The following is a 275000-nucleotide window of genomic DNA, read 5'->3' on the forward strand; positions in this document are numbered from 1 at the left end:
AATTCAAGGCAGGCGCATACTATGTACCCTGCGGATATGTGTGTATTCACATATACAGTGGGGCAAAAAAGTATTTAGTCAGCCACCGATTGTGCAAGTTCTCCCACTTAAAATGACAGGTCTGTAATTTTCATCATAGGTACACTTTAACTGTGAGAGACAGAATGTGAAAAAAAAAATCCAGGAATTCACATTGTAGGAATTTTAAAGAATTTATTTGTAAATTATGGTGGAAAATAAGTATTTGGTCAACCATTCAAAGCTCTCACTGATGGAAGGAGGTTTTGGCTCCAAATCTCACGATACATGGCCCCATTCATTCTTTCCTTAACACGGATCAATCGTCCTGTCCCCTTAGCAGAAAATTAGCCCTAAAGCATGATGTTTCCACCCTCATGCTTCACAGTAGGTGTGGTGTTCTTGGGATGCAGCTCAGTATTCTTCTTCTTCCAAACACGACGAGTTGAGTGTATACCAAAATGGATACATGGATGATACAGCAGAGGATTGGGAGAATGTCATGTGGTCAGATGAAACCAAAATAAAACTTTTTCAAATTCTGTTTCTCACAGTTGAACTGTACCTATTATGAAAATTACAGACCTCTGTCATTATTTTAAGTGGGAGAACTTGCACAATCGGTGGCTGACTAAATACTTTCTTGCCCCACTGTACATATATATCAGTAGAAGCATTTAAGTTCCATCTTTAAAACTCATTTGTATACTCAAGCCTATATAAATAGACCCCCCTTTTAGACCAGTTGATTTGCTGTTTCTTTTATGCTCTGCCCCCTCTCCTTCGTGGAGGAAGGAGCGTGGGCTCAGGTCCGGTGGCCAAGGATGAAGCCCTGGCTGTCCAAAGTCAGGACCCGGGGTGGACCGCTCTTCTGTGCATCGGTTGGGGACACCTCTGCACTGCTGACCTGTCTCCACTCGGGATGGTCTCCTCCTGGCCCCTCTATGGACTGGACTCTCGCTATTATGTAAGATCCACTGTGGACTGGACTCTCACAAGATTATGTTAGATCCACTCAACGTCCGTTGCACCGGTCGCCCAGGGGCGTCCCCACATCTGCGGTCCCCTCCAAGGTTTCTCATTGTCCTATCGGGTTGAGTTTTTATCATATCACGTCTATACTGCCATAATATGATATTCGCCTATATTCCTGTGCACTTATGATGTGACTAAGGTTTTACTACTTACGTATAAAATACTAAATGGTCTATCTCCATACTATCTTGCTGATTGTATTGTACCATATGTCCCCGTCAGAAATCTATGTTCTAAGAACTCCCGTTTATTAGTGATGGCCAGAGACCAAAAAAAGTTTTTGGGCTATACGTTTTCTATTCGGGCTCCAGTACTCTGGAATACCCTCCCGGTAACAGTTAGAGATGCTACCTCAGTAAAAGCATTTAAATCCCATCTTTAATCTCATTTATACACCTTAGCCTTAGATTAGATCCTTTTTCAGACCAGTTGATCTGCTGTCTCTCGTTTCTGCTCTGTCCCCCTCTCCTGCGTGGAGAGGTTATAGGGTTTTCACGGAGAAGGCGCTAGCTGTTCTAAGTCGGAATTTGGGATGGACCACTCATCAATTGATGATATATACAAGAGGATCCCCTGCTGGCCTCCCTATGGACTGGACCATTTCCCCTCGACCCCAATCTGCAGTCCCTTCCAAGGTTTGTCGTTGTCTCATTGGGTTGAGTTTTTTCTTGCCCTGATGTTAGATCAGAGCCAAGGATGTCGTTGGGGTTTGTGCAGCCCTTTGAGGGATTTGTGATTAAGAGTTCTACAAATAAACTTTGATTAGTGAGAAGGTAAAAGAGATTGTACAGTCAAAATAAATTGGATGATTAATTTAAGTGTGTACATGATTAATTTGATTTTTTCTTTGTGATTCATCACATGAGTTAATATGTGAATTTTGACATCCCCAATATATGTATATACGTATATATATATATATATATATATATATATATATATATATATATATATATATATATATATATATATATGTACACACACACACAAACAAACATATACGTTTGCATGATCTTCCCGTGACTGCGTGGGTTCCCTCCAAAAACATGCACCTGGGGATTGGTTGATTGCCAGCCATTTCAACCGCGTGTCCCTTTTGGGGTTGCTGGAGCCTATCTCAGCTGCATTCGGGCGGAAGACAGGGTACACCCTGGACAAGTCACCATCTCATCACAGGGCCAACACAGATAGACAGACAACATTCACACTCACATTCACACACTAGGGCCAATTTAGTGTTGCCAATCAACCTATCCCCAGGTGCATGTTTTTTTTATGGAGGTGGGAGGAAGCCGGAGTACCCGGAGGGAACCCACGCAGTCACGGGGAGAACATGCAAACTCCACACGGAAAGATCCCGAGCCCGGGATTGAAACCAGGACTACTCAGGACTTTCGTATTGTGAGGCAGATGCACTAACCCCTCTTCCACCGTGCTGCCCGATTGGTTGATTGCCGACACTATAATTGGCCCTTGTTTGTGAATGTGAGTGTGAATGTTGTCTGTCTATCTGTGTTGGCCCTGCAATGAGATGGCAACTGGAGGGTGTACTCTGCCTTCCGCCCGAATGCAGCTGAGAAAGGCTCCAGCACCTCCCGCGACCCCGAAAGGGATAAACGGTAGAAAATGGATGGATGGATGGAATATTTGAGTTACGTCGCAAAAAGAGTCACAGAAAGCCGCTAGATCATGTTCTTACTTTATCCATATGTTCAACAGAGGAGGAGTTATGGTAATTTTAAAGGCCTACTGAAATGAGATTTTCTTATTTAGACGGGGATAGCAGGTCCATTTTATGTGTCATACTTGATCATTTCGCGATATTGCCATATTTTTGCTGAAAGTGTTTAGTAGAGAACATCCACGATAAAGTTCGCAACTTTTGGTCGCTAATAAAAAAAGCCTTGCCTGTACCGGAAGTACCAGACGATGTGCGCGGGACGTCACTGGTTGTAGAGCTCCTCACATTGTTTATAATCATAGCCACCAGCAGTTAGAGCGACAATTTCCCCATTAATTTGAGCGAGGACGAAAGATTTGTGGATGAGGATAGTGAGAGTGAAGGACTAGAAAGAAAAAAAAAGGCGAGGGCAGTGGGAGCGATTCAGATGTTATTAGACACATTTACTAGGATAATTCTGTAAAATCTCTTATCTGCTTATTGTGTTACTAGTGTTTTAGTGAGATTATATGACACCTGAAAGTCGCAGGGTTTGGTGACCGCCAGTGTTTCCGGTGGGAGGAGGTAAGAGAGTCCGCAGCTGCAGAAGGACGCAAGCTCCGCTCATGTCTACGGTAAGTGCCGACTTATTACCAAAAATTTCTCACCGAAACCTGCTGGTTGACATGTGGTCGGGAATCATGTTCCCTTGACCGCTCTGTTCCATAGTTAAGCCTCACCTTCTGTAATTTTAAACAAGGAAACACCGGCTGTGTTTGTGTTGTTAAAGGCAGCTGCAATACACCGCTTCCCAACTCCATCTTTGTTCTTTGACTTCTCTATTATAATTGAACAAATTGCAAAAGATTCAGCAACACAGATGTCCAGAATACTGTGTAATTATGCGATTAAAGCAGACTACTTATAGCTTGGATCGGGCTGGAAAAAAATGACCGCTACAACCGGTGACGTCAAACGCACGCATCATCATACCGCGACGTTTTCAACAGGATACATTGCGCGAAATTTAAAATTGCAATGTAGTAAACTAAAAAGGCTATATTAGCATGTGTTGCAGTGTTAAGATTTCATCATTAATATATAAACTATTAGACTGCGTGGTCGGTAGTAGTGGGTTTCAGTAGGCCTTTAATGGTGATCAGTGAATGAGACTGTCAATAAACTGCCAAGCAGCTATGAAATGTGATGAATACAATATGATTGGACTGGTAATAAAACATGTTTGATATAAAAAAATATACAATTTTTGTTTAAAAAAATATTTTCAAAAAAACCTGTAGGCCAGTATGAAAATATAATATATATCTGGGTTAAAAACCTAGATCAATGTACTGTATACTGAGATTATGCATTGCTGTTTTTCCCCAGAAGAAGTCTGAACTGTGTCCCTCTTTCCCCCTCCTCTTTTTCCATCTGTGTCTCTTCTATAGGGTTTGGCGATACAGAAGTTTTCGGTATCGAGCCGTTACCAAGTAAATACAGGGCTTATTACCGATACCAATATTTTCCCTGGCTAATTTTGCAGATCCATAAATGATTTGCCTTTATTTGCTGGCATGTATGATTTTGCGACAACAATATATATCGTTTAAAAAAAAAGTTCATACTCCCAACAGGCTCCTTCAGCTTCGTTCCCAGTGTTCGATTCAAGAACTCCTTCAGTCTGCACTCCATCCAGCTGTATAATCACTCGCTATCCAGCAATAGATGATGTTTATTACCTGACACCTTCTATGTTAGCTACTTCTCTTTGTTTATGTCTGTTTTCTGCTGGATTTACTCTCAATTTTAGGCTGCAGCTGTTACATATACTGTAATATTGTACATGGTAATTGTTATATATTGTATATATGATATAAACATATAATATATCAGTATATATCATGTACTGTACATATATCACGTATATATGTTATATTTTATATTGCTTTTTAGGGCTGCGAATCTTTGGGTGTCCCACGATTCGATTCAATATCGATTCTTGGGGTCTCCATTCGATTATATATTAATTTTGTCAATTCAACGCGATTCTCGGTTCAAAAACGATATTTTTCCGATTCAAAACAATTCTGTATTCATTCAATACATATGATTTCAGCAGGATCTACCCCAGTATGCTGACAGCAGAGTAGTATATTTTAAAAAAAAAATGCTTTGTAATTGTAAAGGACAATGTTTTATCAACTGATTGCAATGATGTAAATGTGTTTTAACTATTAAACGAACCAAAAATATGACTTATTTTATCTTTGTGAAAACATTGGACACAGTGTGTTGTCAAGCTTATGACATGCGATGCAAGTGTAAGCCACTGTGACACTACTGTTCTTTTTTTTTTTTAATAAATGTCTAATGATAATGTCAATGAGGGATTTTTAATCACTGTTATGCTGAAATTATAACTAACATTGATACTGTTGTTGACAATATTCATTTTTGTTTTACTACTTTTGGTTTGTTCTGTGTTTCAATTGCTCTGTTTATTGCACCTCTGAGTGTTGCTGGGTCAGATTAGGTTTTGGAACTGAAATGCATTGTCATTGTATTGCTGTGTATTGGTTTGTTGGAGTGATTTAAAAAAAAAAAAGAGAATCGCGATTCGTATTCGAATCGATTTTTTCCCGCACCCCTATTGCTTTTAGTCTATGTTATACCTGCATTGTCCTTTCCATCTTTTCCATCATTTATAACTGAGCTACTGTGTGGAATATTTTCCCTTGTGGATCATTTAGGTTTGTCTAAGTCAGACCTGGGCAAATTAAGGCCCGTTAAGCTTTTCTATCTGGCCTGCCGGACATTCCCAAATATTTTTTTTTTAGATTTTTAAGATGGAAACTGTAGCTACCATTATGATGTGCAGTGATGTTTTCTAATGACCGTAAGTCTTCAACTGTACAAAGTATTAAAATGGTTGGAATCTGCGCTTTTGGATGATATACTAGTTACTATGGAAATCTAATTAGTTACTATGGTAATCTAATTAGTTACAACGGTCATTTTATCACTTACAATGGTAATCTACGTCACAGCAGCTCAGACGAGCCACCAAGCAGTGTGGATGGGGAGCGTTTCCACAGATGCGGTAGGAGATTTTCACAACAAAGCTCTAAAGTTTAGTGATATATCAGATTGTAGGTGGGATAATTTTGTTCATATTTCACTGTGGGTTGCATTTTTGTTGTGTTTCACTTGATTGTAAAATATGTCGATCGAAAGGGAGTGTGAAATTCATATTTTGTCAATATTCAGTGTTTTATCCTTCATAGAAAAATGTAAAAATTCCATTACGTTTTTAAGGCGGTCTGTCATAACGTTTTTAGCAATCAATCAGGGATTATTGTGAGGTTTTGTAATAGTGTTCATGAAAATAGATGTACCGGACCCGAGACACATTTTTTCCTCTAAATGTGGCCCTCGAGTCAAAATAATTGCCCAGGCCTGGTCGTAGTCTAAGTCGGGAACCTTTTTGGCTGAGAGAGCCATGAAAGCCAAATATTTTAAAATGTATTTCCGTGAAAGCCATATAATATTTTTTAACACTGAATACAACTAAATGCATGCATTTTTAAGTAAGACCAACATTTTTAGAGTATAATAAATATATTATTATTTTTTATAACATTGTTATTCTGGGGCTTCACGGTGGAAGAGGGGTTAGTGCGTCTGCCTCACAATACGAAGGTCCTGAGTAGTCAGGGTTCAATCCCGGGCTCGGGATCTTTCTGTGTGGAGTTTGCATGTCCTTGTTCATGTCCTTGAATGCGTGGGTTCTCTCCGGGTACTCCGGCTTCCTCCCACTTCCAAAGACATGCACCTGGGGATAGGTTGATTGGAAACACTAAATGGTCCCTAGTGTGTGAATGTTGTCTCTATCTGTGTTGGCCCTGCGATGAGTTGGCGACTTGTCCAGGGTGTACACCGCCTTCCGCCCGATTGTGGCTGAGATAGGCACCAGCGCTCCCCGCGACCCCAAAGGGAATAAGCAGTAGCAAATGGATGGATTGTTATTCCGAAGCTTACCAATAATAAATAAAATACTTACCATTAATGTGACTTGTTGAACAGATGCGGTAGAAAACAGATGGATGGATTAAAATGTTTTATATTTTGAACGTTATTTTTTACACTGTGATTACCAGCGGAATTACTCATTACTTATCGTGTTAATCAACGTCAGCTAATAGGCCTATAGCCTACTATCACTAACGGCACTCATAGAAATCTGCATACCTTTATCTTGTGACTGTTTCTCATCTTCATCTTCTCTCCTTTTTCTAAATTGGGCACCTGAAGGCATTTTCGGTCTTTTACTTTGCTCCCTGATGACGATGACTACTCAACATTACATTTTGCCAACAACGCCCATTCGCCCGTCAATCAACCGGACTCATGTGAGTCACGTCGATGACTGCACAGACTTTTTATTTTCTTCATTTTTCACATAACCCATTTATTTACATGTAGGTATTTGTGTCTATTTTAATTTTAAGAGTGAAATAGGATTTATTTGGAAGTAGTTTGTGTTGTGTGACCTCACTGGCCTGGGATCAGTCTATCCCTTGTGCCCCTTGCCTTAAAGGAGTTAAGACACTTTAACAGGTCCTCGATTGGATAAACACTATTAGCAATGCAACCTAAGAAAACAGATATTTGTGGAAATAAACAGAATACTGTATTTCCTTGAATTGCCGCAGGGCATATAGTATGCGCCTGCCTTGAATTACTGCCGGGTCAAACTCGCTTTGCAAAATAATTCAAGTTTCAAGTTTATTGTTCTTCGGTCAACAAACAGTTATACATACATGAAATGAAAAATGAAAACATGTCTCAGACCGAAAGGGTTTAGGCTGAAGTTGAAAACTTATTGCGCCTAACCCTATAAGCAATGTCAAGTACAAAATAAATATAAACTTCTGAAAAATGTTGAAATGTCCTTTGCACAACACATTGTGAATACCCATTATACACAACATGAGTGTAGTTTAATTATATATACAGTAAAGGCATAAGAAATATCCTTGCACACGTATTAAACCTTTGCACCAATTATATACTACAAACAATTATACTTTCATTATTATTGATATCCCAGGTTTAGTTTTCAATCAACATTAATCACAATGTTGATTCAAGAGTGATATATTTCTTCAAGACAATGGTCTTGAAGTGTTTTTTAAATGTGTGAATTGAACTGGAACATTTTAAGGAATCATCCAAGCTGTTCCACAGTTGAACTCCTTTAACAGAAACACATCTACTTTTTAACCTCGTTCTTATTTTTGCTTTCTGAAAGAAAGCTGAACCTCTGAGGTCAAAGGGATTCTCTCGGGTTTGAATCTCACTAGTAGACACCCAGGCAGCACGTGGTTATGAGCTTTGTAAGCCACAATAGTAGTATTGAGGTCAACAAGATCGTGCCGTTTTAATTAGCGCATGCTTGGTATTACCGCTTGGTCAAACTCGTGACGTCACGAGTGACACTTCCCCTGTCATCATTTTCAAAATAAAGTAGGGTGATTTCAATACCGGTAATTTGAAATCGCATAAAGGGAAGACGATTAAGAGCTATTCAGTAGGATTTAAAGGCCTACTGAAACCCACTACTACTGACCACGCAGTCTGATAGTTTATATATCAATGATGAAACATTAACATTGCAACACATGCCAATACGGCCTTTTTAGTTTACTAAATTGCAATTTTAAATTTCCCGCAATTTTCTTGTTGAAAATGTCGCGGAATGATGACGCGTGCGAGTGATGTCACGGACTGTCAGGAAATATTAGTGCTGCACCACTGGCGGCTGAGAGTCGTCTGCTTTAATCGCATAATCACACAGTATTCTGGACATTTGTGTTGCTGAATCTTTTGCAATTTGTTAATTTAATAATGGAGACTATAAAGAACAATGCTGTTGGTGGAAAGCGGTGGATTGCAGCTGTCTTTAGCACCGAGACACAGTCGGTGTTTCTTTGTTTGTTGTGAAGCAGAGCGGTCAAGCGAACATGTTTTCTCTACGTCAACCAGCATGAGTTTGAATGGGAAAATTGTGATATATATATCTTATCGGAGACATCATTAGATTATTCATCGTCCTGCAGCAGCTGTCAAAAAAGGCAGCCCGTGAGCTTTGCTCCTTGGCTTCTCTCTGAGACACTGCCTGTTCACCGCAGCCATCCGACCTCGAGGTATGTCTTTACAATCTCACTAAAACACTATTAAAACAATAAGCAGATAAGGGATCTTCCAGAATTATCCTAGTAAATGTGTCTAATTCCATCTGAAACGCTCACACTGCTGCCGCCCGGAGCCGTCGCTTTTTTTTTTCTTCTTTTTTTTCTAGTCCTTCATTATCAATATCCTAATTCACAGATCTTTCATTTTCGCTCAAATTAATGGGGAAATTGTCGCTTTCTCGGTCCGAATTGCTCTTACTGCTGGTGGCTCCCATTATAAACAATGTGAATAAGTGTGGAGCCCTGCAACTCATGACGTCACGCGCACATACTTCCGATAAAGGCAGGGCTTTTTTGTTAGCGACCAAAAAATGTTTTCTACTAAATCCTTTTAGCAAAAATATGGCAATATCGCGAAATGATCAAGTATGACACATAGAATGGACCTGCTATTCCCGTTTAAACAAGAACATCTCATTTCAGTAGGGCTTTAAGGTCCAAGCTTACATCACACTCAAATTTTTACTGCATGCCTTCGGTAAGTGCCGGAGTGAGAAGAGGTTTTAAAATAATTAGCGCATGCTTACTTTTACCGCATGCCTTTGGAAAGCGCAGGAGTGAGAAGAGGTTTTAAAATAATTAGTGCCCGGGCGGCAATTCAAGGAAATACGGTACTATCAAAAATATCGGTATCGCCACAATGGTATCGGCTCGATACTGACACGGCCATTTGTATCGGCGTGACTGATATTTGGATCGATCCTTCCACCGCCTCTTCTCGTCTGCCGCAAGGTTGCCCACCTACCACCGGGGGAAACAGAGAAAAACGCGTTAAAAGAATGTTAAAATGCTTTCTCGGACGTTGCAACGGCCATCGAGTGATTGAAGAAGATGATCCTTTCCCGTTGTCTTGAGGAGGCTGTGTCGCTGCTGCGTGGGGGAGTGAGTGGGTCGCTATATCCTGTGGCGTTTCCTGTGTTTGTAAACTAGACGCTCTCGGAAAAAAAAAAGGTCGGGCGGTCGAAGCTACAAAGGTAAAGCGCCATCCTTTTTTTATTCCTTTTTTCTGCATGTTTTTTTTGGAGGTGTAGTTTGCCGGGGCGATGTTCGGTTCAAACGCGAATGGCAGGAGACACACGACATTTTAGCTTCGATGTTAGCCCTAGTTAGCCATGATGGGGGTGGGCTCTCCACGACGGCCATTATGGACGTCTTTATCGCCCCCATCTAGTCTTGAGTCGCGCTTTGTCTATCCAGACTCATGCACAAGAACCACAACATCTAATCCGACCGTTTCAAAGGAAATATTAGAGTTCGCTGTGAGTATTTAGATGTGATAAGTGAGTAAAATGAGGCGCAGTGTTTAACACAGGAGTGGTCGAGGGCGCTATCAAACAGCCAGCTAATGGCTACTTCAAGTTAGCTTAGCAGAAGGCTACAACCGCGAAGGCCCGGCTAACCAAAATAAAAATATCATATTTTCCCTAGACAAAAAGCTGCTATAATGTAAGACATGTATTTCCATGGAACACTCGACAATAACATTTTTTTTGCGCTAAAGCTTGTTGTGTAATTATTTAGCAAGCCGTAACAACGGTAGCTAACCAAAGCTAATATATCTGAGTTTTTAAATTAGTTTGCTCGTTGATGATTTTTTATGTTTGGTTTTGTATTGTGTAGTTATATTTATATCGTGATTATTATTCTGCGACTGTAAATTGTTTGCCTGTTTTCTTATTGAGGCTTTTATTTAATTTAAATTTTTTTGGTCTGTATTGTGTAGTTATAATTATATGCTTTTACTTGTAATTGTATTGAGTTGTGGACCCCAGGAAAACTAGTGGGTTGTTGTGGCAACCAGCTAGTAGGGATCCTTAATAAAAATCAAATAATATAGCCAAGTAGCTTACTTGTTCAAAAAAAAAAAAATATATATATATATATATATATATATATATTCCCTCCGGGTACTCCGGCTTCCTCCCACTTCCAAAGACATGCACCTGGGGATAGGTTGATTGGCGACTCTAAATTGGCCCTAGTGTGTGAATGTTGTCTGTCTATCTATGTTGGCCCTGCGATGAGGTGGCGACTTGTCCAGGGTGTACCCCGCTTTCCGCCCGATTGTAGCTGAGATAGGCGCCAGCGCCCCCCGCGACCCCAAAAGGGAATAAGCGGTAGAAAATGGATGGATATATATATATATATATTATCGTATTTCCTTGAATTGCGGCTGGGGCGCTAATTAATTTAAAACCTCTTCTCACTCCTGCGCTTACCAAAGGCATGCAGTAAAAGTAAGCATGCGCTAATTATTTAAATGATAAATGGGTTGTACTTCTATAGCGCTTTTCTACCTTCAAAGTACTCAAAGGGCTTTGACACTACTTCCACATTTACCCATTCACACACTGATGGAGGGAGCTGCCATGCAAGGCGCTAACCAGCACCCATCAGGAGCAAGGGTGAAGTGTCTTGCTCAGGACACAACGTACGTGACGAGGTTGGTACTAGGTGGGGATTGAACCAGCGACCCTCGGGTTGCGCACGGCCTCTCTCCCACTGCGCCACGACGTCCCTATTTTAAAACCTCTTCTCACTCCGGCACTTACCAAAGATATGCAGTAAAAAATTGAGTGTGATGTAAGCATGGACCTTAAATCCTACTGAATAGCTCTTAATCTTCTTCCCTTTTATGCGATTTCAAATTACCGGTATTGAAATCAGCCTCCTCCATTTTGAAAATGACGACAGGGGAAGTGTCACTCGTGACGTCACGAGTTTGACCAGGCGGTAATACTAAGCATGCGCTAATTATTTTGGGAAGCAAGTTTGACCCGGCAGTAATTCAAGGCAGGCGCATACTATATGCCCTGCGGCAATTCAAGGAAATACGGTATATATATATATATATATATATATATATATATATATATATATATATATTTTTGTTTTACTTTAATGGCGATGATTGTTACCGATTACAATAGAACACGGATTAGAACGTATTTATAATATACTACGTCATTACCTTATAAAAGACACTTTACAATGATCTATTGAAATAGTTCAATTGTTGCTTCACATTGAAGTGCTGTAATTCAAATATCATTTGCATGTAGTGCTATTAAGTAAACACGTGTTCAAACAGAATTATCTTGTTGCATTAAGGTGTTTATCATCACATTGTTTAGATAAACTCACGGTTTCTTTGGTACAATTCAAAAATTGTTGTAGATGTGCTATGTAAAAAAAGTTTCCTTACCTATATGCTCTTTAGTATGGATGCTTTATCATAACCTCTTGTCAACTTGTCCCATGCTTTATATGTTGTCAGTTATTACCATGTCTGTCTGTTTTTGTCTATAGATGGTAAATTTCCAAAACAGATTTAGGTGTGATTATAGATGAAGACATGTAGATCAGTGGTTCTCAAATGCGGGTACGCGTACCCCTGGGGGTACTTAAAGGTATGCCAAGGGGTTTGTGAGATTTTTTAAAAATATTCTAAAAATAGCAACAGTTCAAAAATCCATTATAAATATATTAATTGAATAAAACTTCAACAAAATATAAATGAAAGTTCATAAACTGTGATAAAAACATATAACAATGCAATATTCAGTGCTGACAGATGGATTTTTTTGTGGACATGTACCATAAATATTGTTGTTAAAGATTTATTTTTTGGAGAAAAAATGTTTAGAATTAAGTTCATGAATCCAGATGGATCTCCATTACAATCCCTTATGAGGGCACTTTAAGTTGATGATTACTTCTATGTGTGGAAATCTTTATTTATATTTGAATCACTGGTTTATTTTTCAACACGTTTTTAGTTATTTTGATTTTTTTTTTCTAAATAGTTAAAGATCATTACAAATGAGCAATATTTTGCACTGTTATACAATTTAATAAATCAGAAACTGCTGACATAGTGCTGTATTTTACCGCTTTATGTCTTTTTTTTTTTCAACCAAAAATGCTTTGCTCTGATTAGAAGGTACTTTAATTTAAAAAAAATTCACAGGGGTTACATCACTAAAAAAAGGTTGAGAACCACTGATGTAGATGACTTCTTAGTTGGACTAATTTTGACAGATGAACTCTCCCGTTGGTCTATGGATGGGTTGCCAAACATTATATTCATACATGGGTTCTTGTAGACATTGTAATCAATTTAGAAAGCAGAGCAAGTGCAAAGTACTTTTAATGTAGAGCCGGGGTGTTCAAAGAGAGGCAGGGGGTACTTACAATGTATGTTTTTACCGGTAATTACCTTCAGTTGTTTCCGATTTTAATATCTTAACCAAAATACATCAATATAATCAGCTATCAGGTGATTGCATGCAATATGCTGGTGACAGGAATTTATACAATGGTTTGTACAGCTAAATAAATACATAAGTTCTAGATAGTATTTTTTATTTTTGAGGGGGCGGGCTGGAAACCGATGAGGGTCAATACAAAGAAAAAAAACACATGTGAGCCAAAAATGACCCAGAGTCCGCACTTTGGACACCCCTGCCTTTAGTAGAGTACATGTTGCCGGAAGGCAAGAACTGTTGCTGTTGTTATGCCGTGTTTGTCTATTTCATCCACATCCTCCTTTTCTTCAGTTTTAATGCTAGATGAGTGAAGTGGGTGTGGCTTCTCACCAGCCTGACCATCCTGACTGACTGACGGATCTCTGGATGACCTTGCCCCCACCCCTGTCCCTGCGCTCACACACACCGTTACCACAGCAATGTCACATCTGCCCAGCAGCTCAGTCCGTGACCATATGAAATGGGTTTGTTTCTGTTCTAGAACACCAATGTGGTTGCACATAACTTTGAATGAGCTGTCTTGTGTCACTCAGGATGTTGTCGTTTACAATTAGCTTCATAATATTAGAAGCAGCTTGTTCAAAGACGTAAGAGACGAGTCATTTAAGAGATTATTTAATCTACACATTTTTAATTTCCCCCAGGCGGGTCTGCTTGGCTGTGAAGCTGTGCTGTCCAGCATGGCTCTGATGCAGGCTAGCACCATGGCAGCTCCCCCCAAGAAAATGATGGCTCCACTTGGCCATGCACCGCCACAGAGAGACGGACCTGACCGTGCTCCCCAGAGTCACATGATCCTCCCATCTGGCATGAGCTGTCCACCACTGGTTAGGACTGACCGGGATTGGCACTCTATGAATGCTACCTTTGTAATATTTTTCAAAACCTGCATGCACATTTATGAACAGTTTTGAGGCATTTCTTATGTGTTTGTAATGTTTAGTTTCAAGAAGCTGCAATGTTTTTAACTAATATTCTCTGTGATTTTAGCTGATCCGGAAGGAAGGCGATTTCCAAGCGCCGCGCCTGCTGGACGAGAAAGACATGAGGACCAACGAGGACATGCAGCAGAAAAAAAAGAACAGGAAATCAGTGGCGCCCTGTAAAGTGAGAGAACAAGAGGGAAGGGGAGGGAAGGTCAGTGGCTGTGATCGCAAAACAGGGAAGGGTCTACGCGTGTTCCTTTTACCAACAGAGAGCTGGTAGCACATGCTTTGTTCCACAAAAACTTGTGGAACTTCGTTGAAAGAGTGCCCCTCTTGGGACTGTCCATAGTCTGCACATTTGTTTGTGTGCGTGGGGGTGGGGGGAGGAGCGCAGGGAAGATGTGGAGGGGGTGGAGGATCTCGAGAGGAAAGAGGGGGGGAGGGGAGCAGGGCGAAGCGGTGCACAATAACGACACTTGTGTGGATAACAGGGGGAGCAACAACAGGCCTTTTTGGAAGGGATTGTTAGTTAATTTGCATTTAACTCTATAAGAAACAAAATATTGAAACAGTACTTTACACTAAGGCCATACTTACTATGATAATCTTACCGTGCTTGGTCCTACTTAACATCTAAAGCACAGCATGATTGGCGAAAACAATCCAGAATAGAATAGAATAGAAGATATCTTTATTGTCATTGTACAACGAAATTGTATGCAAACTAATTTAGTGCAAAAATCATACATAAGAACATAGATAAATGGATAAAAATACAGCTCACATGCACAGTCATTATTGTTATCTTGTGTTCAGCGACACTATTGCTCTCGGGTAAAAAGTGTTTTTAAAACGGTTGGTCCGGCATTTTATTGTCCTGTATCTCTTGCCTGAGGGCATCAGTTCAAAAAGTTTATGTCCAGGCTGCTTGTTTATGTCTAAAGAAAATAATCAAAAACTCAAAGTCATGACTACAGTCTCGTGCGTAACAAGAGTGCGTCATTTCGTTAATGCAATCAATCCTCTCGCAGGTATTGAATTAATGACAGCTGACACCTTTCACATAATCAGAAATATGCAAAACAAGAATGCAAATAATCCAGAGCCAAAGATATTTAGGGATGGGTACCGTTCAAATTTGAACCGATATTGTATAAATTTCCGGTCTCTGGGAATCGATTCTAGTACTCAACGGTACCGATTTGTGTTACTTTTGTGCATAGGCTATGGTATATTGTTTAACGAGGAAGTAGCTTTTTCTATAAAGGCAAATGTTATTTTGTGCCTTGTGAAGTGTTTATATTGTAAGTATAGTGCTTATTAAAAACCAGCTGTTTGGTTGTAACATTCATCTTGATTGTAGTTTTCATTACCAAATTTGGAGATGTTTAAATCGCCACATAAAATTGCTAATGCTAATAGTAGCCTGTCTATGGCACATCCAATGTAAAACTAGCGCATCTTGGAAGAGTGGAGCCTTACTTTACGTTTGAGCATTTATACATGCTTCCCTGGTGTTGAAAACTGCAACATTACTTAAATTGGGTTCGGCTGAGTGCTGCTTGAGTGATTGTTTACGTTAGGTAGTGTTTAGTCTGCAACCGGACGTGACAAGCCTGCAACCGGATGGTCAAAATATGGCACCGTTTGATTTCCTGAATTCGCTAACCAATATTGCATCCATCCATCCATCCATTTTCTACCGCTTATTCCCTTTCGGGGTCGCGGGGGGCGCTGGCGCCTATCTCAGCTACAACGGGCGGAAGGCGGGGTACACCCTGGACAAGTCGCCAGTGGTGTGGGTCCCAATGAAATCCGTTGTAGTTTTTAAAAAATGTTGTTTAAATGTTTTAGAAGAGTTTTTTTACCACCGTATAATTTATGCTTTTTTGTGTAATCCATAACATTTTATAAAATGTCAGTAAATCAAATGCAACAATCCTTATATTTATTGGTAAAAATACATTTTTGGACATTTTTTTTCCTACGACTGCTGATCCGTCCATACATTGAACTTGCATCGGTCGTGTCGTCCGTGAGATGTGTGGCAGGAGTCTGGGGGACCTTCATGGTTTGTTCAAAGACTTAGCGGGTAATTCACATTTGCAAATGTAAACTTCTGTGATGTTTCACGTTGAACAGTAGATTCCGTTTTTATTGGCCAATTTCGTGTTTTCGTCCGCAATACTGTTGGTTAGTGATGGGACAAGCAAATGCTTTTATAGGGGCTGCCAGAAGAGGGATTCATGCCGAAGTCTGGCCTAGCGTGAGTACGCCCTAACAAAATAATTAGAACACACGAAAACAGCCATAACCGTAGTGTATATGCGTGGTGCAGTGGTGGGCGTTGGTGCAAGAACAATTAAACAGTTATTCATTACTGTCCTCCTCAGGGCACAGGTGGAGATGAGAACGGTCCGTCTTCCAAAGTGCAGAAAAACTTTATTTGTGACCACTGTTACGGAGCATTTAGGAGCGGCTACCACCTGAAGAGACATATCCTCATTCATACAGGTATGCTTCATGTATTGAACAAACATTCTTGAATACTTAGCTGAAATTGTCTGGAGATTGTAAGCACTGTCCTGTAAGGTTTACTGTAGCCTGCTTAAAAACCCTTGTTTGGTCATAGGATTTTGCCTCACAGTTTTAGTGGTTTCTGTGGGAGCTTGAACTAAAACTGGTGCTCTTCGGTTTAGGGGAGAAGCCGTATGCTTGTGCCGTATGTGACATGAGGTTTATTCAGCGTTACCACCTGGAGAGACACAGCCTCATTCACACGGGTATGCGTCTTTTAACCGTACCCATATTACATACAGTTTATCCTCCATGCTACATCTGTAGTCTTGACACTTGAAATAATGGACGGATGCTCAGGGTTCATTTTGTCTGTGGACAGTAATTTCCAACAAAGCCACCCCCAAAAATATGTTCAGCCCAAAGCATTTGAAGCGGAATATATTACTTTAGTTCTGGTCCCACAACCTCAATTAAACCTGCTCCATACCATGTAATAGTACAGTGCGCTCCATCAGTGACAAGTCAACTGTTAAAAACTCTTGCTGTTAATCTAATCCCACAATATTATATTCCCAAAATGAGTTGATTTTTTTTTTCCAAATTATATCCAAATTTCTGCTTGTATGGCAGAAAATATGTTTCTCCATATTCCGTCATTTATTGTTATTGCATTGATTTTCTGTGTATTCCTAAAGTTGGACAGCCTAAAAGAGTATTTAAGTAAGATCCACTGCATCTGTACAAATTGCCTCATATGGACAGAACATGTGATATTATAAAACAATTAGTATAAGAGGTCATTAAAGTACTGAACTGTTACTAAACAATAATTGGGTTCTAATTAGGTAAAGTTTAATAAGCAAGATTTCTTGATGATCGACTTGAAACTGACTCTCGGACACCACTGTTTATATGGAATTATGCCAAATGTGCAATTTTATTTTATTTTTTTCATTATGGAATCATTGCATGGACATCAGAGGACTATGTTTAAACATTAGTATTGGTCTTGAGTTTGGATTGTTATATGATTGCGTTTTGACTCATCACCTTTTTTTTCATTCACGGAATTGTTTTAACTAAAAGGATCAAGTCGTTTTCAAATGTGAATAGTCTTACAAAATGGTAGTAAGCATTCCACAGGACTTGTATTGACTTTTCAGAGAGAGGCCCGAGCATTAAAAAAGATTGCGATGATATTGTCAGTGGAACCGTTAGTATTGGCCGATACCAATATTGATCCAATAGGTATTAGCACAAATCATACATTTATTTTATAGTGTGGAACGTGAGAAAAGGCTTTATCGTGTGAAGTCACTCTGAGAACAATGGTAGGTATGAAAAATGCTAACCTATTATTATTATTATTATTATTATTATTATTACTATTAACTGTCTGGATGCTGTCTTTAAGTTGAAGCGGAGTGGTGGTTTTTTTTTTGGCGACACCTAGTGACCAGTAAAATTTGTTAAGTTAAGATCATGACGCAGTAAGTTGAATGATGCGGATGCTTTTAAATATGCTTCTGCCATGGAGACTTTTTAGTATGTAATATGCAAATACTTATGTAATATGCAAATACTTTTTTATTTAGACCAATTTCCTGTTTTAGACTGAACTATTGTTCAAGTAAGGACACTTGTTATGTATGTTGAGCTTGTGTGCTTAGTTTTAGTGAAGCTGCTAGCTCATAGCCTATAGTCTACCTTGTTTACCTTTTTGTAAATTACATTGCTGAAACAGACAACTATCACAATTAGATCCTTATTCTGCATTATTCATCACTGTCCATTCCATAGGAGCATATCTGGCTGTAACATGTTCAAATACACCATTATTATCGTTATTTCAATCAAGCAGCATTTGATTCATTTTTAGGGCGACTTGTATGGCGACATTGCTTGTTTTATTCAATTTGGTGATTTATTTTTAATGTATTGTTGGTAATTGTGATATAAATAATGTCTATCAAATATTTATAGTGTTATTCACTAGGGTAGGTCGTGGTTTTTGTATGTGGTTATAATTGTTGGCTGTCGCTGGTACAATGTAGTGGTTGTATAGACCTTATGATTTATTGTAGATGAACCTCTTCAAGTTGGTTGCCTGGTGTAGTCTCTAGGTAGAGTTTGCTGTTGGTTGCATTTAGTCCTTTGATGTCCACATATTTTCTACATACATTAATGGCTATAGTTAATGTGGCTGAACTCTGATTATCTTCCTTTTTGGTTCGGGTTTCCTAAAAAACGCTGTTGTGCGTTAGGGTGGCAATTGAATGGCAGGCTTTAACATTCTTTGGCAGGTCATCACTTTGGATTCATTCCATGAAACAATCAAAATATATTTAAACAACACCCTTTTTAATGTAAAAAGCCCATTCATCATAGCTACTATTGGTGCAAATGTGTCTGCTGCAGCTGACCAGTGTGATCGCTATCTTCCGCGTGTGTTTGCTGTCTTGTTGTTGCTGCTGCTGCCTTGTGTGTAATTCACGCATGCTTGGCTCACATCCTATGGCTGCTTGTGTGTTGTAACTCCACACAGAACATTAACTGAAACCACAAAATTGGACCTAAAATCCAGCAAACATTTTAATGATTGTCCTTTCTACTACCAGAGCAACGTACGTGGTAGCTAATGTGTTACTCTGTGTATGTAGGGGTGAAGCCGTACGCTTGCTCCATGTGTGACATGAGGTTCTTCCAACGCTACCATCTGGCAAGACACAGCCTCACTCATACTGGTATGCGTCTACTTACATGAGCTCATCTCATAAATCCACTTCTCAACAAGTAACATTAGCATAGTGACTTAGTTTACAGTTTGATCGATGTGTTGGATTTGATATGTGAGGAGAAAAAAAGATGTATCCAGACATGTTAGGACAGCTAAATTTAAGATCTAAATGTACAGTACTTACTTAACGTCAGCTTTTCCCTGGCTAAATGCTCCCATTTGTTCTGCGAATTTACTCCTTGGTCACTAAAGCAATCTTTAAACACAATTTAACTGTGGCTAAAAAGTATTTGTGCATATAATAACTACACACAGCAAATGATAGTTCTCTGAGTTACATGAAGGACCTGTTGATGTCTTAGAAGAGCGTCTGTTAGGGAAAAGTTGATGTGACTTTTGTCTGTTTGTAGCTAATATTGACATACTTTCTGTGTGTAGGGGTGAAGCCATACGCTTGCTCCATGTGTGACATGAGATTTTTCCAACGCTACCACTTGGCAAGACACACCCTCACTCACACGGGTATGAGGTTGCTCTTACTTGCTATATTTCAACGCCGCATACCCAACCTACTAGTAATGAACTCTTAAATTTCCTGGCCACTTGAAGTATTATTAAAATGAACTGGGCCTCTGTAGTAGTGCTAAGTTGTTACTGTTTTTCATCATTACCCTTGAAGTTGTTGCTGCAGAGAGTTGTGGCCAATTATTTGCCTTCACTTTGATTAAGTACTCTTCATATTGTGCCATCTTATAAAAAACATAGCTTTAATGCGTAAAGTGTCATGTACTTGTTCCACTGCTTTTGGCATGTCTGGATACATAATAACTGGGTGTGCCCTGTTGACTTCAGTGAGGTATTTTTTTTGTTTTTTTTACAAAACTTTTTTGCTCTGTGTGTGCAGGGGTGAAGCCATATGCTTGCTCCATGTGTGACATGAGATTTTTCCAGAGATACCACCTGGCGAGACACACACTCACACATACGGGTACATGTTTTCAACCTATCTAACTTGATAACACCATGGAGTGCCCTAAGTGTATAGGCCTCACCCACCAGCCCCTTTTCCACTGCACGGTAGCCACACTGCTCACAACAGCTCTACTCACTATTTGTGCATTTCCTCCGTTAACATTAAACCAGGATTTATAACTAGCATTTACAACATTAAGCATACTTGAATACTCTGCAAGTGTAACTTTTGCAGCAGTCCATTTTCCTGCTAAACAGTCACATTTTTGTATGAAAATCTCATATTCTCTTAATATTGTCTATTTTATTTTATTTTATTGTTTATTGTCGCGTCAGGATTGAAGTGAGGAACCGACCACGAACAAGTCAAGTAGAGCCAAGCCGAGCGGTGTAGGAACCGGGAATAAAGCATTAGACAAACAGACTTGAATCACTTTTGATCATGTACATTTTTGAGTAGTAGCTTTGTTTATGGATTAGTTCAGTCGTGTGAGTCAGGCCTTCTTAGTTATTGTAGCGTACTGGTATACTGATCATGTCATCATTTTTTGTTCATAGTTGACAGGAGCACTTTAATAAAGTTTGGTACTGTATGCATTCAGGGGTGAAGCCGTACGCTTGCTCCATGTGTGACATGAGGTTCTTCCAACGTTACCATTTGGCAAGACACAGCCTCACTCATACTGGTATGCTGCATTTTTTTCCCCTCTCACTGCAACGCCATAAAATATAACCAACCTAAAAGATGTCCTAACTTTTTCTTTGATGTCATTTTTCCTGCAGTAACATTAGTTTATAATTGGCGGTAAACTCCCACTAAAACTAGGCTTTGTTGGAAAACTGTCCACTGAAAAAGTGACCCCGTTTGTGGATTAACACTAATGATAGCATGCGTAACATTGAGCACAATTTGAAACGATCAGGAACAGGCACATTACACAACAAAGATTCAATGGCAGGCATCTTTAGTTACGTTTCTTCAGAGTTAATGGAGGAATTTTTTACCCTTTGACCAGTGAACTGGTGTATTTATATAGGCTTCATGTTAAAACCTTTGACATCCAACTGTTGGCATTGAGACCAAACATTATTAAAGTAGCTCCCAAGTATTTGTATTGAGCTCCGGTTTTTGATAATATCCACACTTGCACCTATGTTTATGATGTCTGCACAATCTTTGCGGTGTAATGTCTCCTATAAATTATGTTGAAAAGCATGCTGTTTTTTTTTTGTTTGTTTGTTTTTACGTGACACTTTGAGTTTTGAAATGAATCTCACCTTCTTGTGTTTAATCCAGGGGTCAAGCCATACGCTTGCACAATGTGTGACATGCGGTTTATACAACGTTACCAACTGGAAAGACACAGTCTCACTCACACAGGTACGTCCCTATTATGTCAACGTCCCCTGTTTTCCCTGCGACTCTGCTCACAATGTCGGGTTAACATGACTTCCTCAAAAATGGATTGCCATCCGTTTCAATAAAGATGTAAAATAATGTCCTTATGGTATCCACAATGTATTTGAGCATTTACATGTACATAAAATGATAAGGCACCTGAGGTAAAAATACTGTTGTCTCAACCTAAAGTGATCTTTAGATGCATGGCTTTTACTATAGATAGCTTTTTATGTAAACTTTGTTGTGTGGTCAGGTAGGGGTGTCCCGATATAGACAAAATCAGTTATATTGCCTTCCATCTAAAATCTCAGATAAAAGCGCCATTTACAAAAGATAAACATGGTAAGCTACAGGCTACTATGAGCTTGTAGCTACACAAAAGCTAAGTACACAATAGCACACAAGCTAGACATACCTAATATGTGTAATTTATCAATATTAACAAGTATCAAATAATTATTTTTGACTATAACTTAAAGATACAAAGTCTCCAAGGCAGACGCGTATTTGAAAATATTCAGTAACAAACGTGTCTGCATCCTTCAATTAACGTTGTTGAATAATTAACTGAACTATATTGACCAATAGGTGTCACCAAAAAACATATTACCACTCCCCTTTTACTTCAAGAAATCATAAATCCTTTTCAAACGGGTATTAAAGTACCAGTAGAGTTGAAAGACAAGTTGACTTTATATGCTTAATTAATTGTGTTTCATTGTATCCATTAAACCATATCCAATCATATTTACAATCCACAAAATATGTAAAAACACAGTTTAAATATCACAAAATGCCACGCATTCAGTCAGCCATTTTGAATATTCCGCTCCAAATACCTTCGGCTGTTTCCAGATATTGATGGCACAACGGTAATGCTTCTGCACTCTCACCATAATATCGGATCAGTCGTACTGGAAATATGCAAAAATTAGAGAGACATGAGCTGTATCATTCACAATCCCTATATAGGACATGAACACGTTTTTTTATTTAATACATTCTAAGTCATAAATCAATCAATCAATCAATGTTTACTTATATAGCCCTAAATCACTAGTGTCTCAAAGGGCTGCACAAACCACCACGACATCCTCGGTAGGCCCACATAAGGGCAAGGAAAACTCACACCCAGTGGGACATTGGTGACAATAATGACCCAGTGGGACGTCAGTGACAATGATGACTATGAGAACCTTAGAGAGGAGGAAAGCAATGGATGTCGAGCGGGTCTAACATGATACTGTGAAAGTTCAATCCACAATGGATACAACACAGTCGCGAGAGTCCAGTCCAAAGAGGATCCAAGACACAGCAGCGAGAGTCCCGTTCACAGCGGAGCCAGCAGGAAACCATCCCAAGCGTAGGCGGACCAGCAGCGCAGAGATGTCCCCAGCCGATACACAGGCGAGCAGTACATGGCCACCGAATCGGACCGGACCCCCTCCACATAAATAAATAATACATAAAAAGTCTGCTAACGGTGTAGTCAATGGGGGGCTCTCTATTTTGCCCACAAAACCCTGTAAATAACCATCCAAAACCTGCCAACAATACTCTTGTATACATATTGTGACCTGAATGATAACCAAATATTAGTGATGTTGTTATTATGAGCCCTAAAGCAAACAAACTATTTATTTGCGGTGCACGATACAGACAGCTAAGTAGCACTCTGCTGCCTTTACTGTGAGCCGGCAGCGATGTCTTGCTGCTCGTGTCCCGGCTCGTCAAAATTATTCTAGAATATTAATCATGACTCATCTGGATATTATAAGGATTTAGCATTGAATCTAGATGCTGTTCATTTGTGACATTCAGTGTATACCCTAAGATTAAGACAAACACACACAACCGAAGATGGTGTCTGCAGAGAGATCTTTTTGTTAACCCTTTGTGTGCATCATGATTAGTTGTTCATCCGGACAGGAAGATATGAACATCCTATCAGTTTTCATCGAAATAATAATAGATATTGTACAGTAAGTTAACGTTTTATTATGTTTGTAGTTGAAGTGTCCACCCTGAGATCGGTAGGTCGTGAGTTCAAACCCCGGCTGATTTATACCAAAGACTATAACAATGGGAACCATTTCCTCCATGCTTGGCACTCAGCATCAAGGTTTGGAATTTGGGGTTAAATCACCAAAATGATCCCGTAGCGCGGCCACCGTTGCTGCTCACTGCTCCCCTCAAATCGAATCAAATCATCTTTATTTATACAGCACGTTTAAAATTTACCACAGGGGTAGCCAAAGTGCTGTACAATAAGCAGGTTAAAAATGAGAACCGAGCCAACACAACACAAACAGAACATGATAAAAAATAAATAAATAAAACATAAAAACAGGTTCACAGCAGGTGTATAATGGGGCGCCATTGCATGATGGATATCACTTAGTGTTAAAAGCCATGGAATAAAAGTATGTTTTTAAGAGAGATTTAAAAACAGGAGGAGAGGAGGCTTGTCTAACACTCAGAGGTAGGTCGTTCCAGAGCTTGGGAACAGCAGCGGCGAAAGCTCTGTCACCTCTAAGCTTCAGCCTTGTGTCAGGGACCGTCAGTAGCAGCTGATCTTAGGGATCGGGTGGGGCAGTAAGGCTGAAGGAGGTCGGAGAGATATTTTAGCGCGAGGTTGTTTAGACATTTAAAAACAAATAGGAGGAGTTTAAAATTGATTTGGTAACGCATAGGGAGCCAGTGAAGGGACGCTAATATAGGGGTAATGTGCTCACGTCTGCGGGTCTGTGTTAGCAGACGAGCAGCAGAGTTCTGCACGAGCTGCAGGCGGGCGAGAGAGGCCTGGCTATTGCCTACATACAGGGCATTGCAGTAGTCTAAACGATTCGAGTTAAAGGCGTGGATTAATTTTTCGAGATCATGTCCTGATACAAGCGGTTTCACTTTCGCTATTTGACGTAATTGATAAAAGCTTTTTTGAACGGCGCTGTTGATTTGTTTTTCGAATTTAAAATCTGAGTCAAACTTTACCCCCAGGGGGTGGAACAAGGAGATGAGTCAAATGCAGAGAGTAATTTCACCACACCACAAGTGTGTGTGTGACTATCAGTATTACGGTACTTTAACTTTAAGCCCTAGCAATACTGCTAAATTATGCCATAGTATTTCACTAAAGCAGCATTTGTTTAGAAGAGCTTCTGAAATTGGTGGCTCATCCTCTTTATATTCAGGATCAACAATATTCTCCTACAAAGTCTGCATGATTTTCACTGTTGTTGATGGGGAAGGGATCTGTGGTTCCTACTATTTTGATGCTATTTTGATCACATCTATTTATTTGCAAACTTTCGAAGTCTTTAAGTGTCATAAATCAGATATATATGATAGTAGCTTCATTATATAGGCAACTTGTCTTTCCACTTTACGGGTACTTTAAAAAAAAGTTAGTGTTTTTCACCATTTTTGTCTTTTTGAATAATTTAACATATATTTCACACCACAAAATAATAAACATATGCATGATTCCTTTTGTAATTGTATAAGATTAAAGTCAAAATGGAAAAAGTTTACGGAGACACCCCTTGTATCAAGTATTTAAGGGTAGAAACATTTTCTTTAAATCGCATTGACATGTTTACACACTATTTATTATGAAGAAATATATTGTTTTTTTGAGTCACTAAAAGCATTCAAATGTATTTATTATTTAACTTTTGTCCTGTGTTAAATAACTAAGTATTTTAAAGACTATTGAAGAATGTTTTCTTGTAAGGATAAGTTATTGTCGTCCATATGATTACATTGTATTTTGTCGTAACGTCATTACAGCTACACACAGATGGATCTGATCTTGTTCGGTTTTAATATATTGTGCTTAGTTGTTTGCCAACTGCCTAAAATTGTCTAACCTCTGCGATCAGCGTAAAAAAAAAAAAAAACTTTAGAAAAAAACGCATACACAATTTCTTATTGGCTTTGCCATAGTGCTCGGTGGAATGTGTCCATTAAGGACCTCAATTATTCCCTTGGCTATTTTGGTAAGTTTTAAGGTTTGCAGATTAGGTTATTTGTACCCTCTGGATAATTTTTATTATCCGTCAATTTTACCCCTAATTTGAACACGGACTGTAGAAACCCAGTATAGAGAAAAGTCATGTTTAATTGGAATGCAGATGTGTTTCCTGGCCTGGTGGAATCTCTGCTGCAAACAAAGCGCTGATGAGTGCAACCAAACTTTACTAAGCAATTAGTAAAGTTAAGTGTCGATCATTTTTGGCAGTTGATCTATCCTTTCCACACTAAAGCTGGTACTTTGTGTGCAATAGGGGTGAAGCCGTACGCTTGCACCATGTGTGACAAGAGGTTTTTTCAGCGCTACCACCTGGCGAGACACAGCCTCACTCATATGGGTATGCGCCTGCTAATCTTAACCCAGTCACACGATTAGGATGCTGCAACATCTGTATGCCTGATCCACTGTTAAATGTCTGTGTTCCAATGGAGCAGATTTATTCTAAATATAGAAATTATACTTGTGTGTAGTTTAAGTGGATCTGAAAATATTTTACGTTATTAATTCATACTTTGCCCATCCAAATTATGTAAGGGTATGACATTGGTTATTAACCACAGATATCAATTTAGCCCTGATAGGTTGATGTGGAAGACATCAAGATTTTTTGTTTGTTTGTGGCAGATACACAAATTAATGCTCTTGATGCTCTGCATTCAGGTGTGAAACCTTATGCTTGCACCATGTGTGACATGAAGTTTTTTCAGCGTTACCACCTGGCGAGACACAGCCTCACTCATACCGGTATGGGTCCGTACACCGTGCCCAGTACATTCAGTGCTCCAAATCAGTGTGCCCTTTTTTTTTATTTGTCAATTCACATCAGGAAATAGCCCATTTCTTGTATCTGATCAGTATGGTTTGATAAATAATATTTATAATAATATATTGTTTTCATGTCTGTTAGACTTTGAGGGGTTGGGGATGTTTATTGGGCTAACTGTAAAAAAACAGTTAGCCCGATGCTAGTAGTATTTAAATTGTGAATAAATACACATATATATATATATATATGTGTGTGTGTGTGTGTGTAATATATATGTGTATATATATATATAAAAACGTGTACATACACACAGTATATATAAACAGAATGTTTATTATATACTGTATTTATTTTAAAAAGTAAGGCTACTAATAGATAGGTATGGCATACACTTGTCAATTCAGCCTAGCTTTAACATGTTTTGTAGATATTGTCGTTGTTTGTAAAAGAAATTATTGATCAAAATTGTTGCCATTTTTGTTAAGTTAATATTAATTGTCATTCTGCATCTGCTATATTCGTCACAATACCGTTGAGTAGACTTAGACAAACTATTGATCTCTGAGGTACATTTGTTTGATGACACTAGCTCAGTAATAAGAAGAAAAGATAAAAACAACACTCTCAAAAGCACTAGAAAAAAGGAAAAAAATCAAATGTTAAAAATTATAATAAACAATAAAAACTATACAAAAGAGAGAATATAACAAAAAAGCAACAAAGTATAGACTACAGAATAAAATAAATTTAAATGGTTTACTTAAAAAAAACTTCCCTGAGCTCACTTTAACTGTCAACAATAATGGCGATCATGTGTGACTTTTTGTATGTTTTAGAGAAAGACATTTAGCGTACTATTTTCACCAAATATTCTGCAAACATTCTGAGAGGAGGGAAAAAAAAATGTTTAGCTTTAGCACGTTAAACCTCATCAGCCACGTGAAATGCCAGCATCGCTATGATGATGTTTTGGAAGCATATGAAGAGTCAGTGGCTAAGACAAGTTAAATCTAAATTGAAAAAAAATATATATTGTTATTGGCTTGGGAAAAATATTTTGCATCTTTATTAAATACGATACAAGAAAAAAAAACAGGCGTTCCTTCATAAATGACCTAAAGGGTTTAGTTTTGAGATACTGAATGCTTGCTAATATTTTTGTTTACGGGTTTGTAATTACTTAAGTAACACCTTCCATGTGTTTTTAGAGTGTCTACCTTTTTGCAACCAGTTTCTATCTGCCTGTTTTTAGTGTTTTAGATTAGCTAAGTTGGCATCAAAAACACAGCCATATCCACTAAATGACAAGAAAAACAGGCTATGTACACGGAAATATACAAGATTGGGATATTATGTCATTTTGCATGAATTTGGAAATGTGTGGTTAATAACCAATAGGTTAAGCATGATTTTAAAGACAAAATGGCAAAGTGAAGGAAAGTATTATAACATTGCCACTTTGCATTCAGGTGTGAAACCTTATGCTTGCACCATATGCGACAAGAGGTTTTTTCAGCGCTACCACCTGGCGAGACACAGCCTCACTCATATGGGTATGCGCCCACCTTGCCCGTGACACTGAAAGTCTTACATGAACATGACATCACACACGGACTGGCGATGGATGCTTACTATTAATCTTTGATAAGTTCATATAGAGATTGGTCATTACAAAACAAAGCATTCATGCGTCACAATTAATGTTGGTTAACAACCCATCAATTATGATGAGCAGTTGTAAGTACATTGCATCACTATCGGATTGTGAAAACTCCCAAAAAAACAAACCAAAGTGTGAAAGTAATACTTGTAATACTCTGCGTTTAGGTGTGAAACCTTTCGCTTGCACCATGTGTGACATGAGGTTTTTTCAGCGCTACCACCTGGCCAGACACAGCCTCACTCATACTGGTATGCGTCTATGCACCTGCCCTTCATTAGCATGTTATCTGTTCATAAAGTTAAGCCGTGTAAGCTAAAGTTTTTACAAAGATGAACCACATAAGACCTGCATTTAGGTAAATACTGTAAAGATTCATGCTACTATTGAAGTCATTTGCTTTCTGATAAGATTGCTTAGAAAAATGCACCACATTTTCCTTATCTCACATGGCTTATGATAGGATGTCTTAGTGTGTATTCATAATGCAACAGTTGAATTAGGATTGTTACTGGTTTAGCAAGGCAGAGTAATGCACCAGAAAGAGATTCAGTTATTTGCATAAATTGGCAACTGTGTGGTTAATAACCAATAGCTTAGGGAATGTATTGGCAACTAATGAAAATCAGGCTGTAAGTGCTGTAACATTGCCACTTTGCATTTAGGTGTGAAACCTTATGCTTGCACCATGTGCGACAAGAGGTTTTTTCAGCGTTATCACCTGGCAAGACACAGCCTCACTCATATGGGTATGCACCCGCCCATCTTAACGACACTGACGACACATATTATTCAAAATGCTACTTAGTAGGGGTGTATCGGTACATGTATTGGTAATCTCATTTTATTATCATCATATTATGTGAGTAGTCATGGAGTCATGGGCTAGCGATCGTGCCAAAGAAATACCAGAGTACGCTAACAGACTTATACAAGTGGATAAGACGAAAGCAGCATATCACTATTGTTAAGCGTGGCTAAGACAGGTGTACACTACATGCGTGATTTATTATTGCTGCACAGATAAAGTAACACACGTTTTACACATTTTCTTTGAAACCTATAACCAAAACTAAGATGTGTATGTTTTGGCCTATTTTTGGATTAATTGTGCATTCTTGATGCACATAATGTATTCAAGTGGCTGTGTGTGTGTGCATGCGTGCGTGATTTTTATTTATTTATTTTTTTTAATCGAGCAAATTTAAAAAATACCTGCAATCAGTTTGCAGGTTGTTTGGTGTCATTTTAAAAATAATCAAAGCTGTTGGCACACAAGTTAAGCAGTTTTATGTTTTGCATTTTGTTCTGTAACTGTACCCACAATGAATTGAACCATTACACCCCTACTACTTAGACAGTTGACTAGCTAACTGAACAAGTTTTACTGCTGTAGACATTAAATGAATGCAAACAAAATGGTGTGACATCATCAGCTCATATTGTGTTCAGCTGTGGATCTAAAAAAATAATTGGTCACACCCAACTTGAAATGTTATCCATTGGCTATTGAGACAAAATTGCTTGAGTAATTTGAAGTGAAAAGCGGTTAACAACCCATCAATTCAAATTTTACTGATCGGTTGATGATGTAGCAAAATGACAAGTACTGGAAATAATGTATTGATGCTCTGCGTTTAGGTGTGAAACCTTTTGCTTGCACCATGTGTGACATGAGGTTTGTTCAGCGCTACCACCTGGCCAGACACAGCCTCACTCATACGGGTATGGGTCCTAGCTCCTACCCCTCTCATGTCTACAGCCAATAAATGTCTTTGAAGCTAGATTTCTAAATGCTTTGTAGTGCTCATATGAGCTTCTATTTTTGCTAAACTGACTCCATAGACCAAATAAAGAAACCTTACATGACCTTGTACTACATTCTGTCTTGATCGTCATGCGCCTCAGTCTGATACATTACAAAAATATTGTTTCAACCATACATTTTTATTTTCTACCCTGACCGTTTTAGTAGCAGACCCAGTGGGAAGGAGTCACTTCTGTTGTTTGGATGCTGGAAACAGTACAAATTATATTCTCAGGGAATTCAAACAATCATGACTGTACTGGTCATTTTGTCTTAGAAGATGTTTCGGCTCTCCTAGTAGGGTTTTGCTAGATTATTTTCAGAAACTATAGATTTAAGTTTCGTCAGATCTTGTTGTAGACTTAGATTGATCCGATCAAGTGAGAGATCCATCTGACCAATCTAAAATGAGACCTGACCAATCTGAGTCTATGAACATGAACTGACAAATCGTGAAACGTCTTCCATGACAAACTGAACAGTCCAATTGCGATCGATTAAATGCCTTGAGAATACAATGATTTGAATGAATGAGAACATCCATAGGCATGTACTAATTATAATGGTGAATATCTGTAGTTGTTTCATATTGTTCTGGCAATGGCAATTGAGTCTGTTTCATTCAAGGACATTGCTCACAAAAATGTATGGATATTTTGCTTTGTCATGTCCATGGCAAGTCTAGCTGTTTAATGATTCAGTACTTTCTGAACAGCTTAATTTTCTCTAAAAAAGAAGGAACTGAATAGCAAAATTCACAACAGGTGTCTATGATCCATGAATCAACAAATAAATGTCCTGATTTAATTAGACTTGGTATAGGTATATAAAAAGTTCTCCATTCTGTTCACATTTTGACATCATTCTCATCACAACTAGACTGTTGTCTCTCATCCAAGGAAGCTTCAGCAGTTCATGCTCAAAGACTAGACTGACTAGACCTGTCCCATTAAGTAATTCCTTGAGCTGAACTGATGAAGCCTATGTGGATGAAAGGCAAAATGTCTTCTAAGACAAATTGAACACTCCAGTTGTGATCGATTGAAGGCCCTGAGAATTGACAGGAGGCTTTAAGTGTATTGGTATGGCTCTCAAACCAACTGAAAATGTTGGCACATAGCAAGTTGTGCAAAACGTTTTAAAATATTAAACAGTTGTGACATGGTCATTCAAAAGTTTTGAGTAGGTAAATTAAGGTTCGCCTATAAACGATACATTGTAGGTTTGTGCTGAAATTTCAAAAGAAAAACGTAATGTCTTAACTTTTTGTGTGCAGTGTTTTAGGCTTACAATTCGTGAAAATAGCCTGATTTTGTCTCTCAAAATAACTGAAACTACATGGAAACTCAGTCATTTAAATAAACCAATTAGAGTAGAAATAAACAGGCCTCTAAAAAACAAAAACTGAAAGCAGTTTCTCTATGAATGATCCATTAACAACATCCAAGCTTTTTTTTTTTTTAAATCTGCATTACTTCCGTTTAAAACTAAATCTCCACTTTTACATTTTTTTCCGAAGTTTTTATAAGCGGTAATCTTTAAATATTTCATAAATGACTAAAAAGACACCCTTTTATTGCAGTCATGGACATAATATAAAATTTTAAGCCCAGAAAATTACTGTAGTAAGTGATAAGGTTGTTTGCTTTAAAATTTTCCTAATGTTTTTTTTTTTTTGTTAGTTTTTTGTTTTTTTTTAAATAATGATGAAGTTTTTATCTTAATTAAACCTTTTTTGATATCTTTCTTTACTGATTGGCTGGGATAATTCACATGATTTCAGCACCTTTCCATAAGGCATCAATTGCAACTTAAGACAAAAAATATGATAGCCACATTTTATAAATACCACATTTTATGCATCTTTTGAAACATATATGTAATATCCGTGTGAGTTACCTGCATGTAAGGGTAGGAGGACACATATTAGGGTACGTGTTAATCTGAAGCACTACATTTTGACCCATCTTTGTTTTACAGCTGTATTCACATAGTTGCATGCTTAAACATTTCCACATTGTGTGCGTGTGTGTGTCTGTGTATGTGTGTGGCAGAGGTGATATTGCACATACTTGAACTTGTGTGGCGGGAAGGCCTAATACGCTGCTCTGTGTGTGTAGGGGTGAAGCCGTATGCTTGTTCCATGTGTGACATGAGGTTTATTCAGCGTAACCACCTGGAGAGACACAGCCTCACTCATACTGGTATGCGTTCCGTTGCCGCGCCCTCCTTCCCCACAACTGCCGCTCGCACCCTCACCCCACCTCCCGGCGCGTCACACAACAACCTCCACTTTGATGGGATGTTGAACCAGCATCACACGCAGCCGCCTTGTTGCGTAGATCTGGGCCATGCAAACTGACAAACACATAATGAGTTGATGTCAAGGCATTTTTTTGTTTCTTAAAATCATCATGACTCTAAGTTAAACATAAGTCTTTTTTATTTACTATTGCTGGAGTTGTAGCGTTTCAAAGAAGATTTCACACATGAGTGGTGCAATAAGCAAGAATTGACGCATTTGACTGTGTTGTGTGTGCTTTTTGGTAGGAGAGAAGCCATTTGCGTGCGACATGTGTGATATGAGGTTTATCCAGCGCTACCACCTGGAGAGACACAAGCGTGTGCACAGCGGGGAAAAGCCTTACCAGTGTGAGCGGTGCCAGCAGGTAAGGGACACAACCTACAACTAGGCCTGGGCCAATAAAACATTTTGCTAGACAATATATTGTCCCCTGCGATGAGGTGGCGACTTGTCCTGGGTGTACCTTCCGCCCGAATGCAGCTGATATAAGCTCCAGCGACTCCAAAAGGGACAAGCTGTAGAAAATGGATGGATGGAATATATTGTCCCACAAATTATTACCGATTAACAAAATTGTTGTTAGCATTATTTTGAGATGAGCACTAATGCAGTGGTTCTCAACCTTTGTTCAGTGATGTACCCCCTGTTAACCTTTTTTTAATTCAAGTACCCCTAATCAGAGCAAAGCATTTTTATTTGAAAAAAAGAGATAAAGAAACAAAATACAGCACTATGTCATCAGTTTCTGATTAATTAAATTGTATAACTCATTTGTAGTGGTGTTTCTTGAACTATTTGCAAACAAATATATAAAAATAACTAAAAACTTGTTGAAAAATAAACAAGTGATTCAATTATAAATAAAAATGTATACACATCGAAGTAATCATCAACTTAAAGTGCCCTCTTTGGGGATTGTAATAAAGATCCATCTGGATTCATGAAGTTAATTCTAAACATTTCTTCACAAGAAAATAAATATTTAACATCAATATTTATGGAGTATGTCCACAAAAAAACTGTCAACACTGAATATTGCATTGTTGCATTTCTTTTCACAGTTTATGAACTTACATTCATATTTTGGTGAAGTATTATATTCAATAAATATATTTATAAAGGATTTTTGAATTGTTACTATTTTTAGAATATTTTTTAAAAATCTCACGTGCCCCTTGGCATACCTTCAAGTACCCCCAGGGGTATGCGTACCCCCATTTGAGAACAACTGCACTAATGCAATCATACTACATAATAGTTTTAATGCAAGTAACCGTTTCAAATGCAATTAACTTAGTTTTCATTACTATTTTTGACTTCTGTAATTGGAAAGGCAAGTAGTTTTGATTGTCTTAAATAAGTAAACAAACAAAATAGACTCTCAATTTGTTGTATCAAAAATCACACTTGAATAAATATTTAACATATTGAAGTAAAGCTCTTTCCTTAGTTTTTTTTCTTTCCATTTATTTCCCAAAAATTGAGCATACTTACTCGTTTGTCCGTGTTAATAGGCTAACTTTTCTCATTCGATTTGAAGCCGAAATACGGTAAATTTGGCTTGGAAATTATCTTTTTTCTTTCTAATTCTTGCAGGGTTTTCGTCAAGCAATAAAAAGTCATTACATGGATTTAGTAAAAAATTAAGGCCTTATATGACATTAAAAAGCATTAAATGCGATGTCCAGCGACATTTAAAAAAACAAAAAAAAAACAATTGTAGGACTGTACCGATTGTCAACACGTCAGTCCATCAAACGATAAATTTAAATGAATAAGAACCTGGCGGTCATTGATAATTGATAAGTCTGTGTTGTTGTTTTTTTCTTGTCTCTGGCTATTAAACTGGATACAAGAGGTCTAGTTAGGTCCGAAAGCGAGAAAAGCACTGCCTCCATAGCGGCCACTCTGCGGGACAGCAAAATCTAACATTTTGGGGGCCCAAACTTTGCCATTCTATGTAGGCGTGTAGTTATTAACTGTGATACCTTATATAAATGAGGAAGTTGAACTTGTTTCAGACACAACTTTTATATTTCAGTCTCAGTTCAACAGCTAATTTGTGTTGTGACGCAGGTGACCTGGGATGGACACGAGCCAATTCTCACAACAGACCTTGACTATTATTCACTGACATTCCCACAATAAATGAGTTTGTAAGGCAGCTGAGTTCCTTCAGCTGCCTTACAAGGAAAGATGGTGTCCGATCTTTACTCTCTGAGGGCGGTCTGTTAGAAAGTCCTTGATCCAGTAACCGATCTGTTTAGACAGGCCTAACTCCAGCAGGTTGAGAATCAGTCTGCTCGACAGAATCGTGTTAAAGGCACTACTAAAGTCAATGAAGAACAGCCTGACATAGCTCTTTGGCTTTTCCAGACGTGTAAGTGTGTAATGAAGAACTGTTGCTATGGCATCCTCTGTAGATCACTTTGCTCTATATGCAAACTGGTGAGGGTCGGCTGTAGGTGGTATGGTAGCGGTGATATGGCTTCGGACCAGTTTCTCAAAACACTTCATGATGGTTAGTTTATGCGCTACTGGTCGGTAGTCATTTGGGCTCCTGGCGTTTAGCTTCTTTGGCAGGGGGATTATTGTGGAGGACTTTAGGCAAGGTGGAATCATGCCCTGTGATAGGGACTGGTTGAATATCTTAGTAAAGACATTCACCGGTTGGTCCGCAGAGTCCTTCAGAACCCTTCCTGTCACGCCATCTGGTCCCGCCGCTTTCCTTGGGTTTACAGTTCGCAGTGCGCGCCTGACCTCCTGCACCTGCATCGTGAGGATTGCCTGCTAATCAAAGATGATTGCCATGATTTTGTCAGTGTGGTCATGTTTGTTGCTAATTTGTATGCACTTTTTGTGCAGGACCCATTCGAAAGCAAAAGTCAAGTAGGCAACGAAACATGACACAAACAGAATGCTTTAAATGAAAAATGGGTAGTTTATGTTGACACGTGTTGCGGTCTTAACGCCATCATAATCACTAGGCAGCGTGGGACGCAAAAAACACATAACTGTATAGTTAAGCAATAAAAGATGCGCACAGTGACTTCCGGTTCACTGCAAAGGAAGCTTTAAAAAAATAAAAGCATGGCACTATTGCCTGAATTGTACCCTACAACTAACACAATGCACCCATTTAACTTTCTTTTTTTTTATTGTTAGCGACAGGAAGAAAAATTAGTGCATGTACAAAAGCTTTAATGTCTTTGCTGAAATGACCACATCTGTTATCTATCCATCCATTTTCTACTACTGCTTGTCTCGTTCGGGATTACGGGGAGTGCTAGAGCCTATCTCAGCTGCATTCGGGCGGAAGGCGGCGTACACCCTGGAGAAGTTGCCACCACATTGCAGGGCCAACACAGATTAATAGACAACATTCACACTCACATTCATACACTAGGGCCAATTTTTAGTGTTATATTGGAGTAAAAAAAAAAAATCCTTTATTATTGCTCATTCTTTGTCTTTGGCAAAGGTCACAAGTAATTGTGCCTTGATTCAGTTTCTGAAGGGCACTGACTTAAACAAGTTCCACTGCATTTCTAGTAGTAGTAAACGGTGCTTAAAAAAACTGTGTTAACTTTGTTGTTTTTTTTTTTTTCTAAAGAACTTTTCAAGGACAGACCGACTGTTGCGACACAGACGCCTGTGCCAGGGCCGCGGCGTAGCGAAAGTGGAGAACCAGCCATGTTGCGAGCCGCGCCCATATGCTCAAGAAGCTCCACCCGTTCCCCCGACCTGGAGCCCAATGCACCCCCCACCGGGTCGTCTGGCCGTCTGACATTCCCCCGTGAGCCATGTTCACATGGCCACACGAGACAGGATCGGCTGCCGGGTGTCGCGCAAGCTCTGTGCTGAGTTGGCGCCGCTCTCTAGCGCAGACTGACAATGCTGCTCCAGTCTTGGATTACTAATAACAGCGGAACATTTGTTTTTTTATGTTTTCTGACGTTAACTGTTTCTTTTTTTCCCCTCCATATTTTTTTAATGACAAGACTTTTCTGTGATGAAGAGTGTTCCTGTTTTGTACTTAACTCTGTTTTGCGTGTGGGGGGGGGAAACATGTTTTCATCGTTCTCGTAAATCTACACTTGTTGGTACTCTATCTACAAACAGTGAAAAGGGAAAATCAATTCCCTTGCTTGCCATGGCAGCTGTTTTGTCAATAGGAGTCACCATGGCAACATTAGCTTGACCATGACTCCTATTGATGAAGTCATCTGCTTTGCTTCTGAACGTCATTAGAGGTGCACTGTCTGTAAATAATTGATCACGCTATTACGTCACAGTTGGATTTAAGTGGTATTTGTAATCCGCCAAATTAAGCCATGAGTCTTGCAAACAATGGGTGTTAAAGAATAGCTATAGAGCGATGTTAACTGGGACTTTCATTGAGTGTGACTGGCCTCACAGCTGTGCACGTACTGATCAGTCAGGAAGAGGCGCAGCGCGACTTCTCCCATCTGTTGCTTGTACAGATTTCTCATATTGGCATTTTTTTCTCTCTGTGAGAATACTTCTTTTTTTTTTTTTTTGCCTTTTTCCTCAATGGTTTATTATTGTGTATCAGATGTATCAACAAAAGACAGCTTTTGATGTCACGGTAGGCGTTTTCCCTCCAAACAGAGACACAGGATGGTCTTTGACAAAATGATTCCAGTGACACTGAAGCTTGAGGGTTTTGACGGTTCGCTACGAGCAACATTCTGCTACGCACTAACCGCTGCCTTTAGTATGCAGATATTATGTGCTTGGTGTGGGTTTTAGTGGAGGGGCGTCATGTCATCATCGGGTGTAGCCTTCACAAAGCGCATACACAAATAATCATTGTAATAATCAAGTTTGTTATAAAGGACAGCACTCCCTGCTGATTTATTCCTCAAACGTGACCCTTCTCGTGTACCCGTTTTGAGTCACACTCTTAAGCTGTGTATGAATATGACTGATCACTGTAGTTTCCTCAATGCTTCCCAGGATGAACATAAAGAGGTTATGTTCAGTACAATATAGTTGAAGAGCATTTTGAATACTAGCTTCAGTGTGCGGGGTCACATTTGAGGAATGCATTGACACAATTCCACCTCATGTGCACAAAGGATGCCGCTGGTGTGATATTTTGTTGTAAAGGACAATACAGTACATGGCGAACACATTTTTTTGTTATGATATTCATATTGTTTCCATGCAGAAGAACCCTTAAATATCCACAAATTTTCTCTCAGATCACATGTGAGTCTGACATCCTCCAAGCCCCCCCATTCTGTACTTTTATTATTTTTAAATTGTAAACACTGGAGAGACGGGGGAAAGACTGAATGGAATGGGTATTTTCCCCCTCTTAAGACTGTACTCTGTTTTAGACAAAGCCTCTTTCTCCTTTCAAAAAATGAACAGAAACTTTTGGGTCAGTACAGTTCACAGTCTGGTATATTTGGCCTTTTTTAAACAACCCCCCACCCACAGCAAAATCGTTGCTATTTGTAGTCCATTCTATTGATGAAGGTATTAGGAGAGAGATGGCATAAAGGTAGCTACCACAGATTAGTTGTTTTCTTTATTAGTCTTGCATGCAGAGTTATGGTCCTCAGTTGAAATAGAATCTTGATATTGATTATTTTGTGTAGAAAAAAATGAGTGCATACAAGTAACTTCCTAAAACTGTTACAATAATTATTGTAAAATGGGCTAACAAATATGTACCCTTGTGATCCAATTAGTTTCAACCGTATAAAAATCGGGAGGAGAGGCTTCTTACTATTATGCTAAAATAAAAACATTTGTTAAGGACTGTTGTCTTGATTTTTTGGGATTGCTGCCATTTGTATTTCCTTGTCTTGAGCGCTTATGTTTGGTCATGCAAAGGAGAGAAAAAGCTACCAATTTAAATGATGTTGCACTTTTCACGCACAGGCAAGTTGCAACACATTGCTTTACACCAGTAAAAAACAAAACATGCACAAGCACACCACGGTCTTCCACCCATGCATTTTCTACCGCTTGTCCCTTTCGGAGTCGTGGGGGGTACACCCTGGACAAGTCACCACCTCATCGTTCTTGACAATAATAAAACATGGCTCAGCACTAAGGATTTTAAGGAAAATGGCACCTTTGAGGTGTTCTCAATAGATAATAAACTTAACTCTACCCAAATATATAAAACATCTTTAAAATCTATGTAAAAATACAATATAAATAAATGGCTATAAAACATAATGAGAATAATAGCAAAAAATAAAATAGAAATTAATACTAAAAATTTTGAACTTAAGAGTTTAAAATAATCAGGAAAAGAGCTCAGTGGCCTTGTGGTTAGAGTGTCTCCCCCGAGACTGGAAGGTTTAGTTTAGTTTATTAAGGATCCCCATTAGTCTACACCATGGGTGTCAAACTCTGGCCCGTTAATTTTTCATTTTGCCCTTGAGGCAATATCAAATTAACATTAGAGCTGGCCCGCCGGTAACACCAAAATCACCGCTAATACTCATACTTGCCAACCCTCCCGATTTTCCCGGGAGACTCCCGAAGTTTAGTGCCCTTCCCGAAAATCTCCCTGGGCAACCATTCTGATTTCCACCCAGACAACAATATTGGGAGCGTGCCTTAAAGGCACTGCCTTTAGCGTCCTCTACAACATGTCGTCACATCCTCTTTTCCTCCATATAAACAGCGTACTGGGCAAGTCACATGATGTATGCAGCTTCTACACACACATATGCGAATGCCACGCATACTTGGTCAACAGCCATACAGGTCACACTGAGGGTGGCCGTATAAACAACTTTAACATTGTTACAAATATGCGACACACTGTGAACCCACACCAAACAAGAATGACAAAACACATTTCGGGAGAACACCCGCACTGTAACACATAAACACAACAGAACAAATACCCAGAACCCCTTGCAGCAATAACTCTTCCGGAACGCTACAATATACACCCCTCGCTACCACCAAACCCCGCCCACCTCATTTTTATTTTATTTTCGAATTTATTAGCCTGTGGAAGAAGTTAATGTTGATATTTACCTCAGAAGGCTGTAAATAGAAAAGAGGCATTCATTTTTTTAATTACTTTTTATTTAATATACCACTGATGTTTTTTTGTTTGTTTTTTGAAAGTTGATTTTGCACTATTATGTTATATAAGCTCTGCCTGTTCCATGGGAGGAAGCCGGAGTTCCCCGAGGGAACCCACGCAGTCACGGGGAGAACATGCAAACTCCACACAGAAAGATCCTGAGCCCGGGATTGAACTCAGGATTACTCAGGATCTTCGTATTGTGAGGCAGACGCATTAACCCCTGTTCCACAGTGCCTCCCTATTTAAGCCTTGCTCAATATTCATTGCAAAACTTGTTTGGGTCACTATTAAAAGGTTAATTTGTTCAACCTTGGCCCGCAGCTTTGTTCAGTTTTACATTTTGGCCCACTCTGTATTTGAGTTTGACACCCCTGGTCTACACCTTAGTGGAGACTATTCATCCTGGGGTCCAGGCAAAAAACATTTCACAATCACAAAACAAAAGATTACAATGCAGTACAACATGATTAAATTATAAAATGTTGTTATACTAAAATAGCAACAAAAAAGAATAAAAAATAACTTTGAGTATACGTAATATAAAAAGGTCATGAGTTCAAACCCCAGCCGAGTTCACACCAAAGACTATAAAAATGGGACCCATTGCCTCTCTGCTTGGCACTCAGCATCAAAGGTTGGAATTGGGGTTAAATCACCATAAAGATTACCAAGCATGGCCACCGCTGCTGGTCACTGCTCCCCTCTCCTCCAAGGGGGTGAACAAGGGGATAGATCAAATCGGAGGATAATTTCACCACACCTAGTGTGTGTGTGCGTGCGTGCGAGCGAGCGTGCGTGCATGCGTGCGAGCGAGCGTGCGTGCGTGCATGCGTGCGCGCGCGTGTGTGTGACTATTGTTGGGATTTAAAAAACTTCAAAACTTTAAAAAGGTGTGGCGCAGTTGGGAGAGTTGCCGTGCCAGCAACCTGAGAATACCTGGTTCAATCCCCACCTTCTACCAACCTTGTCACGTCCGTTGTGTCTTTGAGCAAGACACTTCACCCTTGCTCCTGATGGGTCCTAGTCATTGGCGTTGCTAGACCTATTTTAGGGGGGGCTTGAGCCCCCCTAAAATATTCTTAAACCGCCCTAAATAATTTAGTGTTGGGTCTTGCATGGCAGCCCCCGCCATCAGTGTGTGAATGTGTGTGTGAATGGGTCAAAGTGGAAATAGTGTCAAAGTGCTTTGAGTACCTTGAAGGTAGAAAAGCACTATACAAGTATAACCCATTTATCATTTAACCTTTTTTAAAAGAATCATATCACAGCTTGCTTAAAGGCCTACTGAAACCCACCACTTCCGACCACGCAGTCTGATAGTTTATATATCAATGATGAATATTAACATTACAACACATGCCAATACGGAAGGTTTAGTTTACTAAATTGCAATTTTAAATTTCCCGCGAAGCATCCTGTTGAAAACATCGCGGAATGATGACGCGTATGATGACGCATGCGCGTGACGTCTCGGGTTGTAGCGGACATTTTTTTCCAGCCCAATCCAAACTATAAGTAGTCCGCTTTAATCGCATAATTACACAGTATTCTAGAGATCTGTGTTGCTGAATCTTTTGCAATTTGTTCAATTAATAATGGAGAAGTCAAAGTAGAAAGATGGAGGTGGGAAGCAGTGCACTGCAGCTGCCTTTAGCCACACAAACACAGCCAGTGTTTCCTTGTTTAAAATTCCCAAAGGTGAAACTTTACTATGGAACAGAACGGTCAAGCGAACATGGATCCCGACCACATGTCAACCGGCAGGTTTCGGTGAGAAAATTGTGGTAATAAGTCGGCTCTTACCGTAGACATCAGCGGAGCTTGCGTCCTGCTGCAGCTGTGTGGCTTCCCTCAGTGACACTGGCGGTCACCTCACCTGTGGCCACACCCCTCCGACTTTCAGGTACTATATAATCTCACTAAAACACTAGTAACACAATAGGCAGAGAAGGGATTTTCCAGAATGATCCGAGTAAATGTGTCTAATAACATTTGAATCGCTCTCACTGCCCTCGCCTTTTTTTTTCTTTCTAGTCCTTCATTCTCATTATCAACATCCACAAATCTTTCATCCTCGTTCAAATTAATGGGGAAATTGTTGCTTTCTCGGTCCGAATCGTCTTAGCTGCTGGTGGCTATGATTGTAAACAATGTGAGGATGTGAGGAGCCCTCACACCGGTGACGTCACGCGCACATCGTCTGATACTTCCGGTACAGGCAAGGCTTTTTTTATTAGCGACCAAAAGTTGCGAACTTTATCGTTGATGTTCTCTACTAAATACTTTCAGCAAAAATATGGCAATATCGCGAAATGATCAAGTATGACACATAGAATGGACCTGCTATCCCCGTTTAAGTAAGAAAATCTCATTTCAGTAGGCCTTTAAATACTACAAATTAAATGTATCTGAATCTGAATTTGTACTTTTTCATCAAGTCAGCCACTTGTCACACCTTTGAAGTAAAGGTATCAAAGAAAACCCTTTGAAAAAAGGAAAGGTAAACAAAAAATACACTTACCGTATTTCCTTGAATTATCGCAGGGCATAATAGCATGCGCCTGCCTTGAATTACTGCCGGGTCAAACTCGCTTCGCAAAAATGATTAGCGCATGCTTAGTATTACCTCCTGGTCAAACTCGTGACGTCACGAGTGACACTTCTCCTGTCATCATTTTCCAAATGGAGGAGGCTGATTTCAATACCGGTAATTTGAAATCGCATAAAGGGAAGAAGATTAAGAGCTATTCAGTAGGGTTTAAAGTCCAAGCTTACGTCACACTCAAATTTTTACTGCATGCCTTTGGTAAGTGCCGGATTGAGAAGAGGTTTTAAAATAATTAGTGCATGCTTACTTTTACTGCATGCCTTTGGTAAGCGCAGGAGTGAGAAGAGGTTTTAAATTAATTAGCGCCCCGGCGGCAATTCAAGGAAATTCGGTACACTTAAAGGTCTACTGAAATGAGATTTTCTTATTTAAACGGGGATAGCAGGTCCATTCTATGTGTCATAATTGATAATTTCGCAATATCACCATATTTTTGCTGAATGGATTTAGTAGAGAACATCGACGATAAAGTTCGCAACTTTTGGTCGCTAATAAAAAAGCCTTCCCTGTACCGGAAGTAGCAGACGATGTGCGTGTGACGTCACGGGATGTGGAGCTTCTCACATCCACACATTGATTACAATCATGGCCACCAGCAGCAAGAGCGATTCGGACCGAGAAAGCGACAATTTCCCCATTAATTTGAGCAAAGACGAAAGATTTGTGGATGAGGATAGTGAGAGTGAAGGACTAGAAAAAAAAGAGAGGGCAGTGGGAGCGATTCAGATGTTATTAGACACATTTACTAGGATAATTCTGGAAAATCCCTTATCTGCTTATTGTGTTACTAGTGTTTTAGTGAGATTATATGGTACCTGAAAGTCGGAGGGGTGTGGCCACCAGTGTCTCTGAGGGAAGCCACGGAGGAGGCAAGAGTGTCGCAGCTGCCTCTTTGACAGCTGCAGGAGGAACGACACAAGCTACGCTCATGTCTATGGTAGGAGCCGACTTATTACCACAATTTTCTCACCGAAACCTGACGGTTGACGTGTGGTAGAGAACCATGTTCGCTTGACCGCTCTGTTCCATATTAAAGCTTCACAGGGAATGTAAACAAAGAAACACCGGCTGTGTTTGTGTAGCTACAGCCGGCCGCAATACAACCCTTTCCACCAACATCTTTCTTCTTTGTAGTCTCCATTATTAATTGAACAAATTGCAAAACATTCAGCAACACAGATGTCCAGAATACTGTGTAATTCCAGACGACTTTTAGCCGTGATCGGTGCTGGAAGAACATGTCCGCTACAACCCGTGACGTCACGCGCACGCGTCATCATTCCGCGACGTTTTCAACAGGATACTTCGCAGGAAATTTAAAATTGTAATTTAGTAAACTAAACCGGCCGTATTGGCATGTGTTGCAATGTTAATATTTCATCATTGATATATAAACTATCAGACTGCGTGGTCGGTAGTAGTGGGTTTCAGTAGGCCTTTAAATTACAGCTGGGCGCAGCACAAACTGCAGTACATACTCCACACCAGAAGCGGCGGTAACGCGTCAAATTGCAGTTGAGAGTCAAACAAGAAAACCCAAGCAGAACCCAAACAATGCACGCCAGATTCCCTCAGAGTCGGCTCCTAATATAATTTATAAGTCATTTGTGCGTCTAGTTAAGTATGATAAATGAAAACACAGCACCAGGAGGTGACGGAGACGATAACAAATCAACGGAGAACGAACTGAAACGTGAACCGCAAACGAAAGCGACGCCCTCTTTAAGGTTCCTGCAGGCGGAACTGGAGCTCAATGCTCATCTGCGTGGTCTCAAATTCAGCGAGCCGGTCCGCTACGTGTACAACCCGCTGGAGTACGCCTGGGATACCCACCGCTGTTACGTGGACAAGTACTGCCAGGCGGGCCAGAAGTTCTTGTTTTTAGGGATGAATCCTGGGCCATTCGGCATGGCGCAGACGGGGGTAAGTTGTGTGTTTTGCTACCAAGTGTAGTTCATACCTCCAAGCAGAGGGTGGCACTGTTGGCACGTGTACGTCATATACCCGTGTATTAATGAAGACTGCTATTAGATTAAAGTAACAAGTAGTGATGGGTACACCTTGGACAAGTCGCCACCTCATCGCCCGATTGTAGCCGAGATAGGCGCCAGCGCCCCTCGCGACCCTAAAAGGTTAATAAGCAGTAGAAAATGGATGGATGGATGGGTAGTGATGGGTTGATGAGGCTTCGTGTACCGTTTCGACACATTGCAAAACTGTATTGATAATGTGTCAATACTATGTCACTAAATACTGAAATCTGCTGGACATTAAAAATCCCTACAGGTAGTGATGGGTTGATGAGGCTTCATGTAGCGTTTTGACACATTGCAAAACTGTATTGATACTGTGTCAATACTGTGTCACTAAATACTGACATCTGCTGGACATTAAAAATCCCTACAGGCAACCTATGGACCGACTTAACTGACACTGATTTTATGACCTAGTTCAGTGGTCCAGGGGCGCCGAAAAGGGGGGTTAAGGAGAATGATTGCTGGGGTCACCAACCTTTTTGAAACCAAGAGCTACTTTTTGGGTACTGATTAATGCGAAGGGCTACCAGTTTGATACACACTTAAATAAATTGCCAGAAATAGCCAATTTGCTCAATTTACCTTTAATAAATAAGATAGATAGATGGATAGATAGTACTTTATTGATTCCTTCAGGAAAGTTCCTTCAGGAAAATTAAAATTCCAGCAGCAGTGTACAGAGTTGGGATCAATTTAAAAAAAGTAAATAATGGGGGTTTAAATGGAAACAAAATAGAGAAATATTACAATAAGAATAAATAAATAAAAAGCAACAATGGGAATACAAATATAACAGTAAAATAAGAATATAACAAGAGAAAATAGGCAGTAGTGACCATGTTATGAAAACGTATTGCACTGTTATTGTTTTACATCCCCTGTCATCCTAGTACCCCCCGCCCCAGAGAGGAGTTGTACAGTATAATGGCGTGTGGGACAAAGGAGTTTTTGAGTCTATTAGTCCTGCACTTGGGATGAAGCAGTCTAGCACTGAACAGGCTCCTCTGGCTACTGATAACGCTATGCAGAGGATGACTGGTATCATCCAGGATGCTCACTAGTTTGTCAACAGTCCTCTTCTCTGCCACCGTCACCAGTGAGTCCAGTTTCAATCCGATTGTAGAACCGGCCCGCCTGATCAGTTTCTCAAGTCTGGAGCTGTTCTTCTTAGATGTACTGCCCCCCCAGCACACTACCATGTAGAACAGAACACTGACAACCACAGACTGATAGTACATCAACAGGAGTTTTCTACAAATGTTGAAGGAGTGCAGTCTCCTGAGGAAGTACAGCCTGCTCTGTCCTTTCATGTACTGGTGGTCCGTGTTAACAGTCCAGTCCAGCTTATTGTCCACCCAAACCCAAAGGTACTTGAATGAGTCCACGGTCTGTACCTCAACTCCCTCGATCACAATAGGTTGTGACTGTGGACTCGACCTCCCAAAGTCAATGACCAGCTACTTGGTCTTTGACGGATTGAGCTGCAGGAGGTTCGTGTGGCACCAGACAACAAAGTCCCTCACCAGGTTCCGAAACTCCTCCTCTCTGCCGTCCCTGATGCACCCGACGATAAATCTATATATATAAAAAAAATGGGTATTTCTTTCTGTCATTCCGTCATACATTTTTTTTCTTTTACGGAAGGTTTTTTGTAGAGAATAACTGATGAAAAAAACACTTAATTGAACGGTTTAAAAGAGGAGAAAACAGGGGGAAAAAAAATGAAAATTAAATTTTGAAACATAGTTTATCTTCAATTTCGACTCTTTAAAATTAAAAATTCAACCGAAAAAAAGAAGAGAAAAACTTAACAAATTTAAATGTTTTTGAAAAAATAAAAAAAATAATTTATGGAACATCGTTAGTAATTTTTCCTGATTAAGATTAATTTTACAATTTTGATGACATGTTTTAAATAGGTAAAAATCCAATCTGCACTTTGTTACAATATATAACAAATTGGACCAAGCTTTATTTCGAACAAAGACAAATCATTATTTCTTCTAGATTTTCCAGAACAAAAATTTTAAAAGGAATTCAAAAGACTTTGAAATAAGATTTAAGATTTTCTAGATTTGCCAGAATATATTTTTTTAATTTTAATCATAATAAGTTTGAAGAAATATTTCACAAATATTCTTCGTCGAAAAAACAGAAGTAAAAATGAAGAATTAAATTAAAATGTATTTATTATTTTATGCAATAATAAAAAAAAAATACTTGAACAATGATTTAAATTGTCAGGAAAGAAGAGGAAGGAATTTAAAACGTATAAAGGTATATGTGTTTAAAAATCCTAAAATCATTTTTAAGGTTCTATTTTTCTCTAAAATTGTCTCTCAAAGTTATAAGAAGCAAAGTAAAAAAATAAATTAATTTATTTAAAAAATTGAAGACCAAGTCTTTGAAATATTATTCTTGTATTTTCAAATTCAATTTGAGTTTTGTCTCTCTTAGAATTAAAAATGTCGAGCAAAGCGAGACCAGTTTGCTAGTAAATAAATACAATTTTAAAAATACAGGCAGCTCACTGGTAAGTGCTGCTATTTGAGCTATTTTTAGAACAGGCCAGCGGGCTACTCATTTGGTCCTTACGGGTACCACGTTGGTGACCCCTGACCTAGTATATACAATAATATAAAGCAAATCGTTGTATTTCATTTAGAATTATTTCATATCTTCATTTAAATAAAAATATATTTTTTATCTTTTTTAGATACAGTCAATAAATAATGTGGACATGATTGATTGATTGATTGAAACTTTTATTAGTAGATTGCACAGTTCAGTACGTATTCAGTACAATTGACCACTAAATGGTATGCTCATGTATCATAACATGGAAATCTAAGAACGTGTTGTGAATTAGGATACTTCTGGACTGGGAATTTTTTTTTTTTTTTTTTTTTACATGCGCTCTGATTGATTGATTGAAACTTTTACTATTAGATTGTACAGTACAGTACATATTCTGTACAAATGACCACTAAATGGTAACACCCCAATAAGTTTTTCAACTTGTTTAAGTCGGGGTCCACGTTAATCAATTCATGGTAAATTGATTGATTGATTGATACTTTTATTAGTAGATTGCACAGTACAGTACATATTCCGTACAATTGACCACTAAATGGTAACACCCGAATAAGTTTTTCAACTTGTTTAAGTCGGGGTCCACGTTAATCAATTCATGGTAAAAAGATAATGGGTTCGAGCTGGATTTGAACAAGTGCTCTAAGGAACTCAGCATGAAAAACTACAGTCCTCCACTCTACCAACTGAGCTATCGAAGAGATTGTTTGCTGCTGCTTTTTAATGTAACCAATAGGATGTTTGTGTGGGTGGGACAATGCTAGAAACTTTGAGAGAAAAGGATGAAACAACAAGGAAATGAACACACATACCTTTTTTTTCCGATGTATGATCAAAATATTCCCACACGGCGGAAATGATCTCCGACGACGATAAATGACAAATGACCAATGACAGAAGTGCGGCGATTTCGTTGGCAGCAGCATCTCGGTGACAGATGCGCTTCCTCATAAACACAGTTTGGCGCGCAGGTGCCAGTGCGACACAGTTTGCGTATCAGTCACGTGACCGAAACAGCTCATGATTGGTCACGTGACTTTCAATCAATCAATCAATGTTTACTTATATAGCCCTAAATCACTAGTGTCTCAAAGGCCTGCACAAACCACTACGACATCCTCGGTAGGCCCACATAAGGGCAAGGAAAACTCACACCCAGTGGGACATCGGTGACAATAATGACCCAGTGGGACGTCGGTGACAATGATGACTATGAGAACCTTGGAGAGGAGGAAAGCAATGCATGTCGAGCGGGTCTAACATGATACTGTGAAAGTTCAATCCATAATGGATCCAACACAGTACGCGCACCGACACAGGGTTTCGCTCTATGAGCTCGACGCATGCGCCGATGCATCGGTGTTGCCGGACCCATCACTAGTACCAATGATTGTCACACACACACACTAGGTGTGGTGAAATGTGTCCTCTGCATTCGATCCATCTCCTTGATCACCCCCTGGGAGGTGAGGGGAGCAGTGGGCAGTGGCGGTACCCCTCCCGGGAATCATTTATGGCGATTTAACCCCCAATTCCAACCCTTGATGCTGAGTGCCAAGCAGGGAGGGAATGGGTCCCATTTTTTTGTTGTCTTTGGTATGACTCGGCCAGGGTTTGAACTCACAACCTGATGATCTCAGGGCGGACACTTTAACCACTAGGCCACTGAGTAGGTAGATTAGATTAGATTAGATTATTTTATTTCAAATGGGACAATGCATTTTCATAAAACACATGACTACACATGGTTAAAAAGCCAGAATGAGTCAGAAGGCTGGTTTTCATCTGTAAATGATGTAAAAAAAAAAAAAGGCAGTAAAATTACAATTTAGAAGAAAAAGAAAAAAAGCACACAATACATATCCATCCATCCATCCTTTTTAAACCGCTTGTCCCTTTTGGGGTCGCGCTGGAGCCTATCTCAGCTGCATTTGGGCGGAAGGCAGAGTACACCTTGTTTTTGTTTTTTTGTTTTTTTTGTCCTGTCCAGCCCATCCATCCATCCATTTCCTACCGCTTATTCCCTTTGGGGTGGCGGGGGGCGCTGGTGCCTACCTCAGCTACAATTGGGCAGAAGGCAGCGTACACCCTGGACACCTCATCGCAGGTCCTGTCCAGCTTCTCAGGCAAATCATTTAGTTGATGTAGATGCCAATATCGGCTGTTCAGATTTACTTTACAAAAGAGAAGTTTAGGATGCTTCTCTTGTTGCCTTATTTGAATTTGACTTAATTAACTGTATGGTATTTATATTATCAATTTTTATTTTTTTGTCCTGTCCAGCTTCTCAGGCAAATCATATAGTTGATGTAGATGCCCATATCGGCTGTTCAGATTTACTTTACAAAAGAGAAGTGTAGGATACTTCTCTTGTTGCCTTATTTGAATTTGACTTTATTAAATGTATTTATATTATCATTTGGTGCAGCCGGGCCGGAGCAGGAGGGGATAGAAAGAGAAAAAAAGGAAGACAGAGGGGTAAATTGTGGGGATAAGAGGGGGATTAGACAGAGAGACAAAAACAACAACAGCAAACACAACAATAACAACAAAAACAACAATAGAACAACACCAGCACGTACGATATGTACGAATGATCTTAAAAGTGATAGCAAAGAAGCAGTTAGCGAAATAAATAATAATGCAGAAATGACAATGAGCATTTTTACACTACAACTGGAGCAATATAAATACCAATAGAAATAGCGCCATTGATAATGAGCAATACCAATAATTTACCTCTATTATCAACAATACAGTTGTTCAAATGCAACGATACATATACATCATGATAACTAGACATAAAAAGAAGAATACCGAAAGATGGAGGGGAAGAGTACTCCTTGGACAAGTCGCCACCTCATTGCAGGGCCAACACAGATAGACAACATTCACACTCACATTCACAAAGTAGGGCCAATTTTAGTGTTGCCAATAAACCTATCACCAGGTGCATGTCTTTGGAAGTGGGAGGAAGCCGGAGTACCCGGAGGGAACCCACGCAGTCACGGGGACAACATGCAAACTTCACACAATTAGATTAGTTTATTTCAAAGGGTACAATGCATTTTCATAAAACACATGATTACACATGGTTAAAAAAGCCACAATTAGCCAGAAGTCTAGTTTTCATCTGTCGTCCCCAGGCCATGATGTAAAAAAGATGTAAGTAAAATTACAATTTAGAAGAGAAAGAGAGAGAAAAAGAAAAAAAAAAAGCATGCGATACATATATAATTTGTTAAAAAATAAAATACAACATAACATTTATCTTAGCATCAAAACAGGCTCAGCTTCTAGTGCTGGCAGGTGTAGGCGTTGATAAGATACATTTTCTATTTTTTTGTGAAAACTTTGTAAGTTTCCCGGGCGCGGCCACCGCTGCTGCTCATTGCTCCCCTCACCTCCCAGGCCGTGTAATAAGGGATGGGTCAAATGCAGAGGTTCATTTCATCACACCTAGTGTGTGTGTGTGTGTGTGTGTGTGTGTGTGTGTGTGTGTGTGTGTGTGTGTGTGTGTGTGTGTGTGTGTGTGTGTGAATATCAGTTGTACTTTAACATTAACTTAAACTTTGTGACCAGTTTAACCTCCTCAGGTACTGAGTTCCACACATTTGCGCTTTTTACAGACCAGGCCGACTTACTGAAAGTGCTCCCGCGCGGAGGAACATAACAGTCAGCCTTTAAATTCAGTCTTAGAGTGAAGTCAATACAAGTTTCTCTGTGAATTGCGCTTATAGCATTATTTATTAATTTGTGCAATATGTACGAAAATCTGATATATCTATCCACTCCATTCTAGATGACTTCCGGTGAGGGGAAAGGATTCGAACCCTCTACGACTAATTATGAGACTGCACTAACGCTGAGACTGAAGATGTTTTAATAAAATTGGCCATTATATTTATCAGTGACGGAGCAAGAAGGTACTAGGAATAATTTTGCGGTGAAATTTCATGTAAAGTGCCATGGCATTCATTGATTGTCATTTTTACATACGCTCATTCACGCGCCCTCAAGAACCGTGGGGCTATACGCACAGCACATGATCTGCTCACCCATTTAACATTAAATATGCCAAGGGTGTCAAACTTATTTTAAATTGGGGGCCACATGGAGAAAAATCTACCCCCAAGTGGGCCGGACTAGTATAATGATGGCACGATAACTTAAAAATAAAGACAACTTCAGATTGTTTTATTTGTTCAAAAATACAACAAATCATGTTTTTGTTTTAGACTTACATGTTGCGGTTTATAGGATTCTATCTTTGTTTTTATTTGTATTTTCTGAAGATATTATGTGATAATGTTCTTTAGGCAACTTAACGGTGTTCATTTTCAATCTATTAAGATAAAAACAATTATATAAAAATCAAATTACAGGATGTTATTTATGTAGTTTGATCATTTTCCTCGACTGATGTACTAACATCATGTGGTTTATTTTGTACGTATGTAGCATCATCTATAAAGATACAAAGAATTGATATTGCGACATCCAGTGGACACATTTAGACCAGCAGTTTCTTTCATTCAAAATTTTGGCTAATTTTTATATTTAGCAAACTCATCCCGCGGGCCGGATAAAACCTGTTCGCAGGCCTGATCCGGCCCTTGAGCCGTACGTTTGATACCCCTGTGCTAAGCCATCTCAACAAAGCATCCACATCTTATCGTTGTGTTAAAAAGTAACATTACAAATTAGTTCAATAATCTAATAATATATTAGAATATTCATTAATTAATTGTAATTTTAGAATATTCTGAAGGACGGTAAAAATTAGCTGCAGGCTGTACTTTATATTTTATTTGTATTATATTTGAATACAAAAAATAAATATGTTTGCTGTGTTTACTCATAATAAAGAGCCCGATGCTGCACTTTGGTGAGCCCTTGATTGCATTAGTTTGTGGTCAAGTAAATGTGTGTTAACACATATTGGATTTTATATTGTTTTTGATGGGAAATTTTTTGTAACAAGATACTCAAGTTTTTTCTTTTGGCGCAACATGGACTTTTTCAACATAGACTTTTTAGTCCAGGACTATTCAACTACATAATAAATAGTGCCGTAGTTTCAAGAGCCCAAGGGCTCAGGGGCCAAACATGAAAGTGTGGATGTTTTTTCAGAAAGTGCTTCCACAGGTTATACTTCTTTGAGACTGCGTTTACTTAATTGCAAAGTAAATTCACACAATCTATTCATTATTCTGCCCTCACTAGTCACTACTCGTTTCCAGAGTGTGTAGCTAGTTAACAGTATGAAGAAATAGAAGCTCCAGTTTTTGTTGAGGATTGATGTTCCGTCTTTTAAATTATTTTCCTTCCTTAGTTTTATTTCTTTACACCTCTTCCTTTATTTAGGTTTGTAAGACTGAAAATAGAAACATGAAATAAAAGTGTACTGTCCATTGTTTATTTGACATAAATAATCTCCATTGTGTATTGTACATAGAGAAAATAGAAGGTTTGGTCTTGATATATTCACACAATAAAGTACAAATGTTTAAACTTGTAGAAATTACACAACATCCATTCATTCATCCATCCATTTTTTTACCGCTTGTCCCTCTTTTACACACCAAACATTGTGACTTATCACTATATCACTCTCGCGGCTGTGTTGGAGCCACTATGGATTGAACTTTCACAGTATCATGTTAGACCCGCTCGACATCCATTGCTTTCGGTCCCCTAGAGGGGGGGGTTGTCCACATCTTTGGTCCTCTCCAAGGTTTCTCATAGTCAGCATTGTCACTGGCGTCCTACTGGATGTGAATTCTCCCTGCCCACTGGGTGTGAGTTTTCCTTGCCCTTTTGTGGGTTCTTCCGAGGATGTTGTAGTCGTAATGATTTGTGCAGTCCTTTCAGACATTTGTGATTTGGGGCTATATAAATAAACATTGATTGATTGATTGATATTAGCGTTGTCGCCCTCTGCTGGTCAAATTTAGCACTACATGTAAAAAACAAGGTTTGATCATTACTCCCAGACAAAAAACAACACGACCACAAATACAAAAGACATCACAAAGTCAGCATTTTCGATACAAAACAAACTAAATATCTTTATGCACAAATTATATTTACTTACAAATGTTTGACCAAGTTTCATCATGAATCTTACATGTTGGGATTTCTACCATTGTTGCTGCTTGTCTGGATCAATCCGACAGAAAACAAAGACTCGAGCACTTACTTGGTAGAAAATTCATACTTTATTGTTATTATTTTAACATTTCAGCAATAATAAATAATGAGGCTAGATTAAACATGTATATATTGATGAATAATGTGTAATTCCATCCATTTTCTACCGCTTATTCCCTTTCGGGGTCGCGGGGGGCGCTGGCGCCTATCTCAGCTACAATCGGCCGGAAGGCGGGGTACACCCTGGACAAGTCGCCACCTCATCACAGGGCCAACACAGATAGACAGACAACATTCACACTCACATTCACACAATGTGTAATTGTGCTGAAATTATTTATCTACTTTGTCTGACAGGTGCCGTTTGGCGAGGTGCGGTCAGTTGTTGACTGGCTGAAGATCACAGGTGAAGTCGGTCGCCCTGACGACGAGCACCCAAAGCGTCGCATCAGCGGACTGGCCTGCACACAGAACGAAGTGAGCGGCGCACGTTTCTGGGGCTTCTTCAGAAAGTTGTGCGGCGAACCGTCAGCGTTCTTCCGCCACTGCTTCGTGCACAACCTCTGCCCTCTTATTTTCATGAGCGCCAGCGGGAAGAATCTGACCCCGCCTGAGCTTCCTGCCCACGAGCGCCAGGAGCTCCTCCGTCTCTGTGACATTGCCTTGTGCCATGTCGTGGAGGCCCTGGGCGTTTCCATGGTGATCGGTGTCGGCAAGGTGGCGGAGCAACGTGCACGCCGGGCTCTTTCCGGCGCAGGTATTGAGGTGCAAGTGGAGGGTATCATGCATCCGTCCCCCAGGAACCCTCTGGCCAATAAAGGCTGGGAGAGTGTGGCTACAGCTAAACTAGCAGAACTGGGTGTCCTCCCGTTGCTTGGCAGCACATGACGGGCATCCTTTGACCTTCTCAAGAGATTTGGAAAATATTTCCAGTGCTTTCCCTACCATTATATTAGGAAGGTGTCCTCTGAGTCTGCAGTTAATTAATTTCCATTTGATTTTTTTTATCCAGCCTCAGATTCTTAGCAGAAGTAATTTGAGTATACTTTCCATATAAGGTAGGTCTATACTTCTGACTGTGGAGAAATGATTGCAAATTGCAATGTCTATGTATGCTTGTTTTTAAACCAAGGGAAAACACTCATTTCTGTTTTGTTAACGCACTCCTGTCTTTGACCTGCATTAGGTAATGCAACGCTATATTCGTTTAAAGGCTTTTGGACTATGTACATATTTCTATGTAAAGTGTATGCCATGCTCGGGGTGTTTAAAGGCCTACTGAAACCCACTACTACCCACCATGCAGTCTGATAGTTTATATATCAATGATGAAATATTAACATTGCAACACATGCCAAAACTGACGGTTTAGTTTACTAAATTGCAATTTTAAATTTCCCTCGGACTTTCCTGTTGAAAACGTCGCTGAATGATGACACGTGTTTGTGACGTTGTTGGTTTGAGGGGACATATTAGCCCAGCACCACTTAAGGCCAATAGTCGTCTGTTTTTATCGCGCAATTACATAGTATTTTGGACATCTGTGTTGCTAAATCTTTTGCAATTTGTTCAATTAATATTGGAGAAGTCAAAGTAGAAAGATGGAGGTGGGAAGCTTTTAGCCTTTAGCCACACAAACACACCGTGTTTCCTTGTTTAAAATTCCCGGAGGTGATGCTTTACTATGGATCAGAGCGGTCAAGCGAACATGGATCCCGACTACATGTCAACGGGCAGTTTTCGGTGAGAAAATTGTGGAAATAAATCGCCTCTTACCGGAGATCAGCGGAGCCAGCGTCGTCCTGCAGCTGCCGTGACTTCTCAAAGACTCTGGCATCAAAACACCCGTGGCCACACCACTTCGACCATAAGGTACTATTAAACTCACTAAAACACTAGCAACACAATAGCCAGATAAGGGATTTCCCAGAATTATCCTAGTAAATGTATCTAAAAACATCTGCATCCTCTCACTGCCCTCACCTTTTTTTTTTTTTTTTTTTTGTAACTTTTTTTTATTTATTGTTTTTCCTAGGCCTTCATTTTAAATTTCCTCATCCACAAATCTTTCATCCTCGCTCAAATTAATGGGGAAATTGTTGCTTTCTCGGTCCGAATAGCTCTAGCTGCTGCTGGCTAAGATTGTAAACAATGTGAGGATGTGAGGAGCCCTACAACCCGTAATGTCAACTTCCGGTAAATGCAAGGCTTTTTTATTAGCGACCTAAAGTTGTGAACTTTATCGTCGATGTTCTCTACTAAATCTTTTCAGCAAAAATATCGCAATATCGTGAAATGATCAAGTATGACACATAGAATGGACCTGCTATCCCCATTTAAATAAGAAAATCTCATTTCAGTAGGCCTTTAAGCGTGTTAGTTGAACTTACAAAGGTCAAGGAACATACTCTGTATACTGTTCTTTCCCCTTGCATTTATATCGATTATTATACAGTACAATATATTTTAGAATGGCAATTTTACCAGGTCTGTATATTTGAATTTTTCCAACTTTTTTGTATTTGATACGGATAATACCATGTATCATAACTTTATAATGTATAATCTTTCCAGGTGGTTTGTTAGTCAATTAATTTACATTTTATTCAGTTGTTTTTTGTAATTTTTGCACAAAAACCTTCATACCTGCTGAGAAATAAAAATAAGTAAACAACTCACAGCGGTGAACTGTACAGTGTGTCGTCGATGGGTGGGGGGTTAACTACATTTCCCATGAGCTTCTAGTAGTACGTTTGCCACTCTTTAACCACGTGACACGCCGGTTGTGAAAGCCCGCCTGGCAAAGTTAGCCAAGCGTCTGCTGATGGAAACACGGCTCACGACTCAACACAAACACACCACGTCCCGTTCAGGTAAGGCTTTTATTAGTTTCATCATTTTAAAATGTAAATTGCTCATTTTAGAAACCTCTGGCCTAAGCTGACAATTTCTTACGTCAGGCTACGTCATAGTTTAACGTGAATTCAGGACACCCGAGACCGGTTAAATTAACGTTATCAGGAAAATGACTAAAAGCCTCTGTTAAAGTTATTCAAATGTTTTTATCGACTATAGATTATCTATCTCAGTTGATTTACGTATCTAGCTATTTCAATATATATGTGTTTTTTTGTAGTTTGTAAACATGTTGTGTCCCTGACCATAGTACATTCCTCGAGTGTCTGTTATGAAATGTCTTCTATCCTCAGCTGTCCTCCTCGTCTCACTGAATCCTCCTTGTCATGGAGCAACAATATCCTCAGTCCACGGTGGTGTTTCGAAATGTGGGGCAGCTCTATTTCCCCCAGACCAGAGTGGAGTGTCACTACAGTGTGACCTCTGCCCATCAGTGGAGCAGCAGTGACTGGATTGGCATCTTTAAGGTGTTGACATGGCAACAAACACATCAACGATAGCGTTCAATTCAAAGACTGGAGCAATAATTCAGTCACCAAGACTTACTGTTTTAGTTACAATGGGGCAAAAAAGTATTTAGTCAGCCACCGAATGTGTAAGTTCTCCCACTCAAAATGATGACAGAGGTCTGTAATTTTCATCATAGGCACACTTCAACTGTGAGAGACAGAATGTGAAAAGAAAAATCCAGGAATTCACATTGTAGGAGTTTTAAAGAATGTATTTGTAAATTATGGTGGAAAATAAGTATTTGGTCAACCATTCAAATCTCTCAGTGATGGAAGGAGGTTTTGGCTCAAAATCTCACGATACATGGACATACACTTCATTCTTTCCTTGACACGGATCAATCGTCCTTTCCCCTTAGCAAAAAAAACAGCCCCAAAGCATGATGTTTCCACCACCATGCTTCACAGTAGGTTTGGTGTTCTTGGGATGCGACTCAGTATTCTTCTTCCTCCAAACACGACGAGTTGAGTTTATACCAAAAAGTTCTATTTTGGTTTCATCTGACCACATTACATTTTCCCAATCCTTTGCTGTATCATCCATGTATCCATTTTGGTATAAACTCAACTCGTCGTGTTTGGAGGAAGAAGAATACTGAGTTGCATCTCAAGAACACCATACCTACTGTGAAGCATGGGGGTGGAAACATCATGCTTTGGGGCTGTTTTTCTGCAAAGGGGACAGGACGAATGATCCGTGTTAAGGAAAGAATGAATGGGGCCATGTATCGTGAGATTTTGAGCCAAAACCTCCTTCCATCAGTGGGAGCTTTGAATGGTTGACCAAATACTTATTTTCCACCATAATTTACAAATACATTCTTTAAAATTCCTACAATGTGAATTCCTGGATTTTTTTTCACATTCTGTCTCTCACAGTTGAAGTGTACCTATGATGAAAATTACAGACCTCTGTCATCATTTTAAATGGGAGAACTTTCACAATCGATGGCTAACTAAATACTTTTTTGCCCCACTGTATGTAACTTATTACTATAGCCATCAAGGCAGAATTCAAATCAAGTGGCCAAAATTTGTTCTCCTCTGCAGGTTGGCTGGTCCTCACTTCAAGAGTACCACACGTACTCTTGGTCGCTTGTTCCTGAAGGCTATACGAAAGGAACTGCCTTCGACTGCTGTGCATTATTTCAGGGTAATAAACCCATTCATCCATCAATTTTCTATCGCTTGTCCCTTTTGGGATTACGGGGAGGGTCGCTGGAGCCTATTTCAGCTGCATTCGGGCGGTTGTCAGGGTGCACCCTGGACAAGTCGCCACCTCATCACAGGGCCAACACAAATAGACAGTCATAAACCTCACTACAAAATATGGTGTCTTTATGTAAGTCAATTACTGCATTTTTCCGACTACAAGCCAATGCTTTGTTCACAAGCTTTGAACCCTGCTGCTTATACAGTCGTAGTCAAAAGTTTACATACACTTGTAAAGAACATAACGTCATGGCTGTGTTGAGTTTACAATCATTTCTACCACTCTTGTTTTTTGTGATAATGATTGGAGCACATACTTTTTGGTCACAAAAAACTTTCATGAAGTTTAGTTCTTTTATGAATTTATTATGGGTCTACTGAAAATGTGACCAAATCTGCTGGGTCAGAAGTATACATACAGCAATGTTAATATTTGGTTACATGTCCCCTGGCAAGTTTCACTGCAATAAGGTGCATTGTGGCGCCCCTGCCTCTGAGTTGGTTAAAGTTGATTCTCTATTATACTCTCGTATAGTAGTAGGTTGTGGCAATAAACTTAGAAGTTTGTCAACTTTGACATTCAGATCAGACTTGGAGATGGTGAGAAAGACAGAAAAAGACGCTCTTTTTTCCCTTTTTTTTGCCTGCATGAGGATTATGATAACTTTTGAATTAAACATCCCATCAGTCAGCATCCCAGTAAGAGCAGACATGGTATAGTAAGTGATTGTTTAATCATGTTCATGGTTTGTATTTCTTGTTTACCAAAAGTGCTTAGCCTGCTGGATCTATTTATCACTCAGCTTCTTACTTTTGCAGCATAGTCTCCTTTTTTAGGGTGAAAACATAATATTCTGGATCATCATTTGTCCCAAAGTAGTCGTTATTGTTTATTAAAAGTCTGCCTAGAGGTTAGTGGTAGCTGTTATTTTTGTTGAAGGAAATAGCGAACGATTCAATGCGTCTTTGAAATTGTTTTTTAGGTATGCTTAAAATGAGCAAAATAATTGGAGATTACATGTTTTGAATGTGCCTGTTACTACGCTGTACCGGCAAATGGAGTGAATCCTATTGCCTCCATTGTTAGCTGACTCTTGCTAGCGTTTATATTTAGAATGCATTAAACACAAAAACATATTTTTGTCTTACATAAGGATTGTGAATAATAGACACAATTTCAAAAATGTGTCACTCCCCTTTTAAGGTGGAACATTTTCCCCCAATAGGTCTTTTGACAGTTCTTTTTTTGCAAATTGAGATTAGGAGTACTGAAATAATTTGTGTGTCATTGGCACATAACATGCCTATGGGATTCAAACTGCTTGCGGTTTGCTAGGGGACCAAATACTTATTGACCTAATTCAAATTAATTTCCTTAATTTAACCTTTTTTTAATGTTTTGTTTACATTTTCTTGTTATTTTTAATTTCCCCTCAGGGATTAATAAAGTATTTCTCATTCTGATTCTGGTAATAATTCTGGACTGTTGATATCTTTGTAACTTTACGCAATCATCAGGGAATTAAATACCTATTCTTGCTCCAGTCTGGAGCAAGAATCTCTAAAGTGCAGACATTTTCCAAGGCTGAATTGCGTAAAAAAGTGCCCCGGATGTCAATTTGTTTATTAGTTAGCAGTTTATTTTTTGGTCCACGCACCACCTCTACAAAGTTGTGTTTAATTGAGCATAATCCTGCTAATTGCACTTGTCCAGCTATTGTGATTATAACAGGAAATCTAAAAGTGGCTCCAAAGACTAATGTACAATGTTTGTATTTTATGGAAGCCTTTTACCTGCCTCGCCCCAGCCCAGTGGAGTATCAGTTTGTCTACGTGGACAAGCTGGGCAAAGTCTGCGCCCGCAGCAGACCCTTCACCTTCTGCTCCCCCAAACCTCTGGAGGAGCTGGAAACCCTGAAAGAGGAGCAAGATGGAGATGAGGAAGAAGGAGATGAAGAAGAGCTGCTCCTGGTGGTCACCAGGGCTCAGCTGCTGCAGGTGGGAACAAACTGCTCTCAGTCTTCCACTCAAGAGACTTATCGGATTTATTTATTTTTATTTAGTTTTTTCATCACGCTAACATGGGGCTTCACGGTGGCAGAGGGGTTAGTGCGTCTGCCTCACAATACGAAGTTCCTGAGATCCTGGGTTCAGGACTCGGGATCATTCTGTGTGGAGTTTGCATGTTCTCCCCGTGAATGCGTGGGTTCCCTCCGGGTACTCCGGCTTCCTCCCACTTCCAAAGACATGCACCTGGGGATAGGTTGATTGGCAACACTAAATTGGCCCTAGTGTGTGAATGTGAGAGTGAAAGTTGTCTGTCTATCTGTGTTGGCCCTGCGATGAGGTGGCGACTTGTCCAGGGTGTACCCCGCCTTCCGCCCCATTGTAGCTGAGATAGGCACCAGCGACCCCAAAAGGGAATAAGCGGTAGAAAATGGATGGATGGATAGTTTTTTTAAATTGTTAATCAGTCCAAAAATAATACACAAGAATACAATAACAATACATTTCCAATTCTATAGCAACGTTCAGAATAGCAATCAGCACAGTAATTGAGAGGACACACAAACATGACACAAACCAGTCCAAGATAGTCAAACAAAAATGAATAATATCAACAACAGTATCAATATTGATAAGAATTCTAACATAACAGTGATTAAAAATTCCTCATTTACATTATCACAGCTATTTATAAAAAAAAAAAACTAAACTAATTGTGTCACTATGTAAAGCGCTTTGAGTCACTAGAGAAAAAGTGCTATGTAAATAAAAATTAACTTCACAGTGGCTTACACTTGCATCACTTCTCATGAGCTTAACAACACATTGTGTTCAATATTAACAACACATTGTGTTCAATATTTACCACAAGGATAAAAATGAGTCATGTTTTAGGTTAATTTTATAGTTTAAACTAATTTAAATAATGGAAACCATATTCCAAGTTATGACTCATTATCTAAACTAAATTCAGTTGGATTTCTTCTTCTTTGTCCACAGAGTCAGCTGGAGGAATGCGTGAGGGAGAAAGCCGAGTTGCAGCAGGCCGTAGAGGAGGAGCGGAGGAGCAGCATAAGAGCAAAAGAGGAATGGGAGAGTGAGCGGAAGGCCATGGAGGAGGCGATTAGTGAGCTCCTTGAAAAACTGAATCACAAGTGTGAGGTGTTGAAGAATGTAGAAGGACAACACCTGGTAAGATTATTCTAGGTCATCCCATGTTGGATTAGTGATTGTTGACAGGACGGTGATGTTGCTCTCCCTCAAGGATGTTAAAAGCAGTCATCAAAATCTCAACTCTGAACTTGGTCAACTTTTGGTGCAAAAGGTGCAAAGTGAGCGACGCATCAAAGACTTGGAAGATGGCGCCAAGGCCCTAGCAGACAGAGAGACAGAGCGACACGTGGAAATGGAAAGGCAAGTCTTTCAAATGTGTCACACATGTTTCCACAGATATTTAATTACTCTGTAATTTCTCATACGATCACACGATAATTCAGGAGTGTCCAAAATGTTTCTATTGAAGGTCACAAAGACAAAAAAATGAGACGTGGAGGGGCAGTTGTCGTGTTATAGTCGAAAAAAAAAAATGACTAATATATGACAATGCAACACAACTCTCATAGGACAGAGGCTGACTCTCTTGTCCTTTCAGTACATTTTTGCTCTGTTTTTGGCCACTGTATATGTTCTTACTCAGTTATACATCACTCTTCCTCCAGAGGGTTTTTTTCGTGTTAAATTCAAACATTTTAATGTCACGTGTACGATGCACCAGAAGTTTCTCAACAATATTCCAAAGCCAAACAGTACACAAATTAGTCATTCATTTTCAAAGAGTATATAAAAACATTTAGGATATTACCCCGAAAGGGATAAGCGGTAGAAATGGATGGATGGCTATTATTTGTTTTACTTTTTTTGCTCAAATCTCTCAATCAATTTCTATCTGAAACAGCCAATGTTTATTAATTTCTAACCCTTTGAAAGCTTTTTGATCAAAGGATTTGCACAGTTTTAATAATTTTACTTATTTAAACCTGATACGTTATCTGATCAGAAGACCTTCAAAAGGGTCAAAATGAAAATACATCCATGTTAGATATTTGTGATTAGGACTGAAATGTATTGAGAATTTTGAGCAAAAAGAAGACAAAATGTTTTTGCCCCTTTTAAAAAAGTTAAGAACTTTTTTGTCTTGTTGGGCTTTGACAATTTTTAAAATCGAATGTCCCCAGATAATAGTTATGAATTTATCTTATCTTTCTCTAAAATTCCACATTTAAAAATATATATTTACTCTTCTGTGAACTTGTGGATATTATACAACAACATGTAAACATTTGTTTATTGTACTGTGTTGACTGCAGGCTGAAAGAGATGTTGAAGAAAACATCCAGTCAAATAAGACTTGATGAGGAAAAGAAAAAGTTGCTAAAGGTGCATGAAGACCCACACATACCAGATGCCCTCTTGTGGTTGTATCATGGAAGTTCATCCTCCTCTCTACATGCAGGCAGAGAGTGAGGCCGCGCTGGCGGAGGTCTGCGGCTTGCAGCATCGTCTGGAGTCCAGCGAGCGTTTGGCCGAGAGCCTGCGCAGGGAGCTGAGAGAGCTGAGCACCCGTCAAGGCCACACTAATGCCGAGCTGCACCAAGTCCGCTTGCAGGTCGCCCAGCTGGGCCTGCAGCTGTCAGAGGAGAAGCTACTGCTCCGGGAGGAGCGGGCCAACTGGGCCCTGGAGAGAGAAGCTTACAGGCAAGCTGCAGAGGTGAGGATGATGCCTCAACATCAAACTACAGGGTTATTTTATTTATTCAGCTCAAATAATGCAAATATATTTTTCCATTTTAAATGTATTAATTACAATTTTGTCATGTATTATTCTTATTCATACTAATTTGACATTTAATAATCTAAAAAAAAAAAATGTGTTTGGAAATTATGTCCAAATTCTGACTTTCAAAAGAGTCTGTGGAGTTTGACCCCACAGCAGCTTTTTTGTATTTTCATTATTTTCTGTGGAAAGCAGTTAGTTTACACAGACAATAATTTTACTGTGAATGACATCCTAACGCTTACACAATGAATATATTTTTTCTGTGTGAATGTGTGTGTGTGTGTTTGTACAGGCTGACCAAAAGAAAGTGGAAGAGCTGAGTAGTGAGTTACAAAGGAAGAAAGAGCAATTGAGGGAGGACAGAAGTAATGTGGAGTCTGGGATGAAATACAGAGATTTTGATGGAGTAAGTCAATGTTGTTGTTTTTTATCACACATGCACACACACACAAACATGCACACACACACACACACACACACACGCGCTCTGCCACAAATAAATTTGGATCACAAAAAATACATTTTCCCCTACCTGTTTGCCCCACACTCATTAACGCACCTGATCTGCCAGAGAATAAGAAGAAGGAGCAGGAGAGGCCGGTGTTGCCAATTTAGCGTTTTTTTTCTGCTTCTATTTAGCGAATATTTAGTCTTCAAGAGGCAGCACGGTGGAACAGGGGTTAGTACATGTGCCTCACAATACAAAGGTCCTGGGTTTAATCCTGGGCTCAGGATCTTTCTGTGTGGAGTTTGCATGGTTTCCCCGTGACTGCTTGGGTTCCCTCCGGGTACCCCGGCTTCCCCCCACCTCCAAATGACATGCACCTGGGGATAGGTTGATTGGCAACACTAAATTGTCCCTAGAGTGTGAATGTTGTCTGTCTATCTGTGTTGGCCCTGCGATGAGGTAGCGACTTGTCTAGGGTGTACTCCGCCTTCCGCCCGAAGCAGCTGAGATAGGCTCCAGCACCCCCCGCAACCCCCAATGGGACAAGCGGTATAAAATGGATGGATGGATAGTCTTCAAGATACTTTAAAACCAACTGTAGCGACTAATCTTGTGGAGGAGTCTTTCAGCAATTATGAAATGAAAGCAGGTAATGCTCTTTTCAATGAGCAGCCAGTGCTGCTTTGGGCCCCTCCCCCATGTAAAAGCATCCAAAGGGGGCAATTTATTTTTGAAACTTTAAAAATGACCTAATAAGTATTAAGTTAGTTTTAAACACATTTGTTGAGCTTTTCATGTTTTTTACTAACTTGTTGCTGACAGATACTTACAGACATTTCTCCAGATGCTACAAATAGATTGCAGTCCTGTGTCGAACACATATTTCTGTATTGTATGTATCTGCCTACTTATCAATCTATGTATGTATGTATGTATCTATACATACATAAAGATTTATGCATATGTAGTCCAGGTGCGTATCATGTGATGTGATGCTCAGTTTTGAATTGAAGCAAACATTTTAGCGTATATTACACGTTGGATGCCAGTATGCTCATATAAGTGCACTCCGTCTTCAGGACAACGAGGTGCAGACGGTCCACCATGGTCGGAAGCAGCAGCGGATGCTAGCTGGACTTGTGGACCCAGTTGTCAGGTGAGCTCTCCAACACTCACACACATGCCATTTTGTTCATGCTATACCTTCCCATAAGATTCGTTACAATTACACAAAGTTAAATGACGATGGAAAATACCATCAACATCTTGCATTCTGCTGTTTCCTCTGCAGCGAATTGGCTGGCCCCCTTATGTGGTAGCACATGGAACTGCAAGTGTTACCCTTCCGGTTGAGTGTTCTTTTTCTGTGTGTGTATGTGTTGTTGTAAGACAACCCTTGTATTCTTAAATTATGAATCAGGCATAGGGTAAATGTATTTAAGGGATACATGTCATATATATTTTTATAGGTGTCATTAAGCTAGTTACAGCTTTTAAGGGGATGAAATGCTAGCATGTTTTTTCGTGAAAATGACACCGCTCATGGAAGATTTGTGTGCACTACAAAGCATACAACTGCAATTATGGTCATTGAATTGTGTGACAGAAAGGTTTGCATGGACCTTGTGTGTAACTGTAGTGCGTTATGCTGAGCCACTTGATGAATTTATGGTTAAGAGGGGTGGCGTATAATTCACCAACTCGAGTATTTCATATATAATTTATATATATACTGTATATGTATAAAATACTTGACTTTCAGTGAATTCTAGCTATATATATTTATTTTATTATATATATAAATAAAATAGTTGAATTTCTGATGGCACCTATCAAATACATCGTAATAAAAACACTGTTGTTCTACTAACTGTACTGTGCTTGCTGGTTACTAAAAAAAACAGCAACACTTACCTTTCACTATTTGAGTAACCTTTGTTCTGCCATTTGCGTATTGGCGAGCGATATCCGAATCCGGGAACATCCTTCACGGAATTGTTGTAGATATCCGCAAATGAGAACGGGATGTTGCTTCCAGCTATCTGCATAGCCATCTTTGTCTCAGCATAAGATACACAATCGGGTCTCCATTTTGCGAGGTGGGCCATAATACTGGTTTGTGCACGATGCTGCGCTGCGGACGCTTTGTGCTGCGCTGACTGACCGTTCATAGCTGAGTATATCCGTTCGGCCGCCGTGTTCAATGGAGAAGTCTGTTCTACAAAATTTACAGGCAACATACTCCTTCCCCTTCGAACTCTCCTGGATAAACTGAATTTCTTGTTTCCAATCGTTCTGGAACTTGCAAGCGTATTTCTTCATTTTGCTCATCGACGGTGTAATATATTGGGTCGGAGTCAATAACCAGGCGACGTGATGAAGTTATGTCTCTTTACTGTGGGCTTCAGAACAGACTCCCTAATGCATGTTCCTTGACTGCACTTAAATGTAGAATATATTTAAATTCTATTCTATGTACAGTAGATGGCAGTATTGTCCTGTTTAAGAGGGTCACAACATTGAGTCAGGTTCTCATGGAGCTGGAGGGGGCGTGGCCTCCAACTCCGCCTGTATTTTGGGAGATTTTTGAGAGAAAATTTGTTCCGGGAGGTTTTCGGGAGAGGCGCTGAATTTCGGGAGTCTCCCGAAAAATCCGGGAGGGTTGGCAAGTATGGTAATGCTTAACACAATGCAATAGGACATCAATCTGTACCGACTGAAAAAACTAACAATATCTCTAAAGTTTTAGCCTACATTCCATGTGTTGTTAGTACACAGCTAGCATGGCAGTGTATGTACTTTAGACGTAATAACAAGCATGATGGGCTGCGTATATCATGATGGATATTATACGCAATCGATGGATAGTTGTCTGATTGGTAAAGCAGGCCGAGGAAGCACGCCATTTTTGTCAACATACCTTGGCTCCAAGACACACCGACCTCACTCTCTCGGCTTCCGTCTGCTCCAACATTTCACCCTCTGTTCGTGCACACTAAGCATCTAGAAGCAGTGGTTAATCCTCCGTATATTCAAGTTAAAAAAAATAAGGTTGTAATTCGTCATTAGTCTAAAAACAGTGGTTTTTGTTGTCTATCAAATTAAGTGCACAGCTATGGACATGGAAATAAATGCAATGAGGAAGGAAAGAAGTTGTGGTAATCCAAAAAAATTTAAAAAATTATTAAAATACGGCAAATATAGAACATATTACATATTGTTATGAACGTGTCTGTTTGTAATATATACAGTATATATATATATATATATACTGTATATATATATATATACTGTTTATATATATATATATATATATATATATATATATGTATATGTGTGCGTGTGTGTGCGCGTGTGTGTGTCCATCCATCGATTTTCTACCGCTTATTCCCTTTGGGGTCGTTGTGGGCGCTGTTGCCTATTTCAGCTACAATTGAGTGGAAGGCGGGGTATACCTTGGACAAGTCGCCACCTCATCGCAGGTGTGTGTATATAGAATGGGTATATTTACATATGTGTATATATATATATATATATATATATATATAATGTATATATATATATATATATATATATATATATATATATATATATATATATATATACATAGATATAGATAGATAGATAGATAGATAGATAGATAGATATGCCTTGCAGCTTGTATATGGAGGGTTTTAGAGGGATTTGAAGGCTACAAAGGTGACTACCATGAGCCGCAAGTGTTTTGATCATCTTTAGAATCTTGAAAAAAAAAGATGCGTGTTGTTGTGTCTAATGATTGTGAACCATAGGCAGAATTCCCAAAAAGTGCAGTTCTCCTTTAAGGGACTTTCAAGTTTTGTGTCAGGTTCGTATGCTTATTTTTGTTAAATGGACCCAAATAAATACAGTGCACACTGACAGGTGTGACAACAACAAAGTACCTTTCATCAAAATACATTGTCAAAAAAAATGACAAGCAAACCAAATAAGCAAAGTACATACACATTTTTTAATAGAAAAAACAAGAACAACTCATTAGATGTTCAAATATCTTAACATAAATGAGATGGTGGAGGTTGATTTATGTTTTTAAAAATGTTCCAGCTCATTCAAAATATTTTTCTGTCATTAAATCTCTATTGCATAACACAAATATGTCATAACCCTCAAACAGTTTTTAATAGTATGAATTGTACAATTTTTTGGGATAGTCTTAGTATACCCTATTTTAACACATGCATTTTTTTGTATATTGGCTCCTAACAGATTCTGGTCATGATGTATTTTAGTTTGTCAAATTGTGAAATTGTATGACTGAACTTCTTTATAACACAAGATACATTTGTACATCTTCGACGCAGAAATATACTACAGTGGTACCTCAGTTTTCGTATGCTCCACTTTTTTTATGATTCGGTTTGCATATGCTGTCTCGGTTATCATACAACCAGACTGGTCCGTTTGTCCGCGTATGATTCTGCAAAATCCCACATGTTGTTGACTCAGTCTGTCCGCGTATGATTCTGCAAAATCCCACATGTTGTTGACTCAGTCTATTTGTTTGTTTTAAATTATTGAGTACATCTGCAAAAATTTCTACAGTGGGGCCAAAGAAAGTTGCAAGTGCCAGCACTTCGACAAAGAAAAAACATGATTGGATTCAAAAACAAACTCGTAGCAAAGTACGAAAGTGTCGTCTGCGTGAATTTTTTTTCCTGCATGTAAAACGACAATTATTCTCTACAAAATGTGTTTTGTGTTAAGATTTTTGGGTGTTCGAAACTCATCAGTTGGATTTCCATTATTAAGAGGACACAATGTTGGTTTTCGTACGATTTCGGTTTTTGGTCAGACCCTTTTGAACGGACTATTACCGAAAACCGATGTTGTACTAACTGTATTTTATACCTAAATTACCTTTTTTTTTCTTGTCTTTACATTCTCAGCTGCTACATTCAGGTCTCCACTTGAGAGCATCTTAACATTTGTATGTCATCCCCGATGTCCTCAAACTATGCTGTACAGCTACAATGGGGCAACTGGGACAAAACAAAACTAATATTTGGCATTAGACAATCCAGTTAAAGTTTGATGTGTGCATTTATTAGCGGTAAAAACACGTAAATGAATGATGGTGGAGTGTAGCTAGCTGCAGGCTTAAATAAGTCTTACTATTCTATCTTATTTCCATGGAGCTGACTCGCGACTTTATGGCTTCACGGTCATGTGGAGTCACGTTTCTCTGCCCTGACAGGTGACTGAGTGCACCCGAGAGAGACCACATGACCGGATCTGTCCTCAGTCGGCATCATCTGGGCTTATTTCAGAATGCAATCGTCAAATTCAGTATTGCTTACTTGCTGCCTGAGATTCAGACCGTTTAGGCTGGGAGTTTTGAGTCCTGCTCTCACCTTGTCCACCACAAACAAAAAGAGACACACAAAGAAAATAGACAACGAGACAATTACAAAAGATAAAGAACAGTTCGTGTCACTTGTCATTGTATAAAACATTTTTTTTGTTTTGTTTTAAGTGTAGCCCTTTTCCTGAAGAGGTGTGTGTCCTCCTGTCTCTCACTGCGGATCACATTCTGTCTTTTTTTGGCACTGTGAAATTCTGGTCCTCCATTTTTTTTTAGTGCTTTTGCTTCATCCCTCACTTCCTGTAAACGTTGCAATTGTCTAATAAGAGCCTGATTGGAGGGTGAGGATGATGAGGAGGCAGCATCGTCATCATTTGCTACTGCTGTGTTGTCCCGCTTTTATTTTGTGTGGTCGCCCCCCCTGCCACCGTCTCCGCTTCCTCTCCCCATAAATCTGCGTCACTGTCCGCCAGTCGGTCCCTCTCTTCGTCCCAGTAGTCGTCTTCCTCGTCGTCGTCGTCTTCATCCTCCACCACTGACTCGCATGTGCTTTTCTCTTCTCGCTTAATTGCCTGAATGGCTGGCGGAGGAGCAGTTGCGGGTTCGGTGCTGGGGGCAGCTGTGGTGGCAGCGCCTTCTCCTGAGTCGCTGCTGTCCTCGAAGGCCTCTGGGTTTTCCAGCATCTCTCTGATGAGCGGCGGCATGGGGCCAGGAATCTCCATCTTTAGTGTGATGGCTCTTTCTGCACCTGTGTGGACATATGTGACAAAAAGTACTTTTCACTTTAACCAAATGCTACAAACCTCATGAGCCTTTTACAGGGTAAGGAACCAGATTTGGTCGTTTAAGTCAAGGCAGTAGAACCATGTCACTTAACAGCCAATTAATTGAAACACATTTTGATGAAATCCATCCATCCATCCATTTTCTACCGCTTATTCCTTTTGGGATCGCGGGGGGCGCTGGTGCCTATCACAGCTACAATCAGGTGGGGTACACCCTGGACAAGTCGCCACCTCATAAAATGTACTTTTGATATTACTTAAAAAATGAAATTAGTCTTTTGTTATCTTTTTTTTTAAGGTGACTTAAGTTTTTTTTTTCTTAATCTTGCATTGGACTGCAAAAAATATTTTACCTCAGGATGTAATTTTAATTATACATTTTCGTATTCTATAATCATAATTCTGTATTATTACTATTATCATGTAATTTACAATGACTTTATTTATGCATACTTTAATTCCAGTCGAATATTTACAATTGAAGTTATCATTAAATCTAAATTTTTACCACCAATGTTAAAGAATTTATACATTTAACAGGCGGATCGGTGCGGCGTCTTCAGTAATGCGGACGTTGCACCGGTCCGTTGTGGTGAAGAAGGAGCTGAGCCGGAAGGCAAAGCTCTCCATTTACCGGTCGATCTACGTTCCCATCCTCACCTATGGTCATGAGCTTTGGGTCATGACCGAAAGGATAAGATCACGGGTACAAGCGGCCGAAATTAGTTTCCTCCTCCGTGTGGCGGGGCTCTCCCTTAGAGATAGGGTGAGAAGCTCTGCCATCCGGGAGGAACTCAAAGTAAAGCCGCTGCTCCTTCACATCGAGAGGAGCCAGATGAGGTGGTTCGGGCATCTGGTCAGGATGCCACCCGAACGCCTCCCTAGGGAGGTGTTTAGGGCACGTCCAACTGGTAGGAGGCCACGGGGAAGACCCAGGACACGTTGGGAAGACTATGTCTCCCGGCTGGCCTGGGAACGCCTCGGGATCCCCCGGGAAGAGCTAGACGAAGTGGCTGGGGAGAGGGAAGTCTGGGTTTCCCTGCTTAGGCTGTTGCCCCCGCGACCCGACCTCGGATAAGCGGAAGATGATGGATGGAAATTTTTTTCAATTGTTTAACTTCAAAATATTTTCAAACTACATTTGTACCTAATCAGGTATACTGTAGTTACAGTATACAATTACAGTATAACTATAAATAATCGATCAATAAATTATAACACACAGAAGTACAAAAACATTTATTTGATAATTTTTTTAAATTATTAAACTTAAAATAGTATTATTTTGAAGCTACATTTTCACCTTAACTGTATATTACAATAACTACCGCTATTTAATTCATATAATGTACATTTTCAACCCTTACAAATGTAAAAGTCCATTCATTATAAGATTTTTGGGGGAAAAACTTAAGCCACTCTTTTTTCCCCATGTATTTATTTAATAGATATAAAGAAAATTGCAAATAAAGACAAAAACAATGATACCAAATATTCTGAACTGGTGGGTAAAAACCCCAATTGTGGGTTTTGGACATATTCTTGGTGGATTACAGACAGCTACTCAAAAATTAGAAATTAAATTTAGCATAAATATAACCCAGCATATGTAATTCTACCCTTAAACACCTACATATTATTTGATATACATTTTATACATTTTTATACCCTGAGATTCTTAATAATGGGCTTTGACCTTGGATTTTTTTGCACATGTAAGCATATTTATGTGAAAAGAGTGGCTCCCATTGTAAGACCAGTGGAGAAACCGATAAACTGATAATTACGCCGTGCACGCAGAGAGCTGACCTTTGGTGCTGATCCCTCGGAGGTCGGTGACTTTCATGAGCATGCGAGGGAACATGTGAGGCTTGTTGGGGCGTCGGCGGCGGGTGTAGATCTTCAATGCCTCCAACAGCGGCTCCTGCAGCTTGTCCACCTTGTTGGGCTCTTCCAAGTCCATGCGGTCTGCGGGAGACGATCGGCGGCGTGAGGAGAACATCTCGTCCACAAAGAGGTCGTGATTAGTTTTACCTCCGCAGATCAGGCAGATGGCGCTGAGGAGGCCCGTTTCTGTGTCGTCCATCTCCAAAGGCAGCAGCTGCCCGGCGAAGGCGAAAACCAGGTCAGTGAGCGGGCCGAAGCCAGCGTTATGCATCTGGGTTCTGTTGAGGGTCAGGCCGTCGGAGAATGTCATGGTGTCTTGCTCGGGGGTGTAGCGCGTGCATATCCTCAGCATCTGAGGAGGAAAGTCGACACTGGAGGACCCTTGCTGGCAGCTGTTCACTTGTTTATGTCTCCATCGGACTTTCAGCAGCGTGACAAATGAGGCGGTGTGTGTGTGTGTGTGTGTTTGTGTTGAAGGAGTACCAGGATGTCCAGACATGCAGATTTGAGGAGGGTGATCTGATCAGCGATGGTGAGCGTGGTGAAGCCTGGTAGCCGCTTGGCAAATTCCACGATCTTGATAATGCACTTGGTGGACAGCTCACTAAACTTGTCCCACAGGCCCAAGTCCAGCTGTACTCTGTGGTCAGCGCTGGAGTTCTGGGAGGTGGAAGGAGGACATTTGTGTGTTTGTGCCAAGTGTTGACACAATATTTACTACATCCTGGTTCGTACAGGAGGATTGTGTGCATGTTTTGTGCAACACTATTTACATAGCTGAGGCGTGTAAGAAGTCACTCACTGTGGTGTATTTGCCCAGCTGGCACAGAGATGGAAATGTCTCCTGGTGAGCCTTGCTGACTTTGTTAACCAGCTCCTCCAGCTCACCGCTGAGCTCGTAGTTCTCCGGCAACACTACCTCCTCCTTCACGTCCTTCTTCTTCTTGTTCCTGTCGTTGCGCACCGCTACATGAGGACAGACGTGCGAGAATATATAAGTTGCCGTAAGTGGAGAGCAAGAAAGCGGGACTGTGGATGCCCACCTTCTTTGGACATGCCGACCTCGAAGCACTTCTGCAGCCGACAGTACTGACAGCGGTTACGCGTCACTTTGTTGATCTGGCAGTTCTTGTCTCGGTGGCACGTGTACACCATGTTCTTCTGGATGCTGCGGCGGAAAAAACCCTGAAACACATGACGTCAAATGTCATTCATATTCTGGTGTCCCTGTAGGGCTTTTATCAACCAGTGTACACCACCTTTAGGACCATGGGACCAATGGCTGTACTGCAAACACTGAAATTTAAGCTGACCCTTAGTTGCACTTGACCCTTCACTCCAACTATGTTCTTTGATAACTTGCCCAAATCTTGAGCTATTTTTCCAGAGAGTCTCTTAATGTCACAGCTAGTCATATTGTGTGAATGACCGGTATAAAAGCCCTGACTCGCTTGGAAATAAGTGCTTTGGTATCACTTGCAGGTTTTCATATTACAAACCCCGTTTCCATATGTTGGGAAATTGTGTTAGATGGAATACTATGATTTGCAAATCATTTTCAACCCATATTCAGTTGAATAGGCTACAAAGAAAACATATTTGATAACCAAACTAATAAACATTTTTTTTTGCAAATAATCATTAACTTTAGAATTTGATGCCAGCAACACGTGACAAAGAAGTTGGGAAAGGTGGCAATAAATACTGATAAAGTTGAGAAATGCTCATCAAACACTTATTTGGAACATCCCACAGGTGAACCGGCTAATTGGGAACAGTTGGGTGCCATGATTGGGTATAAAAGCAGCTTCCATGAAATGCTAAGTAATTCACAAACAAGGATGGGGCGAGGGTCACCAATTTGTGGGCAAATTGTCGAACAGTTTTAGAACAACATTTCTCAACAAGCTATTGCAAGGAATTTAGGGATTTTACCATCTACGGTCCGTAAAATCATCAAAAGGTTCAGAGAATCTGGAGAAATTACTGCACGTAAGCGATGATATTACGGACATTTGATCCCTCAAGCGGTACTGCATCAAAAACCAACATCAGTGTGTAAAGGATATCACCACATGGGCTCAGGAACACTTCATAAAACCACTGTCAGTAACTACAGTTAGTTGCTACATCTGTGAGTGCAAGTTAAAACTCTACTATGCAAAGCAAAACCCATTTATCAACAACACCAAGGAACGCCGCTGGCTTTGCTGGGCCCGAGCTCATCTAAGATGGACTGATGCAAAGTGGAAAGGTGTTCTGTGGTCTGACGAGTCCACATTTCAAATTATATTCGGAAACTGTGGACGTGGTGTCCTCCGGAACAAAGAGGAAAATAACCATCCTGGATTGTTATAAGCGCAAAGTTCAAAAGCCAGCATCTGTGATGGTATGGGGTTGTATTAGTGCCCAAGGCATGGGTAACTTACACATCAGTGAAGGCACTATTAATGCTGAATGGTCCATACAGGTTTTAGAGCAACATATGTTGTCATCTAAGCAACGTTATCATGGACGCCCCTGCTTATTTCAGCAAGACAATGCCAAACCACGTGTTACAACAGGCTGGTTTCGTAGTAAAAGTGTGTGGGTCCTTTCCTGGCCCGCCTGCAGTCCAGACCTGTCTCCCATCGAAAATGTGTGGTGCATTATGAAGCGTAAAATATGACACCGGAGAACCCGGACTGTTGAACGACTAAAGCTCTCCATAAAACAAGAATGAGAAAGAATTCCACTTTCAAAGCTTCAACAATTAGTTTCCTCAGTTCCCAAACGTTTATTTAGTGTTGTTAAAAGAAAAGGTGATGTAACACAGTGGTGAACATGCCCTTTCCGATTTACTTTGGCACGTATTGCAGCCATGAAATTCTATGTTAATTATTATTTGCAAAAAAAAGAAAGTTTATGAGTTTGAACATCAAATATCTTGTCTTTTTAGTGCAATCAACTGAATATGGGTTGAAAAAGATTTGCAAATCATTGTTTTCCGTTTATATTTACATCTAACACAATTTCCCAACTCATATGGAAACAGGGTTTGTATCTAGACTCCATGACCGGTCATTTTAACACTTTTTATTTTTAGCCTTGTCACTAAAAATGTTAAATGGTTTGTATTTATATAGCGCTTTACTTTATCTGGAATGATACCTGAAGTGCTTTGCATTATACGTCACATTCAGTCATTCACACACATTCACACACTGATGTCATGCAAGGCGCTAACCACGACCCACCAGGAGCAAGCGTGTATTGTCTTGCCCAAGGACACAACGGCCTTGACTAGGATAGCGCAAGCTTGAATCAAACCTGGAACCCTCAATTTGCTAGCACTGCTACTCTACCATCTGCGCCACGCTGCCCAATGGCGACCACTGATATGTGTGAGTGCCCGGTAGGAAAGCTCTAATTTGCTTGGAAAGAAGTCATTTGGCACCACCTGCTGGTTTGCACAGCTACAGAACCCAATATAGGACAACATGTCTTTTTTGACACTTCTTTGGGCTGATCACTCATGTGGGTGAGTCCCATGTAGAAAAGCTCTGACTCGCTTGTTTTGAATGTTAAACATCTCAAGAACCCCAATACAAGACAATTTGATTTTTAAAACTAATTGTAGATTAGTCACAAATGTGTGAATGACAGTTAGAAAAGCTCTGACTCCCTTTGTTTGCATGTTTTAAATCTCAAGATCTCCAATACTGAATAAGACAACGATTCTTTAAAAAAATAAAAATTAAGGTCTGGTCACTTATGATTGAATTCCTAGTGGAAAAGCTAGAACTTGTTTGGTTTGTACGTTTTAAATCTTTACACACCCGATACAAAAAAAACTTGTCTTTTAATACTATTGGTAAACCTGTAACTACTCCTCTCTGAGCTGCCACGTGGTAGACGAGTTTGTGTGTCCCAATGATCCTAGGAGCTATGTTGTCCAGGGGCTTCTATGCCCCCTGGTAGGGTCTCCCAAGACAAACAGGTCCTAAGTGAGGGATCAGACAAGGAGCAGCTAAAATACCTCTGAAAAATACAAATAAAGAACCTAGATTTCCCTCGCCGGGACGCGGGTCACCGGCGTCCTCCTCTGGAGCCAGGCCCAGAGGTGGGGCACGATGGCAAGCGCCTGTCACTATGTGGCCCGGCCGGGCTCAGCCCGAAAAGGCAACGTGTGTTCCCCCTCAAATGGGCTCACCACTCATGGGAGGGGTCATAGAGGCCGGGTGCAGTGTGAGCTGGGCGGCAGCCGAAGGCAGGGCACTTGGCGGTTCGATCCTCGGCTACAGAAGCTTGCTCTTGGGACGTGGAATGTCACCTCGCTGGGGGGGAAGGAGCCCGAGCTGGTGCGCGAGGTGGAGAAGTTCCGGCTGGATATAGTCAGACTTATTTCGACGCACAGCAAGGGCTCTGGAACCAGTTCTCTTGAGACGGGCTGGACTCTTTTCCACTCTGGCGTTGCAAGCAATGAGAGGCGACTGGCTGGGGTGGCAATTCCTGTTGTCCCCCGGCTCAAATCCTGCACGTTGGACTTCAACCAAATGGACGAAAGCGTAGCTTCCCTCCGCTTTTGGGTTGGGGGACGGGTCCTGACTGTTGTTTGTGCTTACGCACCAAACAGCAGCTCAGAGTACCCACTCTTTTTGGATTCCCTTTAGGGAGTACTGGAGAGTGCTCCCCCGGGTGATTCTCTTGTTCTGCGGGGGGACTTCAACGCTCATGTTGGCAACGACAGTGAAACCTGGAGAGGCCTGATTGGGAAAAATGGCCGCCGGGATCTGAACCCAAGTGGTGCGTTGTTATTGGACTTTTGTGCTAGTCTCGGATTGTCCATAACGAACACAATGTTCAAACATAAGGGTGTCCATATGTGCACTTGGCACCAGGACACCCTCGGTCGCTATTCCATGATAGACTTTGTAGTTGTGTCATCGGATTTGCGGCCTCATGTTTTGGACACTCGGGTGAAGAGAGGGGCAGAGCGTTCTACTGATCACCACCTGGTGGTGAGCTGGCTCCGGTGGTAGGGGAAGGATGCCGGACAGACCTGGGAGGCCCAAACGCATTGTGAGGGTCTCCTGGGAACGCCTATTAGAGTCTCCTGTCAGAGAGAATTTAAATTCCCACCTCCGGTAGAACTTTGAACATGTCACGAGGGAGGTGCCTGACATTGAGTCCGAGTGGACCATGTTCCGCACCTCTATTGTCGAGGTGGCTGATTGGAGCTGTGGCGGCAATCCTAGAACCCGCTGGTGGACACCAGCAATGAGGGATGCCGTCAAGCTGAAGAAAGAGTCCTACCGGGTCCTTTTGGCTCATAGGACTCCAGAGGCAGCGGAAAGATACTGACAGACCAAGCGAAGTGCAGCTTCAGCAGTTGCGTAGGAAAAAACTCGAACATGGGAGGAGTTTGGTGAAGCCATTGAAAACGGCTTCCGGACGGCTTCGAAGCGATTCTGGACAACCATCCGCCGCCTCAGGGGGGAAAAGCGGTGCACTGTCAACACTATGTATTGCGAGGATGGTGTGCTGCTGACCTCTACTGCAGCTGTTGTGGATCGGTGGAGGGAATACTTCGAAGACCTACTCAGTGGCCTAGTGGTTAGAGTGTCCGCCCTGAGATCGGTAGGTTGTGAGTTCAAACACCTACCGAGTCATACCAAAGACTATAAAATTCGGACCCCTTGCCTCCCTGCCTGGCACTCAGCATCAAGGGTTAGAATTGGGGGTTAAATCACCATAAATGATTCCCGGGCGCGGCACTGCTGCTGCCCACTGATCCCATCACTTCCCAGGGGGTGATCAAGGGGATGGGTCAATGCAGAAGACAAATTTCACCACACCTAGTGTGTGTGTGTCACAATCATTGGTACTTTAAAAGACCAGTGCCTGGGGAATCTGTGGTGGGCTCTCCTATTTCTAGGGATGAGGTTGCCGAGGTAGTTAAAAATCTCCTCGGTGGTAAGGCCCCATCGGGTGGAAGAGATCCGCCCGGAGTTCCTTAAGGCTCTGGATGCTGTGGGGCTGTCTTGGTTGACAAGACTCTGCAGCATCGCGTGGACATCGGGGGCGGTACCTCTGGATTGGCAGACCTGGGTGGTGGTTCCTCTCGTTAAGAAGGGGAATCGGAGGGTGTGTTCTAACTATCGTGGGATCATACTCCTCAGCCTTTCCGGTAAGGTCTATTTAGGTGTACTGGCGAGGAGGCTACGCCAGATAGTCGATCCTCGGATCCAGGAGGAACAGTGTGGTTTTCGTCCTGGTCGTGGAACTGTGGACCAGCTCTATACTCTCTGCAGGGTCCTTGAGGGTGCATGGGCGTTTGCCCAACCAGTCTACATGTGCTTTGTGGACTTGGAGAAGGCTTTCGACCGTGTCCCCCGGGAAGTCCTGTTTTCAGTGAGGGTTGGACTCCGCCAAGGCTGCCCTTTGTCACTGATTCTGTTCATAACTTTTATGGACAGAATTTCTAGGAGCAGTCAAGGCGTTGAGGGGCTCCGGTTTGGTGGCTGCAGGATTAGGTCTCTGCTTTTTGCAGATGATGTGGTCCTGATGGCTTCATCTGGCCAAGATCTTCAGCTCTCATTGGATCGCTTCGCAGCCGAGTGTGAAGCAACTGGGATAATAATCAGCACCTCGAAGTCAGAGTCCATGGTTCTCGCCCCGGAAAGGGTGGAGTGCCTTTTTCAGGTTGGGGAGGAGATCTTTCCCCTAGTTGAGGCGTTCAAGTACCTCGGAGTCTTGTTTACAAGTGAGGAAAGAGTGGATCGTGAGATCGACAGCCGGATCGGTGCAGCGTCTTCAGTAATATGGACGCTGTATCAATCCGTTGTGGTGAAGAAGGAGCTGAGTCGGAAGGCCAAGCTCTCAATTTACCGGTCGATCTACGTTCCCATCCTCACCGGTCATGAGCTTTGGGTTATGACTTAAAGGCCAAGATCACACGTACAAGCGGCTAAAATGAGTTTCATCCACCGGGTGGCGGGGCTCTTCCTTAGAGATAAGGTGAGAAGCTCTGCCATCCGGGAGGAGCTCAAAGTAAAACCGCTGCTCCTCCACATCGAGAGGAGCCAGATGAGGTGGTTCGGGCATCTGCTCAGGATGCCCCCCAAACGCCTCCTTAGGGAGATGTTTAGGGCACGTCTGACCGGCAGGAGTCCACGGGGAAGACCCAGGACATGTTGGGAAGACTATGTCTCCCGGCCGGCCTGGGAACGCCTCGGGATCCCCCAGAAGGAGCTGGACGAATTGGCTGGGGAGAGGGAAGTCTGGGCTTCTCTGCTTAGGCTGCAGTCCCCGTGACCGTACCTCAGATAAGCGGAAGAAAATGGATGGATGGGTGGTAAACCTCTAACTAATAAGTGTGAGTGACAGTGAGAAAAGTTCTGACTCACTGTTGGGTTGCACATTATAAATCTCAAGGTCGCCAATACTGACGAAGACACTTTTTTAAGTGTGGTGACTTGTGTGTGAGTGACAAATATAAAGGCTGTGACTCGCAAGATTTTTCAGTATGCAACCCTTGGTGGAAAAAGTTTGGACACCCCTGATTTAATGGAATGAAAGTGCAGTGCAAGCTCAAGAGTGGGTGGATCGATACAAAAAGCAATAGTACTGATACCAAGTAAAGGATCAAAATCATTTAATGGTGTTAAAAAAGTTCAGACATCAGTATTGATATTAAAAGCCCTGTATTTACTTTTTATCGAGTAGATAGTAACATTTCTAGTACCACCCACCCTGTAGCACAAATTGTGTTTTAAGTGTGAACATGAAAACTGTATTACTAACATTTCTTCACTAGAGAGCAGCAGACTGACTGTGATGCCTTATGAGCTTCCAGTGAACATATGTGTACCTTGCATCCCTCACAGGAGCTGACCCCGTAGTGGTATCCAGATGACTTGTCCTGGCACACGAAGCAAGGCTTGTAGATGCGAGGCGGTGGCGGAGGGGACGGTGAGCTAGGCACCATCTCCTCGGAACTGGTGCTCTGGGTCTCCACCGCTGCACACACAAGAAGAAGAAGCCGCACGTAAGTTATCTGAGCATCATGACTTGTTAAAGATCAGAGGGTGTGTGGTCAGTGGGGGCGCCCGCTCTGAGACAGGAGGCCAACTCAAAAGATTTCTTTAAGAGAAAAGGGAGGAGGCAAGTCGCGGATTGACAGCAACTTAAAAGACACACAATTAGCCTGATGGCCAGATGGTCCTGCTGATAAAATGCTGATTGGCAGCTGAGATTTGATTGGCTTCTCCTTTACTGGCCAACAGGGGAAGGGGGCAGCATTCCTGTTTTTTTTTTTTTTTGGTTGAGTTTTGTGTGTGTTTGTGTTCAGGAGCTCACATTTTTTTTACGTGCACCGCTGTCCAATGAGATGAGCCCATATACCTCCTGGCCCATGTGAACAAACAAAGGCCGGATGTTTACGAGGCCAGCAAGGCCTCTCTCTTCTCTTCTCGCATTATGACATTTGTTCAACAAATAGTTGTCATTTAGTTTATTTTGTCTTAAAAAAAAAAAGTGACATTCAAGCACATCGCGGGTGGTTGTTTGGTCACTTCAACATGTGTGAAAGGGAGTAGGAAGAAGCAGAGCTTATTTAATGCTGCCCATGTAGATTCATATTGAAATAATGAATACACAAAAACTAAAGAAATTATGTAATGATCAGGGAGTAAATCATGTAGTAATAAGTACTGCATAATAAGCAATACTTCAGTTGAAAGGAGTAAAATTGGCATGCATACTAGTGCTTAGATAAATAAAAGGTATGTTGTGTAATGAACACTTAGACTTAGACATAGACTTACACAAACTTTATTAATCCACAAGGAAAATTGTTCCACACAGTAGCTCAGTTTCAAAGGATGGAAAGAATAATGCAGGTATTAAGTAGACTAAAATGGTACCATAGTAGCAGTTGGGGTGTGGGGAAAAAAATCAATTTGAATTTGAATCGCGATTCTCATTTAAAAAAAATAAATGTTATTATTTTATTTTTATTTTTTAATCAATCTAACAAAAAAATACACAGCAATACCATAACAATGCAATCCAATTCCAAAACCAAACCTGACCCAGGAACACTCAGAACTGCAATAAACAGAGCAATTGAGGAGACACAAACACGACACAGAACAAACTAAAAGTAGTGAAACAAAAATGAATATTATCAACAACAGTATCAATATTAGTTATAATTTCAGCATAGCAGTGATTAAAAATCCCTCGTTGACATTATCATTAGACATTTATAAAAATTAAAAAAAAAGAACAATAGTGTCACAGTGGCTTACGCTTGCATCGCATTTCATAAGGTTGACAACACACTGTGTCCAATGTTTTCACAAAGATAAAATAAGTCATATTTTTGGTTCGTTTAATAGTTAAAACAAATTTACATTATTGCAATCAGTTGATAAAACATTGTCCTTTACAATTATCAAAGTTTTTTTTTTTTTTTTAATCTACTACTCTGCTTGTATGTCAGCAGACTGGGGTAGATCCTGCTGAAATCCTATGTATTGAATGAATACAGAATCGTTTTGAATCGGAAAAATAACGTTTTTGAATCAAGAACCGCGTTGAATCGAAAAAAATCAATTCATAATCGAATTGCAACCCCAAAAATCGATTTTGAATTGAATCGTGGGACACTCAAAGATTTGCAGCGCTAGTAGCAATATAAAATATAACATATATATATATATTATTTACACATTATATGTACAGTATATGATATATACTGATAAATTATTATATTCAATTATATTTTTTATATAATATATACAATACATAACAAATCCAAATTACCATGTACAATATTACAGTATATGTAACAGCTGCAGCAAAAAAAAAAGGGGGGCAGCATAAAAGAGTAGATGCAGCAGAAAATAGACATTATAAACAAAGAGAGGGAGCTAACATAGAAGCGGTCAGGTAATAGACTGATATCATCTATTGCTGTATGGCAAGTATGAACATATAGTAGCTGATAGATTATTACAGGAGGTTTCCACCTTATTACAGGAGGTTTCCACCTGACTTAAGTGTTAAAAATATTTGCTTATACAATATCTTTATAACTGTTATATTCAGACATTACATCTTTAATGACAAATTAGTACAAAATAGCATAAAGACAACGACTGAACTGTTTGATTGTAATGTATAATTTGGCCAAAAAGGGAAAAGCGGTAGAAAATGGATGGATGGTTGGCTCCGAAATATAATTTCAAACAGAAATAGCTAACTTCTGCTTTCGTTTAGCTCATAAAGCAAGTTGCTGATTTTTTATATGCCGAGATACTAATAAACCTTAAACATGCTCATATTACCAGAGTGCATTTTGTAACATTTTTGAGATATGTCCCACAAACCAAGAGCAGCCATGACAACAACGTTTACCCAAACCTTTGTTTTTTTCCTCTTCAAAACCAAACAAGTGGCAGCAGAAGTCAGCCTGGTCCCCATTTAGAGGTGATGAGGACTGAAGAAGCAGATTGCCTTTCAACTTTCACCTTCACTCACCCCAACTTCACCTTCCTCTGCCCAGTCCCACCCCCACCTCCTTGTTTCCTGGCCCTAAATTCCTCAGCGCAGGCAGGACGGAGTTTAATAGTCGCCCCGGCTTACAAGCGGCCCTATAAAGGCTGTGTCTGGGATGGGAAGGAGGCCCCCGGTCAGGCTGACGGCCCATTTTATTGGCATCCAGTCACCTTGGGCAGCTATTCACACCAACAGTTCTGGCCAAGCATCCCCTTCCTTGTAAAAAAATAAATAAAATAGGAGCGTGGGGGTCAAACCCCCCCGAGTCAGTACCCCCCTTCTCTTCACCTTGAAACAGCGAGCAAGCACAGGACCAGACCAAATGTGCACCCCCCCGCACACACACACCCCACTGGTGGAGCAACCCCAATGTGAACCCAGCAGCCCGTCATTAACAAGAGTGGTAAGGTTTCAGTACGCAGAGAGGTAAAGCACAAAGGAATAATCCAATAAAAACAAAGCGGTCCAAAATGAAAAGGAGAAAGAAAAGAGTAGGAAGGAGGTGAACGTGAGGACACAAACTTCTCAGTGGACGACCTGAGGGTGGAATAAAACCCTTGACCATTTAACTTTGGCCTTGGCTGAAGAGGGTCATTACTAACTACTTGCACAGCAGGCGCTTTCAAAAGTTCAATGTGGCCAATTCACACTCATGTGGAAAATGACACAACATGCAAACCTCCTGATTAGGGTGAACTAAAACTGAGTACATTTTTCCCATTGAAAATAATCAGTTACAAATACCCCAAAATATGGACACAAAAAACATTTTATAGAGAACAATTCTATTTTAACATGCCGAAAACAATGTGAAATACTTATAAATGACAAATGAAATGGATAGATGAACATTAAATATCACTTCCTACTAGGGCTCTCAAAATTAACGCATCAATTCGGATTAATCCTTTATTATTATTATTATTAAAGATGCAATTAACAGAGGTGCAAAGATTTGTTTTAACACCGATTCTAATCCTAATTTGATGTTGCTGACATGATTCAGGGACGATATTACTAGGAAATATATTATTAATAAGAATAACAGTCTGTTTTGTAACAGTCTGTTTTTAATATATTATAAAAAGTGAAGTGAATTATATTTATACAGCGCTTTTTCCTCAAGTGACTCAAAGCGCTTTACATAGTGAAACCCAATATCTAAGTTACAATTAAACCAGTGTGGGTGGCACTGGGAGGAGGTGGGTAAAGTGTCTTGCCCAAGGACACAAAGGCATTGACTTGGATGGCGGAAGCGGGGATCGAACCTGCAACCCTCAAGTTGCTGGCACGGCCGCTCTACCAACCGAGCTATACCGCCCTAAAGATATTATTAGTTAAATCAGTGCACACGCGGGCCGGACTATTAAAATCCTGGCATTAAAACTAAAAAATAAAAAACAATTCAGATTGTTTTCTTTGTCTTACTTTGGGTAAAAACAGAACAAACACATTCTGAAAATTGTTACAATAAAAATATAGAAAAATAATACCGGCAGCGGTAAAGTTTAGATCCATGAAGGAAAGAAGAAAGGGAATAAATATTTATAACTGAATACATTAACATATGCATAAACATTTGTTTTCTTTTGTATTATTATTTTTTTAATGAATTAAGTAACATTTATTACAACCTTTTTCCAAAACACAATATAAAGACAGGATAATGCCTACATTTATCATTTGTTTTCAAAACAGTTACAAAAAAGTGGGACCCCAAAAATTTACAATGGGACCCCATTTTTATGACTTGATGGGGACCCTGGAACCCACTTTTGAAAATGCCTACTCTGATGGAGTATTGGTGCGTGCAAAACAGCCGCAGGCGGCTGTGGCCTCTGGGCCGGTTCTGACACTAATTAAATATCATCCCGGGGGCCATGGATAATTCATTCGCGGACCCAATCTGGCCCGCGGGCCTTGACTTTGACAACCCTGATTTAGAACAATTGCATCCGAAATGATTCAGTGTGTTAAAACCGATCCACTAACTTTTTAGCCAAAAATATCAAACCAGTGTGACTGTGAAATAAATATTGGACACTACTAGTGACGTTTCCTACATATTTGTTATTTCTTGTAAGGGAATTAGGTATGAATGAATAATGCGATGAGGTAGCGACTTGTCCAGGGTGTATGGCCTTCCGCCCAAAGCAGCTGAGATAGGCTCCAGCACCCCTCGCAACCACGAACGGGACAAGCGGTAGAAGATGGATGGATGAATAATGGATACAAACAAGCAAGTAAACAACAATTAATGACCACTGCATTCTCATCTTATTTGAATAAAGTATAACCAACATTTTAGGTTAAATTAACAAAAGGAAACCTTTTCTGCTCACCTTGCAGATATTCAAGAATTGTTCAATAAATGTATAGTAACCAACATTTTAACAGTAGATTTAGTGGTTAGTTTTTTAACATACAAATGATACAATATTACCAGTATAATCAAAAATAAAGTGCAACCAACATCTCTTCAGGTTGAGTTTTCAACCTTGAGTTTGTCAAAATCGACTCGCATCACATTCGACCTCATATGACGTCATCCATGCACCAACACAGACATGACAAGTCAACAAATATTCAAACTGTTACTCTACTTGCAATAATATATATAAAAAGAGCAAGGGAAACAAACTCCTACTTTGTGTTGCTACTCTGAACACTGCTCTGCCTGGGCAGTCAGAATGTGTGAAATGCCATCATGGCGCCATGGAGAGATTTGTAGTGTTGAGTTGAGGTGAGTTTTTTTCGAACATGAACACACTTGCAATATGATACGTCACATAATTTCACATTATTTCTATTTACAATATGTCTGAAAAGGAGTAGGAAAAAGCAGGGTATATTTAATCCTACCCCTTTACCACATTTTAATTTTCATATCCTACAAACAGTGACAGACTTTAGTTTATAAATGTATTTATTTATTTGAACAACAAACCCTGTTTCCATATGAGTTGGGAAATTAAGTTAGATGTAAATATAAACGGAATACAATGATTTGCAAATCCTTTTCAATCCATATTAAATTGAATGCACTACAAAGACAAGATATTTGATGTTCAAACTCATAAACTTTTTTTTTGCAAATAATAATTAACTTAGAATTTCATGGCTGCAACAGGTGCCAAAGTAGTTGGGAAAGGGCATGTTCACCACTGTGTTACATCACCTTTTCATTCAACAACACTCAATAAACGTTTGGGAACTAAAGAAACTAATTGTTGAAGCTTTGAAAGTGGAATTCTTTCCCATTCTTGTTTTATGTAGAGCTTCAGTCGTTCAACAGTCCGGGGTCTCCGCTGCCGTATTTTACGCTTCATAATGCGCCACACATTTTCAAAGGGAGAAAGATCTGGACAGCAGGCGGGCCAGGAAAGTACCCGCAATCTTTTTTTACGAAGCCACGCTGTTGTAACACATGCTGAATGTGGCTTGGCATTGTCTTGCTGAAATTAGCAGGGGTGTTCATGAAAAAGACGGCGCTAAGATGGCAGCATATGTTGTTTTAAAACCTGTATGTACCTTTCAGCATTAACGGTGCCTTCACAGATGTGTAAGTTACCCATGCCTTGGGCACTAATGCACCCCCATACCATCACAGATGCTGGCTTTTGAACTTTGCGTCGATGACAGTCTGGATGGTTCGTTTCCCCTTTGGTCCGGATGACACGATGTCGAATATTTCCAAAAACAATTTGAAATGTGGACTCGTCAGACCACAGCACACTTTTCCACTTTGCATCAGTCCATCTTAGTTGATCTCGGGTCCAGAGAAGCCGGTGGTGTTTCTGGATGTTGTGGATAAATGGCTTTCGCTTTGTATAGTACAAACCCCGTTTCCATATGAATTGGGAAATTGTGTTGAATGTAAATATAAACGGAATACAATGATTTGCAAATCCTTTTCAACCCATATTCAATTTAATGCACTACAAAGACCAAGATATTTGATGTTCGAAATCATAAACTTTTTTTTTTTTGCAAATAATAATTAACTTAGAATTTCATGGCTGCAACATGTGCTAATGTAGTTGGGAAAGGGCATGTTCACCACTGTGTTATATCACCTTTTCTTTTAACAACACTCAATAAACGTTTGGGAACTGACGAAACTAGTTGTTGAAGCTTTGAAAGTGGAATTCTTTCCCATTCTTGTTTTATGTAGAGCTTCAGTCGTTCAACAGTCCGGGATCTCCGCTGTCGTATTTCACGCTTCATAACGTGCCACACATTTCCGACGGGAGACAGGTCTGGACTGCTGGCGGGCCAGGAAAGTACCCGCACTCTTGTTTTACGAAGCCACGCTGTTGTAACACTCTTCTTGCTGAAATAAGCAGGGGCGTCCATGATAACATTGCAACATATGTTATTGCAAAACCTATATGGACCTTTAAGCATTAATGGTGCCTTAATAGATGTGTAAGTTACCCATGCCTTGGGCACTAATGCACCCCCATACCATCACAGATGCTGGCTTTTGAACTTTGCGTTGATAACAGTCTGGATGGTTCGCTTCCCCTTTGGTCCGGATGACACAATGTCGAATATTTCCAAAAACAATTTGAAATGTGGACTCGTCAGACCACAGAAAAACTTTCCACTTTGCATCAGTCCATCTGAGATGATCTCAGGCCCAGAGAAGCTGGCGGCATTTCAGGATATTTTTGATAAATTAGTTTGGCATTGCATAGTAGAGTTTTAACTTGCACTTACAGATGTAGCGACCAACTGTAGTTACTGACAGTGGTTTTATGAAGTGTTCCTGAGCCCATGTGGTGATATCCTTTAGAGATTGATGTCAGTTTTTGATGCAGTATCGTCTGACGGATCGAAGGTCAAGGTCATTCAATGTTGGTTTCCGGCCATGCTGATAATATTTATCAGTTTGAACATCAAATATGTTGTCTTTGTAGCATATTCAACTGAATATGGGTTGAAAATGATTTGCAAATCATTGTATTCCGTTTATATTTACATCTAACACAATTTCCCAACTCATATGGAAACGGGGTTTGTATAGGACAATGCATATTCCTCAACAAAGAGCAACAATGTAAATATGCCAGAGTTAGCACATTAGCTAATTTTCATCCATTGTCCTATGGCAGCTTAATACAGTAAACATTCAACAGGTTATGATACAAAAGAATACATAAATCACAAAATATTACACATAGAAAGCATAACGTGAGCACAGACCACGGACAAAAAAAAATAAAATAAAATAAAAAAGTGGATAATTTAATTGTGCGTGCACTTATTAAGAACATCTCTGTCTTTACAAAAGCCTAAGTGTTTCCACACACTGGATAGCAATAGTAGCTTGTTCATTCCTCAGTTAGCCTATTTTTGTTCCGTTAGCCACCAAAGTGTTTTAATGGCGCGTAGCTATGACATCACTGACAGGTGTACATTTTAACGTCTCTATTTAAAAGTTGTACAGCAACTTTATTTAAAGTCTGCTGTTCTTAAAGCCAATATTTTTTTCATGGTATTGATAGAATCGATTAATTACACTTTAAAACAATGTTAAATTGATATATACCAACGCATCTTTGAGGTTCCCCTGAATTTGATCTTCTGGTGTGACTGAAATTTTTGGATTTAAATGTACCTAAAACCAAATAATTCATTATTGATTTTAGACGCAAGAAGGAAATTTCTACGGCGCGCTTAATACATTACAAAAAAGTTGACATTGTTTCATCATATAAATATTTGGAAACCTTTTTTGACGAGCAACTCAAGTTTGATTACCATGAATTGATTAACGTGGACCCCGACTTAAACAAGTTGAAAAACGTATTCGGGTGTTACCATTTAGTGGTCAATTGTACGTAATATGTACTGTACTGTGCAATCTACTGGTAAAAAAGTATCAATCAATGTGAACACAGATTTTATAGTGAAACGAGCAAAACAGAGAATTTATCTTCTCAGGAAATTAAATTATTTCTCTATCAAGCCTGTTATACTCTGTCATTTTCATCAAACATTTATTGAGAGTCCTATGTATTTTTCTTTTATTTGTTGGTTTCACTGTCTTTCAGTTAAAGACCGAAACAGCCTGACTAGTATTGTTTAGTCTTGCTCTAAGATTACCGGAGTAAAACTAAGAGACTCAAACTTCTTCTGCAATCAACACATCCTCCGAAAAGCAAAGAGCATTTTACTTTTCCAAATCATTCGTCCTCTATGCACTCAAACTCTGAAACTTTAAATTTTTTCAGTGTTGTATTATTTATGTATTTGTTGACTATTTATTTATTGTGGGTCATGTGTAGGCTTTGTGAGCCACGACAACTTGCTGCTCAAAATGAATTGCTCTTTGAGAGATGAATAAAGTTGTTTGAATTTAATTGAATATACAGTATATCTTCTAAAAGGCTAACTAGTAGAGTACAGATCGATATACTTGAATATCAGGAATATAAACCGATTTGTTGCTAAACCCCTACAATTAATGCATCTGCACCACAAGAATGGCTCAAAATCCCTGAAACGTGCAATTTTGATCAGTTTGTCCAAGCTGTGTTAGCTAATGTGCAGTGGATCGGGTATTGACAAAAGCAAACCACATGGAAGAGGCTAAACATTACAATGGTCCTCTGAGGACAAATATAAACATTTTATTGTAATTAAAACACTTCCATCTTAAAATAGCACATTAATAACACCCTCTACTGTCAATTAAGCGTACTGTTTGGGAACGCTTGGTCTTCCCGGTGAAATATGTGAGTTGGGTCATAGCATGTTCTTCTTCTTTAGACCACAACATAGATGAATCAAGAGTGCCTGTGCTGGTTTGACCTGAATAAAACGGCCTTCTTTCATCTCCGTGATATCGCAAAAATTCGCTCCATTTTGTCCACTAACGAAGCTGAGATCATTATTCATGGGTTTGTTACGTCTCGCCTCGATTACTGTAACGTATTATTTTTGGGTCTCCCCATGTCTAGCATTAAAAGATTACAGTTGGTACAAAATGCGGCTGCCAGACTTTTGACAAGAACAAGAAAGTTTGATCACATTACGCCTATACTGGCTCACCTGCACTGGCTTCCTCTGCACTTAAGATGTGACTTTAAGGTTTTACTACTTACGTATAAAATACTACACGGTCTAGCTCCATCCTATCTTGCCGATTGTATTGTACCATATGTTGCGGCAAGAAATCTGCGTTCAAAGGACTCCGGCTTATTAGTGATTCCTAAAGCCCAAAAAAAGTCTGCGGGCTATAGAACGTTTTCCGTTCGGGCTCCATTACTCTGAAATGCCCTCCCGGTAACAGTTCGAGATGCCACCTCAGTAGAAGCATTTAAGTCTCACCTTAAAACTCATTTGTATACTCTAGCCTTTAAATAAACCCCCTTTTTAGACCAGTTGATCTGCCGTTTCTTTTCTTTTTCTCCTCTGTCCCACTCTCCCGTGTGGAAGGGGTCCGGTCCATTGGCCGTGGATGAAGTACTGGCTGTCCAGAGTCGGGACCCAGGATGGACCGCTCGCCTGTGTGTCGGCTGGGGACATATCTGCGCTGCTGATCCGCCTCGGTTTGGGATGGTTTCTTATTGGGTCCACTGTGGACGGGACTCTCACTGCTGTGCTGGATCCGCTTTGGACTGGACTCTCGTGGTTGTGTTGGATCCACTATGGATTGAACTTTCACAGTATCATGTTAGACCCGCTCGACATCCATTGCTTTTGGTCCCCGAGAGGGGGGGGTTGCCCACATATGCGGTCCTCTCCAAGGTTTCTCATAGTCATCATTGTCACCGTGTCCCACTGGGTGTGAGTTTTCCTTGCCCTTATGTGGGCTCTGCCGAAGATGTCATAGTGGTTTGTGCAGCCCTTTGAGACACTAGTGATTTAAGGCTATATAAATAATCATTGATTGATTGATTGTTACATTTTAGGCTGAACAATCACATTAGCAGGTTTGCATATGACGTCACATATGGTTCACATATGATTTTCTTTTTTGTGGCTTAATCCACACGATGGTTGGGGGTGGGGTGGAGGCGTGGTTTGGGGGCGCGGTTGGGGTGGGGGCGTGGTTAAGAGGGGAGTATATTTACAGCCAATTCACCAACTTGGGTATTTCATATATATATATGTATATATATATGAAATGTATATATATGAAATATATATAAATAAAAGAAATAGTTGAATTTCAGACGGCACCTATCAAATACACAGTAATAAAAACACAGTTTTTATACTAACTGTACTGTGCTTGCTGGTTACTAAAAAAACAACAACACTTACCTTACACTATTTGAGTAACGTCACTTCCGAGTTTCCAGAAGATGGCGCCAGTATGTGCTTTGCCCTGCCGTCTGTCGCTGTCAGCTCTATTCCTTTTTGTGTTGTTTGCGTCTATTTTCGTCTCTGTCAGCTCACTGCTTGTGTATGACCGCCAAACACTGTTGGATTTTTGCCCCTTTCCCACTGATATGATCAACTTCGACGTTGGTTTTTCGACGGCCCAGTCAGCTTTTTCACCTGGCCGGATTTCTGCCTTCCTTTCCCGGCTCGTGACTCCTCTCCCCCGCCACCTGCGGGCTGTGTGTCGGGCCCCACCTGGATTAGCTGCGCCCTTGGACGTGCTGGCCCCCGCCAAGTTCGGTCTTGTGAACGCAAGATCTTTGACAAACAAAACGTTCATCCTGAAGGATTTCTTCACTTCCCGCGGACTTGACTTCCTATGTGTGACGGAAACATGGCTGAGAGCCAGTGAGTCCCCCCCTCTTAACGAACTTCTGCCTCCGGAGTGTTCCTACTTTAATTCTCCGCGGTGGTCCAGTCGAAAAGGAGGAGGATTAGCAGTCGTTTTTAAAAATGACTTTAAATGCCGTCAGATCCGCCTGCAATCCTCCCTTTCAAGCTTCGAACTGTGCATGTTTGAGCTGGAGGGGCCTGGCCTCCAGCTCCAGCTGAATTTCGGGAGACTTTTGGGAGAAAATTTCTTCCGGGATGTTTTCGGGAGAGGCGCTAAATTTCGTGAGTCTCCCGGAAAATCGGGGAGGGTTGGCAAGTATGCTTCAAATGTAAAGACATATCTTTCCAATATATAATCTCCTTTAAAGCCTTGTAAGTGTCGAAAAAACTGAGGGCGAGTCCAAACAGTAACGTCTCGGTGAGGATGAATGGTTTAAATCTTTCAAAAAATATTTTTCTGAAGTGTGTATAAATTCACACCATCCCATTTAAAATATTTTTTCATGATTGCTTAATCTGCCTCTGAACCTTTCAAAATACACCCAAATTTGCACTGATGCAGGTAAATAAACAATAGCCTAATGGAACACTAGACCATCACCTGAACCCCGGAAGTGCCTCTCGGTCACTTCATTGCTATTCAGCAATACACAATTGATATCGTTAATATTGACAGTTAAAATCTTTTGATGCAAATCATTGCTGGTGGTGAGTGAAAAACTGACCTACAACGTGTTAGGCGTTTAGAGCTCAGGTGAGGGGGTTTGGGCAGGGCCAAATCTGTCACCTGATGTTTGTTGATATAGCAACATTGTAAAGAGAATGTTTCAGGGAAGGGGAAGAAAAAGCTGGTATTGACAGCTGGGTAGCGCTTCTGGCGCCAGCAGAGAGGTAGCGACTGACAACCACGTCTGAGTGTGGTGAGAAAAAGGCGAGCAGGCGTGACGTGAGGAAGAAATCGGCTGCGGTGCTGAGGTCGAGGGGGCTGGGTGTGCTACCTGGCGTGACGAAAAAAGAGGGAGAGGAGCCAAAAACTGTCAGAGAGCTGTCATCACCCTGAACTGAGCCCCACCTTGCAGGCTGGGCTTGAAGAAACAGCAACCTGGTCTTAACCTGCACCTCACCTCTGTGTGTGTGTGTGTGTGTGTGTGTGTGTGTGTGTCACTACATCAATCAGCAGCACACCTTTGTTGGAGCCATAAGAGACAACATGACGGGTAGGAATCAGCGTCCAATTCAAACATCATCTCCTCTCACTGAAGCTACAACATCCTGGGAAGTTGGTAATTTTGTCTCAATTAGCTGGCTTACACTTAGTCTTTTGAGTGCATGAGCGTACACACTGACAAGTCCTGCGAAATACAGTACACTGTCAGTACTTGAAAATGTTGTCAAAGTGGTGAGTGCGTAGTGTGGACATGAAACTCTAGGGGTGTAATGGTACATGTGATACTACTCTCATGTGGGTGCACGAAACAGACTGTTATTTCTTTCTTTAAATTACTGAAGAATTTACCGCGGTAATGGTGTAGCGTTCAATACTGTTGTACATAGTCACCATCTTGCGCAAAAAAATAAACTAAACAAAAAGCGACAGCGTAATTTCCGCTACATTGGAGTTGGGGTATAAGCGAACTTGAAAAACTCAAACTGCACTTTTTTTGGAATGGTTCACAATCATTAAAAAAAACATGACTGATATAATTTTTTAATGCATTCTAAATATTAAATAAACGTTATTTGGAGCTCCATTATGCCGCCCATAAAATCCGATAAACAATAGGGGCCAAGAATACTCCATTTACATTTTGCGACTTGAATATTAACCAAGTAATAGTGGTATTATTGTATTAAATGCTAGCGCAGAAGAAATATTTATAGCGACGCCGTGATCACTTCCTGTGTGCCTTTGTTTACATCATCGACTGGTCTGCAGCTTTCTCGCTTCCCTGCTCCCTGTAAGTTCATTGTAGATCATAAATCATGCATCTCACTTTCACATGAGATGCCTAGGTACGTAATCTGACAAGTAAGGACACTTTGACCGCCATTTCAAAACCGCAGATGGCGAGAAAGACACAAAAATATGCTTGTCACCACCCAACTTCCCCACTCCGAGTCTTCGCGAGGATTATCAGACAATGGTAATATATAAACATCTCAGAAGTCAGCATCCTAATGACAGGAGACATTGTACAGTAAGTGATGTTTTATTCTAAAGTCTACAGAGAGCAGAAATCAGAGATTTTAAAAATAATGCTAAATTAATGTGGCTAAAATGATCACAATTGGTAAAAATTAAATATTATTATAAATGTTCTCATTACTCCATAGCATATATACTTACACCATGTATATAAAATCCTAATGGAGGTGTTTGGATATATTTTTAGGGGCTCTATAGGCAGAATTGAACGGGTCCCAAAGGCACGATTGTAAGCTAACTTTTGATTGTGTTTATTTGTATTTAAAATGCATTAAAAAAAATTATAATCATTAGCTTTAATTACTAGACAACTGAGAAGCGGTACAGAAATCAACTGGCACATATTTTATCTTGTCCAATGTTGGTGAGAATGCTTCATCAAGTGGTTGCAATTCAATTTCAAAAGGATAGAAGAAGCAGATAAAGTTAAAGTACCAATGATAGTCACACACACACTAGGTGTGGTGAAATGATCCTCTGCATTTGACCAATCACCCTTGATCACCCCCTGCAAAGTGAGGGGAGCAGTGAGCCAAAGCAGTGGGCGCGCCCGGGAATCATTTTGGTGATTTAACCCCCAATTCCAACCCTTGATGCTGAGTGTCAAGCAGGGAGGTAAATGGTCCCATTGCGTTGTTAAAATTTGAATAAAGTATAAAGAAGTATTCCATCTGAGACACAGCTTTACTGTTGCCTACATCAAAATTCTGTTATTCCTCAAGTGCTGACACTTGTTTGTGTTCTCTTTCTTGTCACCTACAATTTAATAATAATAATAATAATGGATTAGATTTATATTGCGCTTTTCTATTGTTATATACTCAAAGCGCTCACAGAGAAGTGGGAACCCATCATTAATTCACACCTGGTGGTGGTAAGCTACATCTGTAGCCACAGCTGCCCTGGGGTAGACTGATGGAAGCGTGGCTGCCAGTTTGCGCCTACAGCCCCTCCGACCACCACCAATCATTCATTCATCATTCATTCACCAGTGTGAGCAGCACCGGGGGCAAAGGGTGAAGTGTCCTGCCCAAGGACACAACGGCAGTGACTTTGATGTCAATAGGTGGGAAGCGAACCTGCAACCCTCAGGTTTCTGGCACGGCCGCTTTACCCACTACGCCATGCCGCCCCGCAACAACCACAACAACCCAGTTTGGCCATGAAGTTTACGCCTAGTTCACGTTTGAAAAGCCGTCTGTCCTTTAGGCGCTGGCGGTGTTTCAGTTGGACTTGACCAATCTGCCACATTGTGTTCACAAGTCCTAGACAATGAAAGGCCAAGACTGATGTCATGTGTGAGCGCTAAACACACACACACACACACACACACACTCACACACACACACTGCAGCAGCATGTGGTTGCTTTTACACTGACATTGAAGGTGTGGTTTGTTTTTTATGGCTTGTGTGTTTGTGTGAGACACAATGACATATGGCGTGCAGCTCCACTTCACCCTTCCAACTTTGAACATCACAAAAGTAGACACTGGCCTATAGCCCTACTCGACATAACACTGGGGATAGCTGGGGTGGCACTCAAAGAAATGGACTTAAAGTAAGGGGTGGCCCAATCCAATATTGATATCGGGTATTGGTCCGGAGTCAGCAAAGTATCAAAGATATCTATGAATGTTCTCATTCATCCAGGTCATTGTCATCTCAGGGCATTCAATCAATCGCAAATGGATTGTTTGGTCTGTCGTAGAAGACGTTTTGCCGCTCATCCTTGTTGGCTTCATCAGTTCATGTTCATTGACTCAGTTAGATTGGTCAGAACTAGTCAGATCAGTATCAAATAATTATTTTATTGTTATCATAATTAACAACCAAATTAAGAAACGGCTTGCATCTAAAAATCTTCTATACAAACGCCGATAGCATAAGTTCTTTTTTTGTATTTTAGTGAAGTCATTTCACAAAAAAAAACATGGTAGGCTACAGGCTCTTAAAAGCTAGCCGCTACACAACAGCTAAGCACAAAAGCTAGACATATCTAATATTTACTCATAAATGTCCGTAGTTTAATAATATTGTAGTCTAAAACATGACACATGTCAAGTTAAACATTTATCAAATATTGGTAGTTGTACAAAACCCAAAACCAGTGAAGTTGGCACGTTGTGTAAATCGTAAATAAAAACAGAATACAATGATTTGAAAATCCTTTTCAACTTATACTCAATTGAATAGACTACAAGGACAAGATACTTAAAGTTTGAACTGAGAAACTTTGTTATTTTTTGCAAATATTAGCTCATTTAGAATTTGATGCCTGCAACATGTTTTAAAAAAAGCTGACATAAGTGGCGAAACAGACTGAGAAAGTTGAGGAATGCTCATCAAACACGTATTTGGAACATCCCACGGGTGAACAGGCCAATTGGGAACAGGTGGGTGCAATGATTGGGTATAAAAGCAGCCTCCATGAAATGCTCAGTCATTCACAAACAAGGATGGGGCAAGGATCACAAACAACAAACAAATGTGCGAGCAAATAACAGTTTAGGAACAACATTTCTCAACGAGCTATTGCAAGGATTTTAGGGATTTCACCATCTACAGTCTGTAATATCATCAAAAGGTTCAGAGAACCTTCAGAGAGCCTGCAAAGGTGTGCTCCTGTATAGGTCACTGTGCCCTTATGTACACGGCTCCTGTCTGGGTGAGGTAAAAGAAAGAGACCTTGCGCAAACTCCAGATTGCATATGATGACTGTGTCAGACTCTTGCTCAAAAAGCCCAGGGGGATTAGTGCCAGCAAGCTTGTTTGTGATCTAGGAATAAACACCTTCCAGGCCACTGAGAAGACTGATGTTTAAGTTTATATGTAGACTGCTGGGGAGCCAGAATAACCGTATTGTACAGTTGACTAATCCAAGATGTAGTTCTGTGAGATACCAATGTATTAGATCCATTTTAGGGAACTCTCCTGAAGGAATCAATAAAGTATTATTTTACTATCTATCTATCTATCTATCTATCTATCTATTTATCAAATATGTACAATCTTTTTTGTTTATAATTTATGTGATATACCACTTTTTGTACTGTGTATTGGATGTGATTGTTTGCCTATGTAGACCAGTGTTTCTTAACCAAAGAGCACCTTAAAGGGCCGCCAAAAACAATCTGTTTGTCAGCTGTGGTCCGTATGGGTCGCAGCGATACTCAGTTGTAATACACTTTTTTTTTTTACCATTTTGGCAGTAATGACTATCAAATATTTTGTAAAGCGCTAAAAATATGAGTAAAGTGGTCAAGCTTTTCATTTGCACTTTAATTTTATTGACAGTTTAGTTAGGGAACATTCATTATACATTTATTAATTATTAATGTATATTTGCGAAAGATAATTGTATGTACATTTGTATTTCTTACTTATTTTTCCAATCAGCTTGACCTAAGCCTAAGGTTTATGTGTTAAATAAATAGATGTAATTATTGAATATGGCTAATGTGAAAATTAAAATGTCTAATTCATAATAAATATTTGAGTGGGTCCAGGCCCCTCTGTATTGGAAAATGTTTCGAACCCCTGATCTAAATGTTAGGTTAACTTAACCTAAATGCTCTTTGTCCCGGTTGGGACATAAAGCCACAGTGAGTTCTCTCCATCTGTTCCTGTCCCTTGCTTTGTACTATGCTTGGTCCCATCTCAGATCCATCGTAGCAAGCTTGGCTTCCACAATTCTGCACCAGGTAGTTTTTGGTCTTCCCGGCTTTTTTCCCAGTTGTTGTCCATCTTAAGGCTGTTTTCGGGATAGGATCCTGATCCATCCTGAGTACATGACTTACCCATTGATTCTCCGGCTCTTTATCTCTTCGACGACGCTTTGGCTATCTGTCCTTTTGTAATGCTCTCTATTTAAAATTTTGTTTGGCCAGAAAATGCCGCAGATCCTTCGAAGGCATTTATACTGTGGAAGGACTCAATTTTTCTCATATCTGACTTGGTACCACGCCAGCAATCAGATTCGTACATCAGGACAGATTTCACAAATCTTTGATTTCTCACTGTGCACTTGCGACTTCCAGATGGGGTGGAGTTGTGCAAATCAGCCTTGCACTTTCACGAGATTTGCCTTGATGTCCTTTTGGGCCACAATGTCCTTACTGATAAGACTGCCCAGGTAGGTCAACTCTTCTACAATTTTTAGAGATTTCCCATCAATATTTATTGGTGTAGCTCTGTTGGTGTTAAACACATCACTAGATGGTACTGTCTGCAATTAAATTTCATTTAACATTCCACACTACAATATTATAAACGTATTTACTTTTATTCCAGAAGGTTCGTGTTTTTCTTACCTACTATTGTTCTTTGTTTGACCCTTTTTATTTGAACAAACCTTTTCTAACATTACAAAATATTAAAAGTATTGACTATGATTCCTGCTGATATTGTTTCAGATTAAACATTAGTAATGGCCAACACTTAAGGCTCCAATATCAGTATCTAATCGGAAGTGAAAATGTCATATCGGGACACCCCTAAATTAAAATGTAACAAATGAGACAAAAAAAAAAAATCCTGAAAAAATATGCCTCCACACTTGAGGCTCCACAAATCCAAACTCATTTCTTGTTTTTTTGTCAAGTGTGATGATTACCTTAAAACTGCAACTCAGGAAAGCAGTATGTCCTGTCATAGCTGCCCACTACAATATCACTACATGTCATGGACAATCTTCAATTCATGTGAATATATGAATGTTTATTTTCCTTTCACTTATGACAGAAAATACACAAAAGTACAGGTAAAACATGCAAATTGTTGTTGAAAGACAGGACTGACAATATTGTGTGATAAAGTAATATTAAAAAGCTGAAGCTCTTACATCAATTCTGGCTCCACCAAATGTTCAGCAGCACCCCGTGGAATGTGCATGGACATGTGAATGTGTGTGTGGGGGGGCTGCTGCACATAGGGGCCATGGGTGGGTCGCCTGGACTGAGATGCTGCTTGTTTGGAGACACAAACACAGCAAAGATACAAACGTCTGCCAGGATTTGACTACTTGGAATGGATTGTCACGATCAAGTGCTTTGAGTTACTTTGATTTCATGAGCAGTGTGTGTGTGGGGGGGGGGGGTACGACCGCAAATATGCTGAGTGAGTAATTACTACAACAGCAGGGAGGAGATGGGGGAGATGTGAGTGACAATCCCTTTCATCAGCTGTTCTAAGTTCAATACCAGCGTCCTCAGTAATAACCCTCTTCCCCCCTCTGTCCTCTCCTGCCTTCCTGCCCTGCAAGGAGGAGGAGCCCTTCCTGTCATTGGTAGCGCCTCTTAAAGGAAAGACTGTGAAGACCGGGCTGATGTCCAGAAGACAGCTCCATAAAAAAGCCAAGCACCAGACATTTAAAAAGAAGGTAGACACACACACACTCACACACACATGTTTGTACAGGCTCACCAGAAATCCTGGACAAATACTTCAACTTGACAAGCTTCACACACTCATGAACAACGCCCTTGGAGTTCAGACAGACTGCAGCAATGTGGCTGAAATCATCACATTCTGTTTAAATCAAGCTTGACGCGCCGCATACCAACACTCGCGTCATCTGATTTCTCCGTATGACTTATGTGGGGAGAGGACGTGCTGTAAATTACACCGCTCCATTCATCATTGTGCAACACACAATAACAAACACACTTCAGAGACGCTTGAAAAAATAAAATTAAAAAAAATCATAGGAATTCTGACACACAAGATAAATCATCCATTAAAATACAAAAAAAGTATATAGTGAAAGCTTTAGTCCCATTAGTCCGATTGTAAACTGTAGAGTATTCTAATACTAAAATTGCTCTTGAAAAGGTCTGCAGTCCCGCTATACAAACTGTTTACTTGTGCAACCAATTCTATTCTGCAATTCCATGATGTTGTGGATTTTTTTCAGTCATATTTCGACCATTGAGAGTAGCATCTGTCATTAATTACCATGGTTGCAAGAGGAGCGATCGCAACAATTAAATTACATCTTTATTATGCACCTTAATGTAGTCTCAAGTGTGCAGCGGATTGGACTTTTAGATATTTGTAAGTCTTTGTATTTTATTTTTTTTAGTATAGATTGTGTTGGTTATTATGAAGACTCTGTGAAGAGTGATTTTAATAATTAAATGATTTGTCATTATTGCATGCAGAAATGCAGACACAGGTGTTCTTTGGGTTTGTATTTTAGATCATTTTAAGTTTTTGTATTATATTTTTACTTTGAATTGTGTTGGTTATTGTAGAGACTTTGTGAGGGGCGATTGCCTGATAAGAGTGTGAATTGTCCATCCATCCATTCATTTTCTACTGCTTATTCCCTTTGGGGTCACGGGGGGCACTGGTGCCTATCTCAGCTGCATTCGGGCGGGAGGCGGGGTACACACCGGACAAGTCGCCACCTCATCGCAGGGCCAACACATATAGACAGACAACATTCACACTCACATTCACACACTAGGGCCAATTTAGTGTTGCCAATCAACCTATCCCCAGGTGCATGTCTTTGGGGATGGGAGGAAGCCGGAGCACCCATAGGGTACCCACGCAGTCACAGGGAGGACATGCAAACTCCACACAGAAAGCTCCTGAGCCCGAGATTGAACCCAGGACTACTAATCGGTACCTTTGTATTGTGAGACAGACGCACAAACCCCTCCACCACCGTGCTGCCTACGAGTGTGAATTGTGTCAGGTATTATTTTGATCCCGCGAGGCGCTAAATGCACATCAGCTACAATGCACGTGTGCATGTAAGGATGCGACAATTACCTGTACAATGGTAAACAGCGCTAAAATTCCAGTAGGTTAGTATTACCATTTTGAATTTTATCAATCGTAAAACCGTGACTTCTCATTTCCTGTAAGCCGCTAGTGCGCTAATCGCTATCCAGTTTGAATGCTAACATGAATACAAGACACATTAAAGTAAAAAAAAAAATCTTGGTTAATATATTGCAGTGTGTGTAAAAGTACTTTCTGAGCATATTCAACAATACCGAGCTAATAATGATAACTGTGATCATTTTGGTCACAGTAACCGTAATATGAAATGTTATTATCACCACATCTCTCTGTGCATGGAAAGGATTCAGGTTTTTATCCATCTCTTCCAATATTGACAAAGGAGGGGAAGTACTTAGGGGGTGCAGTACCACTACATACAGTATGACTGGCTTATAGGGCTTGAAAGTGTGACGTGGAAGCGCATTGCATTGTGGGTCTTGCTGAATACAAGACTCGGTGCTTAAGTTTTTTTCTTTTTCTTTAAGAAGTTCAAAACATCGCACGAATGTGCGGCATTATTAATAGCCACAGTCATCGTCATGATCACGTTTTTGGTGAGATCTTTCTCACTTCCCCTGTGAATGAAAAGCCAAAGGAAGTCGGGTTATGAAGCTGATAAAGAGTATAACAGCCATGAGAAGATCAGACATGACTTTTAACCCAATCACCTGGTACATCTTGGTGTGTTCCCTGCTTCTACAGACTAGTAAGTTTGAATCAAAGCATGTTTTACTCAGTTACACACGCAGCATTTAGTAGGCTGTTAGTGTTAACCAAGCTAGCTACGGGCAACAAACAACGTACATTATTAAAAAAAAAAAAGCATGGGTATGAATGAGTATTTTTTTCAGAGAGGTATCACACTGATCAAAGTATTTGCAGGTAACAATGGACTTGTTTTTTCTGGGAAACCTGCTTATAAAACAAGGCCAAGGGAGATGAAAGAGATGACAATGTGTTTGCATTCTGAAAATTTTAACTGGTATTAAAACGGACTACGTAAACGAAATATAGACAAGTTTAGCGTCAATTGGACATGCTCGTAGCTCATATGAGTCAATTCAACCAGTTTTTATTTTTATTTTTCCCAGCAGCGAGCCTTTGACATAGGGTACAGTTTGTCTCTCGGTATGGTCTCTTGTTTATTTTTAAATTGTATTTTGTAATATCCATTTTAATCCAGTTTTTTGCTTGTTTTCATATTGTAAATAAAGCCTTTATTCAACAAGGATGTCTACCCACCCTCCCACAAGGGATTGCAAAATCATGTGGCCTTATGAGAAAATATATGGAAATACTTTTTTTTTAGTCAACAAGGTATTTTTCCTCACCAGGCTTTGTCTGCTACCAATGTGTTTATCTAAAGTGGTATGTATTAAAATTGAAGAAGTACTTCTTCAAATAAGTGAAATAGGAAATGTCCCTAATCCTAATTGTATTCGTTTTGAAGTATTTCTACAAGTGAAATGTTACAGTTTGCAATCCTCCCCTCCTATTTACACCATTAAGACAGTTTTTTTTCCCTAAAGGTGTGATATTTTGTCAAAAAAAATTCAACAAAACTAAATAGTGAAGAAAACAAGGCATTTAAATGACATGTTGTATTTAAAATATTGAAAGTACTTACAGCATTAGTGCATAACCAAAGGCATTGCTTATTTTAACACGTTTTATCCTATATTGTTTGTCATTCAAACTACTTTATCTTATCTCAAACTTATCTTACCATCGCCACTTTAAGATCAGGGACGTGAAAAACTGAGCAGCAAACCACATTATGGAGAGTCTACAGCATGGTGGTCCAAAATACAGCTGGCTGTTCTCACTGCTACTACTAGTACTCGGTCAAATCAAAAGTAAAATAATAAAATCCTGAGTCCAGTTCAAATCACAAATGACAAGCCATGAATTTATAGATACAATTGACATCCATAAAAGTTATTTTTTTAACACTTTGTTATGCTTAGACACTTATTAAAGGCACTTACTCACTTATTGTATTCACTTTATGCTGTATTATCACATTTATTACTGACATTAGGTGAAGGAGATGAGTTTTCGCAGCTAAAATGTACAAACCCCGTTTCCATATGAGTTGGGAAATAGTGTTAGATGTAAATATAAACGGATTACAATGATTTGCAAATCATTTTCAAGCCATATTCAGTTGAATATGCTACAAAGACAGCATATTTGATGTTCAACCTGATAAACTTTTTTTTTTTGCAAATAATCATTAACTTTAGAATTTGATGCTAGCAACACGTGACAAAGAAGTTGGGAAAGGTGGCAATAAATAATGATAAAGTTGAGAAATTCTCATCAAACTCTTATTTGGAACATCCCACAGGTGTGCGGGCTAATTGGGAACAGGTGGGTGCCATGATTGGGTATAAAAGCAGCTTCCATGACATACTAAGTAATTCACAAACAAGTATGGGGCGAGGGTCACCAATTTGTAAGAAAATTGTTGAACAGTTTTAGAACAACATTTCTCAACAAGCTATTGCAAGGAATGTAGGGATTTTACCATTTACAGTCCGTAAAATCATCAAAAGGTCCAGAGAATCTGGAGAAATCACTGCACGTAAGCAATGATATCACGGACCTTTGATCCCTCAGGCGGTACTGCATCAAAAACAGACATCAGTGTGTAAAGGATATCACCACATCGGCTCAGGAACACCTCATAAAACCATTTTCAGTAACAACAGTTGGTTGCTACATCTGTAAGTGCAAATTAAAACTCTGCTATGCAAAGCAAAACCAATTTATCAACAACACCAAGGAACGCCACTGGCTTTGCTGGGCCCAAGCTCATCTAAGATGGACTGATGCAAAGTGGAAAGGTGTTCTGTGGTCTGACGAGTCCACATTTCAAATTATATTTAGAAACTGTAGCCGTGGTGTCCTCCGGAACAAAGAGGAAAATAACCATTCGGATTGTTATAAGCGCAAAGTTCAAAAGCCAGCATCTGTGATGGTATGGGGGTGCATTAGTGCCCAAGGCATGGGTAACTTACACATCTGTGAAGGCACCATTAATGCTGAAAGGTCCATACAGGTTTTGGAGCGACATATGTTGTCATCCAAGCAACGTAATTATAAAGGCCCCTGTTAATTTCAACAGCGTGGTTTCGTAGTAAAAGAGTGCGGGTACCTGTCTCCCATCGAAAATGTGTGGCGCATTATGAAGCGTAAAATACGACAAGCTCTACATAAAACAAAAATGGGAAAGAATTCCACTTTTAAAACTTCAACAATTAGTTTCCTCAGTTCCCAAACATTTATTGAGTGTTGTTTAAAGAAAAGGTGATGTAACACAGTGGTGAACATGCGCTCTCCCAACTACTTTGGCACGTGTTGCAGCCATAAAATTCTAAGTTAATTATTATTTGCAAAAAAAAAATAAAGTTTATGAGTTTGAACATCAAATATCTTGTCTTTGTAGTGCATTCAACTGAATATTGCTTGAAAAAGATTTGCAAATCATTGTATTCCGTTTGTATTTACATCTAACACAATTTCACAACTCATATGGAAACAGGGTTTGTACAAAAATACTTTTCTGATAGGAAATCCTCAAATATGCAAATAAATACTTGGCATATATTGACTTACATTAATTAGATTAGTATTTTTCCAGAAAGGTAATGCACAAAATGTGTCAAGTAACATCCTGCAATGTTTCAGGATGGGACCCTTGGTGGAAAAGGTTTGCACGGTCCTGGTCTGCAGTACTGATGGAGTTTTAAAAAGGCATAGACACTCATAAATTAAATACATCACTTTGGAGAGCATTGTTGCAGTAGCTTTAAAGATGCCGCTAGAGAAAGAAGTAGTGAGGAGTGTTCCCCCTCCAGGCCTGAAACGCTGACATACAAGAAGTCAATGAGAGGGAGGGGTGTCAGGGGGTTGTGGGGCTAATCCTAAAACCAAATTTAAACCCTCTCCTCCTCTTTCATCCTCTCTTACATGTCTGCTAATCTCTTAATTGAGGTCTTTTCTAATTCTAATGGCTTCATTAAAAAGCTGCTGGTTACACAACACGCTGCGTGTAAACTGAGTCGTGTGTGTCTGTGAGGAAGATATTAGACACACACATGCTCGCCTCACACACACACTCTTAGTACCACGCGCTATTGGAAAGGTGCAAATAAAGGAGTCAGCATGTTTACATCCACTAAAAAAACATGAGTTGGATTGAAAACAGCTTCATGAAAATGCATGTAAACATCTTTTATTAGATGGTATTCAGATTGACATAAATTATGCGATAGGAAACTCTAACCTTCTTGCATGTATGCTCTTTAATGAGACGATCGTATGTGCCAGTCTCCATGATGGATCATGAAGCCGCTCTTAACAATATTACATTCACAAGCCAGAGTGAGGGGGGACTGTTTACACCCACACGCAGACAAATTAAAGATACAGAAGCGCAAATAAGTCAATATTTTAATTTAAGAATTAAAATGTTACGTTGGAGAATATTATGGAAGATTTTTTTTAATACACGACATGACAATAGAATTACCAGAAGAAATGGTAAATGGGTTGTACTTGTAAAGGGCTTTTCTACCTTCAACGTACTCAAAGCGCTTTGACAGTATTTCCACATTCACCCATTCACACACACATTCACACATTGATGGAGGGAGCTGCCGTGCAAGGCGCTAACCACCACCCATCAGGAGCAAGGGTGAAGTGTCTTGCTGAAGGACACAACGGACATGACGAGGTTGGTACAAGGTGGGGATTAAACAAGGAACCCTCGGGTTGCTGGCACGGCCACTCTCCCAACTGCTCCACGCCGTCCCCAGAGTAAAATAAGTGTGGGTTTTGCTGCTCAGTTGTAATTAAGTAAACGACAATAACAGCGATAGATGTTTTAATACTCACTGATGTTCTTTACACGTGTACACACACACACACACACACACACACACGCGCGCGCGCACACACACACTTTTGAATAATGTTCAGTACATCTCCATACAACATTACACATACATTTTTTCTGAAAATTAATATTTCTAAAAGCTAACTTCTTTTTTTTACACATTTTAGTAGTTACTTAAAAATGTGTTTTCAATGTAAATCAGTGAAGGTGTAAAATATTATTGCTATAAAATCATTTTTGTTGACATACACATAACTACACTAAAGACCACCCAAGTGCCACTCTAAGACTACTTTACGGAAAATTGTTATCATCCATCCATCCAACCATCTTCTTCCGCTTATCCGAGGTCGGGTCGTGGGGGCAGCAGCCTAAGCAGGGAAGCCCAAACTTCACTCTCCCCAGCCAGTTCGTCCAGCTCTTCCCGGGGGATCCTGAGGCGTTCCCAGGCCAGCCGGGAGACATAGTCTTCCCAACGTGTCCTGGGTCTTCCCCGTGGCCTCCTACCGGTTGGACATGCCCTAAACACCTCGCTCGGGAGGCGTTCGGGTGGCATCCAGACCAGATGCCCGAACCACCTCATCTAGCTTCTCTCGATGTGAAGGAGCAGCGGCTTTACTTTGAGCTCCTCTTGGATGGCAGAGCTTCTCACCCTATCTCTAAGGGAGAGTCCTGCCACTTGGTGGAGGAAACTCATTTCGGCCGCTTGTACCCATGATCTTGTCCTTTCGGTCATGACCCCATGGGGACAGGCCCGGCCACCAGGCGCTCGCCATCGTGCCCCAACTCCGGGCCTGGCTCCAGAGCGGGGCCCCGGTGACCTGCGTCCGGGCGAGGGAAATCTGAGCCCACTTTGCTGTATATTCATAGAAGTCTTCGAGCTGCTCTTTGTCTGATCCCTCACCTAGGACATGTTTGTCTTGGGAGACCCTACCAGGGGGCATGAAATACGCCTGGACAACATAGCTCCTAGGATCATTGGGATAGGCAAACTCCTCTACTACGGTAAGGTGGCAGCTCAGAGAGGAGTTATTTTTATGATAATAAAGGATAATTTATATAATGAAACTGGTAAACTATTTTAAACTTTAAGGCAGGCCTGAAGTTGTTTAAGTAATTTACAGGTAATAAGTAATTATTGTATGTTTTTGCCTGAAACGGGCCGATAAGATGTAAAATAGCGGTGGAGTAGAAATGACATATAAAATAATAATACAATACAGCAAAAATATAATAAGTTAAAAAAAATAGATATTATATACAAAAAAATCATAAAATATGGTAAAATTACAATGTATGTACAAAAAAGAAATCTAATAATACATAATGTATAAAAAATACTGTAAATGTGTAAAAATACAATATATCTGAATGCGTAAAGATATGATAAAATGTACAACCATATTTTCATTGAACTTTTGCTAGGTTATTTATTTCAGTCACTGATGTGTTATATTGTATAAATTGTAAAAAAAAAAAAAAAAAACGTTTTTATACCAATTTGTCATCTTTTACAGCTATCAGACTGTGTCAATCCTCCCTTAGCTTGGAAAAGAAACGTCTGCAAGCAAATTCTTTCAGACGTTTTATAACTAAATTATGTCATATAAAAGCTATTTTGTTCAAAATTTGAATGAGTGTTTTTCCATCTACGATACATCAATAAATTATTTCAATAGTTTAATTTCACCGAAATAGAGAAGAGAAGCTTGCTGAAAGTACGAGAAAAATACAAATTTACATAACTTAGGAATAATAAAGCGTCGCATCATGACATCTGATATTTAATAATATTAAATAGTAAGAAGCAGCACAAATGAGGCTGAAATAAAGTGGAGTATTTCAAATATAAAAGGCATGAATCCCTAAGGTACCCTGCAACCTTATCGTGGTAGTTTGCGTGTCCCAATGATCCTAGGAGCTATGTTGTCCGGGGGCATAAAGCGCCCTGGTAGGGTCTCCCAAGGCAAACAGGTTCTAGGTGAGGGATCAGACAAAGAGCAGCTCAAAGACCTTTATGAAGAAGAAAAAGCATGGACCCAGATTTCCCTCGCCCGGACGCGGGTCACCGGGGCCCCCCTCTGGAGCCGGGCCCGGAGGTGGGGCACGATGGCGAGCGCCTGGTGGCCGGGCCTGTTCCCATAGGGCCCGGCCGGGCACAGCCCGAAGAGGCAACGTGGGTCACCCCTCCAATGGGCTCACCACCCATAGCAGGGGCCATAGAGGTCGGGTGCAATGTGAGCTGGCCGGCAGCCGAAGGCAGGGCACTTGGCGGTCCGATCCTCGGCTACAGAAGCCAGCTCTTGAGACGTGGAACGTCACGTCACTGGGTGGGAAAGAGCCTGAGCTAGTGCGCGAAGTCGAGAAATTCCGGCTGGATATAGTCGGACTCCCTTCGACGCACAGCAAGGGCTCTGGAACCACTTCTCTCGAGAGGGATTGGACCCTCTTCCACTCTGGCGTTGCCGGCAGTGAGAGGCGACGGGCTGGGGTGTCAATTCTTGTTTCTCCCCAGCTCAAAGCCTGTACGTTGGAGTTCAACCCGGTGGACGAAAGGGTAGCCTCCCTCCGCCTTCGGGTGGGGGGGACGGGTCCTGACTGTTTGTGCTTACGCACCAAACAGCAGTTCAGAGTACCCACCCTTTTTGGGAACACTCGAGGGAGTACTGGAAAGTGCTCCCCAGGGTGATTCCCTTGTCCTACTGGGAGACTTCAACGCTCCCGTTGGCAACGACAGTGAAACCTGGAGAGGCGTGATTGGGAAGAATGGCCGCCCGGATCTGAACCCGAGTGGTGTTTTGTTATTGGACTTTTGTGCTCGTCACAGTTTGTCCATAACAAACACCATTTTCAAACATAAGGGTGTCCATATGTGCACTTGGCACCAGGACACCCTAGGCCGCAGCTCCATGATCGACTTTGTAGTTGTGTCATCGGATTTGCGGCCTTATGTTTTGGACACTCGGGTGAAGAGAGGGGCGGAGCTTTCTACCGATCACCACATGGTGGTGAGTTGGCTGCAATGGTGGGGGAGGATGCCGGCCAGACCTGGCAGGCCCAAACGCATTGTGAGGGTCTGCTGCGAACGTCTGGCAGAGTCTCCTGTCAGACAAAGTTTCAATTCCCACCTCCGGAAGAACTTTGAACATGTCACGAGGGAGGTGCTGGACATTGAGTCCGAGTGGACCATGTTCCGCACCTCTATTGTCGAGGCGGCAAATCGGAGCTGTGGCCGCAAGGTAGTTGGTACCTGTCGGGGCGGCAATCCTAAAACCCCTTGGTGGACACCAGCGGTGAGGGATGCCGTCAAGCTGAAGAAGGAGTCCTATCGGGTCCTTTTGGCTCATAGGACTCCGGAGGCAGTGGACAGGTACTGACAGGCCAAGCGGTGTGCAGCTTCAGCGGTCGCGGAGGCAAAAACTCGGACATGGGAGGAGTTCGGGGAAGCCATGGAAAACGACTTCCGGACGGCTTCGAAGCGATTCTGGACCACCGTCCTCCGCCTCAGGAAGGGGAAGCAGTGCACTATCAACACTGTGTATGGAGTTCGGATGGTGTTCTGCTGACTTCCACTGCGGATGTTGTGGATAGGTGGAAGGAATACTTCGAATACCTCCTCAATCCCACCAACACGTCTTCCTATGAGGAAGCAGTGCCTGGGGAATCTGTGGTGGACTCTCCTATTTCTGGGGCTGAGGTCGCTGAGGTAGTTAAAAAGCTCCTCGGTGGCAAGGCCCCAGGGGTGGACGAGATCCGCCCGGAGTTCCTTAAGGCTCTGGATGCTGTGGGGCTGTCTTGGTTGACAAGACTTTGCAGCATCGCGTGGACATCGGGGGCGGTACCTCTGGATTGGCAGACCGGGGTGGTGGTTCCTCTCTTTAAGAAGGGGGACCGGAGGGTGTGTTCCAACTATCGTGGGATCACACTCCTCAGCTTTCCCGGTAAGGTTTATTCAGGTGTACTGGAGAGGAGGCTACGCCGGATAGTCGAACCTCGGATTCAGGAGGGACAGTGTGGTTTTCGTCCTGGTCGTGGAACTGTGGACCAGCTCTATACTCTCGGCAGGGTTCTTGAGGGTGCATGGGAGTTTGCCCAACCAGTCTACATGTGCTTTGTGGACTTGGAGAAGGCATTCGACCGTGTCCCTCGGGAAGTCCTGTGGGGAGTGCTCAGAGAGTATGGGGTATCGGACTGTCTTATTTTGGCGGTCCGCTCGTTGGACGATCAGTGCCAGAGCTTGGTCCGCATTGCCGGCAGTAAGTCGAACACATTTCCAGTGAGGGTTGGACTCCGCCAAGGCTGTCCTTTGTCACCGATTGTGTTCATAACTTTTATGGACAGAATTTCTAGGCGCAGTCAAGGCGTTGAGGGGTTCCGGTTTGGTAACCGCAGGATTAGGTCTCTGATTTTTGCAGATGATGTGGTCCTGATGGCTTCATCTGACCGGGATCTTCAGCTCTCGCTGGATCGGTTCGCAGCCGAGTGTGAAGCGACCAGAATGAGAATCAGCACCTCCAAGTCCGAGTCCATGGTTCTCGCCCGGAAAAGGGTGGAATGCCATCTCCGGGTTGGGGAGGAGACCCTGCCCCAAGTGGAGGAGTTCAAGTACCTAGGAGTCTTGTTCACGAGTGAGGGAAGAGTGGATCGTGAGATCGACAGGCGGATCGGTGCGGCGTCTTCAGTAATGCGGACGTTGTACCGATCCGTTGTGGTGAAGAAGGAGCTGAGCCGGAAGGCAAAGCTCTCAATTTACCGATCGATCTACGTTCCCATCCTCACCTATGGTCATGAGCTTTGGGTCATGACCGAAAGGATAAGATCACGGGTAGAAGCGGCCGAAATGAGTTTCCTCCGCCGTGTGGCGGGGCTCTCCCTTAGAGATAGGGTGAGAAGCTCTGCCATCCGGGAGGAACTCAAAGTAAAGCCGCTGCTCCTTCACATCGAGAGGAGCCAGATGAGGTGGTTCGGGCATCTGGCCAGGATGCCACCCGAACGCCTCCCTAGGGAGGTGTTTAGGGCACGTCCAACCGGTAGGAGGCCACGGGGAAGACCCAGGACACGTTGGCGAGACTATGTCTCCCGGCTGGCCTGGGAACGCCTCGGGATCCCCCGGGAAGAGGTAGACGAAGTGGCTGGGGAGAGGGAAGTCTGGGTTTCCCTGCTTAGGCTGTTGCCCCCGCGACCCGACCTCGGATAAGCGGAAGATGATGGATGGATGGATGGATGGATGGGCCTAAGGTGAGTCAGTGTGCTTCTTCAAATAGATTAACAGGTTATTCCAGGAAGGAAAAAACCTCCAAACGCTTCTGGGTGACCAGTTTTGCTTTTCTGAGGAAAAAGCTGAGCTAGTTGAACGTTGCTCAACATGATAATATTATTATCATACTAACTTTAGATCTTTTTTCTACACAAAGAAGAACATGATTAATGTAGACTAAGTGTCTTTCAAGGCATACTCACAAAGAGCATTGGCGCTACTGCACTTTTGCCCGTGCCATCAGTTCTATTTTGCCATTTTAGAAAGGGACAAGCAGTAGAAAAAGGATGGATGGATGGACTACAATTACCCTGACTTTGTTTATTATTTTGAGTACTTTTATTTTTTACAACGGTGGAATGTGGCAGCTGACATTTAATGACTTATTAGAGAAGTGATCGCATTAATGAAATTATACCCACTTAATTGTATAGACCAGGAGTGTCAAACTAATTTTAGCTCAGGGGCCACATGGAGAAAAATCTATTCCCATGTGTGCCGGACTGGTAAAATCATGGCACGATAAATTAAAAATAAAGACAACTTCAAATTGTTTTCTTAGTTTAAAAATAGACCAAGAACATTCTGAAAATATACAAATCATAGTTTTTTACAGTTACTCGTTGCAGTTAATAATATTCTATCTTCATCCATCCATTTTGGTGCTACTGCGGGGGGCCTATCTCAGCTGCATTTGGGCGGTAGGCGGGGTACACCCTGTACAAGTCGCCACCTCATCACAGGGTCAACACAGATAGACAGACAACATTCACACACTAGGGCCATCTTCATTTGTCCCTATTTATGCTTTCTGAATAAATTATGTGATAATGTTCACCAGTCAAATAGGTGGAATTGAGTCGGGCAGAGTTTTAAATTGCTCCAATTGTTGTTCATTTTTAATCCATGAATATATTAAATGAATAATAATATGGAAATCATATCACAAGATGCTATTTAATGTAATTTACTCATTTTCTTCATCTGACATAATGTGGTTTATTCTGTTCATTTGTAGCAACATCTACAACAAAACTTGTGAATTAGGACTTATTTCATTAATCACACATGAAATTCGAAGCGGATACATATTATTTCAGCATGTTTATGTACGCCCAGAAAATATGTCTGCAGTTTTAAGTACAATATGAGATGTACAGGTTATCAAAATTATTTTTGGGGGGATAGAAATCTCCTGTCCAAAGGCAAAACCTAGTAACTCACTTCTACCTGATTTTGAGAAAACAAAGGAAAACCAATCTATCTTGATGCTGTCTTACAAAGATCTACAAAGTCATCAAACGTATAGATGTTTTCTTGAGGTTTCATTTTCTTGCCGTTTGAGCCATGGATTGAATCTGCTCTCATGAACGTGTGCCCTTTCTCCAGATATTTTATTACAATCTCGGGTGGGCCCCATTCTGTGTTTGCACATTGGGCGTCAAGTTTTTATTTTGACCTCTACAGTTATCTGGCCAAAAGAGTATGCAAGGGGAAGAATCAAGAACAATACATTTAATGAAGGTGCTTGCAACTTCCTGAGCCAATCTTCCAAATATCCCCTCGTGCCATAATATCACATAATCAGGTTGACTGTCGGCCCCCATTCGTGCAAATGTCTCATTAAAGACAATAAGGCGACTGACAAAGAAGCTCCGATTGGTCCCTTGAGATACTAGGTTTTTCTGTTGTATCTACGCGGTTATGTGGTAGTTGCTAGGTCCTGCCATGCGCGTAACAGCTTACTTACGGAACTAATCACAATATCGCATACACTAATGTAAAGCATATCACCTAGGAACTCCAAGATTATTATCAGCTCAATTTTGACCAACATTGAGTTACTGGGTTTTGCCTTTGGACGGGAGAAATGTTACAGATTACATTTCCAACAACATATTTGACAATCAAGGCATGGACGTAGCAATCCACATTTTGTATACTATTACTGTTAAGCAGCGTAGGTACGTAGTGTCCAAACACGGAACTGTTGCTTCTATCCTAACATGGCACATAGCTCTGCCCCCTGATTGATTGATTGATTGATTGATTGATTAATTGATTGATTGAAACTTGTATTAGTAGATTGCACAGTTCAGTACATATTCCGTACAATTGACCACTAAATGGTAACACCCGAATAAGTTTTTCAACTAGTTTAAGTCGGGGTCCACGTGGTCCTCTGAAGTCATGTGCACGCTTGCGGCAGGGGATACAAATATTTGCTATTGCGACATCCAATGGACAAATTTGGAACACTATTTTCAAACATTCTAAAATTTCAGCCTATTTTTATACTAAGCAAACCCATGTCGTGGGCCAGGGTCATACGTTTAACGCCACTGGTATAGACAAATGTGGGCACGGAGGTTGACTTCTGGATTATTTTGAATCTGTGTGCTTACTTTGTATTATATGATGTGTCGGTTATCATTAAGAACATGCGAGGAGCAATCACATTATAATCGCTCTACTACATTAAAGGTGTGCACAGAAACACGCCATGTCCTTGCTTACCTCCTAATCACTACCTGTATGGTACAATTAAGAGCTGGCGAAAAGCGATCGCTTCCCTTTCATTGTATGACTTGGCTACATTGCGTTTGCTTGCTATAATGTTGTGCCCTGGCCCACGTTGTGCCAAATAGAGGGTAAGCGTGCCTTGCCTGGGCACAAATTACAACACTCATACTATCCAAACAGGCCATGCTTTGGATGTTAAGCACGGGACGGATGGCCGAGTGTGAGCACACCCTACAGGCTGGCATCTGGAGAAGCGAGTCGAAACAGGCCCAGCTGTTGTGTTTGTGGTGTTTGTCAAGCTCATCCGTCATCATTAAGCAACACTGATGGCTGACCCTCCAAATGATTACTGGAGATAAATAGACTCATCAAAATGAGAAGAAAAGCCAGTCACCACGTTTACAATATTACCTAAAAGGTTGATATTGACCTCAAGACAAGCAGTTTGAATACTCCCATTACATGTTAATCAGCATATTCCAAATACATACATCAAAACTCGACAAAATTGGTTTTGCGTCATATGCTCACCAAAACCAACATTTGTATACATGATAACAATAATTGAAGACAACGGGAGGAAGTGATTGTTCGTGGTTTTCAAGCCAACGGTCTCTGACCAATCATTCAAGCCAACGGTCTCTGACCAATCATAATGTTCATGTAATATAGAAAACCGACAGGGTTATAGCCGCTGGTCCCATTTTTGTTTTTCAGGATTTCCCGTCTTTGCACAAAAGTGGCTTTTTTTTAGACACTGGTAGAAAAATATTTCTTTCCTGGTATTTACGCCCAAGCAGAATGTAGAAGTCTTCAGTCTCTTGCCATTCTGAAGACTGGGTTTGCATGGATGCATTAGCCACAGAATAACTTTCAGGCCTGTGAGCAGCCATTGAGAAAAAAAGAGGATCATTTCTATTGGCACAAAATGCTGCCACGCAAGCCCCAAATCAAGTTTTTAAAAAATCGAGACAGCATTTCCTGCAATTTGGTGCATTTCTACATTATTTTACCTTTAGACTTACTCTCACCTACAAACCTGTTTGGCTGTCCTTTTGACACTTACATGTCCCACATAATGTACCCATATTTTTTTGTTTTTGTAGCAGATAATTTACTAACAAAATTATCATTGAACATCCATCCATCCATCTTCTACCGTTTGTCCCTTTTTGGGGTCGCGGGGGTTTGCTGGAGCTTATCTCAGCTGCATTCGGGCAGAAGGCGGAGTACACCTTGGACAAGTCGCAACCTCATTGCAGGGCCAACACATATAGACAGACAACATTCACACTCACATTCAAGCACTAGGGGCAATTTAGTGTTACCAATCAACTTATCCCCAGGTGCATGTCTTTGGAGGTGGGAGGAAGCCGGAGTACCCGGAGGTAACCCACGCAGTCACAGGGAGAACATGCAAACTCCACACAGAAAGATCCTGAGCCCGGGATTGAACCCAGGACTGCTCAGGACCTTCGTATTGTGAGGCAGCATGTTATGTAAAATTATATAACATGTATGCAAAGAACTCGTTCCTTAAGAAAATGTTTCCCATTTGGCAACTCTATCCTATAGCCCCGCCCCCTCGGGTAGTATACTTCTGGTGTTGTGACCGGTGTTTACATTTGTCACGTCAAAAATATACTTTCTCGCTGGCTACTAACAAATGCTATAGAACTACAACTGGTTCGGAACTAACAGTGTTCAGACTGTAATCATCCAAATATGATTAGCAGCAAAGTAGAAACCCATCAACGTTGTGGCTCGGAAAACGAACAAGTTAACAAGAGGATGTTAACTATGGCCAACTAGCGAGTTTGTTTCGCCGCTCCTGATTGTCTGTCTCCTGGTTTTGCAATTCAATGCGGGGTTTAGGCTAGAGGAACAGCCAGTACCGAGCTTTCAATAAATTTTGTTTGGATCCTATTTTTTTTCTATTTAGGTGGGTTTACATAATTTATCAACAGAATATATGTTATTTTTGGAGAGTTCCGGTCAAATGGGTTTTAATGGGGCATATTTCCAGTGTTGTGTGTTGCCACGGATGTATAGATACTGCTCAATTGCTGATAGGATAACAAAGTCTGATTGTCATTAAAACAATTTGCTACAATATTTCATAAAAAATATGCGCAAGTGATATTTTGACGCAAAAATGAATTTGAAGGAACACGTACTTCCGCTGACATTTCACATGCCTAAACTTTAAACTTTGACTTTTTGACCGCCTCCTTACTTGACCCGATTGGCGACTTGTTTTCTTCGTCTGCTTTGGCACAGTATAGCTAATTAACTCCCAGCTTTTTCTTCTAATACATATTATGATAACTGTCAGGGTTTCCCACACATTCATTTATTTGTTGCGGCCCGCCACGAAAGAATTACGGCCGCCACAAAAAAATAAAAAATAAAAATAATAATAATAATAACAACAACAATTTTTTTTTTTTTTTTTTTTTTTTTTCGGCTTTTGACTTTTTCGACCGCTCATAAAAGCAATGACACTCTGTCTGTGAATGTAGCTTGTAGTTACATATTATATTAATATGTAAATATTATATAAATATGTATATAAATATGTACATAAATTGTTGTAATTATATTCCAACTCTGCGTTCTTCTTGGTCATCGCCGCTGCCTCAATCCCCCCACCCTAACCCCTCCGCCCCAGCACCCGACCCCCACCCACCCGACCATACCACCACAAATAGATAACTGACCTGTGGGAAACACTGACTGTACATCAAATCTTAAGGACGACTGGAGCTTTAAATGACCAATTTAATTGTGAAAACAAGCTGGGGTGGTATAGCTCGGTTGGTAGAGTGGCCGTGTCAGCAACTTGAGGGTTGCAGGTTCGATCCCCGCTTCCGCCATCCTAGTCACTGCCGTTGTGTCCTTGGGCAAGACACCTTACCCACCTGCTCCCAGTGCCACCCACACTGGTTTAAATATAACTTAGATATTGGGTTTCACTATGTAAAGCGCTTTGAGTCACTAGAGAAAAAGCGCTATACAAAATATAATTCACTTCACTTCACAAGCTTAAATCATGAGTAGACTTTTGCCTACTCCTATGCAACGAAGCCTTGAACTTGTCTATTTTTGGAAGAGTATTTTTTTTTTTTTTATAAACAATCATGTCAAAACAGTCAAGGTAAAGTATCAGGAAGCCAATCAGCTTTATTTGCATGGAGTTAGTGAAGACTGACTTGTATACACCTTTCCTGATCCTACTTGTAGAAAACCAAAAAGGTGGACAATACTCAATTTTTGTTGTATCATTGTCAAATTTGAAACAGGATCAGGTACGGACTCTAGCTATGAAACCAAACCAGTTATTTTGAAGGCACTTAAAAAAAAAAAAAGAAACTTCTATTTGGGTCAGTAGCACTTAGAAAGGCCTTTATGCCAAGTAGATAAGGAACCACAAACCACTGAGCCAAAAGCGTGACAATGGGCATCCGTGATGATAACAAAAAGAGCTGCTTTGGCATTAGCTTAGCATTGTTTGCTCGCTGCCAAAGGCACTGGAAATCATCCGATTCGCATACGAGTGTCCAAATGGCAACAATGCGACTTGAAGGCCCACCGGTCTTCAATCTGTCAAAGCTGTTTCTGTGTGGACATTGTGTTCTGCGCTACAGCTGCCAGGTCAGGTCCTGTATTGTTGAAAGCAGCTGTCAATCATGTGAAGTCATTCATAAGGAAAACAAACACGATGATGTATAAACGTGCGCTCACAAAGCCCGCCCGCTAAGCACACAAACAAACGGACGGCGGGGTGAGAACGGGCACGGAACATCCAGAGGAATCTGCCTTTTCCTGTGGAGAGAGTGCCGTGATAACACGAGCGACTGCACTGATAACATCGTGCACACACACACACACACACACACACACACACACACACACGATGTGTGATGGACAGAATGAGTTGGCACCACAGAGTGTACTCACACTGGAGGCTGCCGGTCCCCGCCCAGGCAAAGGGGTCCAAGCTGGCGAAGAACGGCGGGGCCTTGGCCAGCATGCAGGAGCCCTGAGCAGACACGTCATAGCGGGGTCGCGGGGCCAACCCCAGGGCCTCCATGCAGTCAAACATGCTGCTGGTCTACGCCACAAACTCTTGCTCACTCCTGAATCCTCCTGCTACTCTCAGGTCACTTGTTGGTACCTCAGCTCTGTAACTGATCTCACTTCCCTCTCACCGGCTCTCTGGGCCTCTCACTCTGCAACCGCATGAGCACAGAAGGGAGGGGGCGGGGTTCATGGAGGAGAGGGAGGAGCCGGGGCGTGTGCTTGATCTTGGATTGGCCACGCGGAGAACCCCGCACTTTCCCTCCCCAATCGTTTCCTTCAACTTTTTCTAGTGTCGTATTTCATCTTTCCACGCGAACCAGCGTCCTCTTTATTGACATATTCTTCTCAACTTGTCTTTGATTTTCATGCAAAGACTTCAGAACACAACGCTGACTTTGTACCGACCATAAAGAAAGACAAACCTGTTGGGAGGAAGACAATGTCGTCCTCACAATTCACACATTTCAACAACTGTTGCTCCAGTGGCCAACTCGCTTCATCTCACGATCAAAAATCAACCAACTTCCTTCATTATGTCATTTTTTTGTAAGGTCCTAACCATACAGTTCTTTTTTTTTTTTAAACCACTTAAAGGGGAACATTATCACCAAACCTATGCAAGCGTCAATATATACCTTGATGTTGCAGAAAAAAAAACTTGTATTTTTTTAACCGATTTCCGAACTCTAAATGGGTGAATTTTGGCAAATTAAATGCCTTTCTGTTTATCGATCTTTTAGCGATGATGTCAGAACGTGACGTCACCGAGGTAACACATCCGCCAGATTCATTTTCACATTACAAACACCGGGTCTCAGCTCTGTTATTTTCGGTTTTTTCGACTATTTTTTGGAACCTAGGAGACATCATGCCTCGTCGGTGTGTTGTCGGAGGGTGTAACAACACTAACAGGGAGGGATTCAAGTTGCACCACTGGCAAGAAATCTGCCGCCAAACCCCCATTGAATGTACCAGAGTGTCTGCACATTTTACCGGCGATGCTAAGACAGACATGTCACAGAGATGTATGGATAACCTGCAGATGCGTTTGCAACGATTAAGTCAACGAAATCACGAAGGTGAGTTTTGTTGATGTTGTTGACTTATGTGCTAATCAGACATATTTGGTAAAGGCATGACTGCCAGCTAATCGATGCTAACATGCTATGCTAATCGATGCTAACATTCTATTTACGCTAGCTGTATGTACATTTGAAACTAGATACCCACATTTAATGCGAAACAAACACTTACCAATCGACGGATTTAAGTTGCTCCAGTGTCACAAGATGCAAAAGTCCTGATCGTTTGGTCTGCACATTTTACCGGCGATGCTAATAAGGCAGCCATACTATGGGCCACTTCATTAGGTACACCCATGCTATGGCCAAATAGCGTCAATAGCTATTCGCCCAATAGCTTCAGTTTCTTCTTCAATTTCGTTTTCGCTATCTGCCTCCATACTCCGACCATCTGTTTCAATACATGCGTAATCTGTTGAATCGCTTAAGCCGCTGAAATCCAAGTCTGAATCCGAGCTAATGTCGCTATATCTTGCTGAGGTAACCGCCATGTTGTTTGTATTGGCAGCACTGTATGACGTCACAGGGAAATGGATAGTGGTTTCGAAGATAGCGAAAATAAGGCACTTTAAAGCTTTATTTAGGGATATTCGGAGACCGGTAAAATTAAAAAAAAAAATTAAAAAAAATACAACAAGCCACTGGGAACTGATTTTTATTGTTTTTAACCCTTTTGAAATTGTGATAATGTTCCCCTTTAAAAGGCTAAAAAAAATTACATAAAAAAAAATTAAATGAAAAAAAATTGTTTTAAATTTGTTTGTAATTTCGTAAATAAAATACAATTAAATTGAATTAATTCATAATTACATTTGTTTGCAACATATTTAGATGTACAGTGCATAACTAAAAATGTGCGATTTATCCATCCATCCATTTCCTACCGCTTATTCCCTTAGGGGTCGCGGGGGGCGCTGGTGCCTATCTCAGCTACAATCGAACGGAAGGCGTTGTATACCCTGGACAAGTCGCCACCTCATCGCAGGGCCAATTCACACACTAGGGCCAATTTAGTGTTGCCAATCAACCTATCCCCAGGTGCATGTCTTTGGAAGTGGCAGGAAGCCGGAGTACCCGGAGGGATCCCACGCATTCAAGGGGAGAACATGCAAACTCCACACAGAAAGATCCCGAGCCTGGAATTGAACCCAGGACTACTCAGGACCTTCGTATTGTGAGGTAGACGCACTAACCCCTCTGCCACCGTGAAGCCATGTGCGATTTAAAGAATTCCAAATATTATTTGAATTAAAAATAAATGCAATGCAAACAATATACAAATTTAAATTTTAAGCGTGTTTTAAAAAATACTGCATGATTGAAAAATATTTATTAGTAATACCATTATTAGAATGATCATAATTATTATTATCAGATCAGGGTGAATCTAGCTGTTCACGAAAAAAACTGAACTGTAAGCAATATCCAAACACATTTTCATATGTTTTTACATTTGCTGCAGAAGTAAGTCATGTGTTTGTGTTTGGTTATTTGTTTAAATTCTTTTAATCAGGTCCAAGTGGTTTAAGTTAGCAGTTTAAGGTAGTTTATGTTAGTGTGTGCATGTGCGTGTGCACGTGTGTGAGAGAGCGAGGCGACACGCGGGCCTGCAGTGTGAATAGTTTGTATACTAGACAGCTTCACTCTCCTCCCTCCACTCCTCCCTTTCCTTCCCTCCTTCAAGAGGGATGAACTCTAGAAGAAACCCCCACTGGGGCTCCCCCCCACCACACACACACACACACGCACACTCTCCCAAACATGTCATGCCTTTGGCTTTGTACACAATAATAATTTTTATTTGTGCTTGTTTGTATTTCTTTTCATTCCCCCCAGACTGAATACATTTATCGATGTTATTATTTGAAAGTTAAAAAGATGCTGTGCTCCACTTCAAACATCATCTGACCCCACTCACTTTTTTTTTTTTTTTACCTGTCTTTCAACGTCCTGGCCGGGCACACAAACACACACTATAATGACACACTGCAGGGAGTAGAGCGGCACAATAACAGCCTGCTGAGCTCTCTCCACACCTTGAGACAATTACCCTACACCCCTTGCCCTTCCCTGTTGCTGCTGCTGCTCCATGCAAAGACACAAATACATGGAATGTGGAAGAAAAAGTGGACTAGTTTTCTTTCCTTTCACAAAAAACAACATCAACAAAAACACCTAAATTGCAAAAACCCTAAAAAAAATTCCTAAAAAGGGCCTGGAACAGTTTTCTAATGGACTTACACTCATTAAGTGACAAATAGGAAGCGTTTTAAAGTAATTGTTGTGACTGTCACAGGAAAATTGGGGTCCCCAAAATGGCAGTGTGTCAGGTAAACTATAGCTCTTTCCAAAGCTTTTTTCCTGTCATCAAAGGTCTTTTTGAAGTAATTTAAGCAATCATTTTTGTACTACGGTGTCAAATATGCCAATGTAATTTTTCTTCCTGCAGTAGTACTTCAGTATTTGTTATTAATCTATACATAACTGTCAAAAAAGCCTGACAAAAATCGAATTGTACGAAAACCAAAGCAATTTCCCCCATAAGAAATAATGTAAATCTAATTAAACTGTTGTAGAAATAATTTGGATTTACATTAGAGGGCGACTTGTCCAGGGTGTACCCCGCCCTCTGCCCGATTGTAGCTGATAGGCACCAGCGCCCCCCGCGACCTCAAAGGGAATAAGCAGTAGAAAGTGGATGGATGGATGGATTTTTTATTTCTGAAAATAGTAAGCAAAAACACTTTATTTATTTATTTATATTTTTAATATATCTGGGAATAGGTTGATTGGCAACACTAAATTGGCCCTAGTGTGTGAATGTGAGTGTGAATGTTGTCTGTCTATCTGTGTTGGCCCTGTGATGAGTTGGAGACTTGTCCACGGTGTACCCCGCCTTTGCCCGAAAGCAGCTGAGACAGGCTCCAGCGACCCCGAACGGGACAAGCAGTAGAAAATGGATGGAGGGATATCAAATTATTACGTATTTTAATGGATGATAAAATGAACTTCAAATCTCATATGAAATATACAACAAAAGGTAGGGAGACACGTTTCAATAATGAAGTGGAACAATAATGTTCTGGAACAAAAATCACTCTAAATTTGCTATTATTACTAGATCTGAGTTATTGTATAGCAATATAAGGAAATAACTACAAAAGAACAGTATATTCACTAACAGTGTACAAAAAAGGTCAGTTTTTTTTTTTTTTATTAATCAGTCCAACAAAATGATACACAATAATACCATAATAATACAATTCCAATTTCAAAACCAAACCAGGCCCAGCAACATTCAGAATAGCAATCAACAAAACATTTTTTTATAGAGGAAAATTACAGTTTTATATGCAGGAATGTTTTTTAAAATATATATTAACAAACTAAATACGCTTGTTGGCGATGAGAAAACTAGTAAGGTAGAAAAGAGTTACCTTTATACTTTTCAACAAGCTCTTTGTTTACTTCATTAGTGTTTCTCGCCTTCTTTACCAAAGCACTTGAAACTTTCTTTTGCCCCATGGTGGCTTCCTTTAATTTCATACTCATTTAAAAAAAAAAGCACAGAGACTGAGTCACCAACATGCACTCTATTTTCCGGAGTGATACACGGGCAAACAGACTTTGTTGTTATGCAAATGTACAAAAACCAAAATGACGGTGGCCGAGGAAGGTCACAAAACAATTGCAAACGCCGTAGCACAACAACTTTTAGGGACTATACAACAACTTTCAGCCAGAACACGATTGCAAATCACTAAATGCAATAAAGTTGTGTTGTGGCTTCTAGTTGTTGTGTTGTGGCATGTGCATTTTTTGTGTCAGCCATTGTACAACATGCATCACAAAAGCGGGGCAAAACATATCAAAAGTGAAGTGGATGAAAACCACAGTCCAACTGTATTTTTCTTCATTGACTTTATATAAAACAATCAAGGAAAATATAATATCAGGCTTTTAATATAAAAATCAATATGAAAAGGCAAAAATGCTATTAATATTTTAATTGTTCTCAGTGATTTTGAATGTTCTTTGGTTCAATACAAAGTATGTTTCTGGTATAAAGCACAAACACGTGTCAAGTTGGGTTATTTTTAATACTAATAATTTCAATACAGTATTAATAATTTACCATAAACACCCAATGTAACATATATGTAACATCACAGACATTAATTAGTAATATTTTAAAACAACACACATCAGAAATGTCTTGTGTGTGTATATCCTCCATCGTTCTACTTAAAGGGGAACTGCACTTTTTGTTTGTCATTTGCCTATCATTCACACTCCTTTTCAAAGACAATAATACATATGTTTATCTTTTTTTGCGTTCTAACTCCTTAAATTAACACTAGCAAGAGTTAGCTAACATTGGAGGTAATGGGATTGGCTCCATTCCGCCAATAAAGCGCTCCAAAAACATACAAAACCTTAAGTATTTTATACAAACGCTGTCAGTTTATATGTAATGTAGTAACAGGCAGGTTCATCAAACCATGCAATATGTACACATTTTTGCCCATTTTTGGCATACGGCGAAATATTGCCTTCACCGACCCATCACCATGGGGACGGCGTGGCGAAATTGAGAGAGTGGCCGTGCCAGCAATCTGACGGTGACTGGTTCAATCCCCACCTTCTACCATCCTAGTCACGTCCGTTGTGTCATTGGGCAAGACACTTCACCCTTGCTCCTGATGGGTCCTGGTTAGCGCCTTGCATGGCAGCTCCTGCTATCAGTGTGTGAATGGGTGAATCTGGAAATACTGTCAAAGCGCTTTGGGCTCCTTAAAAAGGGGTAGAAAAGCGCTATACAAATACAACCATTTACCATTTACCATCACAACATTAGTTTTTTCCTTCAACTACAACACTACTAATCTTGGCAAACTTGCAAACAATTACTTAACTTAAATTAGGATTCAAAACCCTATTTTTTTTAGCCTGAATACACTAAGCATCATGTAGCAAATATTGCTAAGTGCTAAACAAGAAATACAAACTACAACACATAATAGTCACTTACTGCACAATATCTGGTCTCAATAGGATGTACAGTAAATCTATTTATATTGTCACGTTCGTATGTAAATGCCAACACTCTGCACCTTATTGCCCTTTTATCCTGCACTACAACAAGCTAATGCAACAAAATTTAGTTCTTATCTGTACTGTAAAGTTCACATTTTAATGACAATAAAGGAAGTCTAAGTCTAATGACGATGATCAGATATTCATTTCTTCCCGTTTAGATGAAGAAAAATCTGTTGCGATCTGTGACTCAGATCTTCACATGTTTATTTTTCCATCTTTGTTTCATTCTCTTCTGACCCACTTACTTCCTGTTTAGTCCGTTACCATGGTTACACATTGATTTCACCTGCTCCTCGTTTTCTACACACCTGGTTCTCCTTGATTTCTCCCTATATAAGCTTTCCTCTTTTCTTTGTTCAGTCTCGGATCCTAATTTGCCCACGCGCAACAGTGACGACTCTCGACCTGCATCTTTGTATGTATATTCTCGCTAGCTTTTACGCTAAGCCATTTGTTGATTCCAGCTCACATGCTGAGGAATTGTTTTTCTGTTTTTGGTTTGCCTTCTCTTTACAGCAGTGTTTTTGTTCCTAGCCTTTTATTATTTAATAAATCCATTTATAACTTACCTTGTTGTGTTCATCGCTTCGACGCATCCACGGAAGAACCAATCCGGCATTACAATGCCACACAAGCGTCACAGTAGGATCCGAGCATCAAGATGTTTTTCCGCGTCGAAACCACGGGAGGAACCCTTCGACTTGGGTTTGTGGTTGGAGCTCGTGGCTTGGGAGCAGGAAAGACTTGACTGTGGGCCTGAAGTCCCCTCCGAAGCCGTTCGCGCTGCCCCGAAGAGGCGGGGGGTCCAGTGGAGAGGCCCCCCGCACGGCAGTAATGTTCCAGCACCACTTATTCCTCCCCATGGACACAGCAAGTTTCACCCCGTCCAGGATTCACCCGTCATTACCGGTAATCCTGCTTGTTTTTTTTCAAATCATTCCTTAAGCTGCCATGACACTTTTTCTGACACAAGCGATGACGTCAATTGGGGAACGCCCACCGGTGACGCAACACCGGCCTCTGTTGATGACATTTTTTCAGAAGATTTTTATATTGTGGACAGTAATTCTCATTCCCAACCTTTTTTGAATATCAATAACATTCATGACAAGATACAGAATTATCAGGATATTTTTTCTTATTATTCTAGTCAACCTCAGTCACCTAGTTTTTCTCCTACACCTCCTTTAAAACCTCATTCTCCGGCCAAGTCCAAGGTGTTTCCTCCCTTTTCTAAAGGAAATTCTGGACAAATTAAAGGGGAGGAGTCGGCCCGCCTCCAAGCCTCCCACCACCCTCCCTTAAGGTCAGTCCCTGACCATAGGGAACGGGTCTGGGATCCCCGTCTGGAGGAAGGGGCTATGACCTATAGCTGTGCTACGGAGGTAGCACAGATACTACCCTCTAAACCACAGCCACCATGTAGACCTCCTCCACCTGTTTTTCCCCTGGCCAAGTCTCAACGGCCTTGTAGACCTCCTCCACCTGTTTTTCCCCCGGCCAAGTCTCAACGGCCTTGTAGACCTCCTCTACCTGATTTTCCCCCGGCCAAATCTCAACGGCCTTGTAGACCTCCTCCACCTGTTTTTCCCCCGGCCAAGTCACAACGACCAAGTAGACCTCCTCCACCGGTGTTCAGACTCGCGAGGTCATTACCTCAAGCACATCCTCCACCACCGGTGTTCTGCATTTCTCCCAGTTTGGTTCTCACACCAGCACTTAACTGTAGTCTGGTTCTCGCACCAGAAACTGATGTTTCTAGCCTGGTTCTCAAGCCAGCACTAGACTCCCACCTGGTTCTCACACCAGCCTCCGACCCAGAACTGGTTCTCATACCAGTTACAGACTTTAGCCTGGAGCCCACTCCAGTACCAGCTCCAGAGCTGGAGCCTACTCCAGTACCAGCTCCACGCCGCCAAGCGCCGGTACCAGCTCCGCGCCGCCAAGCACCGCCGACGACGGGGCTGGAGCCCACACCAGCGTCGACGACGGGGCTGGAGCCCACACCAGCGTCAACGACGGGGCTGGAACCTTCACCTGTGTCGACAGGGCTGGAGCCCACTCCAGTGCCAGCTCCTCGACAAGCGCCGGTACCAGCTCCACGCCGCCAAGCACTGCCGACGAAGAAGCTGGAGCCCACACCGGCGCCGACGATGAGGCTGGAGCTCACACCAGTCACGACTCCTGCGGCTCCCAGGCCGCCTCCGACGACTCCTGCGGCTCCCAGGCCGCCTCCGACGACTCCTGCGGCTCCCAGGCCGCCTCCGACGACTCCTGCGGCTCCCAGGCCGCCTCCGACGACTCCTGCGGCTCCCAGGCCGCCTCCGACGACTCCTGCGGCTCCCAGGCCGCCTCCGACGACTCCTGCGGCTCCCAGGCCGCCTCCGACGACTCCTGCGGCTGCAGCACCCGCATCATCCTCGCCAGCTGCAGCACCCGCATCATCCTCGCCAGCTGCACTCGGGCCTGCTTTGGCTGCAGTCCCCGCACCCTCGTCTGCTGCTTCCAAGCCTGCTGGGATTTCGGTGCTGAGGCGTCGTCCACCACGTCGATCACGGGCGTGGCCTCTGCGAGGTCATCCTCCTCGCCAGACACTCCCTCCTCCATGTCGGCCACGGATGTGGCCGTGCCCGGGTCGTCCGCCTCGCCGGGCACCTCATCCTGCGATGCGGCCACTAATGTGGCCTTTTCGAGGTCGCCCGCCAAAACTTTTTCGGCAGCGGCGTTCCATCCGCCGCCGCCACTTGACTTGTCCTCGGTGGATTCGGGGACACACGACTTGGCGACCCTCCACCGTGGCCTCCCTCCGCCCTCCCTTCGTTTGTGGACTCTGTTTTTGGGGAGGGGGTTCAAGTTGTTTCTTATTTGTTTTTGTTTTCTTTGAGACATCTGGAATCTGTCTTTTTGGGGGGGGGAATACTGTTGCGATCTGTGACTCAGATCTTCACATGTTTATTTTTCCATCTTTGTTTCATTCTCTTCTGACCCACTTACTTCCTGTTTAGTCCGTTACCATGGTTACACATTGATTTCACCTGCTCCTCGTTTTCTACACACCTGGTTCTCCTTGATTTCTCCCTATATAAGCTTTCCTCTTTTCTTTGTTCAGTCTCGGATCCTAATTTGCCCACGCGCAACAGTGACGACTCTCGACCTGCATCTTTGTATGTATATTCTCGCTAGCTTTTACGCTAAGCCATTTGTTGATTCCAGCTCACATGCTGAGGAATTGTTTTTCTGTTTTTGGTTTGCCTTCTCTTTACAGCAGTGTTTTTGTTCCTAGCCTTTTATTATTTAATAAATCCATTTATAACTTACCTTGTTGTGTTCATCGCTTCGACGCATCCACGGAAGAACCAATCCGGCATTACAATGCCACACAAGCGTCACAAAATCATTCCTCTCGCAGGATAAAAAGGGTGTCTTTCTCGCCATCTTAAGGTTTAACTTCAGTGTCAAAGTTGACACCCTTCTGGGTTTATGGCATCATTTTTCTACCATACAAGTGAGAGGCATGTTTTATAATCTAGAATGAACTTTTACCAACTCAGAGGCGATGCAGCAGTTTAGCATGTCAATAGCTTCATGATAGGCTAGTAATCTCTGTGATCTCAGTGCCACTAAAAGTAGTTTGCGTTACGGCTTATAATAACAGTATCACTAATACTTAGTTAATATTTAGGTCGCAACATATAAATGTGAGTATTGTTGGATGTTTTTGGATGTGTTTTTAGAGGGCTTATGGGCTCATTGGAGTATTTTTTAGCCGCCCCAAACTTGCCGCATTTTACGAGTTAGAATAAATAAAAACAAGAACAATTTATATGTTCTTGTCTCACAAGAGCGTTGTAAATGATAGGCAAAATAAAAAAAAAAAAAGAGCAGTTCCCCTTTTAACACACAAATAGTTCTTGGTTCTAATGGGTTAAAAACTCCCAAACTGGCCGTTTCACATTACAAGTGTTCACAATCAGGTTCTTCAGCTATTCATCCCCTCGTCATGTCTGACACAAACACACACAGCTGAACAATGGCCTCTCTCTCTCTCTCTCCCGCTCGCTCTCTTTCTCTTCTATCTACGAGAAGTTCCTGCAGCTTGGCCACAGATATTTGCACAAAGTCTCACTGCGGCCATCAGCCAGCGCAAAAAAATAAGTCACAAAAAGTGAGGAGCGAGGCATTCATGAATGTTGGAATGTACAGCCTACAGAGTGGCAGTGGAAATATCTGTGTGTGTTCGTGGGTGCGTGTGTGTGTGTGCATGCTTGTGAGTCTATGTGTATGTGTGTGTGAGTGAAATGAGTAACTTGAGGCAGAGTGTGGGACTTGTGTGTTTTTCTTTGCGTCTGTCATCACAGGCACTCAGTTCAAGCATACACACAATTGTGCATCTGAACACATACGCATGCACACACACACACGAAGAACAAGATGGGACTAGTAAAGAGGCATACGGCATTCATTTAACCTTTGAAAATCAACACATTGCTGTGTATTGGTTGCTGCATGGTTGCGTCTGTGTTGTTATGGTAAATGTTCAATATCAATAAACACACAAAGTCCCTGTAACTTAAAAGCTAATTTTATTGAGGGCCACATCGCAATTATGGCTGCCCTTAGAGCAGTGGTGTCCAAAGTGCGGCCCGCAGCTAATCGTTTACCGGCCCGCCACACATTCTGCAAAAATTGCAAAATTGATAGTATTGCAAAAATAAAAAAAAACATTTAAAAAAAAGTGGAATAAGGTGAAATCTAATGAGGAAAAAGTGGCAATGTTACCATGCAGGCAGTTTTTTTCTTCCTTTTGTCTTTGTTTTCTTTTTTTTTCCATTGCTCAAAAAAAAAGGACAAAGAAAATCAATGTTTTAATGAATTATTGAAAATTATCTCTTCAAATTTTTTTATGTGGAAAAAATATTGCATATGTTGTGTGGCTGCCATATAAAAACATCAACGTTTTGACAAAAGAGCATAAAACAAACAAAATAATAGTTCAAACTTAAAATCGACAGATATATCGGAAGTTGATCTTGAAATTTAAGTGTTAAAAGTAAAAAAATAAAGAAATAAAAATGTATCACTTTATGAGTGGGGAACCTTTCGGATCTCAAATATATTTAGTAGGATTTTATTTAACTTTTCACTGTGATTACTCAAAACTATTAAATAATTAAAATCAATGGTGTCCTGCATTATTGATCTTTGAGGGCTTTAATTGCTAAATAAAGGAATCAATAAAGTACTATCTATCTATCTATCTATATAAATACTGCATATTTCAGTTTTACTATAAAAAAAACAAAGTTGTCTTTGACAGAAAAGGCATAAAACCTTATCTACATATTTATCTATCTATCTATTTCCATCCATCCATCCATCATCTTCCGCTTATCCGAGGTCGGGTCGCGGGGGCAGCAGCCTAAGCAGGGCAGCCCAGACTTCCCTCTCTCCAGCCACTTTGTCTAGCTCTTCCCGGGGGATCCCGAGGCGTTCCCAGGCCAGCCGGGAGACATAGTCTTCCCAACGTGTCCTGGGTCTTCCCCGTGGCCTCCTACCAGCTGGACGTGCCCTAAAAACCTCCCTAGGGAGGCGTTCGGGTGGCATCCTGACCAGATGCCCGAACCACCTCATCTGGCTCCTCTCGATGTGGAGGAGCAGCGGCTTTACGTTGAGCCCCTCCCGGATGGCAGAGCTTCTCACCCTATCTCTAAGGGAGAGCCCCGCCACCCGGCGGGGGAAACTCATTTCGGCCGCTTCTACCCGTGATCTTATCCTTTCGGTCATGACCCAAAGCTCATGACCATAGGTGAGGATGGGAACGTAGATCGACCGGTAAATTGAGAGCTTTGCCTTCCGGCTCAGCTCCTTCTTCACCACAACGGATCGATACAACGTCCGCATTACTGAAGACACCGCACCGATCCGCCTGTCGATCTCACGATCCACTCTTCCCCCACTCGTGAACAAGACTCCTAGGTACTTGAATTCCTCCACTTGGGGCAGGGTCTCCTCCCCAACCCGGAGATGGCACTCCACCCTTTTCCGGGCGAGAACCATGGACTCGGACTTGGAGGTGCTGATTCTCATTCCGGTCGCTTTACACTCGGCTGCGAACCGATCCAGTGACAGCTGGAGATCCCGGCCAGATGAAGCCATCAGGACCACATCATCTGCAAAAAGCAGAGACCTAATCCCCTGGCCACCAAACCGGATCCCCTCAACGCCTTGGCTGCGCCTAGAAATTATGTCCATAAAAGTTATGAACAGAATCGGTGACAAAGGACAGCCTTGGCGGAGTCCAACCCTCACTGGAAACGTGTTCGACTTACTGCCAGCAATGCGAACCAAGCTCTGACACTGATCGTACAGGGAACGGACGGCCACAATAAGACAGTCTGGTACCCCATACTCTCTGAGCACTCCCCACAGGACTTCCCGAGGGACACGGTCGAATGCCTTCTCCAAGTCCACAAAGCACATGTTGACTGGTTGGGCAAACTCCCATGCACCCTCAAGAACCCTGCCGAGAGTATAGAGCTGGTCCACAGTTCCACGACCGGGACGAAAACCACACTGTTCCTCCTGAATCCGAGGTTCGACAATCCGGCGTAGCCTCCTCTCCAGTACACCTGAATAAACCTTACCGGGAAGGCTGAGGAGTGTGATCCCACAATAGTTGGAACACACCCTCCGGTCCCCCTTCTTAAAGAGAGGGACCACCATCCCGTTCTGCCAATCCAGAGGTACCGCCCCCGATGTCCACGCGATGCTGCAGAGTCTTGTCAACCAAGACAGCCCCACAGCATCCAGAGCCTTAAGGAACTCCGGGCGGGTCTCATCCACCCCCGGGGCCTTGCCGCCGAGGAGCTTTTTAACTACCTCAGCAACCTCAGCCCCAGAAATAGGAGAGCCCACCACAGATACCCCAGGCACCGCTTCCTCAAAGGAAGACGTGTTGGTGGGATTGAGGAGGTCTTCGAAGTATTCCCTCCACCGATCCACAACATCAGCAGTCAAAGTCAGCAGAACACCATCTGCACCATACACGGTGTTGATAGTGCACTGCTTCCCCTTCCTGAGGCGGCGTATAGTGGTCCAGAATCGCTTCGAAGCCGTCCGGAAGTCGTTTTCCATGGCTTCCCCAAACTCTTCCCATGTGCGAGTTTTTGCCTTCGCGACCGCTAAAACTGCACACCGCTTGGCCCGTCGGTACCCGTCCACTGCCTCCGGAGTCCTATGAGCCAACAGAACCCGGTAGGACTCCTTCTTAAGCTTGACGGCATCCCTCACTGCTGGTGTCCACCAACGGGTTCTGGGATTACCGCCACGACAGGCACCAACAACCTTGCGGCCACAGCTCCAATCAGCCGCCTCGACAATAGAGGTTCGGAACATGGTCCACTCGGACTCAATGTCCCACACCTCCCTCATGACATGTTCAAAGTTCTCCCGGAGGTGTGAAATGAAACTCTCTCTGACAGGAGACTCTGCCAGACGTTCCCAGCAGACCCTCACAATGCGCTTGGGCCTGCCAGGTCGGTCCGGCATCCTTCCCCCACCATCGCAGCCAACTCACCACCAGGTGGTGATCGGTAGAAAGCTCCGCCCCTCTCTTCACCCGAGTGTCCAGAACATGAGGCCGCAAATCCGATGACACAACTACAAAGTCGATCATGGAACTGCAGGCTAGGGTGTCCTGGTGCCAAGTGCACATATGGACACCCTTATGTTTGAACATGGTGTTTGTTATGGACAATCCGTGACGAGCACAAAAGTCCAATAACAAAACACCACTCGAGTTTAGATCCGGGCGACCATTCTTCCCAATCACGCCTCTCCAGGTTTCACTGTCGTTGCCAACATGAGCGTTGAAGTCCCCCAGTAGGACAAGGGAATCACCCGGGGGAGCACTTTCCAGTACTCCCTCGAGTGTACCCAAAAAGGCTGGGTATTCTGAACTGCTGTTTGGTGCGGAAGCACAAACAACAGTCAGGACCCGTCCCCCCACCCGAAGGCGAAGGGAAGCTACCCTCTCGTCCACTGGGTTGAACTCCAACGTGCAGGCTTTGAGCCGGGGGGCAACGAGAATTTCCACCCCAGCCCGTCGCCTCTCACTGCCGGCAACGCCAGAGTGGAAGAGGGTCCAGTCCCTCTCGAGAGAACTGGTTCCAGAGCCCTTGCTGTGCGTCGAGGTGAGTCCGACTATATCCAGCCGGAACTTCTCTACCTCGCGGACTAGCTCAGGCTCTTTCCCCCCCCCAGTGAGGTGACGTTCCACGTCCCGAGAGCCAGCTTCTGTAGCCTGAGGTCGTGACTTGTCCAGGGTGTACCCTGCCTTCCGCCCGAATGCAGCTGAAATAGCCTCCAGCACCCCCCGCGACCCCAAAAAGGACAAGCAGTAGAAAATGGATGGATGGATGGATGGGGTATTACATACACTGTTAATACCATCGTCACTTTCGATTGTGCATCATCTTTAATAAGTGAAGTATATTTATATAGCGCTTTTTCTCTAGTGACTCAAAGCGCTCTACATAGTAAAACCCAATTTTTATTTTTTACATTTAAAACCAGTGTGGGTGGCACTGGGATCAGGTGGGTAAAGTGTCTTGCCCAAGGACACAACGGCAGTGACTAGGATGACGGAAGCGGGGATCGAACCTGCAACCCTCAAGTTGCTGGCACGACCGCTCTACCAACCCAGCTATACCGCCCCAAGAAGAAGGATGGTTTCAAGTTAAAAATATTGGTCGCACCGGTAATAGTGGCTAAAGAGCTAATATGCTACGTGTGCTAGCAGCAGTATCAATCGGCAAACTCTGCTCACATTTTCCCTACCATTGCTTGGGTGGTAATTGTTCATATGATCAAAGACATTTGTTGTGTTTACATTCCTTTTAAATTGGCTTGATGTGGGAGAAAAGGTCCAGTTTGATCTGGAATGTTGTCACGGACATTGAGCGAGTTAATATGCTCACAACACTAAATTGGCCCTAGTGTGTGAATGTGAGTGTGAATGTTGTCTGTCTATCTGTGTTGGCCCTGCGATGAGGTGGCGACTTGTCCGGGGTGTACGCCGCCTTCCGCCCGATTGTAGCTGTGATAGGCGCCAGCGCCCCCCGCGACCCCAAAAGGGAATAAGCGGTAGAAAATGGATGGATGGATGGATGGAATATGCTCACAACTGATCACAACATATAATCACCCAGCTTTGCCGCATTTAATTTTATTTTTAGACTATAATGTGGGCCAATAAAAAAATTAACTGCTGACCATAAAAAGGCCTGTTGGGATACAGTTTTGACACCCCTGATTCGACAGAAAGAAATAAATAAATGATAAGGAAATAAATGTCGACACAGCATTACACAACAGATCACATGACAAATTTGCTGTCCGTGCATAACGAAGTCGCTTCTTATGTGATTTTGCTAATTGCAGCTACTACTATGGAAATGAAAAAAAGAGGATAGAAGCGAATAGGCGGGAAGGGAGTGTTTGATGTGGTGCACATCTCACCAGGGAGAGACTCACGCAGATTAATTAGCAAAATAATGAGAGATCACTGCAGCTTTATTTGATGTGGAGGAACGGGCCGTGTGGTCAGGAGGGAAAGCCTCAGAGAAACATTTCAAACAAGCAGAGCGGGACCTTGCCAGCAATTAGCATGTAAAAAGACAGCAGCCGTCAAGCACGTACTGGATCATCGTACCGCTGAGCGATGAACCAAGCGCGACCGTGGAGAGAACCCGGTGTCACAATTCATCAAGACATAAGTGACTTCAGAGTGGCTGAAAAGCTACGTGCATTGAAAGAGCATGCTTAATATCAAATATTCATATTCTGTTCACTGATAGCCAACATTTTCTACCCTCAACACCCTTAACATGATTGTTTAATGATGTTCAGTATATAAAATATTGTAACCCTTACATAATGCTCAACTGAAAAATGTAGCTATAGTAACCATGCTAGTTTGACTACGCTCATGATACAGACTTAAAGTTATAATAGACTGGATACGTAGATTTCCACAGATTATGTCTCACGACCTCAGCGGTATTTGATGTTCCAACTGTTTATTTGCCAGTTAGCAAATTGTCGTGATTTCAAAGCTCGCTGAATGGAAAAGTTGTGACGTACGTTGATTTTTAGCGCGATGTCTTTCATGATGATGGTTCAAACTTTAACAGTAGCGCATCCAATAATATACAGCAGGTTTTGCTACACATCTTAAAATGACGTATTAAACCAGTGGCTCCATGGAGCTTTTTAAAAAATTAATGAAAATAGAAAAAGATGAGGGGAAGAATATATTTTTGTTTTAATATGGTTTCTATAGAGGACAACATGACACAAACCTCCCTAATTGTTAGAAATCCCACTGTTGATATTAAACATGATTCTCTGATGAGAGTTTTTGGCGAGCGCCGTTTTATCTTACTAATTTTGGTGGTCCTTGAACTCACCGTAGTGTGTTTACATGTATAACTTTCTTCAAAGATGCCACGAAAAGACATATTTTATGCCCCTCCTTCTTTGTCTCATTTTGTTCACCAAAAGTTTTATACTGTGTGTGAATTCACAAAGGTAAGGTTTGTTAATGTTATTGATTTCTTGGAGTGCTAATCAAGCATATTTGGTCACTGTATGACTGCAATCTAATCGATGCTAACGATGCTAACATGCTATTTAGTGGGGCTGTGAATCTTTGGGTGTCCCACGATTCGATTCAATATCGATTCTTTGGTCACGATTCGATAATATGTCGATTTTTTTCGATTCGATTCGATTCTCGATTCAAAAACGATATTTTTCCAATTCAAAACGATTCTGTATTCATTCAATACATAGGATTTCAGCAGGATCTACCCCAGTCTGCTGACATGCTAGCAGAGTAGTAGATTTAAAAAAAAAAAAAAGCTTTTATAATTGTAAAGGACAATGTTTTATCAACTGATTGCAATAATGTAAATTTGTTTTAACTATTAAACAAACCAAAAATATGACTTATTTTATCTTTGTGAAAACATTGGACACAGTGTGTTGTCAAGCTTATGAGATGCGATGCAAGTGTAAGCCACTGTGACACTATTCTTTTTTAATATTTTTATAAATGTCTAATGATAATGTCAGTGAGGGATTTTTAATCACTGCTATGCTGAAATTATAATTAATATTGATACAGTTGTTGATAATATTTTATGTTGTTTCATTACTTCTGGTTTGTTCTGTGTCGTGTTTGTCTCCTCTCAATTGCTCTGTTTATTGCAGTTCTGAGTGTTTGTGGGTCAGGTTTGGTTTTGGAATTGGATTGCATTGTTATGGTATTGCTGTGTAGTGGTTTGTTGGATTAATAAAAAATAAATAAACAAATTTAAAAAATCGATTTTTAAAAAATGAGAATCGATTCTGAATCGCACAACATAAACGATTCGATTCATATTCGAATCGATTTTTCCCCCACGCCTCTACTATTTAGGCTAGCTGTAAGTATGTATTGCTACATTATGCCTCACTTATAGGTTAATTTGAGCTCATTTAATTTCTTAGGTCCTCTGTGTATTTAATGTATATCTGCATGTCTCATGACATATTACCTATATGTAATATTGCCTGCATTTCTGTTAGTTGTTTGTGTGCTGTTATAGACCACAGCAAACGTAAGCCCGCTTGCATAGATTGTTATAAATCCATTAGAAGACAGCCTGCCATTTCCTTTAACTTGGACTCACACATCTATACCTTTGGCCAGTCTAAGCTTGTAATTTAGAGGAGTTATCTCACCCTCTGTGAAGTCTGCGTTTTACTTTTGTTTTCCAATGTTGTAAAAATGGGTAGAATAATTATTGCATTTCAACATTTCAGTCAACAAATATTTGTGTCAGCCTGAAACACAGTCATTTTGATAGTAGGCTATTATAGCTAGTATAGACACTTACATCATGTGTTGCCTTCATTATCCATCCATCCATCCATTTTCTACCGCTTACTCCCTTCTGGGGTCGCGGGGGGCGCTGGCGCCTATCTCAGCTACAATCGGGCGGAAGGCGGGGTACACCCTGGACAAGTCGCCACCTCATCGCAGGGCCAACACAGATAGACAGACAACATTCACACTCACATTCACACACTCGGGCCAATTTAGTGTTGCCCATCAACCTATCCCCAGGTGCATGTCTTTGGAAGTGGGAGGAAGCCGGAGTACCCGGAGGGAACCCACGCATTCACGGGGAGAACATGCAAACTCCCGAGCCTGGATTTGAACCCAGGACTGCAGGAACTTCGTATTGTGAGGCAGACGCACTAACCCCTCTGCCACCGTGAAGCCTGCCTTCATTATATCACTTATAAAAGGCTTTTGATTTTTTGCAGCTCCAAACAGAATTTTTTTGTGTGTGTTTTTGGTACAATATGGCTCTTTCAACATTTTGGGTTGCCGACCCCTGCCTTAAACTCTGAGACTTTAAATGTGTGGACATGGTTTCTGCAGAGTTGCTGCAATATACTGCACATTAAAGCAGTGGTATGTGGGCGCAGTGATCTGTGGAGGCAACTAGCGGAGTTGTGTATTAATGCACACTTTTGAAAGTGTACATTTTTTGCCTTGCATTTATTTAAAAAAAAAAAAGAAGATTATGACGAGCATAAAAATTTTAGTTTATTTCAATTATTCTCTAAAATACGCTTTGAGGCTATAGAGTGTGTTTTATCTGATTACTTGATTAATCGGACAAACTGATCAATGCTCGATTGTTAAAATATTAAATAAATACAGCTGTACCTTGATGTATGTGATATTTTTTGTTACGTTATATTTGTAAAAGGTGGATAAGTGTCTTGGAGACACACACAAAACTACACAGCTCATTAGCGTCCCTTGCCACATCGCGCTTCAAATATTGCGGCTTCACAACATTGCAGATTTATTGTTTTTTATATTCTAACACGAAATAAACCAAAATTGACTTGATTTGTACTTGGTACCCTGCCCCCCAAAAGCAATAAAAGCTAAACTTTTGCACAGTACTGTACGTTCTTGTGCTGTATTTCGATGAAGATCTTGATCACATTCTCTTAATACCAATTACAATTTTCTGATCTTAAAGGATTAACTTAATGTGTTCCACACATCTGTTTCATGTACGCTTAAGTATCAGAAGCAACATGTAGAGATGTAATCACACGGTGCGCGCGAGTCATCATAGTGAAATGTATACTGCTGTAGGCTCGGCAACACCGCTGCAGATTTGATGATAACAGCTGTTCAGGGAACTTGCACAATGACACACAGATGAAGACAGAAAGATTGACAAGCCTGTTCTGCATGGGTCTACACTTTCGATGTACACTTCACAGCATAGTGTCGCAAAGAAGGTGCCACGCAAAATGTTTGATTTGGACGGTGCACTAGCTATCACCTCAGTGCTGCCTTGTTCTTTTTGCAGCTCCATCCCCACAGGGAGGCCTGCAATGTGGCTACAATTATGCAGCTGGCCGGGACTTGACTTCAGACTGACTGCAGCAGGCAAATGTAGGAGCAACACTCAGGTTGGTGTCAGTTACACTTACATACCGTACACGTGTCTATTTATAACCGGGACAGTGAATATTGGACAATTTTAGGCTTGCAGTCACAATGAGCATGGCTTTTGGCATAGGACTGACGAAAAAAGCAGATAGTGTATCCTTACTGTGCATGTATGCTTATTGTGTGCATAACCATTATTGTGAAAAATGTGTGTGTGTGTTATTAATATATATACACTTATGTCACCCTGGACATAAACTTTTTGAACTGATGCCCTCAGGCAGGAGATACAGGACAATAAAATGCCAGACAAACCGTTTTAAAAACACTTTTTACCCGAGAGCAATAGTGTCGCTGAACACAAGATGACAAAAATGACTCTGCATGTGAGATGTATGCTTGGTATTTTTATGTATTTTTTATGTATTTTTATCTATTTATCTATGATCTTATGTTTTTATGTAGGATTTTGCACTAAATTAGTTTGCATACAATTTTGTTTTACAATGTATAATGACAATAAAGATCTATTCTATTCTATATTACATATACGTATATACACACATATATCGGTACACATAAATATATATACACACACACACATATATATATATATATATATATATATATATATATCTACACTATATTGCCATAAGTATTTGTCCACCCATCCAAATGATGACAATCAGGTGTCCTAATCACTTGGCCCTGTGTATAAAATCAAGCACTTAGGCATGAAGACGGTTTCTACAAACATTTATGAAGGAATGGGGCGCTCTCAGTGAATTCCAGCGTGGAACTGTCATAGGATACCACCTTTGCAACAAATCCAGTCGCGAAATGTCTTTGCTCCTAAACATTCCAAAGTCAACTTTATTAATAGAAAAGTGGAAAGTTTGGGAACAACAGCAACTCAGCCACGAAGTGGTAGGCCACGTAACTGACAGAGAGGGTTCAGTGGATGCTGAGGCGTATATTGCAAAGACTTTCTGCACAGTTAGTTGCTACAGAGCTCCAAACTTCATGTGACCTTTCCAATTAGCCCACATACAGTACGCAGAGAGCTTCATGGAATTGGTTTCCATGGCCGAGCATCTGCATCTAAGGCATACATCACCAAGTCCAATGCAAAGCGTTGGATGCAGTGGTGTAAAGCACATTGCCAGTTGACTCTAGAGCAGTGGAGACACCTTCTCTGGACTGATGAATCACGCTTTTCCATCTGGCAATCTGATGGACCAGTCTGGGTTTGGAGGTTGCCAGGAGAACGCTACATTTTGCACTGCATTGTGCAGAGTGTGGAATTTAGTGGAGGAGGAATTATGGTGTGGGGTTGTCTTTCAGGACTTGGGCTTGTGTTTTTTTATTTTCATGACTATTTACATTGTAGATTGTCACTGAAGGCATGAAAACTATCAATCAACACATGTACTTAACAAAAAAAAATGAAATAACTGAAAACATGTTTCATCATTATCATCATCATCATCATCATTTATTTGTATTCCTTTCATGAAAATGCATATATACAAGCCATGTACAGTTGACAATCTCAATGTTTTTTGTTTCTTATACATTTCCATGATCCGAAAGGAGCAGATGGAAGAATACTTGTATATTCTAGTTTCTTCAAAATAGCCACCCTTTGCTCTGAATACTGCTTTGCACACTCTTGGCATTCTCTCGATGAGCGTCAAACACACCTGTGAAGTGAAAACCATTTCAGGTGACTACCTCTTGAAGCTCATCGAGAGAATGCCAAGAGTGTGTGAAAAAGTAATCAGACTATTTTTAAGAAACTAGAATAACTCCACATGTGTTCATTCATAGTTTTGATGCCTTCAGTGACAATCAATCTACAATGTAAGTTGTCATGAAAATAAAGAAAATGCATTGAATGAGGTGTGTCCAAAGTTTTGGGCTATATATATATATATATATATATATATATATATATATATATATATATATATATATGTATATATATATATATATATATATATATATATACACATGTATATATATATGTATATATATATGTGTGTTTATACATATATATATGTATATATGTGTATATATATATATATATATATATATATATATATATGTATATATATGTGTGTGTATACATATATATACAGTATATATGTATATATGTATACATATATATATATGTATGTATACATATATACACATATGCATACATATATACATACATATAAACATACATATATACACGTACATATATACACGTACATATATACATACATACATAAACATACATGTACATACGTACATATATACGTATATATACAGTGTATGTATACAGTGTATACATGTATGTAAATATTTATATATATACATTTATATATGTATATTATATATATATATATATATATATATATATATATATATATATGCACAGAGTATATATGTATATTTTATGTCCTCCAATCAACACACAAAGTCGCTCTTTTCTTATATATTAGCGAAGTCATTTATAAAACACAGAACACAACAGCTAAGCATACAGTACTAAGCACACAAGCAAGACACACACAATAAGTGTCCGTAATTGAACAATATTGCAGTCTAAAACACGACATTTATCAATATAATCAAGTACCGAATAATAAAAAATACCAAAAACTATATTCCACATTATCCAGTAACAAACATGTCCGCGTCATTCAACTTCTTGTGTCATAAGCTTAAATAAATGAATTATTGTGACCACTGGGTGTCGCAAAAAAAAATTAACAGGCTACCTCAAAATCAAAAATCTGCCATAAGATTAGTGTTTTTCATAACTACCATTACTCTCTTGACTAATTTACTTGATTAAACCTTTACTAACATCCCACACAACAATATAATAAAAATATGCACTTTTATGCTGTAAGGTTAGTGTTTTTCTGTCGACAGTATCAATATTTTGGAATTTGAATTTAATCATGATTAATCAGAGGTGATTTACTTGCTTGCATAATTAAATTAGCATAAAGAAGACCCCAATATTTGTACAAAAATGCTAGTTTTTTGTCAGAATGTCATCCAGGGGTGTGTTTTAATGTTTTACTTGAATGCATATCATTTATTTGCACAAAATTTGGTAAAAGCTTAATCTTATTGGGGCTGTATTTTGGAGTGAAATTTGCCAGCGATCACAACGGTCAAAGTCTCTTCACTCATTTTTGTACTGAGAAAGTACAGCGGTTAAGGTAGAAGGTCAAACTAAATGGCATGATTATTCTAAGTGTGTACATGATTAATGCAATAATTATTTTGTAATTAATCACACAAGTTAATACATTAATATTTACAGCTATATATAAATGTATATGCGACTCCGAGAGGGACAGGCGGTAGAAAATGGATGGATGGATGGGTGTATGTGTATATATATATATATATATATATATATATATATATATATATATATATATATATATATATATATATATATATATATATATATATATATATATATATATATATATATATATATATATATATATATATATATATATATATATATATATATATATATATATATATATATATATATATATATATATATATATATATATATATATACCGCTTGTCCCTTTTGGGATCACGGGGGGTGCTGGAGCCTATTTCAGCTGCATTCGGCCGGAAGGCGGCATACACACTGGACAAGTCGCCACGTCATCAAAGGGTCAACACAGATAGACAACATTCACACTCACATTCACACACTAGGGCTAATTTAGTGTTGCCAATCAACCTATCCCTAGGTGCATGTTTTTGGAGGTGGGAGGAATATATATATATATATATATATATATATATATATATATATATATATATATATATATATATATATATATATATATATATATATATATATATTGTATTGGGCGTCTTTTTTAAGTTAATTTCAATTAAAGTAATATCCTTTACCTTTTTTTAATGGCACCTGTATGGTGCCATTAAAAAAGTATACACCTTTTTAATGGCACCATACAGTGTCCTGAAAGTGTCTTTACGATTAAAAAATGTATTACAACACCAATTGATGATGTCGACTAGGTTTTTCCGTAATTGTTAAAGGTTGTCAAATTGCATTAATGAGGAACCCTTTGTAAAATAAACCCATAAAAATGTCACCTCCTCCTCACCTCCTCAAAAAAGGGCACACGATGTATGAATGGTAGTAGTTTATTGAAACAAAATAGGATTAACAGACTTGGCAAATCTACAGGTTGAGGTATGGAAGACATGTCACGTCCGTCGCTTTGTGGCCGACATAAAAAATATATGGTAAGAAATCAAGCGGTGTTTTGATGTACATTGTGCAACTAATAGTGTTCATGTAGAAGCGTAATAAATCAATATAAGATTTCTCATTTTCACAGATGTGTTCTTGAATTTGATCAATTTAATTTAATAAATAAGTTCGCTTGTAGGTAATGTGTCCAGACTTTTGGTACTCCCTCAATGAGCAGTACTACATACCAATAGTTTACTGTTAAAATTTAAATATTACTTTTGTCCTTTATGCTTTGATTCTGTTTTTGTACTCAAGCGGAACAGTTGTACCTCAATCAAGTTTAAATAGTCCAGCAAGCAACGTGGGACTTTTCCACTTGGCAGTTGACCTTGGTACTTGTCAAAGTGCAACAGCAACCCCTGTAGTTCAAAAAAGGAACTCTTCATGATTTGCCATGAAGGCGGCCATTGGCCTTCACTCTGTGTCATGTGCAAGGCCGTGTAATTGACATGAATCACAAAACAACATTTATCATATTTAGGATAATTCTTTATAGAATTTGTGTTGAAAAATACACTGTAGGCTTTTTGTGAGGGGATAATAACTGCAAATGCCTTATAATCAGGAAATGTGATATTTCATCACTGCACAAAAGCCTTTTATCCAAATGACCATGTATCTTTTTCATTTTATACACTGAGCTTTACACAGTCCTCGACATTTGTGTGGCCTTCACGTACTGTGTGCTTACTATAGTACTTGCAGTATCTAATTAAATACCCACATTTTAGTCACCATTATACAGTATCTTCCCAAGTAGACATTCGACAGCAATTCAACATGGATACACTTTGGAGTAATCAGTGTATAGCTTGTATAACAGCATATATTTACTATCCACTAAAAAAGACAGCTATTAAGTCAGATACATGTTAAACCTCACTAACCAGCAACTCCCCAGCACTCATGCACGACAGTAGCAACAATTATCTTAACACTCACTTGTGCTGCCAGCGATTTGGTACTTTTCCTGCAATACAAGCGGCAGTCTGACTACTTTAAACATATAAGTACGTTTACTAGGTTTTCTATTGTATACCTTGGCAAAATATGAGAATAAGGTTGCTGAAAAGGGATGAAGTGCTGAAGACAAAATGGGGATGTTGTACCTGGGCTTTATCAACTTATATTGTAGATATGCTGTTCACATTTGTAAAAAATTCAAAAATCTTATTAATGTTTTTTACTTTTCTAAAAAAGCTGGTTTTACTAAAACCATTTAATAATTGTTATGTTATTACATTTTTTAGTGTGTGTTAGTGTTGTCCCGATACCAATATTTTGGTACCGGTATCAAAATTATTTCTATACTTTTTGGTACTTTTTGATACTTTCCTAAATAAAAGGGATCACAAAGAATTGCATTATTGGCTTTATTTTAACAACAAAAATTAAGGGTACATTAAACATATGTGTCTTATTGCAAGTTTGTACTTGAATAAAATAGTGAACATAAAAGAGGACTTATCTTTTATTAGTAACAAATGCTCCTAATTTAGTTGCTGACATATGCAGTAACATAGTGTCATTTATCATTCTATTATTTTGTCAAAATTATTAAAGGGAAGTGGTAGAAAATGTATTATTGATGTACTTGTTCATCCATCCATCCGTTTTCTACCGCTTATTCCCTTTCGGGGTCGCGGGGGGCACTGGCGCCTATCTCAGCTACAATCGGGCGGAAGGCGGGGTACACCCTGGTCAAGTCGCCACCTCATTGCAGGGCCAACACAGATAGACAGACAACATTCACACTCACATTCACACACTAGGGCTAATTTAGTGTTGCCAATCAACCTATCCCCAGGTGCATGTCTTTGGAAGTGGGAGGAAGCCGGAGTACCCGGAGGGAACCCACACATTCACGGGGAGAACATGCAAACTCCACACAGACAGATTCCGAGCCTGGATTTGAACCCAGGACTGCAGGAACTTCGTATTGTGAGGCAGACGCACTAACCCCTCTGCCAGTACTTGTTCATTTACTGATAATATCTGCTTATTTTCTCTTTTAACATGTTCTGTCTACACTTCTGTTAGAATGTAATAATCATGTATTTTTTTGTTATTTGGATACTTAACATTAGTTTTGGATGATACCACAAATTTGGGTATCAATCCGATACCAAGTAGGTACAGGATCATACATTGGTCATATTCAAAGTCCTCATGTGTCCAGGGACATATTCCCTGAGTTTATAAACATAATATAAATAAATAAAAAACAAAAGAAGATGTGATGCCAAAAAATATTGACATAATCATAACAGTATCAACTAGATATGTTCCAATAATTCATATCATTACAGTGGATGTTAGGTGTAGATCCACCAATGGTGTTTGTTTACATTTTGACGCCGGTGAGCTACGGTGTGTAGTGAAGCATGTTTAGCTTTTCCTGGTCCTGCAGGGATGATACTCGTAAGAAACTTACTTTACTTGTCGCCATGGAGGCGAGGATTAGTGATTTAGAAATACCTAAAACACTGCCAACTGGGGCTGGACTTTAGACGCAAGCTAGCTAACCATGTCTTAAAGCACCTCTCTCTGAGGACATTTCAGTGTTTATAACTTCACCTTTATCGTTAGTTTTAAAGCCAAAACGCGTCTGGTCTCCCTTTTCTGTCTACACACTGTGTCTGTATGTAAGTACTCTGTGATTGTGCGCTGCCAAACATGCTCGTCTGCTCGTAAACCAGCAATGACACAATGTGACGGCGACAGGAACGCGAGGGGTGCCGGACCGATACTTTTCAGAGCAGTACCGAATATGATTCATTAGTATCGCGGTACTATACTAAAACCGGTATGAACATACCAAGTGTGTGGGCGTTGACATTGGAGTTAAGGTGGGATTGGAGCCCAGAATTTAGTTTGACACCCTTGGCTGAAGTACACTTAAATGTACCTAAATGAGGTGCCAGAATGCACAAGCAATCAGCTGATGTCGCTCGTTCCAGCATCTCATTGGCTAAATATACACATGAAAGCCAACATTTTTGATTTTACTTACACAATGCCGCCATCTCCTTAGGAAGGTCCGCCCCAAAGCGACCAAACAGGTTGCTGCTGGCCAGCAGGTCAAAGGGCGAGTGGCTCCTCAAAGAGCTGAAGGGGAAGGGGTACATGGTGCGAGAGAAGCCGGCCATGTGACGCAGCTGGTGCTCCCTGTTGGTTGCCATGGTGTCACAAAGAAGCGGACGTTTCTCGATAGCTGAAGCCGAGAGGGGCTGGTGCCATTCAGCCCCTCTCTGGTTGGGATGCAGGGAGGCTGGAGGGATGCTGAGGACGGCCCGCCTTTCGACGTCTGTAGAGGATGGAAGAGGAAGAGCATTTAGACGTAAGAAGCGGAGGACAGTGACCGTTGAAAGCACATAGTAAGTCAGAGAGAAAACACAGCAATGGCTTCTCTTCTGCCATCTGTGTAGTGATTTCAAACAAGTCCATATGATTTCAGTCAGCACAACTGTATAATGAAGGCTCCCACTGTTCCCCCTGCCAGCCCGCCATCAACACGGGTAAAATCAACCCTTCGCTTAGAACAGCACGCACAGGAAGTGTTTTTTGCTTTGCCGTGGCGTCCCACCTTTTTTCTGTCTTTTTGGACTCCCGCTGTGCCTCAATGACCCGGTGGAAAAGTTATACGAGGGCTGCCCCCTCTCGGTTCTTCCTCACCCCCCTTTTTAGTCATTTCACGAGTGGGCGGGGCTTAAGTCCTCGTGGTAGAGCTGTGGTAAAAGCAACTCAGCCAAAGAATGTCTTGTTGTTTTGGGCCTGCTTCAGCATGCGAGTCAAACACTCGCACACACTGGTGGAGATCTGAATATACAAATGTCTTCCACTGAAGTAAAAGAGCTTTTTTTTTTTTTTTTTTACTGATTCAGCAGAAAAAACATCTTAAAATAGGAAGAGTGGAATACAAAAAAGTGACTTTTGGAGTGACTGAAGCAGGTGAACACATACCAGCTTTAATGTGAACTCTTCCACATGTGGAGGAAAAACACACACACGTACACACCAGAGGTCCGAGGTGTAGCTGTTAATGCGATGTACTTCACGTCTTTGTTGTAAAAACGTCTCGCAGTCTTCACATTTTTAAAGACATAACGGCACCGCTGCTGTCCAAAAACAACGCATCACTTACTCTGAACAATCCACAAAACCTCCGTTTGGAAAGTTTTTATAGGACTCATTCCTGTGACAGAAAGTACATCCAGTGTATACAATCCTCCACGTCCATTGCTTCTTTAAAGGGGAACATTATCACTAGACCTATGTAAGCGTCAATATATACCTTGATGTTGCAGAAAAAAGACCATATATTTTTTTAACCGATTTCCGAACTCTAAATGGGTGAATTTTGGCGAATTAAACGCCTTTCTATTTATCGCTCTCGGAGCGATGACGTCAGAACGTGACGTCACCTAGGTAATAAAGCAGCCATTTTCATTTTCTCGAACACATAACAAACACCGCGTCTCAGCTCTGTTATTGTCCGTTTTTTCGACTATTTTCTGGAACCTTGGAGACATCATGCCTCGTCGGTGTGTTGTCGGAGGGTGTAACAACACTAACAGGGAGGGATTCAAGTTGCACCACTGGCCCAAAGATGCGAAAGTGGCAAGAAATTGGATGAAATTTGTTCAAAATACGAGGGTTTGGGGAAAGCCGACGAAATGGTCAGTTGTTTGTTCCGCACACTTTACCGACGAAAGCTATGCTACTACAGAGATGGCAAGATTGTGTGGATATCCTGCGACACTCAAAGCCGATGCATTTCCAACAATAAAGTCAAAGAAATCTGCCGCCCGACCCCCATTGAATGTGCCGGAGTGTCTGCACATTTTACCGGCAGTGCAAAGGCAGACATGGCACAGAGATGTATGGATAACCTGCAGATGCATTTCCAACGATAAAGTCAACTAAATCACAAAGGTGAGTTTTGTTGATGTTATTGACTTATGTGTTAATCAGACATATTTGGTCGCGGCATGACTGCCAGCTAATCGATGCTAACATGCTATTTAGATGTGAAACTTCCGGTTGTTGGTCTGCACATTTTACCGGCGATGCTAAGGCAAACATGGCCAAATAGCGTCAATAGCTATTCGCTCAATAGCTTCAGTTTCTTCTTCAATTTCGTTTTCGCTATATGCCTCCATACTCCAACCATCCGTTTCAATACATGCGTAATCTGTTGAATCGCTTAGGCCGCTGAAATCCGAGTCTGAATCTGAGCTAATGTCACTATATCTTGCTATGCTATCCGTATTGACATCACTGGATGATGTCACAGGAAAATGGACGATGGCTTCACAGATAGCGAAAATCAGGCACTTTAAAGCTTTTTTTAGGGATATTCCGGGATTGGTAAAATTTTGAAAATAACTTCAAAAAATAAAATAAGCCACTGGGAACTGATTTTTATTGGTTTTAACCCTTCTGAAATTGTGATAATGTTCCCCTTTAAAGTCCAGGTACAAACCTCAAAAAATGGTGAAAGCTTCCAAAGGGATGTTCCAATATATGCTGCCAATACTGATCATTCATTAGTGACACAACACTGATACCATTCACATGTATGCACTGAACATGTATTTATGGTTAGCACTATTGACAGTTTAATGATATCAAAACTTTAAACTTATTCTCCTTTATTGTATACAATGTTTTGAATATAAAGTACACAATAACTCAAAAACTGTCATGATCCGCCTCCCGGATCATAGATAGTTTTTGTTCTTGAGTGCTTTTTGTGTGCTTCCCTGATTATTTTTGGACTCTTCCAATCCCTGGTTTTTGCACTTCCTTGTTTTGTCTGGTTACCTTGGTTTCACAATTGTCCCACCTGCTCTGGTTTTTACGCACACCTGGTTTTCATTGATTGCTTGAGTATTTAAGCCTACCTTCTACCTCAGTTCTGTCTGGATGGTTTGTTTGCTCCACGCAACATACACGTATATCTTTGATGTCTTTTCTAGTGCTAAGTCTCACCTTAGCTTCTCGTGTGCTCGGCACGCTTATTTTGGACTCTTTGGACTCTGCTAAGTTTTAGCTTAGCTTACCGTGCCTTCGGCACGCCTTTTCTTTGCCTGTTTTGCACCAGTGTTCTTTTATTTTTGTATTAAATCAAGTCCTACCTGCAATTCCTGCTTGTCTTGGTCCTCGTGCATCTTGGGGTGACTCAATGTAACTTATTCCCTTTCGGGGTCGCGGGGGGCGCTGGCGCCTATCTCAGCTACAATTGGGCGGAAGGCAGGGTACACCCTGGACAAGTCGCCACCTCATCGCAGGGCCAACACAGATAGACAGACAACATTCACACTCACATTCACACACTAGGGCCAATTTAGTGTTGCCAATCAACCAATCCCCAGGTGCATGTCTTTGGAGGTGGGAGGAAGCCGGAGTACCCGGAGGGAACCCACGCATTCACGGGGAGAACATGCAAACTCCACACAGAAAGATCCCGAGCCTGGATTTGAACCTAGGACTGCAGGAACTTCGTATTGTGAGGCAGACGCACTAACCCCTCTGCCACCGTGAAGCCAGGGTAAAACCAATTAAAACAATAAATAGAAATCAAAATTTAAAAAACACAGAGGACCACACAACTCACGTAGTGTTAAAAGCCAAAGAATAAAAGTGGGTCTTAAGACGAGACTTAAAACACTCCACTGTGAGAGCAGTTCTAACATGGAAGGGCAGAGTGTTCCGGAGCTTTGGGCCGACCACAGAGAAGGTCCTGTCTTATATTCGCGGTCTAGTCTTGGATTCTATCTTGTACTGAGGTTCAGCAAGCTTTTCTTACCATCACTCACACAAGATCCACTGGAAAGAAGTGTGCTGACATACGCAGTACCATATTGTGCCATTTTCCATTCTATTATTTTGTCTAAATTATTAACGACAAGTGGTAGAAAATGTATTACAGGATCATACATTGGTCCTATTCAAAGTCCTCATGTGCCCAGGGATTTATTTCCTGAGTTTATTAACATAATATAAATCTGTTGTGATGCCAAAAATATCGATATAATCATAGTAGTATCTACTGTTAGGTGTAGAGCCACCAACGGTGGGGGGCCGGTATTTTTTAAAGGCGGTATAGTCCCGAATATGATTCATTAGTATCGCAGTACTATACAAATACCAGTATACAAGTATACGACCCTAATAATGAGTGATACATACAGTGATTACAAATACATTGGAGGAAGCCACCACGGATGACATACTTCACACAAAGGTCACAATTTCTCTGTGATTGTTAGTCCAAAGCTATATGAAGATTTTGGCAAAATGAGAAAGACTAAGACAAGATATTTAATGTGCGAACTGACAAACTTGTTTTTTTTTTGCAAATAATAACTTTGAATTTCATGGCAGCAACACATTGCAAAAAAGTTGGCACACGGGCATTTTTACCACTGTGTTACATGGCCTTTCCTTTTGACAACACTCAGTAAACATTTGGGAACTGAGGAGACCAAATTTTGAAGCTTTTCATGTGGAATTATTTTCCATTATTGCTTGATGTACAGCTTAAGTTGTTCAACATTCCAGGGTCTCCATTGTGGTATTTTACGCTTCATAATCAATCAATCAATCAATCAATGTTTATTTTTATAGCCTTAAATCACAAGTGTCTCAAAAGGCTGCACAAACCACTACGACATCCTCGGAAGAACCCACATAAGGGCAAGGAAAACTCACACCCAGTGGGACGTCGGTGACAATGATGACTATGAGAACCTTGGAGAGGACCACATATGAGGGCAACCCCCCCATTATTGTGAGAAATCATTAAGATGATCAGTGTTTCCACAAATATCAATACCATTAATTATTAATAATAAAGAGTTAAAGGTTAATTGAGCAAATTAACTATTTCTGGCAATTTATTTAAGTGTGTATCAAACTGGTAGCCCTTCGCATTAATCAGTACCCAAGAAGTAGCTCTTGGTTTCAAAAAGGTTGCCGACCCCTGTTCTAAATGATAATTTTTCCAACCAAGATTAGTCTTCTAAACATGAAATAACACCCATATGGTTACCTTGCACTAAGTTAGAACACCGCAAAAACAGGCATGAGTTGTTCTGCCAAAAGTTGGTCAATTTGACGGTCGCATCTGCTAACATTAGCCGTAATATTCATATTGGGTCAATAATGCGCCACACATTTTCAATGGGATACATGTCTGGACTACAGGCAGGCCAGTCTAGTACCCGCACTCTTACTACAAAGCCACGCTGTTGTAACACATGCAGAATGTGACTTGGCATTGTCTTCTTGAAATAAGTGGGGGGCGTCCATGAAAAAGACATTGATTGGATGGCAAGATACTTTGCTCCACAACCTAGTTGTACCCAAAGATGATGTATTTTAAGTTGCTGCATTATATCTGTACACTTTTCAAACTGATATGCACATACGTAAATATATATAAATAACATTTTATATGTAATTATGTTGCATGTTTTTTGGGGGGAGCAAAAACCACTCGGGAAAGCATCATAGGTCATGAGCATTAATAACAGTCATTGGTAATGTGAGAATGACAAATTACGGTTGTCATTACAGTAAAAGTATTTTGCTGTTTCTTCCCCAGCACTTTCTCTCACACACACAAATGCGCACACACACCCACACAAAGTCAGCACAGTCAATGTTGTTTTTAAAGTCATATTTCCCATATTGACATATTTCTGTAACTGCTCGGCTCCGCTGCGGTTTTTCTTCACCGCGAGGGCCAGTTGGGGAGAGTCCCTGCAAACTATTTTCCACAAAGAACTTTACTGTTTGACGATCAAAGAATGTCAAACACCGGGTTGGACCAAGTGGGCAGTCATTTAAATGCACATGTGTGGAATGCCACATTGGACAAACAATAACATGCACATGCCAGCGTGAAAGCGGGGACGCCGACACATGCAAGCGCCAACATGCACGCGTGTAGAAGTCCATGCACGCAGATGCTCTACGAATTTAACCGCTTGACGTCAAGGGCACTTATTTCCCGCCCCCTAGAGTTGGAACACTTAAAAACGTAGTATAATGTGGCTTCTTTGTTCAGAACTATTTTTTCCCCCATTACACGCTGGTTGAAAAACATAAAGAGTCGAGGGACGCCAAGAGAAACAAGTCAAATGGAGTAAATGAAGCCACTTTCAGCACAAGAGAAATTCATACATGAATATTGATTAAATCGTCAAATAATTTATAAGGCAGGGAAGGGTGTTCAAACTACAGCACGCGGCGTCTTTAATTTGGCCTACGAGACATCATGAGTTCGAATAGAGACCTCGCCCACATGGGGTGCTTTCAAATGAATTTTAAATATCAACGACAATCAGCATTTACCTATATGACCCAATCCATACAACTTTCCCTTGTCATGGCGCAAAGAAAGTGCAACCAACACAAAAAGTCAACACACCTGGTCACACATGACATACCCTGCTCACTGATTTTTGTGGATACTACGAAAAACAGCCAAGCACCATAAAACATTTTAAATTATTTCTGATTGAATACAAAACTTAAAGGAGTTTGTCAGTAAACTAGATAGGAGCTGAACTTTCACATACTCTTAATATCTTAGTATATATACATATATATATATATATATATATATATATATATATATATATATATATATATGTATATATATATAATTAAAATGTTACAAAAATTAGATCTGTTCTCCTAAACCACTAGTTCAGTGGTTCTCAAATGGGGGTACGTGTACCCCTGGGGGTACTTGAAGGTATGCCAAAGGGTACGTGAGATTTTAAAAAAAATATTCTAAAAATAGCAACAATTCAAAAATCATAAATTCATATATTTATTGAATAATACTTCAACAAAATATGAATGTAAGTTCATAAACTGTGAAAAAAAAATACAACAATGCAATATTCAGTGTTGACAGCTAGATTTTTAGTGGACATGTTCCATGAATATTGATGTTAAATATTTCTTATTTTGTGAAGAAATGTTTAGAATAAGTTCATGAATCCAGATGGATCTCTATTACAATCCCCAAAGAGGGCACTTTATGTTGATGTTTACTTCTATGTGTAGAAATCTTTATTTATAATTGAATCACTTGTTTATTTTTTTTTTCCAAATAGTTCAAGAAAGACCACTAGAAATGAGCAATATTTTTCACTGTTATACAATTTAATAAATCAGAAACTGATGACATAGTGCTGTATTTTACTTCTTTATCTCTTTTTTTTCAACCAAAAATGCTTTGCTCTTATTAGGGGGTACTTAAATTAAAAACAATTTCACAGGGGGTACATCACTGAAAAAAGATTGAGAACCACTGCACTAAATAAATAAATGATAAACGGGTTGTACTTGTGTAGCGCTTTTCTACCTTCAAGGTGGGGATTGAATCAGGGACCCTCGGGTTGCTCACAACTACTCTCCCACTGCGCCACACCGTCCCACGAGTTAATACGATCCAATTTAAGATGTCGTGCAAGCTACACATGTTCACAAAGTACTACAAACTTATTGAAAATGAGGTACCATTCATCTCATTAAGTGAATCCTAACTGACTTAAGTTTTTATGAAGAGAACTGTTGTGTTAGGAATGAATGGATGCATGCACATTCTGTACAAATTAACAACAGGAAGTGAACATATGTGTTAGTAATTGCAATGAAGTAGAAAAAGCGAGGGATTAAATAAGCTTTGCTTCTTCCTACTCCTTTTTGGACATGTAAAAAAAAAAAAAAGTAAAATATGTGATGTATCATATTGAAACTGTATACATGTTCGAAATAAACTTCTACCAAACCAAACTGATGATAAATTGAAAAATTTTACTTCGAGCCCCCCAGCACCCCACGCGATCCCAAAAGGAACAAGCGGTAGGAAATGGATGGAACTTTGAGCCCTTTCGGCCTAACGTTCATGTTTTTGGACTGTAACAAGAAGCCATCGTGTCCGCTAGGAACTTTCATTTAGTAAAACAAAAACAATAATTGACATTGTTCAGATTGTCTGCATGGTTGCACTTTCCTTACGAAAAAATTGCGCGGTACCAAAGCCATTTTCAGCTCGTGGCTTTTTTGTATTGGACCTCTGCATATTCTCTAAAAAAAACAAAACATCCAGAAATAGTGATTAATGTTATTAAGTATTACCATATTTGTGACACCGGAACAAAAAGTTAAAATGGTTATTAGCACATATTCACTTACATTGGATTGGTTTGATTAGATTTAGTACATTAAATATGCTGAAACCTCAATTTAAGAGGGTTTTCAGACAAGAGCTGTCCATCATCTAAGTTTCAGGCAAAACTTTGAGTTACAAGCATCCGCGACATTAGTTGGTGTAGCAAATGTCACACTGAACCCCCTTAAGTTCCGCCCAAAGCATCTGTTTTTACTTCCTAGTGTTAGGTTATAGCTAAAGATGGACATTACTTTGTTTTCCAACCATGGTAAGGAAGAAAGGACAATGCTGAAAAGAAGAGGGTGACAGTCATCGAATTAAAGAAAGAACTCACCAATATATTGTACATAGTACAAACCCCGTTTCCATATGAGTTGGGAAATTGTGTTAGATGTAAATATAAACGGAATACAATGATTTGCAAATCATCTTCACCCCATATTCAGTTGAATATGCTACAAAGACAACATATTTGATGTTCAAACTGATATACATTTTTTTTTTAAAATAATCATTAACTTTAGAATTTGATGCCAGCAACACGTGACAAAGAAGTTGGGAAAGGTGGCAATAAATACTGATAGAGTTGAGGAATGCTCATCAAACACTTATTTGGAACATCCCACAGGTGTGCAGGCTAATTGGGAACAGGTGGGTGCCATGATTGGGTATAAAAGAAGCTTCCATGAAATGCTAAGTAATTCACAAGCAAGGATGGGGTGAGGGTTACCAATTTGTAAGCAAATTGTCGAACAGTTTTAGAACAACATTTCTCAACGAGCTATTGCAAGGAATTTAGGGATTTTACCATCTACGGTCCGTAAAATCATCAAAAGGTTCAGAGAATTTGGTCGAAATCACTGCACGTAAGCGATGATATTCCCTACCTTTGACCCTTCAGGCGGTACTGCATCAAAAACCAACATCAGTGTGTAAAGGATATCCCCACATGGGCTCAGGAACACTTCAAAAAACCAATGTCAGTAACTACAGTTGGTTGCTACATCTGTAAGTTCAAGTTAAAACTCTGCAATGCAAAGCAAAACCCATTCATCAACAACACCAAGGAATGCTGCTGACTTCGCTGGGCCCGAGCTCATCTAAGATGGACTGATGCAAAGTGGAAAAGTGTTCTGTAGTCTGACGAGTCCACATTTCAAATTATATTTGGAAACTGTGGACGTGGTGTCCTCCGGAACAAAGAGGAAAATAACCATCCGGATTGTTATAGGCGCAAAGTTCAAAAGCCAGCATCTGTGATGGTATGGGGGTGTATTAGTACCCAAGGCATGGGTAACTTACACATCAGTGAAGGCACTATTAATGCTGAATGGTCCATACAGGTTTTGCAGCAACATATGTTGTCATCCAAGCAACGTTATCATGGACGCCCCTGCTTATTTCAGCAAGACAAGTGTTACAACAGCATGGCTTCGTAATAAAAGAGTGCGGGCATTTTCCTGGCCCGCCTGCAGTCCAGACATGTCTCCCATCGAAAATGTGTGGTGCATTATGAAGCAAAAAACACGACAACAAGACCCCGGACTGTTGAACAACTTAAGCTGTACATCAAGCAAGAATGGTAAATAATTCCACTTTCAAAGCAATTAGCTTCCTCAGTTCCCGTATGTTTATTGAATGTTGTTAAAAGAAAAGGTGATGTAACACAGTGGTGAACATGCCCTTTCCCAACTACTTTAGCACGTGTTGCAGCCATGAAATTCTAAGTTATTAATATTTGCAAAAAAAATTAAGTTCATGAGTTTGAACATCAAATATCTTGTCTTTGTATTGCATTCAACTGAATATGGGTTGAAAAGGATTTGCAAATCATTGTATTCTGTTTATATTTACATCTAACACAATTTTCCAACTCATATGGAAATGGGGTTTGTATATATATATATATATATATATATATATATATATATATATAGATATGTAGGTGTGGGAAAAAATCACAAGACTACTTCATCTCTACAGACCTGTTTCATGAGGGGTTCCCTCAATCATCAGGAGATTTTATTTTGCGCTCTACCACGGTATCGAGCACTATTCTCTGGATAATCCAATCAAGACATACATATATATATATATATATATATATATATATATATGGCTTCACGGTGGAAGAGGGGTTATTGCGTCTGCCTCACAATACGAAGTTCCTGCAGTCCTGGGTTCAAACCCAGGCTCAGGATCTTTCTGTGTGGAGTTTGCATGTTCTCCCCGTGAATCCGTGGGTTCCCTCCGGGTACTCCGGCTTCCTCCCACTTCCAAAGACATGCACCTGTGGATAGGTTGATTGGCAACACTAAATTGGCCCTAGTGTGTGAATGTGAGTGTGAATGTTGTCTGTCTATCTGTGTTAGCCCTGCGATGAGGTGGCAACTTGTCCAGGATGTACCCTGCCTTCCGCCCAGCGCCCCCCGCGACCCCGAAAGGGAATAAGCGGTAGAAAATGGATGGATGGATATATATATGTATATATATGTATATACATATATATATATATATATATATGTATATATATATATATATGTATATATATATATATATATATATATATATATATGTATATATATATATATGTATGTATATACACATACGTTAGACAAAAAAACAGAGGCTATTTCATCCCTAGGCTCTTGTTTTTTTTCTGACCTATCGTATATTCCGCTCTACCCCGGTATTGAGCACTGTATAACGGATAAACCACAGAAACCTTGACTATATATATTTGCAGCCTGGCCCCCGGCCAAATTTGTTTAACCTAATGCGGCCCCCGAGTCAAAGAGATTGGGTACCCCTGAATTAAAAGTTATTTTTCTTTTTTAAAGGCATGCTCCATGTTACAGTTGTGCTGTTTAAGAGCGGCAAACACCAATTAAATTGATTTCAAATCTTAACAAAGGGCAACGTTGATTTGAGATACAAGTGTTTTGGGTTAAGAGCTTTGTTGCAGAACTAAATAAGCTCGCAAATTGAGGTACGAACAATGGTTTCTATACTATTAGATAATATTGTACGTTACTTTTTTTTTGGACGATTACATGCCAGCAGTTTTTTGTTCCCGTTTTGTACTAAAATGAAACAAACGGTGACCGTGATTATGGCGTTCCGTTACAGTCTTAGTTAACGTAAAATAGAAAACCTCTCAACAGATGTTGCCTTTAGCTAGCACAGGTTTATGATTTAACCAAGACCAAAAGTCTGAAAGCCAGATGTATGAAAAGGTTTGCCACGGAGAGAGAGAGAAAAAAAAAAAGAACGTGTTGAAAGCTAAAAAAAGAGAGCATGACGAACACAGGAAGGCGTTCCAAGCATCTGGTTGGCCGTGTGCAGAAGTGTGGCGTGCTGGTAATTAGAGGCACTGGAAAGTGGAATAATACGAGAGAGAGAAGGCACTGTGGTATAAAATCAGCATGGGTGCACACAAGAAAGCAGACAGAATCGTTACAGCAAGCGAACATAAAAAATAAAGAAACACTTTTATTCCTGCTAATAAACTATGGAATAGCGTGCGGCCCAGCCAAGGAATGGTTTCTTTCTCTCTAATGAGTAACACCCTCCGCCCCCTCACTTGCCTCCAGGGGGAATACACCTTGGGCAGGGCAACAAAAGTGGTGCTGTGTCTCCGGGCCTCCAGGGCTCAATGCTGCTTTTATGAGGCTGTGTCAGGTCAGACTGGGTCACCTGGTCCTGGTCCTGGTGCTGGTGACACACACTCATACTGGTGCAGCCTTTTCCCCACACAATGGGGATTAAAAACAGCTTTAGTGTAAAAACAATAAATGGGGCTTTCCATCGGACTTTCTTTTCCAACAAGTTGCTACATAAGTTACCATCAGTTCTGCTTATTTTCACCCGTTTTCCATATCTAAACAGTCGACGTGACATAAACCTTTTTCAATCACATGTTCCCAGTCTTTGTTAGGCGCGTCATCTGGATCCAGTTATGCTTCGTAAATGTGACTGGATTTTATAGTTTTTCCAAATCAGCTTGAGGTTACAGTTATGAAACAACACACACGCACACACACACACACACACACACACACACACACGGTTATTACTAAGAGTCACACTGCTAACATGTGTCCACAAGCACCGTTTCAAGTTCGTCAAAAACCCACGTCTACAAAAGAATTCCCAGATAACACAAACAAGTGAGTCTGAAAAGCACTACTCTTCCAGTCAGAAGACGGGAAAACAAAACACGCTCTTGAAGTAATTCACTGTGCATTTGTCTACACACGCTTTTACACCAGGCAGCCTTTTCTGCACACACTCAGGGCAATTTTGAATTTGGGGATCTTGGAGCTTTGACGAGGGAGGGGTCTACATTTAGCTGCAGAAGCCTGCATCTTCCATGTCAGGGATCATTTTTGTATTATTAGGTCCATCCATCCATCCATTTTCTACCGCTTATTCGGGATCTTTCTGTGTGGAGTTTGCATGTTCTCCCCGTGAATGCGTGGGTTCCCTCCGGGTGCTCCGGCTTCCTCCCACCTCCAAAGACATGCACCTGAGGATAGGTTGATTGGCAACACTAAATTGGCCCTAGTGTGTGAATTTGAGTGTGAATGTTGTCTGTCTATCTGTGTTGGCCCTGCGATGAGGTGGCGACTTGTCCAGGGTGTACCCCGCCTTCTGCCCGATTGATTATTAGGTCCATCAGTGCTAAATATTATAAACTTATCACTTTCCTCGGGCACTGTTCCCCTAGCATTCAAAAACGCGGTTATTCATCCTCTCCTTAAAAGACCTAACCTCGATCCTGACCTCATGGTAAACTACCATGAATTGATTAACGTGGACCCCGACTTAAACAAGTTGAAAAACTTATTCGGGTGTTACCATTTAGTGGTCAATTGTACGGAATATGTACTGTACTGTGCAATCTACTAATAAAAGTATCAATCAATCAATCAAACCGACCGGTGTTTCACCTTCCCTTTATTTCGAAAATCCTCGAAAAAATTGTTGCAGAGCAGCTAAATGAACACTTAGCGTTTAACTATCCATGCGAAACCTTTCAATCCGGTTTCAGGGCAAATCACTCTACGGAGACAGCCCTCGCAAAAATGACTAATGATCTATTGCTAACGATGGATTCTGATGCGTCATCTATGTTGCTGCTCCTCGATCTTAGCGCTGCTTTCGATACCGTCGATCATAATATTTTATTAGAGCGTATCAAAACACAAATTGGTATGTCAGACTTAGCCCTGTCTTGGTTTAACTCTTATCTTACTGACAGGGTGCAGTGCGTCTCCCATAACAATGTGACCTCGGACGACGTTAAGGTAACGTGTGGAGTTCCCCAGGGTTCGGTCCTTGGCCCTGCACTCTTCAGCATCTACATGCTGCCGCTGGGTGACGTCATACGTAAATACGGTGTTAGCTTTCACTGTTATGCTGATGACACCCAACTCTACATGCCCCTAAAGCTGACCAACACGCCGGATTGGAGTCAGTTGGAGGCGTGTCTTAATGAAATTAAACAATGGATGTCCGATAATTTTTTGCAACTCAACGCCAAAAAAACGGAAATGCTGATTATTGGTCCTGCTAGACACCGACTTCTATTTAATAATACAACTTTAACATTTGACAACCAAATAATAAAACAAGGTGACTCGGTAAAAAATCTGGGTATTATCTTCAACCCAACTCTCTCTCCTTTGAGTCACACATTAAAAGCGTTACTAAAACGGCCTTCTTTCATCTCCGTAATATCGCTAAAATTCGGTCCATTTTGTCCACTAAAGACGCCGAGATCATTATCCATGCGTTTGTTACGTCTCGTCTCAATTACTGTAACGTATTATTTTCGGGTCTCCCCATGTCTAGCATTAAAAGATTACAGTTGGTACAAAATGCGGCTGCTAGACTTTTGACAAGAACAAGAAAGTTTGATCATATTACGCCTATACTGGCTCACCTGCACTGGCTTCCTGTGCACTTAAGATGTGACTTTAAGGTTTTACTACTTACGTATAAAATACTACACGGTCTAGCCCCAGCCTATCTTGCCGATTGTATTGTACCATATGTCCCGGCAAAAAATCTGCATTCAAAAGACTCCGGCTTATTAGTGATTCCCAAAGCCCAAAAAAAGTCTGCGGGCTATAGAGCGTTTTCCGTTCGGGCTCCAGTACTCTGGAATGCCCTCCCGGTAACAGTTCGAGATGCTACCTCAGTAGAAGCATTTAAGTCTCACCTTAAAACTCATCTGTATACTCCAGCCTTTAAATAGACCTCCTTTTTAGATCAGTTGATCTGCCGCTTCTTTTCTTTTTCTCCTATGTCCCCCCCTCCCTTGTGGAGGGGGTCCGGTCCGATGACCATGGATGAAGTACTGGCTGTCCAGAGTCGAGACCCAGGATGGACCGCTCGTCGGGACCCAGGATGGACCGCTCGCCTGAATCGGTTGGGGACATCTCTACGCTGCTGATCCGCCTCCACTTGAGATGGTTTCCTGTGGACGGGACTCTCGCTGCTGTCTTGGATCCGCTTTGAACTGAACTCTCGCGGCTGTGTTGGAGCCACTATGGATTGAACTTTCACAGTATCATGTTAGACCCGCTCGACATCCATTACTTTCGGTCCCCTAGAGGAGGGGGGTTGCCCACTTCTGAGGTCCTCTCCAAGGTTTCTCATAGTCAGCATTGTCACTGGCGTCCCACTGGATGTGAATTCTCCCCGCCCACTGGGTGTGAGTTTTCCTTGCCCTTTTGTGGGTTCTTCCGAGGATGTCGTAGTCGTAATGGTTTGTACAGTCCTTTGAGACATTTGTGATTTAGGGCTATATAAATAAACATTGATTGATTGATTGATTAACAGCCATGCTGTAGAGAAGGACTAAGAGCACTATTACCTGCAATAATAATCTAAGTTTTTTGCATTAATGATAAGAAATCCTTCGCATACAAACCCCGTTTCCATATGAGTTGGGAAATTGTGTTAGATGTAAATGAAAACAGAATACAATGATTTGCAAATAATTTTCAAACCATATTCAGGTGAATATGCTACAAAGACCACATATTTGATGTTCAAACTGGTAAACATTTTTTTTTTGTGCAAATAATCATTAACTTTAGAATTTGATGCCAGCAACACGTGACAAAGAAGTTGGGAAAGGTGGCAATAAATACTGATAAAGTTGAGGAATGCTCATCAAACACTTATTTGGAACATCCCACAGGTGTGCAGGCTAATTGGGAACAGGTGTGTGCCATGATTGGGTATAAAAACAGCTTCCCCAAAACATTTCAGTCTTTCACAAGAAAGGATGGGGCGAGGTACACCCCTTTGTCCACAACTGTGTGAGCAAATAGTCAAACAGTTTAAGAACAACGTTTCTCAAAGTGCAATTGCAAGAAATTTAAGGATTTCAACATCTATGGTCCATAATATCATTAAAAGGTTTAGAGAATCTGGAGAAATCACTCCACGTAAGCGGCATGGCCGGAAACCAACATTGAGTGACCGTGACCTTCGATCCCTCAGACGGCACTGTATCAAAAACCGACATCAATCTCTAAAGGATATCACCACATGGGCTCAGGAAGACTTCAGAAAACCACTGTCACTAAATACAGTTCGTCGCTGCATCTGTAAGTGCAAGTTAAAGCTCTACTATGCAAAGTGAAAGCCATTTATCAACAACATCCAGAAACGCCGTCGGCTTCTCTGGGCTCGAGATCATCTAAAATAGACTGATGCAAAGTGGAAAAGTGTTCTGTGGTCTGACGAGTCCACATTTCTAATTGTTTTTGGTAATATTCGACATTGTGTCATCCAGACCAAAGGGGAAGGGAGCCATCCAGACTGTTATCGACACAAAGTTCAAAAGCCAGCATCTGTGATGGTATGGGGGTGCATTAGTGCCCAAGGCATGGATAACTTACACATCTGTGAAGGCACCATTAATGATGAAAGGTACATACAGGTTTTGGAACAACATATGCTGCCATCTAAGCGCCATCTTTTTCATGGACGCCCCTGCTTATTTCAGCAAGACAATGCCAAGCCACATTCAGCACATGTTACAACAGCGTGACTTCGTAAAAAAAGAGTGCGGGTACTTTCATGGCCCACCTGCGGTCAGGACCTGTCCCCCATCAAAAATGTGTGGCGCATTATGAAGCGTAAAATACAACAGCGGCTGAACGACTGAAGCTCTGCATAAAACAAGAATGGGAAATAATTCCACTTTCAAAAGTTCAACAATTAGTTTCCTCAGTTCCCAAACGTTTATTGGGTGTTGTTAAAAGAAAAGGTGATGTAACACAGTGGTGAACATGCCCTTTCCCAACTACTTTGGCACGTGTTGCAGCCATGAAATTATAAGTTAATTATTATTTGCAAAAAAAAAATAAAGTTTATGAGTTTGGACATCAAATATCTTCTCTTTGTATTACATTCAACTGAATATGGGTTGAAAAGGAATTGCAAATCATTGTATTCCGTTTATATTTACATCTAACACAATTTCCCAAGTCATATGGAAACGGGGTTTGTACTTTCTGAATAAATTATGTGATAATGTTCATCAGTAAACTTATTGGTGTTAATTTTCAATCTATCAAGATGAAAAAAAATCACATCAAAATCAATTTACAGGATGTTATTAATTTTCCTCGACTGCTGTACTAACATAATGTGGTTTATTTTGCACATATGTAGCATCATCTACAAAAATACAAAGAATTGCTATTGCGACATCCAGTGGACACATTTAGAACAGCAGTTTCTTTCATTCAAAAATTTCAGGTTAGTTTTTATACTTAGCAAACTCATCCTGCCGGCCGGATAAAAACTGTTCGCGGGCCTGAACCGTCCGTTTAACACCCCTGCACTACCTGTTCCCCATTTTCAATAAACACATTACATCAGCCAGAAAATAAGAAGACTGAGCTGGAGGGTTCATTAGTGTTCCCAGCTTAGCAACTTTGGGTTTGATCCACTAAAGGTTTGCTTGTATTAAAACATGTGAAATCTTGATAGAACACGCAAACTTATCAATTAAGCGTGTTTCCCTTAAATGAGGAAAACAGAGAGCACAGTCCATTTAGCGTGTTTGTGTTCATGTATAGAAATAATATGTGATGAAGATCAGATCCCCAACGTCATTGGGAGAAAGAAATGTGTTGATAATAATTTTATGCTCGCAACGTGATTCATCAAGACTGAAAGTGTTTTGCAGTTGCTGTTTCAGGTCAATATCTTGCAAGATATTTGCTTGTAAAAAGGAGGCAATCGCGCTGCAAAGACAGATGATGGACAGAGAATTCTTCGTCCCACGTGTGCGTGTTAACATATTTGAACTTTCAGGAATAAAAAAATATTAGGCATCCTGTATTCATCAATATAATTTCATAATTTTATAGTTGCTGGATGACTTAACCGGCTTATTATATATAACACATTAGTTTTGGTGTCTGCGGTGGGTTATTTGTTTTTTTTTCCTGATATAAAAAAAAGTCTTGGAACTTTTGCATGCATTTCTGGATCATTCCGGACGTACTTTCACAACTTATGTGCACCTTCGGCGTGCTAAAATAGGTTTTGTTGTCCCGATCGCACTTCTACAGTATATCGGCCAGAAAAGGTGGCGTGTGCTCCATACTCCACAACATAACAAAACAACAGCACAGGTTGGACAATATGATGATATGAATGTGGAGGGAAATGAGTGTCTCCATGGCAACAGCCTCGTATTACATGCAAAGTGCTCATTTAAATAGGGCACCATTTGGTAGATCAACCGCAACACGGCCACTAATAGTACACACCATTTTATAGTTTGCACATTCTGTTCAGTGTATCTCAGTAGATCGGGGCTTTTGTTGCTATATTTGGCGAGTAATCAGAGCCCTCTAGATACTGGTTTTCATTTATTCTATTACTGTTTATCTTCATGGTCCGTGGAGAATCAGGTGCTAATGCCATGCAAGTAAGTCCCTTTCTTTTTTTTTTTTCCCCGTTGTTGGCAGTTAATGTTACCATAGTCAGTGTAACACTGCTGCAACTATCAGCCCGAGTCACAAGCGTGCTTTGATGTTTCAGGATCAACCTTGTTCTAGAAGACAATAAACATCCAGTCAATGCATGTTTTTTTTCCCCCCATTGCCACATCGCATGACATTGACGACAACAATAAACCGTTTTCATGTGACTTACGGCAAAGGAGTAGAATGGTGTTAACACACTCAATGCTGACTGGGCCTCCAGCGGTTACAAAGCGCAGCCTCTGTACAATCGTGGCCTTTATTTTGTTTGATCATGTGGTTGATTGGAATTAATGTTAGCGTATCTGATGGATTCCAGGATTATATTTCTGGCCTTAAAAGTCTCTTCAGTCCAGTGTGAGAGAGAGACCGGCGGAAGTCAACAATTTGCCACGGTTTTAGTTTGAGAAAGTTCCAGTCTGGGCTCCCTATTGACTTCATGTTTGATCTTATTCTATTTGTTTGCCTTATTCTTTTTTGGACACCTTAATTGATCATGTAGTATGCCTTTAATACATACTCCACAACATCACTGGGTAGTTTTTACATACTTTTAATCTACGCAATACATCTACTGGTTAGTGTCTCCGCCCTAAGATTGGGAGGTTGTGAGTTCAAACCCCGGCCGAGTCATACCAAAGCAGGGTTTCCCGCAGCGCTTTGTTGTTAAGGCAGCCGCCTCAACAATAAAGAGCCACCGCCTGAACTAAATAAAGTCTTAAAAAAAATAATAATAATAAATGTATTTATTATTATTTTTTGTCCTGTGCAGCTTCTCAGGCAAATCATATAGTTGATGTAGGTGCTCATATCGGCTGTTCAGATTTACTTTACAAAAGAGAAGTGTAGGATACTTCTCTTGTTGCCTTATTTGTATTTGACTTTATCAAATGTATTTATATTATCATTTGGTGCTAAACTAAAGACTTAACAAGCTGCTACGCTTCGTACTGCCTCTGGCTCTGTCAGTACATCTCTGCAGTACCCAGCATTGTCCCACCCACACAACCGTCTGATTGGTTTGTTACAGCGGTAACAGCCAATCAGCAGTGCGTATTCAGAGCGCAAGTAAAAGCCAATCAGCAGTGCCTATTCAGAGTGCATGTAACAGCCAATCAGCAGTGCGTATTCAGAGCGCATGTAAAAGCCAATCAGTAGTGCGTATTCAGAGTGCATGTAACAGCCAATCAGCAGTGAGTATTCAGAGAACATGGAGGCAGGCAGAGAGGAGAGATAGTGCGGGTTAGCAGAAAGGTGTTTAGGAGGTGAGCATAATGCAGCAGACTCTCCCCAAATTATAATAAACACCTCCCAGTTAATTGGCCCTGCAATGAGGTGGCTACTTGTCCAGGGTGTACGCCGCCTTCCACCCGATTGTAGCTGTGATAGGCACCAGCGCCCCTGCCACCCCAAAGAGAATAAGCGGTAAAAAATAGATGGATGGACGGACGGACATCCCAGTCAACTACTAGTAACATCACTTTGAGCCCGTTGACATTATGTTAAATGAAGAGTTTCTGTCTCTGATAGTTGATATAATAATGTAACTGCATCATAAAGCCTACATGAACTCCATGGTGTTCAGGGATGAATAGACTCTCTTATTGCTATTGTACTATTTCTTTCAGCTATAGTTGCATTATTCATTAGTAATGTAGCAGCCTAGTTTCTCCTGCTATCACATGTTGACAAAAATATAACATTTACATAATAAAAATCAACTACAGGCTTCCCAAATGCTGTAATAAATTAAGCATGGTAAGTTGAGCATATGTCAGCATGTGGACCCACTTTTAACTCTTTTTTTTGAAACGCTTATTGCAAACGCTTATTTACAGTAAATCACTAATTGTCAATATTTTGTCTTAGTAAGTCAATATTTCCGAAGTCAAAAATAATGCCATAATTAATATCTCGGGTAAATCGGACTCTTATGTGCTTTGTTTTTACTGTTGGTAAAAAATATTGAGATATATATCTTATAACGCCACCCAGCCCCTTCCCCGTCCGTCCGCCTTGCCTCTGGAGAGACACCACCTTAACTAACAAACATCCTGGGGGAAACACTGCAAAGACTACAAAAATGGGACCCATTACTTCCCTGCTTGGCACTCAGCATCAAGGGTTAGAATTAGGGGTTAAATCACTCCTCGGTGATGGGTCAAATGCAGAGGATAATTTCACCACACCTAGTGTGTGTGTGTGACAATCATTGGTACTTTACTATACTATATAACTATAGTACTATACTATAGAAGCAGTCTGTGGTTTTTTTCTAAGCTTTTGAGAACTTTACTGACCGCACGTAACCACTGTAGAAACCTGTCAGTCTATTTGAGTCGACCAGGGTTCGGAACCCCGCGGCTCTCGAGCCGCATGTGGCTCTCGAGCCGCATGTGGCTCTCGAGCCGCATGTGTCTCTTTAGCCTCGCCCGAGTAGCTCCCTGGAGCGTTTTCAAAATTGTATGAAAATGAAAAAGGATAAGGGAAAAAAATATTTTTGTTTTAATATGGTTTCTGTAGGTTGATATGAGACAAACCTTCCTAATTGGGGCGGTATAGCTCGGTTGGTAGAGTGGCCGTGCCAGCAACTTGAGGGTTCCCGGTTCGATCCCCGCTTCCGCCATCCTAGTCACTGCCGTTGTGTCCTTGGGCAAGACACTTTACCCACCTGCTCCTGGTGCCACCCACAATAGTTTAATTGTACTTAGATATTGGGTTTCACTATGTAAAAGCGCTTTGAGTCACTAGAGAAAAGTGCTATGTAAATATAATTCACTTCACTTCACTTATTGTTAGAAATCCCATTGTTACCGTAATTTGTTTACATGTACAACTTTCTCCGACGCTGCCACAGAAAGAAGCGTTTTATGCCACTCCTTGTTTGTCTTATTTTGTCCACCAAACAGTTTATGCGGTGTGTGAATGCACAAAGGTGAGCTTTTTTGATGTTCTTGACTTGTTGGAGTGCTAATCAGGCATATTTGGTCAGTGCACGACTGCAAGCTAACCGATGCTAACATGCTATTTAAGATAGCTATATGTACATGTTGCATCATTATGCCTCGTTTGTAGGTATATTTGAGCTCATTTAGTTTCCTTTACTGATGTCCTCTGTTTATAAAATGTACGATTGCATGTGTCATGACACATTATCTTTATATAATATTGACTGCATTTCAGATAGTAGTTTGTGTGCCGTTATAGACCACGGCAAACGTTACCCAGCTTGCAAAGATTGTAATAAATCCACTCGAAGAAGACAACCTGTAGTTTCCTATATCTTGGACACACACATCCATACCGTTGGCCATTCTGAGCCAGTCATTTCTCGGAGTTATCTCACCCTCTAAGAAGCCTCCATTTTACTAATGTTTTCCAATAATGTGAAAATGTGTAGAATAAATATTACATTTCAACATTTCTGTCAGCAAGATTTGCCTCAGTTTGATAGTAGGCCATTATAGCTTATATAGACACATGTGTTGCCTTCATAATAAGAATTATATAAGGCTTTTAATTTTTTGCAGTTCCAGCCAGATTTTTTGGGGTTGTAATTTTGGTCCAATATGGCTCTTACAACATGTTAGGTTGCTGACTTCTGCACTAGACAGATTATACTGGTAACATCTATGTAAAGACTGTGTGGAATAGCGATGCCGGGTTCGTTCTTCCAAGGATGCGTCGGGCAAAAACACAGCGTAAGGTCAGATATAAAGATTTATTAAAATCAAAACAGGCTACAACAAAAACACGTGTGCTAATAGAAAAAGGCAAACAAATGGCGCTAGCATGGAAGCTAGGAATACAAACAGAAAAACTAAACTTTGCACAAAGGAACAAAAAAGAGAAAACAAACCATTAGCATGAGAGCTAGAATAAAACAAATGCGTAGCGTGTAAGCTAGCGAGAATATACATATGAAACAGTCGTCACTAGTTGCGCGAAGGCAAATTAGGATCCCAGGCAGAACTAACAAAACAGGCGAGCTTAAATAAGGGAGGTGATTAGTAAAACAGGTGTGCGGGAACCGAGAGTAGCAGGTGGAAACAAAATGAAACCATGGTGACAGACTAAACAGGAAATAAGGAGGTCAAACTACCGAAAGTGATATAAAAATGGAACAAAGCAACAACTATGTGAAGATCCGAGCAGTGGATCGCAACAATCTATTAGCTTTCAGCATTGTCTTAAAGGGGTGGGTGGAACTAAACATCAATAGAATCGATACCAAGGGTGGCATCAGTATGGGATCGATACTTGCATGATGAGATCAACATTTCTCCGTTTATTTCCACAAATGTCTGTGTTTTTTGTTGTTATGAAATATATCCTATCCATTCATATACTATTATATTACTTATAAACTCAGGAAATAAGTCCCAGAGCTTTGCAGATATAAATAAGAGACAAGATTGTAGTAGTTTTGGATTTCAATTCGTTATTTTGCACTATTGACTTTTTTTGCCAGTCGAGGGTGTAGGCCTACCCCACCTCTCGTCTGAAGTCAGCTGGGTTAGGCTCCAGCTTACCCATGACCCTAATGAGGATAAACTAGAAAATGGATGGACAGTTTGTAACAAAGGGGGAATAATTGTATTACTATGTTGATATCTTTGCATCAGTTTTTCACGTACATTAAGGAATTGGCATGAAAAGATTTAGCGCTACCTGTTTGTGCTTGCTCATAAACACATTGACACACACCGAGTTTGTAAGAGGATAAGGTAGGAGCGATCATAAACTGATTACATTGATGATAAACAAATTAAGGCAAAGCCAGAAAACCTTTGAAGGGTCCAACATTTTAAGTAAACATATCTGTAGTGTAGGGTTGTACGGTATACCGGTATTAGTATAGTACAGTGATACTAAAGAGTCATATTCGGTACTATACCGCCTCTGAAAAGTACTCCCCACCCCAACACACCCCTATTGTCGTGACGAGCATGTTCGGCAGCGCACAATCACAGAGTACTTACATATAGACACAGTGTGTAGACAGAAAAGGGAGAATGGACGCCTTTTGGCCTTTAAAACTAATGATAAAGGTGAAGTTATAACACTGAAACGCCCACCGGAAGAGGTGCTTTAAGACATGGCTAGCTAGCTAGCGGCTAAAGTCCAGCGGCAAACAGCAGTGTTTTAGCTTCTTCTAAATCCCTAATCCTCCCCTCCATCGCAACAGATAAAGTACGTTTCTTACAAGTATCGTCCCTGCAGGACAAGGAATAGCTAAACATGCTTCACGACACACCGTAGCTCACCAGCGTCAAAATGTAAACAAACGCCATTGGTGGATCTACACCTAACATCCACTGTAATGATACCAAATTACAGCAGCATATCTAGTCGATACTACTATGATTACGTTTATATTTTTTGGCATCACAAGATCTTCTTGCATTTAAAAAAAAGTTATATTATGTTTATAAACTCAGGAAATATGTCCCTGAACACATGAGGACTTTGAATATGACCAATGTATTTTCCTGAAACGACTTGGTATCGGATTGATACCCAAATTTGTGGTATCATCCAAAACTAATGCAAAGCATCCAAACAATAGAAGAATAAGTGATTATTACATTTTAATTGAAGTGTAGATAGAACATGTTAAAAGAGAAAGTAAGCAGATATTAACAGTAAATGATCAAATGTATTAATAATTAATTTCTACCACTTGTCCTTAATAATGTTGACAAAATAATAGAATGGGAAATGACACGTTTCTGCATACGTCAGCAGACTAAATTAGGAGCCTTTGTTTGCTTACTTACTAATAAAAGACAAGTTTTCTTTTATGTTCACTATTTTATTTAAGGATAAACTTGCAATAAGAAACATATGTTTAATGTACCATAAGATTTTTGGTTAAAATAATGCCAATTTTTGTGGTACCCTTTATTTAGAAAAGTATCCAAAAACCCTATAGTGTTTCTGAGGCACATAGTGTTTGGCCAACAATGAATTAGGGATAGTGCATGTAAATGGGGACTTCACAAAGAGATGTAAAAAAATGCGGACCGCGAATCAAACTCAAAGTCACTCTTGAACCGATTTGACTACCTAGCTGCATAACGATGAAGCATTTCAAGTTCAACATTTATCTTTTTGTGGCAGACATAAACAACATATGTATTTAACTTCATACAGCAGGGACAGGCCACATGTAAGAGGAGCACTCTCTTAATCTTAAGTGTTTTAAAACCCCATAGTTTATTTTGTAGTTTTGACCACAGAGTTTGAGAAAATACATACCAGGCTTGGGGGAAAAAAATACGATTAGCTGAGAACAATAAAAACCACAATCAATCAGTCATATTTTAGTTTGCATGCAACTGAAGAGTGGGAGGTAAAAAAACACATCACGCAATATTCCCATGGAGTCACTAATGTAAACCAACTGTGTACTCCAAGGCTCTACTCACTATTGACACTTTTCCACTGGCACCAGCAGGTTATACCAGTCGCTGCTTTTATCTAGTATGGTAAACTGCTGCTTGTCACTTGAAAGATACACTTCTGGAATCAATACCGCAAAGTCTGCCATTAATATACAGTGGGGCAAAAAAGTATTTAGTCAGCCACTTAAGTTCTCCCACTTAAAATGATGACAGAGGTCTGTAATTTTCATCATAGGTACGCTTCAACTGTGAGAGACAGAATGTGGGGAAAAAAATCCAGGGATTCACATTGTAGGAATTTTAAAGAATTTATTTGTAAATTATGGTGGAAAATAAGTATTTGGTAAACCATTCAAGGAGGTTTGGCCACATTCATTCTTTCCTTAACACGGACCTGTCCCCTTAGCAGAAAAACATTCCCAAAGCATGATGTTTCCACCCCCATGCTTAACAGTAGGTATGGTGCTCTTGGGATGCAACTCAGTATTCTTCTTCCTCCAAACACGACAAGTTGAGTTTATACCAAAAAGTTCTATTTTGGTTTCATCTGACCACATGACATTCTCCCAATCCTCTGCTGTATCATCCATGTATCCATTTTGGTATAAACTCAACTCGTCGTGGTGCCCCACTGTAAATCAGTGGCGGGCCGTGCGTTTCCCGCCTAGGCCTTCAGTGATCTCCTACTTCACTGATTACCTCTCAAAATACCATCATTGATGTCACCACATGATCATTGCTGGAGAAATACTATACAGGAACACATTTACACCCTACTGAGCATTGAATCAAATCAACGACAAACAAACAAACATGGCGTTGATCTTGTGCTACCTTGCCACTATTTCAGAGGAAGACTTGTGTGCTCTACTTCAACAAAATGCTCTGTACATATTCCACTAGGAGGAAAATAACATCATCCTTCAATACATCAATCCTTATAAACCACTATTGCCACAACAGCGTTTTGAAAGTTTAAATATTAGGGATGTCAATATTGGACTGCCGATATTATCGGCCGATAAATGCTTTAAAATTTAATATCCGAAATTATCGGTAACTTGTTTCAAAATTATCAGTATCGCTTTCAAAAAGTAAAATGTATGACTTTTAAAAACACCGCTGTGTACACGGACATAGGGAGAAGAACAGAGCACCAATAAACCTTAAAGGCACTTCCTTTTTGTGCCGGCCCTGTAACATAACATGTACGGCTTTTCACACACATAAGTGAATGTAAAGTATACTTGGTCAACAGCCATACAGGTCACACTGAGGGTGGCCGTATAAACAAGTTTAACACTGTTACAAATATGCGCCACACTGTGAACCCACACCAAAAAAAAGAATGACAAACACATTTCAAGAGAACATCCGCACCGTAACACAACATAACAAATACCCAGAATCCCTTGCAGCACTAACTCTTCCGGGACACTACAATATACACTCCCCGCTACCCCCTCACCACCCCAACCCCGCCCACCTCAACCTCCTCATGAGCATGTCCCAAATTCCAAGCTACTGTTTTGAGGCATGTTAAAACAAAATAATGCACTTTATGACTTCAATAATAAATATGGTAGTGCAATGTGGGCATTTTGTTCCATAACTTGAGTTGATTTATTTTGGAAAACCTTGTTTCACTGTTTAATGCATCCAGCGGGGCATCACAACAAAATTAGGCATAATAATGTGTTAAATCCACGACTGTATATATCGATATCAGTTGACATCGGAATCGGTAATTAAGAGTTGGACAATATTGGAATATCGGAAATAGGCAAAAAAGCCATTATCAGACATCTCTATTAATTTTTATTGGTACAGCCAGACCTACTTAGAAGACCTAATAAACCTAATTGGACTAGCGTTTGAAAGCCTATGAAGACACGTGCTGCCAGAGAAGCTGCCACAGGACCAGGAAAAAGGTATTCTCAGGACAAATCCACAGGTACAGTTTGTCAAATCCACCTTTGATTGAGTGTTTCTTACCTTAACTCTACATTTGAAACATAATTCAGAAAAAGATTTTTGGTTATCAGTCTTGAAAAACAGGAAGTACCGGTGGAAAATGTTTTTCATGCATCCCTATGTAATATTAAAAATTCTACTAGTTATCAATGTCACCCATAACACAAAACTAAACTTGTTCAGATAGCTTAGTATAATTGACCTAAATCAGATTGATGTTAGCATCTTTAATGCATCCCTAAATTTAACTAGAAACAGCTTGTACACAGCTGCAGTAAACCAAAAGTAATCAAGCACAGGATCAATGCGTATCTATCGACGATTCTACGGTTTACAGCTATCCATATAGTGCACGTAATACAACTACAAACCCCGTTTCCATATGAGTTGGGAAATTGTGTTGGATGTAAATATAAACGGAATACAATGATTTGCAAATAATTTTCAACCCATATTCAGTTGAATATGCTACAAAGACAACATATTTGATGTTCAAACTGATAAATATATATTTTTTTGCAAATAATCATTAACTTTAGAATTTGATGTCAGCAACACGTGACAAAAAAGTTGGGAAAGGTGGCAATAAATACTGATAAAGTTCAGAAATGCTCGTCAAACACATATTTGGAACATCCCACAGGTTTTCCCGGCTAATTGGGAACAGTTGGGTGCCATGATTGGGTATAAAAGCAGCTTCCATGAAATGCTATGTAATTCACAAACAAGGTTGGGGCGAGGGTCACCAATTTGTAAGCAAATTGTCGAACAGTTTTAGAACAACATTTCTCAACAAGCTATCGCAAGGAATTTTTGGGATTTTACCATATAAGGTCCGTAAAATCATCAAAAGGTTCAGAGAATCTGGAGAAATCACTGCATGTAAGTGATGGTTTGATCCCTCAGACGGTACTGCATCAAAAACCAACATCAGTGTGTAAAGGATATCACAACATGGGCTCAGGAACACTTAATAAAACCACTGCCAGTAACTACAGTTGGTTGCTACATCTGTAAGTGCCAGTTAAAACGGTTATGCAAAGCAAAACCCATTTATCAACAACACCATGGAACGCAGCTGGCTTCGCTGGGCCCGAGCTCATCTAAGATGGACTGATGCAAAGTGGAAAAGTGTTCTGTGGTCTGACAAGTCCACATTTCAAATTATATTTGGAAACTGTGGACGTGGTGTCCTCTGGAACAAAGAGGAAAATAACCATCCGGATTGTTATAGGCGCAAAGTTCAAAAGCCAGCATTTGTGTTGGTATGGGGGTGTATTAGTGCCCAAGGCATGGGTAACTTACACATTTGTGAAGACACCATTAATGCTGAATGGTCATTACGGGTTTTGGAGCAACATATGTTGTCATTCAAGCCACGTTATCATGGACGCCCCTGCTTATTTCAGCAAGACAATGCCAAGCCACGTGTCACAACAGCCTGGTTTCGTAGTAAAAGAGTGCGGGTACTTTCCTGGCCTGCCTGCAGTCCAGACCTGTCTCCAATCGAAAATGTGTGGCGCATTATGAAGCGTAAAATACGACAGCGGAGACCCCGGACTGTTGAACGACTGAAGCTCTACATAAAACAAGAATGAGAAAGAATTCCACTTTCAAAGCTCCAACAATTAGTTTCCTCAGTTCCCAAACGTTTATTGAGTGTTATTAAAAGAAAAGGTGATGTAAAACAGTGGTGAACATGCCCTTTCCCAACTAATTTGGCATATGTTGCAGCCATGAAATTGTAAGTTAATTTTTATTTGCAAAAAAAAAAGTTTCAACATCAAATATTTTGTCTTTGTAGTGTATTCAACTGAATATGGGTTGAAAAGAATTTGCAAATCATTATATTCCATTTATATTTACATCTAACACAATTTCCCAACTCATATGGAAACGGGGTTTGTACAATAATGTTGTTCATGAGATCTGCAAAAACCTGAGCGGCCAGTTTATCATCAGCATTTTTTCACATCGCATTAACAGTGTACAAAACGGGTTATTTTCTGGCACATTTAAAAATCAACTAAAACGCATCAGCAATTAAAACATGTACCGTCAATTTCTCTGCTTGGCTCATGCAACTTCCGCTCAATAAAGTTTAATTCAAAGTACAGACTTCTCAAAGATATATTAACTGCCCTGACCACATGATGGCCACAAATACACATGTAATAATGTTAATTAAATGACAAGCATGACACACTTTAACAACAAGAGTTTACAACTTTTGGTCGGAACAGAACAGCTACTGTCAACCACTTGTGATCTGATTGGCTATCGCAACTGTCTTTTAACCCTATGTCTTCTCAAATTCATCCACCAACAGTCCCGATGAGTATCCAATCATATCCAATGTCACGTTCAGTGTGAGGCCATCTAGAAGGCCTTATTGACAACAATTCGTGATCCGATCTATCCATCAACTGTATTTCCCTGTTCGCTTACAGTGCACGGATGCCCGTATTGTTGATTCTGAAGGCGTCTGGCAGATTTGGTACAACATGGAAACATAAGCTAGCTGAATTCTGATTGGATACAAACTAAAACTAAACACAACAGAGCTGGAACGAGCATAATACGACATGAAGAGAGTATAAATACTTTAAGATATTTAGGGAAAGTAAATAAAAAAATATATTTTATCTTTAATTATGATAATGATTTCTGGTTATGTTCGGCCATCAGAGAAGGCCTTGCTGGCCCTGACGGCACACCATTACTATAAATACATTTTTTCCAAGATGGCGCATCCTTTTATGTTTACCTATGGTTTTTATGTGTTATTTTATATATATATATATATATATATATATATATATATTTTTTTTTAATTTATTTAATTTAATTTTTTTTTTGACCCTTTGGGACTGTGTGACAAGGGGTGGCACTTTCGTGACCTCTGCGGTGCTTTTTTGTGGACTTCTGGATCTGCCTTCCGGGAGCCTTTTGGCCATGGAGACCAGCGGCTGGGTCTCTGACACATCAGAGTCCGTTTGGAGAGACTGGAGGAGATGCAAATGAAGAGACAGAGCTGCGGAGCTGGCACTGAGCGCCGGGACAGACAAGCTTCACAGTGTCTTGGCTGAATGAGCAGGTATCGGACACCTCAGTCACCTTGGATGTATCCTTGCTCGTCCATGCGGACTGGACACTGGCCGAGAGTTGGTTGGCAACCGAGAGTGGAGTCGGCTCTCTTGGTTGCTTTGTTGGGTCTGCTCCTGTGACCTATCTCTGGCCATGCTCTCTCCACCCCAGCAGACGATGGCGTGGAACACCGCAGAGGCCACCACAGTGTATATGTTTTCTTTTGCTTTTTATTCATAGCTGTATGTAGAAGTGGCTGGTTGTATCAGCTCTGCTGCTTTAATGTCTTTCACGTCCTTTGTTTTCTTTGATGTTTCCCTCTTACACACATGTAAGAGGGATGTGTACTATGGCTATAAGTTGTTTTTTCCCTTGGCCTCAGTCTGGACCCCCTCTCCAGGGGCCCAGGCTTGGACCGATTTTTCTTTTATTTTTTTCTCCCATTCCCCCCCACTTGTTTACCTGTATCTCACCTTTTTTGTAAGGGGCGCGGGAAGTTGGCAGACCCGTCAGCGATCCTGTTCTGTCTGCCTGTAATGTATGTCTGATCTTGAATGGGATTGTGCTGAAAATTTCAATTTTCCTGAAGGAACTCTCCTGAAGGAATAAATAAAGTACTCTCTATCCATCTAAATAAAATCCACCTTCTTACCATGGCCAAACACAGACTACCGTCAGCCATGTTGTTGTTTGTTAGCGTGTCTCATCCCGGCTGGTTTTTGCAGCTACGCTCGGTTACTATCTTTAAAGTGGAAAACCACTCCATCTCCCAAACCGAAGCCAGAAGAGCAGTAGTCATAGAAAAGTGGCAATAAAAGCTATACGGAAATCACAAAATAACCCATCGACCACCACTACTACATTGTAAAGATGAGGAATGTGTTGGTGTAAAAAAATGATTGCAGGAGTCACAGTTGATTTGGTTTGAAATAAGCTGTTACCCCAGCAAGGATTTTGATAGATGAGTTTCTTAAATACTGAATGGGACATAAATCAAGTGCTCTCCACAAAAACAGGCCGTCTTGGATCTTGGATTGACACAGCGTAAAGTCTGTTTTAGCAGCGGTAATGTGGATGATGTGGATTCATAAAAAGGCATAATGTTGTCATTATGTGGCGTCCAGCCTTCAGGCAGCCTAAGGTCTCTGGGTCAAACACCGGGGTCAAACTCAAGTTGCTCCAGGCCTCGCAGCCAGGCCATGGGTCAGGCCTAATTGAAGCATTTGGTAGGTAGTGTTTCATTGAGTATTTAAGGGAAAAGTGAGTCTAACCCCCCCCGCACACACACACACACACACACATACGGGCACCAGAACATCCACATGGCCACAAGTGAACACACTTTGTGAGCTTCCTTCAACGCACAGGCACACATTAAAAAGCTGCAAGTGACTTCCAAATCTCTGAAGCCAATTAGGCTTGCATGACTCTCACACGCCTCCCTAAATATTTCCATAGACAATTCTGTGGAGAAGCAAAAAGCATTTGGTGGAAGTCTCAAGTTTCCATTTTTTTGAACGCCCAGCAACTGTGCGCAAAATCAGCTGACAAGAAGAGCTTGAGAACAAAGGAGTAAATACGAGTTCTCTTGGTCTTGCCCCGAGGTAGGAGTCACTCTTGCAAATTGTAGACGACGATTACAGCACACTGAAACGATCGCATCCAAACGCAAAAATGTAACTGTTTCCATGCTAACACAATTTAGGTAGCAACAGCTTGTTTTTGTAGACGGAACAGATCACAGATCAGCTGACACTCGCACAAAAAGAAGAGACAAGAACGGTGTATATAGTGGTTGGTATATCGGCCCGTGGTCTTTCTCCCACACACCTTTCAAAAAGCCTTGAAATATTTTTTCCTTGTCTTAAATTCACAAAAATGTATAGACTTGCTCCCACATTACACACACATAAACATTTGTCCATGTTTTTGTAGGTTACCCAAAAATACAAAAAACTAATCTGTCTGGAGCTGCAAAAAATTAAAAGTTGTGTATAAGTCTTATAATGAAGGTAACACATGACGTAAGTGTCTGTATTAACTATAATAGCCTCCTATCAAAATGACTATGTGTCGCAGGCTGAAGCAAATCTTCGTAAACAGAAATGTCGAAATGTAATATTTATTTTCCACAATTTTACAACAATAGAAACCATTAGTAAATCTGAAGATACTCCGACGGTGAGATAACTCCTAGAAATGACTGGCTTTTAATGGCAAAAGACATAGATGTACGTGTCCAAGTTAAAGGAAACGGCAGGCTGTCTTCTTTTAAAAGATATATTACAACCTTTGGCAACCCAGGACCTTCCTATTGTGAGGCACAAGCACTAACCCCGGTTCCACCGTGAAGTTGTTTGGATTAAATCAAACGCACTCACACAATCAGCTAATCAGCCATTTCACACGTTATACGCTCACCCTAGTCGTGGCAAACACAAGAAGGAATCTCAGGCTCTGTAGCTTTGTTCCTATCTATCGTCCTCAGCATGCCCACAACACTCGTAACTTTGACCTGATATCAGGTAAACATCGTCTACTGGCTTGCACTGCTCGAAGTGTTGTATGAAGGGAACAAAAGATCTGGAATCGGCTTGATGAGAGCCTCAGGATGCTGTATTTATTCTCCAACTTCAAAAAGAAACTGAAATCCTACCTATTAACCACCTATCTCTAATGCCTCATGTGGGGTGGACTACTGTTGGGTTGGCCGTGGTTGAATGAATGTATCTATGTCTTTGTATGCTTGCTTATATGCTCCTATTTTGTGTTTATCATATAGCGTTTTTGTGCTTGCCACCATGTTTCAGCATTCCATGCATATACTGACCTCTGGACCCCCTGCTAAAAGCTTCTTCTAGCTTATCTGGGGACCCTTTCACTTACCACCATCCTTAAATGGATATTCACGACTATTGTAATTAGAGATGTCTGATAATGGCTTTTTTACCGATATCCGATATTCCGATATTGTCCAACGCTTAATTACTGATACCGACATCAACCGATACCGATATATACAGTCCTGGAATTAACAAATTATTATGCCTAATTGCGTTGTGATGGCCCGCTGATTGCATTAAACAATGTAACAAGGTTTTTCCAAAATAAATCAACTCAAGTTATGGAAAAAACCGCCAACATGGCACTGCCATATTTACTATTGAAGTCACAAAGTGCATTATTTTAGTTTAACATGCCTCAAAACAGCAGCTTGGAATTTGGGACATGCTCTCCTTGAGGGAGACTGTGAGGAGGTTGAGGTGGGCGGAGTAGAAGGTAGCGGGGGCTGTATTGTGTAGCGTCCCGGAAGAGTTAGTGCTGCAAGGGTTTCTGGGTATTTGTTCTGTTGTGTTTATGTTGTGTTACGGTGCGGATGTTCTCCCGAAATGTGTTTGTCATTCTTGTTTGGTGTGGGTTCACAATTTGGCGCATATTTGTAAAAGTGTTAAACTTGTTTTTGCGGCCACCCTCAGTGTGACCTGTATGGCTGTTGAACAAGTATGACTTGCATTCACTTGTGTCTGTGAAAAGCCGTAATTAATATGTGATTGGGCCGGCATGCAAAGGCAGTGCTTTTAAGGTTTATTGAGTCTCTGTACCTTTCCCTATATCCGTGTACACGGCGGCGTTTTAAGAAGTTATTGATTGATTGATTGAAACTTGTATTAGTAGATTGCACAGTACAGTACATATTCTGTACAATTGACCACGAGACTGTAACACCCGAATAAGTTTTTCAACTTGTTTAAGTCCTGGTCCACGTCATAGATTTTACTTGTTGAAACCCATACCGATAATTAAGAAAAAGATAACGATTATTTCCGTAAATCTACAAGCATTTATCGGCCGATAATATCGGCCGTCCGATATTATCGGACATCCCTAGTTGTAATTGTTATATGGTATCGTGAATAAATTTCAAACTTGAAAAAATAATGCACACTACGCAGCCCGAAAGCCGAAGACGTTCGACTCGGCCATTAAAAAAGGAAACAGCTGCTGCATTGAACCGAAATCCACCACCACTTACGGGTCCCGAAAAAAGAAGACGACTTCAGCGCAGGAGGACGACGAAAAGAGCACTAGATTATTTTTCTGGTAAGTAACTATCTGCCCTGTTACACACACTTTCTGTGTAAATATATCAGTGTGTACGTTTGCGGCTTTAGACTATGCGGTCATTATACAGTATGTACTAGGGGTGTGGGAAAAAATCGATTCGAATACGTATCGAATCTATTTAAATTTTTTAAAAAAAATTTTTTATTTTTTTTATTTCCTTTATTTTTTTAATCAATTCAACAAACCACTCCACATCAATGCCATAACAATGCAATCCAATTCCAAAACCAAACCTGACCCAGCAACACTCAGAACTGCAATAAACAGATCACTTGAGAGGAGACACAAACACGACACAGAACAAACCGAAAGTATTGAAACAAAAATTAATATCATCAACAACAGTATCAAAATAATAATACAAATATAATTTCAGCATAGCAGTGATGAAAAATCCCTCATTGACATTATCATTAGACATTTATAGAAAAAAAAAAAGCGTCACAATGGCTTACATTTGCATCGCATCTCATAAGCTTGACAACACACTGTGTCCAATGTTTTCACAAAGATAAAATAAGTCATATTTTTTGTTTCGTTTAATAGTTAAAACAAATTTACATTATTGCAATCAGTTGATAAAACATTGTCCTTTACAATTATAAAAGCTTTTTACAAAAATCTACTACTCTGCTAGCATGTCAGCAGACTGGGGTAGATCCTGCTGAAAATCCTATGTATTGAATGAATACAGAATCCTTTTAAATCGGGAAAAAAAATCGTTTTTGAATCGAGAATCGAATAAAAAAAAAAATCGATATATTATCGAATCGTGACCCCAAGAATCGATATTGAATCGAACCGTGGGACACCCAAAGATTCACAGCCCTAATATGTACACAAAAAAATAATCCAAAAATATATTTAGGAGCGCTCTATAGCCCAGCAATTACAATACTAGTTCCACCACTCGTACATCCTCAGACCTCTAGGTCCATTTGTGATGCTGATGGGGCGATCCATCAAGTCCGACAGGCCGTCTGATAGCCCGCAGCCAACTTTGTCTCGTCCTCTGTCCTGAAGTATTTGCCTCGTGTCTGACCGCACGCAAACTTAACAACTTTGACGGTTATTGTTTTTTGTTTTTTTAAAAAGGTCTGTGCAATGATGTCACCCGTTTCAGCGTAATGAGGTGAAGTGAAGAAGGCAAGAAGTCATGGACACCATGGTGTGCATCCATCACTGGAGTGAAACCGTAAGAGTTCACGAGGGAGCGCATGCCTGCATCGGTCAGCTTGCGTTCCCCTTCTGAAATGTTTTTACTCTTTCTCTCGGTCCTGTTCCCAATTAAAGCTGTCCTGACTGTTCCGTCCCAACATGATACAAACAAACAGAAAGAGAAACGGACATAGATGTCTCACTCATGCTCTGACATGTCCTGTCTTACCCACGGCTCAGACTCACTCAGAACTCAATTCAGAAGAAGCTGAAAAGAGACAAGGCAAACTTACCAGATGTCTAACGGGGAGTCCGGCACTTTCTGTCGTTTTTGTTTTTGTTGGGGTTTTTTTTGGACTATTCAGAAGAGTAATGAGTAGAGCGAGAACTGAAAAGTTGTGAAGTTTGTGTCAGTGCGACGACTGACTTCAGCCTGTTGCATTCCGCCTCCCTCTTCTGCTCTCTCTCTCTCTCCTGAAGTCATAGTGTGCTTTGATTCACAAACCCTGCCTCTGTCACGTGACCCAACACCTCAAATATACAGTGGTTTTTTTTTTTTTTTTGCCCCGCCAGAGAACGACAGTAAGAAGGGAGAACGAGGTCCAGAAGTCTTAGGTTTCACTGGGCTGCCCACCGACCCCCTCCTCTTCTTGTGAAGCACTCTTTTTCTTTGTCTCAAAGTTTCTTTTTTTAACCTCGAAACAGGCGTGTCCAAAACATTTCCACCAGCGGCCACACAGAAAAATTAAAGGATGTTGACACCAATCTAATGTTGGTTAATAAAGGGTCACCCACAGCAGTGGTTTTCAATCTTTTTTGAGGCAAGGGACATTTTTTTTGCAGGTAACACTTTAGTATGGGGAACATATTCTAAGTCAGTGTTTTTCAACCTTTTTTGAGCCGAGGCGCATTTTTTTCTTTGAAAAAAATCTGGAGGCACACCACCAGCAGAAATCATTAAAAAATGAAACTCAGCAGACGATAAAAAGTCGTTGTCGCAATTGTTGGATATGAATTTAAAGCATAACCAAGCATGCATCACTATAGCTCTTGTCTCAAAGTAGGTGTACTGTCACCACCTGTCACATCACCCCCTGACTTATTTGGAGTTTTTGGCTGTATTCCTGTGTGCAGTGTTTTAGTTCATGTCTTGCACTCCTATTTTGTTAGCTTTTCCAGCTTTGTTGGTATTTTCCTGTTGCAGTTTCATGTCTTCCTTTGAGTGATATTCTTCACACCTGCTTTTTTTTTTAGCAATCAACAACATTTAAGTTATCGGTATCTTTTTTTGTCTGGACATTGTCATATCGTGTACGGATGTACCGCTGTAAGTCTTTGCTGTCGTCCAGCATTCCGTTTCTGTTTACTTTGCAGCCAGTTCAGTTTTAGTTGTGTTCTTCATAGCCATCCCTAAGCTTCAATGCCTTTTCTTAAGGGCACCACCTTTAATTTATTTTTGGTTTAGGCATTAGATACCTTCACGTTGCCTCCCACTGTCGCCTGCATATTGTGATCACGACAAACCACAGTCGTCTCACACGACCTGTTCACGAAATCTACAAAGCAATTAGTTAACGGCTGCCAACTACTGATATAGAAGAGAATAACACGGTTACTCTGCCGAGCTCTAGACAGCACCGACACTCAACAACAGCACATTATTTGCGGATTATAATTACTTGTTTGCAAAAAATTATTTTTAACCCAAATAGGTGAAACTACATAATCTCCCACGGCACAGGGGATGTATCTCACGGCACACTAGTGCCGCGGCATAGGGGTTGAAAAACACTGTTCTAAATAACAAATAATTAATTTTGAGTTATTTGAACACTGGGGAAACGTTTTTTAAGTACCCTCACCCTAACCTTATTGACGGAAGACTCTTAGTCAGTGGCTTACTGGTTGTATAATAAGGCCATGCAGAATAAGGCATTAATAAGTAATTAATAATGACTCATTAAGAGCCAATAAGTTACTAATTTGTATGTTAATAAGAAACTAATTAATGGTGAATGTGTTCCCCATACTAAGGTGTTACCTTTTTTCATTTCAAAATACAGAGGCACACCACCAGCAGAAATCGTTAAAAAAAAATTATATTCCACCAGGTTGCCGTGCCTTATTTTGAGTTTGTTGGTGTTTTCTTGTGGTCTTGCGCTGTTATTTTGGGGGCCCTACCCGTTTTGTTGGTGTTTTCCTGTAGCAGTTCCATGTCTTCCTTTCAGCACTAATCCCCGCACCTGTTTTGTGTTAGCAAGCAAGGCTATTTAAGTTGTTGCTATCGTTCTTTGTGTGGACATTGATTGTCATGTCATGTACGGATGTACTTTGTGGATGCCGTAAGTTTTTGCTGTCGTCCAGCATTCTGTTTCTGTTTACTTGATAGCCAGTTCAGTTTTCCATGGCTTCTCCTTCTTCACCAAAACGGATCGATACAACGTCCGCATTACTGAAGACGCCGCACCGATCCGCCTGTCGATCTCACGATCCACTCTTCCCCCACTCGTGAACAAGACTTCGAGGTACTTAAACTCCTTCACTTGGAGCAGGGTCTCCTCCCCAACCCGGAGATTGCACTACACCCTTTTCTGGCCCGAGAACCATGGACTCTGACTTGGAGGTGCTGATTCTAATTCCGGTCGCTTCACACTCGGCTGTGAACCGATCCAGTGAGAGCTGAAGATCCCGGCCAGATGAAGCCATCAGGACCACATCATCTTGCGGCCACCAAACCGGAACCCCTCAATGCCTTGACTGCGCCTAGAAATTCTGTCCATAAAAGTTATCAACAGAATCTGTGACAAAGGGCAGCCTTGGCGGAGTCCAACCCTCACTGGAAACGTGTCCGACTTACTGCCGGCAATGCGGACCAAGCTCTGACACTGATCGTACAGGGAGCGAACCGCCACAATCAGATACCCCATAGTCTGAGCACTCCCAACAGGACTTCCCGGGGGACACGGTCGAAGGCCTTCTCCAAGTCCACAAAGCACATGTAGACTGGTTGGGCAAACACCAATGCACCCTGAAGAACCCTGCCGAGAGTATAGAGCTGGTACACGACCAGGCTGAAAACAACACTGTTCCTCCTGAATCCGAGGTTCGACTATCCGGCGTAGCCTCCTCTCCAGTACACCTGAATAGACCTTACCGGGAAGGCTGAGGAGTGTGATCCCACGATAGTCCGGTCCCCCTTCTTAAAGAGAGGGACCACCACCCGGCCTGCCAATCCAGAGGTACCACCGCCGATGTCCACACGATGCTGCAGAGTCTTGTCAACCAAGACAGCCCCACAGCATCCAGAGCCTTAAGGAACTCCGGGCGGTTCTCATCCTAATTCGGGGCCTTGCCACCGAGGAGCTTTTTAACTACCTCAGCAACCTCAGCCCCAGAAATAGGAGAGTCCACCACAGATCCCCAGGCACTACTTCCTCATAGGAAGACGTGTTGGTGGGATTGAGGAGGTCTTCGAAGTATTCCTTCCACCTATCCACAACATCCGCAGTTGAGGTCAGCAGAACACCATCCGCACCATACACGGTGTTGACAGTCCACTGCTTCCCCTTCCTGAGGCGGCGGATGGTGGTCCAGACTTGCTTCGAAGCCGTCCGGAATTCGTTTTCCATGGCTTCTCCGAACTCTTCCCTTGTTCGAGTTTTTGCCTCTGTGACCGCTGAAGCTGCACACCGCTTGCCCTGTCGGTACCTGTCCACTGCCTCTGGAGTCCTATGAGCCAAAAGAACCCGATAGGACTCTTTTTTCAGCTTGACGGCATCCCTCACCGCCGGTGTCCCCCAACGGGTTCGAGGATTACCGCCACGACAGGCACCAACTACCTTGCGGCCACAGCTCCAGTCAGCCGCCTTGACAATAGAGGTGCGGAACATGGTCCACTCGGGCTCAATGTCCAGCACCTCCCTCGTGACATGTTCAAAGTTTTTCCGGAGGTGGGAATTGAAACTCTCTGACAGGAGACTCTGCCAGACGTTCCCAGCAAACCCTCACAATGCGTTTGGGCCTGCCAGGTCTGTCCGGCATCCTCCCCTACCATCGCAGCCAACTCACCACCAGGTGGTGATCGGTTGAAAGCTCTGCCCCTCTCTTCACCCGGGTGTCCAAAACATGAGGCCGCAAATCCGATGACACAACTACAAAGTCGATCATGGAACTGCGGCCTAGGGTGTCCTGGTGCCAAGTGCACATATGGACACCCTTATGTTTGAACATGGTGTTTGTAATGGACAAACTGTGACAAGCACAGAAGTCCAATAACAAAACACCACTCGGGTTCAGATCCGGGCGACCATTCTTCCCAATCACGCCTCTCCAGGTTTCACTGTCGTTACCAACATGAGCGTTGAAGTCCCCCAGTAGGACAAGGGAATCACCCGGGGGAGCACTTTCCAGTACTCCCTTGAGTGTACCCAAAAAGGGTGGGTACTCTGAACTGTTGTTTGGTGCGTAAGCACAAACAACAGTCAGGACCCGTCCCCCCACCCGAAGGCGGAGGGAGGCTACCCTTTCGTCCACTGGGTTGAACTCCAACGTGCAGGCTTTAAGCCGGGGGGCAACCAGAATTGCCACCTCAGCCCGTCGCCTCTCACTGCCGGCCACGCCAGAGTGAAAGAGAGTCCAGCCCCTTTCAAGAGAAGTGGTTCCAGAGCCCTTGCTGTGCGTCGAAGTGAGTCCGACTACATCCAGCCGGAATTTCTCTACTTCGCGCACTAGCTCAGGCTCCTTTCCCCCCAGTGAGGTGACGTTCCACGTCCCAAGAGCGAGCTTATGTAGATAGATAGATAGATAGATAGTACTTTATTTATTCCGTCAGGAGAGTTCCTTCAGGAAAATTAAAATTTTCAGCACAATCCCATTCAAGTTTAGACAAACATTACAGGGAGACAGAACAGGATCGCTGACGGGTCTGCCGGCTTCCAGCGCCCCTTACAAAAAAGATGAGATAAAGGTAAACAAAGGGGGGAGGGGGGGGGGAGAAAAAAATAGAAGATTAAAATAAAATTAAAAAAAAATCGGTCTTTGCCTGGGCCCTGGAGAGGAGGTGCAGACTGAGGCCAAGGGAAAAAAACAAATAAATTAAAAAAAATAAAAAAACAACTCATAACCATTGCTTTCCTCCTCTCTAAGGTTCTCATAATCATTATTGTCACAGACGTCCCACTGGATCATTATTGTCACCGATGTCCCACTGGGTGTGAGTTTTCCTTGCCCTTATGTGGGCCTACCGAGGATGTCGTGGTGGTTTGTGCAGCCCTTTGAGACACTAGTGATTTAGGGCTATATAAGTAAACATTGATTGATTGATTGAACCATGGTACACATCCCTCTTCCATGTGTGTAAGAGGGAAACATCAAACATCAAAGAACACAGAGGACATTAAAGACATTAAAGCAGCAGATACAACCAGACACTTCTACATACAGCTATGAATAAAAAGTAAAAGAAACATATCCACTGTGGGGGCCTCTGCGGTGTTCCACGCCATCGTCTGCTGGGGAGGAGGGAGCATGGTCAGAGACAGAAGCAGACCCAACAAAGCAACCAAGACAGCCGACTCCACTCTCGGTCAGTGTCCAGTCCGCATGGATGAGCGAGGATACGTCCAAGGTGACTGAGGTGTCCGACACCTGCTCACCCAGTCAAGACACCGCGAAGCCTCTCCGTCCCAGCGCTCAGTGCTAGCTCCGCAGCCCTGTCCCTTCATCCGCATCTCCTCCAGTACATCCAAACAGACTCTGGTGTAGCAGACACCCAGCAGCTGGTCTCCATAGCCAAAAGGCTCCTGGGAGGCAGATCCAGAAGTCCACAAAAAAAGCACCACAGAGGTCACGAAAGTGCCACCCCTTGTCACACAGTCCCAAAGGGTCCCGGACCAAAAGGCAAAAAAATATAATAAGACATGAAAACAAGAGGGAAACACAAAAGGACGACACAAGAGCACAGAGCTCCTGCCTACAGCAGCCACTACAGCAGCGCCATCTTGGAAAAAAAAAAAAAAATGTAGCCGAGGATCGGACCGCCAAGTGCCCTGCCTTCGGCTGCCGCCCAGCTCACATTGCACCCGACCTCTATGGCCCCTGCTATGGGTGGTGAGCCCATTGGAGGGGGGACCCATGTTGCCTCTTCGGGCTGTGCCTGGCCGGGCCCCATGGGTACAGGCCCGGCCACCAGGCGCTCGCCATCGTGCCCCACCTCCGGGCCTGGCTCCAGAGGGGGGCCCCGGTGACCTGCGTCCGGGCGAGGGAAATCTGGGTCCTTTGTTTTTACTTTTCATAGAGGTTATTTATATATATATATATTAGGACTGAGGTAGAGAAGCTCCGGCTGGATATAGTCGGACTCACTTCGACGCACAGCAAGGGCTCTGGAAGCAGTTCTCTAGAGAGGCACTGGACTCCTTCACACTCTGGCGTTGCACGCAATGAGAGGTGACAAGTTGGGGTAGCAATTCTTTTTGCCCCCCAGCTCAAAGCCTGTACGTTAGAGTTCAACCCGGTGGACGAAAGGGTAGCCTGCCTCCGCCTTTGGGTTGGGGGACGGGTCCTGACTGTTTTTTGTGCTTACGTACCAAACAGCAGTTCAGAGTACCCACCCTTCTTGGATACACCCGAGGGAGTACCGGAAAGTTCTCCCCCGGGTGATTCCCTTGTCCTACTGGGGGACTTTAACGTGCATGTTTGCAACGACAGTGAAACCTGGAGAGGTGTAATTGGGAAGAATGGCCGCCCGGATCTGAAGCCGAGTGGTGATTTGTTATTGGACTTTTGTGCTCATCACAGACTGTCCATAACAAACACCATGTTCAAACATAAGGGTGTCCATATGTGCACTTGGCACCAGGACACCCTAGGCCCCAGTTCCATGATCGACTTTGTAGTTGTGTCATCGGATTTGCGGCCTCATGTTTTGGACACCCGGGTGAAGAGAGGGGCAGAGCTTTCAACCGATCACCACCTGGTGGTGAGTTGGCTGCGATGGTAGGGGAGGATGCCGGACAGACCTGGCAGGCCCAAACGCATTGTGAGGGTTTGCTGGGAACGTCTGGCAGAGTCTCCTGTCAGAGAGTTTCAATTCCCACCTCCGGAAAAACTTTGAACATGTCACGAGGGAGGTGCTGGACATTGAGCCCGAGTGGACCATGTTCCGCACCTCTATTGTCGAGGCGGCTGATCGGAGCTGTGGCCGCAAGGTAGTTGGTGCTTGTCGTGGCGGTAATCCTAGAACCCCCCGGTGGATACCAGCGGTGAGGGATGCCGTCAAGCTGAAGAAGGAGTCCTACCGGGTTCTTTTGGCTCATAGGACTCCAGAGGCAGTGGACAGGTACCGACAGGCCAAGCGGTGTGCAGCTTCAGCGGTCACAGAGGCAAAAACTCGGACATGGGAAGAGTTTGGGGAAGCCATGGAAAATGACTTCCGGATGGCTTCGAAGCGATTCTGGACCACCATCCGCCGCCTCAGGAAGGGGAAGCAGTGCACTGTCAACACCGTGTATGGTGCGGATGGTGTTCTGCTGACCTCAACTGCGGATGTTGTGGATAGGTGGAAGGAATACTTTGAAGACCTCCTCAATCCCACCAACACGTCTTCCTATGAGGAAGCAGTGCCTGGGGAATCTGTGGTGGACTCTCCTATTTCTGGGGCTGAGGTTGCTGAGGTATTTAAAAAGCTCCTCGGTGGCAAGGCCCCAGGGGTGGATGAGATCCACCCGGAGTTCCTTAAGGCTCTGGATGCTGTGGGGCTGTCTTGGTTGACAAGACTCTGCAGCATCGCGTGGACATCGGGGGCGGTACCTCTGGATTGGCAGACCGGGGTGGTGGTCCCTCTCTTTAAGAAGGGGGACCGGAGGGTGTGTTCCAACTATCGTGGGATCACTCTCCTCAGCCTTCCCGGTAAGGTTTATTCAGGTGTACTGGAGAGGAGGCTACGCCGGATAGTTGAACCTCGGATTCAGGAGGAACAGTGTGGTTTTCGTCCTGGTCGTGGAACTGTGGACCAGCTCTATACTCTCGGCAGGGTTCTTGAGGGTGCATGGGAGTTTGCCCAACCAGTCTACATGTGCTTTGTGGACTTGGAGAAGGCATTCGACCGTGTCCCTCGGGAAGTACTGTGGGGAGTGCTCAGAGAGTATGGGGTATCGGACTGTCTTATTATGGCAGTCCGATCCCTGTACGATCAGTGTCAGAGCTTGGTCCGCATTGCTGGCAGTAAGTCGAACACGTTTCCAGTGAGGGTTGGACTCCGCCAAGGTTGCCCTTTGTCACCGATTCTGTTCATAACTTTTATGGACATAATTTCTAGGCGCAGTCAAGGCATTGAGGGGTTCCGGTTTGGTGGCCGCGGGATTAGGTCTCTGCTTTTTGCAGACGATGTGGTCCTGTTGGCTTCATCTGGCCGGGATCTTCAGCTCTCACTGGATCGGTTTGCAGCCGAGTGTGAAGCGGCCGGAATGAGAATCACCCCCTCCAAATCCGAGTCCATGGTTCTCTCCCGGAAAAGGGTGGAGTGCCATCTCCGGGTTGGGGAGGAGACCCTGCCCCAAGTGGAGGAGTTCAAGTACCTAGGAGTCTTGTTCACGAGTGGGGGAAGAGTGGATCGTGAGATCGACAGGCGGATCGGTGCGGCGTCTTCAGTAATGCGGACGTTGTACCGATCTGTTGTGGTGAAGAAGGAGCTGAGCCAGAAGGCAAAGCTCTCAATTTACCGGTCGATCTACGTTCCCATCCTCACCTATGGTCATGAGCTTTGGGTCATGACCGAAAGGATAAGATCACGGGTACAAGCGGACGAAATGAGTTTCCTCCGCCGTGTGGCGGGGCTCTCCCTTAGAGATAGGGTGAGAAGCTCTGCCATCCGGGAGGAACTCAAAGTAAAGCCGCTGCTCCTCCACATCGAGAGGAGCCAGATGAGGTGGTTCGGGCATCTGGTCAGGATGCCACCCGAACGCCTCCCGAGGGAGGTGTTTAGGGCACGTCCAACCGGTAGGAGGCCTCGGGGAAGACCCAGGACACGTTGGGAAGACTATGTCTCCCGGCTGGCCTGGGAACGCCTCGGGATCCCCCGGGAAGAGCTAGACGAAGTGGCTTGGGAGAGGGAAGTCTGGGCTTCCCTGCTTAGGCTGCTGCCCCCGCGACCCGACCTCGGATAAGCGGAAGAAGATGGATGGATGGATGGATGGATATATATATATATATATATATATATATATATATATATATATATATATATAGTTCTTTTTTTTTAATTTTTATAAATGTCTAATGATAATGTCAATGAGGGATTTTTAATCACTGCTTTGCTGAAATTATACCTAAAATTGATACTATTGTTGAGAATATTTATTTTTGTTCCACTACTTTTGGTTTGTTCTGTGTCGTGTTTGTGTCTCCTCTCAATTGCTCTGTTTATTACAGTTCTGAGTGTTGCTGGGTCAGGTTGGGTTTTGGAATTGGATTGCATTGTTATGGTATTGCTGTGTATTGTTTTGTTGGATTGATAAAAAAATAAAAAATAAATAAAAACATTTTAAAAATACATTTTTTAAAAATGAGAATCAATTCTAAATCACACAACGTGAGAATCGCGAATGAAATTCGAATCGATTTTTTCCCACACCCATAATACACATATATATATATATATATATATATATAGAGACACGTTTATATGTAAGTATTATTCATATATATATATATATATATATATATATATATATATATGGTACTTTATTTTTGCCAAGTACAACCCATAATTAATTGACTGTTGATATGCTTGTAGGTTTGCAATTATAAAAATCAATAAAACACTAATAACAAAAAAAAACACACTGTCAACAGCTTTTGGATTTTTTTTTTAACCGTATCTATCATAATCATATCTTTACAACATATATGGTCCAGACGCATACTAAATGTATATGTTTTGAGAGAAAAATATTCCTCAAAATTGTTATGGCTCCAGCCATGGTGTTATTTTCTGCACTAATATCTAATTTGCATGTATATGTAATTAAAATGACAACATTTTTAAAATAAAGGGCTTTATAACAATTGTAACACAACTATACATATCTGAAAACATATTGATCAGTTTGAAAAGCCGGTCGACTTTTGGGGCTGTCTGATTGCCATAGAACAGGGGTCGGCAACCTTCAGCATACAAAGAGCCATTTCAGCCCATTTCTCACCAAATAAAACCAACCTAGAGCTGCAAACTCTGTTTGAGCCCTAAAATGACGATAGCACTACTTTTAGTTTCATCACATTTATGCTGTAAAATTAATAAATCAAACACTTGACAGAATACGACTCAGCAAGTATTTTTACTCTGATCAGCTTTCCGCAGCAGTTCCGAAACGTCTCTTTTTTGGTCATCTCTAGTTTGGTAGTATATTTGTGTGTGTCCTGGAAAAGTATTTATTTTTTATTGTTTGTTACTTTCCCTCCACCCATTAAGCACACAAGTGAACCAACCTTGTCAACAGTGAATGCAAATGAAACTGTCCATGAAGCATTAAATGTTCTGTTTTCATCAGAGATGTTTACCTTCTTGATTTGTCCTTTGTTTTTGCTACTTTAACCGCTAAAAAAATGATACAACTGCTTGGCAGCAAAAGTTGATGCAGAAGGGGTGTTACGTTCATTTCGACAGACAAAATATTACAAGATCACAAACTCTCTAAAATAAAAACGGTTACATAACTAAATTAAAATAATAGCTATTATTTTTTGACGTTTTTTAAAAACCAGAGCCGCGGGCTGCAGACCCCTGTTATTGACAATTTAAGAATTTTCCCAAAGATGAATATGGATGAACAAGATTTGTGGAACCAAATACATATCTTTTAACATTTTAATTAATTTTTATATGATCATTTGGTAACACTTTAGTATGGGGAACATATTCACCATTAATTAGTTGCTCATTAACATGCTAATTAGTAACATATTGGCTCTTAAAGGCTTACTGAAATGAGATATTCTTATTCAAACGGGGATAGCAGGTTCATTCTATGTGTCATACTTGATCATTTCACGATATTGCCATATTTTTGCTGAAAGGATTTAGTAGAAAACATAGACGATAAAGTTTGCAACTTTTGGTCGCTAATAAAAAAGCCTTGCATGTACCGGAACTGGCAGACGATGTGCGCGTGACGTCACAGGCTGTCGGGCTCCTCACATCCTCACATTGTTTATAATCATAGCCACCAGCAGCAAGAGTGATTCGGACCGAGAAAGCGATGATTTCCTCATTAATTTGACCGAGGATGAAAGATTTGTGGATGAGAAAAGTTAGAGTTAAGCATTAGAAGAAAAAAAAAGGCGAGGGCCGTGAGAGCGATTCAGACGTTATTAGACACATTTACTAGGATAGTTCTGAATATCCCTTATCTGATTATGGTGTTACTCGTGTTTTAGTGAGATTATAAAGTCATACCTGAAAGTCGGAGGGGTGTGTTGACCGCCAGTGTCTGTGATGGAAGCCATGGAGGAGCCTAGAAAGTCGCAGCTGCCTTTTTGACAGCTGTTGCAGGAGGACGCAAACGCCGCTGATGTTGCCGGTAAGAGCCGACTTATTAACACCATTTTCTCACCGAAACCTGCCGGTTGACATGTGGTCGGGAAACATGTTTGCTTGACCGCTCTCTTCCATATTAAAGCTTCACAATAAACAAATAAACACTGGCTGTGTTTTGGTTGCTAAAGGCAGCTGCAATCCACCGCTTTCCACCAACAGCATTCTTCTTTACAGTCTCCATTATTAATTGAACAAATTGCAAAAGATTCAGCAACACAGATGTCCAAAATACGGTGTAATTATGCGATTAAATCGGACGACTTTTAGCCGTGAGTGGTGCTGTGATAAAATGTCCGCTCAAACCAATAACGTCACAAGCACGAGTCAACATAAGCGTCATCATTCCGCGACGTTTTCAACAGGAAACTTCGCAGGAAATTTAAAATTGTAATTTAATAAACTAAAAAGGCCGTATTGGCATGTGTTGCAATGTTAATATTTCATCATTGATATATAAACTATCAGACTGCGTGGTCGGTAGTAGTGGGTTTCAGTAGGCCTTTAATTAGTTATTATAAAGTACTTATTTATGTCTTATTCTGCATGGCCTTACTATACAACAACCCTAACCCTACCAAATAGCTCAAATTTAGGTCTTCGTTACTTACAATATGTTCCCCGAGTGTCCAAATAACTCTTAAGTAAGTCTTTGTTACTTAGAATTTGTTCCCCATTCTAAAGTGTTACAGATCATTTCTATGAAAGCTTAAAACAGTTTGCATTGCACATAAAAAAACATGGCAAGATATAACAGGAGCCTTGTTGACAAAGATGGTATAAACAGAGGTTCTGCCTAGAACATAGCTCAACCATGTCCACAGCCATTGGTAGTACATTGTGCATACATTTTGGTCAAGATGGTCAGAAATAGAACATTTCTGACAATTATCTAACCTCACACCAGTATTGTTGCCATTGCCACTCCAGCCTTGACTTTCCATACTTTTCTCCTTTTTGGGTTGCGGGTAAAGTGATGCATATTCTTCCCGCAGTTTTTTGACGAGTGAAGCAGCCCCATGATGCACAACCGGGCATATTTACACGACAAAAACAACTCTTCGACTAAAAGAGAAGCCGAATGAGGAAGTGAAGTGTGCACATGGTACAAAGCATGGCGCCTGTAGTCAGGTGAGGGGCTTTTGACCAATTATTAAGGAGATGATCTGAAACCGAGTTGTCTATATTCTCTTTATGCACGACTCTGCCTCAATACACAAGCAATCTAGAGTTTTTTTCGACTCTTTGCGATGATAATTCTGCAGCCTCTGTATGCCTGAATACTGAAGAGTTGGTTTCTGGGTTCAACTCTATTTGTTGACAAACACTGGACACGATCACTCCTTTCAAGTACCGCCGCTCTAAAGCTACGCCTCAGCCCTGGTTGAATGACGTCACTCGTGCAGCCAGGCGCAGGTGTAGGATAGCAGAGAGAAAATGGAAAAAAGACAGGCTGCATGTGTCCTTTGCCATTTTTAAAGAAAGCCTGATTTCCTTTCAGATGACTGTAAAAGCAGAGATGAATATATATCCATCTCAGATTATATTTTTTAACTGTAACAACCCCAGAGTTCTGTTGAAAACTATTAACACTGTCATTGATGCTCCCAAATCTGTTTGTTTTGATGCTTCTTTTCTATTCTGTGAAAATTGTCTCCATTTTTGTCACTGACAAAATTGTGTCAACTAGAGCCAGTTTATCCCAGCCTTCTTAAGACCCTTCTGTTCCTCTGCATTTTTCTGCTGTTTTCCATCAGTTTGCGCCAGTGTCCTTTTCTTTTTTAAATGACACAGTTAGTCATATGTAGCCCTCTGGTTCTCCTGCAGATGCCCCCCCACCTCGCCTGTTTAAGGAGGTACTTGTTACTACTGGTTTAAGTGTCCTAAACATTATCAATAATAGTCTCTCTTCTGGAATAGTTCCAGTAGAGTTTAAACATGCACGACCTCTACTTAAAAAACCAAGCCTTGACCCCTTTCTCCTCTCTAACTTTAGACCTATCTCTAATCTTCCATACATTTCCAAAATATTAGAGAAGGTTGTCTACAGTCAGTTGTTGCCCTTCTTAGAGGATAATGGTATCACTGAGCTGTTCCAGTCCGGTTTTAAAGCCCTCCACAGCACAGAGTCAGCGTTTCTAAAAGTTTTTAACGATATCCTCCTGTCAACTAATTCTGGCAAATATAAATGATAAATGGGTTGTACTTGTATAGCGCTTTTCTACCTTCAAGGTACTCAAAGCGCTTTGACACTACTTCCACATTTACCCATTCACACACACATTCACACACTGATGGAGGGAGCTGCCATGCAAGGCGCCAACCAGCACCCATCAGGAGCAAGGGTGAAGTGTCTTGCTCAGGACACAACGGACGTGACAAGGTTGGTTCTAGGTGGGATTTGAACCAGTGACCCTCGGGTTGCGCACGGCCACTCTCCCACTGCGCCACGCCGTGTCGTCCTGGTGCTTTTAGATCTATCTGCTGCGTTCGACACCATCGACCATGCCACCTTAATCACTCGTCTTGAGAACTGTGTGGGTATTAAGGGCGCCACCCTCAACTGGTTCCGGTCGTACCTAACAGACAGGAGTTTCTGTGTAAAAATAGACAGTTTTATGTCTTCCACAGCTCCTTTACCACATGGGGTCCCCCAGGGCTCAATCCTTGCCCCAATCTTATTTGCTCTTTACCTTCTACCCCTTGGTTCTATTTTTAAGAAATACGGTATTGCCTTTCATTTTTATGCTGATGATTGCCAGATGTATTTTCCCATGGCACAAAATAACACAGTTCAACGTCTCATTGACTGCCTGCACGACATCAAAGCCTGGCTTTTAGCTAACTTCCTGAGCCTAAATGAAGACAAAACAGAAGTTATGTTGTTTGGTCCAACTCGCTCTCCCTCCCCCAACGTTGACCTCGGCACTCTGACCCCGTATCTCAGCGACTGTGTCACAAACCTGGGGGTAAAGTTCGACCCAGATTTTAAATTCGAAAAACAAATCAGCGGAGTCGGTGAAAAAAGCTTTTATCAATTGCGCCAAATAGCTAAAGTGAAACCGCTTCTATCAGGACATAATCTCGAGAAATTAATCCACGCCTTTATCTCGAATTGTTTACCATACTGCAATGCCCTGTATGTAGGCATTAGCCAGGCCTCCCTTGCCCGCCTGCAGCGCGTGCAGAACTCTGCTGCTTGTCTGCTAACACAGACCCGCAGACGTGAGCACATCACCCCTATATTAGCGTCCCTTCACTGGCTCCCTGTGCGTTACTGAATCAACTTTAAACTCCTATTTGTTTTTAAATGTCTGAACAACCTCGCGCCAACATATCTCTCCGACCTCCTTCACCCTTACTGCCCCACCCGAACCCTAAGATCAGCCGATCAGCTGCTACTGACGGTCCCTGACACAAGGCTGAAGCTTAGAGGTGACAAAGCTTTCGCCGCTGCTGCTCCCAAGCTCTGGAATGACTTACCTCTGAGTATTAGACAAGCCTCCTCTCTTCCTGTTTTTAAATCTCTCTTAAAAACATACTTTTATTCCGTGGCTTTTAATACTGAGTGATATCCATCCTGCAATGGCGCCCCATAATACACCTGCTATGAACCTGTTTTTATGTTTTATTTATTTTATTTGTTTATTTTTTATCGTGTTCTGTTTGTGTTGTGTTGTGTTTGCTCGATTCTCGTATTATCTTTTAACCTGTCCATTGTACAGCACTTTGGCTACCCCTGTGGTAACTTTTAAATGTGCTTTACAAATGAAGTTGATTTGATGTGACTTACTGCACAATGTTTGCTCTCACTGGGATGCTGACTGCTAGGATGTTCAAATGTTCCCGTTTGGATGAAAAATGACTCATAATCCTCGTGAGGAAAAGAGGAATAGAACAAAGCCTCTTTTCGCATCGTTCTTTTCATTACGGATCTAAATTGGCTGTCAAAGTGCAATGACTTGTCGGATTATGTCCTCATCTATCAAGGTGAGAGGCATTATTTATGATCTAAAAATAAACGTCCATGAGCTCCGGCGCGCAGAAGCAGCTCACCCCCTGATGATGTCAACATAGCCACACAAGCTCGTGATCATGATGTTAATTGCTGATTAATCGCTGATTTAAGTACAGTAGTTTGGTTGCATCAGCGCTTATAAAAAACCATATCACTATTACTTGGTTGAAGCTGTAGTTTCATTTGCACCTGCATTTTAATGACAGTTTATTTACGAAAACATACATTATTATTATTATTGATTTATTAAAATGTATCTTTTTGACGTATGTAAATGTATTTTTCATCAGTTTTTATGAGTCCTTTAATTTGCAGTATATTGGTTTAGTATTTATTTTTGTTATCAGCTCAAACTAAGCCTTAATAATAAATCTTTGTGGTTAACACATCATTTCATATCATTTGACAAGGTTGATCCTGTTAAAGTGTAAGTAGTTTAGATATATTTCTTGACTATGATCACAATCAACAGTAATATCGCCAATTTAATGTTAATATTGGAGCGGGCCCCGGGGGTCATGAAGGTTAAGCTCTAAAGCAGAGGTCCCCAACCTTTGTTGCACCAGGGACCGGTTTAATGTAGTCATTATTTTCACGGACTTACCTTCCTCGTGTGGCAGATAAATATAACAAATAAGTGCATGAAGAATGAATACATGAAAAACTCATTAGTGGAATTAGTGGGAGCCCCTGGCCTTTTCCCTTTGCAAAAAAACTCTCCATTGACTTTGATTTTTTTACTCGTCTTTGCTTGTAGTAGGCTTTTTTTTGGCTTTAGTACCTGATGGGTTATAGGTGATACATCACATTTAAGGACAAAATAGACTTAGAAATATTTGCTATTAGTTCCAATATATTTCTGTAGATTTTTATTTCCATTTTCATTTGCAATATTTCATACGTAGATACACTAAATGTTAGCTTTTTTGGTCCAATTTCCCATGCGTAAATACATCTGTTATTGCAGACTACTTGTATAATAGGACTACGTGCAATAACACCAGCACTTTAACTTAGTAAGCCAAAGAAGATGTGTATTTTATACCCTCAGCACAATTATTATATACAACACTTCCGCATTTCTCAACTCCTATGGTCACTTTGTCCTTGATCTGATCTGATCTTAGGTCATCAACCGTAGTTAAACGCCTACTGAAATGAGATTTTCTTATTTAAACGGGGATAGCAGGTCCATTATATGTGTCATACTTGATCATTTCGCGATATTGCCATATTTTTGCTGAAACGATTTAATAGAGAACATCGACGATAAAGTTTGCAACTTTAGGTCGCTAATAAAAAAGCCTTGCCTGTACCGGAAGTAGCAGACGATGTGCGCGTGACATCACGGGTTGTAGAGCTCCTCACATCCTTATATTGTTTACAATCATAGCCACCAGCAGCGAGAGTGACCCGAGAAAGCGACAATTTCCCCAATAATTTGAGCGAGGATGAAAGATTTGTGGATGAGGATATTGAGAGTGAAAGACTAGGAAAAAAAAAAGAAGGCGAGGGCAGTGAGAGCAATTCAGATGTTATTAGACACATTTACTAGGATAATTCTGGAAAATCCCTTATCTGCTTATTGTGTTACGAGTGTTTTAGTGAGATTATATGTACCTGTAACCCGGAGGGGTGTGGCCACGGGTGTGGTGGCCACCAGTGTCTCCGGTGGGAGGAGGTAGAGAGTCCGCAGCTGCAGGACGCAAGCTCCGCTCATGTCTACGGTAAGGGCCGACTTATTACCACAATTTTCTCACCGAAACCTGCCGGTTGACATGTGGTAGAGAAACATGTTCGCTTGACCACTCTGTTCCATATTAAAGCTTCACCTTCGGGAGTGTAAACAAGGAAACACCGGCTGTGTTTTGTGTTGCTAAAGGCAGCTGCAATACACCGCTACCCACCTACATCTTTCTTCTTTGACTTCTCCATTATTAATTAAACAAATTGCAAAAGATTCAGCAACACAGATGTCCAGAATACTGTGTAATTACGCGGTTAAAGCAGACAACTTTTAGCAGTGATCGGTACTGGAAGAACATGTCCGCTACAACCGGTGACGTCATGCGCACGAGTCATCATTTCGCGACATTTTCAACAGGATACTTCGCGGGAAATTGAAAATTGCAATTTAGTAAACTTAGAAGGCCGTATTGGCATGTGTTGCAATGTTGAATCCTTTTTTTTTTCTTTGTCATGAAAAAGGGAGGTTTTTGTGGTTGGTGCACTAATTGTAAGTGTATGTTGTGTTTTTTATGTTGATTTAATAAAAAAATACAATAAAATAAAAATATATTTTTATTTTTATTTTTTTAAATAAAAAAAGGAATAAAAAATTATTCTGCGGCCCGGTACCAATCGGGCCATGGCCCGGTGGTTGGGGACCACTGGTGTAATACATCTATGATCAAGCTTACTTTTGTGTCTGGTGGTACTAGCAAAAATTAAGTATGAGGAAATGCGGTTGGTTATAAATTATTTAATGTCTCTGTGCGGCCCGGTAGCAAACATGTCACGGACCGGTGGTTGTGGATCACTGCTCTAAAGTACATCCAGATTTATTTTCGATTGTATTGTCCCTTGAGGATATCCCGGGCTCGGGATCTTTCTGTGTGCAGTTTGCATGTCCTACCCTTGACTGCATGGGTTCCCTCCGGGTACTCCGGCTTCCTCCCACTTCCAAAGACATGCACTTGGGGATAGGTTGATTGGCAACACTAAATTGGCCCTAGTGTGTGAATGTTGTCTCTCTATCTGTGTTGGCTCTGTGACGAGGTGGCGATTTGTCCAGGGTGTACCCCGCCTTCCGCCTGATTGCAGCTGAGATAGGCTCCAGCAACCCCGCGACCGCGAACGGGACAAGCGGTAGAAAATGGATGGATGGATTTAATATAGTATTTGTTTAAATGTGGGAGAAGTATTTACTATTGAACTTTTTGAGCAATTTTTTTTCGCTTGATTTTAAACCAGCCACGTGTTCATTTCTTTACACACAGCTTCAATTTGTTTACGTCAGCATCAACTATGACAGCACCACATGACAGAATCCATGCTGATGTTTTGTGTCAGTGCTACGGGGGGGGATATGCATCTATAGTTTGTAATGTGTGCCATTACAATGTACTGCAGTGTTCCATTTTGACATGTCTGTCTTGTCTCAATGAATTAAACGTGAACCCGCAACTGTGTCGCAGTGACTTTCTTTAAATCATGGGTGTCAAACTCTGGCCCGTGGGCCAAATTTGTCCCGCCGTGTAATTTCATTTGGCCCTTGAGTAATATCAAATTAAGATTAGAGCTGGCCCGCCGGCATTATACAGAGGCAATGCCTCTGTAACACTGCATTCACCGCTAATACTCGTACTTGCCAACCCTCACGATTTTCCCGGGAGACTCCCAAAGTTCAGTGCCCCTCCTGAAAATCTCCCGGGGCAACCATTCTTCCGAATTTCTCCCGATTTCCACCCGGACAACAATATTGGGGGTTTGCCTTGAAGGATTTTCCGACCACTTTTCCGCCATACATACAACGTACCGGGCCAGTCACATAATATACAGTGTGCGGCTTTAACACATTCAAGTGAATGCAAGGCATACATTAGGGTCACACTGAGGGTGGCCGTATAAACAACTTTAACACTTACAAATATGCGGCACACTGTGAAGCCACACCAAACAAGAATGACAAACACAATTCGGGAGAACATCCGCACTGTAGCACAACATAAACAATACCCAGAACCCCTTGCAGCACTAACTCTTCCGGGACGCTACAATATACAACCCGCTACCCCTATTTTTATTTAAATTTTATTTGATATGCCATTGATATTTTTTACTCATTATCAGAGGTGGGTAGAGTAGCCAGAAATTGTACTCAAGTAAGAGTACTGTTACTTTAGAGATGTATTGCTCAAGTAAAAGTAAGGAGTAGTCACCCAAATATTTACTTGAGTAAAAGTATGTTGTGAAAAAACTACTCAAGTACTGAGTAACTGATGAGTAACCTGATTACGGCAACAAATAATGCACAAAAACATAAAAACAGCAATGAGCAAATTCAGAGCCAGGAATATCTCTTAAGCAACTAAAACAATAATATATATTAAATAATAGTACATTAAAATAAAATAAATAAATGGCACATTGAGCCACAATAACTTAACAGCACCATAGCCTCAGTAGGCATTGATTGATTTGATTGATTGATTAAAACCTGTATTAGTAGATTGCACAGTACAGTACATATTCCGTACAATTGACCACTAAATGGTAACACCCCAATAAGTTTTTCAACGTTTATCAATTACTTAGTAAATGACCAAATCGAGGTGATCTACCTCATATATGTATATATATATACACACACACACATATCATTTATACACACACAAATCATTTATACACACACATATCATATATATATATATATATATATATATATACACACATACATTTATATATATATATATACACATACATTTATATATATATATATATATATATATACGTACATACATTTATATATGTACATATATATTATATATATATATATATACATATATATATATACAGTATATAATTTGTATTTATTTATTTTGCCGTTTTTGTTCACATGTTGAAGGTGTTTTAATGAATATTCATGCATGTTTACACACACATCATTTATACACACACATATCATACATACATACATACACACACAAATAATTTGTACACACACATATCATATATATATATATATATGTATGTACATACATTTATAGAAATATACATGAATATATATATATATATATATATATATATATATATATATATATATATGTACATACATTTATATATACAGTATATAATTTATATTTATTTATTTTGCCGTTTTTGTTCACATGTTGAAGGTGTTTTAATGAATATACATGCATGTTTAACATATAGATTCCTATCTTTCATGAAGACAAGTATATAAGTCGGTGTATTACCTGATTCTGATGACTTGCAATGATGGTAATCAGACGTCCTCGTTTTCAAATGGAGGAGAAAAAAAGTTCCTCTTTTGTGTCTAATACCACATGAAAGTCGTTGGTTGTTGGCATCTTATTCGTCCAGCTTCTATATTCGTTTTTATACACTTTACAAGAAATACATTGGCGGCAAACTCCGTAGCTTGCTAGCTTGTTTGCGCTGGCTTTCGGAGACTCTTATTTTGTTAGCGCAGGCGCGATGTAGCGGCGCTTTTATTGTGAAGAAAGGAACTGTGCGATCAGTCTTTAGGCTTTTGACCGGAAGTACGGTTGAAATAAAAAGTGTCTTTTTTCCTTTACACTTTTGATTGATTGATTGAAACTTTTATTAGTAGATTGCACAGTACAGTACATATTCCGTACAATTGACCACTAAATGGTAAAACCCCAATACGTTTTTCAACTTGTTTAAGTTACCATCAATTGATTAACGTGGACCCCGACTTAAACAAGTTGAAAAACTTATTCGGGTGTTACCATTTAGTGGTCAATTGTACGGAATATGTACTGTACTGTGCAATCTACTAATAAAAGTATCAATCAATCAATCAATCAATCAATCAAAGTCGGGTCATGTGACCGCCTGGCTCTGTTTGATTGGTCCAATGTCACCAGTGACTGCATGTGATTGGTGAAACGCAGGCATGCGTAGATTGTACTTTGAAGCTCTGTCATTAACCAAAACAAACATTAATAGATCGATTAAAAAAAGTAGCGAGTAGCGAGCTGAATGTAGATAAATGGAACAGAGTAAAAGTAGCGTTTCTTCTCTATAAATATACTCAAGTAAAATAAAAAGTATGTTGCATAAAAACTACTCGTAGAAGTACAATTTATCCCAAAAGTTACTCAAGTAAATGTAACGGAGTAAATGTAGCGCGTAACTACCCACCTCTGCTCATTATTATAATTTGAATCTCGATTTTGTATGTGACTATAATGTTATATAAGCCCTACTTGTTTAATATTCTAATATTCAATGCAAAACTTGTTTGGGTCCCTATTAAAAGGTTAATTTGATCAACGTTGGCCCGCGGCTTTGTTCAGTTTTAAATTTTGGCCCACTCTGTATTTAAGTTTGACACCCTTGCTTTAAATCTATCCATCCATCCATTTTCTACCGCTTATTCCCTTCGGGGTTGTGGGGGGCGCTGGTGCCTATATCAGCTACAATCGGGCGGAAGGGAGAGTACACCCTGGACAAGTCGCCACCTCATCGCAGGGCCAACACAGATAGACAGACAACATTCACACTCACATTCACACACTAGGACCAATTTAGTGTTGCCAATCAACCTATCCCCAGGTGCATGTCTTTGGAAGTGGGAGGAAGCCGGAGTACCCGGAGGGAACCCACGCATTCACGGGGAGAACATGCAAACTCCACACAGAAAGATCCTGAGCCCGGGATTGAACCCCAGACTACTCAGGACCCTCGTATTGTGAGGCAGACGCACTAACACCTCTGCCACCGTGAAGCCCTTTCTTTAAATCTTTCTGTGTAATTGTGTTTATTTGGGACAAACTTTACAAACCGAACATTTATCTTTAGAATATATGGAGATACTATCTTTTAAAACAATGTTTTTCAAGCTGTTTTTTTCATAGAAAAAATCCTGAGGCACACCACCTGCAGAAATCATTAAAAAACTCAACTCAGTAGCCAATATTGAGGACAAAAAGTCGTTGGCGCAATTGTAGGATATGAATTCAAACCATAACCAAGCATGCATCACTATAGCTCTTGTCTCAAAGTAGGTGTACTGTCACCACCTGTCACATCACCCCCTGACGCATTTGGAGTTTTTTTGGTGTTTTCCTGTGTGTAGTGTTTTAGTCCTTGTCTTGCGCTCCTATTTTGGTGAATTTCCTGTTTTGTTGGTGTTTTCCTGAAGCAGTTTCATGTCTTCCTTGAGCGATATTCTCTGCACCTGCTTTGTTTTCGCAATCGAGACTGTCTAAGTCCTGCGGACCCTAGCCTTCTTTGTGTGGGTACATTGTTGATTGTCATGTCATGTACGGCCTGGGTCTACTTTGTGCATACAGTACTTGCCAACCTTGAGACCTCCGGTTTCGGGAGGTGGGGGGAGGCGTGATTGGGAGCGTGGTTAAGAGGGGACGAGTATAATTCACCAACTCGAGTATTTCATATATATATATATATATATATATATATATATGTATATATATATATATATATATATATATATATATATATATATAATGTATGAAATACTTGACTTTCAATGAATTCTAGCTATATATTTATTTTATTATATAAATATACATATAAATAAAATATATAGTTGAATTTCAGATGGCACCTATCAAATACACAGTAATAAAAACACAGTTCTACTAACTGTACTGTGCTTGCTGGTTATTAAAAAAAAACAACACTTACCTTTCACTATTTGAGTAACCTTTGTTCTGCTATTTGCGTACTGGCGAGAGTCACTTGCCGTCAGGTGCACAACACCACGTAAATCGTTGGCCAGTCAAAAAGCAACCCCATAACGCTATTGCCAACATTCACCAGGAGATGGCAACAGACAACATAGATCACTCTATTACAGACGGCGTCGCCATGGCTGTAACTTCCTCGTTCTTCTGCTTCGTCTCCTTGTGTGCAATTTTTTATTAAAAATCCGTAGATGTTGTGACGTGATTGGGCAGGCAAGCTGTTTATAAACAGGAAAGCAGACGTGAAAACAGGCTGTCCCCACTCATGGAGCTGAACGGGGCGTGAATTTCGGGAGATTTCCGGGAGAAAAATTTCTTCCGGGAGGTTTTCAGGAGAGGCGCTGAATTTCGGGAGTCTCCCGGAAAACCCGGGAGGGTTGGCAAGTATGACTTTGTAGACCCCGTCTCTGCTCCACACGCTGTAAGTCTTTGCTGTCGTCCAGCAGTTTGTGTTTTGTTTACTTTGCAGCCAGTTCAGTTTTAGTTTCGTTTTGCATAGCCATCCCTAAGCTTCAATGCCTTTTCTTTTTGGTTCAAGCATTAGATACCTTTTTACCTGCATCCTGCCTCCCTCTGTCGTCTGCATATTGTGATCATGACAAAACATTGTCGTCTCACACGACTTGTTCCCAACATCTACAAAGCAATTAGCTACCTGCGCTGTACAGACGCTCAACAACTAAATAGAATTTCTGGTGTGCAAAAAATATTTTTAACCCAAATAGGTGAAATTACATAATCTCCCACGGTAGACCAAACTTTATTTCACGGCACAGTGGTATAAAAAGACGTTTTTAAAACCTAGAGTATGTTTTAGATTAAATAACAGGTTGTGCCAAGGCATTGTGTTTTATGGGTCTGCTTGGAGTCGCCAGTGGTTTCAGCGTTTAGTCAAACTGTAGCAGACACGTTGGTCTGTAACATGAAGAGCCAGGTAGTTCCAACCCTGAGGGGCCGACTGGTGATGTTTGATCTCATCATGGGGCGACATTTAATGATTCCTGACCAGCCACTAATTGGTTTGATCTTATCCTGGATAGCGCAAGACGAGTCCACTCAAACTTAATTAGAGCGTTACAAAAAAAGAACAGTTCCTCCTAAAGTGGGGGAAATAAGTATTTAATCCCCTGCTGATGTGTAGGTTCACCCGCTTATAAAGATATGAACAGTTAAAAACTTGGTGGTACTGTGGGAGTATTTTACAGAGAGAAACAGATCGTATACAAATCTGAAACAAATATTAATAAATAGAGGTTACAAACGATTTTGGGTTTGAGTGAGTGAAATAATCCCCTATCATAAATATTGTAGACTTGCACAAGACCATCACAAGAATCCTGGTGGGAAAGAGACAACTACTGTCACAATTGGCGCTACACCCATCAGAAATCATTTTAGTCCCCATTTCAGTTTTGTTGCCAATCGCAATTCTACAAACTTTTTTAATGCCTTTAGACATCGCCTTTAATGTTTTTTAAAGCCTTAATTTTTGCTAAATCCATTAAATGACTTTTTATTTTTTTTTAATGACTCACGGAAACTCTGGTCCACTTTTACATGTGAAACATTTTTGCCATTGTTGCTTGGGTTAGGATTAAAGGCCTACTGAAATGAGATTTTCTTATTTAAACGGGGATAGCAGGTCCATTCTATGTGTCATACTTGATCATTTTGCGATATTGTCATATTTTTGCTGAAAGGATTTAGTAGAAAACATCCACGATAAAGTTCTCAACTTTTGGTTGCTAATAAAAAAGCCTTGCCTGTACCGGAAGTAGAAGACGATGTGCGCGTGACGTCACGGGTTGTAGGGCTCCTCACATCCTCACATTGTTTATAATCATGGCCTCCAGCAAAAAGAGCTATTCGGATCGAGAAAGCGACAATTTTCCCATTAATTTGAGCGAGGATGAAAGATTCATGGATTACGAAAGTTAGAGTGAGGACCAAAAAAAAAATAAAATAAAAAGCGACGGCTTCGGGCGGCAGCAGTGGTAGCGTTTCAGATGTAATTAGACACATTTACTAGAATAATTCTGGAAAATCCCTCATATGCTTATTGTGTTAATAGTATTTTAGTGAGATTAGATGAGTAAAGTCATACCTGAAAGTCGGATGGCTGCGGTGAACGCCAGTGTCTCAGAGAGAAGCCGATGAGAAGCCAAGGTCACAGCTGCCTTTTTGAAAGCTACAGCAGAAAATCCCATAATCCACTGAAGTCTCCGGTAAGAGCCGACAATTTTCCCATCCAAAAAACTTGCTGGTTGACAGAAAAATGTTCGCTTGACCGCTCTGTGTTAAAGCTTCACAACAAAAACAAAGAAACACCGGCTGTGTCTCGGTGCTAAAGACAGCTGCAATCCACCGCTTTCCACCAACAGCATTGTTCTTTATAATCTCCATTATTAATTGAACAAATTGCAAAAGATTCAGCAACACAGATGTCCAAAATACTGTGTAATTATGCGATGAAATGAGACGACTAAAATGTTCCCTCCAACCAATAATGTCACAAACACGCGTCATCATTCCGCGACGTTTTCAACAAGAAACTCTGCGGGAAATTTAAAATTGTAATTTAGTAAACTAAACCGGCTGTATTGGCATGTGTTGCAATGTTAATATTTCATCATTGATGTATAAGCTATCAGACTGCATGGTGGGTAGTAGTGGGTTTCATCCATCTATCCATTTTCTACCGCTTATTCCCTTTTGGGGTCGCGGGGGGTGCTGGCGCCTATCTCAGCTACAATCGGGCGGGAGGCGGGGTACACCCTGGACAAGTCGCCACCTTATCGCAGGGCCTAGTGGGTTTCAGTAGGCCTTTAAAGTAGCAGTAGAGTGGAAAAATAAGTTGACTCTATATGCTTAATTCTGTTACATTATATCCATTAAGGCAGAGGTGTCCAAAGTGCGGCCCGGGGGCCATTTGCGGCCCGCAGCTAATAGTTTACCGGCCCCCCACACATTCTGCAAAAATTGCAAAATCGATAGTATTGCAAAAATAAAAAAAAAACACATTAAAAACAAGTGGAATGAGGTGAAATCTAATGACAAAAAGTGGCAATATTGACACAAAGCTGCCATGCAGGCAGTTTTTTTGTACCTTTTGTCCTTTTTTTCCCATTGCTCAAAAAAAAATAAAAAATAAATGTGTCTACTGTATTTTGGAATAGCAATTCTTTGTATCGTGGTATCGTGGTAGAGGAGTTTGCGTGTCCCAATGATCCTAGGAGCTATGTTGTCCGGGGGCATAAAGCCCCCTGGTAGGGTCTCCCAAGGCAAACAGGTTCTAGGTGAGGGATCAGACAAAGAGCAGCTCGAAGACCTTTATGAAGAAGAAAAACAACGGACCCAGATTTCCCTCGCCCGGACGCGGGTCACCGGGGCCCCCCTCTGGAGCCAGGCCCGGAGGTGGGGCAGGATGGCGAGCGCCTGGTGGCCGGGCCTGTTCCCATGGGGCCCGGCCGGGCACAGCCCGAAGAGGCAACGTGGGTCACCCCTCCAATGGGCTCACCACCCATAGCAGGGGCCATAGAGGTCGGGTGCAATGTGAGCTGGCCGGCAGCCGAAGGCAGGGCACTTGGCGGTCCGATCCCCGGCTACAGAAGCTAGCTCTTGGGACGTGGAACGTCACGTCACTGGGGGGGAAAGAGCCTGAGCTAGTGCGCGAAGTCGAGAAATTCCGGCTGGATATAGTCGGACTCACTTCGACGCACAGCAAGGGCTCTGGAACCACTTCTCTCGAGAGGGATTGGACCCTCTTCCAATCTGGCGTTGCCGGCAGTGAGAGGCGACGGGCTGGGGTGGCAATTCTTGTTTCTCCACGGCTCAAAGCCTGTACGTTGGAGTTCAACCCGGTGGACGAAAGGGTAGCCTCCCTCCGCCTTCGGGTGGGGGGACGGGTCCTGACTGTTGTTTGTGCTTATGCACCAAACAGCAGTTCAGAGTACCCACCCTTTTTGGGAACACTCGAGGGAATACTGGAAAGTGCTCCCCCGGGTGATTCCCTTGTCCTACTGGGAGACTTCAACGCTCCCGTTGGCAACGACAGTGAAACCTGGAGAGGCGTGATTGGGAAGAATGGCCGCCCGGATCTGAACCCGAGTGGTGTTTTGTTATTGGACTTTTGTGCTCGTCACAGTTTGTCCATAACAAACACCATGTTCAAACATAAGGGTGTCCATATGTGCACTTGGCACCAGGACACCCTAGGCCGCAGTTCCATGATCGACTTTGTAGTTGTGTCATCGGATTTGCGGCCTCATGTTTTGGACACTCGGGTGAAGAGAGGGGCGGAGCTTTCTACCGATCACCACCTGGTGGTGAGTTGGCTGCGATGGTGGGGGAGGATGCCGGACAGACCTGGGAGGCCCAAACGCATTGTGAGGGTCTGCTGGGAACGTCTGGCAGAGTCTCCTGTCAGACAAAGTTTCAAATCCCACCTCCGGAAGAACTTTGAACATGTCACGAGGGAGGTGCTGGACATTGAGTCCGAGTGGACCATGTTCCGCACCTCTATTGTCGAGGCGGCAGATCGGAGCTGTGGCCGCAAGGTAGTTGGTGCCTGTCGGGGCGGCAATCCTAAAACCCCTTGGTGGACACCAGCGGTGAGGGATGCCGTCAAGCTGAAGAAGGAGTCCTATCGGGTCCTTTTGGCTCATAGGACTCTGGAGGGAGTGGACAGGTACCGACAGGCCAAGCGGTGTGCAGCTTCAGCGGTCGCGGAGGCAAAAACTCGGACATGGGAAGAGTTCGGGGAAGCCATGGAAAACGACTTCCGGACGGCTTCGAAGCGATTCTGGACCACCGCCCGCCGCCTCAGAAGGGGAAGCAGTGCACTATCAACACCGTGTATGGTGCGGATGGTGTTCTGCTGACCTCGACTGCGGATGTTGTGGATAGGTGGAAGGAATACTTCGAAGACCTCCTCAATCCCACCAACACGTCTTCCTATGAGGAAGCAGTGCCTGGGGAATCTGAGGTGGACTCTCCTATTTCTGGGGCTGAGGTCGCTGAGGTAGTTAAAAAGCTCCTCGGTGGCAAGGCCCCAGGGGTGGACGAGACCCGCCCGGAGTTCCTTAAGGCTCTGGATGCTGTGGGGCTGTCTTGGTTGACAAGACTTTGCAGCATCGCGTGGACATCGGGGGCGGTACCTCTGGATTGGCAGACCGGGGTGGTGGTTCCTCTCTTCAAGAAGGGGGACCGGAGGGTGTGTTCCAACTATTGTGGGATCACACTCCTCAGCCTTCCCGGTAAGGTTTATTCAGGTGTACTGGAGAGGAGGCTACGTCGGATAGTCGAACCTCGGATTCAGGAGGAACAGTGTGGTTTTCGTCCTGGTCGTGGAACTGTGGATCAGCTCTATACTCTCGGCAGGGTTCTTGAGGGTGCATGGGAGTTTGCCCAACCAGTCTACATGTGCTTTGTGGACTTGGAGAAGGCATTTGACCGTGTCCCTCGGGAAGTCCTGTGGGGAGTGCACAGAGAGTATGGGGTATCGGACTGTCTTATTGTGGCGGTCAGTTCCCTGTACGATCAGTGCCAGAGCTTGGTCCGCATTGCCGGCAGTAAGTCGAACACATTTCCAGTGAGGGTTGGACTCCGCCAAGGCTGTCCTTTGTCACCAATTCTGTTCAGGGGTTCCGGTTTGGTAACCGCAGGATTAGGTCTCTGCTTTTTGCAGATGATGTGGTCCTGATGGCTTCATCTGACCGGGATCTTCAGCTCTCGCTGGATCGGTTCGCAGCCGAGTGTGAAGCGACCGGAATGAGAATCAGCACCTCCAAGTCCGAGTCCATGGTTCTCACCCAGAAAAGGGTGGAGTGCCATCTCCGGGTTGGGGAGGAGACCCTGCCCCAAGTGGAGGAGTTCAAGTACCTAGGAGTCTTGTTCACGAGTGAGGGAAGAGTGGATCGTGAGATCGACAGGCGGATCGGTGCGGCGTCTTCAGTAATGCGGACGTTGTACCGATCCGTTGTGGTGAAGAAGGAGCTGAGCCGGAAGGCAAAGCTCTCAATTTACCGGTCGATCTACGTTCCCATCCTCACCTATGGTCATGAGCTTTGGGTCATGACCGAAAGGATAAGATCACGGGTACAAGCGGCCGAAATGAGTTTCCTCCGCCGTGTGGCGGGGCTCTCCCTTAGAGATAGGGTGAGAAGCTCTGCCATCTGGGAGGAACTCAAATTAAATCCGCTGCTCCTCCACATCGAGAGGAGCCAGATGAGGTGGTTCGGGCATCTGGTCAGGATGCCACCCGAACGCCTCCCTAGGGAGGTGTTTAGGGCACGTCCAACCGGTAGGAGGCCACGGGGAAGACCCAGGACACGTTGGGAAGACTATGTCTCCCGGCTGGCCTGGGAACGCCTCGGGATCCCCCGGGAAGAGCTAGACGAAGTGGCTGGGGAGAGGGAAGTCTGGGTTTCCCTGCTTAGGCTGTTGCCCCCGCGACCCGACCTCGGATAAGCGGAAGATGATGGATGGATGGATGGAAGTCTTTGTATCTCTGTAGGGGCTTCACGGTGGCAGAGGGGTTAGTGCGTCTGCCTCACAATACGAAGTTCCTGCAGTCCTGGGTTCAAATCCAAGCTTGGGATCTTTCTGTGTGGAGTTTGCATGTTCTCCCCGTGAATGCGTGGGTTCCCTCCGGGTACTCCGGCTTCCTCCCACCTCCAAAGACATGCACCTGGGGATAGGTTGATTGGCAACACTAAATTGGCCCTAGTGTGTGAATGTGAGTGTGAATGTTGTCTGTCTATCTGTGTTGGCCCTGCGATGAGGTGGCGACTTGTCCAGGGTGTACCCTGCCTTCCGCCCGATTGTAGCTGAGATAGGCGCCAGCGCCCCACGCGACCCCGAAAGGGAATAAGCGGTAGAAAATGGATGGAAAATAAAATATATATATATATATATATATATATATATATATATATATATATATATATACACACACTGTATTTTTCTGAGTATAAATCGCTCCTGTCAGGATGGGGGGGGTCTTTCTCCCAGGAAGGTAGACGGACTACTCGGGACATGGCGTTTAGTTGAAAACATGATTTAATTGTGACTAAAAAAGAACAAACAAAAAGCGCTGACTGCGGAGGCACAACTTGACTAAAGAAACAAAAGAAACACTTTAACAAACTATGAACATAATGCAAACAACACTTACTTTGACTTGAAAAGAACAGCATGAACTTTGGCATGAAAAACGAATATGACTTACTGTGGCAAGAACAGAGCATGGAACGAACACAACAGTGATGCCAGAAGGACTGACTGGAAATGACAAGCTTAAATACTGATGGGGTGATTAAAAACAGGTGCGTGAGTTGTGAGGACAGGTGAACTGATTGGTAGTCATGGTGACAAAACAGGGAGTGAAAAAACAGGAACTTAAAGAGTCCAAAGGTCAACAGAACACAGCCAAACAAGACATGATCAAAAGACATGACAGCTTCAGAGTATAAGTCGCACCTGCCGAAAATGCATAATAAAAAAAGGAAAAAAACATTGATAAGTCACACTGGAGTATAAGTCGCATGTTTGGGGGAAATTTATTTGATAAAACCCAACACCAAGAATAGACATTTGAAAGGCAATTTAAAATAAATAAAGAATAGTGAACAACAGGCTGAATAAGTGTACGTTATATGACTCATAAATAACCAACTGAGAAGGTGCCTGGCATGTTAACCTAACATATTATGGTAAGAGTCATTCAAATAACGTTTACCAAAAAATCTATCTCTCCTAATTTCTAAATCCAATGAAATCTTATACGTCTAGTCTCCAACGTGAATGAGCTAAATATTATTATTTGATATGTTACGGTAATGTGTTAAATTTTCACACATAAGTTGCTCCTAAGTATAAGTCGCAACCCCGGCCAAACTATGGGAAAAACTGTGACTTTTAGTCCGAAAATTACAGTATATATATACACATACATATATATATATATATATATATATATATACATATATTCTATGTATATATATATATATGTATATAGAATATATATATATATATATATTATATATATATATATTCTATATATATATATATATATATATATATATAAATTCTATGTATATATATATATATGTATATTCTATGTATATATATATATATATATATATATATATTATATATATATATATACATATATATATATATATATATATATATATATACATATATTCTGAATCGAATCGTGGGACACCCAAAGATTCACAGCCCTAATATATATATATATACAGTGTATATACATATATATACTGTATATATGTATATATATATATATACTATGTATATGTATATATATATATATATATATATATATATATATATATATATATATACATATATACTGTATATATACATATATACATATATATATATATACATATATACTGTATATATACATATATACATATATACATAAATATATACATATATTTTATTTATTTATTATTATTTTTTTTTAATCAATCCAACAAACCACTACACAGCAATACCATAACAATACAATCCAATTCCAAAACCAAACCTGACCCAGCAACACTCAGAACAACAATAAACAGAGCAATTGAGAGGAGACACAAACACGACACAGAAGAAACGAAAGGTAGTGAAACAAAAATTAATATTATCAACAACTGTATCAATATCAGTTATAATTTCAGCATAGCAGTGATTAAAAATCCCTCATTGACATTATCATTAGACTTTCATAAAAAAAAAAAAAAAGAACAATAGTGTCACATTGACTTACACTTGCATCGCATCTCATAAGCTTGACAACACACTGTGTCCAATGTTTTCACAAAGATAAAATCAGTCATATTTTTGGTTTGTTTAATAGTTAAAACTAATTTACATTATTGCAATCAGTTGATAAAACATTGTCCTTTACAATTATAAAGGCTTTTTTTTTAATTTACTACTCTGCTAGCATGTTAGCAGACTGGGGTAGATCCTGCTGAAATCCTATGTATTGAATGAATACAGATTCGCTTTGAATCGAAAAAAATCAATATATTATCGAATCACGACCCCAAGAATCGATATATATATATATATATATATATATATATACATATATATATATATATGTGTGTGTGTGTGTGTGTGTGTGTGTGTGTGTATATATATATATATATATGTATATATATATATATATATATATATATATATATATATATATATATATATATATATATATATATATATATGTATGTATATATATATATATATATATATATATATATATATTTACATACACACACACACACACACACACACACACACACACACACACACACACACACACACACACACACACACACACACACACACACACACACACACACACGCACGGACAGGCCCCCGGCCAATTTTTTTAAACCAAATGCGGCCCCCGAGTCAAAAAGTTTAGGGACCGCTGCATTAAACCATATCATATCTACAATCCGCATAGTATATAAAAACACAGTTTAAATATCACAAAATGCCACAAATTCAGTCAGCCATTTTGAATATCCTGCCCCGAAAACCTTCAGCTATTTCCAGAGATTGATGTCACTGGAGTAACGCTTCTGCACTCTGACCATAGTATCAGATCAGTCATACTGTAAATATGCAAAAATAAGACAGAGGTGTGGTGTCTATCATTCATAATCCCTATACAAACTATGAACATGTTTTTTTATGCATTCTAAATCGTAAATAAATAAATACATAAAATGTCAATGTAGTCAATGAGGGCTCTCTATTTTGCCCACAAAACCCTCTAAATAACCATCCAAAAGTCTGAAAATTTACCAAATACTAGCAAAATTGTTATTATAAGCGCTAACATAGACTAAGTATTTTTTTAGCGGTGGATTGATAATAGACAACAAACTTTAGAAGTCTTTCAGTGTCATAAATTAGATATATACGATGATAGTTTCAATATGGAGACAACTGGTTTTTCCACTCTACTATTTTGTTGAACATTTTTGGTCAAACTTAGTTAAAACTACTTTTATATCAAACATGCTTTTGTGTTGTATCATAACTGTTTATATTGAAAAAAGGAGAACTCAAGTCACATACATCAATTAGTTTTTTAGCCCCTCCCCCAAACAAATTCGTCAAGACAGGAATTTTCCAGCCATTTGCTGGTTAGTTCTAGCTTCACTGACTCCTCACTTTAACTGCAGCTCAATTCAGAATTCTTTACCCATATGTGAACTGATTAATGCGAAGGGCTACCAGTTTGATACACACTTAAATAAATTGCCAGAAATAGCCAATTTGCTCAATTTACCTTTAATATATATATATATATATATATATATATATATATATATATATACAAAATGGGTATTTCTGCCTGTCATTCCGTCGTACATTTTTTTTCCTTTTACGGAAGGTTTTTATAGTGAATAAATGATGAAAAAAACAGTTAATTGAACGGTTTAAAAAAGGAGAAAACACACAAAAAAGGAAAATTTTATTTTTAAACATAGTTTACATTCAATTTCGACTCTTTAAAATTCAAAATTTAACCGAAAAAAATGAAAAGAAAAACTTAGCTAATTCAAATCTTTTTGACAAAATAAAATAAATAATTAATGGACCTAGTTTAGTTATTTTTCCTGATTAAGATTAATTTTAGAATTTTGATGACATGTTTTGAATAGGTTAAAATCCAATCTGCACTTTGTTAGAATATATAACAAATTGGACCAAGCTATATTTCTAACAAATACAAATCATTATTTCTTCTAGATTTTCCAGAACAAAAAATTTAAAATGAATTCAAAAGACTTTGAAATAAGTTTTAAATTTGATTCTACAGATTTTCTAGATTTGCCAGAATGTTTTTTTTATTATTTTAATCATAATAAATTTGAAGAAATATTTCACAAATATTCTTCGTCGAAAAAACAGAAGCTAAAATGAAGAATTATATTAAAATGTATTTATTATTCTTTACAATAAAAAAAAGACTACTTGGACAATGATTTAAATTGTCAGGAAAGAAGAGGAAGGAATTTAAAAGGTAAAAAGGTGTTTAAAAATCTTAAAATCATTTTTAAGGTTGTATTTTTTACCCAAAATGTATTCAAACAAGTAAAAACCAAGTCTTTAAAATATTTTCTTGGATTTTCAAATTCTATTTGAGTTTTGTCTCTCTTAGAATGAAAAATGTCGAGCAAAGCGAGACCAGCTTGCTATTAAATAAATACAATTTAAAAAATAGAGGCAGCTCACTGGTAAATGTTGCTATTTGAGCTATTTTTAGAACAGGCCAGCGGGCTATTCATCTGGTCCTTACGGGCACCGCGTTGGTGACCCCTGGGTTAGTGTGTCTACCCTGAGATCGGTAGGTTGAGAGTTCAAACCCTGGCCGAGTCATACCAAAGACTGTAAAAATGAGACCCATTACCTCCCTGCTTGGCACTCAGCATCAAGGGTTGGAATTGGGGGTTATCTCACCAAAAATTATTCTCGGGCGTGGCCACCCCTGCTGCTCACTGCTCTCCTCACCCCCCAGGGGGTGAACAAGGGGATGGGTTGAATGCAGAGGACAAATTTCACCACACCTAGTGTGTGTGTGACAATCATTGGTACTTTAACTTAAGAAACATCTGAATTCTGTGCCTACAAACAAGAGTTTTCTCCACCAAGTACTAAGTTTTTCTTTGGATTCAAACACTTACTTCATGCCAATTAACCAATATCATGTCATTTTTTGGATTATTCTCGAATCTCTGGGGCATCTTTGTAACATAATCAGCAGGGGATCGCACACATATTCTCCCCGCTGTACATGTATACGACCTTTTTGTCAGTGTCGTGAAATCCTCAGTCAACATGTATGGAAACAGGCTTCTTGATTTATTGTATGTACAGTTTAGTGTCATCATTTCTACTGCGCATTTGCAAAGTATCTGCCTCTGTGACACCACGTCGATCAGTCACACAAGATCCTACGCTTTGTTGTCATACGCAAGTCTCCTCGGATTGGCATTTGTATGCATATTTCATTGAAGTTCAAGTACAAAGCAGGATTCCCACTGGTGCTTAAAATTCATGAAACCGCTTGAAATTCGGTGTTGCATTTTCACAGGTTAGCTTGCTTTCAAGGGCTAAAAATGATAACAGAATCCTGTTTTAGTGGGTTTGATGGAGTACTAAACATGAACATACTGTGAAAACTGTTTTCTTTGTATTTATGATGTTATGAAACAGAGTATCATCATCGTTGTCCGACTGATAAACTTTTGAATGCGCTAGCTAAACAACTAATAAACATTTTATAACACTCCTATAAATTAACCCTGGCTATAATTTCTGCTTGAGCAAAGACTTTTTTTTTTGGTAAAGTGTTGACAACCTGAATAATAAACAACGTTTTGAGCAGAAGCGTGTCCATTAAATGGCTATTAAACTATGAATTGTGCTGATTTCCACAAACGCCACCTAGTTGGAGGGAGGCAATTATTTCAGCTATACCAAAAGAAGGCAAGGATAGAATCGAATGTGGATCTTACAGGCCAATATCGGTTCTCAGTGTAGATGATAAACTATTTACTTCCATTATGGCCAAACGATTAGAAGATTTCTTACCTATGTTAATACATAATGATCAAACAGGTTTCATACATCAACGCCAAACACAAGACAATATAAGAAAGACACTACATATTATGGATCATATACAAACAAAAAACATCGAAGCAGTTGTTATAAGTGTGGATGCTGAAAAGGCCTTCGATTCGGTCAATTGGAATTTTCTTTACAGAGTTTTGTACAAATTTGGCTTTCAGGATACAATCATTAAAACGATACAGGCATTATATAATAATCCTACTGCTAGGATTAAAATCAATGGATACTTATCAAACAGTTTTACCCTAGAAAGGGGTTCTAGACAGGGATGTGCATGGTCACCATTACTCTTTGCATTATATCTGGAACCATTAGCTCAGTCTATCAGACAAAACGAAGATATTAAGGGAATTAGGATTAAAGGAAGAGAGTATGAATTGGCCTGCTATGCGGACGACATTTTGATCTATCTTGGACACCCAACATACTCGCTCCCTATTTTAATGCAATCTTTTGAAATGTATGGTCAATTATCAGGATATAAAATTAATATAGGTAAAACCCATCTACTCTCATATAATTATAACCCACCAGGGGATATTAGAAGTAGTTACCCTCTGAAATGGCAAACAGACTTTTAAATATCTGGGCATTCATTTGTCAAAAGATCTAACAAAATTATCAAAATACAATTATCTACCCATACAGAAAAAAATAAAAGATGATATAGCAAGATGGAACTTAACTCCTTTTTTTAGCCTTAGTTCTAGAATTGATTCCATTAAAATGAATGTACTGCCGAGACTGCTATGCCTGTTCCAAACCCTTCCAATAGAGATTAACCAAAACCAATTCAATGAATGGGACAAAATGCTATCAAGGTTTATATGGCAAAGTAAAAGGCCAAGAGTTCGTCTCAAAACTTTACAACCGATCAAACAAAAAGGAGGATGGGGTTTACCTTGCCTCCGATATTATTATTTTGCAGCCCAGATGAGAGCAGTGATATGCTGGTGCAACCCGTCATATGTTGCTCAATGGAAAATTATTGAAGAAGAAATGGCCTCCATCCCCATACAAGCAATTCTGGCAGATAGCAATTTACAAGCCCACATAAATAACATTGATAATCCATGGGTGAAATGGATCCTTAAAGTGTGGAAAAAGATCATAAAGGAACACAAACTCAAGAGCGATATTGCAGTTCTTAAGTGGTGTGCCTATGATACAGAGTTTGCACCTAATCAATTAGACTCAAGATTTAAGGACTGGATATCTAAGGGTATAACAGCTTTATATAGTGTAATGGAAAATAAAAAAATGCTTAGTTTTGAAACTATGAAAAGGACATATATATTAGAAAACCAAGATTTTCATCGATATCTGCAGTTGCGTCATTTTGTTAATATGAAGGTGAAAAGCGTTACAAAGACGAATATATGTTTGATTGAATTGTTTACAAAAGCTTACAATTCAGAAATTATTGATAAAACTGTTTCATGCTTGTATAAGTGTTTGTTGAATATGAAATTATACTCAACCTCATATATTAAAACAAAATGGGAGAAGGAAGGAGGGATAACTATATCGGAGGAAGAATGGACAATAATATGGAAATATCAATGGACTTTTACCAGCTCACCCAAGTGGAGGGAGTTTGGCTGGAAAAGTTTGATCAGATTTTTTATTACACCTTCTCAGAAGTCTCACTATGATAACTCCCTTGCCTGCTGGAGAAATTGTGGGAATTCAAACGCAAACCACTACCATGTTTTCTGGAACTGCTCTACCATAAAGGACTATTGGAAAGAGATACACCAAGCTTTACAGGAAATTTTTAAACGAGAAATACCCCTTGAAAGTAAAACTTTGTTTTTTTGGACTTGCTCCTCAAGATTGGCTGAAGAAAGATAAATACTAAGTGAATATCCTACTGGTGGCTTGTAAAAAGACCATCACTAGGAAATGGATATCCCAGGAGAGCCTAACTTTGAAGCAATGGATGGAAACCACAATGGACATATATAAAATGGAGAAGATAACTGCCTTTATTAATTATAAATTGGAGAAATTTGCCTCATACTGGGAAAACTGGGTCAATTATGTCACGCCCCATAAGCCTGACTTAAATCTTGGGAATTAGTGTACTGTTTAAAAAAAAATTAAAAAAAGATTACTCCCTATATGTGTATATGTACATATAAGTATCTGTATATATTTATTTTATTTTATTTCTGTTCATTATTATTATCAATGTATTATTTATTCTTTGCTGATTTAATTGATGCATGTGTAGATACTACCTTGTTTTTGTTTATCTCTGTTTCTTTTTCTTTTTATGGGGGGTGGGTGTCAAACAAAAAAACTTTTGACATTTAGGACAGACAACGGCTGTGTGATGTATGTGAATATGATTTAGTAGATGGAAATGTCTGATGCTGGATGTCAATAAAAATAAAATGAAAAAAAATAAAATAAAAGAATTGTACTGATTTCCAATTTTGGCCTTGTCCGCTTCATCCATAAAAGGGGTGTCAAACTCAAATACAGAGTGGGCCAAAATTTTAAACGGAACAAATTAACCTTTTAATAGGGACCCAAACAAGTTTTGCATTAAATATTGAACAAGCAAGGCTTATATAACTTTAGTGACATGCAAAATCCAGTTTCAAATAATAATAATAATATTTTTTTTAAAATCAATGGCATATTAAATAAAATTTAAATAAAAATGTAATGCCTTTTTTTCTATTAGCAATCTTCTGAGCTAAATATCACATTTTTTCAACAGGCTAATAATAAATTTGAAAATAAAATAACAATAATGAATGAACCAAACATTCAAGCCTTGAAGTAGCAAGGGAAAATGCATGAATAAAACGTTCATTATTGGTCAGTTTGCTAGAAGTTTCCCGGAAGAGTTAGTGCTACAAGGGGTTCTGGGTATTTGTTCTGTTGTGTTACGGTGCGGATGTTCAACTGAAATGTGTTTGTCATTCTTGTTTGGTGTGGGTTCACAGTGTGGCGCATATTTGTAACAGTGCTAAAGTCGTTTATACGGCCACACTCAGTGTGACCTGTATGGCTGTTGACCAAGTATGCCTGCATTCACTTGTGTGTGTGTGTGTGTGTGTATGTGTGTGTGTGTGTGTGTGTGTGTGTATGTGTGTGTGTGTGTATGTGTGTGTGTGTGTAAAAGCCACAAATATTATGTGACACGCTGTTAGTATGGAGGAAAAGCGGACGAGAACGCTAAAGGCAGTGCTTTAAATGCACGCCCCTAATATAGATGTCCAGGTGGAAATCGGTAGAAATTCGGGAGAATGGTTGCCACGGGAGATTTTCGGGGGGGGGGGGGGCACCGAACTTCGGGAGTCTACCGGGAAAATTAGGAGGCTTGGCAAGTATGAGTATTAGTGGTGAATGCAGTGTTATACCGGCACCGATGCTGTATAACACCGGCGGGCCAGCTCTAATGCTAAATTGATATTGCCTAAAGGGCCAAATTAAATTACACGGCGGGCCAGATTTGGCCCACGGGCCAGAGTTTGACACCCATGATCTATAACTACAACCAACCGCACAGGTCCTGTTTTCAAAATAAAAGTGCTGCTTTATCCTGTCCGGGGCAACAAAATACAAGTCTCAGGAAACTAGCGCATACACGCTAGCGAGCGACGAACTTAACCCCAATGTATTTCTTGTAAAGGGTATAAAAACGAGTATGGAAGCTAGACAGATAAGAAGATAAAAACAACCACTTTCATGTGGTGTTTGTCATGATCTGTGTTCTGGATCCTGTTTTTTATATTCTGTCTAATACTCAAGTTCAAGTTCAACTACAAGTTTATTCACAATACATAATAACATATTCAATAGTAGTGAATGTCAGCAATTAAAGATGTTGGTACGTGAAAAGGTCCCCCAAATAAGCTAGAAGAAGCTTCTGACAGGGGGTCCAGAGGACAGTATATATATACATGGAATGATGAAATATGAAACAGGGTAGCAAGCACAAAAAAACTAAACAAAAAAATACAACAACGCTATATGATAAACACAAGATAATAGTACTAAAGCAAGCATGCAGATGCATACATACATTCATTCAACCATGCAAAAACCAACAGCAGTCTACCCCACATGAGGCATTAAAGATAGGTGGTAATATATAAGTTGTCAGTTTCTCTTTGAAGTTAGAGAATGGATACAGCATCTTGAGGCTCTTATTAAGCTGGTTCCAAATATTTGGTCCCCTGCATACAACACTTCGAGCGGTACAAGCCAGTAAACGATGTTTGCCTAATATCAGATCTAAGTTACGAGTGTTGTGGGCATGCTGGGGATGGTAGATAGGAACCAAGGTACAGAGCCAAAGATTCAGCCTGTAAATGACTTGATAGGTTAGACAAGCATTTTGATAAATATTGATCCCTGTCAGTCTTAAGAGATGATATTTAAGGAATAGATGTCGAATGGAGGCATTAAACTTGGACCATGACAGGGCCCGTATGATTTTCTTTTGCATGGATTCTAATTTGTGAAGGTAGGTAGGGAAGGTGTTACACCAGATGATATTACAGTAGTTTAGATGTGGTTCAAAGAGAGGTTTCCTGTTTTTTGCGCACCCTTGTTTGTTTTAGTTACCATGGTTACTTATTATTTCCACCTGCCTCTGATTAGTGTTCGCCCGCTCACCTGCTGCCTGAGCACTAATCGAAGGCATTATTTAAACCTGCCTTGCCCTCCAGTCAGTGTTGGAGTATTGTTTGCTGTGGACTGCCTTTTTTTGGATGCTGTGAGCTATTCCCTGGATCCCGACTCCTGTCCCTGTTTGCTGTTTCCTGGTTTCTGGTTTGTGTTTTTCTTGCCTTTTTTTTAACATTAAAAGCATGTTTTCATGTACCAAGCCTGTCATCCCTGCATCTTGGGTTTCGTCACCACCACTCCGTGACAGTGTTGGAAAGAGAGCAGGACTTCAACTACTGTGAATCCAGTCTGATTCCAATCAATGCAAGTCATCAGAATAAGGTAACAAACCCACATGTATTCTTGTTTTTATGGAAGAATGGAAACTATATGTGTTAATGTGTTAAACATTACCTTGACTTGGTCATTTGATAAGTAGCACACCTGCTGAAAAAGTAGGCACCCCGGTTTACATGTATTACTTTCTCCGATGCTAACACAGAAAGACGTGTTTTATGCCACGCCATCTCAATTTGACAACCAAACATTTAATGCTGTGCGTGAATGCACAAAGGTGAGCTTAGTTGATGTTACTGACTTGTGTTGACAAGCATTTTTGACTTGTTACCAACTTGTGCGGCGTGCTTATCGGACATATTTGGTCAGTGCAGGACTGCAAGTTAATAGATGCTAACATGCTATTTATGCTGGCATCATTATGCTTAGTTTGTAGGTATATTTGAGCTCATTTGATTTCCTTTGTGTATTTAATTTATGTTTGCATGTCTCATGACACATTATTTGTATGTAATATTGGCTGCATTTCTGATTGTTGGTTGTGTATAGTCTTGTTCCAGACTACAGCAAACGTTACAGAGCTTGCAACGATTGTAGTAAATCTATTAGAAGACGACAGCCTGCCGCTTCCTTTAACATACCGTATTTCCTTGAATTGCCCCAGGGCATATAGTATGCGCCTGCCTTGAATTACTGCCGGGTCAAACTCGCTTCCCAGAATAATTAGCGCATGCTTAGTATTACCGCCTGGTCAATCTCGTGACGTCACGAGTGACACTTCCCCTGTCATCATTTTCAAAATGGAGGAGGCTGATTTCAATACCAGTAATTTGAAATTGCATAAAGGGAAGAAGATTAAGAGCTATTCAGTAGGATTTAAGGTCCAAGCTTACATCACACTCAAATTTTTACTGCATACCTTTGGTAAGTGCCGGAGTGAAAAGAGGTTTTAAAATAATTAGCGCATGCTTACTTTTACCGCATGCCTTTTGGTAAGCGCAGGTGTGAGAAGAGGTTTTAAATTAATTAGCGCCTCGGCTGCAATTCAAGGAAATGCGGTATACACACATCTATCTATACCTTTGGCCATTCTAAGGCAGTAATTTCCAGGAGTTGTGTCACCTTCTGCAAAGCCTCCATTTTAGATTTAGATTTGAGTCAGCCAACGACACATGTTTCTTTCAGCACGGCGTGGCTGTTGCAAAAAAAAAAAAAAAAAAAACCTGTGCAAACATATATACTCCAAATGAACAACATCAAATCAAAATAATTCATCCACCTCACAGATAAGAGCTTGCAGTCTAACATAGCTAATACAGACAATTATATCATGTGTTGCCTTCACTCTAGGTCTTCTATAAGGCTTTTCATTGTTTGCAGCTCCTGACAGATGTGTTTTTATTTGTATTTTTTGGTCCAATGTGGCTCTTTGAACATTTTGGGTTGCCGACCTCTGTCTTAAAGTATCAGAAGCTGTGGATGTAATTTCTTCCCAGTCAGCACTATTTAGTCTAAATCAAGTCCCGTGTGGCACTGGGCCCCCCTGGACTCTCACACTCTGGCGGGCCTCAGTCTTTAAGTCAAGGCATTGTAAACATGGCACAATGGTCCAAGAGCTGATACTGATACCCCCAAAAGTGTGTAACCATGTGTGTATTAGTGTCTGTCAGTAAATGATTTGTGATGTCTTGGGGATGGCCTGGCTCGGGTGGTAAAAGGGCCCAGCCAGAAACTTGAGGGTTCCTGGTTTGATTCCTAGCTTCCGCCAACCCAGCCTCGCCCGTTGTGTCCTTGAGCAAGATAATTTACCCTTGCTCCTGTTGGGTCGTGGTTAGGGCCTTGCATGGCAGCTACCGCCGTCAGTGTATGAATGTGTGTGTGTGAATAAATGAATGGGACAATATTGTCAAAGTGCTTTGAGTACCTTAAAGACAGAAAAGCGCTATACAAGTATAATCCATGTACCTGTGGCTCAGGAGGTAGAGCGGGTTGTCCGGTAACTGAAGTTTTCCCAGTTTGAATCCTGCTTCCTCCATCCCAGTCATTGCTGTTGTGTCCTCGGACAAGACACTTCACCAACATCGCCCATCAGAGCTGCAATGATTAGTCGATTCATTCAATTAGAAAAAAGCTTTAGTTTATATTTTTTTGCTTTGATTAATCAGGTAATGAGTGTGATTATTAAAAATGTTTCAATCAGTGTTAATGGAACAAACTAATCAGTTACTCGATTATAAGGATGTAATGATAGGAACATTTGTTATCGCAGTTATCATTATCACAGAATCACAGGTTGTATTGCTCAAAAAGTAAGCTGAAATACTTTGACCAAGTTTTTAAATAAATAAAAAATGCATTTAAGCTGCTATTATCCCTTCATTATTACTAAAATAAAACAGCTGCAGCCCTAATTCACTTTACATTAGCGATACATACTTAACATGTGGATTCCAGGCTGATGCTTGCTCAATAAATGACTCCAGCAAGCAACACCAAAACTTTGATGTTTCATTGAGAATGATATAAAAAATAACACGTGGCACCTAAAAATCTGTCAAAATGTTTTAGTACGACTTTGGTAAGCTACATAGCTGCACAGCTTGACGGATTGTTGGCGCATTATGGCTACCATAGTCATGCGTACTGTGCTTTAACATACGAGTATTATTATGGTGTGTGTTAAGGACCCCAAAATGGCATCTATGAGGAGACATTATCCAGCTTTTTGTTTCAATCTATGATGCAAAAACAACTTTTCTTACCTATTGGTACCAGCCTATGCGTATTTGGGATCCGTATAAGTCCCGAAAATGTGCACGTGTTTGTCATTGAAGTCCACGCTAATGCCGTAGTCAATAAGATCCCTGACCTCTATCTTCTTGTTGTGGGTCATTCATCCTCCACTGTTGCCATTTCTAATTCAGAACGAAACTAAAATAAACAAAAACAGAACGTTGGACGACTGCAAAGACTTACAGCGTGTGGAGCAGACCGCGTCCACAAAGTACATCCGAACATGACATGACATTCAACAATGTCCCCACAAAGAAGGATAGTAACAACTTAAATAGTCTTGATTTCTAAAACAAAGCAAATGCGGGGTGTGGTGTTTAAGGAAGACATGAAACTGCTACAGGATAATATCAAAAATAGAGAAAAAGCCACCAAAATAGGAGAGCTAGACAAGAACTAAAAATACACGCACGGGAAACCAAAAAACTCAAAATAAGTCACAGCGTGATGTGACAGGTCACGACAGTACACCCACTTTGAAACAAAAGCTACAGTGACGCATGCTTGGTTATGGTTTGAAGTCATGTCCAACAATTGCGACAAGGACTTTTTATTGTCAATTGAGTTTCATTTTTTCACGATTTCTGCTGGTGGTGGGTCTTTGGATTTTTTCACTGGAAAAAAGGCACCTTGGCTCAAAAAGTTGAAAAACCCTGAAGTAGACCACAAGGAAGTGTTTTAGATGTAGGGGAAAAAAATAAATGATAAATGGGTTGTACTTGTATAGCGCTTTTCTACCTTCAAGATACTCAAAGCGCTTTGACACTACTTCCACATTTACCCATTCACACACACATTCACACACTGATGGAGGGAGCTGCCATGCAAGGTGCTAACCAGCACCCATCAGGAGCAAGGGTGCTCAAGGACACACCGTCCCTGTAACACTTTCGTATAGGGAACACATATTCAACATTAATTGTTATCTTATTAACATGCAAATTAGTAACATATTGGCTCTTAATTAGTCGTTATTAAGTACTTATTAATGCCTTATTCTGCATGGCCATATTATACAACCAGTAAGCCATTAAAGGGGAACATTATCACAATTTCAGAAGGGTTAAAACCAATAAAAATCAGTTCCCAGTGGCTTATTTTATTTTTCTAAGTTTTTTTCAAAATTTTACCCATCACGCAATATCCCGAAAAACAGCTTCAAAGTGCCTGATTTCCACCATCGCTATATCCACCCGTCTATTGTCCTGTGACGTCACTGCGTGATGCCAATACAAACAAACATGGCGGATAGAACAGAAAGATATAGCGACATTAGCTCGGATTCAGACTCGGATTTTAGCGGCTTAAGCGATTCAACAGATTACGCATGTATTGAAACGGATGGTTGTAGTGTGGAGGCAGATAGCGAAAACGAAATTGAAGAAGAAACTGAAGCTATTGAGCCATATCACGACACGGCGACAACGAGGACGAATTTGGCGATCGCTTTCTAACCAACGATTGGATCTTTTGACCACTGGTGCAACTTGAATCCGTCGATTGGTATGTGTTTGTTTGGCATTAAATGCGGGTGGGGGGAAAGGCTGGATGCAAATGTAGCTACAAATGAGGCATAATGATGCAATATGTACATACAGCTAGCCTAAATAGCATGTTAGCATCGATTAGCTTGCAGTCATGCCGTGACCAAATATGTCTGATTAGCACATAAGTCAATAACATCAACAAAACTCACCTTTGTGATTTCGTTGACTTTATCGTTGGAAATGCATCTGCTTTGAGTGTCACAGGATATCCACACATCTCTGTGCCATCTCTGTCGTAGCATCGCTATCGTCGGTAAAGAGTGCAGAGGGATTTTCGCATTTTTTGACCACTGGTGCAACTTGAATCCGCCGATTGGTATGTGTTTGTTTGGCATTATATGTGGGTGGAGGGAAAGCCTGGATGCAAATATAGCTACAAATGAGGCATAATGATGCAATATGTACATACAGCTAGCCTAAATAGCATGTTAGCATCGATTAGCATGCCGTGACCATTGATATGTCTGATTAGCACACTCCACGTAAGTCAACCTGTTCGTGTTGTTACACCCTCCAACAACACACCGACGAGGCATGATGTCTCCAAGGTACGGAAAACAGTTGAAAGAACGGAAAATAACAGAGCTGATTTGACTTGGTGTGTGTAATGTGTTTGAGAAAATGGCGGATTGCTTCCTGTTGTGACGTCACGGGTGAAAGGTCATTGCTCCGACAGCGAACAATTGAAAGGCGTTTCAATTGCCAAATTCACCCTTTTAGAGTTCGAAAATTGGTTAAAAAAACATATGGTCTTTTTCCTGCAACATCAATGTATATATTGACGCTTCCATAGGTCTGATGATAATGTTCCTCTTCAACTAAGAATCTTCCCTCAATAACCTCAGAATCAAAGTTAGTTAAAGTACCAATTACTGTCACATACACTCTTGGTGTGGCAAAATTATTCTCTGCATTTGACTCATCACCCTTGATCCCCCCTGGGAGGTGAGGGGAGCAGTGGGCAGCAGCGATGCCGCGCCCGGGAATCATTTTTGGTGATTTAACCCCCAATTCCAACCCTTGATTATTGCTTAGTAGTACTTCGTAAGGAAGTTGTTGTATATGATTCTCCCTTTAATACCACTTAATGAATATGGTCTGTTCTTACATAACAAAACACAAATCTACAATAACCCCAACCCTTAACTCTTTGTTACTTACAATATGTTCTCCTAGGGTCCTAATAACCCTAAATTAAGTCTTTGTTGCGTAGAATATGTTCCCTTCGTATTCAAATAACTCTAAATTAAGTTTTTCTTACTTAAAATATGTTCCCCATACTAAAGTGTTACCAAAATCATAATATGACCCCTCTAATATGCCTTTTATCCCGGTGTGCCCTACGGTCCGAAAATATGTTTTTTATACTATAACAGCCCATATAAAGTAAAGAAGATTAAGTTAAACATTTCAACTCCGACATTGGATTTCCAGTCCACTTCTAAGGTGGAGGTGTAAGGTTACTACTCTTTGTGTTTCAGCGTCAGTGAAATATGCCAGGAGCGGGACAATATGTTTCTCCTGGCTGATAGTGAAAAAACAACAAACAAAAAACCGCCACAAGCATCATGTTATGACACGTGTGCACACGTCTCAGCTATTAGGAGGGCTCGACCGAAGCATAATGAGGAACAAATAAGAAGAGAGAACAAAGAGAAATGCAGGAGGAAATCGGACGAAGTATAAAGGGGGAGCGCTTTTAACTTTCTGTAGAGCTGGAAATGGGCCCCCTTTCTGGCAGCGAGCGGCGGAGAAACCACGGAATGGTGCGAATCTGGAGTTAAAGGGTTGGAGGAGGTGGGGTGGGTGTGAGGACAAGGAAGCAGCAGAGTGTGGAGAGGAGGTCGAAGAAAAGAAAGGCAGAAGAATGAGCAGGAGGGACGGAGGAGGGGGATTGAGACGGCAGCTTTTAATCAGCAACAGGCTGCTGGTAATGATATCACCATCCAACCTTTCTCAGATTGATGTCATGTGAAGCCACACACACACACACACACACACACACACACACACACTTGTATTTGTTACCTTCTTGAGACCTTGCCTCCCTCTTTAGGACCACCCTTTCTAGATATGTAAAGATTTTTATTTACAACATTGGTAATATATGCTTCATATGGAAATATGTAAAAGGCAAGTGTGGGGGGGGGTGGCCTGATGACCTGCAGAGAAGCGGGGTGTGCCAGGATCAGCGACAGGTGCGTAGATGACACAGCTGAGAACGTTTGTCTATCACCAAATCACCTGTCGCTCTGTTTAAGGCAGCGGTCGGGAAGGAGAGGGGGGTGGTCGATGGTGGAGAGAAAGGACAAGCACGAGCCCAAGCTAGAGCGAGAGAGAGAAGACGGACAGACCATGGCTGAAAAGCACAGAGACTTGGCACAATTCTTACAAGAAACATTATTGTAACCACGGAAGCGCCTGGCATGTCAGTGATTGGTGGTCCAAAGAACCCGGAGGAGCAAAACCTCCACTATTTGGCGTCCAATCTGGCTGGACCACCGGAGGCGGGGGAAGACGACCCCTTGACGGCTCTAACAGGCGTGCTGTCCGAGGTGGCAGCGAGCAGCCGCCAACAGCTCGAGTTGGCCCGCCAACAGTGCCAGGTCCTGCGGGCGTTGGTGGAGCAGATAGGCAGGGCACGACCAAGGCTGACGGCGGTGACCATACACCGCATGGGGGAGGTAGAGAAACCCCATGCCTTTTTGGACATGTTTGCGGCCACGGCAGGAGCATGTGCGTGGCCGGAGGAAGAGAGGGGGGTGCGGTTCTTACCACTCCTGACGGTGGAGGCGCAGTGTGCGGCGCTCAGCCTGCCAGTGGCCTCCAGAATGCGCTTTGCGGACCTGAGAAAGGCGGTGCTGGACCAGATGGGAGGCACCACTGAAGATTACCGGCGCCAGTTCCGGTCCATGCATCTGGTGGAGGAGGACCGGCCATTCACCTTTGGCCAGCGGCTCCGGGACGCGGCGACGCCCTGGCTGAAGCTGAGAGAGGGAGATGGCAGGCTGCTGGACCACATCATCCAGGAGCAGATCCTGGAGGGGATCCCGAAGCAGACGGCCGTCTGGATCCCGTACCGCTGGGCCTGGGACCTGGCAGCTGCAGTGAACATCGTCGAGGACCACCTGGCCGTCCACCGTGATGCAAAACCGGCACCCACGCCGCACGGACAGAGCGCGCGACAGGAGGAGGAGGGTTAGCACACGTTCCCCAACACCATGACCTGTGTGACCTTTTTTCTGGTCTCGCACCGCAGGTCACGGCTGCTTTCCCAGAACATTTCCCACGCAGACGGCTCTTCAAACGCTTGGGCAGGCGTGGGCGGCCCGGTCACATGCGCCAGGGACCTCAGCTGGTGGAGGTGGGGAGCGTGACCCGGGTGGCCAGCCCTTCAGTGCCCTCCCCCGGCCTGGGTGAGATGTACTGTATCACGGTAAAGATACAAGGGGGTACATACCAGGGGATGTTGGATTCGGGCTGCGGGCAGAACATGATCCACCAGAACCTGATTCGACCCGGGGCTTTATGGCAGGCAACACGGCTAAAAATTAGGTGTGTTCATGGGGATTCACACAAGTACCCTATGGTGCCAGTGGAAATTTGGTATGAGGGACAAAAGCATAGGGTCAAGGTAGCTCTAAGTACGCACCTCTCGTACCCCGTAATTTTGGGCACAAACTGGCTGGGGTTTAACCGTCTACTGACACGCAGTTCTCAGTGGCGACGCAGGTCCATCCGACGCTGCCAAGCGCGAACCGGCAAGGGCTTCGCTGCAAGGGCCCCCCACCGGCATCCTTGGAGAATTTTCCCCTTGAGCAGTCCCGCAATGAAACTTTGCGCGCGGCCTGGGACCAGGTGGATTACATCGACAGTCAGCTGGTGCGCCCGGTAACAGCGTGGGTGTTCCCTCATTTCTCCATTCTTAGAGATAGATTATACCAAGTGAGCCGTGACACTCAAACAGGAGAGGAAATCACCCAGTTGTTGGTCCCGAAACGCCGCCGGGAAATGGTTTTCCAGGCTGCGCACTACAGTCCCATGGCTGGCCACATGGGGTATAATAAAACACTCAATCGGGTCATGGTCCGATTCTATTATTCGGGCAGATGTGCGCAGCTGGTGTGCTGCCTGCCCGGACTGTCCGCTGGTGAACCCGGCGACCACCCCAAAGGCGCCCTTGCGCCCATTGCCGCTCTCTGAGATACCCTCCGAAAAATGGGTATGGACCTCATCGGACCATTCCACCCGAGCACACAGAGATATCGCTTTGTGTTAGTCCTGGTGAATTACGCAATGCGCTATCCCAAAGCAGTGCCACTGTGCTCCATCTCTGCAAAGAGTGTAGTGCAGGCCCTGTTTTAGGTTATCTCCCGAGTTGGAATCACGAAAGATATTCTGACTGACCAGGGCACGTGCTTTATGTCACGCACGATAAAGGAACTGTACGGATTATTGGGAATTAAAGCGATCCGCATAAGCGTATACCACCCACAAACCGACGGGCTGGTGGAGCGGTTAAATAAGTCACTGATCCAAGTTTACGCACGAGGACAAACCAAATTGGGATAAATGGGTGGATCCTCTACTGTTTCCAATGCGGGAGGTACCATAGGCCTCCACAGGCTTTGCGCCTTTTGAATTATTATACTGCATGAAGCCACGCGGGATTTTGGACGTAATTAAGGAAAGTTGGGAGGAGGGTCCAAGCTCCAGCAAAAACAAAATTCAATACGTCATGGACATGCGGGCAAAACTCCACACTCCACCTTGATTAAGGTTTTAGAACGGGCTTCCCAAAGTCCTGACTTAAACATGTGGACAATGCTGAAGAAACAAGTCCATGTCAGAAAACCAACAAATTTAGCCGAGCTGCACCAATTTTGTCAAGAGAAGTGGTCAAAAATTCAACCAAATGGCTACCAAAAGCGCCTTATTGCCCTGAAACTTGCCAAGGGACATGTAACGGAATATTAACATTGCTGTATGTTTACTTTTGACCCAGCAGATTTTGGTCAGTAGACCCATAATACCTTCACAAAAGAACCAAACTTCATAAATGTTTATGTGACCAACAAGTATGAGCTCCAATCATCTATCACAAAGAAATAAGAGTTGCAGAAATATTTGGAAACTCAAGACAGCCATGACATTATGTCCTTTACAAGTGTATGTAAACTTTTGACCATGACTGTATATGTTTAATTGTTCTGTGTTGGGCTTTGATTATCATCAACAAATTTAAAACAAAATCAGTCAATGTTCTTGATATTCAAGTAAAAAGTATCGATATTTGCAAACCTGGGATTTACATGGTATGGGATGGAATGGGATCAATACAAATAATACAAATATGTGCAGTATTACACAATCATACTGCGAACTGGTTGGGGCATGTGCCCACATGAGCGCATGCTGGCATATGCCCACAGGCCCATAAACTTAACAGAAGAGTACACACTGGAGAAAGGGCACAAATAACCTTTTATACACCAAAAAGCTGGCTGCTGTTTTTTGTTAAATGATATCCCAAGGGAGCAAAAGAGCTGCAACAAGTATAATCACACCCACGCATATGTCATAAACACGTTCCAAATTCCAGTCGAGTATAAAATGCCCAAAAGCCAAACTTGGGTAAAAGTTCAAATAAATACCAGAAAAATTACTTCAGTAAAAGTTGCTGGTACTAACTAAGTATCAAACTAGAAAGTAAAGCAGTGGTTATGGTACATTTATTTTTATACGTCCCTCTGTCAGTAGCATTTTGTTTGACAAACATTTTTGCCACTGTTTTAGTATGCCGCCGCAGTTATTGTATAGCAAAATATAGCGCGTCAGAAAAAAAATCTGTTTGCCAACCTATTCTGCAGAATCCAGGGGCCATTATCCTACATCCTACATGCTGGTGACAGGGCTTTGTCATTGAGTACATCTGCCACCATGGGGGAAAAAAACTTGTAAGTTACAACACTTTGATAAAGTAGATGGGAAACACTTATAAATTCAAGAAATAACTTGTCGCAAAGTACAAGGTGTCCCCTTCTCTCTTTCCACTCATCGCGGCCTTCAGCAACAAGTCTTTAATTGAGTTAAAGTAAGGTTAAAAGTGAATTATCCGTCATTTACAAACCCCGTTTCCATATGAGTTGGGTAATTGTGTCAAATGTAAATATAAACGAAATACAATGATTTGGAAATCGTTTTCAACCCATATTCAGTTGAATATGCTACAAAGACAACATATTTGATGTCCAAACTGATAAACATTGTGTTGTTGTTGCAAATAATCATTAACTTTAGAATTTGATGCCAGCAACACCTCACAAAGAAGTTGGGAAAGGTGGCAATAAATACTGATAAAGTTGAGGTACGCTCATCAAACACTTATTTGGAACATCCCACAGGTGTGCAGTCTAATTGGGAACAAGTGGGTGCCATGATTGGGTATAAAAACAGCTTCCCAAAAAATGCTCAGTCTTTCACAAGAAAGGATGGGGTGAGGTACACCCCTTTGTCCACAACTGCGTAATCGTCAAACAGTTTAAGAACAACGTTTGTCAAAGTGCAATTGCAAGAAATTAAGGGATTTCAACATCTACGGTCCATAATATCATCAAAAGGTTTAGAGAATCTGGAGAAATCACTCCACGTAAGCGGCATGGCCAAAAACCAACAATGAATGATCGTGAACTTCGATCCCTCAGATGGCCCTGTATCAAAAACCGACATCAATCTCTAAAGGATTTTACCACATGGGCTCAGGAACACTTCAGAAAACCACTGTCACTAAATACAGTTCGTCGCTACATCTGTAAATGCAAGTTAAAGCTCTACTATGCAAAGGGAAAGCCATTTATAAATAACAACCAGAAACGCCGCCGGCTTTTCTGGGCCCGAGAACATCCAAGATGGACTGATGCAAAGTGGAAAAGTGTTCTGTGGTCTGACGAGTCCACATTTCAAATTGTGTTTGGAAATATTCAACATCGTGTCATCCGGACCTAAGGGGAAGCAAACCATCCAGACAGTTATCGACACAAAGTTCAAAAGCCAGCAGCTGTGATGGTATGGGGGTGCATTAGTGCCCAAGGCATGGGTAACTTACACATTTGTGAAAGCACCATTAATGCTGAAAGGTACATACAGGTTTTGGAACAACATATGCTGCCATCTAAGTGCTGTCTTTTTCATGGACGCCCGTGCTTATTTCAGCAAGACAATGCTAAGCCACATTCAGCACGTGTTACAACAGCGTGGCTTCGTAAAAAAAAAGATTGCAGGTACTTTCCTGGCCTGCCTGCAGTCCAGACCTGTCTCCCATCGAAAATATGTGACGCATTATGAAGCGTAAAATACGACAGCGGAGAACGACTGAAGCTCTACATAAAACAAGAATGGGAAAGAATTCCGCGTTCAAATATTCAACAATTAGTTTCCTCAGTTCCCAAACATTTATTGAGTGTTGTTAAAAGAAAAGGTGATGTAACACAATGGTGAACATGTCCTTTTCCAACTAAGCGCACGGAAGACTGGAAATCCCAACTATTTCGTATTTCTTTTTGCCCATTATCTTAACCATATCAGTTTTTAAGTAATCATGGACCAGGTCGACATGAAACATGCAACCAAGTGATCAAAATAATAGTTTTATATAACTTTACCACATAGGTCTCCAGGTCTGGAGATTGTGAGCAGCACCAAGTTCCTGGGGGTGCAGATAACTGACAAAATGACCTGGTCCCTACACACAGGAACTCTTGTAAAAAGAGCTCAGCAGCGCATGTACTTTTTGCGTCGGATGAAAAGCACACAACTACCTCCCCCCAATCTCAGCACATTCTACAGAGGCACTATAGAGAGCCGACTGAACAACTGCATCTCTGTCTGGTCTGGGGCCAGCAGTGCCTCTCAGACTGGAAGTCTCTGCAGAGAGTGGTGAGGACGGCTGAAACAATCATCAGGAATCTTCTTCCTCCTATCCAGGAAATTGCAAAAAAGCCGCTGCCTGACCAGGGCTCAGAAAATCTGTAAAGACTTCTCCGACCCCCACCAAGGACTGTTTTCACTACTGGACTGTAGAAAGAGGTTCTGCAGCCTCCGTAGCAGAACCTCCAGGTTCTGTAACAGCTTCTTCATTCAGACCATCAGACTCTTGAACGCATCATAATAATCCCCGCAATTCCCCCCAAAAATAGATTAACTCGCTGGAATATAAAGACAATATAACATACATCTATAAACGTGGATGCATATGCAAAAGCACAATATATTTATCTGTACAGTAATCTATTTATTTATATCTGCACATCATTGCTCTTTTATCCTGCACTACAACGAGCTAATGCAACAAAATGTTGTTCTTATCTGTTCTGTAAAAGTTCAAATTTAAATGACAATAAAAGGAAGTCCAAGTCTAAGTCAACATAGAGGCAACTTGATTTTCCACTCTACTGGTACCTTAATACTTCCACCTTGTCCCGTGTCTCCATCTCTACAAAAAAATGGTTGCAGACTGCGTTCAACTTTGTCAGTTTACGTATTTCACCGGGAAGGCCAGGTTTCATTACCTTAGTGCTATCGCTATAGTCATGACTCCTGTAAACCAAAGGCCGCAGCTGCTGTATTTGTTTACCAGGGAGACACCTGACACGAGGCACACTTCCTGTCCCTTACGTTTAATGTATACCATGTGGGAAACGGTACCCCTCTGTTTGACCGTAGACTCATTCAAGTACCTCGAGGTGTGGGTGGACAACAAGCTGGACTGGACTGTTAACATGGACCACTTGTATAGGAAAGGACAGAGCAGGCTGTACTTCCTGAGGAGGCTGCGCTCCTTCAACATTTGCAAAAAACTCTTGTCGATGTACTACCAGTCTGTGGTTGCCAGTGTTCTGTTCTGCATCGTAGTATGCTGGGGAGGCAGTACATCTTAGGATAGCTCCAGATTGGAGAAACTGAACAGGTGGACCGGCTCTAAGATTGGAACAAAACTGGACTCACTGTTGACGGTGGCAGAGAAGAGGACTGTCGAAAAACTACTAAGCATCATGGATGAAGCCAGTCACCCTCTGCATACCGTTATCAGTAGCCAGAGGAGCCTGTTCAGTGCTAGACTGCTTCATCCCAAGTGCAGGACTAACAGACAAAAAAAAAAACCCTACTTTGTCCCACACCCCATCAGACTGTACAACTCCTCTCTGGGGTGGGGTGGGGGGTGGGAGGAGGTACTAGGATGACAAAACTGAAATAAACTGCAACAAAAAAAACATGGTCACTACCGCCTAGTTTCTCTTGTTGAATTCTTATTTTTGCTGTTATATTTTTATTCTTATTGTTATATTTTCTATTTTATTTCCATTTACATCCCCTTTATTCACTTTTTACTTTAGAAATTTGCTCTTGATTCTGTACACTCCTGCTAGAATTTACATTTTCCTGAGGGAACTCCTGAAGGAATCAATAAGGTACTATCTATCTACAGTATCCATCTATCTTGGCTTCCTTTATGTCTTCCTTTAAATCAGCTAAACATGCCGACATGCACAAAGAACATACTGTACCAGCGACAGGACAGGCAAAAAGCGCCAGCAAAAAAATTAAGGGGAAAAACGTGGCAAACGACGGAGCCGAGAGGAACGGGCGCCAGTCTGGGTAGCCAGGTTGGGGGGTGAGCAAGTTTACCACACAACGTGAGAAATGAAAGGGGTTCTTTCAGGAGGGCGAAATCATGGAAACACAAACAACCTCAAATGAATATTAAAGTGCCAAAGCATATTTGTTGTTTTCGGGAGAGTGGAAAGGGCCATACGGGGGCGTACATGTGCATCCAATGAACGGCAAATAGCTCTTCCCGTACAAAATGCTCCCCAAAATTCAAGCATGATGTCACCATGAACCTGTTGTGAACTCAACACTGTCAACTACCATTACCGTCTCATCCCCCCACCACCGCCACCCCGCTTCACCGCACTACCTCCTCGTCCCCATCTTGTTCTCGGCCTTCCGCGCTTCATCTTTCGCCATGCGGCATTGTCTGGATGCATTTTTCTTTTCAACACAGACATGTGTCCCCTCCTCCCTCTTGCCAAACACACAAACTGCTCACAGACATTTGGAAAGTCTCAGCTCGAGCCGGGACAGTTTTAATCAGAACAAGCTGGCATATTTTGGCCAAGACCTGCACTTATGGTAATTCAATCAGAACGAGAAGGGAGAAGGGGAGGGTTGTAGAAAAGAAAAAAGTGTAAAGGGGCACACAGAGGGTAGTAGAGTGTGAGACGGGGAAATAAGAAAAACAGAGGGAGGAAAATGGAGACAGTGGGTGGATGGGGGGGCTGAGTGGTTGGAGGAGTTTGATCCACATGTGGCAATGATTGTCTCATTACAGCAGATATGTACAAGTGTTACTGCCTGGGGGACACGGGCTGATTGGGGGGCAAAGCATGCAAAAAAATGCAAATAAAAATTGGGTAATTGGACGAGAGACAAATTGGATAATTAGAGGACAGGATCAAGAGCCGTGGCTCCTAACAAAGACTTCTCCAAATTGAGGTCTTGGAAATTTTAAGGGCTTCCTGTACGGTGCTGAAGGCCATTCGAGCCTCCTCCTCCTCCTCCTCGTCAACTCACACGGAGACAGGAAGCATTTAGATGACGGTGTGGTCGAAAGGTCCATTATGGGTAATGTGTTGAAACGTTTTCACATAGCGCACGTCATTGTCAAAACCCTCCCCGCTCAAACAATAACGAGACCGTAGGCATTCCAGGCCACAAGATGGCGATGGTTTGTGGTGAAGTTAAGGTTAAAGTACCACTGGTAGTCACACACACACACTAGATGTGGTGAAATTTGTCCTCTGCATTTGGACCCATCCCCTTTTTCCACCCTCTGGGAGGTGAGGGGAGCAGTGGGTAGCAGCCGTGGCCGCGCTCAGGAATCATTTTGGTGATTTAACCCCGAAGTCCAACCCTTGATGCTGAGTGCCAAGCAGGGAGGTGATAGGTCCCATTTTTATAGTCTTTGGTATGACTCAGTCTGGGTTTGAACTCTTGACACTCAAACCACGAGGCCACTGAGCAGGTAAAAACAAGAAGTCACTGTTTTTTCCCCATACCATTCCCTACCCCGCCCCTATGTTCATTTAATTGAAAGCACCAGATCTCACCAAAAGGGATATAATCATACTTTTTATACAACAGCTGTATACATTGTTGTTTTAATTAACAAAATAAAAACCTCTATCTTGTTTACATGACATTTGTCTTAAAGGCCTACTGAAACCCACTACTACCCACCACGCAGTCTGATAGTTTATATATCAATGATGAAATATTAACATTGTAACACATGCCAATCCGGCTTTTTTAGTTTACTAAATTACAATTTTAAATTGACAGGGAGTTTCGTCTTGGAAACGTCGTGTAATGATGACGTGTACACAAGACGTCACAGGTTTTTAGGAAGTATGAGCGCTACGCACACACACAGCTAAATGTTGTCTGCTTTAACGGCATAATTACACAGTATTTTAGACATCTTTGTTGCTGAATCTTTTGCAATTTGTTCAATTAATATTGGAGAAGTCACAGTAGAAAGTTGGAGTTGGGAAGCCTTAGCCTTTAGCCACACAAACACACGGTGATTCCTTGTTTAAAATTCCCGGAGGTGAAACTTTACTATGGATCAGAGCGCGGTAAAGAGAACATGGATCCAGACCAAATGTCAACCAGCAGGTTTCGGTGAGAAAATTGTGGTTAAAAAGTCGCTTCTTACCAGAGAAAAGCTGAGCTTGGGCCGTCCATAAAGTATCCGTCGACTTCCCTGAGACACTGCCCGTCAACACACCCGTGGAGACACACTTCCGACTATCAGGTACTATTTAACTCACTAAAACACTAGCAACACAATAGAAGGATAAGGGATTTCCCAGAATTATCCTAGTAAATGTGTTTAAAAACATCGGAATGCATCCCAATGCTATCGTGTTTTTTTTTTGTTTGTTTTTTTCTAGTCCGTCGCTATCAATATCCTCATCCACAAATCTTTCATTCTCGCTCAAATTAATGGGGAAATTGTCGTTTTCCTGGCCCCGAACAGCACTTTTTGTTGGAGGCTGCCATTAAAAACAATGTGAATATATGAGGAGCCATCAACATGTGACGTCATCGTCTGAGACTTCCAGTAAAGGCAAGGCTTTTTTTATTAGCGACCAAAAGTTGCGAACTTTATCGTGGATGTTCTCTACTAAATCCTTTCAGCAAAAATATGGCAATATCGCGAAATGATCAAGTATGACACATAGAATGGACCTGCTATCCCCGTTTAAATAAGGAAATCTAATTTCTGTAGGCCTTTAATGTGGCCACATTTACAACCCCTTACAGAATTTGTGAAATTGTCAGATTGTCATTAATTTTGCAAAAAAAGAAAAAGAAAAAGCAGAAAACAGACATGACACAAAACTTTAATCATTTCAAATGGCAAATTTCTAGCTTTAAGAAACCGTAAAAGAAATTAAGAAAATAAATGGTGGTAGTCATTAACAGGGTTTTTTTTTTAGATCAAGCAGAAAAAAATTAAGGAATCACCCAATTTTGAGGAAAGGAATTGTGGAATCCCCTTGTAAATTTTCATTTCCAAAGCTAACACCTGCATCAGATTACATCTGTTCAGTAGTCTGCAGTTCACTGTGGCAGAGGGGTTAGTGCGTATACCTCACAACACGAAGGTCCTGAGTAGTCCTGGGTTCAATCTCGGGCTCGGGATCTTTCTGTGTGGAGTTTGCATGTTCTCCCCGTGAATGCGTGGGTTCCCTCCGGGTACTCTGGCTTCCTTCCACTTCCACAGACATGCACCTGGGGATAGGTTGATTGGCAACATTAAATTGGCCCTAGTGTGTGAATGAGAGTGTGAATGTTGTCTGTCTATCTGTGTTGGCCCTGCGATTAGGTGGCGACTTGTCCAGGGTGTACCTTGCCTTCCGCCCGATTGTAGCTTAGATAGGCACCAGAGCCCCCCGTTACCCCAAAGGGAATAAGCGGCAGAAAATGGATGGAAGGGCACTAGTCTGCAGTTAGGAGTGCTCACAACTCGGAGAGCTGTTGCACCAGGTGAGTTGACATGAATCATAGCTCCAACGCAAGAGATGTCCACTGAAACAAACGAGAGGATGATCAAGCCTCTTCAGGATACAACATCACGCAATGTTGCAAAAGATATTGATAGTCCAGATTTTAGAATGTGAACAAAGTACAAATAAATGGGAAGATTGTAAAAGGCAAGCATACTTGTAGAAATAGGAAAACATCAAAGTGTCGAGACAGAAAACTAACAACAAGCGATTAACACCCTAGATTTTTAACGAGACATTGGCACGCTCGTAGTTAGCGTGTGATTAGTGCGCTAGTTGTCAGCTAGCGGATGTCGTGCTAGTCAGCTCGCAATTAACACTCTAGCTGCCAGCTAACAATTGGCGCCCTAGTTGTCAATTAGCGATCGGCACACTAGTTGTTAGCGAGCGATCGGCATGTTAGTTTCCAGCTAGTGATTAGGGCATACTTGCCAACCTTGAGACCTCCTAATTTGGGATATTGGGGGGTAGCGGGACGTGTATATATTTTCAAGTATTTCCTATATATATATATATATATATATATATATATATATATATATATATATATATATATATATATATATATCCATCCATCTTTTACCGCTTATTCCCTTTTTGGGGTCGTGGGGGGCGCTGGCGCCTATCTCAGCTACAATCGGGCGGAAGGCGGGGTGCATCCTGGACAAGTCACCACCTCATCGCAGGGCCAACACAGATAGACAGACAACATTCACACTCACATTCACACACTAGGGCCAATTTAGTGTTGCCAATCAACCTATCCCCAGGTGCACGTTTTTAGAAGTGGGAGGAACCCACGCATTCACGGGGAGAACATGCAAACTCCACACAGAAAGATCCCGAGCCTGGGATTTAACCCAGGACTGCAGGACCTTCGTATTGTGAGGCAGACGCACTAACCCCTCTTCCACCGTGTATCATATATATATATATATATATATATATATATATATATATATATATATATATATATATACATGCGTTTGTTACGTCTCGCCTCGACTACTGTAACGTATTATTTTCGGGTCTCCCCATGTCTAGCATTAAAAGATTACAGTTGGTACAAAATGCGGCTGCTAGACTTTTGACAAGAACAAGAAAGTTTGATCACATTACGCCTGTACTGGCTCACCTGCACTGGCTTCCTGTGCACTTAAGATGTGACTTTAAGGTTTTACTACTTACGTATAAAATACTACACGGTCTAGCTCCATCCTATCTTGCCGATTGTATTGTACCATATGTCCCGGCAAGAAATCTGCGTTCAAAGGACTCCGGCTTGTTAGTGATTCCCAAAGCCCAAAAAAAGTCTGCGGGCTATAGAGCGTTTTCTGTTCGGGCTCCAGTACTCTGGAATGCCCTCCCGGTAACAGTTCGAGATGCCACCTCAGTAGAAGCATTTAAGTCTCACCTTAAAACTCATTTGTATATATATACAAAACTCATTTGTATATAGCCTTTAAATAGACTCCCTTTTTAGACCAGTTGATCTGCTGTTTCTTTTCTTTTTCTTCTATGTCCCACTCTCCCTTGTGGAGGGGGTCCGGTCCGATCCGGTGGCCATGTACTGCTTGCCTGTGTATCGGCTGGGGACATCTCTGCGCTGCTGATCCGGCTCCGCTTGGGATGGTTTCCTGCTGGCTCCGCTGTGAACGGGACTCTCGCTGCTGTGTTGGATCCGCTTTGGACTGGACTCTCGCGACTGTGTTGGATCCATTGTGGATTGAACTTTCACAGTATCATGTTAGACCCGCTCGACATCCATTGCTTTCCTCCTCTCTAAGGTTCTCATAGTCATTATTGTCACCGACGTCCCACTGGGTCATTATTGTCACCGATGTCCCACTGGGTGTGAGTTTTCCTTGCCCTTATGTGGGCCTACCGAGGATGTCGTGGTGGTTTGTGCAGCCCTTTGAGACACTAGTGATTTAGGGCTATATAAGTAAACATTGATTGATTGATTGATATATATAATCCGTTCATAGATGAGTATATCCGTTCAGCCACTGTGTTCAATGGAGAAGTCTGATCTACAAAATTTGCAGGCAGCATACCCCTTTCCCTTCGAGCTGTCCTGGATGAACTGGAAATATTTTTTCCAAACATTTTGGAACTTGCAAGCGTACTTCTTCATCTTACACGTCGTCGCCATGTCTCTTCTTCGTTCTGCTTCGTCTCTGTTATGTTTTTGGACATTACTACCTGCCGTAGTTTTGAAGCAATGCATAATGGGAATCCGGATGTTGTGTGTCAGTGTATTATCGTGTCGGCTGGAATAAACACATGCTGGGAAATAGCTCCGTGCCTGCCTACTATATGGGTTATAGATAAACCTATGGATAACGGAGACATATATAATAGTCTCCTTTTCAGGTGAGAGAGGACGCTAAAGGCAATGCCTTTAAGGCACGCCCCCAATATTGTTGTCTGGGTGGAAATCAGGAGAAATTCGGGAGACTGGTTGCCCCGGGAGATTTTCCGGAGGGGCACTGAAATTCAGGAGTCTCCCGGGAAAATCGGGAGGGTTGGCAAGTATGGATTAGGGGCACAATACGGTTACTATTTCTATACAGTTAGTATTGCACGTTAACAAGGTACTTTTAAAACCAGTTTAATGTAAAATACAATCATAATTTCATACAAGATATACAAGTAGGGGCTCCCTGTAAAATGTGTTGTTTGCAACTTCCTCACAGTTAAATTTTTCAGGGCAATAAATATAACAAGAACACCACTGGCTAGCTTATGTTACCGTTAGTGGTTTAACTTTGGGCTGGGCGGCATATCGATATACTCGATATATCGTGGGTTTGTCTCTGTGCGATATAGAAAATTATTATATCGTGATATTCGAGTATACGTTCTCACGCAGTTGCTTTTAGCTGCGAGCATTACACTACATGCGTTTCCCACTCTCTCTCTTTCTCACAGATACTTAAAGGAGCGCACCTTCTTACACACGTCACGTGTGCAACGTCAGACGCTCCCGCGGAGCAGAGAGGTAGCGACATGGTAACGTTAGCTGTGATGCTAACGGTGAGGTGAGAGTTGTAATACGAGAAAGAGAAGGTGCGAATCTGGTAACAAATAAAGGAAGAATTAATTACCAAGAAAAACCGCACGGGATCCATTGTCCAGCGGTGGTTTGGATTCAAGCGGAATATGTTCAACATTTATGTGGCAAAAGCGTTGCTACAAAAAGTAGCAGCACTGCTAATTTAGCATCATTTGAAAAGTCACCCGCTAGAGAATGAAGAGTGCTTGAAACTGCGCATGTCAACATCTCCCGCCGGTGGCACACCCAACAAAATGCCGAAGCAACTATTTCCACATCAACACCGTATGAAAAAAATAGTCAACAACAGAAGTAGACAACGTCCGCAGGAAAGCTCATTTTTATTTGACTGTTATTGAAATATATTGTGTGACATCATGCACAAAAGTGCACTTTATTTGTTTTAAACTATTGTAGTGGCGCTGTGTACAAAAAGTGCACTTTAATTTAGTGTTGTTTTGATATGTCATCTTAGTGACTTCATTTACAAAAGTGCACTAATAGCTTGTTTTAAAATGTCTCTGACAATCTTTGAAGGTATGCCAAGGGGTACGTGAGATTTTTTTTTAATATTCTAAAAAATAGCAACAATTCAAAAATCCTTTATAAATATATTTATTGAATAATACTTCAACAAAATATGAATATAAGTTCATAAACTGTGAAAAGAAATGCAACAATGCAATATTCAGTGTTGTAAGCTAGCTTTTTGTGGACATGTTCCATAAATATTGATGTTAAAGATTTATTTTTTTGTGAAGAAATGTTTAGAATTAAGTTGATGAATCCAGATGGATCTCTGTTACAATCCCCAAAGAGGGCACTTTAAGTTGATGATTACTTCTATGTGTAGAAATCTTTATTTATAATTGAATCACTTGTTTATTTTTCAACAAGTTTTTTGTTATTTTTATCTTTTTTTCCAAATACTTCAAGAAAGACCACTACAAATGAGCAATATTTTGCATTGTTATACAATGTAATAAATCAGAAACTGGTGACATAGTGCTGTATTTTACTTCTTTATCTCTTTTTTTCAACCAAAAATGCTTTGCTCTGATTAGGGGGTACTTGAATTAAAAAAATATTCACAGGGGGTACTTGAATTAAAAAAATATTCACAGGGGGTACATCACTGAAGAAAAGGTTTAGAACCGCTGCTCTAGGCATCTGTTAAATGTTGCAAAGGGCCCATTCGACAATATACTTTTATTTCACAGCCAGCACAGGTGTAAGGCCACACACCTAAAAAAAAAAAGCAGTAACAGATGGACAAACTCTGCACACACCACAGACCACAACCGGACTTAAGGCTTTTTTGTGGAAAACCTCACAGTCTAATACTTGCAGTATACAGTGGGCACTATGTTTGATTTCTTTGCAGAAACTATTTTTACAGGACATTTATTTGCTTGTATTTTGCCAGGCCTGATGACCACATGTGCACAAACACGCTACACAGGACGCACCTGGCTGCGATCTGCACACTGCTTGTTTCTTTCCCTCCCGGCAGGTTGTAATTTTAAAGTTTTTTTTTTTTTTAGCTTAATTTGGAAGGCGTGGGGCATTCAGCCCCTGAGAGCCATTGCAGGGTTTGTTTTATTGTCTAGTGCAGGGGTAGGGAACCTATGGCTCTCGAGCCTGATGTGGCTCTTTTAACTATATCTGTCTCTCAGATAAATCTCAGAAGACAGTAGCGAGGATTGCGAACATCGCAAAGTATTGGTTCCGCAAAGCTTTGTTGTTTCCAAAGGCGATGAATAATTCCGCTGGTAATCAGTGTTAAAATTAGCATTCAATATATAAAACATTCTCATGCATTTTAATTAGAGATGTCCGATAATATCGCCAGTCCGATATTATCGGCCGATAACTGTTTTGACATGTAATATCTGTAATTAGCGGTATCAGAAAGTGAAATGTATGACTTTTTAAAACGCAGCTGTACTGAGTGGTACACGGACGTAGGGGGAAGTACAGAGCGCCAATAAACCTTAAAGGCACTGCCTTTGTTGCGATCCGTGACTCGGATCTTCACATATTGTTTATTTTTCCATCTTTGTTCTCATTCTCCGTTTGATCCGTTTATTTCCCGTTTAGTCCATCACCATGGTTACTTATTAGTTTCAGCTGTTACTCCCGGTTCCTGCACACCTGTTCTGTTAATCACCTTCCCTTTATTAGCCTTCCTCTTTTCATTCTTCTGCCTGGGACTCTAATTTGCTCACATGCAACAAGTAACGTCAGGTATGTTTTTCTCGCTAGCTCATTAGCTAAACCACCTTATTGTCATCTTTAGCTCACATGCTAATCATCTTTGTTTTTACTTTTTGTGCCATCGTGCCAAGTCTTAGTTCTTTATATTTCCTAGCTTTCACGCTAGCGTCTTTTGTTTCCCTTTTTATTATCTCCAGTGTTTTTGTTCAGAGCTCACTTTTTGTTAATAAATTTGTTAGATCCTACCTTTGTTGTGTTCTTCGTTTGACGCAACCTCGAAGGAATCGAACCCGGTACCACGATGCCGAACCGGCGTTACAGCCTTTGTGTGCACACACACAAGTGAATGCAAGCATACATGGTCAACAGCCATACAGGTCACACTGAGGGTGGCCGTATAAACAACTTTAACACTGTTACAAATATGTGCCACACTGTGAACCCACACCAAACAAGAATGACAAACACATTTCAGGAGAACATCCGCACTGTAACACAACACATTAGAACAAATACCCAGAATCCCTTGCAGCACTAACTCTTTTGGGACGCTACAATATACACCCCCCGTTACGCCCTACCCTCCCCACACCTCAACCCCGCCCACCTCAACCTCCTCATGCTCTCTCAGGGAGAGCATGTCCCAAATTCCAAGCTGCTGTTTTGAGGCAGGTTAAAAAAAAATAATGCACTTTGTGACTTCAATAATGAATATGGCAGTGCCATGTTGGCATTTTTTTTCCATAACTTGAGTTGATTTATTTTGGAAAACATTGTTACATTGTTTAATGCATCCTGCGGGGCAACACAACAAAATTAGGCACAACAATGTGTTAATTTCACAACTGTATATATCGGTATCGGTTGATATCAGTAATGAAGAGTTGGACAATATCGGAATATCGGATATTGGCACAAAAGCCATTATTTGACCTCTCTAATTTTAATCCGCCCATCCGTTTTCTACCGCACCTGTTCATGTAGTCGCATTAATGGTAAGAAGCATTTTATTTGCTCTTTCAACTTTTCTTGATATCAGACAATATTTTTGGTATATTTAGATGTAATCTTTGCCTGATTGGCCACGCCTATAAGAACAGATGATGGACAACACGTCACAGTGGTCAGGTGACCCTTCTAAAGAAGACTGCAGATGACAGTCGAAACTTGTCAGGTAAAGATAATAAATATATATCTAAATATACCAAAAGTATTGTCTGATTATAAGAACATTTGAAAGAGTTTATGAACAAGAAGACATGATTACCTTTTTTGAGCAAGTATTATTATTGGTTAGCTTCAGAATAACAATGTCATTAAAAAGAATAAGAGACTTATTATACTTTAAAATGCACGCATTTAGTTGTATTCAGTGTTAAAAAATATTATCTGGCTCTCATGGAAATACATTTGAAAATATTTGGCTTTCATGGCTCTCTCGGTCAAAAAGGTTCCCGACATACAGTTTTAGGGTGTTAAGAGTTAAGGATGGGTACCAAATTCGGTATTTTCACAACTTTTTTCGACTGGGTATCGATTCACGTGAAATCAAACGGTGCCATATTCGGATACATTTGTTGCATGTGACGACACGTCTAGCGAAAGACTCGTACCATCTTAAAAAGTTGGTGGGGAAACAAGCATTCAAGTAGCACTCAGACGGACTCCCTCTTGGCAAGGGGTTGGCAACCCAAAAAGTTGAAAGAGCCAAAAATACCCGAAAAAAATCGGTCTGGGGCCACAAACATTTTTAAGCCTTACATAAGTGTTATAATGAAGGCAACACATGATGTAAGTGTCTATATTAGTTAAATGTCGCATGCTGAAGCAAATATTTGTTGACAGAAATGTTGAAATTTAATATTTGTTCAACACATTTTTACAACATTTAAAAACATTAGTAAAACGGAGGCTTCTCGGAGGGTGAGATAACTCCTGGAAATGACTTGCTCAGAATGGCCTTAGGTATAGATGTGTGTGTCCAAGCTTAAGGAAAGTGCAGGCTGTCTTCTTCTAGTGGATTTTCTTACAATCTTTGAGATCTGTGCAACGTTGGCTGTGGTCTGGAACAACATGGCACACAAACAACCATCAGAAATGCAGCCAATATTACATACAGATAATATGTCAAGAGACATGCAAATTTAAATTAAATACACAGAGGACATAAGTAAAGGAAATAAAATGAGCTCAAAAATATCCAAAAACGAGGCATAATGATGAAAGATGAAATACAGCTAACCAAAATAGTATGTTAGCATCGATTAGCTTGCAGTCATGCACTGACCAAATATGCCTGATTAGCACTCCACACAAGTCAACAAAGCTCACCTTTATGCATTCGTGCACAGTACAAAAAATGTGGTGGACAAAATGAGACAAAGATGAAGTGGCATAAAACATGTATTTCTGTGGCAGCGTCGGAGAAAGTTATACATGTAAACAAACTACAGTGAGTTCAAGGACTCCTTGGCGCTTGCCAATTCATTGAGTTAAACAGTGGGATTTTTAATTTGTAGGAAGGTTTGTGTTATGTTTGTCCTCTTACAGAAACCATATTAAAGCAAAAAATATATTTTTCCCCCACCTTTTTCCATTTTTATACATTTTTGAAAACTCTCCAGGGAGTCAATAGGGTGGCGCTAAAAAGACTGCATGCGGTTCTAACGCCGCCGGTTGCAGACCCCCGCTCTTGGTAATTTTGCAATTTTCCATGCCAACAAAGCAAGTATGCCTGATAGAAAACACTCAAACGTGCAGTTGTGCTCAACTTTCCAAAATGTGCTAGCTTGTTGCTAATTTGCATTGGCTGTTTTATGTACACGCTACTGATTAAAATTAGCTATTTTACATGGCCATTTCAGCACTTCGTAATTAAAGCTTAAACTATTCATTAAAAAATTACCCTGCCTTCCGCCCGATTGTAGCTGAGATAGGCACCAGCACCCCCTGCGATCCCAAAGGGAATAAGTGGTAGGAAATGGATGGATGGATGAACTAGGGTTGTATGGTATACTGGTATTAGTATAGTACTGTGATACTAATTAATCATACTCGGTACTATACCGCCTCTGAAAAGTACCGGTCCTCAGTGCCCCCATCGTCGTCACGTCGTGTCATTGCTAGTTTACGAGCAGACGAGCATGTTCGGCAGTGCACAATCACAGAGTACTTACAAACAGACACAGTGTGTAGACAGAAAAGGGGAGAACGGATGCACTTTGGCTTAAAAACTAACGATAAAGGTGAAGTTATAATACAGAAATGCCCACCGGAAGAGGTGATTTAAGACATGGCTAGTTAGTTAGCGGCTAAAGTCCAACCCAAGTCTGCAGTGTATTAGCTACTTGTAAATGACTAATCCTCGCCGCCATGGCGACAAATAAAGTACGTTTCTTACAAGTATCATCCCTGCAGGACGAGGAATAGCTAAACATGCTTCACTACACAATGTGGCTCACCGTCGTCAAAATTTACACAAACGCCATTGGTGGACCGACATCGAACATCCACTGTAATGATACCAAGTACAGTAGCGTATTTAGTCGATACTATGAATACCTCAATATTTTTTAGCATCACAACATCTTTTCGGTTTTTCCTCATTTATATTATGTTTATAAACTCACAAAATATGTCACTGAAAACATCAGAACTTTGAATAGGACCAATGTATGATCCTGTAACTACTTGGTATCGGATTGATACCCAAATTTGTGGCATCATCCAAAACTAATGTAAAGAAGAATAAGTATTTATTGCATTTTTAACAGAAGTGTAGATAGAAAATGTTAAAAGAGAAAGTAAGCAGATATTAACAGTAAATAAACAAGTAGATTAATAATTAATTTTGTACTACATGTCCTTAATAATTTTGACGAAATAATAGAACGATAAATAACACAATATGTTACTGCATACGTCAGCAGACTAAATTAGGAGCCTTCATTTGCTTACTTACTAATTAAAGACAAGTTGTCTTGTATGTTCACTATTTTATTTAAGGACAAACTTGCAATAAGAAACATATGTTTGATGTACCCTAAGATTTTTTGTTAAAATAAAGCTAATAATGCAATTTTTTGTGGTCCCCTTTATTTCGAAAAGTAACGAAAAGTATCGAAATAATTTTGGTTGCGGTACCACAATATTGGTATCGGGACAACACTATCATGAACACACAAAAGTATCATATATGGGTACCATTATTGAGTCTCAGGTGGGAAAATTGTACCGTATCGGTTCAAATGTGAAAAGCTACACATCCCAAGTTACAGTATGCCATCATCACGGTTTGCTACATACCTATGTTTTTTTTTGTTTTTTTGGGTTTTTTTTTTGTCCTGTCCAGCTTCTCAGGCAAATCATATAGTTGATGTAGATGCACATATCAGCTATTCAGATTTACTTTACCAAAGAGAAGTGTAGGATACTTCTCTTGTTGCCTTATTTGAATTTGACTTTATTAAATGTATTTATACTGCTTAGGCTGCTGCCCCCGCGACCCGACCTCGGATAAGCGGAAGAAGATGGATGGATGGATGGATGGATGGATATTATCATTTGGTGCAGCCGGGCCGGAGCAGGAGGGGATAGAAAGAGAAAAAAAGGAAGACAGAGGGGGAAATTGTGCGGATAAGAGGGGGATTAGACAGAGAGACATAAACAACAGCAAACACAACAACAACAACAACAAAAACAATAGAACAACACCAGCACGTACGATATGTATAAATATGATCGTAAAAGTGATAGCAAAGAAACGGTTAGTGAAATAAATAATAATAACATAGAAATGACAATGAGCATTTTTACACTACAACTGGAGCAATATAAATACCAATAGAAAAAGTGCTATACCTCGCCTTTGGAGGTCACAGTTCAGTTAATTTTGAGTACGGTAAAGGAAGAAAATGCTGGGCTTTTGTGTCAGCAGCTTTGATGATTTATGAACATGAAATGTAAAAATCTGCTACTCCCGTTACACCCCTAGTAATTAGTGACTCATCCAGAATATCACATGTGAAATAAATGTGTGCATCTATAACATGATGGTAGACTCTAAGAGTGGGCGTGCAAGGACATAATTACATAATTGGCCATGACGCATTTGGAAAAATATGATAGGCTGATTAGAAACACTAAAAATTGGCCCCAGTGTGTGAACGCTTGTTTGTCTACCTGAGTGCAGCTGGGATAGGCTCCAGCCCCCGCGCAATCCCAAGAGTAGGAAATGGATGTATATAGATACAGTACATGTACAGCACACAAAAAGAGCGTTATTTTTATTATGACAGGCCCTCGGGTGCTTTTAGAGAGGGAGTGGCCCGTTGACAAGATGAATGTGTGCTTTCAGTTCAGTCTCCAAAAGTCTCCACCACATTTGTCGCTGGCCGCTTTTTTTTTTTTTTGCAGTCTGATTTATGCTGTAACATTATGCACAGGGGTTTTAGTGTAAAAATGGATTTTGATTGTTTTATGTGCGTGGCATGGCCCCTGGCATTTCCCGCTCACTCTCCCTTTGCATTCCTGAGACAAAAGTAGATGCAGATAGAGCAGAGTGGTAATGTGGCGCACCATCACAAGAAGCTGCTTGTTGACAGATGTCAGCATATTTTAACTGTCGACTGCGACGTCTCTAAGTCTGTCTGCTGGAAATGACGTCATTTTTTTTTTTCCGTAACGAGGCCTTGTGTCAGGTGTGAGTTGCTGCTGCTGTCACAGTACAAAACTAGTTTTGTTTATCATCCTCAAAACTAGGAGCCCTCAACACTTGCATGCTCAATTCTCTTCCACCACCCCCGTCCAATTTTATTGCAAGCAGCTGTTTAATGTGTCAATGTGAGTGTGAATGTTGTCTGTCTATCTGTGTTGGCCCTGCGATGAGGAGGCGACTTGTCCAGGGTGTACTCTGCCTTCCGCCCGATTGTAGCTGAGATAGGCACCAGCGCCCACCATGACCCCAAAGGGAATAAGTGGTAGAAAATGGATGGAGATATATATATATATATATATATATATATATATATATATATATATATATATATATATATATACATACATATACACACATATATACATACATATTAATATACATTCATATACATGTATATACACATACATATACACCTATATATACATACATATATACAGTATATTTATAAACACATGTATATACATATGCACATATATGTATACATATATATACATATATCTGTGTATATGTATATGTTGTCTTTGTAGCATATTCAACTGAATATGGGTTGAAATGGATTTGGAAATCATTGTATTCCGTTTATATTTACATCTAAGACAATTTACCAACTCATAAGGAAACAGTCTTTGTATATATATATATATATATATATATATATATATATATATATATATTTATTTTTTTATTAACTTCGGACTTCTCGCGGGATTTTGGACGCTGGCGGGCCGCGTCCAGCCCGCGGGCCATAGTTTGGGGACCGCTGTGCTAGACAGTATATCTTATCCTTACTTGTAAATAAAGTCCATTCGCCTGACCTTCTGGACGGAGATCTCTATGACTTTGATGTAGAAGTCCTCCTTTTTCTCTTTTTCTTTGAGTTTTAAAAGTCTCTATTTCTCAATTGAGATAATTGCCACAAAAAGGCCAGCTCCTGTTTCTCCAAAAAGCAAGTGGTGTTTGTCAGCTCTTTTTATATGTCACGATTTTCCTTTACATTGGCATTGTGGATGCTGATATTTCGTCTCATTTAGAGCCAAATCAATACTTAATATTCCAAAAGTTTTTAAAGAAATCTGATCTTGAATGTGGGCAGGTGAGCATTCATGTTTTTCGAGGTTTTTTGGCAGCTTTTTCAGATCCATCCCATCCCATCCATTTTCTACCGCTTGTCCCTCTCGGTGTCGCAGGGGGTGCTGGAGCCTATCTCAGCTGCACTCGGGGTGAAGGCAGCGTACATCCTGGACAAGTCGTCACCTCAGTATATCTCATTTTGGTCCAAACACGGTGACTTCTTGAGAATAAAAGACAGGGAAAACAATAGACGATTTTTGGAGCACAGCAAAGAAGCCATTATTTTCCAGTATACCAATCCTTTTGAAATGAACAACTTATTTTCTGTCCTCGCACCTTTGAACCAAATCTGGGGGCTCTGGCGTTGGTCTCCCAGTATTAATGACTTCTTGCTGCGATTGAATATCCAGTCTTGAAAAATTCCTTATTTTAGAAATCAAATCCTCCATTTTTAGGGCAAAAATGCGTCACAGTGTGCGGGAAGCGTAACAGTTTTTGTCTGTTGTTTTCTTCTTCTACTTCTTGGGTCAGCCGCTGTTGGCAGTTTATGGAGGTTTGATATATCGCCCCCTACTGTGAGGCAGAGGTACTTGCTGCCTCATGGCCTGCCTTTTTCCTGTGGCACGCGCCCCCTCGCACGCACACACTCAATACACCTAGTGTGTAGCCGTGGAGGCACCACCTGTGTTTGCCTCACCCCTTGTCTGCCTTGTTATTTTGATCAGGAATCATGGAATTTCTACGATTTTGACCATTAAAATTGTCAAAATATACAGGAACCACATCAAAATCACATAGAAAGCATAGACCAAAAGAGAAATATTAAAACTTACATTTTATTACTTCGTTTTTGAACATCTCTTGGTTAAGCGTTTTACCCCCTTGGTGGCCAGGTGAGGCACTGTCTCACTTGCCTCCCCTGACAGAAAGTCACTGATATCAACACAAATCATACATATTTGTATTATATTGTAGTGTGCAATGTTAGAAGAGACTTTATCAAGTGAAATTCCTCAGAGAAAAATTGTAAGAATAAAACTATGGAATTAACTTATGCAGTCTTTAAGTTGAAGTTTTTTTGTTTTTTTCCCAGCATCTTGTGGCCACAATAATTTATTAAGTTAAGCTCATTATGTGTTAAGTTGAACGATGCGGACACCCATCCATTCATCATACCGCTTGTCCCGTTCGGAGTCGTGGGGGGTCTCTAGGCTACAGCGACCCCCCGCGATGCGGACACGTTTAGTAAAAATAAGAAACAACAGCCTATGGAATTAACCTATGCAGTCTTTACGTTGAAGTTTTTTGTTTTTTTTCCCCCCAACATCTAATGGTCACAATAACTAATTAAGTTAAGCTCATTATGTGGTAAGTTGAACGATGTGGACACATTTGTTAGTGGGTATTTTCTAATACCCTTCTGCCTGAGAGAAAGTAACTATTTGAAATTGATAGTGTGTATCAATTGCTTGCAGAGGTTTTATTTTTTGTGATCTCTACGATGGGCAGGGATCTACTGTGTTACAAGAAAAGGTTTAATTACACTCAAATTAATTCAAAACTGTTATTTAAAAATATCTATCCATCCATCCATCATCTTCCGCTTATCCGAGGTCGGGTCGCGGGGGCAGCAGCCTAAGCAGGGAAGCCCAGACTTCCCTATCTCCAGCCACTTCGTCTAGTTCTTCCCGGGGAATCCCGAGGCGTTCCCAGGCCAGCCGGGAGACAGTCTTCCCAACGTGTCCTGGGTCTTCCCCTTGGCCTCCTACCAGCTGGACGTGCCCTAAACACATCCCTAGGGAGGCGTTCGGGTGGCATCCTGACCAGATGCCCGAACCACTTCATCTGGCTCCTCTCGATGTGGAGGAGCAGCGGCTTTACCTTGAGCTCCTCCCGGATGGCAGAGCTTCTCACCCTATCTCTAAGGGAGAGCCCCGCCACCCGGCGGAGGAAACTCATTTCGGCCGCTTGTACCCGTGATCTTATCCTTTCGGTCATGACCCAAAGCTCATGACCATAGGTGAGGATGGGAACGTAGATTGACCGGTAAATTGAGAGCTTGCCTTCCGGCTCAGCTCCTTCTTCACCACAACGGATCGATACAACGTCCGCATTACTGAAGACGCTGCACCGATCCGCCTGTCAATCTCACGATCCACTCTTCCCCCACTCGTGAACAAGACTCCTAGGTACTTGAACTCCTCCACTTGGGGCAGGGTCTCCTCCCCAACCCGGAGATGGCACTCCACCCTTTTCCGGGCGAGAACCATGGACTCGGACTTGGAGGTGCTGATTCTCATTCCGGTCGCTTCACACTCGGCTGCGAACCGATCCAGTGAGAGCTGAAGATCCCGGCCAGATGAAGCCATCAGGACTACATCATCTGCAAAAAGCAGAGACCTAATCCCGTGGCCACCAAACCGGAACCCCTCAACGCCTTGGCTGCGCCTAGAAATTCTGTCCATAAAAGTTATGAACAGAATCGGTGACAAAGGACAGCCTTGGCGGAGTCCAACCCTCACTGGAAACGTGTCCGACATACTGCCGGCAATGCGGACCAAGCTCTGGCACTGATCATACAGGGAGCGGACTGCCACAATTAGACATTCCGATACCCCATACTCTCTGAGCACTCCCCACAGGACTTCCCGAGGGACACGGTCGAATGCCTTCTCCAAGTCCACAAAGCACATGTAGACTGGTTGGGCAAACTCCCATGCACCCTCAAGAACCCTGCCGAGAGTATAGAGCTGGTCCACAGTTCCACGACCAGGACGAAAACCACACTGTTCCTCCTGAATCCGAGGTTCGACTATCCGGCGAAGCCTCCTCTCCAGTACACCTGAATAAACCTTACCGGGAAGGCTGAGGAGTGTGATCCCACGATAGTTGGAACACACCCTCCGGTCCCCCTTCTTAAAGAGAGGGACCACCACCCCGGTCTGCCAATCCAGAGGTACCGCCCCCGATGTCCACGCGATGCTGCAGAGTCTTGTCAACCAAGACAGCCCCACAGCATCCAGAGCCTTAAGGAACTCCGGGCGGATCTCATCCACCCCCGGGGCCTTGCCGCCGAGGAGCTTTTTAACTACCTCAGCGACCTCAGCCCCAGAAATAGGAGAGTCCACCACAGATTCCCCAGGCACCGCTTCCTCAAAGAAAGACGTGTTGGTGGGATTGAGGAGGTCTTCGAAGTATTCCCTCCACCGATCCACAACATCCGCAGTCGAAGTCAGCAGAACACATTCCGCACCATACACGGTGTTGATAGTGCACTGCTTCCCCTTCCTGAGGCGCCGTATGGTGGTCCAGAATCGCTTCGAAGCCGTCCGGAAGTCGTTTTTCATGGCTTCCCCGAACTCTTCCCATGTCCGAGTTTTTGCCTCCGCGACCGCTAAAGCTGCACACCGCTTGGCCCGTCGGTACCCGTCCACTGCCTCCGGAGTCCTATGAGCCAAAAGAACCCGATAGGACTCCTTCTTCAGCTTGACGGCATCCCTCACTGCTGGTGTCCACCAACGGGTTCTGGGATTACCGCCACGACAGGCACCAACAACCTTGCGGCCACAGCTCCAATCAGCCGCCTCGACAATAGAGGTTCGGAACATGGTCCACTCGGACTCAATGTCCCGCACCTCCCTCGTGACAAATTCAAAGTTCTCCCGGAGGTGTGAATTGAAACTCTCTCTGACAGGAGACTCTGCCAGACGTTCCCAGCAGACCCTCACAATGCGCTTGGGCCTGCCAGGTCTGTCCGGCATCCTCCCCCACCATCGCAGCCAACTCACCACCAGGTGGTGATCGGTAGGAAGCTCCGCCCCTCTCTTCACCCGAGTGTCCAAAACATAAGGCCGCAAATCCGATGACACAACTACAAAGTCAATCATGGAACTGCGGCCTAGGGTGTCCTGGTGCCAAGTGCACATATGGACACCCTTATGTTTGAACATGGTGTTTGTTATGGACAATCCGTGACGAGCACAAAAGTCCAATAACAAAACACCACTCGGGTTTAGATCCGGGCGACCATTCTTCCCAATCACGCCTCTCCAGGTTTCACTGTCGTTGCCAACATGAGCGTTGAAGTCTCCCAGTAGGACAAGGGAATCACCGGGGGAGCACTTTCCAGTACTCCCTCGAGTGTACCCAAAAAGCGTGGGTATTCTGAACTGCTGTTTGGTGCGTAAGCACAAACAACAGTCAGGACCCGTCCCCCCACCCGAAGGCGAAGGGAAGCTACCCTCTCGTCCACTGGGTTGAACTCCAACGTGCAGGCTTTGAGCCGGGGGGCAACGAGAATTGCCACCCCAGCCCGTCGCCTCCCACTGCCGGAAACGCCAGAGTGGAAGAGGGTCCAGTCCCTCTCGAGAGAACTGGTTCCAGAGCCCTTGCTGTGTGTCGAGGTGAGTCAGACTATATCCAGCCGAAACTTCTCTACCTCGCGCACTAGCTCAGGCTCCTTCCCCCCCAGTGAGGTGACGTTCCACGTCCCAAGAGCTAGCTTCTGTAGCCGAGGATCGGACCGCCAAGTGCCCTGCCTTCGGCTGCCGCCCAGCTCACAATGCACCCGACCTCTATGGCCCCTCCTATGAGTGGTGAGCCCATTGGAGGGATGACCCACGTTGCCTCTTCGGGCTGTGCCCGGCCGGGCCCCATGGGGACAGGCCCGACCACCAGGCGCTCGCCATCGTGCCCCAACTCCGGGCCTGGCTCCAGAGCGGGGCCCCGGTGACCCACGTCCGGGCGAGGGAAATCTGGGTTCATTTTGTTGTAATTCCAGAGAAGTCTTTGAGCTGCTCTTTGTCTGATCACTCACCTAGGACCTGTTTGTCTTGGGAGACCCTACCAGGGGGCATGAAAGCCCCCAGACAATATAGCTCCTAGGATCATTGGGACACGCAAACTCCTCTACCACGGTAAGGTAAGGTAGCAGCTCAGAGAATATTTAAAATGAAATTCAATAAAGATATTACAATGGGACGGCGTGGCGCGGTGGGAGAGTAGCCGTGCGCAACCCGGGGGTCCCTGGTTCAAATCCCACCTAACACCAACCTCGTCACGTCCGTTGTGTCCTGAGCAAGACACTTCACCCTTGCTCCTGATGGGTGCTGGTTGGCGCCTTGCATGGCAGCTCCCTCCATCAGTGTGTGAATGTGTGTGTGAATGGGTAAATGTGGAAGTAGTGTCAAAGCGCTTTGAGTACCTTGAAGGTAGAAAAGCGCTATACAAGTACAACCCATTTATTATATTATTTATAATTAATAAACTAAATTTTAAAAAAGCAACTATATTTTTATATCATACTAAAGTGAGGGTCAGCTCTTTAGCGCCGCCCTAGTGGCTCCCTGAACCTCTTTCAGAGATGTGTGAAAATGGAAAAAAGATTAATACAATTTTTTATTTTTTCCATCCATTCATCCATCCATCCATCCATTTACTACCGCTTATTCCCTTTTGGGGTCGCGGGAGGCGCTGGCGCCTATCTCAGCTACAATCGGGCAGAAGGCGGTGTACACCCTGGACAAGTCGCCACCTCATCGCAGGGCCAACACAGATAGACAGACAACATTCACACTCACATTCACACACTAGGAAAAGATGAATACATTGTTTTATTTTTTGTTTTAATATATTTTCTGTAGGAGAATAAACATACAAACCTTCCTGTTAGGAACTCGTATGTCTGCTGTTGTGTGTCCCCGAGTATGCAAGAATCCAGGAGAGTTGAGTGAAGGTAAGAATATTTAATACTCATAAGAAAATTAGAAAAGCAAACATAAAGCAGTCGTGCAGATAAACGTTCTCAACATAGATTTTATCATCGAGCACTGAGTGCTCGAGTGAAACATAAATAGACACTAGTGTGATTGACAGCAGGTGTGAACCGCTGCCAATCAACGAAAAGAGAAAAACAACAGTGCTCCGTGAATAAAACAGGAAATACAACAAAATAAGAGCACTGAACAGGAAGTAAATACAAAAACACGAAAAACTAACAGAAATGAAGTGACAGATTGTCACACTTCCTACTTGTTAAAAATTCCACTGTTTGTATTAAACATGCTTCACTGTTGAGAGTATTTGGCAAACACCGTTTTGTCCTACTAATTTCAGTGATCGTTGAACTCATCATAGTTTGTTTTCATGTACAACTTCCTCCAAAGCCGCCATAGAAAGCCTTGTTTTATGCCACTTCTTCTTTGTCTCATTTTGTCCACCAAACGTTTTATGCTGTGCGGGAATGCACAAAGGTGAGTTTTGTTGATTTTATTGATTTGCTGGAGTGCTTATCAGGCATATTTGGCCTGCAAGCTAATCGATGCAAACATGGTATTTAGGCTAGCTGTATGCACATATTGCATCATTATGCCTTGTTAATAGGTACAAACCCCGTTTCCGTATGAGTTGGGAAGTTGTGTTGAATGTAAATATAAATGGATCACAATGATTTGCAAATCCTTTTCAACCCATATTCAATTGAATGCACTACAAAGACAAGATATTCTATGTTCAAACTCATAAAATTATTTTTTTTTTGCAAATTATAATTAACTTAGAATTTCATGGCTGCAACACGTGCCAAAGTTGTTGGGAAAGGACATGTTCACCACTGTGTTACATCACCTTTTCTTTTAACAACACTCAATAAACGTTTGGGAACTGAGGAAACTAATTGTTTAAGCTTTGAAAGTGGAATCCTTTCCGATTCTTGCTTGATGTACAGCTTAAGTTGTTCAACAGTCCAGGGTCTTGTTGTCGTATTTTACGCTTCATTATGCGCCACACATTTTCGATGGGAGACATGTCTGGACTGCAGGCGGGCCAGGAAAGTACCCGCACTCTTTTACTACAAAGCCACGCTGTTGTAACACGTGGCTTGGCATTGTTTTACTGAAATAAGCAGGGGCGTCCATGATAACGTTGCTTGGATGACAACATATGTTGCTCCAAAACCTGTATGGACCATTCAGCATTAATGCTGAGTTCACAGATGTGTAAGTTACCCATGCCTTGGGCACTAATACACCCCCATACCATCACAGATGCTGGCTTTTGAATTTTGCACCTATAACAATCCGCATGGTTATTTTCCTCTTTGTTCCGGAGGACACCACGTCCACAGTTTCCGAATATTATTTGAAATGTGGCCTCGTCAGACCACAGAACACTTTTCCACTTTGCATTAGTCCATCTTAAGATGATCTCGGGCCCAGTGAAGCCGGCGGGGTTCCTTGGTGTTGTTGATAAATGGCTTTCGCTTTGCATAGTAGAGCTTTAACTTGCACTTACAGATGTAGCGATCAACTGTAGTTACTGATAGCTGTTTTATGCAGTCTTCCTGAGCCCATGTGGTGATACCCTTTACACACTGATGTCGGTTTTTGATGCAGTACCACCTGAGGGATCAACGATCCGTGATATAATCGCTTACGTGCAGCTATTTCTCCAGATTATCTTAACCTTTTGATGATTTTATGGACCGTAGATGGTAAAATCCCTAAATTCCTTGCAATAGCTCGTTGAGAAATGTTGTTCTAAAACTGTTGGACAATTTGCTTACAAATTGGTGACCCTCACCCATACTTGTTTGTGAATTACTTAGTGTTTCATGGAAGCTGCTTTTATACCCAATCATGGAACCCACCTGTTTCCAATTAGCCTGCACACCTGTGGGATGTTCCAAATAAGTGTTTGATAAGCATTCCTCAACTTTATCAGTATTTATTGCCACCTTTCCCACCTTTTTTGTCACGTGTTGCTGGCATCAAATTTTAAAGTTAATGATTATTTGCAAAAAAAAAATGTTTATCAGTTTGAACATCAAATATCTTGTCTTTGTAGTGCATTCAATTGAATATGGGTCGAAAAGGATTTGCAAATCATTGTATTCCGTTTATATTTACATCTAACACAATTTCCCAACTCATATGGAAACGGGGTTTTTATATTTGAGCTCATTTAATTTCCTTTACTTGTCCTCTCTGTATTCATATTATATTTGCATGCCTTATGACACATTATCTGGATGTAATAGTGGCTGCATTTCAAATAGTTGTTTTTGTGCCATGTTGTTCCAGACCACAGCAAACGTTAACCAGCTTGCAAAGATTGTAATAAATCCATTTGAAGAATACAGCCTGCCGTTTCCATTAACTTGGACACACACATCTATACCTTTGGCCATTCTGAGCCAGTAATTTCCAGGAGTTATCTCATGCTGTGAGAAGCCTCCGTTTTACTAATGATTCCCAATGTTGCAAAAATGTGTAGAATAAAAATTAAAATACAACATACCTGTCAACAGAAATTTGTGTCAGCCTTTGATAGTAGGCTATTATATGTAATATAGACACTTACATCATTTGGTGCCTTCATTATAACACTTATATAAGGCTTTTAATTTTTTGGCGGCTCCGGCAGATTTTTTTTTTTGTATTTTTGGTACAACACGGCACTTTAAACATTTTGGTTTGCTGACTCCTGTACAAAGGGTTTAAAATATGTCAGTACATTTTAAAAATATCTTTAAAAAAATATATATATATATATCTAATAATTACTACTATAACATTTTCACCTGTTCCCAGACTGTATTCTGTAATACTGCTCAATTTTGATTAACACTGTACACGATGTACACACTCTTACGTAAGAGTGTGTACATCGAAGGGTGTTGGAACGCATACAGCAGGGGTGTCCAAACTTTATCCACTGAGGGCCGCACACTGAAAAATCAAAGCAAGTGGGGGCCATTTTGATATCTTTTATTTTTAAAAATCAATACAATATAAAAATATATACATTTGGGCCTCCACTCAGGCTTGATATCAGGGACCCCAAAGGGTTTTGGTCAAAAAAATATAAAAAATGTGTCATTATTCAGTTGATTTATTTATTATTATTACTCAAGTTTTAAATCTCTAGATCAACATTAAGTCTATCTGTCAATATAATTACTTTAAATATTTAAGCTGTATGGTCTTTTTGTCACAATATGTAATATTTTCACCCAATATTTTATTTAAGTGGAATAGTTGAGATTACATAATAATTGGAGCATTAAAAAGGTCAATAACTCATAACACCATTGATTTGAATTAATTATTATTTTTTGAGCAATGACATTAAAAACAAAACACACTAAAATTATTGGGGCTCCAAAAGGGTCCTACTCATTAAAGTGTTAGAAAATAAATCATACAATTTTTTTATTGTTTACATTTAACACAATAATCTCGAGATCAACTTCAGATCTATACGTCAATTAAAATTGTATTGTTATGTTTTTTTGTTTGTTCATTTTAGGCCCTTCTTTAAAAAAAACTGCTCAGTTTTTTATATGGCAAACAAAATATGCAACATTTTCCCCCAAAAAATATCTCAAAGTGGAAAATTTTACGTGATGTAATTGGAGCCTTGAATAGGCCAATAATTCATAATGACATTGATTTTGATTCATTATTATTTTTTAAAGAAAGAAACAGCCTGCATGGCAGTGTCACGCCCTATTTTTTGTTAACGCTATATTATAAAAATATAACGCTATATTATAAAAATATAACGCTATATTATAAAAATACGGACCTTTTGTTAACGCTATATTATAAAAAATAAGAATAAAATTAAGAAAACTATTTACAAACACAAGCTCTCCCGTCCAAAGGCAAAACCCAGTAACTCAATTTTGGTCAAAACTGAGCTGATAACAATTTTGGAGTTACTAGGTGATATGCTTTACATTAATGTATGCGATGTTGTGATTTGCTCCGTAAGTAAGCTGTTACGTGCATGGCAGGACCTAGCAACTACCACATAACCGCGTAGATACAACATAAAAACCTAGTATCTCAAGGGTATCTCTAGAAGTGAGTTACTAGGTTCTGCTTTTGGACGGGAGAGCAGCTTTGTGTTATTAGAGTAAACATTGCGACATTTTCTTGTTACATTTCACCTGTTTGCTCCTTTATATCACTTTTTACATATTAAACATTTTTCAAACGTATTTTCAAAACGTGCCGTGGGGCCGTTAAAAAATTACCTGTGGGCCGCAAATGGCCCCCGGGCCACAATTTGGACACCCCCTGGCATACAGGCAAGAAAGACATTTACGCAAAGTAACATTTATACTATTTGCAAGCTAACAAGCCCGACCTGACTTAATCAGAGACTGGTGGCCAGGATCTGACCTGCCCACAATATACTTTCATAATCACAAACATGCTTTTAATGAGTCCTCAGTGGAATAATACAATCATCCTTTCTCCATCTTGGTTGTGTGATGTCATTGGAAAACAATGCTCTTCAAAGGAAGAACATGGATACATTATCATATATAGTTTGTCAGTGACAAGCATATGACCCTGCAGGATGATCATATATTAAAAGGGCACCCTCTTTTGTTCTCTAATGATGTAAACACACATCTAGAGCATGTGTGAGGGCGAGGTTGTTGAAAGTCCGTCAGACGTCATCATAAGTTCTTAGACACAACCCGGCAGAGGTATTCACACCTGAATTGAGCTTACACTGCCACCGTGTGGACAAACGTTAACATAGTGAGGAGTGAGGTAATGATAGAGTGTGAATGTTGTCCATTTGTGTTGGCCCTGCTTTGAGATGGCGATTTGTCCACCCGAGCGCAACTGGGATAGGCTCCAGCAACCCCCGTCACCCCGAAAGGGAACAAGCGGAAAAAGAGAAGGATATATGGATGTATGGATGGATGGATGGATAGATGGATATCATGGGCTGTTAGACTCACTGTACTACATATGTAATCAAGAGAGCTGTTTTGTTTGAACCACCAGGGGGCAGTGTTGTCTTAACAGTCAGGGGTCACCAACCTTTTTGAAACCAAGAGCTACTTCTTGGGTACTGATTAATGCAAAGGGCTACCAGTTTGATACACACTTAAATAAATGGCCAGAAATAGCAAAATTGCTCAATTTACCTTTAATATATATATATATATATAAAGAAAATGAGTATTTCTGTCTGTCATTCCGTAATACATTTTTTTTCCCTTTTACGGAAGTTTTTTTGTAGAGAATAAATGATGAAAAAAAACACTTAATTGAACGGTTTGAAAGAGGAGAAAACAAAACAAAACAAAAATTATATTTTGAAACAGTTTATCTTCAATTTCGACTCTTTAAAATTTAAAATTAAACCGATTTGAATCTTTTTGAAAAAATTAAAAAAAGAATTTATGGAACATCATTAGTAATTTTTCCTGATTAACCAATCTGCACCACCAGGTGTGAATGAATGTTGAGTCCCACTTCTCTGTGAGCACTTTGAGTGTTTAGAAAAGCGCGATATAAATCTAACTTTTTTTTTTTTGTTAGAATATATAACAAATTGGACCAAGCTAAATTTCCAACAAAGACAAATCATTATTTCTTCTAGATTTTCCAGAACAAATTTCTTTAAAGAAATTCAAAAGACTTTGAAATTAGATTTAAATTTGATTCTACAGATTTTCTAGATTTGCCAGAATATATATTTTTTAATATTAATCATAATAAATTCGAAGAAATATTTCACAAATCTTCTTTGTTGGAAAAACAGAAGATAAAATGAAGAATTATACTAAAATGTATATATTGTTCTTTGCAGTAAAAAAAAAAACTGAACATTGATTTAAATTGTCAGGAAAGAAGAGGAAGGAATTTAAAAAGGTAAAAAGGGACATGTGTTTAAAAATCCTAAAATAATTTTTAAGGTTGTATTTTTTCTCTAAAATTGTCTTTCTGAAAGTTATAAAAAGCAAAGTAAAAAAAAAAAAAATTGATTTATTTAAACAAGTAAAGACCAAGTCTTTAAAACATTTTCTTGGATTTTCAAATTCAATTTGAGTTTTGTCTCTCTTAGAATTAAAAATGTCAAGCAAAGCGAGACCAGCTTGCTAGTAAATAAATACAATTTAAAAAATAGAGGCAGCTCTCTGGTAAGTGCTGCTATTTGAGCTATTTGTAGAACAGGCCAGCGGGCTACTCATCTGGTCCTTACGGGCTACCTGGTGCCCACGGGGACCGCGTTGGTGACCCCTGGTTTAGTGTAATTAAATTACATTGGTAAATAGATACACTATATTGCCAAAAGTATTTGGCCACCCATCCAAATGATCAGAATCGGGTTTCCTAATCACTTGGCCCGGCCACAGGTGTATAAAATCAAGCACTTAGGCAAGGAGACTGTTTCTACAAACATTTGTGAAAGAATGGGCTGCTCTCATGAGCTCAGTGATTTCCAGTGTGGAATTGTCATAGGATGCCACAAGTGCAACAAATCCAGTCGTGAAATGCCCTCGCTCGTAAATATTCCAAAGTCAACTGTCGGCTTTATTATAGGAAAATGGAAGAGTTTGGGAACAACAGCAACTCAGCCACGAAGTGGTAGGCAGTGTTGGGACTAACGCGTTACAAAGTAACCCATTAGTGTTACTGTAAATGCGTTACTTTCGGCAGTAACTAGTAGTCTAACGCGTTATTTTTTTATATTCAGTAACTCAGTTACCGTTACTACATGATGCGTTACTGCGTTATTTTACGTTTTTTTTTTTATTTATATAGTATCGGCTAGAAACTGAGAAGATCTGAGTGTGTTTTATTGGAGAGCTGCAGAAAAGGCGCGCTGTGTGTGTGTGTGTGTGTGGGTGTGTGTGTGTGTGTGTGTGTGTGTGTGTGTGTGTGTGTGGATGGCGTGTCTGTGTTTACTAACAAGACATCATCGCGGAGCCGAAGCAAAGTTTCTCAACAAAGAGGTATTCTCACTACTTTTTTTTTGTCTAGACTCGAGCACAGGGAAATAACATTTTAGTTAAATGTAAGTTGTGTCTTGGATCAAAAATCCCATCTACTGTCCAAAACAGCAATTCAAATCTCCTGAAACAGCTACAAAAGCAACATGCTTCGACAAAGCTAGTAAAGAGAGACACAGACTCCGATACCACTTCACCACTTTAAGGGACGGCATGGCGCAGTGGGGAGAGTGGCCGTGCGCAACCCGAGGGTCCCTGGTTCAAATCCCACCTAGTACCAACCTTGTCACGTCCGTTGTGTCCTGAGCAAGACACTTCACCCTTGCTCCTGATGGGTGCTGGTGGGCGCCTTGCATGGCAGCTCCCTCCATCAGTGTGTGAATGTGTGTGTGAATGGGTAAATGTGGAAGTAGTGTCAAAGCGCTTTTAGTACCTTGAAGGTAGAAAAGCGCTATACAAGTATAACCCATTTATCATTTATCATTTACCTTCACTTAAGGATTTCAAAGGACGGACTGCTAGCCAGGACAATAGTGATAGAGCCATTGCAGAGGATGTGCTAGAAGACATGCAGGTTATTTCTACAGTGGAGTCACCCGCTTTCAGGCAGCTAATTAGCACGATACCGGCATCAGACAGCAAATGGCACGGAAAACATTTTCCACGGACCTGGACAATCAGTACACAATCATGGAAAGTGAGCTAAAGAAAACACTCCAAACTCTGCCTCTGCTCATCATTCAGCACTGTAGGTACACACACTGTCAATTATCTTCTATACTGTTTCATTCTAGACTTCTAGAGTGTTTGATTATCACATCACTCTAAATGTATAGACAATAAAGTTCACAAACAAAGAGGGATCCTAGTGAGCCAGGCCAATCTTTCCTTTTCTCTAAACTAAAAGTGGGGAAATGCGCAGGGTATTCTGGGCTTCAGTACAGTGTTGATATCCTGAACACATTATTTTATTTCACAATTCCTTGAGAGAAAAAATGGCCTTGTTAGGTGTGTATTTAGCAGTATGTGTGCTGTATATAGTGAAATGGCATAATTATATCATGTGTGTTTTCCTTGCGTGAAGCCAGGTTTACAGCTATGTTGTGACATGTGACAAGTTATTATGCGGTTTGTTACTTATGTATGTTATGTTGCAGCAATTTAAAATAGTTTTGTCAATTTGTTCTGGTCTGAAATAAATTGGCCCTCTGAAACATATCTTTGTCTTTGTGTGTTGTATGTACACCACATTGCTTAGCAGAGTTCAGTGATGCAAATGCATGTCAACTTGATCAAAGATTGTATTATTCTCCAGTGCAATAACAGTACTGAAATTAATGATAAAAGGGCATTATTGAGAGCCTTAAAAAAAGTAACTCATTACTTTTTGGTGTAAGTAACTGAGTCAGTAACTGAGTTACTTTTGAAATTGAATAAATAGTAACTGTAACTAGTTAATGGTTTTCAGTAACCAACCCAACACTGGTGGTAGGTTGGGTAAACTGACAGAGAGGGGTCAGTGGATGCTGAAGCGCATAGTGCAAAGACTTTCTGCACAGTCAGTTGCTACAGAGCTCCAAACTTCATGTGACCTTCCAATGAGCCCACGTACAGTACGCAGAGAGCTTCGCTGAATGGGTTTCCATGGCCGAACAGCTGCATCTAAGCCATACACCACACAGTCCTATACAAAGCGTCAGATGCAGTGGTGTAAAGCACGTCATCACTGGACTCTACAGCAGTGGAGATGCGTTTTTCTGGAGTGATTAATCACACTTTTCCACCAGGCAATATGATGGACGAATCTGGGTTTGGAGGTTGCCAGGATAACGCTACAGTTCGGACTGCATTGTGCCGAGTGTGAAATTTGGTGGAGGAGGAATAATGGTGTGGGGTTGTTTTTCAGGATTTGGGCATGGACTCTTTGTTCCAGTGAAAGGAATTTTGAATGCTCCAGGATACCAAAACATTTTGGACAATTCCATGCTCTATCCATAGTGGGAACAGTTTGGAGCGGGCCCCTTCGTCTTCCAACATGACTCTGCACCAGTGCACAAAGAAAGTTCCATAAAGACATGGATGACAGAGTCTGGTGTGGATGAACTTGACTGGCTTGCACAGAGTCCTGACCTGAACCCAATCGAATACCTTTAGGATGAATTAGAACGGAGACTGAGTGCCAGGCCTTCTCGACCAAACATCAGTGTGTGACCTCACCAATGCACTTTTGGAAGAATATGATCAAAAATTCCCAAAAAAGCACTCCGCATCCTTGTGGACAGCCTTCCTAGAAGAGTTGAAGCTGTAATAGCTGCAAAAGGTGCACCGACATCATATTGAACCCTATGGGTTAGGAATGGCACGACACTTCAAGTTCCTATGTGAGTAAAGGCAGGTGGCCGAATACTTTTGGCAATATAGTGTAGATACATATTTAGTGTGTAACCTGTGAATTTTTACTTCATCTCATTTTGAAATGAAAATTGGAACTTCAAGGCGAGAAATATTTTATTTTTTTATTTATTCCACTTTTTGTTCCCCTTCATTATCCACGTTGAGAGGGGTATGCTATGTCTTGTTTTCCCCGCAGGGTGGTGCTGTTGTAGAGAGAAAATGGGTCAACAGTCGTCACGGTGTCACCTATTTATTATGAAAATGTACTTTCTGCCCTAAGAAAAACACCTATTTAAGTTGTGACTGTGTTACTTTTAAACGGGATGTGAACGTGAACATAAACGTGGTGCGTATTCACTGATGTTCTGGATGTTCTAGTGACCCAATTTGGCATGACCCAAATTACAAAAGCGGGCTTCATAGTTTTTTTTTTTGTTTTTTTTTTTAATTCTCAGATCCTGCCGTTTGAATCACATTTATTTGTGTTTTTATTTTTAATTGTTTTTAAGCTCGTGTTTCCACAAGCAGCTTCTGACCTACATTCGCTCCGTCCCAGTCAATCTGCGCCAATAGTTTGGCTGTGTGCAAAAACAACACAATCTGGAGGGAGGACAAACGTGACATGGTGGTGGGAGGAGGGGAAGGGGGGGGTGGGGGGTATAGCCGGCGGAAGTCACGCTGAGCACCGCCCACTTCGCACGTGCGGGCCTCGGACAAGCGCAGATCGTCTATAACGGAACAACAGCACTCACTTTGCCACACGCAGAGGTAGTCGTTCAGTCATGCGTCAAACACAAAAGGAATGCTGACAGGCTTTGAACCAACCAGTCAATGCAGTCATGCGGCTCATTCATACTAAGGAAGTGAGTTTGTAGTATGAACTAGAAATAATGTTAGTAAAAAGAAACCCCCATTGTAAATACATATATATACATATATATATATATACATATATATATATATACATATATATATATATATATACATATATATATATATATATATATATATATATATATTTTTTTTTTTTTTTTTTTTTTTTTATTAATAATGTCCAAAGTACGGTGATGGGAGCCAATTTTGGCCTAAACTAACATGTTGGCCATCCATCCATCCATTTCCTACCGCTTATTCCCCTTTGGGGTTGCGGGGGGGGCGCTGGTGCCTATCTCAGCTACAATAGTCTTCTTCAAATAGCTTGACCTACACTGGATTAGTTTTAGCATATATAATATATAAACAGGAACCACGGTGTAAGAGGGGTTGGTGCGTCTGCCTCACAATACAAAGGTCCTGAGTAGTCCTGGGTTCAATCCCAGGCTCGGGATCTTTCTGTGTGGAGTTTGCATGTTCTCCCCATGAATGCGTGGGTTCCCTCCGAGTACTCCGGCTTCCTCCCACTTCCAAATAAATGCACCTGGTGATAGGTTGATTGGCAACACTAAATTGGCCCTAGTGTGTGAATGTGAGTGTGAATGTTGTCTGTCAATCTTTGTTGGCCCTGCGATAAGATGGCGACTTTTCCAGGGTATACGCTGCCTTCCACCCGATTGTAGCTGAGATAAGCACCATGGATGGATATATATATATATATATATATATATTTTTATTTTTTATTTTTTTTTTTTTTGGGGTTAATAGCAATGTCCGAAGTACGCTCATGGGAGCCCTTTTTGGCCTAAGCTAACATGTTGGCATATTCTTCTAATAGCTTGACCTACACTGGATTGGTTTTAGCATATATAATTGTGGAGTGACGGAGCCGACAGTGGGATAGGACAGACAGCGGTCCTACCCGAGATGGCGGCCAGGAGGCGGGACATGCGGCGGAGAGGAGAGGCCTAGCGCACTCAGAGCGACGCTGCAGCCAGCAGAGTCAGGTGCGTAAGCGGCATTCTTGCAATCTATCTCTACATCTTCTGCTGCAGTATAAAAGGGGAGAGGGAGGTACGATCGCGGCAGAAGTAGGCGAGGAAACCCCGGACAACAACGACCACGAGCACGACGAGAGAGACCCTGAGCGAGATGAGCCCCCGCAGCAGACGCACCCACGGAAAGGTGCGCCACAACGAGCAGGAAGAGCCAGAGAGCTAGAAATTGGCGCGACCGACTGGCAAGACAATATGTTTGTTGAAAGAATAAACGAAAGTCAAACCTGTTACGATGCGTCCTGTACCGAATGTCACAGCAACCCACACGATGACGGCTGGAGACCCGTCACAATAATATATAAACAGCCACCACGGTGGAAGTGGGGTTAGTGCGTCTGCCTCACAATACGAAGGTCCTGAGTAGTCCTGGGTTCAATCCCAGGCTCGGGATCTTTCTGCGTAGAGTTTGTATGTCCTCCTTGTGACTACGTGGGTTTCCTCCGGGTACTCCGGCTTCCTCCCGCTTCCAAAGACATGCACCTGGGGATAGGTTGATTGGCAACACTAAATTGGCCCTAGTGCGTGAATGTTAGTTTGAATGTTGTCTTGTCTATCTGTGTCGGCCCTGCGATGAGGTGGTGACTTGTCCTGGGTGTACACCGTCTTCCACCCGATTGTAGCTGATGATAGGCTCCAGAGCCCCCCACCACCCTGAACGGAATAAGCGGTAGGAAATGGATGGACGGATGGATTTATTTAATTTTTTGTTTAATAATAATGGCCATGGGAGTCATTTTTGGCCTAAGCTAACATGTTGGCATCTTCATCAAATAGCTTGACCTACACTGGATTGGTTTTAGCATATATAACATATAAACGTTGAGACTAGAGATGTCGATAAATGCTTTAAAATGTAATATCAGAAATTATCGGTATCGGTTTCTGACAAGTTCTTCAGGTTTTTTCTCAGCCGTGCCCAATTTGAGAGGGCCAGTTGGACTCAAGGAGGACACAAAAGGACTACTCAATCCTCTTTCTTTGTGATTTATTGATGTTTGATTTGAAGCAATACAATAGAGTGGGTTATCGGTGTAAATCAATGAATGAACAGAGTGAATAGTCGAATAGTCGGTGTAAGTGTAAATGAATGGATGAACAGAATGAATAGTTGAATAGGTTGATAACCTTAACCATATAGAAAAAAACCCACATTAGTGTTTCATGAACGTACATCATAATACATGCTTTGCTTTCCTTTAAATCAATCCAATCAAAATTGATTTCCACTGATAGGGCCCAGGTTTAAGAATAACTGAAACATTTCCAATAATATGAATGAAATTAAATTTAAACAATCCATCCTAATTATAAGTTTTTAAATGTACTTTCAGTCAACTTAAACAATTTTGTAAACATCAGTGAAATTATCTTTTTTAAACATTCTCCTCAGTGTAGTGATGGGTCCGGCAACACCGATGCATCGGCGCATGCGTCGAGCTCATAGAGCACAAAACCCTGTGTCGGTGCGCGTACCGCTCTTAGAAAGTCACGTGACCGATCATGAGCTGTTTCGGTCACGTGACCGATACGCGAACTGTGTTGAACTGACGCGTGCGCGCCAAACTGTGTTTATAAGGAAGCGCCTCCGTCAACGAGATGCTGCTGCCAACAGAATCGCCGCACTTCTTTTGTTGGTCATTTGTCATTTATCGTCGTCAGAGATAATTTTCGCCGTGTGGGAATATTTTGATCTTATATCGGGGAAAAAAAGGTATTTGTGTTAATTTCCTTGTCGTTTCTTCCTGTTTTCTCAAAGTTTCCAGCATTGTCCCACCCACACAAACATCCTATTGGTTACATTAAAAAGCGGTATTAACCAAATCTCTTCGATAGCTCAGTTGGTAGAGTGGAGGACTGTAGTTGTTCATGCTGAGTTCCTTAGGGCACTTGTTCAAATCCAGCTCGAATCCATTACCTTTTTACCATGAATCGATTAACGTTGAAAAACTTATTCGGGTCTTACCATTTAGTGGTCAATTGTACGGAATATGTACTGTACTGTGCAATCTATCAATCAACAGTGCTTATTCAGAGTGCATGTAAAAAAAAGAAAGAAAAAAAATAAATTCCCAGTCCACAAGTATCCTCAGTCACAACACGTTCTTAGATTTCCATGTTATGATACATGAGCATACCATTTAGTGGTCAATTGTACTGAATATGTACTGAACTGTGCAATCTACTGATAAAAGTTTCAATCAATCATGTTCACATTATTTATTGACTGTATCTAAAAAAGATAAACATTTATTTTTATTTAAATGAAGATATGAAATAATCCTAAATGAAATACAATGACTTGGTTTATATTATTGTATATACTAGGTCAGTGGTTCTCAAATGGGGGTACGTGTACCCCTGGGGGTACTTGAAGGTATGCCAAGGGGTACGTGAGGTTTTTCAAAAATATTCTTAAAATAGCAACAATTCAAAAATACTTTATAAACATATTTATTGAATAATATTTCAACAAAATATGAATGTAAGTTCATAAACTGTGAAAAGAAATGCAACAATGCAATATTCAGTGTTGACAGCTACATTTTTTGTGGACATGTTCCATAAATATTGATGATAAAGATTTCTTTTTTTGTGAAGAAATGTTTAGAATGATGTTCATGAATCCAGATGGATCTCTATTACAATCCCCAAAGAGGGCACTTTAAGTTGATGATTACTTCTATGTGTAGAAATCTTTATTTATAATTGAATCACTTGTTTATTTTTCAACAAGTGTTTAGTTATTTTTATATCTTTTTTTCCAAATAGTTCAAGAATGACCACTACAAATGAGCAATATTTTGCACTGTTATACAATTTAACAAATTCAGAAACTGATGACATAGTGCTGTATTTTACTTCTTTATCTCTTTTTTTCCACCAAAATGCTTTGCTCCGATTAGGGGGTACCTGAATCAAAAATATTTTCACAGGGGGTACATCACTGAAAAAAGGTTGAGAACCACTGTACTAGGTCATAAAATCAGTCTCAGTTAAGTGGGTCCATAGGTTGCCTGTAGGGATTTTTAATGTCCAGCAGATGTCAGTATTTAATGACACAGTATTGACACAGTATCAATACAGTTTTGCAATGTGTCAAAACGTTTCATGACGCCTCATCAACCCATCACTACGTTAGTGCAAACAAGCACTTATTTCCCTTGGTTTCCTCACCAGTTGCGTCTTCTGAGTCCACACAGGAGCTGCCTTCCTTCCTCTTGGCAGCATGTCAAAAAAAAAAGGGGGTGACTGACTCAAGCTCAAACAATTTGAGCATGTGCTCTGAGCAGGTAAACAGGTGAATTCAATCAAACCAATCGGTTGGAAGCAGGTGGAGATGTTCAGCCCTCAGCTCTCACTGTTGCCCCTTCAGGCCTGGAGTGTGCTCTACAAATCAGTTGTGTTTGGGCTGCTCTGTACTTTGACTTGACAGTTTCATAAAGTAAAATTAAAGACTTTCTCAAACGCCTCGCGGAAAATTAGTATACTCTGGACCAGATCTGGGCCAAGTAAGGCCTGGAGGCCGCATGCGTCCCGTCAATCTTTTTAATCTGGCCCTTCGGGCATTCCCCAAATTTTTGTTTTAGATCTTTAAAATGGAAAGTGTAGCTGCCATTATGATGTGCAGTGATGTTTTCAAATTAGCGTAAGTCTTGAACTAGACAAAGTATTTCAATGGTTGGAATCTACACTTTTGCATTATATGCTAGTTACTATGGTAATCTAATTAGTTACTATAGTAATCTAATTAGTTACTATGGTAATCTACGTCACAGAAGCTCAGACGAGTGTGGGTGGGGAGCGTTTCCACAGAGTGTTTCCAGAGCGGCCAGCCTGAAATGCGGGTGTCAGGAACAGTTGCAGAAGGAGATTTTTACAACAAAGTTCTGAAGCTTAGTGATATCTCAGATTGTAGTTTTTTTTTGTTTTTTTTTACATATTTCGCTGTTTGTTGTTTTTTTTTTGTTGCGTTTGGCTTGATTATATGTCGATGGAAAGGGGGTGTGACGTTCATATATTGTCAATATTCAGTGTTTTATCATTCAAAGTTAATATTGTAAATCCCACATTATTTCATGTATATTCTGGGTGTCTCATTCGGTAAAAATGTTTTTAATTCCATTCCGTTTTTTTAAGGCTGTCTTTTATAACGTTTTCAGCATTCAATCAGACATTATTATGATGTTTTGTATTAGAGTTCCTAAAAATCGGACACATTTTTTTCTCAAAATTTGGCCCCCTGAGTCAAAATAATTCCCGAGGCCTGCTCTGGACTGAAGCTGTGTGCCTTCATTGTTTTTGTAGCTGTTGTTTTGAGGCATGTTTAAAAAAATAACGCACCTTTTTAAAGTCAAAGTATAGTATTTCCCATAGTTGTAATGGGTTCAGGATTATCTCAGGGAGACCATGTCCCAAATTCTGAGCTGTTTTGCGGCATGTTAAAAAACAATAATGCACTTTGTGACTTCAATAAAAAAATATGGCAGTGCCATGTTGGCACTTTTTTCCATAACTGGAGTTGAAGTTGTTCTCTTATTTTGGAAAAGCTTGTTTTTTATTGATTGATTGAAACTTGTATTAGTAGATTGCACAGTTCAGTACATATTCCGTACAACTGACCACTAAATGGTAACACCCAAATAAATGTTTCAACTTAAACGGCTATAGAAAGTTTTTCTATTCGGGCTTCAGTACATCAATACTCTTACAAATATTAAATTATTTAATTTTTTTAAGTAAACAAACAATTTTGTCGTCAGTCCAAAAATGGGTGCTCCGAGATGCTGCAGATGCCATGTTGGCTTTGTTTGTTTTGCTTGAACGGAATCTGCTTTCGGGTTATATCCTCTCAAGCGACACAAACCCACTTGAGAGATGTGGTTTTCAATCGTATAAACCCGGTGAGCTAGTAAGACTTTTCAAAAACCCAATACAATCGGATTTAGGTGTTTCCATGGGTTATAGGATGCCCAGCTAGAGCCAAACTATTTGATAAATTGGACTACTTTAGTGCATGGACACATACTGACTGTTATTGTTATCATCACTGTATTGTTGAATGTGCTAAAAAAAAGTATTTATACTTACATCAAAGTATTTTAACCAAGTTTTTTTTTAATATATAAACCCTAGTGTGTGAATGTAAGTGTGACATGTGAATGCTGGTCTATCTGTGTGGGCCCAACAATGAGGTGGCAACTTGTCCAAGGTGCACCCTGCCCTCCGCCCGAGTGCAGCTGAGATAAGTTCAACCTACGACACTGAGATGGATAAGCGATAGAAAATGGATGGATCAATACAAACAATATATTTTCCGTGGCACATAAAATACTGTTTTGCCTTAAGACTTTGAGTGTTTAAATGTGTTGATGTTATTTTGTTTTAATTTGTTTACGATGTTAGAGTATTTTGTTTAAGCACGTCCTGATTATGGCACGTCACTAATCCTAGCATGCTTCTCCATAAAATGAGCTTTGTCACTGGTCTGTGAGTTCATCAAAGTGCGGTTATTAATCACAGTTTTATGATCATTTACAATTTGAACGGTTTGTGCCAACTCGGGGAAGTTTTACAGCAGTTTATCATGAAGACCGGTAATAATTATATCTCTGGAATACTTTGGCCGACAGGGGCAAACGCGCTGCTAAGTCCAAAACACACGCAAACCCCTAAAACACATGCAACGTCACAAAACACAACACATAGGTGAGGGGCAAATGCACAGCAACATCCAAAACATATACGAACCGCCAAAACACACGCAATACGAGGAAACAGCAAAATTACAAGGAAACCCGAAAGTTAGCTGTGTAGGGTCAAATGAGTTCAAATTGATTAAATAAATAGATAATGAAGTGTCATCTGATGAATTAAAATTTTAATTAGACACAGTAAAATGGTTTAGGTGGCGTGGTTGGGTTAAGAAGAGAGTATATTTACAGCCAATATTTTTATATTGGCTGTAATCAATATATATATTAATGTGTGTATATATATATATATATATATATATAAGTATATATGTATATATATATATATACATATATATATATATATATATGTATATACATATATACATATATACATATATATATATATACATATATATATATATACATATATATATATATATATATATGTATATACATATATACATATATATATATATATATATATATATATATATATATATACATATATATATATATATATACATATACATATATATATATATATATATATATATATATATATATATATATATACATATACATATATATATATATATACATATATATATATATATATATATATATACATATACATATATATATATATATATACATATATATATATATATATATATATATATATATATATATATATATATATATATATATATATATATATATATATATATATATATATATATATATATATATATATATATATATATATATATATATATATATATATCCATCCATCTTCTTCCGCTTATTCGAGGTCGGGTCGCGGGGGCAACAGCCTAAGCAGGGAAGCCCAGACTTCCCTTTCCCCAGCCACTTCGTCTAGCTCTTCCCGGGGGATCCCGAGGCGTTCCCAGGCCAACCGGGAGACATAGTCTTCCCAACGTGTCCTGGGGCTTCCCCGTGGCCTCCTACCGGTTGGACGTGCCCTAAACACCTCCCTAGGGAGGCGTTCGGGTGGCATCCTGACCAGATGCCCGAACCACCTCATCTGGCTCCTCTCGATGTGGAGGAGCAGCGGCTTTTACTTTGAGTTCCTCCCGGATGGCAGAGCTTCTCACCCTATCTCTAAGGGAGAGCCCCGCCACACGGCGGAGGAAACTAATTTCGGCCGCTTGTACCCGTGATCTTATCCTTTCGGTCATGACCCAAAGCTCATGACCATAGGTGAGGATGGGAACGTAGATCGACCGGTAAATTGAGAGCTTTGCCTTCCGGCTCAACTCCTTCTTCACCACAACGGATCGGTACAACGTCCACATTACTGAAGACGTCGCACCGATCCGCCTGTCGATCTCACGATCCACTCTTCCCTCACTCGTGAACAAGACTCCTAGGTACTTGAACTCCTCTACTTGGGGCAGGGTCTCCTCCCCAACCCGGAGATGGCACTCCACCCTTTTCCGGGCGAGAACCATGGACTCGGACTTGGAGGTGCTGATTCTCATTCCGGTCGCTTCACACTCGGCTGCAAACTGATCCAGTGAGAGCTGAAGATCCCGGTCAGATGAAGCCATCAGGACCACATCATCTGCAAAAAGCAGAGACCTAATCCTGCGGTCACCAAACCGGAACCCCTCAACGCCTTGACTGCGCCTAGAAATTCTGTCCATAAAAGTTATGAACAGAATCGGTGATAAAGGACAGCCTTGGCGGAGTCCAACCCTCACTGGAAATGTGTTCGACTTACTGCCGGCAATGCGGACCAAGCTCTGGCACTGATCGTACAGGGAGCGGACTGCCACAATAAGACAGTCCGATACCCCATACTCTCTGAGCACTCCCCACAGGACTTCCCGAGGGACACGGTCGAATGCTTTCTCCAAGTCCACAAAGCACATGTAGACTGGTTGGGCAGACTCCCATGCACCCTCAAGAACCCTGCCGAGAGTATAGAGCTGGTCCACAGTTCCACGACCAGGACGAAAACCACACTGTTCCTCCTGAATCCGAGGTTCGACTATCCGGCGTAGCCTCCTCTCCAGTACACCTGAATAAACCTTACCGGGAAGGCTGAGGAGGGTGATCCCACGATAGTTGGAACACACCCTCCGGTCCCCCTTCTTAAAGAGAGGAACCACCACCCCGGTCTGCCAATCCAGAGGTACCACCCCCGATGTCCACGCGATGCTTCAGAGTCTGGTCAACCAAGACAGCCCCACAGCCTCCAGAGCCTTAAGGAACTGCGGGCGGGTCTCGTCCACCCACGAGGCCTTGCCACCGAGGAGCTTTTTAACTACCTCAACGACCTCAGCCCCAGAAATAGGAGAGTCCACCACAGATTCCCCAGGCACTGCTTCCTCATAGGAAGACGTGTTGGTGGGATTGAAGAGGTCTTCGAAGTATTCCTTCCACCTATCCACAACATCCGCAGTTGAGGTCAGCAGAACACCATCCGCACCATACACGGTGTTGATAGTGCACTGCTTCCCCTTCCTGAGGCGGCGGATGGTGGTCCAGAATCGCTTCGAATCCGTCCGGAAGTCATTTTCCATGGCTTCCCCGAACTCCTCCCATGTCCGAGTTTTTGCCTCAGCGACCGCTGAAGCCGCACACCACTTGGCCTGTCGGTACCTGTCCACTGCCTCCGGAGTCCTATGAGCCAAAAGGACCCGATAGGACTCCTTCTTCAGCTTGACGGCATCCCTCACCGCTGGTGTCCACCAAGGGGTTTTAGGATTGCCGCCCCGACAGGCACCAACTGCCTTGCGGCCACAGCTCCGATCAGCCACCTCGACAATAGAGGTTCGGAACATGGTCCACTCGGACTCAATGTCCAGCACCTCCCTCGTGACATGTTCGAAGTTCTTCCGGAGATGGGAATTGAAACTTTCTCTGACAGGAGACTCTGCCAGACGTTCCCAGCAGACCCTCACAATGTGTTTGGGCCTGCCAGGTCGGTTCGGCATCCTCCCCCACCATCGCAGCCAACTCACCACCAGGTGGTGATCGATAGAAATTTACGCCCCTCTCTTCACCCGAGTGTGCAAAACATAAGGCCGCAAATCCGATGACACAACTACAAAGTCGACCATGGAACTGCGGCCTAGGGTGTCCTGGTGCCAAGTGCACAGATGGACACCCTTATGTTTGAACATGGTGTTTGTTATGGACAATCCATGACGAGCACAAAAGTCCAATAACAAAACACCACTCGGGTTCAGATCCGGGCGGCCATTCTTCCCAATCACGCCTCTCCAGGTTTCACTGTCGTTGCCAACATGAGCGTTGAAGTCCCCCAATAGGACAAGGGAATCACCCGGGGGAGCACTTTCCAGTACTCCCTCGAGTGTACCCAAAAAGGGTGGGTACTCTGAACTGCTGTTTGGTGCGTAAGCACAAACAACAGTCAGGACCCGTCCCCCCACCCGAAGGCGGAGGGAGGCTACCCTTTCGTCCACTGGGTTGAACTCCAAAGTGCAGGCTTTAAGCCGGGAGGGCAACCAGAATTGCCACCCCAGCCCGTCGCCTCTCACTGTCGGCAACGCCAGAGTGGAAGAGGGTCCAGTCCCTCTCGAGAGAAGTGGTTCCAGACCCCTTGCTGTGCGTCGAAGTGAGTCCGACTATATCCAGCCGGAACTTCTCCACTTCGCGCACTAGCTCAGGCTCTTTCGCCCCCAGTGAGGTGACGTTCCACGTCCCAAGAGCTAGCTTCTGTAGCCGAGGATCGGACCGCCAAGTGCCCTGCCTTCGGCTTCCGCCCAGCTCACATTGCACCCGACCTCTATGCCCCCTGCTATGGGTGGTGAGCCCATTGGAGGGGTGACCCACGTTGCATCTTCGGGCTGTGCCCGGCCGGGCCCCATGGGAACAGGCCCGGCCACCAGGCGCTCGCCATCGTGCCCCACCTCCGGGCCTGGCTCCGAAGGGGGGGCCCCGGTGACCCGCGTCCGGGCGAGGGAAATCTGGGTCCATGTTTTCTCTTCTTCATAGAGGTCTTCGAGCTGCTCTTTGTCTGATCCCTCACCTAGAACCTGTTTGCCTTGGGAGACCCTACCAGGGGGCATAAAGCCCCCGGACAACATAGCTCCTAGGATCATTGGGACACGCAAACTCCTCTACCACGATAAGGCGGCAGCTCAGAGAGGAGTACATATATATATATATATATA

At 41.2% G+C, this 275000-nt stretch overlaps 4 protein-coding genes across 52 annotated transcripts; 3 read left to right on the plus strand and 1 right to left on the minus strand.

Moving 5' to 3' along the window:
- The first annotated feature begins 652 nt into the window (after positions 1-652).
- znf740a (zinc finger protein 740a) lies at positions 653-38160 on the plus strand. Of its 48 annotated transcripts, none has more exons than XM_061875070.1 (20): positions 653-1688; positions 13530-13702; positions 13883-14107; positions 14229-14375; positions 16558-16678; positions 16864-16947; positions 19345-19428; positions 19860-19943; positions 20326-20409; positions 20996-21079; positions 21691-21774; positions 26082-26165; positions 26489-26572; positions 28064-28147; positions 28422-28505; positions 28920-29003; positions 29896-29979; positions 32182-32265; positions 32612-32730; positions 35980-38160. In XM_061875070.1, the coding sequence occupies exons 2-20, from the start codon at positions 13658-13660 to the stop codon at positions 36151-36153; spliced, it is 1923 nt and encodes a 640-aa protein (XP_061731054.1). In that variant the 5' UTR covers positions 653-1688; positions 13530-13657; the 3' UTR covers positions 36154-38160. The 48 variants fall into 48 exon arrangements, with proteins under 48 accessions (XP_061731054.1, XP_061731059.1, XP_061731052.1 ...); XM_061875068.1 differs by lacking the exon at positions 653-1688 and adding an exon at positions 9646-9944; XM_061875071.1 differs by lacking the exon at positions 653-1688 and adding an exon at positions 9647-9944 and having other exon boundaries at positions 14229-14345.
- Positions 38161-43562: 5402 nt separating this feature from the next.
- Positions 43563-55523, plus strand: smug1 (single-strand-selective monofunctional uracil-DNA glycosylase 1). The gene is made up of 2 exons (XM_061875123.1): positions 43563-43987; positions 53203-55523. Exons 1-2 carry the CDS (start codon positions 43688-43690, stop codon positions 53731-53733), a joined length of 831 nt encoding a protein of 276 aa, XP_061731107.1. The 5' UTR covers positions 43563-43687; the 3' UTR covers positions 53734-55523.
- A 66-nt stretch (positions 55524-55589) lies between these two features.
- On the plus strand, positions 55590-64643 carry LOC133535352 (calcium-binding and coiled-coil domain-containing protein 1-like). Its single transcript, XM_061875122.1, has 11 exons — positions 55590-55718; positions 56055-56228; positions 57321-57423; positions 59269-59480; positions 60489-60680; positions 60754-60902; positions 61856-61925; positions 62002-62256; positions 62618-62731; positions 63853-63929; positions 64065-64643. Exons 2-11 carry the CDS (start codon positions 56088-56090, stop codon positions 64090-64092), a joined length of 1341 nt encoding a protein of 446 aa, XP_061731106.1. The 5' UTR covers positions 55590-55718; positions 56055-56087; the 3' UTR covers positions 64093-64643.
- A 2098-nt stretch (positions 64644-66741) lies between these two features.
- Positions 66742-178321, minus strand: LOC133535354 (retinoic acid receptor gamma-A-like). Of its 2 annotated transcripts, XM_061875124.1 has the most exons (9): positions 178122-178321; positions 142872-143165; positions 78642-78790; positions 71833-71974; positions 71592-71755; positions 71273-71449; positions 70937-71141; positions 70712-70870; positions 66742-68865 (listed from the first exon to the last, which is right to left on the minus strand). In XM_061875124.1, exons 2-9 carry the CDS (start codon positions 143038-143040, stop codon positions 68495-68497), a joined length of 1536 nt encoding a protein of 511 aa, XP_061731108.1. In that variant the 5' UTR covers positions 143041-143165; positions 178122-178321; the 3' UTR covers positions 66742-68494. The 2 variants fall into 2 exon arrangements, with proteins under 2 accessions (XP_061731108.1, XP_061731109.1); XM_061875125.1 differs by lacking the exons at positions 142872-143165; positions 178122-178321 and adding an exon at positions 115708-115984.
- Between the last annotated feature and the right edge of the window lie 96679 nt (positions 178322-275000).

This window comes from Nerophis ophidion, linkage group LG16, assembly GCF_033978795.1.
Source record: "Nerophis ophidion isolate RoL-2023_Sa linkage group LG16, RoL_Noph_v1.0, whole genome shotgun sequence".
NCBI classification, from domain to species: Eukaryota; Metazoa; Chordata; class Actinopteri; order Syngnathiformes; family Syngnathidae; genus Nerophis; species Nerophis ophidion.

What these genes read in the sequence shown, in the direction of transcription:
- znf740a (XM_061875070.1), top strand. Translation starts at nt 13,658, where the DNA reads ATGTCACATCTGCCCAGCAGCTCAGTCCGTGACCATATGAAATGG. An exon ending in ACACAGCCTCACTCATACTG is followed by an intron (nt 21,080 to 21,690) that starts GTATGCTGCATT and finishes TGTTTAATCCAG; the next exon opens with GGGTCAAGCCATACGCTTGC. An exon ending in ACACAGCCTCACTCATACCG is followed by an intron (nt 26,573 to 28,063) that starts GTATGGGTCCGT and finishes CTTTGCATTCAG; the next exon opens with GTGTGAAACCTTATGCTTGC.
- smug1 (XM_061875123.1), top strand. Translation starts at nt 43,688, where the DNA reads ATGATAAATGAAAACACAGCACCAGGAGGTGACGGAGACGATAACAAA. An exon ending in TCGGCATGGCGCAGACGGGG is followed by an intron (nt 43,988 to 53,202) that starts GTAAGTTGTGTG and finishes TTTGTCTGACAG; the next exon opens with GTGCCGTTTGGCGAGGTGCG.
- LOC133535352 (XM_061875122.1), top strand. Translation starts at nt 56,088, where the DNA reads ATGGAGCAACAATATCCTCAGTCCACGGTGGTGTTTCGAAATGTGGGG. An exon ending in CTGCTGTGCATTATTTCAGG is followed by an intron (nt 57,424 to 59,268) that starts GTAATAAACCCA and finishes ATTTTATGGAAG; the next exon opens with CCTTTTACCTGCCTCGCCCC. An exon ending in AATACAGAGATTTTGATGGA is followed by an intron (nt 62,732 to 63,852) that starts GTAAGTCAATGT and finishes CTCCGTCTTCAG; the next exon opens with GACAACGAGGTGCAGACGGT.
- LOC133535354 (XM_061875124.1), bottom strand. Translation starts at nt 143,040, where the DNA reads ATGGCAACCAACAGGGAGCACCAGCTGCGTCACATGGCCGGCTTCTCT. An exon ending in TAAGGAGATGGCGGCATTGT is followed by an intron (nt 78,791 to 142,871) that starts GTAAGTAAAATC and finishes TTGTGTGTGCAG; the next exon opens with CGGTGGAGACCCAGAGCACC. An exon ending in CCGAGGGATCAGCACCAAAG is followed by an intron (nt 68,866 to 70,711) that starts GTCAGCTCTCTG and finishes ATGTCCACACAG; the next exon opens with GTGCAGAAAGAGCCATCACA.